This window comes from Sciurus carolinensis, chromosome 11, assembly GCF_902686445.1.
Source record: "Sciurus carolinensis chromosome 11, mSciCar1.2, whole genome shotgun sequence".
NCBI lineage: Eukaryota > Metazoa > Chordata > Mammalia > Rodentia > Sciuridae > Sciurus > Sciurus carolinensis.
Genome location: NC_062223.1, coordinates 78,613,734 through 78,887,618, shown reverse-complemented (window position 1 = coordinate 78,887,618; position 273,885 = coordinate 78,613,734). Strand labels below are relative to the sequence as shown.

The window sequence follows — 273,885 nt, the reverse complement described above, 5'->3', positions numbered from 1 at the left end:
CTGGGTGCACGGCCGTGTGTTCGCTGTATCCATGAGCATGTGCCTGGGTAAGTGGAGGTGCAGCCTGGTGGGCAGACACAGAAACCCAAATGCAACCAGGCTTCAGCTTCCCCTCCATGAGCTGTGTGGCCTGGGCTATCAGCTGGCCTCTCTAGACCCTCAATTCCTCATCACAGACCCCTGCCCTGCCCGCCTATGGCTGCTGAGAGATCAAAGGAGGCAGTGAGCTGAGACCACAGTGAGAGGTGAGGGACAGGCCTGAATTGGGCTATATATGTGTGTGGGGGGGTGCGAATGGATCTGGGTGGCTTTGTGTACATTTATGTGTTCGTCAGAGCTCAAAGGCCCTTTAGCAGAGGGTGGGTGATTGCACACCTATGTCTGTGCCTGTGGGGTGTCACTTTACCTGCTTGCACGTATTTGGATGTCTGTGGATGCTGTCTGTGGATGTTGTGCTCATGTGTCCCGTGTCTGTGCCTGTATACATGGGGCCCCTTCATGTAAGCGGCTTTAGCTGTGTGCGCTATGTGTCTAAGCCTGTCTGTTTGGGCACCAAAGTTCTGGTAGCAGTGGCGCTTCACGTGTCTGTGTCTGCATGCACCGTGTGTCCATCTGCACGCATCCATGTATGCACCTTGTGTGCATGTGAATCTGCCAGGGTGTGTTGGGGCCAGTTGTGGGGCTGTTGCTCTTGGGCCCTCCAGACAGTTTGTGTGGGGGGACAGCTGCTGACCCTCTGCCCACCCTCTGAGTTGCCCACGAAGACAGACTGAGGCAGTTCTGTTCTCAGAGGCTCCTGGGAGAGAACTCCAGCTCCAAAGCCCACACTGCCTGCAGTCCCAATACAGGGATCTTTTGCCTGACCTCTCCCGACAGCCTGGGGCGAGGGAGGCAGGCAGTGCCCACCAGATCCTGCAGCATGCTCCAGCTAGCAGCTGCTGAGCTTCGTTCGCTCCCTGCTGCAGGCAGGGGTTCCCATGCTCTGTATTTTGACCACACCCACCCACTTTGCCCACTTTACAGATGAGGAACAAGCTGTCCTCGCCAGCCTGTCTGCCTCCTGATCTGAGGTATCAACACAGTGTTTCAGAAGCACAGAGAAGTAGGCTTGGTCCCCAAAAGGCTCCCAGCAGAGACGGCCTCAGGGGCACACAGCTTACTCCTCTGCAGAATGGGGGTGAGGATAGCACCTTCCTGGTGAGGCTGGGGAGGCCCTCGGAGCTGGGCTGCTGCCCCTAGTGAGGAGCCAGCCTGGTGTTTGAATGGGCTTCTGTGCACATGCCCAGGTCGGACCCAGAAATGGGGCCCCAAGTCATGGCTTTCATGATGAGCTGGGGCAACTGGTGCCATGAGGTCCCCCATCAGCCTAGAGCCACCTTTCTGTCCCTTTGGTGGGTTCCTAACAATGGGACACTCTCTAAGGATGGGGCCTCACTTATGATAGATGGGACCACAGGTTTCCCGAAGGTCCTCACAAGGCCACATGACCCAGAATCACCTGGTTCCTGGTTCTTCAGGTGGGCACAGTTTGGGATGAACTCCTTGGAAAAGCACCAACACTTTAGCAGGTATTCAAGGCCTGCAATGCTGGTCCCCTGACTGACCTGATGCTCCCAACTTTCTGGCCATGACTCACTCCTTACTCTTCCCCAGACCCTAGGGTTGCCTCAGTTTTGTTCTTGCTGTTCTCTGCTTAGAGAACTGTATCCCCCTTCAACTCCCAATGATTATCACACACCCTTCAAAGTCCACCGAAGGAAGCACCTCCTCCTGAAGTCCTTTCCAACTCCCACCTGAATGAATGAGCAGTTGCCAGGCCTGACCCTCAACTGACAGCTGGAAACTCATCCAGTCCATTCCTTTGGCCCAATATGTGGGAGGAAGCAGGGACCAGGAGGAGAAATTGAATGGAAGAACAAATGGACCAATTCACCCAAAGGCTTCTGGGAAACAAGCTCCATCTTGCAATGAGGGCTCCTGTGGCTGCCTGCCTAGTTTTTCTCTGCTGTTCCCTGTCTCTGACCTTATTGGTCTCATGCTTAGTTGGGACCCTGCATGTCAGGTGCAGACAGCGTGACAGCCCCTGGCTCCTCTTGCTGCTGCTCCTCCCACTCCCCCCAATACTTCGAAGTCCACCTCACTTCAGTTGCTGCTCTTTCCCAGACCCCTGCTTCCTACTTTCTGGCCAACCTCCTACATGCTTCTCCTGCTGACTCCTCCTCCAGGAAGCCTTCCCTGATGATCTCCCTCCCACCCCCACATGTTGTCAGAGCGTCACCTCTGGCCCTTGAGCCTCAGCCACTCTTTCTGGCACTGACCACACTCTAGGTATGGTCCTGTGTTGGCCTCTCCTGCAGACTGGAACCTTCCTACAGGCAAGGCTGGGTCCTCTTTCTCTGACCCCAGTGTCTGGTCAGAAAAGTCAGAAAAGAAGAAATAAAATGGGGTAGGGGAGATGGAAACAGGTGAGTCTCAATTTAAGGAGTCCATATGCATGGAAGTTTGGATTTGCTCAAAAGGTGGTTAGGACAGAGCCAACATTCTAGAAGAGGAGGTGAAATGGTCAGGGCAGTGCAGGGCCACAGGCTGAGGGCCTGTCCTGTGTGTCACTGGGAACTGTCCTTGCAGCCCTGGGCAGTGGTGCTGCTCCCCGCTGAAGGACGAGGGACCAAGGCCTTGACAGGAGACACACTGGCTGCATGTGTTGGGGGGTTCCCCTGGGGCTGATGCCCAAGCCCTGCTCCCTCCCGAGGGCGGGCCCTACCCATCTTCCTGGACTTCCTTCGGGATCCCTCCTGCTCAGGTGCTCAGGGCTCCAGTCTGCGCCTCAAAAGGTAGACAGGATTAGACTGAGTGGCATGGTCCCTGTCCGAAGGGTTTCCTTGAGTCTGAGACTCTTCAGAGATCCACTAGAGGGCAGGCAAGTTGTTCCAGAGAGAAAGGGAGCTGGTCCACCCTGGTTCTGGGCCCTGGAGATTCAGGGCTGGGCTGCTCCTGCTGGGGGAGAGAGGATGGGGCCCACGGAGCGATGGGACCACTCCATAGAGGCATCTTGCTTGGGGACTCTCCCTGATGACTGAAGGACAGTAAGAGGACAGCAGATTGGTGTCCTGTCTCCTTCCAAAAAGTCTGGCCCAAGTCTACAAGTGTCAGGGGTTCAGCTAGTCACATTTTTAGGTGACGTTCAGTGTGCTGTCCTGGGCACTGGCTCACCCTGTCCTACCACACACTCTCCTGGGAGCAGGTGTGACCATCCCCATCTACAGAAAGAAGAGCTACCCTCTTCCACGATGCTCGGCACCTTCCTTCTGAGCTCCAGACCCAGCAGCATCTCTGATCTGTGGGCACCTCCCCAGTGAACCCCCATCTCCCTAGGATCTGCCTGGTCACCTAGCCCAGATGGAATGATGACCAGTCCTCCACCCGGCCTTCCCACAACACATCGCCCCACCCCACGACCAATCATCCAGAACTAGCCCGTCCACCCTGAGTTACAGCCAACCCTGGACTCTGGTTCAAGCCTCATCAGCCGGGTCCTCAGCAAGGGCACCCCATGCAGGCAGAGGCTCCCGCATCACAGGCCTCACAATGTCACTTTCCTGCTCCACTCCAGCAGTGGGCAGAGGCCCTTCACCGAGCTCTGCCACTGACTCTCCCACCCGGTCCCACAACCAGCAGCCCTTTCCCCGCGGGCTCCACCTTGGCTCAGCCTGTCCTCTTGAGCTGCTCAGAACCCCAGTTCCAACCTGGAAGCTACTTGTTATAGAAAGTATTTCTATTAAGAGATACAGTGACACCTCAAGACCTGAAACCAGTGGCCTGGAGGTTGTAACCTTCCGCGTCACCATGCGCACAGCTTCAGGACCATCGTGAGATCCACTCAGCTCTTTCCTGGAGTTGTCACGGTGCTCATGGCCGGGGGAAGCTGGCCGTGGGGGCGTCTCCTTTCTCCCCACATGTCCACCTGGAGCCCATGCTCCACGCTTTGATATACAGCCCTATAGGCAGCGCACCAGTGAGAAATGGAGAAGTGTTGAAGACAGCCTTGAGCAGATGGCACATCGTTGCCCACCCTGCAGTCAGCCTTCGGAATCCTTTCAACCACAGCTCCCTCCCTGGCGGCCCCTCCCCTTTCCCTGTCTTCTTCCCATCATCCTCTTTCTTTTCTACCTGGTGTGGGGATTGAACCCAGGGCCACTCACATGCTAGGCAAGAACTGCACCTAGAACTGCACCCCAACCCCCAAGCACTCCTATCTCCAGGCTCCCCTGGTGTCCCACCAACACGCAGCCTCAGCTTCCTGCTTCATTGGTGGTCACCCCAAGGGCAGCCACAGTATCATCAAAGGCTCAGGAACCCTTTAAAGGGTTGATGCGGGTCTCCTGGGTCCTGGACAAGCTATCTTCAAGGTTCCCCATGGGGAGCCCACAGAGGTGCTGCATTTCATTGAAAAAAGGGAACTAATATAGATATCTGCAATTGGATCCTCACTACAATCACACAAGGTAAGTATTGGTCTCATTTTTTAGACTAAACCATTCAAGACTCAATCCAAGGTTATCTGGCAAACCAATGGCAGAAGTGGATCTCAACTCCAAGACCCCACCAACTCCACCACCCTGACAGCTTTAGAGGTCACATAGGAAGAGGTGACACAGACATAGTCACCCACCGCAGAGTGGGACCCAGTTACAGAAATGGGTGAGTGATGGGGTAAGGTCCAGAGGGGTAGGCGGGTGAGGACAGGGTCCCAGGTAGAGCCAAGGCCAACGGCCAGGTGCCTGGGTGGCAGATGGAGGAGCTGAGGGAGGCAGATGCCATAGTGTTCTGGGGACAGAGGTCAAGATCAGGGGGGCTCTGGGAGAGTGAAGAGCAGGAAAAGTGATGACCTCTGGCCATCCAGAGGCAGCCAGGGGAGGGGCTTTCCCACCATGCGCCATAGTGAGTCCTCTCGGGAACCAGAGTCACGGCGCTCCAGCATGAGGAGCGCCTTCCAGCAGGCGGCTTGCCTTTCTTGTTGGCATAGAACCCCACAGGGGAGATCCCACAGCCCGCACCTCGGGCACATTTCAATGGGGGAGAGGGGCAGACAGAAGGGCAGGGATGGGAAGGAAGGGAGGGGAGAGGGAGCTTGGCAGAGATGGTGAGCAGGCTGGGAGAGGGCAGGAAGGAGAAGGGGACATGGAGGATGCCTGTGGCCCCGGCAGGAATACAGGAACCGGGGCCCGTGCTTCGACTCCTGGTGCCGTCTAAGGCTTTTAAGCAGGGAGTGACCTGGTAAGGCTGTGTTTTAGAGAAACTCCACCTGGCTGCATTGGAGGATGAATGGGTGGACGCGTGAGCAGGAAAGGGGAACCCTGGCCAGGGTGCTGTCATGGGGAGAGGGTGAGGAGGGAGGGACACCATGGCCAGGAGGAGCAGCAGGAGTGGGCAGTACAAGGTGCGAGGGGAGGGAGAAAATCAGAGAGAGAGGGAGCGGGCAGCCGTGGCCAGGAGCCGGGAGGCAGGTCCACCCATGGCAGTGCTGGCGTGGAGGCCGCGCTCGAGCTTGGTGGAGTGAGGGGTCTGGAGGCCAGTGAAGGCCGAATTGAGGCGAGTGGAGGGAGTCGGAACAGCAAGAGCAGGCAGCCGCCCAGGGGTCTGGCGAGGAGGGCACAGGCAGGAGGAGCAGTGGCTGGAGGGGACCAGAGAAGCCTGGAAGAGGGCTGTGCACGGGAGCCTCTGGGATGGCAGGAGAGCCTGCAGCAGCGGGGGCCCAGAAGCTCCCCAGGGGACCAGCAGGCAGCACAGCTTGTCCCCCAGGAGACGGGCAGGCCCTGACGCACACAGAAGCAAGTTTGTTTTGGGGAAATGAATTCAGGCCTTCAACCCAGGTCCCCTGCCCTAGCGCACAGGGGACAGAGGTGACCAGACAAGTTCCACAGCCTGGAAGAAGCCAGATAACCATTTCCAAGCTTCCGGAGCTAGACAGGGTGCCTGGCAGAGCAGTTGCTTTGCGCCCAGAGCCCAGCATCCACCACCGGGAGATGGCATCCAGAGCCCTGGCCCAGCCTCCGGCACCCCATCTGCATGAATCTTGGATTCCCTGGGAGGCCACAGCCGTCTCTGACTTATTTAGGCCAAACGATGTCCTTTCCCCTCTTTCCTTTTTACGTCCCCAGAAATCAGCTATAGTGAAAGCCACTCGCTGCTCCTGTGTGATCTGCTTCTGAGAAAATCAGACTCCCGTGCAATTCGAGCTGGTAGTCCAGTTCTCAGGAGCAGGAGCACCAGTGTGCGTGGACGCAGCCTCTTGGCCTCTTGTTGACCAGGCTTTCCCCTGCTGTCTTGGGGTCTGGGCACTGGCTTTGGGAGCCTGCTCATCTGAAGTCCTCACTGCGCGTATGGGACGTGAGCTGTGCCATGTCAGTGTGTGGTGCTTTGTGGCCGTGGTGTTCTCGAGGGCTTTGCAGATACACGGCGTGTACATCCCATAGGCTCCATGTGCACACCTGGGCATTTCCTGTGTGTGTCGTGTGTTTGTGAACTGGTCTCCTGCAGTGTGTGTGTGTCTCTGTGTGACAATGTGACTTTCGAGGTGTCTCTGAAAGGTTTGGTGTCTGTGACAGTGCCCGCCAGTGTGGCGTTGTGTGTGGGGTGATATACGCCTGTGGTTCCCACGAGCCTGGGCCCCCTCCCCGTGTCCCACAGTGTTTTGCAGGTACACATCAGGGGTGGATGTGGATTCCCAGGTGAGCGGTGTCTGTGGGGTGCACACGGCTCCCATCAGAGATGGAGGGATGTCTCGGGGTGGGAGTGGGGTGTCCGGCAGCACAGCAGAGGGTATGCCCCCACTTTGCCTCCTCCTGGCTGTGTGACCTTGAGCCTCAGCTTCCCCTTGAAGAATAGCACTGTTGTGCCCAGGAGGTCCTGATGGTCCCAAGAATGAGGGCAATGGGAGTTGGACAAGAAGGTCACCCAGTCTGCACCTGAGGGCTGGGAGACCCACCCTCTTACCCATTTTGGGGGGCCTCTACCTTCCCCCTGCAGAATGGAACTGCCACCCCCTCATGCTGCCCAGGAGAAGCTTCATGAGCCACTCTAGGACCTCCCCAGAGGAAATCAGAGCAAAGAAGATAACCGAGGCCCCAAAGGTGCCAACAATAACCCACTAGGAGCCTGAGCAAGCTGCACCGTGGGGAATGAGTTCAGAGAGGTGTGGAGACCCACCCAAGAGCACTGAGTGGCACAGCAAGGACAGGGTCCCAGGTGGGTCTCTTTCCAAAACTTAGGCTTCTCTTTTTCTCTGCTCTGCCCTCCTCAGGACCTCTTCACCCCTTCTATGGTGGGAGGGGGAATACAGCTCAATACACAGAAATTTTAGATCATTTGCTCTTTTGGCTAATGGCCAATTAATGTTCTATCAAGAGACAACGAGTAGGTGGGCACTGGCACCCCACTGCCAGGGCCCATCTGCACTGGCTGTGCAAGCTTAAGTTAATTACTAAGCCTCTCTGGGTTTCCTCACATGTCATCTGCAAAATGGAGAAGATAATAATAATAATAATGAAGTCTGCCCCCCTGGGTACAGTAAGGATCAAGTGGGCTGAAATGTGAAAGATGCCTGGCCAGCTTGTGCACTTCCCAGCGGGAAACCACTCATGGGAAGCAAAATTCATAACCCGCTAAGCAGAAGCTTCGTACTTCATTCCCTCAAGTCTGCCCCTTAGTGAGGGAGGGGCTACCGTTTCCCACATTTCATAGGCGAAGGCCGTGCCACTGTGAGACCCTGTGTGGGGTTTGCTCCAGCCTCCCCATGAGCGCCCTGCTCCCTCGCCATGACGGCTACAGCGTTTCCCTGGCCCAGTGCCTCTCACGGGGTGGTCTGTGGACCCGCAGCGTGGGCACCACTGGAGTTTGCTAGAGAGGCAGATTCTGGGCTCCACCTCCAACCTACTGAACCAATTGCTGGTGGAGCCCAGCAGTCTATTTTAACCAGCCCTGGGGGATTCTGATACTTTCTCAAGTCTGAGAAGAACTGGACTTGGCCTCTGAAGAGGTTGCCGTGTGAACCTGGCAGTACCCCATGTGAGGCATTCAGAAGAACCTAGGTTAGGGCGAGGGCATCGGACCTTCAGCTTACTGTGTGACCTCAGGCTACAATCTTACCCTTTCTGAGCCCAGGATCTGTCATCCTTATTAGAGTGGAAGTAGGCTTCTCTGAAACTTTGGAAGGTGACCATTATCTGTGGGGCTCACCCGGGTGTTTGGGAATCAATTTCTGGAAGCTCTGCTGGGCCTTGGGGATTTCACCACTCTAAGGAAGACAGGAGCCTCTCATTCACTGGGCGCTCGGCTCAGTGAGGAACCTGGTCTGGACAAAGAGAGGAGACCTCCGGGAACTGCTGGTGGCAGGAAGTGCCCACCAGGGCCACAGCCCTCTCAGGCTTCACAGGCGTGGGTCTGTCTGTGGCACACTGACCTAAAGGGCCAGGGACACTGACATAGCTCCACTCCCAGACCAGGTCCCCCAGGACTTCCGGTCACGGTTTCCGACCACTGAGGACTTCCTATGCCAACAGGTCCCTTCAGTCAACCATGGAATGTGGACGTTCCCATGAGGAAGATGGTGCCAAGCATCAGATTTGCCCAACCCTCGTGCCTTCCCCCTTCCCATGGCACTATCACCCTGCCGCCCCCTGAGCTTGGCAGGATGACCTCCTTCCTTTTACAGCCGAGGAAACAGACACAAGGGAGAGTGCCTAGGGGCAGCGCCCTGGGGCAGGGCTGTCCTCAGGGCAGCCCGTCTCTTCTTGGCCTGCACCCTGTTCCCAGTGGTGCCTTCTTCAGGGACTCGTGTGCTGGCCGCTGCCTGGCCCTCGGTGTGGCTCTGCGGCTATGGCTAGCTTGGAGTTGATGCTTTCTGGACTCATGGACCACAACCCAAGCCCACGCTGCAAAATCTGGCACCATTGAAAACAGGATCCATCAGGGTTAACCTTCACAAGAGTAAAACAGGGTAAAAAGTTGCAAGGCTCAGAGAGACAAGCCCTCAGGTTCCCAGCAGCCTCGGCGCTGAAGAAAGCTGCGGTTTCACGGTCCACAGCTCAGCACAGAGTCAGGCTGCGGAGACGCTTCTAATCCCGCCCTGCCTGGTTCACCCGGTCTCGAATTTTCTCACTTAATATCTCCCGGTCCCTGGAGGCCTCTGGGAACCTCCAGAGCCCCCAGCCACAGTTACTCACAGGTGGAACTCTGAGCCAGCAGTCTCCTGTGTGGAGGCCAAGGTGGACTCCATGGGGAGGCTGATCCAGGTCCCACTAAGAGCAGAAACCCAGCCACGCAAATTCTGGCCATGCACCAGGGCCACAGCCATTGGAGCCGCAGGACCCAGATGGGAGCACCTGCCGTGCCCTGCCCTGCCCTGTCCACAGCCTGAGGTGGTCCCTCCTCTGTAAAAGGGGGCAGTGATGTCCTGACATTGCAGGATGGCTGGCACCATTCCACAAGCCCCCTAAAAGCTTCCACCAAAACAGACCAGCTGTTCCTCAGAGTCAGAGCCACCACCCAGTCCCCTGGGGTCTGTTTCCCAAGCACCTAGTGTTGGCTTTTGGCAGATACCCAGACACATCTGCTGCCTTCTCCCATTGTCCCTTCAGGAGGTGGTCCACAGCTGGTATGGCCTGAGCCCAGCTGCCCGAGGGCACAAAGGAGGGTGGGTAGGGGAAGAACTGGGGAACCCAATGTTCTGCTCCAGAAAGCAGGGCCCAAGTAAGGGCTGATGGGGAACTCCCTGGCTCCCAGGGGCCCACATGGGTGCTGGGCAGGGGCAGGGAGTGAGGACAAGTCACATTTTTGCATTGAGGGAAAGAAGAGATGTGGGTGGGTTCAATTCCTGACTCCAAAACTGTGTGACTTGAGCAAGTTACTTAACTTCTCTGAACTTCAGTTCCCAGCCAATAATTGAGAATAAAGGCACCTAATTGGAAGGTTATGGCTGTCTTTATTCTGATTTGCCACATGAGAGGAAGGACTGGTCTATAGTGAGTATCTGGCAAAAAGCAGAGGAAACTAAGTTGAGGTCCAGGGTAACAGGGTCTTTCTAGCTCTACAAGGATAGCAAGGCTTAGAGAGGTTTAGCAACTTGTCTAAGGCCGCACAGGATGTGTACATCATTACCTTTCTGGGCCACTAGCTCCTACATAAGGTTTCAACCTGACCTGAGCAAAACACTTCCAGTGAGCCTTGAGCCTGACTTGGTGCTTGGGAGGCACTGTCTCAGAATGATAGTCATGAGGACCCAGAAAAAGATGTGTCTCCTGTCTTCACTGACCAGTACATGAGGAAATAGAAGAATCTCCACAAAACATCCACGTGGAAGTCTGAGTTGCTCATCCACAGGCTGTCCAGGAAAATTCCCCATTCTGGGTGTGTGTGAGCTGGAGCTAAGAGTATCGTGTGGAAATTTAGCCTCTGTGGCCTTTAATGCATTGCTACCCTCCCCATGGCTGCCTGGCAAATCCCACCCCCTATCTCCTGCAGACTCAAGCTCAGCTTCCTGGATGTGGCCTTCAAGGCCTCTGGACTCGGTCATCCTCTGTGTTCTTGGCTACTCCCATCTGGCGTGGGAGGTCCACAAGAGTAGGCACGGGACATCAGCAGCTACCCAAGGCCCACCAGGAAGGGGGAGGATGTTTTCTGAGCAAACACCCTAGGCCAGGCCCCAACAGGCACTTAACACATTCCATATGACCTCCCATCAGGGCGGGATGTCAGTGATAGAATTAGCCTTGCTTGGCAGATCAACAAACTGAGGTCAAAAGATCAAGCAATCTGCCAAAAGTCACACACAACGTGACAGCTGAAGAAGGGAGGGGGTGAAGGAAGGGTACTGCGGAGTTCTCGGTCTTTAGCCCCTGGTCCCAAGAGGCATCTGTAGCGGGAGGGCACGTGCGGCTGCCCACACATCTCCAGCTCTTGGGGAGCCCCATCCGGACAGAGTAAGTGGAACCCCATGAAGGAACTAACCACAACCACAGCCTCTAGGGGTGCAGAGGGGCTGCTATCTGCCCCCCCGCCCCCAGCCCCAGCCCCACCCTGCTACAGCCCTCCCCCAAGCTCTATGACAGCATGGTGGTTTCTGTTTGGCAGTAACTCCAGGAAGGACGAGGCAGGGCTCGGCTAGCCTGGACCTGGTGAGTGCTGCAGGTTGAGGAGGAGAGCCCGAGACTCCTGCATCTGCTTACACCACAGGACATCTGCAGATCACTTTCCTAGACATTTGTCCCCTTGAATAAGAACATGGAAATGGAAGTCCTTGGGTACAGCACAAGTATCAAGCAATCACTTTAATAGATATCAGAGCAGTTACAGAACACCCCCGGGTACAGGTCCCAACCTGGATTCCTTGTCCTTAGTTTTGGCATCAACTCCAAGAAGCAGCTAATATCCTCCCTGCTCTATCTGTACAGAAATGCTAGATAGGGCGCAAGCACCCAGAGCACCAGGATGGGCCAGCTAGGACTCCTGTGAGCATAGTTAGCCCCCAGGCTAGAGGTGGGTGGGGGCTGAATACCCTTCTCAGGCCTTGCTGGGTCCCTTCCTGCAACCTCCTAGCCATCCCTTTGTGACAGCTCTGGTCTCCTTCTCTGAGAAGCCTTCCCTGACCTCCTCTTCTGAGGCTAGATCAAGCCCAAGGACCACTCCCTGACATAGCATGTCCTCTGTGGGTTCACTCCATCTGCTCAGGTCTGTTTCCACAGTGGAATTGATGGGAGGAAGAAAAGGCAGGAGCTCTGTGTGCTTCAGAAAACCCAGCTTCTGAATCCAATTTCACCCCGGTTTGCCACGAGGCCTCGGGAGGTTGGTCACTTTCAGGCCTGTAAAATGGGGCATCTGGCCCCACTTTCAGCCCTGGTGAGCATCAGGGAAGAGAACCATTGTGCAAGAGGAATCTACCCTGGGAACCAGAGCCTGGAGGGTAATGGAGACATATCTCTCCCAAGGACCCCCCAACCCAGGGCAAGGTAACAGTGATGTGGGAGGACCAAAGCGTCTAGAAGAGGGGGAGACTTGGGGAAGATTTGCTCCAACCACAGATGTAAAAGAATACTGTCACCCTACTTGGGACAGCACTTACAGAAACTCTGACAACATGCACAGTAGCCTGGACATAGCTTCGTGGGCACACTGGGCTCAAATCCCTGCCTCTTACAAATTGTGTGACTTTGGATATGCCATATAACCTTTCTGAGCCTCAGGTTCTCCAACCATAAATGGGGACCTGACTAGTCTCAGTCAATTGGTTTTTATTTATATTAATTGCCCCCAAAGCTGAAAACTAGAAACTGATAGTCCCGGAGATGATGGATGAGGGATGACCATGGTGTGGGGGAACCCCCTCCGCAGCCGCCCCAGGGCCAATGAAGGGTCATTTCCTTCCGCGTTCAGCTGCCGTCAGTCACCTCTCCGGTCTGCCCCAGCCTCAGTGCGGCGGCGCCGGATTTCCTCAGTGGACCTGCGGCTTCTAGCGCCCCCGCCGGTCCCAACCCTGCGCGCCTCGGACGGCGATCAGCACGTGCGGCTGCCCCTGGGCTTCACTCCCACCACGCTTCCTTCGGGACCCTTCTCTCTCCGGGCTCCACTTGCCCCTTCTCTTCCCGCCCCTTCCCAGCCGGGATTCCTGCGTAAAGAAGATGCTTCAGCCCACCCCCGCACCGCCAGTTCCCCAGAACCCGAGTCCCAGGGGCCGCCTCGTCGAGCGCTAGGACCCCGCGGCCAAGGGGCCGAGGGGCGTGGCGGGCGGGAGAGGTATTTAAATGGCCAGCGCCGCCCCCTCGCGGCCGGCTCCCGTGGGGCGGAGGAGCGGCCGTGCCTCCTCGGGCCGCGACCCCGGGGTCTGGCGCGGGTGGGACCTGGGGCAGGGTTGCGCAAAATGTGCGGAGGCTGCCCGGGAGAGGAGCGGCGGCCGCGCTGAGCCAGGTAGGAGCGCACCGCGGGCGAGGCTGGGGCGCTCGGGAGCCGGGATCCCACGCCCCTCGAGGGCTCGGGCGCCCACCCGCTGCGGCCCGCCCCTCGGGGGCCCGCGCCCCTCTCGCCGCCAGCACTTGGCGCGTGGGACTGGGGTCGCGCCTCCCTCGGTCTCCGAAAATCTCCAAGGCGCCTGTCTGAGTGGATCTTACCTGCAAAGGGGTGAGGCCGGCATTCCCATTTGACAGCTGGGAAAACTGTGGCGGAAAGCCCGGAACTTGACCAGGAAACCCGGCTGGTGGAGGGCCGACGAGGATTTGAATTCAGGGCTCCCGCCCTCCGCTCCCAGCCGGGTGTGGGCTTCCCATCCCACCGCGCCTGGAGAGCCTGCCCATCTCTCTGAAGGGGCGCCTGCCGTTCTCCCAGGGGCTTGAGCCAGCCTTCTTCATGGGGGACGATGTGAGGACCCCCACCCCCACCCCTGACTGCCTGAAATTCCGCCATCACAGCCGCATTCCTTTGGGTTAAGGTCTAATTCCCCCGTGGGATGCACATGTCTCCAGAACGGGGCTTGCCCTCAGTGATTCACTGCTCGCTGTGAACCTCCGCAGCAGCTCTCCCAGGACCCCACTCTGCCAGTCAGATCGTGGCCCAGAGCAGTTGAGAGAGCACCTGAGGAGCCTGAACTGTGAGGCGGGCTGCTGCGGTGCCTGACCGGGATGGGGCTAGGCGGGGGTGATGGAGGAGATCTTGCTTGATGTAATGGAAACATTCGTTTAGGGATTCTGATCCTGATTCTGCTATTTGCTTCCTGTGTGACTGTGAGTAAGTGACCTCTCTGAGCCTCATTTTCCTCTTGGGCAAAAATAGGGACAGTTCTATAGGCGGCAGTGGGCCCAGCCCTGTTGGAGAGGAAAGCACTCAGGCCTTTCTGTTCCTCAGTTTTCTGGTCTGTAAAATGGGAATTACAGTAATTACCTCATTGGGTGGTTATGAGAATTAAATGATATAGGTCAAGTGCTTAGATGAGTATCTAACATCTTTACATAGAGGGGTGGTCTAATAATTGTAGGCATTGTCCCTCACCCCATTTCTCTGTCTGTCTCTCTCTCTGTCTCTCTTTCTTTGGCACTTCTCTGAGTCAGAGTCCTGCCATATCTCCTACCTCCTCTTGCCTGGCCATTTGTTCTCAGGCCTGGGGCCTCTTTCCTCAACACACCTGATCTGGGATACTTGGCCCTTGTATCTTCTGGAAAGGACACTTAAGTGTCCCAGGCAGCTCTGTAGCTGTCCTCCACCTGATCATTCCAATGGCTATAGGTGGCAGTGGAAGAATGGGAACTAGGCTACTTGCCCTGCAGATGAGACACTGAAACCTGGAGAGGTTAAGAGACCTGCTCTGGAGCAAGCCTAGTGAGTGGTGGAGTTTGGATGTGAGACTGGGTCTAAGTGACACCCATCCTCCCTTGTGAGAGAGCAGGCCTTGAATGCCACACATTGTGTCTTGGTCCTGGGCTGAGGGGCCCCTTCCCATCAGAGTCCTATGTGCTGCAGGGACCTTCCCTTCTGAATGTGCAGATGCCCACATTGGGGGTGGGCTGGGACTTGGCAGAGGAGGGGGAAATAAGGGACCCTTTGGCATCTCTACCTTCAAGCTCAGAACTAAGCCTGGGTCGCTCCTGTCCTCACCTGGCACTCACCACACTCCCCACTCCCCTGCATCTTCCCCACTCTTCCCTCTGTTCGTGGGATATTTAGTGAGCACCTACTTAGTAGTTCTCAGTTCCCACAGAATAAGAAATTCTTGGGGAAACAAAAGATGCAAGGAAAACAGTGAAACACATGAGGAGCTGGGGAAGAACATTCCAGGCCGAGGGAGCTGCAAGGTCGAAGGCCCCTGGAGGCGCTGGGAGAAAACTGGGTGGACAGGGACGGGTGGATGACAGATGGAGCTGAGGAGACTGGATATTATGGAAGTTTTCAAAGTAGAGGATCATGATTTGATATTCGGTTTTACAGTTGCACTCTGGCTGCGGGTACAGGACAGATCACAGGAGGTACGGGTGGAAACAGGAAACAAATAACCAGGTCGGCTGCTGCCGTGGTCAAGGCCCAGGGCCACGGTGGCGCCTGTCTGTGGCAGTGATGGAGGAGGGAGATGTGGACTCTGTTTTCAGGGAGGACAGCAGAATGTACTGACGGGGAAGGCAATGTGGCAGGGAGGTGAAGGAGAGTCAAGGGGAATAGAGGTCACTGTGTCACCCTGGACACCCCTCTGCCCTAGGGGCACTTCCTAGAGGGGTGGGGAGCAAGCCCTGGAGCTCCAAGCCTGGCTCTTGGGAGCACAGCAGCCCAGACTTGGGGACCCAAAGAATGCTTCTCAGAGAAGGTGGTGGGATGCGGAGGAGGAGGAGGAGGAAGGGACAGACGTGAAGAGCAGAGAGGAGGGAAGCAAAGGTTTGGAGCTGTAAGAAGGTGCTCAGAGAAGGCAGGAAGCATGGGCCTCCAGGACCCAGAGGGGAGAGAGCTGGCGGGAGGGGACGCTCCCTAGAGCCCCAAGCCTCTCAGGGCCTTGTGACATGCTGATGTTCAAGCTAGTGGTGGCGGCTGCTTTCTATTCAGCAGGACAAAATTTCCTGTGGGAGCACAGCCTGCAGTGCAGGTGAGAGCGCCACTGTGGGTGGAGCCTGTGGCCCTGAGGGAACCATGGAAGAGGGTTGAAAGATGCCGCCCTGGCCCCTGCGTGTCCCAGCAAGAAAGAAACTCAGCACAGCCATCTTTGTTTAAAATTCATCGCCAGTGGGTTCTGACAAAGGCTCAGCCCTCCAAGGCCCTTTCCCTGCACAGCCTCCTTCAGAGTCTCGGTTCAGCACTCATTGATCAAGCACCCCCTGTGGGAGTCTTCTGGTATAGAGGTTTAGGGCATAGACCCAGGAGCCAGATTTGCCTGAACCTCCCATTTAGCTGTGTGACCTTGGGTAGTTAGTTAACCTCTCTGAGCCTTACTTTACCTTTCCATAAAATGAGAATGGTAATAATGGAACCAAGTCATTGAGTTTTTGTGGGGAGTAAATGAATTACTAATTGTAAAGTATTGAGAAGAGTGCATGGGGAGTCATAAAGGAAGTGGCACTTTCACGGAATACATCTTATTTGGGCCTCAACAAAACTTGGCATGGCTGTCATTATCCTCAAAAAGGAAAACAAGCTCAGAGAGGTAAAGTGATGTATAGAAAGTCACACAGCAGGTAAGTAGAGGCATATGAGAGCATTCAGATGTGGGTGACTTTGAGTCCAGTGTTCTAGGAGGGTTCTAGGTGTCCCTCCACGTTAACATTCTCTGTTCATATTATGTTGCTTTCTATGCACTCTTCTGTGTCTCCAGTTCCTAGGACAGAGCCAGCTATGAGGAAGCATTCAGGAAAGGTGTGACTGAGTGAACAAGCTAGTCAAGTCAGCGGGTGATTTGTGTCTCCCCAGCACTTGGCTCTGGTCCTTCTGGAGGGAGCTCTGGGATTTCACCCTGCTGAGGGCCTTTGGTGCCCTCAGTCCCATCCTGGGCTGTTCTGAGGAGAGAGCAGGCCCAGCAACCGGTGCACAGCCGGTGGCTGCAGTGAAAGTCAGGCTGCTCCCGGGGAAGTTTGCAGGAACAGTGCTGGGGGCAGGGCAGGCCGCCGGCGGGGCTTCCTGTTGAGGCCCTGAGCCCAGTCCAGGAACAATGGCAAGGGCTCCAGAATCTGAGAATCAAAAGAACAAGAGCAAAATAAAGCAGGGGCGGGGGCGTGGGGTGGGGAATTCTGTTTGGGGCCCAAGGCTCTGGGATGGGGGCACCTGCTTATGACCTGGGTAGAAATGGAGTCAGAGGCCTCTACCCCTAGCCCTGGCCCAGGGCAGCCCTTAGGGTCCCTGTTTCCTGTGCATCCCCTTCAGGTTGTCTCCCACCAGGTAGGGACTTTTGAAAATCCGAATCAGACCCTGTCACCCCCTGCTTTAAAATCCTCACTTCCCCTGGGTAGTGGCCAGCTCGGCGGGGCCTCCTAGGCCTTAGTGCAGCTGTGCGTCTTGTCTGCTGCTGGCTCTGTCCACAGCACCTTTTTGCCAGCTCCGCTGTGGCCCGAGGTCCTCCGAGCTCAGGCACAGACAGGGTGGGAGGTGGGGCTGGCAGTGGGGAAGAGCCAGTGGTCTCACAGTGTTGCCCTTTCCTCCCCACCCTCCACAGAGCCATGAGCCACCAGATCCTGCTGCTCCTGGCTGTGCTGACCCAAGGCCTGGCTACCTCCCATCACCGAGACAAGGGGCCCTGTAAGATGGTAAGATGCTCTGCACAGGCAGGGTAAGGGTCTCCGCAACCCGCCCTTGCCCTGGGACATCCTGCTGCCCCTGCCCCAGCAGCCAGATATTAGAGAAGTCAGGAGAGGAAAGGGATTTACCTTGCATTAAATGAGCACTTACTAGAATGTTTAAATATCCTGCCAGGTAAGCTCCTGTAAAATTTCCATTTTACAGAGGAGGAAATCCAGCTTGGAGAAGTTAGGTGACTTATCCAAGATCATTCAGGAAGGAACAGTGGGGCCAATATCGGACTCTATTCCATACTGTCCCTACAGGCCAGTGGACCCAGCTGGGGAATCTAGAATATGTACATGTGTAGGGAAGGTAGGATGGGCCAGCTGGAAGGGGCTCTTGGTACTGGTCCCTTCTGGGACAAATCCCTCCTCCTAATTGGTCTCCTTGACTATCAGCTGGAATGCCACTGCTCAGTGCTGCCAGGTCAAGTGCTGCCTCCTCCAGGAAGCCTCCCTGGCCCTTCCTAGGCTGACCTAGTCTGGTCGCTCTCTCCTCCGGGCTCCTGCTAGTCCCAAGCTTCCCTCCGACTCAGTGCTATGTCCCGAGCATTTGGGGTGGTGGAGGGCTGAGCCGCTTATCTGCCAGACTAAAAACTTCTCTAGGACAGGGACCAAGTCTGACTCATTTTTGTTCTTTTTCCTGCTCTAAGCCAGGGAGATTGACCTTGTAATGCTGCAGGGCACAGGGTAATGAGACTACCTAGGTCCACCTATAAGGCAAGGTGGTCACAGAGCCTGGGTTGGCAAAGGGATCAGCCTCCAGCAGCTCCACTGGGACACAGACTGACTGCTTCAGGAGGCCAGAAGGGCTGGTGGCAGTCACCTGCCAGAGTTCTGCAAAGCCACCACTCTTCTTGCCCTTGAGTCGTTCTGAGATTTTTTTTTTTGTACCAGGGATTGAACTCAGGGGCACTTAACCACTGAGCCACATTTTTATTTTTAGAGACAGGGTCTCGATAAGTTGCTTAGTGTCTCACTAAGTTATTGAGGCTGGCTTTGAACTCGCAATCCTCCTGCCTCAGCCTCCCAAGTAACTGGGATTATAGGCGTGGGAAACCACACCAGGCCCTTCTGAGATTCTGAGAACCCAGAAAAATGGGCAGAGAAGGCCTCAGGCATCACCACATACCAAGGCACATTCCATTTGCAGGGACTGAAGCTCAGAGGATGGAGGGACTTAGCCCCCAAAAGGCAGAGGAACATGGGGAGCTTTGGATTCTGAGAACATGAACAGACAGGAAGGAAGGAAGGTTATGTACATGGGAGCAGAGACCTGTGAACCACCAGAGTCCTACAGAGAGCCAGGACTTGAATCCAGCTCCCCCATGCTGTCCCCCCTGGTGCCTCTTCTTACCCTGGATATCTCCCATGGGTGGCCCTCACCAGGGCCCATCTCCCAGACTCCCTGGAATGAGTTGGTGCCAGAGCCTGGAGCTGGGAAGGGGACAGAAATGGAGTTCTGAGGGCTGCTCTTCGACTCCTTCCTGGACTGGACTGGAGAGGTGGGCACCCCAGGGCAGCTCCATTTGGGCCTCTTGGTAGGGGTTCTGGGCACCTGGGCAGGTAGCAGGTCTCAGGCTCTGCACTGGGTCAGCTTTGTATCTTGGCTTCCTCTAGGGCTGACGCTCCAGGGAGCCTTGGCCCATGTGGAGAGGACGTAGGGTGTGGGTTGTATGTGGGGCAACATGGGAAACACAGCACAGTGCCTCCCACACTGTAGAGGCCCCATAAATAGTGGCTGGTGTTATTTGCTAAAGGAATCAACTTGGGTGTCTGACCAGCTGAGCCCCAGTACTCAGAACTTGTACCAAGATGAAGAGAAACACCAGTGGCCGTTTTGAGCCCTGACTGCCTGACTCTGGGCAGGCCCCAGCCCCAGCTTCAGTTTCCTTCGTGGGTACGATGGGAATGGGGTCAGTAGTACATCACGGGATTAAATGAGGTGAGGGACCTAGCACTCAGCTTGGAGGCCACAACTGGTGTTCCGCAGCACCAGTGCCACCAGGTTCCTTTCATTTGAAGTCAGGATGGCCTAGGAACTGAGGCTAGTGATGAGGAGGCCATGCCTGGGAACCCCATTAGGCAGAGGGGTTGTGAGAGAGGGGCAAGGACTAGCAAGGTGGCCAGGGTAGATTTCCAGTTTACATGGGTGTCCAGCTGCAGGGGTGTCCCTGGGTCTCCCGAGGCCTTGATGAAACTCTTCCCCTGGAGGTGTTAGGGCCAGTGACTGTGCCACATGCTGAGGAGAGTCACACAGATGCCTGAGGCGGGGCAGCTCTGTTCCCCACCTCTCTTCACCCTGTGATTCTCTGCAGGGGAAAGACAGCTGGGCCAGTGCGGAACCCTCGGGCTTGTGTCTTTTCCTTATTGACTTCCGTGACCTCATGCAAGTCACTGCCTTGTCAGACTTTGGCCTCCCCATCTGGGAGGAGGGAGGGCTGGTATTCTTTTTACTCTGCTGGTATTTGACTCTAACCTAAATATATCATCCCTTTTCTTTCCCCTCTGAGAGGTGACCGACTTGGTGTCTATGCTATTTACTAGGCATAGTTGTCTGCGACTCTGGTTCATTATAGAAATTTACTGAGTACTTTCTGTGGGTGAGGTTCAAGGCATCCATAGCAATCATACGAGGCCCTCTTTGCTGTGAGCTCACTGCTAGCAGATCCCCACACAGAAGGTCACAGTTCAGTGGGGCAAAGCCACAAGATGGCGCAGTCACGGGAGGCTCCCTGGTGGAGGAGATATTGGAGCCCAGTGTGAAGAATTCACCATGGATCTGGTCAAGGATGGCACAGCCAGCTCAGGGGAGGCCCAGAAGTGGGCATGGAAGGGTGTGGCCGCTGCATGTGGGCAGGACTGAGCTGAGGGAGGAGTTGAGGGGACAGTTGGCAGGGGCCACAAACAGCCTTGAATGCCTTGCTGAGGGTCCTGGACTCTGTCCTGGAGGACAGAAGTTTTTGAGTGGAGTTTGGAGCAGTTTTTTGGCAGGCGGTGGGTCCCAAGGTGTCAGTGGAGACAGGGATGCTGGGGCAGAAGCAGGCCTGAGCTGGGTGGTTGTGGATATCAGACTTACTGGCAAAGTCTGGGTTTCCTGAGTCTGGAGAGACCAGAAAAAGACCCGTGTTTGCACAGAATTCTGGCCATAGAAGGCACAGGAGTGGGGTCTTTGGTTGTTAAAGGACCTGGTTTAAATCACAGCTCCCTCCTCCCCTGCGGGGGATTCTGATGTCTCCTTGACCCTCTCTGAGCCTGGATTTCTATTAGGAGGGGTGATTATAACAGAGCACCCCATTTTCAGGGTAGGCTATTCTGAGGATCTATGAAACCACAGGCCTGAAAGTACAATGTAAAATGCTTAAAAGTTGCTGGGGAGGGATGAGGAACTTTGGATAAGAAGCCAGCGAGGTACTATGACTTGATGGAGGTCACAGAGCAACATCACAGCCCTATCACCAAAGAACGTTGGCTGGCACCCAGGCCATCGCTTGCCCCAATCCCTCTCCCTCTCCCCACGCTACCTCCAGAGCCTGATGCTGGACCAGGCCTCCAGAAGCAAGGCCACTGGTGGGGTGGGGGCAGGTGACAGCTCCAGAAAGGAGGTCACATCTGGGAGCTCATTCCAGAGCCTTCTCCATAGAACAAGAGCCTGAATGAGACCTGAGGGTGGAACACCAAAATCAAAACTGAGGACAGGGGCACAAACTGCAGGTTGGAAACATTTTTTCCAACATGGCTTCCTGTCTAGAACTGGAAATTTAACTCTCTGGGCCATAGAAGGGACCCAGGATATGGAACAGGAACCCTGGTCCCACCTTGGCCCTGCTGCCCACTGGCTCTCAGTCACACTAAACAATAACATAGCTTAGTTTCCTATAAAATGGGGTAATAATAATCAGTCATTGCTGTTCTTCGTTCACTTGTCCTTATGTCTGTCATCTCTCCATCCGTTTACCTGTCAGGCCTGCACTAGTCCCACCCTTCTGCTCAACACTGTATAGGTCAGAGATAGGGCAGGGAGCAGGAGAGGGTCATCGGACATTAGGCTGGGTGAGGAGCGTCTAGCATTCTGGGAGTCCCTGGGAGAGCCGGCCCAAACCTGGGAGGTGGGCAGGTGTGTCTTGGAGCGTGTCTGTGTCCACCCCTACTGCACCCACTAATGCCAGCTGCTCTCCCTGCCATTGCCCTCCCCAGGTGGACAAGGAGGCCTTGTGCCAGGGCCTTGGCCTGCTTCAGGTTCCCTCATTGCTCCCGTTGGACATCGAGGCCCTTGACCTCTCTGGAAACCAGCTGCGGAGTATCCTGGCCTCGCCCCTGAGCTTCTACATAGCACTTCGTCACTTGGACCTGAGCATCAACGAGATCAGTTTCCTGCATCCAGGAGTCTTCCAGGCCTTGCCCCACCTGGAGCACCTCAATCTGGCCCACAACCGCCTGGCGGTGGGCACTGCGCTGAACGCTGGTGGTCTGGGCCCCCTGCTGCATGTGACCTCCCTGGACCTGTCTGGGAATAGCCTGTACAGTGGCCTGGTGGAGCGGCTGCTGGGCGAGGCACCCAGCCTGCGCACACTCTCCCTGGCAGAGAATAGCCTGACACGCCTGGCCCGCCACACCTTCTGGGGCATGCCTGCGTTGGAGCACCTTGACCTGCACAGTAACGTGCTGATGGACATCGAGGATGGCGCTTTTGAGGCCCTGCCCCGCCTGGCCCACCTCAATCTCTCCAGGAATTCCCTCACCTGTATCTCCGACTTCAGCCTCCAGCAGCTGCGGGTGCTTGACCTGAGCTGCAACAGCATCGAGGCCTTTCAGACGGCTGCGAAGCCCCGAGCGCAGTACCAGCTGGCCTGGCTGGACCTGCGCGAGAACAGACTGCTCCATTTCCCTGACCTGGCCGCGCTCCCAAAACTCATCTACCTGAACGTGTCCAACAACCTCATCCGGCTCCCCTCGGGGCTGCCTCAGGGCAGTGAGGGCCTCCACGCGCCTTCCGAGGGCTGGTCAGCCCTGCCCCTCTCGAACCCTAGCTGGAACACCAGCACTTACCCCCTCTCCCAGCTCTTGAACCTGGATTTGAGCTACAATGAGATTGAGCTCGTCCCTGAGAGCTTTCTGGAGCGTCTGACCTCTCTACGTTTCCTGAACCTCAGCCGAAACTGCCTGCAGGCTTTTAGGGCCCCGCGCACAGGCTCCCTGCCCTGCCTGGTGCTCCTGGACTTAAGCCACAATGCACTCGAGGCGCTGGAGCTGGGTGCCAGAGCCCTAGGGTCCCTACGGACGTTGCTCCTGCAGGACAATGCCCTGCAGGACCTGCCACCATATACCTTTGCCAGCTTGGCCAGCCTGCAAAGGCTCAACCTGCAGGGGAACCGGGTTAGTCCCTGCGGGGGGCCAGCTGAGCCCAGCCCCGCAGGCTGTGTGTCCTTCTCTGGCATCCCCACCCTTCGCGTTCTGAACATGGTGGATAACGAGATGGAGATGCTCAGAGCAGGGGCCTTCCTCCACACCCCGCTTACTGAGCTGGACCTCTCTGCCAACCCTGGGCTGGATGTGGCCACAGGAGCCTTGGCAGGCCTGGAGGCCTCTTTGGAGGTCCTTGCGCTCCAGGGCAACGGGCTGACCGTCCTGCAGGTGGACCTGCCCTGCTTCAGCTGCCTCAAGCGGCTCAATCTTGCTGAGAACCGCCTCAGCCACCTGCCTGCCTGGACACAGGCTGTGTCACTGGAGGTGCTGGACCTGCGGAACAACAGCTTCAGCCTCCTGCCAGGGAGTGCCATGGGTGGCCTGGAGACCAGCCTCCGGCGCCTCTACCTACAGGGAAATCCACTCAGCTGCTGTGGCAATGGCTGGCTGGCGGCCCAGCTACACCAGGGCCGAGTGGATGTGGACGCCACCCAGGACCTGATCTGCCGCTTTGGCTCCCAGGCAGAGGTGTCCCTGAGTCACGTGCGTCCTGAGGACTGTGAGAAGGGTGGGCTCAAGAATGTCAACCTCATCATTATTCTTACCTTCACACTGGTTTCTGCCATTGTCCTCACCACGCTGGCCACCTGTTGCTGTGTCCGCCGACAGAAATTCAACCAACAGTACAAAGCCTGAAGAAGCCAGGAGACCTTTCAGTGCAAGAGCTGGAGGCACAGAGAGGAGTGGGGACTGACACATGGTGAGCAGTGTCCCAGAACCCTGGTCTCCAACTCCCAGCCCAGGGCTTCTTTCTCTGCGTCCTGCTGCATGGGTAGGTGACCCACTTCCCAGGCTGCACGAGTGGTCCAGCTGCGGAAACTGCAGTTGGGCCATTTCAGGGGCAACAAGTCCTCACTGAGCATCTGTTTGGGGTCACACCCTGCTCTGGGGACTGGGGATGCAGTAAATGAACGAAACACATGCTGCATTCTGGGTAGGAAAAGGTCAGTACAGAGCTGGGCAGTGACCACACAGTGGATGGGGTTCGAGGTGGGGAACCCCAGCCGGTTCCATGTGGAGAGTCCTGCCCCTGCTGCACCAGGGCAAGGGAGGGACAAGCCCAAGAGGATTGGTCTGAAATGTTTCCAAGCAGACTGTTTTGTCACATCTTCTGATAATGACTTCCAGCCTCTTTGGAAAATGAAGAACTTGTGACCGGAAGAAAAGAACTAGAGCCTCATGAGGCCGTCTTGGACCCAGTGCTGTTAGACAAGCTGCAGCACCCCCAGAGTCTTGTTAAGAGGTGGTCACCTGGGCTCGGGCAGGCCGTCGTTTCCTGTTCTCCACAGGCCCTTGCCCATCCTGGCACTCTCCTGCCGCACACACTGACCCACTCTTGCCTGGACCCCCAACTCCCTGCACAGGCCCCCTTCTCTGTCCTGGCCACGTCCTGGCTGCTGAGCCGAGTTAAAGCCTTAGACGTCTGGTTCTGCTTTGCACCCAGCTTGGCACCTGCAGATGCAGATTCAAGCCTCACCATCTCTCTGTGTGACGACTCTCAGAGGTTGGTATTTTATCCTCATTTTACAAAAGAGGAAACAACTCTCCCAAAGTCTCCCTCCAGGGTCCCGTATCTAAGAAATGCCATAGCTGAAATTCAAACCCACATCCTTTTGTGTCTAAGCCTGAGTGGCTCCGTATCACCTGACCAGGGCCTGAGTATCCTGTGCTCCGAGTACCCATTCCTCCTCTCTCCCAGGCAGGCAGAAGGAAGATGGGCCCTATGCTTCTCCTCTGCCTCAGTTTCCCTCATTCCCTCCTTCACAGACTGATGTGGCTTCTCCCTTTTCTCTTCTTGCTCCTGTGTTTTCTTATTCCCTCTCTATTGAGCAGAGCCTGGAGTTTGAGGTCATTGAGTTCAACCTCCCCATTGCACAGATAGGGAAACTGAGGCTTAGGAAGAGATGAGACTTGCTCAAAACTGCACAAGTCAATGGCAAAGCCTGCAAACAAAAAACAAAAAAAAAAAAACCAAAAAAACAAAAACAAGAACGTAGTGTTAGAAGACTTGCCTAGCATGCACGAGGCTGAGTTTAACCTCCAGCACTGCCAAAATTTGGGGTTGGACCTGTGTGGAGTCCTTCTCTCTCAGCTGTCACATCACAAGATAATACCAGTTCTAAACTTTCTTTCTATTCCTCATCATGCAAAGATTCCCACCCCTTGCCAGGAAAATAGGTAGAAAGGTCAACTCAGATGAGTACCTGTTGCTCATGCCATGGAGTCATGAGCTGTCTGGGAAGAAAGAGAACACTGGGACCTGCCAAAGAGTCATCTTGCCTGCGCTTGGTCCATGATCTGGCCTTAGTAATGTGTGAGAAAATGAGAATGCTGTCCTCTCTACTCTTACAAATGAGGACACCAAGTCCCAGAGAGGGCGATCGGCTCAGAGAGCCAATGGGCAGATCCAGGGCTGGACCCTCGCTCTAGGCCCTGATGGTATGAGGGGCAGCCGGGTACACAAAGTCCTGGCTGGGATCACGACCATAGGTGCTACTGCACATGACACTCCTTCTCAGGCCTGGAGGCCAAGGTGTTGGCCCCTGTGCCTGATCTCTGAAAACACTACACCATGCTGCTGTCACCTCCCAGGAGCCAGGCCATGGCCCAGGCCCTGGGACCAGCTCTTTGTATAACCACATGAATGTATTAAAATACGACTTTGGGGAAACATGTGGCCTGCCAGCCTCCTCCTTGCCATGGGGAATCCGCATCAGTGTGTGCACTCGAACCCTGACCTCCCTACTTCCCTTCCAGTCTTTCAGTCCTCATGGCATGTCTCTTGGGGACACTGAGGCTCAGGGTCATCACCACCCTGGGCCTTGGGGCCTCCTCCCCCTTTATTAGCCTGCTACACCTCTGCCCCCTCACACCCAGCACAGGCCCGCCAACACTGAGAAACCAGTGACTTGGAATTGTTCTCTTCCTTCTGTAGCCATGTGTCCCCTCCCTCCCCCATCTCAGGGGGACTCAAGTCTTGCTCATCGTTCAAAGACCATCAGGCCACGTCCCCACCTCCGCCACCGCTGCTCCCGTTCCCAACCCACCCCCAGCTGTCCTAGCTAAGGTCTCTGAGGTCTCCTTTGCCAAACTCAGTGCACCTTTCAGACCCCATCTCCTGACCCCTACCCTTGGCATCTGAGACCCAACACTCAAAGTTGTCCCCTCCCTCCTAGGCCACTGCTTTCCATCCCCTCCATGTGCTCATCTTCCATAAGCCATCCCTAAATGACGCCAGGACCCCTTCCCAGCTGTAGCCACCCACTGCTTCGCTGCCTCCAACCTCACCTGTCATCCATTAATCCAGAGGTGTCCCCAGCCACAGGTCTCCCAGGGACTGGAGACTTTAGGGAGAATTTAGTTAGTGAGCAGCTGGACTGCAGATCCCGCTTGAACTTGGAAGAGCATCCCTGGGTCCTGAATGGGAGCGGGAGGGGGCTGGGGCTGGAGGAGGGGTGGGAAACCCTGGGGAGGCCAAGTGTGCAGGGCAGGGTGATTCCCACCCCCCACACCCCCGCCCTTAAACCCCCCCTTCCGAAGCCCTGGGAGCACCTCTAGGACCACCTGCCACTCTCAGCAGCCGGACACCCAGGAGCCAGCCTTCTTCCCCTACCTGCCCCCGCCCCACCGAGCCCACCTCAGTGATGCTCCTCTTTCCCCACCCCAAGAACCCTGGTCTCTCCAGGGCCCTGCTGCCACTTAGGCCCTGATACTGGCAGTTCTGCCTCCTGATTTCTCCAACCAGCTTCCTTGGCCTGTGACCTCTCACCTCCCAGTTCCTGCTCCCCCCTACTCTCCAAAGAACAATTATAAATGCCTATTTCACGAGGTGGTGCTAGTGGGGAGAAGGGTGTTGCTCAGCCTGTGGGCACTCGGTGAAGGCCCAGGGGCAGGCAGCAGCGCAGCCTGAGCTCGGCCCTGGGCCTGCAGGCCTTGCATCCAGCCAGGAGGGCCCCGGGCCCCGGGCCCCTGACCCCTTTTCCTGGCAAACAGGGCAGTGTGCTCACCTGGCCAAGACCCCCCAGTGAGGCAGAAATTCCTGTTTTCAGCCAAACGTGGACACAGCCGCCAACTAGGTCATCAGAGCATCCGGCTTCCCAAGTTTTCAGCAAGTTCCAGGGAGTGAGGAGGCCCTCGGGTGCCTGGGGTCACAGGCTGCCTGAGGTGCCATCACTGGTTCATTCAGTGCCGTGAGCTGTCATGGTGCCCCCAGCCAGGCTCTGCAGGCACCAGCTACCTCACCTCTTCAGTCCCCCTGTGCTCAGTCCCCCAGGCCTGGGGTCAGTTGTCTGCTTCCTGTGCCCCTATTCTTCAGACAGCTTATGAGGCCCTGTGAGGCCAGGTGCTGCTGCCCCCAGCCCCCATCTGTCTGCCTCTCACAATGGACTCAGAGCTGATAATTATCAGCATGTCTGGGAGACCCTGTGCTGAGCACTTGATGTACCCTGTCATGTCCGATTCTAACAATTTTTGGAGAGATTTCTATTATTATCATTCTCTTTTTAGAGAAACTGACACTCCGGTACTGAGACTTGAACCCAGGCTCATCCCACTCTGGAGCCAGCAACCGTAACCATTACATGACCTGCACCCTGACCTCCCCAATGCTGGGCTCTCCCCATCCCTACCCGGAATGTCTCGCCCATTCTGATCTGCCTGCGAACTTCTCCTCCTACCCCTGCCTCTATCACCCCCTCCAGAGGGGCTGCCCAGATTGACCTCCTTAGGCCCTCAGTCCCAGGCTGCCCTAGCACAATGTGCAGCTCTGGGAGGGAGGCCCTATCCGGGAGTTCTCTGTGTCCCCAGGGCCTGTGAATAAACATAGGCAGGGAGCTCAGAAAAGATTTCTTGAATGAATGGCTCCTGCCCTCCAGGACTTATAAACTCGTGGGATTAAGACCAGCCCTCAGACAGACCCAGGGACATGGAGAGAACACAGAGCAGGACACAGGGCGTGGGCCGTCCAGGCTCAGCAGCCTCCAGTGGGGAAGCAAAGTAAGAATGCCTGCTGGCCACCCTCCCTTCTTTGGTCCTGCCTCATTCTTCTCTTCCTTCCCTCCCTTGGTCACCCCTCTACCCGCTATCTCACTGGAAACAGTTGTGGCTGAGAACAGGGAGGGGTGGTGGTGGGGGGAGGGAGGCCCCAGCTGTTTATAGGAACTGGAGCAGCTCCATCCATCAGCTCTGTTTGGAGCTGGAGACCAAGCATAATAAATACCTTGGCTCCTCCCCAGCTGTGCTTTCCCTGAACTCGGCCATCTGAACTCCAAATCTCTCTGGCCTGCTGGTTCTCAGGACCCAGCTTCCAACCCAACCCTCCCTGCCCCCACCTCCTTCCAGGCTGTCCTGGAATAAGCCCAGCCTCTGGAACTGGAAACTCAGCAGAATCTAGGCTCTGCTACTCCTTTGCCCTGGGAGAAAGGGCAAGCCATGTCACTTGTCTGTGCCCCCATTTCCCTATCTGTGAAATGGGCTCATAACCATCATCCCTGTCCCCACCACAGTGATGTTCACTTGTCAGGCCAATGTGGCAAGAGCGTCCACACAGTGTTAGATCCAGGGCCTGCAGGTACATGAGAACAGTTAGATAAAACCTCTGCTTACAAGGTGGAGAGAGGACAGAGAGGCCATCCCACAGTACAAGCTAGGAAGTGGTCACCCACAGGCAGGTCCAGAGTTTGTGCTTGGGGAATGTGCAGATGGGAGCAGCCCTAGCAGTGTAGGATCAAGGGAGAGTTGGAGGACATTTGGGCTGCCCAGAGGAAGGATGGGATTTACACATACAGATGGAGAAAGGACCAGGCAGAACAAGAGCTCGAGCAAAGCCAGGCAGCGGGAGATCCCCGGCACAGAAAGGAGTCTGCCTCTGTCCAGCCTCCAACCCATCACTGACAGCATGTGCTGTCTGATCCTTCAGCATCTTCCGCTCAGATCTTCCAGCCTTCTGGAATTTTCCCTCCTTGTCTGGAGAGCTTCCAACTCACCCAGCTCTGCTCTCCCAAGTCGTGGATGCATTCCCAGAATTCTGCCGTCATGTCCCCACTCCTACCTCCCTCCCCAAAAAAAGCCACCTAGAAAGTAAAAGACTCAGAATGGGAAAAGTCATTGGCCAATAGCACATGTTTCTGGAATGAATAAGGGAATAAATGAAGAAAGGAGCAAATAAGAGCGAGTCAATGAAAAAGAGAACAAGGGAGTCAGTAAGTTAATAAAAAGCAACCAATATTTCCTGAGTCTTGCCATAGTGCACGCTGGGTGCTGGGCGCTGGACACACAAGGTCCCTCCCTTTGAGGCACTTAAAGTTTATTAAGGAAATAGACATCACACACACACACACACACACACACACACACACACACACAGGCAAATTGTGATGTGTGCTATGAAAGGAAGTAACAGGGAGACAATTTGGACGGGGAGGGACTCAGAGGAGTCCTTTCTGAGGATGCGATCTGAAGGCTGAGACTTGGGAGGAGGTGAATTGAGAGAGCAAGAGCGTCAGCATTTCCATCGCCTCTTCCCCTCCCTGCGTGAGTTTGTCAGAGAGCCTGGGAAGAGCGGGGACTGGACTCTGATGTTCACTGCCCTGCACTGAAGGCATTCCCCCACACCCCCCGCCTTGGGACTTTGATTCCCATTCTGGAATCATGGCGAGAGCCATGGAAGGCCACATACAGGATAGTGGGAGGGATGGTCAAGGGGGCAGGGGTCCCAGGAGACAAGCATTTTGGGGGCAGGGGGCTATCTAGGTTGTAAGGGGAGAGAGTCCAGCTCCAAAGGCCTTAGCTTTTAAATGATTATGGTTATGGTTACTTTGGTTGAGGATGGTCTGGCCTCCCTCCTCCCTTCCCACACCCGTCAGCTTGCAGGGTCAGCCCCCAGGTAACCCATATTAACATTCTCAAACATAACCCTTCCCGTTTTCTCCAGTATCAGACAATTGCAATAAATTGTGTATTAAATAAATTGTGTATTAATAAAATGCGTGTTGGCACGCATACTGTGTATTAAGGATTTTTGGTCATTGTTTTATAAAAGTGAAATTGTTTTCTGTACACTCTCCAGCATTCTACTTTCTTTTTAAATTCAACGGTACTTCAAAGAGATTCTCCCAAATAAACTGATAGAGCACTGATTCATTTTGGACTGCACAAAATAATGTTCCATAGTGTTAATAGTCCTTGATTTATTCAACCATTCATCTCTTGACAGATACTTGCTTTATTAACTTTTCTTGCAACTATAAACATGTTATAAAAATTCTGTTTTTCATATGCCCGTTTTCTCTGGGGTTGTGTTTCTGTGAGATATTTACCTAGAAGGGTGTGTGTGATGTGTAAATATGCATATATTTGTATATATGCATATTTACACATCACACACATATATACATATATTCGTATACATATATCATTGATCTAGAATTATATATATTAAATATATGTGTTAAATTTTCTTCACATATATATAATTCTAATAAAACTTCTTATTTAAAAAAAAAAGGTAATGTTTCACATTTCCATAATATGTGAAAGTTTCTTCTCTGCTTCTCTGCCAGAAGTGCAGGTTTTAGCTTTGAGTGTAGAGTGGTCTGTCTTATTCTTTCTCATTGCACTTCCCTCCTCTGCATCTGAGCTTTTTGTTTCTTAGCCATCTATATTAACTCTTCCATCAACTGCCCAGTCTGTCCTTTGCCTAGTTTTCTGTTGAGTTCCTTTTCCCTTGTTCATTCATAACACTTCATTGTCCCATGCAGAGGTTAAAGTTGGTCTGCTGTTTCATAACATTGGGGCTCCACCTCCGTCACTTGTCTGCTGACTCTGTTTATGTATCTTGTAGCCTACACTGTTTTTCAGAGCCTCTTTTCTTTTAGAGCTTCTCAGTTTGATTATGTTTCATGAAGATTGCTCCTACAGTCTTCTAAATTTTCTCATAAGATCTTTTTCTTGTTTTATTTATTTATTTTTACATTCAAGTCTTTCTTCATTTAGAAGTTTTGCTTTGCGGTGCTGGGGATTGAAACCAGGGCCTTGTGCTTGACAGGCAAGCACTCTACCAACTGAGCTATATCCCCAGCCCTAAGTCTTTCTTTAAATACTCTGAAAGGTACTTTTGGTTATGAAATTGAATAGTATCAAATTTTACTTGCAAATGAATAGCAAGCTGTCAGTACCATTTATTAAATAATTGGAAGGTCATTCTATCAAATATTAAATTCTGATAAAGATGTCTGCTTATATCTATGTCTGAATTTCCTCTTCTGTTAACACTGGTCTATTTCTCTATTCCTATACCAATATTCCAGTGATTGATTTTAGAGTTTGTTCTGATACCTGCAAGGCAAGGCAAATCCTCTTGCAGTGTTATTTATTATTTTCCATACTTTTGAGTTGTTTTAAGGCATCTGTTCTTCCTTGTAAACATTAAAATCATTACCCTTTATTTGGAATTAATGTGAAGGTTTGACATTTTTATGATAGTGTATCTTCCCATCCAAGAGCATGGTTATGTCTTTCCATTTGTTCAGATCTTGTGTTCCATCCTTTTACAAGATATTATAGCTTTCTTTCTATGGACTCTGTCTTTCTTGTTAAATTTACTCCTGTGTTAAAATTCTTGTCAATATCATAAATGTCCTTTTTCTATTTCCATTTCTCTTTGTAAAAACGTGAAAAAGTCAATTGATTTTTGTATATTTATCTTATATCCAAGAACCTTATCAATTTTTCTTAATCAATAGTTTTTTCTTTGTTTTGTCTTTATTTTTGTCTTTTGTTTCTTTGCTAGAGGCCCTGGGGTCTTCTAGGCATACAATCACTTAATTGCTCATTGACAACTTCCCTGACACTCTGGTCACAGTGTCACCTGCCTCCAGCCATTTTTCTCAGTGCCCGGCCTGCAGTCAGGTTTCAGGGACTCCCAGTATCTACCACAAAGCTCCTTCTCTCATTTCTCCTTCCAAGGGTCCAATTCCATCTCCCTAGTTTGTAGGAGCAGGCTGCAGGGCTCAGAGTCCTTGCTACTTGATTCTATTGGATAAATCTGTTTTCCCTGACTGCAATTCTGTTTTCCTCCTTGACCGAAGGTTGAAGACTGGTGGCCTATGAGCCATATTTAGCCTTCAGACCTGCTTTATTTGGCCCACACAATAGTTTATAAAAATTTTTTGGTTACTTTCCAACATTTAAAAGTTGGAATAGTTGTTTTATATGGGAACACATAAAAATCTGGAGTCCTGATTTTTCTTCAAACTCTAGAAAATATGTGAAACTACATCTCCCACCTAGACAGTGAGCTTTTCAGGGAAGGGGTCAGCCTGTCCCTCTTCACTCCCAGCACCGGACACACATTCTGGCTCACTCAGGGTTCAGGAAAGTTTTATTTCTTTCCTTCCATGCACAAGTTTTGAAGAAATGTGAGTTAACCCACACAATAAGAATTCTGAACTTTTTTGGATCATGACGTCTGGTGAAGACAATGGACCTCTTCTCAGAATAAGAAAATTACACAAGATTCCAAAAGAGACCAATTCAATGGAATGCAGTCATCAAAATATTTAAAAAAAAGTTAGAACCTAGAAATACATGTTTTTATTAGCATATTACCAAGCAAGATCTAGTGGCAAGTCTAATAACCTACAATAACCTAATAATTGTGAAGTTCTGATGAAAATGAATGATATTTTGAGAGTTCTTCAGCAACTGTAACAAGGCATGAAATCATCTGATTTCTGCTGGTGACAGGACCGCTAAGGTCACAGGTAATTGCTAATACTCCAGGGACTTGTGGCCTATCTGCAAGATGGAGAGAAAGATTACTTTTCAATGAGAGGCTTAAGGTGAAAGTAAAGATGAAATTTTTTTCTCAACCGAATTCACAGACCACAAGAATTCTACCTCCAGGGTCCTGTGGATCTCAGATTAAAACTCTGCTTCAGGAGAAGGTGCTAATGGCAGCGAGAACTGAGTCACAAAGAAACACAATTTCATAGAAACTGCCGGGTCCTGGGTGTTCTCATTTAGGGCAGGGTTGGGGTGTAAATTAGATCACCTTTTCTGGAGGTCTCTTTGGCAGTATGTTCTAAGAATCTTAAAAATGTGCATCTGCTTTAATCCCGCAATTCTGCTTCTAGGAACTTATCCTAAGGAAATAAAGATGTGGCCAATAAAAAAAAAAAAAAAAAAAAAAAAAAAAAAAAAAGAGAGTGTGAGAATTTTTAACATAGCCAAAGAACACATCCAGTTTTTGTGGAGCCTGAAGTTTACACAATTTAGGGTCCCCTTTAACACAAAGAAGACAAAACTATAAATATAAAATGGCTAGATCTTTCCCGAGCATTTGAAAAGACCTTGTGCAAAAGAGAGGCCTTTCACCAGCTTCACAGAAATCCATTCCAAACGCTGCATTTTTTTAATCATCTAAAGTTAAAAACAACCCAAACAGCTAACAATTGGGAATTGCTATATATGTAATAGAATATCTATATAAAGAAAAACAAGTCAGTTGTTTAAAATGATATGAACATAGATTCTATTTGCTAACACGGAAAAGATGCTCGAGATATAGTATTAATGAAAAAAAGCAGGTTATAAAATGATATATGCAGTAAGATCCAAGTTTTTGTTAAAATAACATATTAGTTAATGTGTAAGAACATATTAAACAGCACTTTTGTGTCTCAGAATTGTGACTATTTCCAAGAGCCTCAAAAGCAGCACCAGACATAATCCAGCAGGACATGGCAGTGTGACACCCCCACCCAAAGCAAGCCCTGGCCTGGAAGAGCTGGGGCTTTCCTTGGGGAGAGTGTCTCTGGGCCATGCTTCACCCCACACCGCTCAAGTCAAGCGCAGGGCTCCCCTGGAGCATGGAGGACACAACCTGACCCACCTCTCCCTGGAAAAGTCTATGCAGGAGAGGTTGTGGGAGCTGCCCCTGGTGGCTGCAATGGGAGTGGCCTATGCTTCCAGAGCTTGGCAAAAAGGGAAGGAGGGCTTCCTTTAGGACAGCTGGACACAGGGCCAGGCAGTGAAGCATAAGATAGCCTGAAAGATCCCTGCCCAAGAAGTCTGCCCTATGAGACAGGGACTCCTATAGGAAGACCCCTCAGCAAGCGTGGAGGGGTGGGGTGCAGGCGGTCAGCTAGCAGCTGTGTTACCAAGCCCAGGAACTAACTGAAGGAGACACACAAAGGGGGCTCCCCACAACCCAAGAGGATTTATCCCTTGAGAGCAGGGCCAGAGTTTGGGTATCTATCAGCAGAGGGGTCTAGCTCCAGGTTACAAAGCTTCCATTCAGAGTAGAATTTGCATGAGCCCCTACCTGCCCTCACCCCGCTCAGCCCGATTCCTTTTCAAACAAGCAGAACACAAGTCAGGCCAAGCTGGGCCCTTTCCTCACCGAAGGTCTCTGGACTGGGTCTGGCTGAGAGCCAGGGTGGAGGAGAGAAGCTCTAAAATGTGTGAGAAACTTCGATTAGTTTGTTTAGCTGAAGTACGATTAACCTAGGGTAAAATTCACCCTTAATAATATTCAGCATCACAGTCAAGATAGAAAATACTGCCATCACCTTAAAAAGTTCATGGTGCCCCTTCATGGTGACCCCCTTTCTCCATCCCTAGACCCTGGCAATCACTGATTGGTTTTCTCCTATAGTTTTGCCCTGTCCAGAATGACAGATAAATGCAGTCACAAAATACCTAGGCTTTTGAGTTTGGCCTCTTTCACTTAGGACAAGCATTTGAGATTCATGTTTCCCAAGCCTCAGAGGGTCCTTCTTTTTACTGAGCAGCACTCCATGGATGGGTGTACCACGGTGTGTCTATCCACTCACCTGCTAAAGAGCATGTGGGTTGCTTCCAGGCTTTGGCAATTATAAATTAAGTTGCCATGAATATTCACATACAGGTTTTTGCCTGAACATAAGCTTTTGTTTCTCTTAGGTACACACCTAGAAGAGGAGTTTGGGTCAGACAGCAGGTTAATGTGCATCTTCCAAGGACTTTGCCAAATGTTCCAAAGTGATTGCTCAGTGTTTAGTTTGCACCAACAACATAGAAGAGCTGCAGTTGTTCCACATTCTGGCTACCAATTAGCACTAACATTTCTTTAACATGGAGTCTAGTAGGAGATTAAGTGTTGTTCAGTTCTATTTTTTTAATAGACTTTATTTTTTAGAGAAGTTTTAGGTTCAAAGCTAAATTGAGCAGAATGTACAAAGTTCTGTATACCCTCTGCTCCCACACAGCCCAGGATCCTCAGCTGTGCGCATCCCCCACCAGAGTGGTACGTTTGTTACAATCAGCTAACCTACCTGGACACACCATTATCACTCTGAGTCCATAGTTCACCTTAGGGTTCACTCTCGGTGTCTGCAGTCTGGATTTTGATAAATGTCTAATGACATGTATCCACCATCATAGCATCATCCAGAACAGTTTCAAGGCCCTAAAAATCCTCTGAGCTCCCCCTATTCAGTCCTCCTTAACCTTTTGTGATGACTGATATTTTTACTGTCTCCATAGTTTTCCTTCCCCCAGAATGTCATGTAGTTAGAATCAGACAGACTTTTCAGACGGGTCTCTTTCACTTAGTAACATGCACTTAAGCTTCCTCCATGTCTTTCTGTGGCTTGACAACCCATTTCTTCGGAGTGCTGACTAATATTCCGTTCTTTGGATGGAGCACAGTTTATTTACCCTGTCACTTACTGAAAGGCATCTTGGTTGTTTTCAAGTTTTGACAATTATGCATAAAGCTTCTAGAAACACCATGCACAGGATTTTATGTAGACATAAGTTTTCAGTCTACTTGGGTAAATACCAAGAAGCGTGATTGCTGGTTTGAATGGTAAGAGAAAGTTCAGTTTTGTAAGACCTGCCAGTCTTCCAAGTAGCTGAACTATTTTGTATTCCTACCAGCAGTGATCAAGAGTTTCTGTGGCTCTGTATCCTTGACAGTATTTAATATTATCAGCGTTTGGATTTTGTTCTACTTGGTGTGTAGTGATATCTCATTTTTTAAATTTAAGTATTTTTTCATGGTGTTCAGGATCAAACCTAGAACCTCATGCATATTAGGCAAGCACTGGACCACTGAGCCACATTCCCAGCCCTTGTCAAATTTGCAGCTACCTAATGATATGTGATGTTGAGCATCTTTTCATATGCTCATTTGTCATCTGTATGTATTCTTTGGTGAGATGTCTGTTCAAGTCTTTTGATCTCTTTTTCATTACCTGCCTCCCACCTCCCTCTCTCTTTCAGTACTGGGGATTGAACCCAGGACCTCCCACATGCTAGGTAAGTGCTCTACACTGAACTACATCCCCAGCCCTTTTAATTTTTTTTTTCTTTTTAAAATTTTGAGGCAGGGTCTTGCTAAGTTGTCCAGGGTTGGCCTTGAACTTGCAATTCTCCTGAAAGACTCTGGAGTAGTTGGGATTATGGGCATGGTACATGCCTGACAGGTTGTTTTTTTTAATTTTTGAGTTTTAAGAGTTCTTTATATATTTTAATAGTCCTTTATTAGATATGTCTTTCACAAACATTTTCTCCTAGAGATTCAAATCAAAATATTTGAGTAGGCCTAGAATTATTTTTTAACTTTGAGTTTTGAAACAATTTCAAGTTTGCAAAAGAATTGCAGGAACAGTACAAAGAACTCCCAAGTGCCCTTCATCCACATTCACCAGCTGTTAACATTTTGCTTTGTCATTTGCTGTCTCCACACATACACATTTTTTTTTCTGAACCATTCCAAAGGAAGTTGCATACATCATTATCTCAAATATTTCAACATGTATTTTCTAAGAAAAAAAAAACATTCTTTTACATAATCACTGTAGTTATCAAATTCAGGAAATTTAATATAATCCTCAGGAAACCTCCAAATTTTATTCAATTTCCCAATAGTATCCTTTATAGAAATTTCCCCTCTGATTGAGGACCTTGTCTGGGATCATGCATTGTCTTGGTTCTCCATGCCTTCAATCTCCTTTAATCCAGGACAATTCTCCAGTCTTTTGCTGTCTCTTCTTTTGTAGCTGGGTTTTCTATTTTCTTTCTCTCTCTTTCTTTCTTTTTTTTTTTATTTAATTTTTTTGTAGTTGTAGATGGACAGAATGCCTTTATTTTATTTGTTTATTTTTATGTGGTGCTAAGGATGGAACCCAGTGCTCACACATGCTAGGCAAGTGCTCTGCCACTAGCTACAGACCCAGTCCCTCTTTCTTTCTTTTTATTTTCCTTTATTTTTAATTTTACTACTGGAGATTGAATGCAGAAGTGCTCTACCACTGAACTACATCCCCAGCCCCACCTTTTTATCTTGAGGCAGGGCCTCACTGATTTGCCAAGACTGACCCGGAACTTGTGCTCTTCTTACCTTGGCCTCCTGAGTCTCTGGGATTACAGGTGTGCAACACCACGCCTGGTGTAGAAGGATTTTCAATCTGGGCTTGTCTGTTGTTTCCTCAGTCAGATCTGCCTTTCTGTGGGAACATGACTTTGTAAGAGATAAGCAAAAAAAAAAGAGTTTTTCCTTCTTTCAAACTTAACATATGATGCTTCACCTCTAATCATCAAGACAACTAGTTCTTTTCCAGTAGACACCAGCTGGGTGTCCTCTGTCAACTGACTTCTGACACCATCTTTCTGGAGATAGCATAATTTCTTGCATGTTGAGGGTTCAGTCCCCAATTCTATCCCCAATTCAGCTGCTGCTCACAAGTCCCAGAGCATGACTGGGATTCCCACAATCCCCTCCTCAGATTGATTGATTTACTACAGTGGCTCACAGACTCAGGGAACCATTTAAATTTTCCAGTTTGTCATAAGGGATATTATGAAGGTTACAGATAGAGAGATGCAGGGGGCAAGGCACGTGGGAAGGGGTGCAGAGCTTCCATGCCCTCTCTACATACACTACCTTCCAGGAGCCCCCGTGTGTCCAGCTGTCGGGAAGCTCTCTGAACCCTGTCCTTTGGGGTTCTGTGGAGGCCTCCTTACACAGGCATGATTGACGACACCATTGGCCTTGGCCTTCGGCTCAACCTCAACTCTTCTCCCCTCCCTGGAGGTATGCGTCTGTCTTTCCAGTGAGCAGTCCCCATCCTGGGGACCCCCCTGAGAGATCCCCAGCCAACGGTCAACTCATTAACAAACAACAGACACTCTTAGCATGGCAAAGTTTACAGCTCCTATATATTAGGAGACAAAATGTGTATTTCTTCTCTCACAGTATCTCACCACAGTAGTGATGCTGTCTTTCTCAGGAAACCACATCAGGAAGCACTTCATGCCAATCCTTTATTTGGCCACGTTTTTTATTTTTTAAATAACTGAGTATGGGACTCTTCATTAGAATCCGACATACTTCTCTGAAAAGCTATGAGATATACTCAAGATATCATCATTCAGAACGGAGGAAGGAAGATCAGTGAAAAGGCTTGAAAGATACTGTTGTTAGAAAAACAAGACTGTTACATAATTCTTCTCCAAGAGAATAGGATATTTAATATGCTCGTGTGGGGGGAGACTAGAATGAAGATATTCACCAAAAAATATGAGTGAGAGAGAAAGCTTTCAGGTGATTTTTATTTTGTTATTTCTTTCTTTATTTACTTTTGGTACTTGGAATTGAACCCAGGGGTGCTTAACCATTGAGTCGCATCCCCAGCCCTTTTTATATTTTATTTTGAGACAGGGTCTTGCTAAGTTGCTTAAGGCCTTGCTAGGTTGCGGAGGCTGGCTTTGAACTCACAATCGTCCTGCCGTAGTCTCCTGAGCCTCTAGGATTACAGGCGTACACCATCGTGCCCAGCGATTTTTATTTTCTTCTTTTACTTATCCTTGTGGTGGCTTCACACCCAGCAATATTTAACTTAGCCACCCATCACTCCCAACCCTGCCCTCTCACTCTCCTTTAAACCGGACCTGGGCCACCGATGCTCCAGGGAAAAGAAGGTAACAGTTAAACAGTCAAGAAAGTTAAAATCATGCAATCTTTTCCTCATGAATTTTCAATACTCCAGGTCCCTCTTCTTAAGGGGACTATACAAGGTCACATTTTACTGTATGTAATTTTCACTTTATACTCATAAGGTTCAATACCATTGCATTTCAGTTCACTTATAGAACAGTTAGCTTACAGAACTCATAAATGATTATAAAAACTTGATATTTAAAAAGGTGGAAAATGTCTGCTTTCATGAATTGACATTTTGAGTTGTGGACCAGAAACCTTAGCAGCTTGGGGTGGGGGTAGCTGGTTCCTTTGCTCACTCACCAAAAGTGTCAGCTGTCAGACAGGGGGCGGGATGGTGTGATTTATATGTCATTGCCCACATCATGGAAATTCTCAGCGTGGCATCTGTGAAGAAGAAGGAGCTTGGAGACTATATCTCAAAGGGGAAAATACCTCGAAATCAGCCACCAGGCTGGTATTTCTCTCTCTTGTCTCTCATCTTATCTCCATCCTCACACCCAGAGGGTTTGCGCCTGCGTCATATCTCACCTAGACTGGGGCCCCAGTCACAGACCTCCCTGGGTTTCTGTGTTTAGTCTATTATGTATGATAGAATAATCTTCCCAGAACCCTGCTATTGATATCTCTCCTTCCTGTGCCTCCCTGCTGCCCCATCGCCTACCCAAATCTTATGCACTCTCAAATTCTTGTGCCCTGACCTCACATTTCCCATCTTCTGTCAACCCTTATTTCTCATCATTAAAGTGCCTTCAGTCCAGCGGGCTGTGGGCTGCTCATGCTGTCCCTGGCCCACCCTTCCCAATGCCTGCCCTTGACCACATCACCTATGCTAATATGAACAGCCCCTGAAGGGCAAGCATCAGAGCTAACTCCAGCAAGAGATGCCTGTATGCATCTGTGGATCAGGTGGTGTTTCAGGCCCTGAAGACACTACACCAAGAATGATCCAGGCCCCCCTCTAGGGTTGACTGTCCCAGGGAGTCAGGAAATGTAAACACACGAACACAGCAACAAAGGCTGGATTGAAAGGGGACGACGCAAAATTGTATTTGCAACAGAAAAATAAGTTTTCCTTTTAGGTGATGTGTTAGTTTGTTAGCTGCTGTAACAAGATGCCACAGACTGGAGCTAAGGTTGTGGCTCAGTGGTGGAGCGCTTGCCTTGCATGTGTGGGGTGCTGGGTTCCATCCTCAGCACCACATAAAAATAAATAAATAAAATAAGGGTATCGTGTCCACCTACAACTAAAAGAATTTTTTAAAAAATTTTTTCTTTAAATGCCACAGGCAGGGCTGGGGTTTTAGCTCAATGGTGAAATGCTTGCCTAGCACATGTGAGGCCCTGAGTTCGATCCTCAGCACCACATAAAAATAAATAAATAAATAAAATAAAAGTACTGTGTCCATCTACAGCTAAAAAATAGATTTTAAAAAATGCCACAGACTGGGTGACTTCACCAACAGAAACCGATAGTCTCATAGTTGTGGAAGCTACAAGTTCAAGATCAAAGTGTCTGCTGCCCATGCTCCCTCTAAGACACTAGGGAAGGATTTATTCTGGGCCTCTCTTGGTACTACTTTGGCTCTGGCAGCATAAATCCAGTCTTCACGTGGCATTCTCCCTGTGTGTGTGACTCTGGGCCCAAATTTTCCCCTTTATATAAGAACACTAGTCATATAAGATAAGGGTCCTCCTACTTCAATATATACTCAACAAATTACCCTCTGCAATGACCCTGTTTCCATATGAGACCACATTCTCAAGACCTGAGACTTAGGACTTCAACATATGTATTTCATGGGGGGACAAATTTCAACCAATAATAGGTGAGCTGAGTCCAGAACCCAAAGGGCAGGAAAGAGTGTGAAGGAATGAAATTGGACGTGCAGAACTCAGGTGAGAAAAACGGTGGGGTCAGAAGAGGGATTCAGGGAAAGATAGCAAAAGCTAATGGGAATTCCAAAAATCACTCACTTGGTGATTGCTGTGTAGTATGCAAAGTCGATTCTTCTTGCTGTTTCCACAAAATCTCTTTTGGCCGTCTGCAGTGAAATGGGGGAGTGGACTGCTGATGTGTGAGTTCAGAACTGGGACCTAGAAAAACCACACTGCACATAGGTTGCTAGGACTGCTGGGTAATCTAGGTGACCCAAGTACCACTATAGGTGGAGAAAATGGGGGTGATTCTGGCTGAGGCAGTGAAGTGAGAGTCTAGACAGCCACCTTTGTGTGGGAAGAAAGAAACTGACATACTGATGTCATTCAACAACGGACAACATCAGAAAGCCGAATGTATTGCCTTCTTGGGTTGCTTTTGGTTCTTGTAAGCATTTTTATGTGGCAGGAACGATTATCCCTATGCTGAGAAGGACACTGTGGCTCTAGGGTGATGTGATTTGCTTAAGGTCCCACCCACAGCTGGTATAAACCAAAGCAGGGTTTGAACTCGGGAAATCTGTCAGCAATGCCCATGCTCATTCCATGATCCCCTAGTGAACTCTGAGCACAACCTCTTCTTCAGTGACCTGAGCATCTCATACATAACTGTGGCATTTTTAAAAATATATTTTTTAGCTGTAGATGGACATAATATCTTTATTTTGTTTATTTATTTTTCCAATGCAGGAGTGTTTCTACACAGGCACCCTGGCTTGCATTGGATTTCAGCTGCACCTGGGGTGGACAATTCCTTGCTAGCCCAGGGTTACCTTGCATAGCCAGCATCCACACCAAGCTTAAGCTGCAAGTTTCCAAAGCTACTGCAGGTTCTTTGACACCATGGGAACTTGCATGGGCAGCAGTGTGGCCCAGATATCTAAAAGTCCTCACCTAGTGGGGACTGGAGTTAGCAAATCAATTTCTAGCTTCCATTTGGCAGGTGAATGATTTCAAGTCATTCTATGGATTTCACAGGGTCCTAGGGGAATGTGGCCCTGTTGTCCACAGTGGAGACTGTTAAAACATACCCTGGTATTGCATTTGCTTCCTTCCCTGTCCTCCTTTGCCCACTCCCTTGTTCCTGCCTCTTGAAATCACCTCCCCAGTGACTACTTACCCCAAATCTTTGTCTCACACTCTGCTTTGGAGGAATCCAAACTACGACAGTGATGAGGTGGTGGGAAGGTGCCCCTTTCCAAGGGGGCGATTCTGTAGTTGACTGGAGCAAGGTGTACATGTCTATGGAACATCTGATAGTGTTGCACTTTAGAGATAAAATTGGAAAGGGAGGTCTGGGGCATAGCACACATTTTGGGCTCCATTTAAGGACAGAAGGAACATGCTTAGGTTTATACTTCTGGAAAGTCACTCTGGCTGCTAAATGGAGGATGGATTGGAAGAGTTCAGCCTAAGATCTGGAAGATCAGGCTGCTGTCATAACTAAGTGTAGATAGTGAGGCCCAGCTTGGAGAAGTGGCCATGGCCTGGGGACAAGACAGCAGAGCAGGACTTGGCAAGAGTCTGCATAAGCTCAGGCCCTAAGTGCAGAGGAAAGCCAGTCAGGCCTGCCGCCAGCCTTGTGGTGCCTCTCCTAGATGGAGGGTCATGGGCCAAGGAGCAGGGGAGGAAGGGAATGTGTTGGTGTCAACTTCTCATGGTTACAGAGGTCTCTGGAGCACCACGGAGGTCTGTGTGTGGCGCTCAGGAGGGAAGTGGGGCTTGAGGCAGACTTGGGAAATATTCATCCAGTGACCTCAGTTGTGTCCCTCCCTCCAGGCCTGTTCCTGCTGCTGAAGCAAAAAGTGTTGCCCAGGTGAAAGCATTGCCCAGGGGTCTTCTAGGGCCCTGAACCCTGCAGAAGAGACTCTGCCTCTCCTCCCTGGTCTCTAGCCCCTTCCTTATCCCCAACTTGGGTCTGGGGAGCAGACAAACCTAGGATCAGACCACTGCTCCCCCAAGACCTTCCAGCAGGGCGCTCTGATTCTCCAGAGAAGAGGGACATGGCAGGACCAAGTGCCTGCCCTTGGGAACCTCCCTCTTGTTGTCTCCACAGCAGCACCAACAAATTCCAGAGGCTCCAGGGAAGCAGGCCACTGTCCTGTCTCAGGGGAGCATGGCTGGCTGGAGAGAGAGGTAGGGTGACAGAAATTTTTGTATATGCATGTGGGGCTGGGGACTGAACTCAGGGCCTCACACACGCTAGGCAAACACTCTAACCACTGAGCTACATCCCCAGCCCAAGATGGAAATGTTTGATTCAGAGGTCTGGCCATGGTGTCTTATTAAGCAGGACTCCAGCAGGACATTGGGGAGATCCCTTGAGGGAATCTGCTGACCAGGTCAAGGGAGGTATGGGCGGGGCAACAGGAATGACAGGGTGAGGGACCATCTAGAGACCTGCAGCAGCAGGAGGACATTTCCATAGCAGGTCTACCAGCTGAGGGGCAGATGTGTGTGTTAGGGCAACACACCTGGTTCTTGGAGTCACCCCAAAACAGCTGTGGCACCAAAATGCACCAGCTTCCAGACTGCGGCCATGCAGGGAGGAGCACAGGGGGCGAGTGAGTGCTCCCACCTCTGTCTCCTGCCCACGGACCCCTGCTACAGCTTCCAGTGGGCCAATCAGCATAGAGAGCCCCCAACAGGACAGGCCTGGGGGCAAAAGGAGAATGGTCACATAGCGTGGAGCCTGAGTGAACATCCCCCCTCTTTGCTCAGCAGATGCTCAGAGAGCTCTTCCTGAGGGGCCGCACTTTCTCCCCTGCAGAGTGGCAATCAAGATGCCTACGTGCCTAACACACAGCAGGCTTCCTATACCTCCCTCCCCTCATCTGGTCTCCACCCATATTTTATTCATCAGCAAGCACCACACCCCATGGACCCAAGGACCCTCCCTAGCTTCTCCAATTTTGTAGGACTTCCAGTTTGATGGCTGCTTTTTTTTTTTTTTCGTAGGGGGTGGGGTACTAGGGATTGAACTCAGGGGCTCTCAGCCACTGAGATGCATTCCCAGCCCTATTTTGCATTTTATTTAGAGACAGGGTCTCACTGAGTTGCTTAGTGCCTCATTTTGCTGAGGCTGGCTTTGAATTTGCAATCCTCCTGCCTTGGCCTCCTGAAGATGTTTGCTTTTGGAAGCATCCTGAAGCACAAGGTTTGGAATCTGAAGATCCAGGTGAGGTCCCAGCTCCATCCTGTACCTTAGGTTAATCTCTTTCATATCCAAACCTTGATTTCCTCACCTATTAAAAAAGTCAACATTAAAAATGTTATCTTTATTATTTTCACTCATGCCCTTAGAATCCCTTCCCCATGGGCCCTGAGACTTCAATATGGAGCTGCTTACACTAGGTGCCTGGGGACCAACTGAGCTTTTACAAGGTCATGGGAAGATAAACAACATGTTCAGAGGGTGCACCTTGTGCACATCTGCATTTCTTGTACCTAGGACAATGCCCTACTCCTGGGTACAGGATGAATATCTGCAAAATTAGTAAACTCTCCTCAGCTATCTCTGCATTCTGGGTACTCAGATAAAGTCTGCTGCTTGTGTGTGTGATTAGGACCTGAAGGAATGACTAAATTCAGTGGGACCCAAAGGCCACGTCTGAGTGTGGGGTTCCTGGCCTGGTCCCTAGGGGCCAGGCCCTCTCCTCTCCTGCATACAAGGAGTCAGGGCCTTGGCACAGCTGCAGCCAGCTGGCACCAGGTCCCAGCAAGAGTCATTGTTTGGCCAAAACAGGAAACCACCCGAGGGGAAGTGTGGCCTCGCCTGAGTGAACCCCTGAAGAATGGCCCCCAAGAAACTTGGGGACGTGCTGGCAGGCACGAGTTGTATTGCAGCTGCCCTTCCCTGTATTCAGGCTGGGGGCGTGGTGGGAGGCAGGACCTCACTCAGCACTTGGGGTCTGGGGTAGGAGACAGGGTTGGGAACCAGGGGGCTGAGTTCTAGTCCTCTGTGACCTTGAGCAGTTCACCACCCCTCTCTGGACACATCTCCTCATATGTTAACGAGCAAATTCAAACTGTGCGTTTGTAGTTAAATGACTCCGTGTCTGGCTGTCTCATCCGTGCCTCTGACTGCTCGTTTCCTGTGATCTTCCAGTTCTTGGTGCAGATGAGGCTCATAGAACGAGCCCTTTTCCAGCAGAAGGGAAGCCTGATACTTCCACAGCACTTCAGTTATCAAAGTGTCATGTCCTCATCTCACTTGACCCTCCCCCCAACAATTATGCCAAGAGGTACTGAAGTGGGGTTCAGGGTCCCATTTGACAGAGAGGACACCGAAGCTCAAAGCCAGGAACCAAACCCACACCATTATTCCTAACCCAGCCAGGATCTGGCGGCCCTCGGGAAGCCTCAATGATGAGTTTGTGCATGCAGATCAGGCTGGAGCTGGAGGTTCTGGGGGTTAGGGTCTGGGAGCCCAGAGGAGGCAGCAGCCCTTGCTGAAGGAGCCATCCTTGGAGACTGAGGGGCAGCTTGGGCTGGTTTGTTTGCTGAGTACTTAGTTTTCTCAATTCACGTTCTGCTATTTACCCACTGTGTGGTCCAAGCAAGTCACTCCCCAAGTCCTTCCTGGTGATCTAGGATCTCGCTGACCCCAGGTTGTGTGTGGTGGGGGGTGGACTGCAGAGGCCCTTGGACTCATGGTGATGTGGATGTGCTACTAACTCACCCAGCAATGGATTCCACTCTTCCTTCCTCAGAGAACCTCGTTCTGTTGGGATAGTTTCCCCACCCCCAGATTTAACACTAGATCCCAGTTTACCTAAGCCAATCAGCACATGCGTGCCTGGAGGGACCCTGAAGGGCTGGAAACTTGACGGAAGTTACTCCATTCAGACCAAAGAAAAGGACTCATAGCAAGGGCCGGGAGAAATGTCCTCTGTGGCTCAGTCCTGCTGAGCAAGTACACAGCCCCCATTGCCAGTGGCCACCATCTTTCAAGTCCAAGGACAGTGACAGCCATCGTGGAATCTACTGAGGTCAAGAAAGAATAGCAAGCCTGTGTCGTTGAGGACACCAGGGCCTGCTCTGGATCTGCAACAGTGAGAAGATGCGTTCCTCATATAGCCCGTTGGAGTCACGGTTGGCTTTTACTTGCAGCCAAAGTCCTCTGTGTGGCTGCCATCATCTCACAGGCTCTGATGCACAGAGGGGAGTGAGTCCGCCCTCCCCCATGTCCGCTCACTGGAGGGCAGTTGCGAAACCCCTGGGCACCCTGCCAGAGCGAAGACTCGTTCACGGCTCTTTTGGAAGCTTTGCATTCTTTCCTTTCTGCTCCTTCAGCCAGAGACAACTCTTCCTCCCCACAGCTGGCCTCTGGCCTGGGCCCAGGCCACCCCACTGACATTAATGCTGCAAGATTGATGGAGTGGGGAGATGGAGAGCCAGGACCCTGAGACCCACCCTGGCTGCTCCATCTGCTCAGCCTGTTTTTTCCCCTCCTCTTCCCTCCAGGACCTCAGTCACTTTACAGCCTCAGGATCACAGAATTTTCAAAACTCAAAGGGCCTCGCAGATGACCTAGTGCAACCTCCATGGGATACAAAAGTGTAAATGGAGACCTGATCCAGGTCACATCGAGCAGGAACTGGAACCCAGGTGTTTTGAGTTCTGGTTCAGGACTCATCCTGGCCGCTACAGAGAGGTTGTAAGTTGACATGACTTTTCCTGTTTTGTATCCCACACGTCTCTGATCTCTATCTTCCTTTGTCTCTATTACCACTGTGCTGATTCAGGAGTCCTGGTCCTGGGTGGTGGCCTTTCTAAATTGCCCAGTTCTCATCTGCAGCCCTGCCTCCCACACAGCAGCCAGAGGGATTGTCCTTAAAGCAGACCTGTCTGTCATTCCACTACCTGGTTGTCTGTAGGACAAGATCTAGGATCCCTAACCCTGCTTAGAGGGCCTTTTGAGATAGGCCACTACACAACCTCATCTGTCAGGTGAAACCTGTGTTCCCACCACTGCACTCAGTTGTTGACTCCTCCCGGCAGCTTTCCCAGGTCTCACCGTCTGCTACTAGCACTCTGAGTCCACCATGGAGCCCTTCACTGGGTGAGTCTGACCCCAGCATCTGCTCCACTGCCCCACAAGGGCTTCCCAGGCCAGATCACATCTACTTAGCATCACTGCCTGCCCTACTCATCCACCAGGTTCCCCTTGCCATGTGCAGTTTCCTCTTGTTGACTACAGGTGATCTGTCCACAGCCTGGGAAGTTACAACGTGGGAGAATGAGAGGAGATTCTGATGCCCACCCAGCTCAGCCCTTCCCCTGACCTCACTTGGGTGTGAGTGTGTCTCTACTGAAGATCACAGACACTGAGAACCAGGCTAGGGCAGGGGCTTTGCAAAGTCATGGGGGAAAAGCTTAACGGACACTCCTCTCTGAGTGTGGCCAAGAAAAACCCTGAACTTGGAGAGCAGTGCTGGGATTCCAGGAGCTCCATTTCCAGGAAGCAATCCTAAGGGGAGAAAATCCAGAAAGGGAACAAAGATGAACATGGTAGAATTAATTTATAGTAGCACGAACCTGGAAACAATCTAGACGTCTAGCAGCAACACAGAACTAAAATACACTAGTATATATTGGATAGAATAGTGAAGTGGTGTCTAGCCATTAAAATGTTGTTATTAATGTGGTGCTATGGTTTGGATGCTGTTTGTCCCCTAAAAGGTTCATGTGTTGGAGGTTTGGTTCCCGGGGTGGTGACAGGGAACCTTTTAGAGGTGGGAGGTTGTTGGGTCAGATGGGGGTGTGTCTTCAAAAGGGGTGAAGATAGCTCTCCTGGGACCCTTTGGTAGTTCTCATGAGAGGTTTGTGATAAAAGCTGGATCCTGGTCCCACCCAGCTCACTGGTTTCCTTTTGAGGTCTGGTCCTTCCTCCTGATTGTTCTTCCCCATTCCTTTGCCATCCACTTGTGGCACCTTCACAAGACACTGATCCATACTCCGAAGACTTTCAGTCTTCAAAGTTGTGAGCTAGTAAACCTCTTTTTCTTCATAAGTAGCCTGCCTTGGGTATTTCATTATAGAAACAAAAAACTAATACATGTGGAAGAGTGTTAGGTAAGAAAAAGCAGCATACAAAACTGTATATGTGGTGTGATCGCAGTTGAAAGAAATGAATGAAGACTAGCAGGAGATCACTGAAATGCTAAAAATGGTTGATTTTTGGTAGAAAGAGCAAAAATTTCCTTATGTTTACACTTTACACTTTCTTGTGTTTTCTAAACTTTCTGCCATAAAATTCTATTCATTTTGTAGTCAGAAAGATTAGACAAGGAGAAAATGCTAGATCAGTTTTAGTCCCATTCTCATGATAATTAGACACATGACCTTGGGCAAGCCAGGCCATCCTCTTTAAGACTTCATTTCCTCATTTGTTTATCTGTTCTTCCATTCCTTCATTCCAGAAATTTCTCCTGAGAGCCTCTTCTGTGCCAGGCCCCATGCTGGGCACTGGGGACCCAAAAGTGAAATATAAACCTATGAAATATAAACCTATGAAAAGTTGTTTAACCTTGCTCATAATCAGAGAAATACTGATTAAAACTAAGCCAAAATACTTATTTTTCATCTTATAAAAATCCAGACTTAAAAAACTCCAAACGTTTAAGATTGTACTGAATTGGAAAACTGTGGGAAAATAGGCCCTCTTGTATATTGTCTGGTGGGAATATGAAATGGCAAATTCCTTATGGAGAGGAATTTGATGAGTTATAACAAATTTACATGTGTACCCTTGGAACTGGTAATCTCATCTCTAGGAATCTGTTCCAAAGATTCAGTGGCAAAAATAAGACATATTCATAAAGCTATTCGTGGCAGCACCATTTGTAAGAGTAAAAAACTAGAAACCACTGAATGTCCACTAAGAGGGAATAGCTGAGCACACAACAGATGACTCCGTGGCTCCCAAGGGAACGTGGCAGATCTCTGTGTGCTATGATAGCAGCAGCTCCAGAGTTCAATGTTAAGTGAAAAATGAAAGTGGAATAAAATGTATATAAGACATTATTACTTTCTAAAGAAGGGGAAGGAGATACACAAATGTATGCATATTTTCTTTAACTAAAAATCAGCTAAGATAAAATAAATAAATTTTTAAATTATTGTCTATTAGAAAAGGGAGAAAATGGGGTCAAGGGAATAGAGATAGAAGTTGGACTTCTCTGAAAACACCTCATTTTATAAGGCAATTTTAGAACCAGGCACATGCTTTACATAACAATAAAACAAAATCAAATCAGAATAAAAACCAAAAGCACTCCTTCCAAATCAAAAGCAAAATGAAATAAAATTAATGTGTATATTAAATTGGTTGCTTCATCATGCAAAGTTGACTTATTTCAAGTAATTTAGAAACCTGGTAATTTGTGACTTTACTAGTAGGAGATTTTATCTCTCTCTCTCTCACACACACACGTATCTTTATTATCTATTCATATGCACTCACTAGTATATGTAGCATGTGTACATGTACTAGACTAAAAATGTCTAGAAGTAAGACAAACCAAATAGCTTTAAGCACCCTTAGTACCCAGATATGTGGGCTCTAAATACCATTTCTCACTTAAAAAGAGCCAGGGCTTCTTTGAAAAATAGCTGGTTTCATCTCTTGGCAGAGAATGTACAAGACAATTCTGAACATTTTGTCATACCAGAAAGTGAAGAAGTTATGATACTACTAGGGTCAGATCAAAAGGACTCAGAAGTCAATTAAAAAAGAGATCCTCATGGGTCAAAGATGGAAGAATTGAGTACTAACATATAATAACTACAAAGGATTGAAACCTATCAAATGCATTAAAATACAGGATAATAGTTCAAAAACCCAAAACAAAACCTACTGATTAAATAATCTTTGCAGGTCATCTTGGAGAATGTTGGAGAATCACTCATTGTTCTGGCAAATGATAAGCAAAGGGAGAGAAGGAAGCATTTATCCTGTCTTTGCTGAACACACTGTACCTCAGAGAAACCAAAGAGTTGATGAGAGAAGTTTTTCTCTATAGAAATATTTCAGCTAATAAATGAAGAAGGAATGATAAAATTAAAATACCATTGCTTACAAATGCTTAATGAAATAATAAATATAGGCAGAGATCATCAAAGACAGAATGCACAAAAAAGAGGAACAACCAGACATGACAAACACTGCGTGCCTTCTGAGGGAAGCTCACACGACCTCTTATGGAATATTCTCGCCAAAACTTCAAACCTGAATCTAATCAAGTCATTAGATCTCACTACTGATTTATAGGAACCACATGGGACTGAAGGACATGCTAAATAATACCATGATGATGCAGACAGAAAAGTTCAGAAAACTGCAGGGAACAAACCACCTAATTTATTCAACAAATAATTTCAGGGAAAAATAGGAAAGGGAGGAGAAAACTATGACTTAAAAGAGACCATGGCAACAACCAAATGCAAAGTACAGACCTTTGAAGCCCAAGTTCGAAATAGCCAACTTTAAAAGACCTTTTTATCTTGAAGCACTGTTTTAAAATCTGAGATCGTGATGATTACATTGCTTTGGCGCTTACTCATGTATGATGGTGATCTGGGTTCAGGTTGCATTTTAAACATCTGGGCTTGGCAAAGTGAAAATCAGCAATCCCATATTGGTCTCAGAAAGTTCTTGACATTTCAACAGTTTGTTTAATTCAAAAGTCTGTGAACCATTGCGCCAGATGCCAGCCACTTAAAAAATATTAAAAAAGAAAGACTTAATAAATAAAGACCCTTTCGTGAGACAGTTGGCAAAATATAAATACTACTGGATATTTGGTGATAAAAAGCTATTATTAAAAACTGTGGTAGGATAATGGTATTCTGATCACAGCTTTATCTTTTAGAAATACGGACTACAATATGTATGGATAAAATTACTTGATGTTGGGATTTTCCCCAAATAATCCAATCAGAGGAGACACTGGGGGATATGAATGGGTGCAATGGAGCTGGGTGGGAACATCTGAATGCTTGTTCTAGTCTATTTTTGTTGTATGTATGAAACTTTCCATAGTAACATGTCCTCTCTGCTCGGGGAAGACTTAGATATGCAGGTCAAAGAGATCTGTTCCCTCCAAGGCAGGAGGCCAGGGACAGTGAGCTGAAGTGCTGAACTTTTTCCAGGGGCCATGTAAACAGGGATGTGCAGGTGGAGGGAGGAGCTCCCAGCAGAGGGAATAACAAGAGCTGTGCACAAAGGCTGTGTGATCCAGGACACAATCTCTGCACTAAGGGACCAAAGGGGCATTTCAGGGGCAGCATCTGAGAGGAAGGTGGGTCTATGAGGAAGGGCCTCCAACTTCCAGCCCAGGAGCCCAGAAGGGTTGCAACCTGGGAGTGATATTGTGGACCCTGCCTTAGCATTGGTCATCAAGGTAACTGGGCAGAGGTTGGATGGAGAAAGAGGCCTGGATGTGTGTGAGGAGACCTGAGACCCTGCTAGATATCCCTGGGAGAGGGACGAGGAGGCCCAAGCTGGGCAGTGGCCTGGGACAGAGGCAGGAGACGAGTAAGCACATTGTTGCAAGGAGGAGGCCAGAGGGGGGAGGCCACATGGAGGCCAGTTTCTGGCTTGGACAAATTGGTGGATGCCAAGGGGTTTTTTTGCTTGCTTGTTTGTTTGTTTTTTGGTACCAGGAATTGAGCCTAGGAGTGCTTAACCACTGAGCCACATCCCCAGCCCTTTTTATATATTTTTTAGAGACAGGGTCACACTAAGTTTCTAAGGGCTTTGCTAAGTTGCTGAGGCTGACTTTGAACTCGCAATCCTCCTGCACTCGCCTCCCAAACTGAGTGGTTGTTGGTGCTGTTATTAACAGGGGTACAGGGGACCAGATTAAGCCCCTCCACCTAGAGCCTGGGTAGAAGGCAGGAGCCTGGGTTCTGACCCCAGCTCTGCTCTGTGGCTGTGAAGCCAGGCTATGGTTCTGCCCTTCTCAATCCCTTGTATAAAGCAAGGAGTCGAAACCTCAGATCAGGGATTCTACAAATTCATCCTGGGACAAATTTGCATCTAGCCCATGTGTGCGTCCTTCTCGACTCAACGGGGATCACGAGATCTCATTCGGCCTCACTGAAAATCCAGTTGTGTGATGTCAGTGGCATTTCCCTTAAAAAAAGGAAATGAGGCTAGAGAGCACATTACCAGGAAAGGAAAGTTAGCTGGGCCCCACCCTCTGCAGCCCCATGTCCCCCTCACGCCACACCAGGCTCCTCTGCCTGGGACCAGTGACAGGACCTAGAAATGTTACCATTCAGATAGAGGCAGCTGTCTGACAGCTTTGCTTCTGAGCAAGGCTGAGCTGCCCCCAACAGAGTCAGCACCTTCTCTGGTGCCTGTGGCCTGGATCCCAGTTGTATTGGGGGTCTGAAGTCACAGGAAGCTCCAGGGTCTCATTAAATGTCAGCAAGGCCTAAGGATGAGTTCTTCATCATGCAGAGATAGAGGCCATAAGAGGAGAAGGGACTTGTGCAAGGTCACATGGCAAGTTGGAGGAGAACCCAGGTACAGGCCATATGGTACCTGATATCAGGTGGTTCCAGAAAGCCTGTCATGCTTCAGGGCTCCCAAAAGACCCTGTTGCTGGTGGATGTCCCCAGAAAGTCCCTCTCCAGTTCTAAACATTAAGTGCCTTTGTTAACTAAACCACCCTTGGGCCCTCAGCTTTGGACCATCTGAACATCCTTAAAATGCTCTAATGCACACAAAATGAAAATGAATAGTAATCTACCCAATATAATTGCTGTATGCATTTGAGTTTTTTTTTTTTTTTAAAGGATAAATTTGGTATATTCAGCAACTTGGTCACTTGAAAAATTGATCAGTTAACAAGTTGGTCATCAAGTGACTAACTTTAGGTACTTGACCTAGTGGCCCTGCAGACTCACCCACTACCCTCCTCCCAACTGTAAGCCCCACAGCACAGCCCAGGGGCCAGCTCCTCTCCCTAGCCCAGGCCTCAACACAGAGCCTGCACACAGCAGGGAGCAGGCTTTGGCTTTTTTGCTGAGTAAACTGAGGACATGTAAATTTTATGTTGAACCTTACTGTCCCAGTGTCAGAGGAGCCCATTAGCAAAGGCAGCCCTGGTCACTCTGACTCAGTGAAGTGGCAGGGTGGGAAAAACCCTCATCTTTACTCTTGCAAAAGTCAGCTCAGATCATACTTTCCACTGTGCCCCCTGCAGGGCAGGCGGCTGGTTCACCCTCCCACGCACGCAGGGGCTGGGGGTTTTCAGGTGAAGTGGAACTAGGTGTTTGTGTCTCTGCACCTTTGCAAGGTCTCTCTGCAACCAGAGAGCCAGAAAAGGCAGTGTGTGTTGTGGAGCACAGTGGTGGTGAGCTTGTCCACGTGGAGGTGAGGGTGTGATGGTGCATGCAGGCATGTGTGCATGGATTTGCACACGCATGAGCAGATGGCTGTGAAGCGTGCTGGTGTTATATATGCACAGACACTGATGATTCTGTGTTGATTCTTATTGAGTGTGAACATATTTATATCAAGAAACTAAGGATACTCACGTTCATACCTGCATACCCATGCTTGTGTCAGCATCTGTCTGTGTACAAGCCTCCACAGTGTGACCCGTGAGTAGATATACCTGCTTTTCCATGGAAGTGGGTGAGGATTGGGTGTATGTAAATATGCATGTTTGTGCTTTTGGTAGAAATCATGTTTTTGTATTTATGCTAATCCATTTAAATGCATGGGGTATGTGCGTGTGTTTTGTGAGGTGGGAAAGGGCATCTTAATGTAGGAATATGGACAGGAGTGGGGTGTGTGTGTGTGTGTGTATGACCATGTGTGCTGGAGATCTGTGAGTGTGCTTGTAGAGGTGTATTTGTGTGGAGGAAGTGTGTCTGTGTCAAGTGCGGTACACGTGGTGCATAAGCACACACAGTGCGTGAGCAGGTAGCTGTGTACACGCACACGCTCACACTCACACTCACTGACACGAACATACTTCAGTTGCCCTTTTTTTTTCTTTTCCCCTTGGGGAATTACAGAGTGTCTGCGTCCTAACCATGGCTGGTGTCTCTTCCAGGAACATGGTTTCCTGGGCCCAAAAAGTAAGAACAGCAGAGGGCCCCATGCAAGCCCAGGAGAGGGTGGGCCGGGCCTTGGGCTCCTCTGAGAACTGGGTGGAGGTCCCCAGGGCAGTGCTGTGGATCAGACTGGTGATAGGGGCTCAGACACCTTGGACCTCTGTCCCCACAATGTGCCCTGGGGAAGTGACTTGATCTTCAGTATGTCCCTCAGTGGCTTTCAAAGTCTTTTTTTTTTTTTTTTTGGTTAATAAGAAGCCAAAATCCCTTACAAGTATCCCATTGTGGAAAGCAGGTGACTGAATGGACGTGCTGTGACTGAAGACTGGCCTGGGGTGGGCTCAGGAGGGGTCTCTGTGGACTCGGTTCTCCCTGGCCTGTGCAGTTTACATCCTGGTTTACAGTTTACAAACACAACCACATCCATTGTCTCAACTAACCCTGGTGACCCTTCTTCTGTCTGGGGAGGGCCAGGGCACAGTAATTACAAGTGCCAGCCTGCTTCCATTCCTGCCCCCTTTGCTGGTCAAGTTATTTCTTCCTCCTCCAGCCTGCCTCACGGACAGACTCACGCGACAAGATGCCCAGGAGGTGTTCAACCAGCATCTGGCAGAAAGCCAGCAGCCTAAAGGCGTGGGCTACTGTCTTACTATTATCCCCATCTGACAAAAGAGGAAATCAGGCCCTCGGATTTGGTCCAGGGTCAACCTGGGGATGTTGGAGGGAAGTGAGGTCCATCCTCATGTCAGAGGCCCACATTTCGTCATCAAAAGTGCTCACTTGTTCTTGGGGCTTGGCCAGGCCATGGTAAGCCCCACGTGTGGTTCTGTGGTTGCCCACACAGGACTAAAAATAGCCAACAGGAACCAGGGGCTCCCCCATGGTAATGGCAGAGGCCCATTCTGCTTCAGACTTGCTCTGCTCCCTATACCTGAGCAGGTCCTGTCTAGGGAGGGCCTGGGTGGTCTGGGTTTAGAGCACGATATACCAGAGGCTGTGCTGAATTATAACTGAGATTGTTTCATTTCATTATTTTTATCGTTGTTGTTTTTAAAGTCTGTGATATAGAGGTTATGAGTCTGTCGGACAGATGAGGAAACTGAAGCTCAGAGAGATGAGATCTGCCCAGGGTCAAGGAGCTTCAAGCCCTCACCCCATCACACCTTCCTTATCTTACCCCCAGGGAAAGCGGGTGCATGGGCAGCAGAAGGACTTTCAGAGTCATGCAGACCTGATTTTCAAACCCCGGCATTATCGATGACTCCTGTGACTTTGGTGAGTCACCTCACCTCTCTCAGTCTCAGTTTACCCACATGGCAGGGATCCAATGACCAAGGGCCTCCCATGCCCAGTGTAGGACCTGGCACATATTAAGTGCTCAGTAGACAGATATCCAGTCTCGCCCCTGCCACCATCTAGGGCCATGCTTTCAAAGATGAGTGAAAGGGGAGATACCCATCAAGTCCCCAGAAGTATCTTGTCAGATCAGTGAAGGGGGACCACCAATGACAGCCAGGAGAGGAGGTCCCTGTGGCAGAGTTCCCAAAAATAGCCTCCAGAGTATTTCCAGTTCTACACTTGAACCTTGTCATTCCGCATCAAGAGATGATCCCATCCCCCTTCACCTTGAAACTGGGCACACCTTTGTGACTGCCACAATGAATAGGATGTGACAGAAAGGAGACTGCACAGTTCCCTGGGCTAACTCTTAAAAGTTGATACAGCTTCCAACTGTGCATCTGTTGATCTTTCTGTCTGTCTCTCTCACAGATTGCTTGCCCTTGGGACCCAGGCAACCGGCTGCAAGGAAGCACAATCCACTCGAAGATGAAGCACAAGCCACTGTAGGTGTCCTGACCAAAAGCCCAGCTGAGCCAACAGCCAGCTCCAGCTGCTGAACACAGAATGAACAACTCTTCAGGCGATTCCAGCTTCAGACTTCAACCAACCCAGGGCAGGTCAACTGGAGCAGAGGCAAACTGACCCCCGGGAGTCCCGCCCAAACACAGATTAGAGAACAAAATAAATGTCATCGCTTCAAGCTACTCAGTTTCAGGTGGCTTGTTACATATCGACAGGCAACAGGAACATCCCTCTTCTTCCTCTGCAGCCCTCCTGAGTCACTGTCACCCCCAGCCATGTACAGGTGAGCTCATCCTGGGTCAGTCCTCCCACCCACTCTGTGCCCTCTGTGCTGATCCTCAAAGCCCTACTCTGTGGCTCCTGGTTGTGGGCCTTTAGGCAAGTCACCAACCCTCCATACAAACCCTTCTATGTCAAATGGGAATCGTAACAGTCCCTCTCAGGAGTTTTGGGGTTTTAATCAAGTGCCTCTCACATAGTAAGTGCTCATTAAATAAATACAGGGCTCTGAGGCTTAGGAGGAAGGAAGAGGTCGAAAATGTTGCCTGTCTCTGGGGACGTGGGGTGGGTGTGGGGGTGTGGAGGTTGAGGAGGAGCAGGTTTTTGGGGAAGAGAGGAGCTCTGACTGGGTATGAAGTGTCAGGCGCTCAGCTCTGTGGGGTCAGAGAAGGACCTGCCCTCCGGCCGCTCACAGACTGACCAGATATGAAGGAAATAGTCTGGACGGGCCCTGGCTGGCTCTGGTCGAGGGTGAGTGGGGAGGGGGAGAGGAGAGGACAGCAGGCAGGAACCAGGCCATGGAGGATTCTGGGGAAACCACACGATAGTTAGGAAGCTGGCAGCACCTGGGCGTCTGGCTCTGAGACATCTTAGAAACCAGAAGACTCCCTCTCCTCCCCCAGCCTGGGCCAGCCGGGCCCTATCTAGAGAGATAAAGTCACTGCCAGGCTCCCAGACCAGAGACGTTCTTATCGGCCGCTGTCTGGGGTACTTGGGAATGTAAACTCTCCCGCCGAGCCTCCCTTGATGTGAGGAGGGACCAGCCCTGGGAAGACACAAAGCAGACACCAGGGGATGGACCTTCCCCACCCCCTCACTGCCCTGCAACCCTGAGAGTCAGCAGGGAGAAGGGAGAACCGGCTCTGCTCGGGGGTCCTCTTCCTGGACACCCGGGGTGTGTGCTTTCCCCCTTTGACTCATACCTTCAAGTCACAAGCTTTGGAAGGACTTCAAGGAACCTTTCTGTCAATGTCATATTGGCCCAGATGCCCTGTCAGAGAGCAGCACAGAGCCCACCAGGCCAGCTGATATACCAGTGTGACCTAAAGCAAAGTCCCTTCACACCAGCAAGAACTTCCTAGGTGCCAGGCACTGTTTTGAGTGATTTCTGTGTTAACTCATTTAATTCCCACAGCAATGCTACAAAGTACATTTTGTTATTTCCATTCCGTAGAGAAGGAAACCGAGGTACCAGGATGTTAGACCACTTGCGTGAGCGTGCAAGCAGCAGTTGGGGAAGGCTGGGAGCGGGGGTGTCAATCCCAGGACCATCTCTGCCCAGCTGAGCCAGAGCAAGCTTTAAAGAGATGAGGATGGAGCTGGGCGCGGTGCCGCTCACCTGTGCTCCCAGGGGCTCGGGAGGCTGAGGCGCAAGGGCCTGGATTCAATCCCCAGCACTTTACACACACACACACACACACACACACACACACACACACACACAAGTATGTGCGCACACATGGAAGCAAGGGAAGGGCTGGGTGCTCAGGGCTGTGCCACAAAGACTCAAGGGCTTCAAATCGCCTCTAAATGACCTCCCATCCACCATCACCCCATCACCGTTGGCACCTGGGCCATTGCACTTAAGCCCTGCTGCTCATGAACCTGTGACTTGGTAAGGTGAACCCTTTCTGGCCTGGTTACCCCAAAGGCTGCCTCCACAATGTGCTCCAGGATCAAGAAGTCCAACAGGAGGCCTGGGGAGCAGGGCCTTGCCCTGCCTTGCTGGCCAGAGGAGGCGGCAGACTTAGAGTGACTTGAGTCCCATTCAGAGGGACTTGAGTTTCAGTCTTGAATCTTGGCTATGCTCTGGTCTGCAGTGTGACACTCAGCAGTGCCTGCTCATCTCTAGCCTCAGTTTCCCCATCTATGAATCCAAGAGTGGCGTCAAGGGCCTTCAGCTGTGACATTACAGGGTCTGTGTGCACATGAGTGATTGACATGCGCTACCTGTAGCTGTGCCACACAGACATGCAAGCTAAGGGCCTGGGTGGCTATGATGTGATTTGTCTCGGGGTAACCATGGGAGAGGAGGTGCTTGAGCAGACACTTAAAAAGTACAGTTCTTCCTTCCCTTCCCTCCCTTCCCTCCCTTCCTTCCTTCCCCTTTTTTTCCTGAACCTCATAAGTCCAGGTTCTGGGCTGAGGTGCTCCCAGGCTGGGGAGGGGGCTGTGTGTTCAGTGTCACAGGCACACAGTCAAGGTCTGCACAGGGCACCATTGATGGAGCTGGGGGCACAGGAAGGGCCTAGTCCCACTATCTGGGGAAAATCAATGAGCGATGTGGACCTTGAGGAGTGACACCAGAGAGAGGAGGATAAAAGAGCCTTGGGCAGACGGAGCTGGGGGACAAAGGCCTGAGGGACGACCCAAAAGTCTGGTTGGTGTGGAGAACGGCACCCGATGGGAACGGCGAGAGCATGGCAGCCTACCAGGTGAGCAGGAGCCAGCACGACAGGAGGAAGAGTCTTCGACCCCAGGTGGAGGAGTCTGGGCTTTCCTGGAGGACACTGGTCAGAACCGCGAGTCCAAAAGAGGTCTCTGGCCACTGCCAGGTGGGTGGGACGCTGGGAAGGCACGGGGCGGGGGGTGAACCGGATCAAGGGCAAGGGGCGGGGAAGGTCTCTTTCAGAGACGAAAGAATGGCCTTGGTAAGCAAGAGGTTGTCAGGGGAAGGGGGCAAGGGACAGATGTCCCCACAGTGTCTAGCTGGCGAAAGCACAGAGTGGGTGATGTTACCCATCACCCATGGGTACCAGAGGGTGGTGAGTAGAATGGGGGTCAGGTGACGGGCTTTGTTTAGGACACAGCAAGCGTGGTTATATGGTGGCTGGATCCTGGGCTGAAGACCAGCAAAGCCAGGGCTTGACCCTGACTCTGGGACTGCAGGCTCCAGGTTGGGAATCAGGAAGGGGGTCTGGGGTGGAGAGAGGGCCAGAGGGGCTGTTATGGGGGAGTGTGGGGTGGGGTGACTAGGATAAGGAATGGGATGTTGGGAAAATGTCCAAGGTATCTGAAAAAGAGGCCCTGGGGTTGGGCAATAGAGACCTGATGACCATTTCCTGTCACCCATCTGTCCAGTGTCTGCAGGCTGGCCCGACCCTATAATGGTGGGAGATCTGAGCTTTTATGGCTTCTGTCAGTGCACAGTGTGGAGGTTGGACCAGAAGCCCTCCTCCCTCCTCCCCATCTGACTTTCGATGACGTCCTCTGCCCCTCAGCAACTGTGTGACCTTAGGTAGGGCTCTGGCTCTCCAGGCTTCAGCCCCCTCTTCAGCCCAGCACCAATATTACCTGGAATGACTCTCAGTTTGCACAGGAAGGCAGTGTCTGATCAACGAACAAGAACAGACTCCAGCTGCGGAGACCCCAGACTCTGCGCCTCTCCAGAGTCCACATGTCCTTCCTCACTGTGCAGTGAGTCAGCACCAGGGCCGTGGACCCAGGCTTCCAGCTCCCAGCTCCCTCCCTCCCTGACAACCCCAAGTGCCCAGGCACTAGGGAGGAGCGGCCCACAGGTCTGGGTCTCTTCCCCTCCAATCTCAGGATTAGAGCCAGCTCCGTCTGCAGCACCCCATCAACCACAGAGCGGGGCTGCGGAGCCCTGCCCACACAGGCCCTGGAACCCAGAAAGAAGGAGCCTGTGTCAGAGACATCATGACCTTTGAACCTTTCTTCACAAAGGGCTGGACACACAGCCCCTCCTCTCCAGGGCCCTCAGGAAAGGAGAGCAGGGAGGGCCGACAGAGTACTCAGAAAACCAGAGTTCTGTGAGAGAGAAAAGCACCTGCCAATCACACAGTGAGCTGCAGAGCTGGCACCTGAACCTCCACAGAGACTTCTGACAATTCTTTCTGCAATTAGTTCCTCCAGAACCCACTTCCTGCCCTGGGGTCCCCCAGGTAGGTAGGCAAAGCCAGAAAGAAGGAAGTGCAAGACAGCCCGAGTGGCAGAAGCAAGCTGTGTGCCATCAACTGCACCCCTGTGAGAGCCCCACAGCGCTTGCCTGCTTCCATGCAGCCTTGCTGGGGTACTTAAGGCCAGGCCCTCGACAGCCAGCCTACTGACTCTCCAGCCTCTCCTCTTGCGTTTTTTTCTTTTACCCTATTAGCTGCTGCCACATGGTTTTCTTTTCTTTTTTAAACATGCCAGGCTCCCAGCCACAGGGCCTTTGCACATATAGTTTCCTTAGTTTCTTCCATATCTATAGTTAACACATCTTCATCAATCCATTGTCTTATTATTTGGTTATTACACTACTAGGGATTGAACTCAAGGGTGTTCTCCCACCAAGCTACAACCCCAACCCTATTTATTTTTCGATTTTGAGACCTGGTCTTGCTAAGTTGCCCAGGCTAGCCTCAAACTTGCAATTCTCCTGCCTCAACCTCCCAAGTAGCTGGGATTACAAGCTTGTGCACCAAACCCAGCTCATCCATATTTTAAAAATAACAACTTTATTATATAGTTACTTTCTATTTCAAATGTACAATTCAATTATTTTTAGCACATTCACAAAGTTGGAAAAACACCACAATCAATTTTAGAATATTTGCCTCACCCCTCACCCAAACTCCATGCTCATTAGCGGTCATTCCCTGACCCCAGTAGGCATCCATTAATCAAATATGGGTCTCAACAGGTTTGCCTATTCTGGACATTTCATATAAATGGAATCATACAACATGTGGCCTTTTGTGACTGAGTTCTTTCACTTAGCATAATGTTCTCAGGGTCCATCCACATTGTAACCTGTACCAGTGCCCCTTTATTCATATTGCCTAGTAATATTTTATTGCCTGATGACATCACATTTTATTTATTCATTCACCAGTTGATGGGCTTTTGGGCTGTTTCCACATTTTAGTTATTATGAATAATGGTGCTATGAACATTCACGTACAAGTTTTTATGTGGGCATATGTTTTCATTTCTCTCGGGAAAATTCCTAGGAGTGAAATTGCTGGATCATATGATAATATCGCGTTTAAGCTTTTGAGGAACTGATGGATTATTTACCACAGATACTGTATCATTGTACTGTTACCATGCTTGTGTTACGGTTCCAATTTCCACACATCCTCATCAACCCTTTTTACTTTCTTTTTAGTTACAGTCATCACAGTGGGTGTGAGGGGTTATCTCATTGTGGTTTGAGTGGCATCTGTCGCATGCCACTTGAGTGGTAAGCATCTTGTACATGCTTATTGACCATTCGTACCATCTTCTTTGGAGAAATGTCTTTCCAGATCCTTTGCTCACTTTTTAATGGGATTGTCTTTTGATTATTGAGTTGCAGGTATTCTTTTTACATATTAGATACAAGTCTCTTATCAGATACATGATTTTCAAGATTTTTTTCCCATTCTGTGGCTTCTGACTTCACTCTCCTGATGGCTTTTATCTGAAGCACAGAAGTATCCAATTTGTGTGTGTGTGTGTGTGTGTGTGTGTGTGTGTGTGTGTGTTGTTAGGGATTGAACCCAGGACTTCACACATGTTAGGCCACTGAACCACTGAGCTACATCCCCAGCCCTTTTTATTTTATTTAATTTTGAGATATGGTCTCACTAATTTGTCCAGGTTGGCCTTGAACTTGCAATTCTCCTGCTTCATCCTTTGGAATAGCTAGGATTACAGGTATGTACCCCCATGCCTGACACAGAGGTATTTAATTTTGATGAAGTTCGATGTATCTACTTTTCTTTTGTCACTTGGGCTTTTGGTGTGATATTCAAGGTCACAAAGATTTGCAACTGTATTTTCTCCTAAGAGTATTATAGCTTTTGCCCTTATGTTGATATTTTTAATATATTTTGTGTCGATTTTGCATATAGTGTGAGGTAGGGGTTTGACTTCATTATTTCACCTGTTTATCCAGTTGTCCCAGCAATATCTGTTGAGAAGACTACTGAATGACATTTGAAACACTTTAAAATCAGTTACTCACTTTAACTCAAGCATTCCTCAGGGAAGCCTTGGCCAACACCTCCACCTCCCTGATCTATCATTCCCAGTTTCCCCTGTGTGTAAGTAAAACACATAGATAGACTATATTTATCTATAGTGGAATACAAACTAGCTTGAACTCTGGAACCAGGTAGTCAAGATTCAAATTTCCAACTCTACTATTCACCAGCTGCCCGGCCCTAGGCACATTGCTTCACCCATTTTAACCTCAGTTTCCTCATCTATTCATTGGGGATTTAGTTACTGCCCAGGGTTGTCATAAGAATTGGTACATGTAAAATAAATGGCACTTGGAAATAAGTGCTAACATGTGGACTGTTATGAATCATGTCATCCCTTAGACTTTAAGCTCTGTGGACAGGGATTCTGTCTATTTTGGTTTGCACCGAATCCTCCTGGTCACCACCATGCCTGGCACAGTGGGGACATTTGATGCACGCTTGTTGAATTGATCAGTGAACGAAGACACACGCTAATGAGCCCAGCAGACAGGGCTCTACTCCCATCCTCCCACTGTCTGGCTTGTGACTTCTCCAGAACTCTGTAAAATGAGAACATGGGATACATGTGTGGTTTTTCTCCCTTTCTCTATTTGGATGCGGATTCCTCTCATCTCTTGAAATAAGAAGAATCCAATTTATAAAGTAGATACAGGGAGCTGCTGTGAGAAAAGCCAGAGTGAGGCCCAGAGCCCCCTCCTCCTGGGCACCCCAAAGTTCCCCAAAGCCTGCCGGACACGGCGGGAAAACCGCCCTCCAGGATGTGATCCTTGCGTGCTCCCTGGGCTCGAGCAGCCTGTGATTCAGAGGCAGCTGACGTCTGACGCTCCTAATTCAGCCCAAATGCTGGAGGTCTGTGTCTTGCAGCATGGCTCAGAGCAGGCAGAGGGGCACATTCCAAAGGAGAGCACTCTCTCTTCATCCTGCCCACAGGAAGGGAGCAAATCTCACTCAAGTTTCCTGTCCCCACACAGGGGTGGCATCTCTTGCTCCCATGCCCTCCTTCCTTGGCTTCCTGACCCACCTGATAGACCTGGTCTCACGGGTCAGGCTTCCTTCTGCTCAGCCCTCCACCCCACCACTGACCTGGTTCGCTTCCAGTAAGGCCACGACGCACCTGCTCATGTCACCTCCACACCCTCCTTTCATCTGTGAGACAATCTCCAGGAGGCCTAGACAACTGAGTAACCCAAGATCACTGAACAGCAAATAAGTGACAGAGTGAAGACCTGCATCCCAGGCTTCTTCCTCAGTGACAACTTCCACACATCCATGGAGCACGACAATCCCTGTGAGCAGGGGCAGGACCAGACCAGAAGGTGCAAAGGGCCTGCTCAGCTCTCTGGCCCCTGGGAGAGAGAAAGCCCTGGGGGAGGCTCCAGGCAAGTCCCTGACCAGAGACCCAGTGCTTCCCCCACACAGAGGTCCCCTGGCCATGGCGAAGGCCCTGCCCTTTGAAAGGAAGTGTGGGGAAGTCCTTGGTGAGTAGGTTAAGAGCATGAACTTTAGAGTTAGGTAGAGTTGTCCAGGTCATAGACAACTTCTCTATGCCGTCCCTTCCAGTCCCCCACCCAGTGATAGAGGACAATAGTACCATATTGCTGAGCTGTTGTGATGAAATGAGGCAAAACCTTAGTGCTTTATTTGTCATGGAGTTACTTGGTGACCATAGATGTCATTGCTGTCCTCATGCTGGGGAAGATATTATCATCAGGGTCAACAGGCAGTGCTGAGAGGACCTGAGGAGACCCTGGACTTCCAAATTCCTCCCAGGTCTTTGGTGTTTTGTTTTGGGAGACGTCTCTATCCGAAGTTTACAGTGCTGGTAGTTTGGCGAAAAGAACTCTGGAGAAACGCTGGTAACTTCAGGTTAATTTTTTATTTTTTTAAGCTCAACCTTGAGGACATTGACTTCATTTGACCTCAGGGAGACTATGGAAGTGGGTTGCGTGGGAAGTGGGATGTGTGGGAAGGGGCCTTCACATCTTGCTCAGAATCCTAGGTCTGCAAATTACTAGGGGCAAGTTATTAACTCTCCCTGAGCCTCAGCCTCCTGGTCTGTAAAATAGAGGAAAAAGATGACCACTGTGAAGCCCCCCACCCCACCCCACGGAGCTGGATTCTTATTTAGGACCTTTACAGGATGCCCGCAAGGTGCTGAGGAAGGTCCCTTCCAGGTGAGCAACCTGGAGACACTTCCTAGGGGTAGTGACTGGGTCCAGAGGGACAGAGAGGGCAGCCCAGGTAGAGGGAGCAGTTTAGACCTGGACGGGGCACTGGGAAACCGTCAGGCAAATGTTGGGATCTGGAACAGTAAGATTCAGGGTGGGAGGCCTGGGGAGGCAGTAAGCACGGTGCCCTGGCCAGGAAGCTCAGGTGACCTCCTCTGAGTGACCCAGAGGCAGGATGACTGAGGCGAGGTCCTCATCAGGCCCGCTGCCGAGGGTTGCTTCTTGGAAGGCTCCTGTTCTATTCCCGCTCCTGTTCTATTCCCGGGGCTCCCGAGGGATGGGGAGGGCGGGGTGATTCAGGTCTGCCCTGCTGTTGACGCTGGGCTTCCTGACATTCATGTGGAGAGGCAGGTTCCTGGAAGGCGTGGCTCCCCCAAAGCCCCTCAGTCTCCCCAGCCTGCAGGAGGGGTGAGGGAAGTGGGCGTGGCCCACGCCTCGGACTATTCATCACACTGCCCAAAAACCCAGCCGCCCACGTCGTCGGGGATAAAAATAACAATTCCTTAAATGTGATCAGAAGCACAGGAGCCAACTCTGTCGTGGGCCTGTGAGGTCACTCTACACCGTCCCTCTACCAAGAAGGAAACTGAGACTCAGGGAGGGGAAGTGGCTCCCTGAGGCCATGCAGGCTGGTCGTTCTGAGACCAGCACCTTCAGCTGGGGGTTCCCTTCAGCTGGGGCAGCATTTGAGAGTGGCTAGGGTCAGGTGGGCACAGTATGGAAGGGACTGCTGCATGGGGACATTAACCCCAGAGTGAAGGAGGCTTATTCATGGGTCCTGGGCCAGGACTTCTCACTGCCTTCAGTCACAGGTCCTGCAGCAGTGGGAGGTCACACTGGAGCCAGGGTCAGTAGGGTGAGACCAGCAAGCCTGTGGGAGGGAGTGTCCCCATAGACAGGACAGTGTCCTGGAGGTGGGGTGGTGGGAGGCCTGGCCTAGCAAGGCTTTGTGGGTAGGGCTGGTGACTGGGCAGGGTCAGGGAGGTGGGTTTAGAGGAGAAGATGGGACCAGGTCTCCTGGGCAACCTGCTGACAGACAGTGGGGAGGCTGAGGCCCAGGAAGAGAGGGAGTTGTCTATCCTAGGGTACATTAGACTATCCAACCCCATCTGAAGGGAGCGGCCTTTCCTCTGTGGATCTGAGTTGACCTGCAAAGGGATCTTGTGAAGTGGAACTGCAGTGCGTGTCCTCCCCGAGGCAAGGGTAGGAGCCTCCCCAGGGGACAGGGCTGAAGCATGTCTGCGAGGCTGAGTTCTAGTTGTACCCTGAAGTCCCATCTTACTTGACAGGCAGGGACCATCCCCCCTCCGCCTGCCACACACACTGAGCATAGGATCTGATTTGCCTGCCGCCACATCACAGCGTGTGAATGCATCACGGAGTGTGAATGCATCACGGAGTGATGGGGGAACAGGTCCCTGAGGGGAGCCTCTGCGGGACCAGCTCTTCCTGTTGACTGCTGATTTACCCCCACTGGCAGCCACTGCTCAGCCAGACAATGATCCATCCCTGGACCACTCCCAGGCGTGTCCAGATTTGGCCCGCCAGGCTTTCCAGGGCCAGAGGGGACATGATGACCCCTTCCTGCCTTGCTCTGACTAACAGACCCCTGGCTCTGGGAAGTATCATAACAGAGCCTGTTACCAGGGCAACCTGCAGACCTGGTGGCCTGGGACCTGAGACCTTGGCCGCCCCACGCAGACTGCTGGCACGAAGCATTGTGAGCAGCCCTCCCTGCTCAGCTGAGCTGTGAGGGGACAATTAGTCAGGAGGAGGCCATGTCTGGCCTTTGGGGACATTTTAACCCAAGGAGAGAGCAGAGAGGAATCAAGTCCCTGGCTGCTCTTACTGACCTGGGGCCCTAGTCTCTGATTTCTCCCACTTGGGAGGGACACCTAAAAATGAACTGCCCCAAACCTGCTCCTCCCCTTCGACTGCATCCCCCACTTTAGTAGGGATACTACCACCACCCTGAGACACGGGACAGTGTCCCAGCCAGCAGCAGGGCACCTCCCCAGTTCTCCCCAGTCCCTCGGCCCCTCGGTTGCCATAGCCTGCTCTTCTGCCTCCTGAGAAAACCCCCTGCGAAAACCCCCTGCAGCCCCCCGCCACCTGCTGTCAACCCAGCCCGGCTGAGCTCCTTCTGAGCCGTGTCTGGATCATTGCCCACCCTCCCCTCCAGACTCCAGGCCTGCAGTTTCCAAAGCGGCCTCAAATGTTTACTGTCCTCCTCCCAAATTGCTCCCTAGTTTCCCATCGCTCTCAGCCAAGGAGGAATCCCATCCTCCTACCAGTAAAGAAGAAAGGAAGGAAGGAAGAAAAAGAAAGCAAGCGTGCATAGTGAACCCAATATACACATTCATTTATATAAAAATTATATACGTGTGCTGCCATGCAAATAAATATGTTCGATAAATTACCAAAAAAAAAAAGGCTGTATGTGCCAAAATTGCCACTGAACACAGACAGTTTTAACATTTTTAAAGTTTTGTTTTTATTTTATTTAATGGTATTAATAATCTTTTTGCTCTAACACTACTAAAAATAGTGATTAAGCATGTTGCTTTTTAAAATAAAATCTCAGTATAAAGGTGTGGTGCACTCGTTTGAGAGTCTGGTACTAGATTCCATTTATCTTTTCACTTGGTGAAATGCCCACTCTAAGTGGGACAATGCCTCCCTAGGGGCCAGAGCACCACCTGGAAGACTGTGCTTCCGGCAGCACTTACTAAATCACAAAGGCAACTGTCAATTCCGGGCACAGGTTTTTTTTGTTGATACTTGATTCAACTGATGTCAATCAGTCGTCCCTGGAAACTAATCAGAAGGTGTTACTTTTTGAATATTTTCAACCATCTTGTTCACAACATACCGAAACTCTCGGAAGATTTTTAAGTATAACATTTGATCTCCCTATTTTTCCACGCGCTGATGTGACACGTAGTGATGCACACAACTACGCCTGCAACATCATCATCCCCAAGCCTGGCTCTGCAGACCGCTCTCTCCATAACGTGGGCTTCTTTCCAAAAGCAGTGCCTTTCTTCTTCAGTCTTAAAATGATGCCTTTACCTAGGTGCCATGTATTTATTTGCTTTAAGATCTGCTGGATAGAATCAGCTGTCATCACAGAAAGAGCCAGCACAATTGTATAATTTGCCTTTTCATAAAAAGGTGTATCTCATCTCTAAGGTGGCTAAGTCTTTGAAGGTTTTGCTGTGAGATAACTAGTAAATCTCTGGATGATGCTGAAGATTTTTATGGCCACTGCTTCTATCAATAATAAATTTCATGGAGATTCTACCATTTGTTTTCATAAAAGTAAATGCCTTGATGACATCCTGTGGCAGGCTCACTGGGCAAGGGTGTCATGGTCAACCAAACCCACGAAGCTTTTCTCATGAGCCTGTGAGAGGGGACATATGACTTACTATGGTGTGGACAAGGTAAGACATCAATGTCCATCTATTTATTGGTGGAGCATAAATCTTTCTTTTTAAGAAAGTAAAAATAAATCTGACTTAAAGTTCCAGAATTTTCTCCCTGTAGGAATGGATCACATTTTACACCCCATGTTAACACCTCCAGGCTACTCAACAGGGTCCTTGGTTACGTCCACAGCCCATGAGAGCTGTTCCAATCTTTCTTCCATCTTGGTTCTCACATCAACTAGACCCAGTGTTCCTGCATGTACCACACATTGTTGTGTCTTTCAGTTATTTGCTTCTGATATTCATGTCCCCAGTGGACTGGTTCAGATTTTGGTCCTGCCTCCAAGAGCCAACCCCAGGCCACCTCTCCATAAAGCCTGTTCTGATGCTCTGGGTAAAGTTAATCATTCAGCTATTCAACAAATATTTACTGAGGACCTCCTGGAGGCAGGCGCTGATCTAAGGGCTCTGGGTTCATATCAGTACACCAGATATAATCCATCCCTCTGGGACCTTGCATTCCCACTGGGGAGACATGGATGTTCTGGAGTGAGTCATTCCAGTTACCCACGGGTCAGCCAGTGACAAACTTGTCTCCCAGAGAAAGCCATTTGCTCCTGAGAGCAGGGACCTCTGAGTCTCAGCCCCAAGCACAAGTTCCCAGAGGAGGGAACGATGGATAACAGTTGGAATTCAAGAATAACACAGGGGATAACATAAGCCTTGACCCCAGCCATAGACCAAGATCTAATGCCAAGTCCTTTCAGCATCGGATCCAGCCCCAGGCTGGGCCCAGCACACAAACTCAGTCAGTCTCACACACGCACTGTTCCGGAGAGCCTCATCCCGCCCCAAGAGAAGGAACTGGATGGCCCCCTATGGCTGGCAGGAACCACTTCCACCTCCAAGTGTCCTATATTTAGCCACCTGCTGTGACCCTGCAGCCCTCTCCTCCCCATGGCCAGCGGGACTTGCCCAGGCAGCTTTGATGGACTGTTTTCCCAGGCCTTGCTCCTGTGTCCCAGCCCCCAGCCCCCAGCATCTCTGCAGGAGACCACTCCACTGGTAACTTCTGCAACCCAAAATAGCTTTAGCACTTGGCAAGGAGATGCAGCCACCTGTATGTAGGGACGGTGCTGCCTGAGGCAGAGGGGGAGAGGGGTGGCCCCCATCGTGGGTGAGGTAGGGCGGGGCTTGGATAGAAACTTCCCAGGTAGCGCTGGGAATAAGACCTTGGGTCTCACCTCCCCCTTGTCCAGGACCCTTACCCACCAGATCTGGACGGCCCACTTCTGAAACAGCTTAATCCACCTCCCCTCCCCACTCCACAAATGCTTTATCTGTCGAAATCTAACCAGTTGGTGTTAACAAGGAGTCCATGGAGCGTCATCTTGGCCACAGAGGCCCTCCTCCTGCCTGGGCTCAAGTGAACGCCAGCCTCCAGCCTTTGTTCGGGATTGGCTCACAATATCCTGGGACTGCTGCTCAGTTTCAAATGCCCCAGACTGATGGCTGGCAGGGTGGGTTGTAGCCTCAGCTTACTGGGTGACTCTGGGGACAGTACTCATGTGTGTCCTCAGTGTCTCTGCCCTGGGAATGGAGCTGCTGTGCATGATCTCTATGGACTCTCCCAGCAATCTGAGCTTGATCTGCTCTTTGGGGGAACAAGAACATTTTGGTAGCGGGAACTTCCCCTGACCCTCGAGCCATTGGGGTGGTCCTCTCCTTTGCCCCGCCCCACATCCACAGAGTCAGTCACTGCTGAGGCTGGCATGGGCCTCTGAGGGGTTCTCTGGCTGCCACCAGTGGGATGGGAGGCCATAGCAAGGCCAGCTTCCAAACCAGAGGGGCGGCCTCCCAGGCGAGAAGCCTCCCTCTGGCCCGTGCCACCAACCATCTGGCTGGGGTGTCTCTGTTTTGCCTCAGCTGGAGCAATCAGTCCTGTCGACTGGAACAAACTGTCCCCACCACAGCAGCCCCATGCTGTCTACCTCAGCAGGGCACAGGCCCAGGGTTCTGTGGCGACCACGAGGGGCCCAGCATGCCAGGAACTCCCAGGAGAGGTTCTGGAGCACCGAGAAGCCAATCCGTGATGGGGTTCTAACAAGCAGCGAAGACTCCAGAGAGTGCCATGGCCACGGAGCCCTGCAGACCCTCAGGGCTGCCCTCCCTCCTTCCCGTGAGTAGAGGCAGCCACTAGGAATGTCACCAACTGCAAGAGGCCATCTAAGGCAGACTGCACTTTCCTTTAGGGCCAGGATGGTGCTGATTCATTAAGTGTCCACTGTGGGCCAAGCACGGTTCTAGGCACTGGACCACAGCAGTGAATAAAGCTGGCACCATCCCAGCACACAGAGCCGACATTCTGGTGGAAGGAAGTGGACAGATCAAGTGCCACAAAGAAAAATGAAGTTAAGCAAGTGAACTATAGGAAAGCTGGAAGTGGGGGCTGTTTTAAACATGCCAGTCTGGAAGGCCTCTCTCTGGGGGTTGACATTTGAGTCAAGAAGTAAAGGAAGCGAAAGAGAGAGAGACATACAGATATCTGGGGGAGGAGTATCTTAGGCAGAATGATCAGCCAGAGCAAAGGCCCTGAAGCAGCCATGTGCCTGACGTGATATAAGAACAGCAAGCAGGTTAGTAAATCTGCAGCAGAGTGACAGTAAGAGATGAAGTAAGGAGGTCACAGGGTCTGGGGGCAACCCATGCTGAGCAGTACTTAATTTTTATTTCAACTAATATATGAATTAGGTTTTATATTGCAATCTAGTATAAATATCCATATAGAAAAATAAACTGAAATAAACTATATGTATGTATTGTGTTTTATTCTGTTCAGTTTTTAGAAATAATGCTAGTAATGATCTTAAATTGATTTCCTAACCTATTAAATGGTCTTGACCCAGAGTTTGAAAAATGCTGACTTAGAGCCTCACAGCCGTTCAGCAGGTCTGGAGGAATAATCTGATCTATTTCCTTTGTTGTTGTTGCATTTTTGAATTCACATATGGTTTATATGTAGTAAAACACACCTGGCTGGTGTCCAGTTCTTTGGGTTTTAACAAATGCGTGGTCACATAAACATTGTGTTTTGTTTTTGAAAAGGGTCTCACAGGAGCCTGGAGTGGGGACAACAGCAGCAGGGGGTCAGCAAGGGCTTTTGCAGCAGCCTGTGAAATGGAGACAGGATTCTGGGTGTATTTCTGAAGGCTGGGCCAAGAGAATCTGCTGACATTTTGGACGTGGCATCCGAGAGAAAGACACAAGTCAGGGATGCCTGCCAGATGCCTGCCTGAGCAGTGGGCAGCTGGAGAGACAGTCACAGGCTCCTGTTAAGGATCGAGGTCCAAGAGAGAACAGGCTGGGTGTGAGGAGGAGTCCAGAGCGAGGCCCAGCTAGAGAGCGAGACAGGGTTTTCAGGATCTCCACAACCTTGAGACTCTGGGCCTGCCCTGGGGCACAACCACGCTAAGGGTGGATGAGAAGGCACTCACAGCAGAAGAGCGAGAAGAAGCTGCAGGTGGAGCGGGCAGAGACGCAGGGCCCCCCATGTTTAAGAGGGAGCCCTAGCTGGACCAACTCCAATGAAGATGAGGACAAAAAATTGACCCCTAGAGCTTACTTCACTTCAGTAGGCAGTGGGGAGCCATGGCAGGTTTCTATGCTTTAGAAAGGTCAGTGATGATTATTCCACTATTCATTTATCTGTCATTAATGAGACCCTCCCTCTGGCCAGGCCCTGTGCTGAACTGGGAAGACCAGGCCTCCCGTCAGCTTGGAAGCAAATGCTCTGATTTATAGGCAAAGACACTAAGAAGTCCACTGACTTGCCCAAGGTCACACAACCAGCACATGGTGGAGCTGGCCTGGAAGCCAGACCATTCAGACTCCAGCCTTATGGCCTATTTCCTAGTCACTGATGACCTTGAGAAGGTCACTGGTGGGGTATGGAGATTTCAGCCTGTAAATCAGGCCAGGAGGACTTGATTTCCAGAGGCCCTTGTCCACCATCTTTGGCTGCCCCTGATCTGTGTCCTGGGAGCCAGCCCCCTGGTGGGCCTCTCAACTCAGGAGCAGAATAGTCCTAACTGCCACATAAGATGCTCCTGGTGGGTTTGTCCCCAGGGCAGCCACAGGGCATCTCTGTCTTGGGCTGGCTCTGCCCTCTCCAGGGGCTCCCACTTCTTTGCCCAGTGTTCAGTTTCTTGAGGAATCGGTTTCCATCTGGTCCCCATGTGCTGCCTGTGGGCCTGTCTGGGGCCCTGGAGGATTCCTTTCTAGCCCAGAGTAATTGTTACCAGAGGTGGGCAGGACGGGCATGGGCGGAGAGGAGAGCAGGGCGGTGCTGCCCAGCGCTGCCTGCTGGGGCCCTAGGGCCTTGGAAAGAGGGAGGACGGGACAGAGGCCGAGAGAACACCAGAGACAGAAGGTGACAGAGACAGGACATGAGCAAAGATGGGAGATGAATAAAAGGAAGAAGGGGACAGGGGCTGAGTGACCACAGGAGGCGGGGTCAGCTGCAGTGGCATCCACTGAAAACAAGACAGGTACAAAGAGGCATTGAGAGAGGACCCGCAGCAAGAGGGTCCAGAGAGCCTGCCAGAGAGGCCACAAGCCACGGCAGAGAGGAAGGAGAGATGGCAAAGGAGAAAGTGAGAGAAAGTGAGGGAGAGAACGGGGCTGAGAAATGCCAAGCCAGCAGGAGCTGGCCAGCCAGCAGAACAGAACATGGGCAGCCTTGGAGCAGCTGAAGCCCTCAGGGCCCAAATGGTTGGTCCCCTCTGCAGCCAGCAGTCTTGGGCAGCCACAGTCAAATCAGAAGAAGAGGTCAGCTCTTGCTCACTGGCCTGGGCCAGGCCTCAGCAGCCTCATCTCTGAGCGGGCCCAAGGCCCCTCAGAGTCCCTGGTCTCCTCTCCAGGGCCTGTCTCCAGTCACCCCCCACACACACCTGACGCTGAGACGGTTCTCTGAGCGTGGTCTTGGGAAGTGGGAAGGGCACTGGACCAAGAGCAGGGGATGGAAGCCCAGCCGCACCCCTGCCTCTATCCTCCCCAACCTCATGCCTCTTCCCTCCCTCCCAGAGCTTGGTCTCCTCGTCTGTGAAAGGGCTGGGCTTGGAGAATACAGGGGGCCAGCCAGCTGCAATCCCCAACCCAGCCGCAGAACAGGGCTACGTGGAAGGTAGACTGCTCCCAACACGGCCCTGTCGCCCACCTTGGTCCCCATCACTCTCTCTTACTCACTCACCACCCGCCCCTTCAGTGCCTCTCCCTTCCCCATTCAGTCCTTCCTCCCTTTCAGCCCTCCTGTCTCTTTTGTCTTTGTCTTACTCCCTTCCTTCTCGCCTAATGCTCTCCTACTCAGAGTACTCTCTTGGTAAGGTGGGTCCCACAGGATCCCTGGTCTGGTGGGCCCAGCGCAAGGCCTGGGGCCAGCAGGGAAAGGTCAGCTTCATGCATGAACAGGCTGCCCAGGCAGCTGCTCCAGCTCATGCCACCCAATCCAATCCCCAGGCTACACACCCTGCTTTGGGCAATTCCACTCTAGGCACTGACTGCAAGATACACAGGCGAGCTCCAGGGTTGTGGTCTGAATGTCGGTGTCTCTCAAATTTCCTGTGCTAAAATTCTAATTCCCAAGGTGATGGATACTATGAGAAGGTGTGACCTTCAGGGGGCGACTAGATTAGACTGGGATTAGTGCCCTTAAAAGAAACTGCAGAGCTCTAACTAAACCTTCAACCACCTGTGGCCACAGCCACAAGGCACTGTAATGGTTAATTTGAATTGTCAACTTGATTGGATTAAGAGATGCCCTGGATTACGAGCTTCTGGGTGTGTCCATGAGGGTGTGTCTAGGAATGACTGGAACGTGCGATAGTGAACTCAGGTGGAGCCCCTCCCTAAGCATGGGCAGCACCACCCAATAGGATGGGGAATGGCAGAAAAGTTGGAAGAACAAGGACGCAGATGCACATGCAAGCTCAACTCTTCTTGAACGGGTTCTTGATTGCTGCGTCAATGGTCTGAGGATATCAGACTCTCGTTTCTTCACTCTTCCAAAGTGGACTCTGCCAGTGATTCTCCAGGTAGTTTCCAGAAGCCTTGGTCTCAGAGTAGGGTAGTACTGTTTATCCCTCTTGTTCTGAGGCTTCCACATCTTGGACTGCTCAGCTGCTGGTTCTTCCAGCTCTCCAGCTGCATACGGCCATTGTGGACTATCCAGCTTCTGGTCATGTAAGCCAATCTAATAAATCCCCTTATTATAGTAATACTTCCTGTTGATTCTGTTCCTCTAGAGAACCCTGACTAATACAGGCACCATCTATGAGAAATCACGCCCTCATCAGACTCCAGATCTGCAGGCACCTTTATCTTGGATTTCCCAACCTCCTGAACTATGAGATAGAAATGTCCGTTGTTTATAAACCACCCAGATTATGGTATTTTATTATAATAGCCTGTGTGGACCGAGACTATTGGCATAATCAAACACTTCCCATGTCAAAGTCAATGGAGAGCAAAGAACCCAGAAGGGAGTGGGGACTTGACCAAGGCCACACAGCCAATCAGCCTGACTCACTCTCTGCTTTGCCTCCTGGGGGCAGGAGGCTGTGTAAATCTCAGACCCACAGGGAGATTTCCCCACCAGACCAGGGAAAGTCTTGTGATGGTCAGTCAGAATGAGCTCACTGATAGGATCCATGTGTCAGGCCTTGTCCCTAGACAGACCTCCTCACCTAGCCCCAGGGGGCCTGGGAGAGGCTTCAGTGCATCGTCCTGGCACTGTGCCCCGAAGTGATAAACCCTGGGGCTGAGACCACAGGAGAAAGTGCCCTGCCACCTCACATCTGCTGGCAGGGGAGGCCCCAGGAGGAATGGGCCTCAGGCTGGGTGGTACCAGCTTGACGCTGATGGATGCTTAAGCTCTGCTCTGTGGCCTCAGGCAGGCCCGCACCCTGCTCCCCAGTGAGCCCAAACTCTGGTCACCATCACCCTGACAACATCCCCACATACCTTTTGTAGTGGTCAGTTCTGGGTCAGCTCAGCCTGGCCACCAACCTGCTATCAAATAAGGTGCTGTTATGCCCTTTCAGGTATAGAATCCAAATCCGCAGACTTGAATTATTCTAGACAACCCAAGTGGACCAGCTCTGGTGCACAGGATTGAAGAGCAGAGCTGAGGTTCCCAAAGAGGAAGACACTCGGCTTATGGGCAGCAGCTTCAGCTGGTGCCTGAGGGTCCCAGCCCGCCTTCCTAATGGCTGGTGCTTCAGCTTTTGGGTTTGTCTCACCAACCCCACGACCAGGCAAGCTAGGTCCTGGCAACACATCTCTTACCATAGGTTGACGGGTCAGCTCCCCTGGAGTAGCCCTGACGGCCGCGTGCTCCACGGTGGAGCTAGTGTGCACGCACCACATTTTCCTTGACCTTCCTTTTCAAACATTCTTCTGCCTGTTGCAACAATCTTTGCTCTTGGCTGAAGAATAGTCTATCTTGTTGATGCACCATAATTTACTAAGCCAATCTCCTCTTGCTGGAGAGAGAGAGAGAGAGAGAGAGAGAGAGAGAGAGAGAGAGAGAGATGATTAGATAGATAGATAGATAGATAGATAGATAGATAGATAGATAGATAATAAATAGATTAGATGATAGATATAGATGATAGATACATTATATATATGTATCTATTATATATATTCATAAAAACTGCAGTGATCACTGTTGGGCTGGTTGAATGTTTTCCTCAAGAGGAATCTCCAGGGGCCAGGCTGCCACCCATACCAGCCCAGCTTCCAGCCTCAAGTCCCATCTCTTTGCAAGGGCTTCCTCTAGCACCAACAGCACATCACCCTGAGCAGGGACATGCCAAATGCTCAGCACCCCAGGGGCAGTCCTCAGTTGTAAGGGTGGCCGTTGGAGGGGCAGCCAGCCTCCAGCTCCTGGGTTTTTGGGGCTCACTGTGCTCAGCGGGCACCAGGACTGAGCCCAGCCACCCACAGCAGAAGCCTGCTCAGGGAAGCTCAGCATTGTGGGGCTTCTCCCTCCCTGTCTCTCTTGTCCACTCTTTCCTGAGTTTCCTGGCATCACCTCCTGAGCAAACAACCTGCCTCCAGTCCTTGGCTTAGGGTCTGTTTGGGGACCCCCCAGTTTAGAACAGGTTTTGTGGACACTTTCTTTCAAAGGCTGGAAACCATCTCAAGTTTCTTCTCACACCATCCTGAATCCATTTCCTCTGGACACCCTCTCAGTCTTCTCGATAGTGTGGTGGAGAGAAGACAGGCCTCAGAGACAGACATCCTCCAAACCAACCCTTGGGGCTAGCCTTGGGCCTCTAAGAGACCTGTAAGAGGCCCCATCTGCTCCATGAAGAGCTGTTGGGCAATGTACAGCCCCAGGCCTCAGAGGGACCCGAGAGCCCACTGCCTCCTTCCCACCCAGTCCTGCTACATTGGCACCTACCTCTTCCCGGCTGGCCTGAGCAAGGCTGTGACCAAAAGCCACATCCCTCTCCTTCGGGTCCTTCAACCTACAAGTGCATTGTGCTAAGGGCCACTGCTCGATGATGTCATTTAATACCCTAAGCTCCATGAGGCAGAGGCAATAATCACACCCATTTCATAAGTGAGCAAACTGAGATGCAGAGGGTAGGGGCTTCCCCAGCCGCAGGGCGGGTGTGCGGCAGACCCTGGATCCACACCGAGGTCTCTGAGTCTCTGAGTTCTGCCCATGGGCAGTGTGGGCCAGCTGTCCCTACAGTCCCTCTCAAGAGGAGAGGGGATTCCTTGCAGCTGACTCAGGCCCTGGGGTGAGGAAGCCATCTCCCTAGAGTCAGCTGGGAGGGAGAAAGTGACACTGGAGAAATTCCCACACAGTCTTGAGTTCTTACCAGCTGGGAAACTGGGCTTTGCAGGGGTCATGGGCTTCACTGGCGATACTCATGTTAGCCTGAGGGGTGGGGACAACAGCTCCAGGCTATATCTCAGTTTCCTGGGGGCGGGGGGAGGGGGTGCATGCTGTGTGGCCAGCAGGGGAAGCGAAGGCGGCCACCAGGGGAAGCGAAGGCGGCCACCAGGAGCTGGTCTGCAGCCCCTGCAGCTCCAGAGAACACACATTCTCCAGTGGCTGCTGGAAACCCCAAAGGCCGCCTTTCCTGGGAGCCACCAGAAAGGTGTCCTGAAAATGACCTCTCAGGTTCTCTAACTGTACTTCCCAATCACGGAATGTGGGATTCGTGCCCACGTTTCTATATTTCTCCAGCATCCACATTAAGGAAGCAGATGGAACTTAATTTAATAATTTTTATTTAACTTTAGAACATCAAAAAGTCTTTCAAGGGCTAGGGTTGTGGCTCAGCGGTAGAGCTCTTGCCTGGCATGCGTGAGGCACTGGGTTTGATCCTCAGCACCACACAAAAATGAACAAATAAAATAAAAGTATTATGTCTATCTACGAGTAAAAAAATATGTCAACATGTAATTAATTTTTTAAATTGTGAATGATGTATTTGACAATCTTTTTTTTTTTTGGATTAGGTCTTGAGATCTTGTGTGTATTTTACACTTAGCCACATTTCAAACACTCCAAAGCCACATGTGGCTACTAAATGACATAACACAGTTATGGAGGCTCTAGGGTGATCTGGTCTTCCCAGGAAGGCATGAAACAGGTGAACCTCAGTGCCAGGTGCCACCTGGGCTGGGGGCCCAGAGGTAACAAGAGGGTTCTCAGTACCCAGTGTCCTATGTCACGAAACTCCCCATTATTATCACTTAGGCAGATGAAAGGGCCAGCTCAGGGCAGTCAAGAGACTCACAAAATCACACAGCAGGATGGGAATTTAGTTGCCACCCAACGCCAAGAGAATTTTGCAGCCCAGCCCACCCCAGGATTGCTGAACTTCCCCATCTCATGGGCCCCTACATTAGTGAGTGAGGGTGGCACGTGCAGAGGGCCTCAGCCACCTGTCCCTCCAAGGAAGCAGGGTCTGGAGGTGGGGGGCTGGTGGGTGGCAGCAACAGCCTTCTCCTTCATCTTGCCCTGTCAAGGCTGGGACAGATGGGGCCCTGTGGGCCACCAAGGAGGGGCTTTTCTCCTGTCTTCCCACTCCCCTGTATACACGCACACACAGAGGACAGAGAGGGGTGCCACTTAACCCGAACAGGGGAGAAACTGGGGAGAGAATCACATAAGGTTGATTAAGGCCACCTTCTCTATTTCAAGCCCTGTGTGGCAGGGTGGCTGTCTGACCAGAGACTGCCTTTCTACCCCACCCCCAGGACCTATGCTGCTCTGGTCTGGGGCACCTCAGAGGCAAGAGGATAGTGAGGCTTGAGAATATTCGAGTTTAAAGAGTGTGTCTGGATCACCTCTCTGTCCCCAGCAAAGTCTTCAGCACCCCAGGACTCCCATGAGGACCCCGGAAGTCCACAAAAACTCTGGGATATTGGAGGTCAGTGGCCCCACCCCTCTGTGTTTCCGATAGGAGAAAAGACCTGCCCATAGCACGGCGTGATCTCCCTAGAGGCAGAGGTCACCTGGGCCAGACCTTCCTGCAAAAGACAGGAGAAAGGCCCCAGAAGGACCCCACGTGGAGAGAGCATCTCGGGGGCCGGAGTGGCCTGCTTGTCTTGTCTTTGCTGGCTACAGATGCTGCCTCCGGGCCACACCAACCAGTAGGGCTTCTCCCGCCAGCTGGCCCTCACTGCGGCCCATCCACCCGCACACTCCACTCAGTCTCATCCACGGCTCAGCCAAGACAACCTCAGAGGTTTTCTTGAGGGATTTGTGCCCACTAGCAGGGACTTGTGCCCATTGTTCAGATGGGAGGATGAAGGTCAAGAAAGGGCTGGAGTTTGAGTCTCTAGTGCCTGTGGGGTGTTTGTCCTGGGATCTGTCTGTAGCCTCCTGCTGGCTCTCACAGGGAAGGTTCCCAGAAAGGCCAGAGCATTTGATGGACACAGAAGTGGAGGCAGACGTGCAGAGCTCGGGCCCAACTGTGGGCTCTGAAGTTGGATGCAGCAGTGTCTGAGGTCAGGGTTTGTGCCACTGATTAGAAATGGCACTGAGTCTACTGTCACCAAGACAGGTAGCTGCCCCAAACTGGGATGCTGCTCCTGATCTGAGAGGGGACTGAGTCCGCGCCTTCAGCCCTTATGAAGGGAGCACTCCCTGCTCCCAGGGATGGATAGGGTGAGCAGCAGGGCTCGAAGGCATCTAGCTGCATCCAGGTTTCTGGCTTGAGGGTGAGTGGTAGAGGGGGGGTGCCATTTCCTGGGGTGTGAGCAGATGGATGGAGCGCTTGGGAGAGACTGCTGGGTCGGGCAGGGCAAATCCCAGGAGAGAGACTGAGGGAGCACGGTCTGGGGAGGTTGGGGAGGGGGCTGTGGCCAGGAGGTCCCCATCCCACACCCACCCTGTTTAAAACCATACCGCTCCATACATCTGGTCTCTTCCCTGATTGATTTTCTCTGTGGCACTTAAATGAGTCCTGAGCCTCTAGCTCACTCACCAGGCCAGGGTGTGGGGTGGTACCTGCTGTTTGTTTTTCCTCTGGGCCCCTGAGCTTAGAGCATTACCTGCACCAAGGATGCTTGACTGGGTAAAAGGGGTGAGCTGAGGGCCAGGGCACCAGCTGCTAAGGTCCTCTGTACCCTCCTGGGAAAGTTGCCCACAGCTGGGGCTTTGCCCCTCTGTAGGAAGAAGGTGGATTTCTCTCCTGAGGCTTCTCTGACAGAGCCCCTCAGACTGGGCAGCTTAGACAACAGAAATGTCTTGTCTCAGTCCTGGAGGCTGGAAGTCTAAGGCCAAGGTGCCCGCTGGGTGGCTTCCTTCTGCGGGCTGTGAGGGAGAATCTGCTCGGCGCCCTCCCTCAACCTCTGCTGATTCCCTGGCTTGTAGGTGCCTCACCTCCATCTCTGCCTCCTCTTCATATGGCATTCCTTCTGGGCACGTCTGTCCCCATGTTCCCTTTTTACAAGGACACTAGCCACACTGGATCAGGACCCACCCTAGTGACCTCGTTCTAACTTGATTACCTCTGTGAAGACCCCACTGCCAAATGAAGTCACATTCCGAGGTACTGGGGGTTAGAACTTCAAATATGAATTTTGGGGTGTGAGGAGGGTTGCAGACCCATGTGAATTACCATCCAGGCCCAGCACCCCCACCCTGCTGTTACCATGAGGGCCTCATTGAGGCCCACTGGGATGGACCTGGCTAATGAGCTTTCATAAGATATGGATGCTAGGGCTCCACTCCCAGAGATTCTGGTTTACTTGGTCTAGAGTGGGCCCTGATTTTGAGATTGTTGATAAACTCCCAGGGGAAGCGGATGTGCAGTCGGGAGGAGAGCTGGGTGGGGGTCTATGCATACACTGTCTCTGCCGCCTCACCAGCAAACCCACACTTGGTTGGCAAAGCTGCCATGAGTCTACTCCAAACCTTGGCTGCTCATGGTGGGGCCAGGTAGGGACAGACAGACAATGGAACAAAGAGGCTTTGTACCCAGTCCCACACCCCAGGGCGGTGCCCAGGTACCTGGGCTGTACCTGGGTTGTATCTGAGGAGGGCCTTCCAGGCTGTCGGTCTGGGAAGTGTGGGGATCTCCAAGTCACCACTTTCCCATGGATTGCACCAAGGAAGTCCCTGCCTGACAGCTTGTAACAGGGAAGGGATGGAGATTTCCGGTCCTGTGGTTCTAAGGCAAAATCTGGAGGAGGTCAGAGAACAGGGTTTTGGAATGGGAACTGGGGAGAAGAGGTGCTCAGAAAGGGAGTGAGGCCATGCAGCATGGTGGTGGCCTTCGTCACATGCAGAGAGTCAAATCCCGACCCTGCGGCCTACCAGCAGCATGGTCTCAGGCAAGCAACACAACTTCTCTAAACCTCAGCTTCTACATCTGCGCCATGTGGAGTGAGGGTGTGGCGATGTGAGAAGCAGCGTTAGAGCTGGCCTGCACGGCCCTTGACTTTGACTTCCATCCTTCCATGAGATGGAGTCAGTCTCTCTGCTCCACACCTCTGCAGCCCTGTTGGGGCCATGAGGTCTCCCACGCAGGGCAGGCTGCTTGCAACTTCGCACCTGTCTTCTATCCCCTAGACAGAGGATCTGGAGGGAGGGGCCTGGGCATCATGCTCTGTGCCCCAGACCCAAGGTTCGTGCTCAGCTGTGGGTCCCTTCTGAGAACCGCAACTGAAGTGGAGATAAGCATCTCTAAGGCTTCTCAAGAAGTCCCTCGCAGAACAGAGCAGCTGACTTCTGTGTGAAGTATGCAATGCTGGGCCTGAAGCATGCTTTGTTCCAACAGGTGCTTAGGAAGTGTGTGGCTGAGGGATGGACGGATTTCCCCATGGAGTTCACAAAAAACCAGCTCTGTGGGGTGTTCGTGAGCAGCATGAGCATTTCCTGAGTGACGGAGCTCAGTTCTTTATCAGCAGCCTCTTTTGCCCCTCATGACAAACTCACTCAACAAGCTGCTGTTATTCATCCCTGTTTTGCTAGGAGAGGAGGCTACCGGGGGCACACAGACCACTCCTCCCCACCCGGAGGGCACGGGCCTCATCGTCCTGGCAGGTCCGGCACTGTACCACCATACCTGTGCCTGGTTCTGACCTCCCAGCAGACAGAGAGTCCCTGGAAGATGGCCCTGCGTCTCTTGCATCTCTGTGGCCCCCACACTTGGCCCAGCACAGAGCTGGCACACACAGTGGTTCACTAAGTGTGAGTGAATGAGTGAAGGAGGGAATGAAGGAATGAATGAGAACGAGCCTCAAGGCCTTGTGACCTGGTGGATAAACACGTAATCGTGTTCAGGAAGTAGAAGTCCCTAGAAGAATCTGTCTCCCCATCCACACTCACGACTGAGCCTGCTGGGCCTCTGTGGCCAGGTGAGGTAAGGAGGTAGGTTGGGGAAGGAGGAGAAGGGGCTCAGGGCACTGTGAAAACAAGGGCCCTTTGGGGAACTCCTTCTGTGGACCAGGAAGAAGCAGAGGCCCAGGAGGAGCACAGGAGTTGGCCCAGGCCACACAGGTACCCAGGGTCAGGCAGTCTTAGGGTCTGGGCATCCTGGCTTCCTGGCCAGCTGGAGTTCTCTCTCCTCAGCTTTGACGTTATGATTATAACCATCACTATGTTAAGGAAGTGTGGGAGGTGACCTTGAGGAGCTAAGCTCTCCCAGGTTGGGAACAGAGCAGCTCTTGGCTGCGCCTCCCTGACCCAGGACATGGCTCCCACTCACTCCATTAAACTTCCAGCATGGAGGCCGGGTGTACACTCCCTGGCCTGGAAACCAGATATGAGGCTCAGAGGAGGGGAGTTTACACACCTGAGGGCACATGGCCAAAGAAAGTCTAAGGGTTAGGGATGATAAAGAGTTGGGAGCCAGGTGGTGTCGATGGCTGCACCACCATGTGAATGTCCTCAATGCCACATAATCAACTGTACACTCAAAAAGGACCACAGTGGTAAATTTTGTGATGCAAATTTTTCTACACACACCACACCCATGGCCAGGTGGTGACACATACCTGGGACTACAGGACAGCACACCCTATTTTCTTTGCCCTCTTCTGCACAGGGAGACGTGTTGACCACAGGACATTCTGCTAACCCAGCCCCACTATGTCCCTTCCTTCTTCAGCAAGCTTTTTCCTGGCTCCTGATCTGAGCTGGACTGAGTTGGACTTAGCTGGGCACTGGGCACTGAAGCAGGCTGGGCACACCTTCCAGGGGCTCAGCACAGAGACCACCCAGCTCATTTTGGCTAAGGGTCCAGGAAACCAGCCAGCAGAGTCCTCCAGCCAGTGGCAGAATAGGGACACCCGTACCTGCAAATATCAGTCTAGGCTGGAAACAAAAGATGAACTCATCAAGGATGAATGAAGTGTTAGAAATTGCAGCAGTGCACATACAAGCAGGGAGGACTATCTTGAAGGTGGACCCCAGAGGTCAGGACTCTGTGAGAAAGGACGTGGAGGACCAGGCAGATGCCACACAACCTCCCTGGAAGATGAGGGGCATCCCACGAGCCTGGATTGGAACGTTCGCGTTCCACTCACCTGCACCGCATCACTTCCTCTCTGAGCCTCTGTTTCCACAGGGTAAGTCAGAAGGGGTGACAAGTTCAGCTCCAGGCTTCTGGGAACTTCAACTCTGTGCATAACAATGCCCAGCTCAGAGCTCTTTCTCCCCACTGGCCACCCTACGCCTCTTGAGCTCCCCGTGCCTCCATCCTGGATTCTTACCTCCAACTGCCCTCTGAACAGAGGACAGTGTTTTAGCTGTGCTGGCCTCAGTCCAGGCCCCAGGGCTGACCAAGTATGCTCTGTGGCTTGAGCTGGGCTCCTACTTGGGCCCCTGATATGTGCCCTTGGCTTTGGGTCTCGTCCTCTAGTGAGGTGGGGATTATTAATATTCCTTCAACAGAAAACAAACCTGGGCTCTGAGAGCCCTTTGCTCAAGGCTGTCTGGTTCCAGTACCTGAGCTCCTCCCCTCCTACCTTCCTGCTCGGGTTGTGTGCAGTGGACCCCAGGCCCCAGGGCATCCACCCCTCCTGCCACACCCCATTCTGAGCACTGGGCTCTGAGTCCTATAGCTCAGCCTGCTGTTGGGCAGGGCCTGTGCACCATGCAAGCTCCCCACAGCCCTCCTTTTCTGATACAACGTGGCTGGACCCACCAAACACACACCTGCAGGTGTCCCAGTCACCCAGTGCCACTGCCGGATCCTCTGCTCCTGCCCTGGCGAGTAAGCCTTGTTGAAGCTAGGGCTTGTCCACCTTGACCACACTGTGTCCCCAGTTCCTGACATACCTGTTCCAGGCTCCATAAATGTTTAAGAGAATAGGGAATGAATGACCCACTGAAATATCCCTGGCAGCAAGATCCAAAGCAGCAGTGCAGGACCATCCACTCCAGAGGCTGAACCAGGGCCCCGAACTCAGAGGAGTCACCAGGATGGTGTCAAGATGGTTCCACTTTCGGGGAAGAATGTGGAAACCTGGAGCAGGCTCAGAGAAGGGGCAGGAGGCAGAGTGTCAGAAAGGATGGTTGGGGGTACTTGGGTTGTAGGGTCTTATGCTGGAGTCAACTCCCGATTCACCGAATCATTCAACAGCTCCCTTGAGCAGTCTTCCCAGTCACACCTGGGACACTGCCATGAATCTGGCCCACACCTGCTCTGGAGAAGCTTCCAGAAGTGGGAGGCAGAGCTGTGGCCAGGCAAGAGCTTCTTCCACGCCGTTGTGAGTGAAGCTCCCGGGAGTCTGGAGACAGCTGGAGACAGGCAGGGAACACAGTGATGCCCTTGGTTCTGATGGCAACTGGCGGGCTGGAGCAATGTGCAGAGGTGGCAACTCCAGGACCACCGTGGGGTGAGGACACCTCAGATCCTTTGGGACCTGTGGAAATTGAGGTACTGGTCAGACAGCCAGCAGACTTCCAGGCCAAGGACAGAGCCCTGGAAAGCGTCAGGATGGAGTTGGTGCTGATGCCCCAGGGCCACTGTGCAGGCTGGGGAGTCATCGAGGGACGCAGAGTTGACAACCCTGACCCAGAGGAAGCTCCTCCCCATGGGAGCCCAGGCCACTTCCGCCCTCTGCTTGGAGCTGGGTGGTGGATAGCAGCTGGCCTCGAGCCTTGAGGCAGTGGGGCCTTCCTGCTCAGCACACGGAGGAAATAACTTTATTAGCTGGTGGATGAAAAACAGGAAATGTATGCTGTGACTCGGGCACCGGCCGCGTTTCACTCACATCTAGTTTCTAGGAAACAGTTATGAGGTCTCAGACTAGGCTGGGGTTTTCTCAGCCAAGTATTTCTGGAAATGCCATGCTTTTCTCAGGAAAAACCATGCCCCCAAGACTAGGGGGGAATAGTGACATACAGCCCGACCCCAAGAAGAAGCCCTACTTTCCTTCCCAGGCCCCCATCCCCAGCCTCCATGAGGCTCAGAGTGGGCAATAGCTCATTTCCTGAGTACCTACTATGTGCTTATGGTAGAAATAAATTATTTACATCAGTTATCACAATAAGAAAATGAAGATTGTCAACTTAAGCAAACAATAATAATTCCAAGAACCCAGAAAAGTTGAAAGTTAAAAAAATGAAACAAAATACTCCAAATATTGACTAAAAGAAATTTGATATTAATAACCCATATTAATATCAGATAAAACAGACTTAAAGATAGAAACATTATTATAATGTTTATGGAAAGTGGTCATTAAAGATTCAATTAAGAAAAATAAAATTGCTTAATTCATGTATACATAACAGCATGACGTTATGATAAATAGTGGAAGGTCTATCAGAATCCGAATAAACAAAAATCATCAGTGAGCTGCCAGGCATGGTGGCGCACACCCATAATCCTAGCCACTCCAGAGGCTGAGACGGGAGAATTGCAAGTCTGAGGCCAGCCTCAGCATCTTAGTGAGACCTCATCTCAAAATAAAAATAGCTGGCTGAGGACGTAGCTCAGTGGTAGAGCACCCCTGGGTTCAATTCCCAGCACTTCAAATTAATTAATTAATTAAAATAAAATAAAAATAATCAGTAAGACTTTAGCAACCCCAACAAGAAGGGGCTTAATGCATATATATAGAACCCCACAACCAATAACTAGAAAACATACCCAATTCTAAACACACAGGGTCCTCCTTTATACGTTAATAATGAACTAAGCTACGGGTCAAGTCTCAACAAATTCCAAAGACCCACATTCATACAAACCATATTCTCTGACTAGAGAATTTAACATTCAAAAAATTGATAAATTAACTGTTTTTATTAACAGAATGAAAATTTAAAAACCCATAGAATTATTTCAAAAGATACTTTTGAAATTTTGATAAAATCTTATACCCATTCATGATTAAAAAATAAAACTCTTAGCAAATAAATAATATAAAGAAACTTTCTAACTCTGATCTCTAACCTTGCCCCCGCCGAAAGCCTGTAGCAAACATCTTACTAAATTCTGAAACTTGAAAGTACCTTTTAAAATAAAAAATAAGACAAATAAAAAAAAAGTATTGCCATATTTCTTCAACATTGTATTCGAAGTTCCAGAAAAGAAAAATTAAGAAAAATCAATGAAAAGTTAAAAGGATTTCAAAGAAAGAAATAAAACTGTGATATTTCTGAGATAGTATGACTTTCTACGTAAGAAAACAAAGTAGTCTATAAATTATTAGACTTAGTAAGAGAGTTTAGCAATTTGATATAAAATTAATATACAAAGGTCAATTGCACTTCTAAACCCTATTGCTTTTTCCATCAGAAAATGTACTTTTAAAAGGACATGATTTTTATTAGGAATAAAAATACACAAATCAAACAAAAAGATGTGCAAAATCTTGAATAAAAGGTCACTGAAAGACATTAAAGGAGTTCAGATAAACAGGGATGTATACCACGTCCATGAACAGGAAGGTCCACAACCTCAAAGATATTAGTTCTCCCCAAATTGACCTGTGAAGTCAATGCAACCCCAGATGAAAATCCCAGTGATGTTTTTATTGGACAAAATTCAGCGTGGGTTTGTTTCCTTGTGATTCATATGTATTATGGTTTGGATCTGGAATGTCCCCCCACCCCACCAAAGCTCATGTACTAGTAATGCAGTAATGTTCAGAGGTGAAATGATTGGATCACGCGAGTTGCAACCTCTACCATTTGGTAGATTAATAATCTGAGTGGACTACTGGGTGGTAACTATAGGCAGGTGAGGCCTGGAGAAAGTAGGCCATGGGGCGTGACCTTGGAGATTACATCTGTCCTTGGCCCCTTCCTGTCTCTCTTTCTGTCTCTGCTTCTTGACTGTCATAAGCTGAGCAGCTCTCCTCCGCCACACTTTTCTGCCATGATGTTCTGTCTCACTCAGGCCCAGAGAGATGGCGTCAGGCAGTCATGGACTGAGATCGCTGACACTGTGAGTCAAAATAAACGTTTCCTTCTCTAAGTCGTTCTTGTCAGGAATTTCAGTCACAGCAACAAAAAGCTGATTAACATAAGATGGAAGAGTAAAGTTGGAACAGGCGCCCACTGGTCAAAGATGGGACAATTTGAACACTGATAGAAATAATGGCAAATTGACATACATAAAATTAATAAGTTTATAATAATGTTAAAATTACCTTACTGATCACCTTCAGAGAAGGCTAGAGAACCACTTATTATCATGAAAAATGAGGAGTGAAAGGAACGACTCATTTGTCCTGACTTCTGTTTAAACTGCACCTCAAGGAAATGAACTAGTGTAGTTGATGAAAGGAAGTTGTTATTGTTGTTTTAAACAAAGGAACTCTAGCTAATAAATAGAGAATAGTACAGTTAGAATATCACAATTTTGCCTTTCCTTAGAGAATGCCTGATTATAGGATAGGGACAGGAAAAATATAAAATCAACATGGGACATCTTATAATGCCAGAAAGTAAGGACATGCTCAAAGAACGATAGGGGTTTCTCAAAAGGAAGCAGGAACCAGCATGAAGTGGCCAAGCTGCAGACATCTCGAACATCAAAATGAATAATGATAGCAAGAGACCACAACCCACTGAATAAAACAGTGGGTTATTATTTTCTGAATAAAACAGAAAACTATAAATCCAAACTCTAAAACAATGAATAAATTGAAGGTTTGTTGAGGAATGAGATTCACATAGTTTCCAAAGTATCTCTTTAGAGAATCACGAAGGAGCTGGGTATGGTGGCGCATGCCTATAATCCCAGCAACTCGGGAGTCTGAGGTAGGAGGATCGCAAGTTAAAACCCAGCCTCAGCAACTTAGTGAGGCCCTAAGTAACTTAGTGAGACTTAGTGTCTCTAAATAAAAAGGGCTAGGGGTGTGGATCAATGGCTACGCATCCCTGAGTTCAATCCCCAGTACAAAAAAAAAAAAAAAAAAAAAGAAAAAAGAAAAGAAAGAAAGAAAAGAAAAGAGAATCACAAAGGAGAAAACAGTAACTTCACAGTGGAGAAGACTAGCAGACATCACCCTTATCATCCTCAGCAGGCAAACCCATCAAAATCACACAGCACCCAATAAGATGCAATGAGGAAAACCCAAGATAAGGTGTATGCACTTGGACTGGGTTCTTGGACTGTAGGAGGCGCTGTAGGGTCAACCAGCAAGACTCGAGAGGACTGAGGAGTGGATGACAGCAACAAACCCACACAGATCTCCTGGAGTGGATGGCTGCATGGTTGGTACAGAGCAAACTGTCCTTATCTGTAGGATGCATTAAAGATTTGGGGGGTGAGGAGGAACCAGGTCTGTAACTCACTCTCAAGTGGTTCCGTGTGCAATTATTTAAAAACAATATTTTTAGTTTTAAGAGACTGCTTATGTCTGGCTCTTATTTTGGATCTTATTCAAGTAAATTATTTTTGTTTTTTGTTTTAAATCAACAAGTAAAATATATAAATTCACCTTGTATGACATGATGTTCTGATCTATATGTATGTCATGAAATGGTCACATCTCATACACTTTTTTTTTTTTTTTTGAGGTGAGAACACTAAAAATTTCACTCTCCTGGAACATAATTCCTCCTGTCTAACTGAAATCTGCAAACTTTGACCAACCTTTCCCTAATCCCATAAACAAATTTTAAGAAAAAGACAACCAGGGAAATTGATTATATTAGAAAATCCTTAATTGTTTCAGTTGTGAAAGAGTATCTTTTGGGGAAACTTGCTAAGGTATTTACAGATGAAATTATACGATGTCTGGTGGAAATAATTCAGGGCTGGGGGTCTAGATGGAACACAACGACTAGGAACTGATACCTGCTGAAGTTAAGTGATGAGTACATAATAATTTCTTATCCCATCCGGTCTGCTTTTAAATGTAATATAAACCAAATATAAGCTGCTGTAGTAACAGTGAGAAACATAGATGGTGGATACACAATGTCTATTACATCCTTCACTCCATCTTACTTTATCTGTTTGGTTATTTTCTTAAAAAACACCCTGTGTCCATGTGATCTCAAAGACAGCATGATATAAAACCAGTGGGATTCAGTGCAATCTTCCTGAATGGCAATTTGTTAATGACAGCAAAGTCGATTTAAAAACTAAGCTGCAGGAAACAACACCAAAGTATCTGATGAGGAATTGGTTGACTGTTATTAGAGTACTTCTCCAAAAAGGGATACTCTGCATAAGGCAGTTCTCTTTTTCCACGGCGAGAATGTATCTAAGACCTATTTGTGAAAAAGTTAAAGTCAGACAGCAAAAGAAGAGTGATTCCGTCATACTGTACACACAAATGCATTGTATATGTCTTGGTATATAAACTGAAATTTTTCCAGAAGAATGTGTACCAAAAGATTGAGCTTTCACTGCCTCTTTATATAAGTTTTAAAGTAAATAATTCAAATTCATAGTGACATCAGCACTATTTTAAGAGAACGTTTATATAAATGAACCATTACAAAATCTTCAGACGACTGTTAAAAGATACAATTAGAGCGCAAAGATATTCCAGAGGAACAAGACGAAGTTGGGAGAATTTGCTCTACCTACTGTCAAGACTGACAAAGTAAGTTGGGCACGGTGGCAATCCCATCGACTTGGGAGGCTGAGGCAGGAGGATCGCAAGTTCACAGCCACCCTCAGCAAAAGCAAGGCACTAAGCAACTCAGTGAGATCCTGTCTCTAAATAAAATATCATGAATGGCTGGAGATGTAGCTCAGTGGGTAAGCACCCCTGGGTTCAATCTCTGGTACCAAATAAATAAGTAAATAAATAAAGAGTGACAAAACCAAATGCAGTAAAATGACTAAAACTCTAGAAGTTAAGACTGTAGGGTACTAAGCAAGGACAGATGCCAGGACTAAGATGGCACTGAAGATCAAGTAATGATGCTGACACAGATGTTAATGTATGCTTTAAAATGAAAAATAGAGCCCTTTCTCATACCCTACACTAAAATCAATGCCAAATTAATAAAAGATGTTTTGGGAGGCATTTAACTTTTTTAGAAAAATATAAGAGTATTTCTTATGACCTCAGGGTGCAAAAGGGTTTTTAAAAGCAGACAACAAAAGTTCAGAGCATAAAGAACAAGGATGGATAAATTTGATGACATTAAAATGAAGAACTGCTGTTCATCAAAAGACACCATAAAGAATGTGAAAAGACAAGTCCTAAACTAGGAAGCATATTTGCAACATACATAATAAGCTCATTACCCAATAGGCTAATGCATGTCTTTATACATTTTTATCTACATATGCAGTTATAAATTCTCAAAAATCAATAAGAAGGAGACAATCATCCAATACCTCCACCAGATAGCTAGGCACTCCTTCATCCATACACCCCCGAAGCCGCTTCTGCTCTAAGGACCCCTCCAACCCAGAGGAAGGCCATTCCCTCATGGAGCTCAGAACAGAGGCCCGCTCCCTATGACTCTCCTGGGTTCCAGTTCTCCTTGCTTCCTGAGAGGCAGCTAGGCCCATGCCAGTTGTAAGGGTTTCTAAGAGCTATGGTAAAGTTTGTGGTAAAGTACACAGTTGTGACTTTACAACACCAAAAACGTATTCTTTCATCTTCGTATGGGAATGCCAGTCATGATTGGGAGTGGTGGGGCATACATTTAATCCCAGCAACTTGGGAGACTGAGGCAGGAGGATTGCATGTTTGAGGTCAGTCTCAGCAAATTAAGGAGGCCCTCAGCAACTTAGTGAGACACTGTCTCACAAAATAAATAAATAAAAATAAAAAAGGACTGGATGGTAAAGCAACTGTGAGTTAAATCCCCAATACCAAAAAAAGAAAAAATAATACCAGTCATGTTGGATTAGGACCTGTACCAATTAACTTCTTTTAACTTGATTACCTCTGCAAAGACTTATTTCCAAATAAGATCACATTCATAAGCACCAGGAGTTAGGACTTCAGCATATGTTTTCGGGGGACAAAATTCAGTCCACAACCCCAGGCTCACTTCTGCCTGCCTAATCAGTTCCAGGACCTGGGGTTACCCCGATCCAAGGGAAGAGAGGGAATTTTGTGCACAAGTGACTCTTGGGCTCATTGAACCCACCAGCCAGCCTCCAAGGGGGCCCTCCCAAAGCCTGCACAATGCCATGCGTGGCCTTAAAGCCAAGTGTGTAAAATTAAGTCCTGATTATGAAACCTTCAACAGGCTATGCCTGTTCCAAGCCTCAGTTTCTTCATCTGTAAAATGGGAAGTGATTCTAGATACCTCCAAGGCTTGTTGTGAGGGTCAAATGGGATGATGTTTGTGGAAGTGCCTGGTGTGTGCCACGCACATAATTGGCTCTCAGTAAGACTCCTCCCCCCCAGTCTCCAGCTGTACCTCCAGGTGGCTAGAGAGACCCTGGGGGACAGAGGTGTGTCATGACTCCCCCATGCATCCCTGCAGCTGTCTCATCAGCGTCACCATGTCTGAGGCATGTGACCCGAGGGAAAGGGCAGCATGACACCAAGAGCAAGCCAGGGGCCCCTGGGAAAGCAGTGGGAGTCTCCACACTCATGTCAGGAAGCAAAGTCTTGACCCCAAGAAAAGAACGAAAAGGACAAAACCGGACTTCTCAGTGGGCGGCCAGCCATGTCCTCTTTCCCCTTTGCTCCGCCCGGAGTCTGACCCCATTGAGATTTAGGGATGTTTATTTTGTGTGTGGGGTGTGGGGGGAGAACAGAGTGGGTCACAGTCTTTCCTTGCGTCTGGAAGGCTATTTTGAGCCTGGTGATGCACTCGGTGATGGACATGGCTGACCCAGCAGGGCGCTGCCTTTAGGCCTCTCTCCCTCCCAGGACCCAGAGTTCTGACAGCAACACAGCCTACGGGAGTCTGGGTTCCAATCCCAGCCCCGCAGCGCAACCTGGGGTGGTCTGGGGAGAGCCTTTGATGCTCCCTGGACCTTATCTCCCAAAGGGGAGCTGAGACTTGTGCTGCCCCCTGCTGGTGATTTTCACAGGAGAGGTCAGAGAATGGCTATTTTGCTGTGGTGATATTTAAGGTACTGACAAAACAAGATTGTCACACAGCCTGCTCAGCCCACATCCCAGAGCTGAAGGAACCCCAAGGAGGAGTCCCTGTGACCCCCACCAGCCACCTCCGCTCCATTCCCACTCAGGAGCCACTCTGGACCATCTGATTCAACTCCAAACTCCCCACCCCTTTGCCAGTCCCACACTGTCCTCCAGAAGAAGTCAACCCCACTGGAGGTCTGCAGGGCTTCCTGAGCTGGACACCCGCCTCCAGCCCCCAGCCTCCTTTTATTATTATTATTTTTTAATGCAGTGAATCCAGGCTGGCCTCTGTCCACTCCTCATACTGCTGACGAGCCACCCAGGAGTTTCATATGCTTCATCTTATTTTATCACCAGAATGACACTTAAAGACAAGCTACCTTAGACAAGGGTTGGCCAGAAGTGCTGTTTTTGAATGTGCCTGCCTGCCACACAATAAGATCTTAATAAATGCTGGTTTCTTCCTTCCTCACAAACACACACCCTCTTTTCTTTACAAAACCCCCATGACATACACACAAATCTTACTCCAGCAGCTGCTGGTGTTGGGTGGGCATGGAGGGAGGGGCAGGAAAGCGGACTAAGCGAGCTGCTGGACGGGGAGACCTCCTGCGTCAGGCTCGCTCATCCCCAGCGCCTGCGCCATGGAGCCTGGAAGCTGCCCTGAGCTCCATGCATCCTTTGTAGAGATGGGGCTCCAGCTCCTACAAAAAGCGAGAGGAGGGCCATCTCACAGGCAGGGAGAAAGGAGCAGCCAGAGACTTCCTGGCCCTGAAGTTGAGGCAGGAGGGAGGGAGAGTCCCTGAGAAGGGAAGACACCCTCCCAGGGAGCAGTTTCAAGAACCTCAGTACAGTCCCTTGGCGGGATGCAGGAGGGAAGTATCTTGGAGCCCCAGGAGCCCTCAAATATCTGACTTGGAAGCCCTTAGGTCTCTTCCAGGCCCTTACTCTTAAAATCTGGATCCCAGGACCAGATGCATCAGCAGAACCTGGAAGCTCATTGGAAATGCAGAATCTCAGACCCAGTCCCAGACCTGCTAAGTCAGAATCTGCCTATTAACAAGGTCCCAGGAATTTGCAAGCACATTAAAGTTGGAGAAGCTCTGCTGTCAGACTCCTCCACTTTATAATAAAGGAACGAAGTCCCTGAAAAGGAAATCCTCTGCTCAGTTTCCTGCAGCGAGTCAGTGATGGTGCTAAGCCTGGAGACCAGGATGCCAGGGCTCCATCCTGGGGTCCTTGAACTAGTTCCGCCCCAGCATGGCTCCCAAGGAAGGAAGCCATCCTCCTTCCTGTGTGTTTTGAGCCAGAAAGAGACTGAAGCTGGGGTAGAAGGGTCCTGGTTGGGGAGAGAGGAGACCTGGAGGTCAACTCGAGGTATGACTTGTGCTCTGGGAGCCTCAGTTTCCCCTGTGATTCTTTGAGATGGGCTGAGGCAGGCAATGTAAACAGGCAGTGCAATCAATCACATTTCTTTATTCCCAACTGCCTGGTGAGGCAGAGAGCCAAGAGATATCATCCATATTCTATAGATGGGAAACTGAGGACTGCCAGGCTTATCTGAGGTTGCCAGACCCACCTGCCTTACACTGTCTGCACAAACCAAGTCACTCTGCAATTTGTCCCTCAACCCAGCTTTCTTCTCTCCATGGTCTGTCAGCTCCTGTCAGTTATCAGGGGCCCTGGCTCGGCTGACAGCCAGGGAGCCTGTCTTGCTGGTGCTTGGATGCCCACATTCCTGGGCTGTGACGGGCGTACACCCAGGACCCACGCTGGAGGCACCCAGAGAGGATCCGCTTGGCTGAAAGCCCTGGGGCCTGCTTGTCTGGGTAATGTCAGGAAGCAAAGAACTTTCTCTCCTCACTGATGGGGCAGAGGAGATGTCTCCAGTTGCTGGTGTGGTGGGACTGGAGAGAGGATAGATTGAGCCAGGCTCTAAGCTGGGAGACCGGGAGGAAGAGACTGGCAGGGAAGAGCTCAGAGCCCAGCTGATCAGGGGAGACCTGACCAAAAAGCAAGACTGAAAAACCTCAGGCTAGGAAGTTAGGCCTGGCTGGGTTTTTATCCAAGTTCTCTCACTTTTTAGCTATGTGATTGGGGGCAAGAAACCTGTCATCCCTGACCTCAGATTCCTTCCTTCCTTCTTTCTTTTTATATGTTTGTTGATCTGGGCCTCTGACATTCTACCACTAAGCTACACTTCCAGCCCCCAATTATAACTTCTCTTGAATCAGAGATCTGAGGTTAGAGGATAACAAAATACCCTAAATCCCAAAGAGGGGCAGGTACCTTTGAGGAGAGACGAAACTCTGACAGAACACAGGAGGATGAGGCCCTGGCCACCAGACAAGCAAATAAGAAGAAAACAACTTAATGCTTAACAAGCTGCTAAACACTGAGCATTGGCTAGCATGACAGCGTGGAGCCCCACACTCCAGGGGAGTTTTAACATACTTTTAATCTCTTTTCTTGGAACAGACATTGAAGGAAGGGTGAATGAGGCCCACAGAACAGAATACCTGACTTGGAGTATCTGTGTGGGGTGGTCTTCAGAAGTAACTAGCACGGCCTGGTCCTCCTGCCAAGACCCTTCCTTCTCTCATATGAACACAAACTTTAAGCTACCTGGGGACAGCTTAAAGTTGCTCCAAGGGCACAGGCAAAATCCTCTTGCTGATGGCAGGGTGTGGTGGGGAGGGATAGAGGAAAAGAAAACTGTCCCAGACACCACCGGGAATCTCTTATAAGGGAGGAGTGTGGGGAATCCTATCCAGCACAAGAACTACCATTGATGTAAGACAGAAACTAGTTTGTATTCAAAGAAGGTGCAGGAATGCTGAGAAAGCCCCTCCCCATCCCTGAACCAAGGACTGAGGGTGAAACATAACAAAGCGAACCTGCCTGGACCTCACTAGAAACCTGCAAGCACCTGGCAGCAAGCAGCATCAGCCCACCATGGAAGAACATGGAGAGAGCCCCTCTGTGGTACAGGAGTGCAGGGATCACTGAGAGACTGGCAGGGGTCACTAAGATAGGTCCTTTAGCTCCCAGGTCCAGCTGTAACCCAGAAGTCATTCTAGAGGAGTCTGAAGCCTGTGATGCACTGAAGAAGACCATAGAACCAACAAACCCAAACCCAATTCAAATTGACTCCTCTTCATGTATTCATAGCCTGATAGAATAGGAGACACACCTATTTCCAGATGTAAGTACTATTTATTTCAGTCTCCATACTGTTCTATAGACAGTATTTGATATCCAAACAAAAATAAAAGATATACCCAAAAGTCAAGAAACAATCTATTGTAGAGACAAGGTAATCAATAAATCCAGAGTCAGAGATGATCCAGATGTTGGAATTTCCACAAAGGGGCTTTTAAACAATTGTATTTTCATAACTGGAATAAAACACCTGAGAAAAACAACTTAGAGGAGGAAAGACTTATTTAGGCTCATGGTTTGAGAGGTTTCAGTTCATGTCTGCTGGCTCCATTGCTTTGGGCCTAAGGTGAGATAGAACATCATGGCAGCAGGGCATGATGGAGGAAAACTGCTCAGCTCAGGAAGCAGAGAGCGGTAGGAAGGAACTGAGGATAAGAGATACCTGCCCAGGGCACACCCCTAGTGACATACTTTCTCCAACCAGGCCCCATCTCCTACAGTTTCTACCACCTCCTGATAATACCATCAAATTAATAATCTATCAAATGTATTGACCCATTAATGAGGTCAGAGTCCTATGATCCAATCACTTCCCAAGAGCCCAACCTCTGAATACTGCTGCACTGAAAGCCAAACCTTCAACACACCATATTTTAGGGGACATTCCATATCTAAACCTTAACAATAACAAAGAGGAATATGTTACAGAATTTAGTGGGAAAGGTGGGCGATATGCAAGAACAGCTTAAGTTAAGAGATACAAAATATAATATTGAGTCAAACTGAAGACCCAGAAACAAAAATCACAATGAATCCCTTTAATAACTTTTCAGAAGACTCAAAATAACTGAAGAATAAATCAGTGGGCCTGAAGATTGGTCAGCAGAAATTATTCAACCTAAAAAAGAGAAAACAAGAGTAAAAACAAAACAAAATAAAAAACAAGCAAAGAATCCAAGAGTGGGACGATACCAAACAGTCTAAATAAGTGTACTTGGAGCCCCAGAAGAAGAAGAGTATGGTGAACAAGAACTATTAAAGAGCTACTGACTGAGACTTTTCCAGCATAATGAAAAATACACATACATCAAACCACAGATCTAAGAAGTCAAGAGAATCCCAAGACGAATACATATAAATAAAAAGAAAAACAAGCCCCCAAACCTAGATACTTCATATGTATATATGTACACACACACACACACACACACATACACACACACGTAAAGAGAAAATCATGAAGATCAACAACTGAAAAAAGAAGATACAATACTATGAGAGAAGCTAAGCTAAGGTATTGTACCGGACTACTTGTTATAACCATACAAACCTGAAGACAATTGCATGGTATCTTCAAAGCACCGAAAGAGAAAACCACAGCAACAACAAGGATTGCCACCCAAAAGCCTATTCCCAGTAACATAAATAAATATATTTTCAGACAAAAAATGCTGAGAGACACCATTGCTAGAAGACCTAGACTACAAGGAATGCTAGAAATTCGGACAGAAGGAGTATGCTATTGCTATTATTTGAATATGAAATGTCCCACAACGTAAGGACTTGACCCTCAGCATGGCTATGTGTTCTAAGTTCCGTTTATTGCTTGAGAAGAAAGAGGTAGATACTGACTATATTGGATTTTGATAAACTCAGGAGAATCTTTTAATTTCTAAAGAAACCACTAAGAAGATGGAGTAGAAGGAAAAGGAAAGATAGAAAGGAAGGATTTTCTTCCACTTTTTCCAGTAGAAGGAAAAATTGAAAATACAAAATAGTCCAAAGGAAGGTAAGAAAGGGAGAGCAAGAAATAAAGCAGATGGACTAAATTGGAAGCACAAAATAACAATAAATACATAACATAAATATCCAGAATATCCATATTTAAATGCAATGTAAATAGAGCAAATGCTCTAGTTCAAGAACAGGTTTTTCCATTCATTGAAGGACATTAAAACGAGTAAAAACCAAGTCACAAAGTAAGGAAAAGCAATTGTAATAAACAGCATCAGAAGGAAAAAACAAACAAACTTATACCCAGAATACATAAAGAAATAATAAACAGCCGAGTATGGTGGTACACGCCTGTAATGCTAGCAGCTTGGGAGGCAGAGGCAGGACAATCGCAAGTTCAAAGACAGCCTCAGCAACTTAGCAAGGCCTAAGCAACTTAGCAAGACCCTGTCACAAAATAAAAGATAAAAAGGGCTGAATGTGGCTCAGTGGCAAAGCACCCCTGGATTCAATCTCTAGTAATGAATACATAATTAAGAAAATAAGAATCATATGGAAAAATGGACAAAATCTTGAACAGGTATTTTATAAAAAGAAACATCAAATGGCCAATAAATACGTGAACATAAAATCTACTTTTATAATAATTAGTAAAATTTAAAATACAATTAAGGGCTGGGGTTGAGGCTTGGTTGTAGAGCACTTGCCTAGCATGTGTGAGGCACTGGGTTCAATTCTCAACACTGCATATAAATAAATAAATTAAATAAAGATCCATTGACAACTAAAAAAAATACAATTACACTCAAAATCATTTGTCATTAGAGAAAATGCAAATTCAAACAATGAGGTTCTACTACATGTGTATTAGAATGCATAAAATCAAAAAACCTGACAACAACAAACACTGATGAGAATGTGGAGGAACAGGAAGAGTCACCAGTGCTGGTGGGCATGCAAAACAGAACAGCTACAACAGAAGAGTTTGGCAGTTTCTCATAAACACATATTTACAATACTACCCAGCATCACACTCCTAGTTATTTATTGAAGTGAACCAAACACTTAAGTAAATACAAAATCGTGAGCATGAAATTTTCTAGCTTCTAAGTGATTGGATGAGGCCACCCACATAACAAGGCGATTTAAAATCAACTGATCATAGATGTAAACCACATCTACAAAATACTTTCACAGCAACACCTACATTAGTGTTGGATTAAATAACTGGGCCTATTGCTTAACTAAGTTGATACTGTCACATTGTGGTACAATAGAACACTATGCAGTGGTAAAAAGGTGAAGTCATTAATTAATGGAAAAATTGTGAATCTGAAAGAGGCTACATATTGTATGAATATAGGTACGTGTATATTTATTTTTTCCTGAAAAAGAAAATTGATAGGGATGGAAAACAGTCCAGTGGTCGACGGAAGTTTGGGGAGAGGAATTGACTACAGAGGGGAAGCAGAGGGGAATTTTTAGTGATTGAGCTACTCTGTATGGTTCTGGAGAGGTGTGTATGTGACATTATGCAGTTGTCAAACCCTATCAAAATTTACAGCAAAGTGAACTTTAATACATGTAAATTTTGAAAATCAATCAACCAGAAGGTCAAGGGCTCTCAGATGGAATGCAGACTGCGACAAAAGAAGCTAACTGTATTACAAAGTGTGAAACAACATTTGAAGGGGGTAAAAAAAAAAGGAGCTGAGTTAAGTAACTTTTTGAAAAAAGTGTTTGAAACTGTAAAGGATAAAGACAGAAGGAAATTACTCACAGACATTGTTCTCTAGTTGGTAAAGTTTCTCTCAAGGATATGGGTTCACAATTGTGCACATCATACTCAGGTTGAACAAATAGATAAATGGATGGTGGATGATGGGAGCAGATTTCTCACTGTTGGGGCAGGAAGTTACATCTAAGCAAGCGGGAAGGCCAGAAGAGGCATCAGCATAGTTAAGGTAGATGGACATATACCGAAATGAGTAGAGATGTGTGTATCCATGAATCAGTGTATTTCTTAGCTCAGGTCTGAAAGCAGTGACACCCCAGTAGTAGTGATCACATTCCTCACTCAGATCTTGGTTTCTAATACCACTCTCCATTAAAAGGAACCAGGGCTACCTGAAGAAATGACTGCTTCTAGAGCAGGGAGAGAAAATATGCAAGATGAGCCTGGAGAAGTTAGTAGTGCCAGGAAATAAGGAAGTATTACAAAAACGAAAGTATGGGGGACATGCCAAGGGACAAAGTTGCCAATCTGAAAGTGTCCAATGATCAAAGTTAAAACAACTCCAGGAACAAAATAATGTGATAGTATATTATAGTTCAAAGTATAAAAAAATTCATGTCATATTGATATAAATAATTTGCTACAGTTGAAAAGGGGAAAGGAGACAAATATCTCATACAGAAGAATTCCAAATAACTTATGTAGATATGCTGTGTCTCCCGAAGTGGAGCATAATATTCTCCCACTTTGAGTGAAGGGATGGGGTGTGTGTGTAATTTTCTTCCAAAGAGTACAGAAGAGTCATCAGCAGTGATGAGTCACACTGACAGCAGGTACACTGGATCAAATAACATGAGAATTTTGTTTCTCTGGTACTCTTCCCCCAAATTCATAACCCAAGTCTAACCATGAGAAAAACATCAGACAACACAGACTGAGAGACAACCTTCAAAATAACTGACCAATATGCTCCAAAATTATCAAGGTCATGAAAAACCAAAATGACTGAGAAACTGCCATAGATAAGAGATGACTAAGGAGACATAAATGGAGTGTAGTATCCTGGATGGAATCCTGGAACATTAGTTGAAAAATTAACAAAACCCAAATAGAGTGTACGATTTAGTTAATAGTTGGTTTCTCAGTTATAACAAACCAACCATGGTAATGTCAGATGCTAGCAAAAGAGAAAACTGTTTTACAAGATTTCTCTCCTATCTTGGCAATTTTTCTCTAAATCTACTCTAAAATTTTTTTTGCATATGATCACCACCAATAAATGGAACTTAGAACACGTAGCCATGCTGAGGGTCAAGTCCTTACCACCTGGGCCTTTGTGGGACATTTCATCATATTGCAAAATATAACTCATGTAAAAGCATTCAATTTTGCACAAGATGGGGAACATAGTTTGCTGCTAGGATTGTAAACTAATCAACCACCTAACAAAAATTATTTGGTATTATTTAGTAAGGCTGAATCAATTTATGTAAATCCCTTAGCCTAGTAAAATTGCACATGTACAAAAATATTTCTAGCATAATTTTCATAATAGAAACCCTAGAAACATCCACCTACAGTAGACTGGAAAATAAATTGTGGTATATCTATTAAAAAGAACAATATATATACAATAGCAATAATAAACAGCCATATCCATCCATGCATGAGTATCTTATGAATATAATGTCAAATGAAAAAAGCAAATCATGGAAGAATACATTCAGCATAACTCAATTTACACAAAGTTTAAACATTTGATTAATATATTATTTAAATATGTACAAGTAAGTAGATGGCAAAGTATTTTTTAAAAGCAAGGGTATTATAACAGAAACCAAGAAGGTGGTTTAGTCTTAAGAAGACAGGAGGAATGGCACCAAGGAAAAGCACACAGACTTATGCAGTAGCTAATAATGTCTGTATTAGTCAACTTTGCATCACAGTGACCAAAATACCTGATAAGAACAACTTTGATGAGGAAATATTTATTTTGGCTCACAGTTCGAAAGGTCTCAGTCCATGGTTGACCAATTCCATTGCTCCGGGTCTGTCACTGTTTAATGTACTGTGTATATAGCAAAAAGCAAGACAAGAAACCATTTTCTGGATAAGTTAACATGATGAACATGATCAAAAGATCATGACTGTGATAATGATTGCTAGTTTTAGTGTGAAGTTGCATATTATTGTGGATTTGAGTTGCATTTTTCTGATGGTTAACGTGCTTATTGGTTTTCTGTATATCAATTTTAGAGAAATGTTTATTCAAATCCTTTGCCAGTTTTTAAACTGGGTTACCTTTTTATTATTGTGTTCTAAGAGTTCTTTATATATTTTGGATACTATGTCTTCATCAAATATTCGATTTGTAAATATTCTCTCCCATTCTGTGGTTGTTTTCTTACCTTTGTTTTTGCGGGGGGTGGGGGTGCAGATACTGAGGATTGAACCCATGCTAGCATGCTAGCATGCTAGGCAATGCTCTACCACTGAGCTACATCCCCAGTCCTTACTTTCTTGATAGTGTCCATTGATGCAAAAAAGTTCCTTAGTTTTGATGAAGTTCAATTTATCAAATTCTTTCTTTTAGATTTTTTTTGTTTTTATCACCTAATTCAATATGACAGGTGCCTTTTTATTTTATTTTTTAGGAGTTTCACGGTTTTAGCTCTTATATACCACTTTTAATTCATTTTTAAAAATGTTTTTTGTTTCCGGAGTTGAAGATAGGGCACTTTTCACTGACTCACATACCCATCCCCTTTTTTAAAATTTTGAGACAAGGTCTCACTAAATTATTGAGACTGTCCTTGAACTTGTGATCTTCCTGCCTCAGTCTCCTAAATTGCTGGGATTACAGGTGTACACCACTGTGCCAGCTGCTTTTGAATCCATTTTGAGTTAATTTTTGTATATGGTCCAAATTCACTCTTTTGGGAGTGGATATCCAGTTATCTTACCATGATTTGTTGAAAAGAGCAATTGATTTTGTATAGTTCATCTTGTATTCTACAAGTTCAATAAACTAGTTCTTGTAATTTATTTGTAGTTTTCAATGGATTTTCTACAAAAATGTTTATGTCTTTTGTGAATACAGTTTTACTTTTTAAATGTGAATGCATTTTATATCCTTTTCTTGACTTATTGCATTAACTGTAACCTCCAGTGTTGTGTTGAGTAAACTCGACAAGAGCAAACATCCTGTATTTGTTCCTGATCTAATGGGAAAATTATTCAGTCTTTCACCATTAAATATTATGTCCTTTATCAGGTATAGGAATTTCCTTTCTGTTTGTAGTCTTCTCAGAGATTTTATTGGGCATGCATGTTTGATTTTGTAAATTTTTTTCATACACCAATTCAGAAATATATCATTCTTTTTTAATTTAAATTGTTTTTCAAGTGTTAAGTAAACCTTGGAATAAATTCCGCTAGGTCATGATGTATTTGTCTTTTTAAATTAGATTTGGTTTGCTAAAATTTTGTTTGGAATTTTTACAACTATGTTTATGAGTAAGATTAGATTATGGTTTTCATTCTTGTAGTGTGTTTGTTTTGGGTATTAAGGAAGCACTATTTCATAGAATGAGTTGGGAAGTATTTCCTTCTTTTCCATTTTGGGTAATAGTTTGCATAGAATTTGCCTTATTTTTTTCTCAAATGTTTGGTACAATTCACTACTGAGCTCATCTAGGCCTGGCCTAATCTACGTGGGAAGCTTTTAAACTACAAATTCAATTTGCCATTTCTCCATGCAGTTCTATCAAATTTCTCTTTGATAGAGTTTGAAATTCTATTATTAGGCTCATACAGTTCTAGAAGTATGTCCTCTTGATTAATTGATCTTTTCTTGCTGTGAAATAATGTTCTTTATCCCTGATGACATTCTTTGCTCTAAAATCTACTTTATCTGACATTAATATAGTCACTGCAACTTTCTTATTGTTAGTATGGAATATATTTTAATACATTTACTTTTACTTATTCATGTCTGTTTTGAAAATGTGTCTCTTGTAGACAGCATATAATTGAATCCTGCTTTTAAATCTAATTAAGGATCAATGCCTTCTTATTAGGAAGAAACTATTTATATTTAATGTGGTTTAAGTTCACCATCTTGCTCTTGGATGTCTCTCTTCTTTATTCCCACATATACCCATCCACTTTCCCTTAATGACAACATCCTATATAACAGTGTATTATCAAAATCATCTCTAGTTTTGAAAGATATTTTCAGTGAACATAGAATTCTGGTATGGATTTATTTTAGTGCTTTATAGATACTGTTCTGTCTTCTTGCTTGAATTATTTGTGAAAGGAAATCTAATTATTATCTTTGTTCTTCTGTATGTAACATGTTTTCTCCCCATAGACCTTATTGCCCTTAAGACTTTCTCTCTACCATCAATTTTGAGCAATTCAACTACAATATATCTTGGCTTAATTTCCTTCATGTTTCTTGTGCTTGAAGTTTATTGCACTACTTAGATATATGGGTTTATAGTTTTCATCAAACTTGGGGAAAATTTCAGACATTATTTTCAAGCACTTTTTCTGTCCCATATTCTTTATTTCCCAAGGCATTCACTTAATGCATATATTAAACTGCTTGAAATTGTCTCCCAATTAACTAAAGCTCTCTTCATTTTAAAAATTGTTCTTAGTACTCTTGGAGTCTCATTTTGGGTAATTTTTATTATTATGTCTTTAAATTTACTAGTCTTTCTATTCAGTATATTTATTTGAAGCTCAAACATTATAGTTGTAATCTCTGGAAGTTTGATTTGGGTCTATTTTATGTTGTTCACATCTCCTTAACTTGTGAATATATTGAACTAGGCAGTTGTAATAACGGTTTCAGTGTTCTTGTCTGCTGGTTTTCTTATTTATGTTAATCCTTGGTCAGTTTTGATTGAGTTTTCTCATTATGGGTTGTATTTTCCTCCTTCTTTGCAAGCCTAGTACTTTTTATTCACTCTGACATTATGAATATTACCTTGAGTATTAGACGTTTTTATATTTATAAATATATTCTTGAACTTTGTCCTGGGATGTAGTTAAGTTACTTGGAAACAATTTGGTCCATTTGGTATTTCTTTTAAACTTTGTTAGAACTAGAGTAGCATTTAGTGTAGGGCTGGCTATTTCCTGCTACTGAAGCAAGACCCTGCTGAGTACTCTACCCAATGTCTTGTTAGGCATGAAGTATTCCATACTGGACTGGTGGGAAAAGGCACCATTCCTGGCCAGCTATTATTTACACTAATCCTCTCTGGTGCATCTCTCCTTGGCTTTGGATAGTTTTTTCATATGCATGCACAGGTCTATTCTGAATACTTGGGGTGTTGCTCTGCAGGTGCACTGCACATTCTTGCTACCTTGGTCTTTCTGGACTCAGCTGTCTGCTCAATCCATGGAGTCCACAAGCTTTGCCTGGATTCTTCTTCCTTTGCTAGGGGCAATCACAGGTTTCCCCTTGCTTGTTTCCCATCTCTCAAGAATTCTGGCCTTTTTTGCTTGATGTCCAATGCCTTGCAAACCATTGTGTCATATATTATTGTTTCATGCAGAAAAGATAATCCAGTCACTCTTACTCCATATTGGCCAGAATTAAAAGTCTGTGACCTGAGAGGTCATATTGAGGTATGTTTGCAAGTTAGAAAGATCTAAGAGGGACAGGGAAGAAAAAGGGAAGAGGGGGTAGGGGTTGGAAGGGGAAAGAAAGAAGAGAAAGAGGAGGAGATGAGGATTATGTTGCATAGTCAGGGGGCAATGTGGGGAGGAAAATCCTTGAGAAGCCAGGTCCTTAGTGGAGGATGTGACCTCACCAAGCAACTGGAACACTTCTCCACTATGACTAAAGTCAGGTGTGTGGGCTCAGATGTAAGTAGGTCAGTAGAAACAGTGGAGTGATTGGGAGAAATGGGTTCCCCAGTAGGCTTGGAGATAAGTTATTGGGTGTAAATCACTTGTTCAGGAAGAGATCCAGGAACCCAGATTATGGGAAAGAGGAAGTGAAGGAGGGAGAAGGCAGCAAATACAGGAAACACTCTCAAGCAAGTTGGCACTGTGAGTGAGCCTCGCCAGAGTTGAAAACACTTCAGAGTGGCCCCAGCTTAAGACAGTGGGGTTAATTTTACTCCAGCTTCCATTAGCCCTTGGTTGAATGAGGGCCATACATTTCCCCAGCACTTCAGTGCTTTGCACAAGGCAAGATGGCCCTTGTGGCCAGAGAAAACCCTTAGGCAGAAAAGCAGATGCTGGCAGGACAAGCCTGACCAGCCTGCCCCAAGGTGGCTGTGGTACCAACGGCATCTCAGCAAGTGCTACAGGTGGGCTTCCCTGCTACTTGCAATGACATATAAAATATGAGGCAAGGACACCATCTGGGGTGGAAATTCAAGCAGAGAGGAAATGCCAGTCCCAGGGTATCCCAGGTGAGACTGTGTGGGCCCCAGGTGCTAGGGCTGCTGCTGGTGATCAGTCTTTTGCTCTAGCACGTGTGCACAGGCAGCCTTGGCCCCAAGTTCCAGTGCACAGTCTGTCTATGCAGTCAGCACAGATAGGCCAGGAAGCAACCAAAACCAGTGACGCAGCACTGAGGAGGAGCCCTGATTCTGCACCTGGTGAATTGCATCAGGTAGGGACTTGGTTTCCCAGTTGGTAAATGCTGCTAACCAAACTCCCAGGAGCAGTATGAGAGTGAAGGGAAACAGGTACTTTGTAGACTTGAGAGCAGGCGCACGTGGAGGAATTGTTACTACTGGTGGTGTGTGTAGATGCCTCAGAAGCAAACCCTAAAGATCAGCCTCCCAGGAAAGTCCACCCAAGATCACAAGAAAACTCCAGAGGTCAACTTAAGATTTGATACCAAGTGCAGTCTGTGGTCCCACAGCACCAGCCTGGCCTGGGACCTTGTTTAAAGTGCAGCAATCAGATCCCAGCCCAGGATCAAATCCAGATCTATTGGATCAAAATATGCATTTCAGTCAAAATCCCAAGGTGACTCAAAGGCGCACTGAAGCCAGGGATTCAGGGGCCCTGTGTTTGGAGTCAGGACCAGCCTTTCCCTCACTTGCTCCTTTGATTTCTGGGGCAGCTCAGCTATCTCCACCTTAGACTCTGGCCTATATCCAGATTCTGCTCCAGGGAGAGACTGAGTTGCCTCCCAGGTGATAGCACTAAATTACCCCTCCTCCTCGTCCTCCTCCAGCAAGTCTCTGCATACTCACTGCTGGCCTGGAAAATTATTAGAAGGATGTTCATTATGATTCTGAAGACATAAGAGCTGGTAGAATCATGGTCAGGAAAGTATGATAATGCATGTCTGAAATTTACCATCTAAAATGGTTAAAATTAACAACAACAAAAACAACAACAATGTCCTGTTGCTTAATTTATTTGAACTGCAGCAATCCGGAAAAGTCGTCAATGCAAAATGAGTCATTCACTGAAGGTTCTGAATAAGATTCTAAAATCACCACCCGTGGTTTTCCTGTACTTTGAAGTAACAGAACAAATGACAGCAGAGATGGGCACTATCCCCCAAGTCCAGAATGAATGATACACAAACATCTCACAACAATAACATCCTCATCTAAAAACAACCTGAAATAAGGATGTTATTTCTGCAATTTGCTTGTGCATTTCAGTTAGTAAGCATCTGTGCACCTGTGTGCAGGGAGACCTAAAACCAGGATGGCTTGTAGGTTGTTTTTTTGTTTTTTTGTTTTTTTTTTTTTTTTGTACAATCAACAAACTTGGTGAGGCTTCCTCCATGCAGACCCCTGGCTAAGGACAGAAATGAATTCAACTCTCAGTGTGAAATGCTCATGGAGGAAGAACTGGGACTTCAGGTGAGAAAGGCCAAAAAGAGGTATCAGTGAGGAGGCTTACGGGGAGGAAGTCTGGCAATTTTCCCAGGAAGTGATTTTGAAGATGGTCAAGAGGAGTTTGATGAACAATTAGAGGTAAATCACCATGTGAGGGAGGAGCAGTCTGTGCCAGGTCCAGAGGGGGGAAGGGCTTGTCAGGGTTCTCCCAGCAAGATGACAATCCAGTGCTACGGTGGAAAATTCAAGCAGCTCTTAGGATCATGTAACCAAGAATGGGTAACTCTACAGATCCTGACAAGGCTTTGTTGTGCGATGGCTTCTAGGTGACCGCTCCCTGGTCACCCTACACCCAGCCTGTTCCCCACCCCACCTTTGGGGACTCCGCCCACACCATTCTTCCACATCTGAACCCATGTAGTAAATGTCTACTTATCCTCCAGCCTCAGCTCTGGGTTGCCTTTTCCTCAGGTCTCCTCCTTGCTCAGAACACTGACCCTTCCACTCGTCAGGAAGGATGGGAGGCCATGGACAGGGAGTAACAGCAGAGAGCTAGAAAGGAAGGAGTGGATCTTGGTTTGGAACTTAAAGCTGGAATACTTTTAGGAAATCTAGTCACGGGTGTCCCAAGGTTTTGACTCAAGGAAGCGGTAGCAGTTGTAGATACGGATTTGGCAGTCAACAGAAAATGGAAGCAAATGCATCTGTCCACCTACCAGCTTCTATCCCCACACACTACCTTTTTCCCATCACCCCTACCAGACTTCATCCGCTCTCATTATTCAAGGACAGTCACCAGTAATTCTCTTTCCTGCATCATGAACTTGACATTTCCTCTCCACTGGATCAATTCTACCAGGAATCCCAATTCCTCACATTAAAACAAAACTCTTTAGTCCCAGCTACTTAGGAGGTTGAAAGAAAAGAAAGAAAATTAAACAAATGAACAAACAAGCTACGACAAAAACACTTCTTGATCCTATCTGCCCTTCTAGCAACTCTCATTTCCCTGCTCCTCTGTACTCAGTCTCCAATTCTCTTCCCATTCCCACTTAGTTTTTGCTCCCAATTCCATCAGAACTCATTTTCCCAAGATCACCAATGACTTCCATGTGGCCAACTCCATGAATCTTCTGATTTGACTTAGCTGCAGATACTCTATAATAAAGATACCACAATCTGCAGCTTCACCTCCCACCCTTGTGGTTACTCCTTCTCAGTCTCTTTCCAAGTTCTGTCTGATTTTCTGGACCTGATGTGTTATCCTACCTCAGGACTCTGTCCTTGGACCTCTTTTCTTCTCTGTCTACCTGCATTCTTTATTTGATGTCTAGTAGGCATCTTGAATTGGATATATCCAAACTGAACCCTTGATATTCTTCCCCCAAATAAAATCTTCTCACAATCTTTCCCATTTTTGCTAATGGCCATTCTACTCTTCCAAGGTGTTCAGGAATAAAACCTTGCTGTTGGGCAATGTCAGTAAAATGGCAGAATAGGCAGCTCCAAGCTCCCATCACTGCCAAAAGAATCATTAATAAACTGACCAAATGTCAGAACCAACTGTCAGATTTCAGAAAACAGTCAATGGTTCACAGCAACATCCAAACACTGAATCAAGAAGAAAAACAAATTCAAACTAGATTTTGGTTACCAGGAACAACTGGGGCAGGCAGGAATAGAGACTTAACATTTAATGAGTACAGAGTTTCAGTTTGGGTTGGTGAAAAAATTCTGGAAATGAATAGTAGTGATGGTTGCACAACACTGAACATATTTAATGTCACTGAAGTACCCATTTAAAAATAGTTAAATGGTAATTTTGCTACATATATGCAACATATATTGTGGTATATTTTCCCACAATAAAAAAATGAAATGAGAAAATACTTTGTGACATTATTAATAGGCTTTGCTCAACTCCCAGATTCAACAATCTTGAAGATGTTAGCCCATGTTCACACTGCAGGACCCTGGTTCCTAGTCTGGAAGAGCAGAGCAGACTTTATTTACAAATCATTGTGCAGGTGTATTCTAACCTATCTCAGGGCTATTTGAAGGACAAGTGCAAGATGCTCATCTCTGTTTTGTCTTAACTTCAACTCACTTAGATCAGAAAAGTACCAGATAGCATTCTAGGACACTGTAAGGCTGGCAAAAAACTGGCAGATGCCTGAGGCAAAGGATTTTGGTTGGGATATGTAAAAGATCACCTAAGGCCAGAAAGGAAAAGTCAGGGAGTTTCCTTGGGAAATTAGGACATTTAAGAGCCCCCTTGAGTAAGAGGGAATTTAGAAAGTCTCATCCCAGAAGACCTCAAACTTTCACCTCTGATTCATCCTAGGCTCATGAAGTCTGGGTAAGGTTAAAAGAGGTCCAGAGCCAGAGGTCATCTGCAAAGACTGGGAGAGGCATTTTTGTTTGTCTGTTTAGCTCCTGACATTCAAGATCTGTCAGTCACTAACTGAACACAAGCCAAAAAACAGAGATTTCAGGAACCACATTTGAAAAGAAATATAGTCTATGAAAAAAAAAAAAGGAGGAAAAGTCACTAGACAAATTACTATAACCTCCAACAAAAGCAACAACAACAACAACAAAACCCCAGAAAAACCTGAAGCAGAGTCTAAAAGATGATTTACATGATTTAAAAGACAAATGCATTAAAAAATAATTATAAATCTATGTTATTAGACACATAAAGATGTAATCTGTAACAACATAAGTGGGGGGGACAAAGTTATATAGTTTTTGTAAGCTATTTAAGTTGTTATTGGTTCAAAGTGAACTGCAATAAATTTAGGATACTTGATATAATACCCATGGCAACCACAAAGGAAATATCTAAATATTTTTAAAATATACACAAAGAAAATGAGAAGGGAATCAAAACATCTGTGTGTGTGTGTGTGTGTGTATGTGCGCGCGCGTGCCATGCGTGCAGGCGGGGGGTGGGGAGAGAGATAGTAATAGAGGAAATGGATTTAAAAAGATTAAAAAGGTGTAAGACAAATACAAAACTGCAGAAGGAAGTCTTTCCAATCAGTAATACATTAAATGTAAATGAATTAAAATCTTCAATCCAAAAGCAGAGATAGCAGAATGAATTTTAAAATCATGATCCAATATGCTATCCACATAGCATAGTCCCAAAGATACAAATATACTGTAAGTTAAAGGTGGAAAAAGATATTTCACACAAATTTTACCCAAAAACAAGTTGGGATGGCTGTATGAGACAAAATAGACTTCAAGTCAAAATGGTTTCAAGAGACAAAGGACAATATATACTGTTAAATGGATTGATTCATCAAGAAGAAATAACAATTGTAAGTGAATATACACCAAACAACAGAACCCCAAAATATATGAGACAAATATTAACAGAATGGAAGGGAGAAATAGTTCCATGATAATGGAAACTTCAGGAAATTTCAATAACTTCTCTCAATAATGTATAGAATGCCTACATAGAAGATCTATAAGGAAATAAAAGACAACCTTATAGACCAACTAGATGTATAAAAGTACATACAGAACACTTCACCCTACATTAACAGCACACATCCTCACATGCGCATGCACACACCTGTATCATTAGCCAATAGGCCATATATAGGCCACGAAGCAAGTCCCAGTAAGTTTGAAAAGACTGAAATCACACAAAATATCTTTTCTGACCACAATGGAATGAAGACAAATAACAGAAAGAAAACTGGAAAATTCACAAATGTGGATATTAAACAAAACAGTGGGTCAAAGAAGAAATCATAAAGGAAATTAAAAAACACTTTGAGAGAATGAAAAAAGCACAACACACCAAAAGTTATAGGATGCAGTAATAGCAGTACTTAGAGTAAAATTTAAAAATGGAAGTAGGGGCGCAGGCGCGAGCCTGCAAGATGGCCACGGCTGGAGCGGCCGTCTGGGGCGAGCGGTGTCCGCCCTGCTGCTCCGGAGCCCGCGCCTGCCTGCTCGGGAGCTGTCAGCTCCGGCCCGGCTCTATCACAAGAAAGTTGTGGATCATTATGAAAATCCTAGAAATGTAGGGTCCCTTGACAAGACTTCAAAAAATGGTGGAACTGGATTGGTGGGTGCTCCAGCGTGTGGTGATGTCATGAAATTACAGATTCAAGTGGATGAAAAGGGGAAGATTGTGGACGCAGGTTTAAGACATTTGGCTGTGGCTCTGCGATCGCCTCCAGCTCGCTGGCTACTGACTGGGTGAAAGGGAAGACAGTGGAAGAGGCCTTGACCATCAAAAACACAGACATCACCAAGGAGCTATGCCTTCCCCCCGTGAAACTGCACTGCACCATGCTGGCAGAAGATGCAATCAAGTCTGCACTCGCCGATTACAAACTGAAACAAGACCCCAAGAGAGGAGAGGCAGAGAAGTCAGCCCTCACGGCAGCTCCAGAGGCGCCTCAGCTGCTCACGCCACTGCGTGCGCACCTGAAGATGTCAGAAGCCTCCCACATCCCAGGGAAGCCCTGCGAGGTCCGCACAGTATTTGCCATTCACATTGTGACTGATGAAAGCAAAATACACCCTTTAATTGTCCTGAGCCCTGTGATTTCTTTCAGCTCAATTTTGTTGCCTTAATGCATTTAATGTATATTTTAATTGTATGTATGGCCTCAGAACTGAAATCAGCAATGAAGTCTTAAGTTTTGAAGCCTGTGATACGCATAAAATACCTAATTTTACCTAAATCTATTTTAGGGAAGATTTACCAATAGAATGCCTTGGTCTGATTATTTGATAGAAACAATTATACATAAAACAGATCTGCATGTGTAGACATGTGTGTGTGTAATAAAGACAAAGAATGTAAGAGTGGAAAAAAAGATGGAAGTAGGAACATTACCACCAATCTTATAGAAGTAAAAAGGATTATAGGATACTATGAGCCAGACATAGGGGCACACACCTGTAATCCTAGTGGCTCAGGAAGTTGAGGCAGGACTGCAAGTTCAAAGCCAGCCTCAGCAACTTAGCAAGGCTCTTAGCAACTTAATAAGATCCTGCCTTTAAAAAAAAAAAAAAGAACAATTGTACATCAACAAATTTGATTGATAAGGGCCAGACATGGTGGCATACATCTGTGATCCCAACGACTCAGGAGGCTAAACCAAGAGGATCCCAAGTTTAAGAACAGCTGAGACAACTTAGCCAGATGCTGTCTCAACATGAAAAAATAAAAAGGGGTGAGGATGCAGCTCAGTGACAAAGCTGAATGTGTTCAATCCCTAGCACAACAAAAGAAGAGATTGAATGAGTAATCAAAAACCTCCTCCAAAAGAAAAGTCCAAGACCAGAAAGCATCACTGGCAAACTCCACCAAATATTTAAAGAATTGACACCAATCTTTCTCAAACTGTTCCCCCCAAAATAATAGAAGGAACACTTTCTACGTTAGCTCATATTACCCTGACCCAAACCAGATAGACACCACATGGAAGGGAAGTTACAAAACAATATCCCTTATGAATATAGAAGCAAAAATCCTCACAAAATAGAAAATTGAATTCAACAACATATTCAAAGGATTATGCACCATAACCAAGTGGGATTTTATCCCAGGAGTGCAAAGATGGTTCAACATAAAATCAACATAACACACATAATAGAACAAAGGGGGCAACTCACATGATCATTTCCATTGATGCAAAAAAGCACTCGACAAAATCCAACACCCTTTCATGATGAAAACACTCAGAAAACTAGGAACCATATTTTTATATTGTGTGTACGTACGAATATATAACAAGTCCCACCATTACGTATGACTATAATACACCAATTAGAAAAATGGGGGAAAAACTAGGAAACAGCTCTCCCTCTCCTCTTATGTCCTTCTGTTCCCTCCCTCTCCCTTCAATCTCGTCCTCTTTATTCTCCCTTACCTTTTGTGCACACTCCAGGTGCATAACTGGGGGCCTCTGCGTTTGCCATTCCTGCACCTTGAATGCTCCTCCCACAGACACCTGCATAGCTAGCATCTTTCAAAAAGGATTGTCCTCCAAGCTTTTTCAAACCACTTTCTCAGTGAGGCTTTCCTTGTCCACCCTATCTAAACTTTCACACAGACCTTGGAATTTCATGTTCTCCTCCCCTACTTTATCTTTTTTTATTCTTATTGCTAAGAGTCTATGCGTTTTAAACTTACATTTACTGCCTCTTTAGAATGTAAGTAACACAGGGTGGCATTTTTTGCCATTTTGTTTGCTACTATATCCCTAGGAACTAGAACAGTGCCTGGGACGCAGGCTGTCAATAAACACATTTGATGAATTAATCAATCAATGCATGTGTAGGTGGAAGTTGAAAGCCCCAGGAAAGGCTGAGAATCGAACTCAGTGCCTCACACATGCAGAGTGAGAAAGGATGAGCATAAACTCTGATGAACATCAGCCGCAATGCAAGAAAATAGGTGATCCTGTGCAGGACTAAATAGGAATGCAACTGAGTTGAATGTAAATGAATCTTAACAAGATTAATGATCTCACTAACAGTAAAAACTGAACACTGACCTAAGAAGAGAATTGAGAAATCTCAGGGCCTATCACTTCATGCTGAAAGAACTGTTTAGAATGACTCTCTAGAATATTGTATTTCAAGGACTCCGAGAGGTATGTTGTGGGGGATTAAAAAGGAACACTCATATTGTTATGATGCACACCTAGAATTTCTATCAGGTGTCGTATTAGGGATTGGGTAACTTCAAAATATTTTTCTAAAATGTTTTAGTTGTCAGTGGACCTTTATTTTATTTATTTATATGTGGTGCTGAGAATCAAACCCAGTGCCTCACAGGTCAAGCAAGCGCTCTACCACTGAGCCACAACCCCGGCCCACAAAACATTTTTTTAAATACAGAGAATCCTTGTGTACTGCAAGTCATTCAGAGAAAGTAACTTGGGTAAGTGCTAAGCAATCATGTGTTCCTCCCCAAATGCTAGAGGAACCCAGCAGTGGGGAGGGATGGTTCCTCACTGAAGAGATCTGGGCAGTCTTGCTAAAGGAGGGGAATTCAAGCTGAACTTTGAGGAATGAGTGAGACTCTCACTCATGCAGAGGATAAGGCATGTGTGGGTGGGGGAGGTATGCAGTAGGCAGAGGTAGTGAAATGGGATATGAATCTAGAAATTCAAGTTGAGGCTTTGGCTCAGAGCCTTAAATGCCAGATTCATACTACTGTCTTAGGAAACTATTGAAGATGTTCCAAAAAATGACAAGGAAATGAGATTGACATCAAAAAAGACATGCCAATTTTTTTCCCTAACAAACCAACATGAATTAGTTCATTTTGACAGTTCCAATGGCTTAAACTTTTCCAAGAAATTACCATTGTTCTTAAATAAAGGCACTTCTTCCCGGCAGAGTGGTTCACACCTATGATCCCAGCACTGTGGGAGGCTGAGGCAGGAGGATCACAAATTCAAGGCCAGTCTGAGTAACTTTACCCTGTCTCAAAATAAAAAATAAAATTAAGAGGGATGGAGATGTGGCTCAGTGGTAGAGCTTACCTGGGTTCAATCCACAGGACAGAAAACAAAACAAAACAAAACAAAAAACCAAAAAACAAAACAACAAAAGAAAACAACGCACCTTTATCATAACCTGCAGGACTGAGTTTGGCTTCTGCTTTCTACTTCTGCCATTCCCTTGCTCCTTGTGCTGCAGTTACACAAGCCCACGTGAGATTTTCTCCCACCAGGATTTTGCATCTGCTGTCCCCACTGCGTGGACAATTTTCTCCCCTCCTCTTTGCCTAGTTAATTCTAATTCTTCCTCTTCCTTCAGGTCTCACACACTCCTTCATGAGACACTCTCCCCAACCTCCCCATTCACATGTTATCATGGTACCAAGTATTTCCATCACGGCTCTTACCATGTAATACATTAAGCTGCCATTCTTTGAATGATATGCCTCCTCAGTAGGCTTGAAACTCCCCTAGAGGCTTTTCCCCTGGCCAACGTCTGCACACAGAAATTGTCCAACGACTCTTTGCTGCAAATGGTTCTGGGCAGAACCATTTGCAGGGAAGAATGCTTATCATCTATTTTAAGGAAACAGATAATGCAATGCTACTCTAATGCTACTCTATCCCCTGCTGTTTAAAGCTTTTTAGAGCTTGTCCAAGTTCACACAGATTGTCAGCATTCAAACCCAGGCTTGTCTGGTTAAAAAAAAAAAGTATGTGTTTTCAGTTAGGGGATTTATGAGCAGGGAAGAGGGAAGAAGGCAGAGTGAGCCTTCTCTCAAGTACAAATCTGATCCTCCTCTTTCAATTCTTCTTTTTCAATATATAGGTTGATGCCTCTAAAAGGCTTGCAAGTCTTCAAGCAGAGGCAGCAGACTGTTTTTTCACCATCTTTTCTGGGAAAGGTCTTTCTTATATGGTGCTTTTTCACTTCACTTTCTTTTACATGGGATTTGTGACACACCATTGAAAACACACACACACACACACAACCCTGAACTGAGCACCTGTGTGAAGGCACTAAGGTCAATGAACAGACATGCTCCAGAGTGCCATACCAAGTTCCTCTATCCTTCCAATGACTAGTCTTCTTTGGTGGCACAAATGTGCCTTTCTAGAGACAGCACAAACTCAATGGTTCAGCATGATGCCACTTGCATTTAACCTGTGAGTTCTGGTAGTTTTTAACTTCTCTGAGTCCTTGTTTTCTGTTTATAAAATGGAAGTGGTATAATGAACTCCAAAAACAATCAAAAACCAAAAAACTGATACTTTTACATGCATGATTCACCTAGTCTTCACAATACTCCCATGGAGTCGGAAATACTTTGGGTTATAGGGAAACTAATGTGGGGAGGGAATGTGACTTGCTCAAGTTTACATAAGCAATAATCAGAGATGCCTAGGATTCAAATCCAGATCACCTAACCACTATTTCCTTTGTACCATCTCCAATCAAAGGCAGGCGATTGTAAGAACCTTACAGAAAGAAATGCATTTTACAACTATAAAACTATGCCATTTAAGAATGTTAAGTAATTTGTTACAGAGGAAGAACTAGAACCCAACCTAATATTTTAAGGATGAAAAAATTACCAAAGAACAGATAAGAAACATTTCTTATACTTCAAAAATTCTCAATTTAAAAAGAAGAAAGAAAATAATTTGATCAAAAAACGGGCAAATGGTCTGAATAGGTAATTTCTCCAAAGACATACCAATGTCTAAGAGGCACCTGAAAAGATGTCCATCATTAGTCATCAAGGAAATATAAATCAGAACCACAATGGGAGACCACTCTATATACTATGATAGCTATAATGAAAAAGACAGCAGCAAGTGTCAGCAAGGATGTGGAGAAAGTGGAACTCTCTATACTGCTGGTGGAACGGAAAGCAGGCAGTCTCTGTGGAAAACAGTCTGGCAGTTCCTCAAAAGGTTAAACAGTTATTGTATGACCCAACAACCCCACTCTTAGGTATATACCCATAAGAATAGAAGACATCAGTAAAATTCATACATGAGTGTTCACAGCAATATTACTCATAACAGCCAAAAAGTGGAAACAATGTATGTGCCCATCAACTGATGAATGGATTTTTTTAAAAAGTGGCATATTCACATGATGGAATGGTCATAAAAAGTCACTGGTACTGCAATATAACATGGGTGAGTCTTGACAATATTATGCTAAGTGAAAGAAGTTAGTTACAAAAAAGACCATATATCGTATGATTCTATTTATATGAAATGTCCATAAGGGGCAAATCCACAGGCAGAAAGTGAAGTACCACTAATGGGCTAGAGTTGAGTTTCTTTGGGGGTTGTTGAAAATATTCTAAAACTTGATTATGGCAATAGATAATTAGTACTCTGGAAATGTACTAAAACCCACTGAACTGTTCACTTTAAAAGGGTGTGTATATGGCATATGAGTATCTCAAAAAAGCTGTTTTTTTTTTCTTTAAGTTCTCTAAATTCACCATAAGCACCATCAGCAGTACTAGGCACTTATTAAAATTTACTTTAAACCACATGGCTTTATTTTAAACCAAATGGACTTTTCTTATCACTGCTTAAAAGTTCTCAGAATTCTAGTAACTGGGTAGAATTGCATCATAATCTCTGAATATCCTTCACAGGGATGACTTAAAATTAAATTTATGAACATAAACATGAACTACTAATAGACACAATGCTAAGACTTTCAGTAAAAGAATGTCTGGAGATCCAGATATGGCATCACCATCAATCATTCAAGAAACCTCAGACTCATTCTTGTTTTCTCCTTCCTTCAGTCCTCACAGTCATTTCATCAGCTGGAAGCCCTGTCTGTGAACTTCTATAAGGGTAGGGTTTTAGGTTTGCTTACTATGGTATCCCTGCTTAGAACAGTATCTGGCACACAGAAAAGGCCTAATTAACATTTGTTGATAAATTAAGTTGATGGTCTACTAGGAATTAGCACCTTTGAAAGAAAAAAATCTTGAATCTCTTATTTGATTTTATATATAAATATAGACTATAGCAATTTCATTTGCCATTTCAGTTGCTGAAACATATTAAGGCTAAATTCTCAAAGGGACACAGGTATGCTATGCTGTTAGAATATTCAGAACATAACTTTATTAAAGTTTGCTCTTATCTAACCCATGAATATTTAAAAGATTTTATTTTATAAAAATTTACATCTGTAAGTAATGGACTGACCACAAGAGAGGGCTTAACCTGGAATACATGGATACGGTTAGGGATCCGAGCGTCCCTAAAATTGTCTGTGAAATCTAACATGTATATTGGCATGTGAATCTTTTTGGTGAGAGAGTTCATAGTTTAATCAGATTTTCAAAGAAGTCTATAACCCAAGAGAAGTTAAAAAATTACTTAACTAGAAACAGTCACAAAGTTTTTTAAACATGAATTTGTACAACGAAATGATATCCAACAGCTCCATCTATGGGTAAGTCATTATCACCTAGTAGAAATATTGACAACCACCATAAACCAGTGCATCTATTTATGAATGCTTGTGTCGAAACCTTCAGTGTCATTCTAGGGGGAATTTATTAACTACAGTATCACAGTTTTTTTTCTTTCCTGATGTCAACGCAAAAATTAGGAGACTATTGATGAATTCTACTTACAGTACTTCAGCACCAAAAAATTGGGCAGTTATGCTGATTTATGTATGTACAGTTCAACATTTGTCAGTCTTAAAATGCTTATTTATAATGAAATCTATATAAAACCGTTAAAAACTTTTCTATTTACATTTTTTTAAAAAATGAAGTTTCCTTTGCCACAACTTGTCCAAATTGATTCTTACCCTCCACCCCTTGAACCCTTACTCTACTTGTGACAGTGACCACAAGACTTTGCTTAAACAAACTGTGTCCTAAAAAGGTAGAAGGCTTAAAATCATTACATTTAGAACTATAGATGAACTTTTTATACATTTCAAAGGGGTTTAAACAAAAGTATGTAAAAATTATTTTCAAAGTCTCAGTCCAACATGAATGTGCAATTTCAACATTAAGAAAGCATCATATGATTGAATAATTTGTTTTCCTTAACATAACTGAACATTTCCTTTGGGCTAGAAAATGTTTCTTTTCCTCTGTTTCACAATGAAACATTTTCTAATAAATTTTCTTAAAGCAGGGAGTCAAGGGAGGATGGGAGGTGCAAAGGGTAGACAGTTCTGGTTTACAAGAAATATGTCAGAAGGAATATGGTCTGCTTTGAAAGGTTTACACTTAAATAAATAGAAGGCAGTGTGCCACCTAGAGCACAAAGGAACAACACAATAAATTAGCATACAACAGATGAGAATGTACAAGCTACCCAAAAAGCACTTCTCACTGGTTAGGGATCTGGTTTCTACCATCCAACAAGGATTCTTTAATGCCAGTATTTTCCTAGATATTTATAAACTAATTATGAACTGAGCAAATGTAAAACATTAACCAATTCAACACTTCCAGGGATTTTCAAAAGCATACAAGGTTTTTTAAAAAATTGCTCCTGACACATCATTCCAAAATACAAACTATTCACGTTCTCTTTTTTTGATGGTATTTTTTATGACATTTTGCTCAGTGGAAACCAGTTGAGAAACATTCACAGGAAAAGTCTCTTTCCACTGCAACACAAAACTTTTCCATTGGCCATGGTCCAACAGAAAAGAATATCAAGTCTGAAGTCTCTGTAGATGTGCATCTTTTTCTTTTTTTTTTCTATTTTTTTTTTTTTTTAAAAAGTACATTCCCCTGTGAGTTTTATCTTGTTAAAATGCTGCTCCTGCAGCAATATCTTGTTGAAACACTGCTGTTTCAGGGTCCACAGCTTAAGTACGGGCAAAGTGCTTTTTTTAGACATCAAAATACAAGTTTCCCTGGACACTTGGTAACCAAGCAGGTTTTAAAGTGCACTCCTGTGTCCAAAACACTAGGACCGTTCGGCAGAACTCTGAGAGGGGCTGGGCTCGGTTCCATCCTCCGTGCTACTGTCTATGTCCTGCTCCATTGCTGTCTCATCATCATCCAGCTGCTGACTGGTGAAGTTGTTTAGCTCCAGAAGCCCACTGGGCTCCACGACCACGTTGGAGCTGGAGTGGCAAGGAATAGCATACTGGGGAATGGCCTGGAAGAAAAGACGCAGGAGAGAATCTTTATAGTAAGAAAACATGACAAGGATTTCCCTAACAACACCAAGGAAAGAAAAAAGAAAACTGACATCTTAGCATCAACATGCAAGGCACTGTGCTAGGTGCTTTCATATATGATATTTTATTACATCCCTATAACAACATTATAAGGAAATTATTATTCTCATTTTACAAATGAGGAAACTGAGAGGATAAGAGAGACTTAATCAGTCACACGGCTATCAGGGTTAATGCCAGGATTCAAACCCAAGTCTTGTACAACTCAAAGTAATCTTTCCTCTTTTTTATGGCACTTCTTCTAACAAAGGAAGTTAAAGTATACTGACAAATTCAGGAAACGGACTTCAAAGGATACTTTCATTTGATCATTAAGTCAAATCTTAGTCTTTTATTATCTGAAAGATAAATAATTGCTAACTCCACAATATATTTCAAGCCTCTTGGGCAGTTCAAAGGGAAATAATTTGTTTGGGATAATGATCTTTATTGAAAATGAAAGTAGTGAAAGCATTCAGGTACAAGAGAGGCCAAAACTTGCCTTTTAAACAATAAAACACTGGTAGATGAACACCCTGGCTATAGGTCTCTGGGTAAGTAAATATACACACATTACCTTGTCATATTCTTTTTTCTCACCTTTATCAGGTCACTTTTAAGAGGATTATCAGTTCACATTCTATTCCTGCTAAAACACTCTGTAATCATTATCTTTGGTATGGCTCACCATGGCTCCAGCCTCTGGTCAAACTCACTTTACCTTAGAATTTTGTACTAGCTCTTCCTCACTTCCTGGAATCCTTTCCATCAAAAACTCCAAAAGGTTAGCTATTCTGTCATCTGCATCTTAGCTCAAAGGTTTAGAGAAAGGCCTCACTTTCATGACCATTGACCACTTAACCAAAAGTAATGTGCTGATATCCCTGCCAACTCAGCTTTCTTACATTCTGTTACATTTTGTTTATTGCATTTATCACTTATTACATTGATCCTCACCCTTGAAATGTGACTCCGAAAGCACGGATGTTGCAGAGACTTGACTATCTTATTAACTGCTAGATGCCCTGGCCCTGACCTTTGAACAGAGGCTGGCACATATTAGATGCTCAATAAACAGCTGACAAATTAATAACATTATTCACATTAAAAACCCCAGAGCAAAATTGAATAGCACCACTTTACAAATATGCCTGACCAAAACAACTTTCTGTTTGGGAAATGTAAATTTAATTTTAACATTATCAAGAAAATAATGCAAGAGGCATAGATATTAGATCCAGGTAGTGGAATTTTGTTTTTTTCCCTCCATTCCATATAGTATTAGATGTGGTCAGATATAGATTTCAGTTCAGAAGCTCTGGCTATCTTCCTGTGTGACTCTGAGTAAGTCACTCCACTTCCTTGAGCCTTAATCTTATATAAAGTATGATGGCTGGAAGATATATTCTCTAAAGATCCTTGCAGTTCTGAGAGTCTATGAACTCCACATATAGATTTCTTTGTGAAAGATGATATATCCATCATGTTTATTGCTTTATTCTCAGCACTTAGTACATGGCTTATAAACACAGTGGTTAAATAATACATGTGGAATGAACCAATGAATGAAGGAAATCAAGATTGTCTACAAAGAACAATCCTTTTCATTCAAACATTTAGTATCAAAAATGTTGAATTTTAAAAGAGCATTCTTCAAGGAATCAAAGCACTTCAGACCTTCTTCTCTCCTCCCCACAGATATTACTGAATCAGTAAAATCCGTTCTTTAGGATACTCAGATTATATTAATGATGAAAATAATAACAGAAGCTAAGCATACTCAGATTATATTAATGATGAAAATAATAACAGAAGCTAACTTTATTGAGCATTGCTCTGTATCAAATACTTGACCAGTGCTTTATAACTTTTTCTTTTTCCCATTTAATCCTCAAAACGACCCCTATGAGGTAATCTTAACTGTCTCCATTACACAGGTAAAGAAACTGAGGTACAGAGGTTAGTTAACTTAGTTGCCCAAAGTCACAGTGCTATTATGTAATGAGTACAGGTGGAAATCAAATCTGGGGAACTTTGGCTCCAAAAGTGTGCTTCTTAATCATTCTGCTGCCTGTTCTTATGACACAGAATACCTGGCACAAGAGACATGCTATAAGTTAAGTGCAAGTTCTCTAGAGAACCTACTCATTAGCGATCATCCTTGATGTGAAAAAAATTATATTTTCACTCCTGTTCATAAAGTGTGAAAAATAATTTCCAAATAAGCTATCCAAAATGGATTTCAATCTAAACCCCCCAGTAGCCAACAGTAAATTTTAGTAAAATTGATAACAGTTACCATCTGTTGGATATTAACTATGAGTCAAGTACTAGGTTAGGTTCTGAATTTTGTGTAATCTTTATGTCAATTCTATAATGCAAGCATTACTTATCCCTATTACTAATAAGGAAACCAAGGTGGAGTGTGTTTAAGTAGCACTGCCCAAAGGAGTGAAAGGTGAAGGCACAAAACCATCCCTTTTCCACTGTCCCCTTCCTCTTCAAGAAAATATTTTTAAAAAATCACAATAAAACTTTTTGTCAATAATTAACTCACTGAATTTGTTTTTAAAGAAACAAATTATTTGAATATTAAATGGCTATTTCTACTCACCTTAATTATTATTAAGAACCCCATACTTAATTATGTCTCAATTAGTTTAACAGTGGTCGATTTGCATTCTCTCACAGCTTGGCATCACGAATAGTAGCAAGTTTACTACAACTTCCAAGTTACATAACAGTGAATCTATGGTAAATCTTAAAGCTACATGTCAATAAATCCAAATTCTCAATTAACTAAAATGTGCTGCTCTGATAACTTCCAAGCTATATAGCAGTTTAGCAAAAAATGACAAATGTCAAGAAGACAACCTAATACCTTGCAAAGAGAGAGGGAAATAATAAAACACAACTTTTAAGGGCTAGCTAGTCTGGACTCAGTAATTCTTCAGTCTTGATCTGCTATGCAGGATGATAGATGCCTGATTTTTAGAATGAAGAAAATGTGAAGTATAGGAAGCTATACTATCAACAAATAATTCCATGATGTTAATTTACCAATGCATGACAATAACAAGATTATTAGAATAACAATGATTAAAATAAAAAACAAAGCTTATAGTTAATTTCAAATTAGGTAAAAAGTATATTAGAAAAATCTCTGCACATGTTTCTCTAGCTATTCCAGTTAATTGGGTTTTCTTTGTCTTAAGAAACATAAATTAGATCAAGAACAAGAACAGTTTTTTCAAGGAAAAACAGTCCCTGAAATGAACTTGAATAGAAGTATCATTTAGTTAAATTCCAGGATTTTCTGAGCAAATACTGGGATCCCAAAATGTGAACCCAGGACACTACTGATATTCTGGGTTGATTTGCTGAATTAACACACTAGCAAGGATGGCCATAAAATCAAGCTGACGAACAGGCTTGGGGCCCTTCACTGCCTCTATGTGTCTTTTGTGGCAATATCCATTGATTCTCTCCCAGAAAATAAATATAAATTTGTAATTTATAATAAGTAGTAAGTGAAATTTGTCAAATACCACCTCAAAGATAATCTCTGTCTTCTGGCCATCTTGGCTTGACTCTTTTCTGTAATATCCCCCAAATGCACCAAACCCACAACCTCCCATCTACCCAAGATTTCTCATTTTCCTTCCAATTCTTACCTGGATGATAATTTCTGCTGGGCTCTCTTCAGCTTTCTTTTGGCCTATATTCTGAATACGCATGAATTGGCCTGCCGTAGGCACTCCTGGTGCATCGATTTTCCTGGCCGTTAGGGGAGGGCCAACAGCAGATGGACTTGAACAGGACTCTCTACATTTCTGTTGCTGGGGAGTGGAATTCGCCATCCCTGCCACCACCATGTGGGTGGAGGGTAATGATCCTGCTTCACCAGTGAGCATACTAGTGGTAAGAGCCTTCTTTGGGGGATCCACTACCATATGCTCTACATTTGTATCAATCTGAGCTTCCATCAAAGACATTTTCAAAATGTCTGACACTGCTGTCTTCTCAGAGGCCTGAATGGGAGATATGCTTGTAACTGGTGATGTCAGCTTAGGCACAGAACTGCCACCAGTTATCTTTGTAACTGTGGGAGGCTGGCGCCCCTCAAAAGTTATCTTTGTAACAGAGGATCCTTGAGTTATAATTGGCTGCTCCACCTGAAAATAAATTGGGGTTGTGTGTGTTACAGCTACATCTCTTTGAGAAAAACTAATCAAACACCCCAGACAATATGGCAAAAGAAACATTCGTGCGGTATACTAGGAAGACATTTTGAAGCTCAGTGTTTTAGTAGGAAGGCTGGATGGGAAGGATCTGGTTACTTTTAAGGAACCTAGGGAAAGAGGAGGGGTTGAAAGAATTTTTGTTCAGCCAGCCAAAGTTTATAGTAGTAAAGGAAAAAAAAAAAAAAAAGTAACAGCAGCCTAGTTTTCCTTTGGGATTTACATCCCTAAATAGTACACTTTCAACCTGGCTCAAATTAATTCATATAGTTCTCAGTTTTTTAGAATTAAAAAAAGGTAAGCATTTTTTTTTCCAATCTTTTGCCTCAAAAAACATTTATACAAACATATTCTATTTTTATATATATATATATACATATATATATATGTATATACATATATATATACATACACACACTTAAACACACACATGTATCATTCCAGGGCCACTGATTTTTCCTAATAAAATTTTTCTTTTGATTATCCACAAATAATTCCTCTGCAACCTAGAACATAAATCTAGAAGATAAATTTATTAACTAGATGGTGGTGATGTAAACTACAAAGGAAGATGTTCTGTTTAAGGTAAAGTTCCTTAAAATACTGCAATTTACTTAGTGGTATTGCCACAGAAATAGGAGTTTACAGGCATGGAGATAAATTTTTATATCTAAAAAATAGAAATAATTTTGGGATACCGCTTCTATGCACTGTTGATCATTGCTGAAGAGATTTCATTAAAAACTGCCTGGAAAATCAAGTTCTGAGTGCTATGCTTTCTTTTTTTTTTCTTCCTATGTTAATGAGTGCATTTCTTTCCTAATGTCAACCTTCTGACGGGCAAAGTAATACCAGCGTAATGAGGCTTTTGGTTTCCTCTTGTCAGGAGAAAGCACTGCTATCATGATAGGGTCCTGATGTTCTCATTTTTTTCCGGAAACAGAGAAGTAACTTTGCATGCTATCAATATTCCGTTACCTGGCTTGCCGGCTGTTTCTCTGACGAGGCAGGGAGCGACATTTGGCTCTGGGGGGTTTGGGGTTGCACGTAGATTTTTGGTTGGTTCGGAGCCTGCTGCAGTTTAGGGAGCTGCTGCGTGGTTTTCACTGCAAGCACCTGTACTACAGTTTGCGGGGGCTGTGCCATTAAAGTAGGAAGCTGCCTGTCTTTGGCCACCATGGGATGCTGTGTGTGCTGTACATCTGGCTTGGGCTGTGCTTGTTCTTGCTGGAGAGGGGTGAGTTTTTGATGCCTGATGGAAAGCTGGGGCATTTGCGGGAGTTTGTGCTGGAGCTGGTCTGCCTGCAGGTGGATGGTCTGCTTCTGTTTAGTCTGGAAGCACTGCAGAGTTTTCACTTGCAGCTGAGTCTGTTCCAGCTGGGACTGGCTAAGTTTCTGCTGTTTAGCTGACTGTGACTGAGTCAGGGCAGATCGGTAAAACAGACCTGTCTGAGGGTCTAAAGTGTCCATTTCTTCAACCTCGCCCTCCTCAGTTCCAAGTTCCTCGCTGTGTTTGGTAAAAGCAGTGTGACTGCTTAATGCCTAAGTAAAAGAGGTACAAAGTAAGAATAAGGAAAACACCTACATTGCTACATTTTCCTTGAACTGGAGACGTCTTATGAGATTCATTCAAAAATTTTCACAAGAGCCTAAAAAAAACAAGAAACCTCGGGGGCTTTAGATTGAAACTCTTGTCATCTGAATTCTCACACATTAAGTACTTCAAAATCTGGTTTGCCCACTACTTCAGGAAAACTCCTAGGGGGCCCAGAACTTATAGATCAGAATTAGAAGAATAAAGTGACCCCATAAGCATAGCCCCAAAATAAGACAGGTTCCCTGACTTAGCAAACATCTCTGTGGCCTAACCATGAGAGACACTCACCTGTCTAAGGACAGAATATAGTAACTAAGGAGTGAGGTGTCCAGAGAAAAGCTACTCTGAAAAGCCCACTCTGGCCACCTGCATGTCCAGTGCTGTGCAGGTCAGGGATGTTGCCTGAGACATATGCAAAGAGGGCCTCCCTGAGGAGGATGGAGATGGCCCAGCAGGCTTCCCCAGGGTCTGTGTGTGCTCAGATTCCAGACCTACCAGGCAACAGCTTCCTGGAGACCTGGCTCCCAGGAGGGAGGGAAATGGGAAGGGGACAGAAGCACTGCTGTCAGTGGAAAGGGAGACTGCCTGGTATCAGTTATAATTGTGCTAGTAAGAGATACCATCTTGAGTGACATGTTTAGGGACAGTCTGACTGACCTCTAAGTGCCTTGAGAAAGGTCAATGCCAAGACCTGCAGGGAGAGGGCCAGACTGAGATGTGCCACTGAGCAAAACCTCTGGCCAGCTGGCTTCCCTCTGGGACACAAGATCCACACTAGTCCCATCCTTCCCACTGCCTTGTCATATACTATACCTCCACTCTAAATTTTAGAACAGATTCAATTGGAACTCTTTCCTATATCATAATGACTTGACACATAGAAGCTTTCAATTCAACATCTCCTCAATGCCTTTTAAGTAGTGTGCCTACAATTAGGTTCAATTGCTACCAGCTGAGTGATAAAAGATTCACTCAGACTATAGAAAAGTCATGCTTAAAGCTGATATCCATAATATAACTATGTAACAGAGGCAGTTCACTTCGAGTTTAAATCCTGGCTCTGCCACTCGGGATAAGTTACTTAACTTCTGTGAGCACGAGTTTCCTCACTTGTAAAGGAGGGATAATTCATCTTACATTACACAATCAAGGTTGAGAATCAAACAAATTAATGTACTTAAAGCTCAAAGCACAGTGTCTGATTCAAATCAACTTATCAACATATTTTTCCTTTTCCCATAATCCTTAATATCAGATGTTTCTGTTTAATATTACTCTCCTTCCAGTTGAGTCTCTTCCTTCTTAATTGATCACATATAAAGAGGTCAAATATTTATCTTCCTACTTGTTCATGTTTCCATGAGGATTCATTATACAAGTATAAAATAGAACAAACAAAACAAACTATAGCAAACAGCTAAACAAGTCAAATACTATTTCATTTGAAAATCTTATTTACCTTGGTGATAAATGCTTCCATAACAGTTAGACACACATAAATAGTGACCAATTCTGATACTGTAGATTCATCTAGACTGCCAACCCTTCTGATAAGCTTAAGAGTTCACACAAGGTTCAAAAATACTGTTTCCTATTTTCTGGTGTTAAGATCCCCCCAATTCAGTTTCTCTATTCACTCCTCACAGATGAAAGAATTATACAACAGTCTACAATTCAGTTATTTCTCCTTCTAAGGAGATGAAACTGAACCTTATTTCAGGATTGAGGCAGTTACAGAAATAGGAAGAAAAAGAAGATATACAACCTGCTGCATAATGTGAGTGATTGCTCCTGGGGAAGATGCTGGGATGGACTTCACCACCACCGAAGTCTGCGTTGCAGTCTGTGACTGAGCGACATGTTGGAGCAGGGTCCGCTGGGGCTGGGAGGGCTGTTGGGGCTGGGATCGATGGCTGACTGAAAATAGAGGAGGTGATGATATTTCTCCAGAAATCACCACAGCATCTGTAACCAGTAGTCATTTTAAACAAATGTCTGTGAGCTTGAATCACAGAGAAAGAGAGTGGTATTTCGAACTAAGAGGCAGAAGAGCAGAATTTGCCCATCTATGAGCAGTGTAACTCTAAGAAAGTCTCTTATCTTCTCTGACACTCTGTTTCCTCATCTGTAAAATGGGAATAACAGAGTTATTGTAAGGATGAGAGAAGAAAAGTATACAGAAGTGCTGTGAAAACTATTATCGCCAAGGAGGAACAAATTCCTTAAAGTTATATCCTCCTGGGAACTGTCTCACTTTCTCCAATGACTGTTTTCTCATTAAGGGAACAAAGCAATGAGTTTTTGTAATCCCAGACACATCTTTAAGGAAAGTAAGGCAATATAAGTTCTTTAATCTCTTGGTTCCAATTCCAAATGCAATCTGAACATCAGAAACATTTGACTATATGATGTGACAATGTCTCATAGCCTTATAGTTTCTAAAAATTTAAGAGGTCGGGGGTAATGCAGAAAGAAAATTAGACAAAGGGTCACACTGGGATTCTGTCCTACACTGTCACCAACGATTCATGTGAATCTGAAGAATTCACTTTCCTCTATCAACCTCTAAAAACCCTGAGGTTTTGTATGATTCCCCCCCTCACTCCCTGGTGCTGGGAATTGAACCCAGGGTCTCACTAATGCTAGACAAGTACACTGAGCTACACCCCTAGTCCTAGTGGATGTTTTCAAAATAGGATAATAAGAACTTACTGTTTCTATACAGAAGATATCAAACCAAGTAATGGACTGAAAAATGGCCCTTAAGAAGATATAGAAAAATCTGTCACTTCAGATTTAGCTCATCTGACACAAATGGGTTGAGAATGCAGTGTAGGAAACCACTCCACTTCTTATTCTCTTGCTGAAAAGGTCCCAGAGAATAATCAAAATTGTGTCTATATAGGTGCCAATCTATCATCTTTAACCTGCCTCAATTTGAATTTTTAAGCAGTATAACATCTGTCACTTCCAAATCTACAGAGTTTTAAAAATGACTTATGATTCAAACCAACTCTTTGACTCGCGAACAGATAAAGTAAAATAAATCTGTAAATTAGCTAAGGATTTTGAGATTATCAAAACTCAATAATCCATGATTATACTGTTCATATACCTTTAAGTAGCACTGGTCCCATGCTTAGAAAACAGTGAAGTGTCTACTAGTAAACTGGTCACTAAAGGAATTGATGTAAACATGCCATTTATGTCCTAAAGGACAGAACTTTAAAACTCTGCAGTAAAACATAAATAAGCTCAATTATTGGTGACCCTTTCTACCTATATTCACAAATGTACTGCTTCTCCTGTGCTACACATATGATATGAAATTACAGGTAGTATTTTTATAAATGTACTGCAGTACCTTACTATAGTTCACAGCATGCTTTATATGTACATTTTAAATTCTATGTGTTAATAAAATCTTCCATTTGTGCTTAACAGAATTGCAAAAAAAGGGAATCAGGGTCTGCATTAAAACAACTACTGAAAATAAATTATAATGTGACTGAATAGAAGAAAAAACAAATTATGGTAGTATTTAAGCTAGCAAGTTATTTTTAATGGAAACATCATTGGAAATGCATGGCATTTGAAAAACAGTGAGTTTCTGATGAAATTATCAGATTGTATGAAACATTTCTGCTACCCATACTAATCTTCATAACTATTTTTTAAATAAAAATGAATTAATATCAAGTAACTATTTAAAAATAATCTCCTTCAAGACATTGTAAACTTCTTTATAGCAAGTCCCCAGAGATAGGAAACTGAAGTTTAAGAGAGAAAAAAACTAAACATCCTCTACAGAATTATATGGCAGGCCAGGGCAGCAGCCTTTAAAGTCAAAGCAAATGCTCAGTATGGCTGCTTGTATGATGGATGGAGATATTGTGGAAGGTGGCCCCAGAATGAACATTTGGAAAACAGATGAAGTGACCTTAATTGGGCCATATAAACACCACAAAACAATTATTTATTTATTTCAACTAATTCTAATTTTTCCAGCATCAAATTGCTCATTTCTGAGAAAGAATCTTGTTATTCTGCAAAAGGAAAATTTCTCTCCCTTTCACTAAGTGGAGCTTACCTTTCCTCTACCAGATCAGAGTAGAGCGCATCCATTTAAGTGCTCACCCCACCCTCCAAGCAATCATCTTTACCTTCAATTATACTACAAATGGATGCACACCACTTACCTAGAAGGGGAAAAGCAACCTCTGTTCCCTCATCAGTGCGTTCTGAAAAGGATAAGTAAGGGAAGAAATCATAGGTCTTTTCATCTACTTCACAATTTGACAAATCTAGACTACCCCAGAGGTTAATACTCAGTTTCCCAACATACTGGCCTCTGCTTTAATTAGCTTTCTGCTAAATAACTCTCAAGTTTCTACATGGCTTTCCATACTATCAACTGGATTTTCCTTTTGGGCAATTTTAACCCATTAGCCCTAATATATTCCCTAAATGATGCCAAAGAATTCCCTTTCCTCTATGGTATTTATATCCTTCAAATACTTGTAACTTTATGTTCTCCTTTAATCTCTCCTTATGAAAACTTAAGACAGGAATTCTCTACATATTGCCTCGTAAGTCATCTCTCCTAACCTTTAATTATTCATATGACTCTCTAAACTATTTCAAATCTTAAGGTAATGAAGTGTTCAAAACAGAAAGCAGTATTCCAGGTGTGGTCTTGCCAGAATATGAGAAAAAGAATCTATTATCCTTCCTATTTAACTTCTCCATATGTGCCATCCCAAAATCTCATTAGTGTTTTGCTGCCAGACCACATTTTAAACAAATATCTAATCTGCTTTCCACCAGAACTCATAGAGATTTAAGGTTTTCCACATTTTTTTCTTTACATAAAAAACAAAAGCAGGACTGGATTTTATATCTTCTTTCTTTCTTGACTAAATCCCCAGCCCCAAACTAAAAAATCCAAATATATAAAAATATTTATTCTTAGACAAAAGATATTTTATCCTCTTCTGACCAATGTTGCTCTATATTCACAAATATTATTTATGGTCAACTTGCAGTTTTATATTACTTGCAATCTTTCTACACTCTATGAATCTTTTTTCCACTAAAGGCAGACAAAATCCCAAGGATGATGTGAATTTGCTCTGAAAACAAACAGGAAAAGAGCTAGAAATATAAAGAATATATTCTCCCCCAAATGACCAACCCATGAAATCCAGAAAGGTAGCTTTCCTACCTTAGTACTACGTTTTAAGAGGACACCTACCAGTAGTGATGTATTCAGCAACTAGTTCTGACTCTACCACAGCAATTGATGGACTCTCAGGAGAATGTCTCTTTTCCTGGGTCATCTGAATAGGCACTGCCATTTGACTCAAGTCAATAGTGGGTTGTCTTGGTTTAGATTCCAATTTTTCCTTTACTGCATAAAAAAGTCAGAGGAAAAGTTAACTTTTATTACAAACAAGTACTAAAACCAGAGTTGTCCACAGGAATAATGAACCAGACCTCTGGGGTGCCACACTGGCAGCAACTACAGAGATAATGAATTGAAAACAGCGGACTGTTATGTATGGCTACCTAGTGCATAATTTACATAACCATATCCAGCAGCCTAGCAAGGGCTCAAATGCAATCACACAAAATCCACCCCCCCCCCCATATCTCTAGGTCAAACAGCTGTTTCTTTCGCTTCTATTCACTCCCTTTAGGGTATTTCCTTTACCCTTCAAGGTCCCTGGAGTTCTCCAACCTAAAAATAAGGGGTAAGTAAGCAGCACACAGCATGATTTGCTCTAGGGCACATCTACACAGAAGAGTACAATCCACTGACTAATTTAATTAGATCTATTAAAAATTTATGATTTCTCCAAAGAAATGTTACTAGGTCTTTAATGACAAAGAATAAAAACTTTCATTGATAGGAAAAATGAACTGTTAAAGCAAAAATGTCTCATAGAATGGTCTGGAATCAAGTGTGGTTTCTGAGTATAGAATCACTTTCTATTATCACTTTTTCTACAAAATCTATTCATTTAAAGTTCCTACCTCTATAAACATTAATGGAAATGGCTGAATTTGTCAAAGATAAGCATCTATAAGGCCAAAATTAACACCAAAAGAAGAATTAACCTAAGATGTAGATTAGATGCTAGTATTCTTCAGGTAGTACACACTCAAAGTTGTAATAAACAGTAACCAATTACTAAGTCCACTGAAAGATTATTCCCTGCAAAGGACATATGACAAAATTAAAAAGTCATTTTAAATAAATAAAGAAAGCAAAACAAAACAAAGTGAATACAAAAGTCACCCATAAGCAGAGAGGGACTTTGAACTAGTAATCAAAAGATGTGGTGTCTCATTCTGTAACTAACCAATTGGGTAAACTCTTGTGCTCAGCTTATTTATCCATACAATAAAAGATTATATGAGGTCATTGTTCTGGTCCCTTAAATATGCTGATAATCTTTGACTTATAATAGAACACTCAGTATCACTTAAATAGTTTTGTCCTAGAGCTTATTAAAAATATTTAGTGACTAGAAATAATGATAGAATCTTGTTATATGAATCTAGCTTTGCATGGAAATACAAGTGGATAACCCAAACAAAGAAATCTGAAAATAAAATTTAAAAAACACATTAGAATGTTAGCAAGAGCCATTAATGGTGTTTTATGAAAGCAAAATTGTATTACCAATATTAAAGAAGATAGTAGGGGGTCCTTCCATCTGCCTCCTGCTACTCTTAAATGTAAGTGGCAACCATACTCATCTATCCTTGTGCTTAGAAGTGACAGACCTACTTTCTGGTGGCAAGAGGACTGTCCATTTTAAGCAGGAGATGGAGAAGACAGTTCTGCCAACTTTTTCCCCTTTCTACTGACTAAAGTCCATCTGTGCTCCAGTATTCCTATGCACACCTTAAGAACTAACAAGTAAACAGACTGTACCAATGATTATAGACAAGTCCAGAGGGGGAAAATGTGCTCAAATAATAGCAAATAATATATAACAGTGATAGTATTTTAGCACAACCTGTCTCCAGAAAAAAACATGCTTCATTCAATTGAGCATGTGAATTCATACCTGTTGTCTGTTGGAGTTCTAAAAGAGCTTTGATTGTTGAAGTAGCTGATTGTGATTCACTGGATACATCCTGATATATTATGGTGGGGCTAGTCTCCATTGCAATCTCATGCTCTGACCAATCCTGACGCCGGGAAGCAATTACATGAACTACAGGCTGGGAATCTGTTTTATATTAGTTAAAAAAAAACAAACCCTATAAACAAAGTTTGTCTTTAAAATAAAACAATTTGTTTGTTTTTTCTTTATCTTTGTATTTATTGTAAAGTTCATGCTTTATCTCCCCAAGAAGACTGTAAGCCCCCAAAGAATTCCTTGGAATTTCACTTCTGAATTCGCTTATTCTTTCATTCATTTATATCATAAACTGGACAGCTATGTGTAAGAATCTATATTTGGCACTGATGATATAAAGAAGCTTACAGAATTATCAGAGGATACTCAAGAAGTACACAATCTAGTTGTGAAAATGAACATGTAAAAAGACAAAGTACAATTCAATGTGATTATTGCTATATAAGTAAGTGTGTATTTGCATAGGTGAGTGCGTGTTTGGGCATTGTAAGAACAAAATGTTGTAGGAGTCTTATTTTCCCCAATGTACCTGAAAATGTATTTTTTATTACAGCTGAGCATTCAGTCAACACTCATTAAATGGTTGAATTAATGAAAGGAAATCCTGTCCATTGATAACAAAAAAAGATAGATGATCTGGAAGCAGCATGATTTAACAGGACAGGTACAACATTTAAAAGTCAGTCTTGGGGTATAGTCCCAACTCTACCAATTATAAACAAGTTGATTCTTTGGTTCTTAGCCTCACTATTTCTAAAATGGGAACAATAAAATTATCTACTTCAGGATTTCTGAGGATGTGATAAAATGATATATGGTCACATGTCATTTAACAACAGGGGTATGTTATGAGAAATGCCTTGTTAGGCAATTCTGTCACTATGTGAACTTCATAGGATATACTTAGACAAACAGATGACAGAGTTTACTACAATGTAGGCTATATAGTATTGCCAGTTGTTCCACTATCATATATGTAAGCCATGACATGTAAGTCAAAATATGATGCAGAGCATGACTGTACGTAAACAAGCTTTATAAACTATGAAGAACAAATGAAATACTATTGTTGTCATTGTGATCTAGAAGCTCTCAATTCTAAGACTTTTTGTTAGTTTCAAAATAAATTAACACCCTAATCCAAAGGTTTATTATATTCACAGTATAAAGGTACACATATAAATACTAAATACTAAATGTGTATCAAATCAAGTAACAAATTACTGAGTTTTCTAGCTATAAACTAAGCAGGCTGGATTAGACCATTATTTCCTGAACTCCTCTATGCAACATACCACACAGGAAACTGAAAAGATATAAAGACATGATCCTACTCTCAAATTTAGATTTTATAAGGAGCAAAACATAAAGTAAATGGTTTTGTATCTTAGGGAAAATATCAGATTTTTAGGGCAAACAAGATAAATATATATGAAGAAACTACTTTGATTTGAAATAGTCAAATGAAAGCATTATAGAAGAACAAAAAGAATTTAAATAGCCCCAAAACCAAGAATAAACATAACAAAAGTTCAACACTCTAAGAGCTCCACATTTTTTGAAAGTCACAAAGTTGTCCAAATGTTGGGGTAAAGGGAACAACTCCTCAAATAAAACAGTCTTCCTGAAGAAAACAAAATTAATATTTGACAAATTTAGAATTTTAAAATAACATTAACAAACAGTATTTCCCCCCATAAAATACTGAGTGAATATATACCACATCAGGGATATAAAATTTCCACTAAACTTCCAAGAAACAAACAACAAAAACAGTAACAAACCCAAATGATTCAAGGACACTATCCTGTAAGACCAAATGCTGGATAAAGCATTTAACAGTTTTTCTTTACTCATTCTAAACCGATACGCAGAATTTAAACTTAAGATAACTGATGATATTAGAGTATTACTACTTTCATATAAATTAAGCTCTCAAACTTAAGAAATTATCACAATGATACAAAGAATGACTTTGCAACCCAACTGTGAGACACACTGAAAATTCAGAAGGAGGCAGGGATTTGTAGAGATATGGTAGAGATAGACAAAGGGCAACAAATTTCCAAACAAGCAACAGAGACCATCATCCCAAATAATCACCCTATAGGGACTTGGAGATTGCACCATCTCTTTCTGTCCATACTCAGAAAGAGGAGTTGACCCTCACTAAGTATCACAGCAGCAACTCCGCAACAGCTGTGACACAAAATTAAAGTGTGACTGTAAATAAAAATCATTGCTTGAATGATTCTCCACCCTACTTTTGGCTTGTGGCCTGAGCTCAATAGCATCATCTGTTTATGCAGCATGCATCCAACTAGACTTCCCTGCCTCTCCTGAGGATGGTGCCTGCTGCCCCCTACCCCCAGATTCTTTCCCCATAGCTCATTTAACAAATATTAATTGTACATCTACACATTAGGTAGTATTATATCCAAAGGGAGACTTGGGCACCTCTATGGGAGAATACCTCCTATGTCATTATTACAAAAGGTCTATATGCACTTTCATATAATGTAAGATCTCTGTTAGAAGGAATCTTAAAGTTTGTTGAATGCTATCATCAATCCTATCTCCAGTCTGTGAACTCCAGCACCACAGAACCTACTTGCTGCACTGCTATGAAGCTTAGAAAGTTTTCTTATACTTTTACTCAAGTAAAAAACAGATCTTCCAGTGGTTTCTACTCAATGGTTCCAGTGTCTGTCCATGTATCAATTAAGACTGAATTCTTTTTCCTCTTCTACATCATAATCCTCAAAGTAACTGACAACAGCTCCCATGTTCCTGCCAGCTCACTCCCATTTTCTCTTCTCTATGACAAATCTCCTGTCTCCAACCATTCCTCACATAAAATGATTCCCACAGCCAGGCAGGGTGGTGCAGGCCTATTAACCCAGCAACTTGGAAAGCTGAGGCAGAAGGAATTCAATTTCAAGGCCAGCCTGAGCAACTTAGGCCCTAAGCAAAGCAAGACCCTGTCTCAAAATAAAAAATAAAAGGGGTTAGGGACTTAACTCAGTGGTAAAGTACCCCTGGGTTCAATGCCCAGTACCCCCCCAAAAAAAAAAAAAAAAAATTCCAGATGCCTTACCTACCTAAACCATCTCTTCTAAACTAGACTTAAGATGTCTACATTCCTTTAATGACATACTAGGTCCCTTTCTTCTGAAGCACTGTTACAAAGCTCAAGGTCTTCACAGTATTTGATTGCCTAGGCAGCAATGCCCAAAATATTTCAGAGTATATTATTTTCTTAAGATGTTCTGCAAAAGAAGGGTTTCATGTTCAAAAAAGTTGGGGAACAGCTTATATTCTTCACTCTTTATCTCTCACAACACAAATGAGCACATAATGGTTCTGAAAGATCCTACAAAAAGTATATTAGCAGTTAACCTGGATTTATTCTCCACCTTCATTCTGACCTACCAAGACCATGAATCTTTAGGAAAAAAGAGTTATGACTTACTCAAAGCAATGTTTTTACATTATTTTTGTATTTGCTTCATGCAATGCTCCATTTTAAAATTCTATCCTTGATTTTGTCTCCTTATTCTCTTCCATTGACTTAATATAATCTTCTATTTAACCCACTTTATATACCTTTTGGGAATAAGGCTGAATATAGATGAAGAAATCTTTAAAACTTTGAAAAAAATCTAGAACCCAATAAGGTTGGCCCATTCCCAAGTGAAAAAGGGGAAAACAGAAGAGTTACTTGGGGAGGAAATAAAGCACAGGACCTATAGGAAGCACATGATCCAATCTTCAGTAAGTGACCTAGCCAAGTAAGGCCTTGATCCTTTAGACTTGGTCATCTAGCTATTTATCATTATCTCAGCAAGAGTCCAAGAATTATACCACTTAAAAAACTCACCCATGAAGTTAGGGGGAGAAACACAAAGGAAATGTTTTGGATTCAGACAAAAAAAAATGAGTTTAAGGCTGCAATTTAACCTTATGCCACAATCAATTATATTTGCTCTTCCACTATTCATTCTGAGAAACTTTTATTGGGCACCTACTCAGTGGTACCTAATTTCTTTGCCAAATACTAGATACACAGAGATGAATATGATCCTTACTTGCCCTTGAGAAGGTGGTAGACTAGTAGAGAAGAAAAAATTACAATAAACTCAATGAAAGGTAGAGTGGTCAATGATAAAACAGCTGGCAGAACAAAGCAATACTGGAAGCATAAAAATGTAGAAAGAGTGATAAATCATCCCAGGTGATCAAGGGAAGCCTCACATCAGAGTAATGATGAAGCTTTTATTCTAGCCTGTGAGGAGACAGTTCAGGAATAAAACATGAGGCCTAAACTTCTCTTTGGGGAGAAGTATAGGAACCACAAGTGGAATTGAAGTCATTTCTTTGGCATAAGATATCCTTATACCAGGACTCAATTGTGTAGGGTCCCCAGAAAACAATATCTGAAGTCAAGAAAAGGTTGAGTTTTCCTTGGACTAGAATGTCAACCATCAAATGTACACCACCCCCCTTCTGGAAAATGGACTTTAGAAAATCATCTGTGGATGTTAAGACTACTGGATAAGCAGTTTAACTTCATAATGGTGAAAACTGTAAGACATCATCTTAATCAAGTGATTAATGTCAATATCACTAATACTGGGACAAACTGACATCATGTGTCTCCTGATAAAACTGAGGATACGATATCTATCTGCGGAATTCCTACTCAATCTAATCAATGGAACATCAGAAAAAAACAAATTGAAGAATATTCTACATGGTAACTAACCTACACTATTCAAAAATGTCAAGGTCAAAAAATACAAAGAAAGGCTAAAAGAATATTCCAGGCTACAGGAGAATAAAGAACAAAAGACAGTTACATGTAGCTATATGCAATGCATGATCCTGAATTGGAATGTGAATAGGGTAAAAGCTACAAAGAACATTATTGGATAATTAGTAATATTTGAATATGGATTATAAACTAGATGATACTATTATGATGACATTAAATTTTTGATTATAATTATATCTTAATTAAAAAGAGAATAACCTGTAAGAAATACAGACCTACAAATATGTTTAGGGTTAAAAAAAAATACCTACAATTTACTCCAAAATGATCATGAAATTTTAAAATTACATACAATGGAAGAAAAAAGCAGAGAGAAAGTAAACTACAAAGCAGGCTGGAGGTATAGAGTGTAGAGAGTGTATTTAGCATTCGTAAGGTCTTGGGTTGAATATCCAGTAAGCCCCATCCTCCAAAAAAGCAAATAGGGAAAAATGTAAACAAACAGTGGCTCTAGATAAAGAATATACACTATACACAGGAGTCCGTTTTACTATTTTTGAAACTTTTCAGTAAGTATGAAATCATATCAAAAGAAAAGGTGACCAGGCACATGCCTGTGATCCCAGCATCTTCGAAGGCTGAAGGAAGATTCCAAGTTCAAGAAGAGCCTCAGCAACTTAATGAGACCCCATTTCAAAAGCAAGGGTGGTATAGGGGCTGGAATTATAGGTCAGTGGTCAATCCCTAGTACTCAAACAACAACAAGAAAAGGTGGCTAACAACGTTGAAAGCAACAATGTAGTGGGAAAATGGGTTACCTTAGAGTACTAACATTCCCAGTAGGCATGGCCCTCCTATACTTTAAAAGTCAGGATGATTCTTGAGTGATTAAAACCTTAATCCCTTTCTTTTTAAATCACAGCATATATATTCCCAGCCCTTGCCTGTTTGAGAATGTATTCAAGGGATTATGTAAGGCAAAGGGGAGAGGGGCAAATGAGTATTAAAAACTGGCTTTATAGTCAACTCTAAAACATACACTTATTCTAAATTGTGAAAACTTTCTACTACAAAATACTTTCAAAAGAATTAATATGCAATGAAAGATATGGAACAAATAAAAATATATGAGGCCAAAGTGAAGACTCAACTAAGGGAATGGCATGTTTGGGAAGTACTAACTGTCCTACAGGTCCCTCAGGAAAAGACTAGCAATTTCAAAGGATAACCTGTATAGAAACATCTACTATTCATGTTCCTCTTTTAGCACCAACTCAAACTAAATATTTTACCTGCCTTCTATGAAAAATTTCTTATGGGGGGAAAAAAAAAAGACCAGTATCACTCAAAGAACTACCTGAAGCCTTAAAAGAGGAAAAAGCAGTTGATTGATTAAAAGAATAGAATCTGTAAATACCAATTAGTAGGCACAAAAGAAATGACTAGAGAATAAACATCTCTCCACAATAACTAGTATATACACTGATTTATAATCAATACAGAATGATAGAGTGAATCAGAGTACTGATTCACAACTACTATCTTTGATAATATGCTGAAAGAAACCATATACTTTCTAAAATGAGTATCATACTCTGTTAAAATCAACATTTGCATTTATTTTTAATCAATGAGTTTTCAAAGACTGTTTCAAATGCTACCTCCTTCACGAAGCTTTCTCATCCTCTCCTCATTGGGGTATGCACTTTCAGTCTTTGGCATTTTTTTGTTGTTGTTTATTAATAAAACTGTTACACTGGAGTTGTTTGTGTATTTTCTTTTTTTTAACCTCCTCTTCTAGATTTTAAGCTCCTGGAGGGCAAGAACTATATTTTACTCAACCTCTACAGGATCTATCACAATGACTAATAATTATCAAGTTGAATTAATAAAATAATCCACAAAGTAAACCATATAAAACTAATTTGTGAATAGTGCAATAAAGAGTTAAAATATTCAAGTGTTACAGGCATGATGAAACATGCTCATAATCCCAGCTACCCAGGAGGCTGAGGTTGCAGAATCACAAGGTTGAGCCTAGCATGGGCAATACAGTGAGACTCCAACTCAAAATAATGATGATGACAAAGATAAAATGTTGGCACAATGTGAAGAATATATATTAGAAAAGTGATGATGCTAGGAAAGCATGCTAACAAATCTAATGGGGAGGCAGAAAGAAGAAATGGAGCAAGGAAAGAACAAGAGGGAAAACCAACAGCTTTGCTTAGATGCATCAAAATGCAGAGATACACAGGTTGAACAATCTTAATCCTAATGAAACTTTTTGAGCACTGACAAGGCATCACTGGTGGAAAATTCCACAGCTGATCTTAATGGTCCCAGTCAAAATGCAGCTACACTAAAAATAATGTATAAAATTATTCTCAAGCTAAATATATAGATGTATATGAAATGTAAATAAATTTCATGCTTAGACTTGGGTTCCATCCCCAAGATATCTCATTATGTATATGTATTATTCCAAAATCTGATAACTCCAAAATCCAAAACATTTCCAATTTCCAAGCATTTAGGATAAGGGCTACTCAACCCATACAATCTGACAGAAAGGGCAGTTAAGATAACTGAGTGATCTGTGGAAAGTCTCAAAGCTATGACATGAGTTTGTTTCAAGAGGCTTCCTAGAAGAGTAACACACTTAAAAGAGTACCAAGGACAAAGAGCCTCTGGGTTGTGGAGTCCAGTTCAAAGTTTCTTCCTTAAAATTAGGACAACCATAGTATTACCATCTGGGATTCTTTTGACAGTGAAAGGAAGCATTATTAATTATGCTAAAAAAACCAACATAAACTAGGTCTTATCCCATGCAAACTGAAATGTAAAAGAACCCCACTTAATAGTTCGCCTCTGAACATCTTTGATTCTTTTTCAAGGCTCATCAATAACCATTTCAAAAGGTATATTCAGTTTCTCATACACTATTCTCCTACTTACCCAAACCAAATAGTAGAATATGAAAATTACCATTTAGGAATCAGAATCTAACATGACCTACCTGATGAAATTATCATCTTAAGTTTACCAATTATTTGAGGAATATATCCATGTAGGAAAGAATGGTAAGCTTTACTAAAACTAAAATTTCAGCCTACTGATACTGATTAAACATCAAACAAAAGAAACTAAAATCAAAAGAACTGACATACTGAAGTGTACAAATGTGGTTTGAAATCCCTGAAGTAATGCCTATTTTGGAACTAGGGTATTATGTCAGGTAGTACTCACATAAATCAGAAGTAAAATGGATCTTACCTTGGGAACTTTGAGAGGACTCTGTGGAAGAGGAACTACTATCTGTATAACTCTGTGGTTCTTCTTTTCCTTCCTGAATAGATGAATTACCAGCCTCTGCTACCCTGGATGCTTGCTGTAATGTTTCTGTTACCAGTTGTCTTGTTTGTTCACTAACAACTGTGGCTTGAAATGTTACTGGTTTGGGTTTAATAAGAACCTAGAGGAAAAGCAGAAACAGATAAAATTTTAGAACACTATTTAAAATGCTAAATTTCTAGATTATGAACTAACATTTTTCCTGATATGGAAAACATCATTCTGTACGTTTATTATGCTTTGGGCACAGCATTGCTCATGAAAGACGAATTCAATTCATGGACAAAATTAGAGTTAAACCATGTACATCACTTTAAGTAGTACATGCCAGACTGCAACAGTCATGATTATGACGAGAGCTTTTGTGTCTATTTTTTCTCATCTATAATGATTTCAGACGTCATTTTATAACCAGCAGGCTTATAGTAGAATAATGGCCACAAGCTAAAGGTAGTAGAACAAAAAGATACAAATAGCCTAAATTCCCAAAGAAATTTTTGAACTATAACATCAATCTAGGATTCCTCTCTCTCAATTTTTAATAATATAATAAAAATTAAACCTTAACTTGGTTATTATTATTAATTTTTCTTTTAGTTATAGGTGGACACCTTTATTTTAATTAATTTATTTTTTGTGGTGCTGAGGATCGAACCCAGTGCCTTAACATGCCTGGCAGGTGAGGGCTCTACTGATGAGCCATAACCCCAGACCCAAAACCCTAACTTGTTGAAGCCACTATTTTTAAAGTTTCTTTTCATTAGGAAGTAAATGAAATTCTTAACTAACACACCCTTACAAAGTAAATTTCTTGAGACCTAAGTAATCTTTGAAGAAATCCCAGAGAAACACTGATTTAAACAACTATCAGAAGCAACATGGAAAGTATGATGGGTCAACTCCTGGCAAAAGTAAAAACAGAAATACTGAAACAAATGAAGTGGGGAAAAAAATTTCAAACTGGACCATTCCACTTCAAAATAATATTGTTACTGTTGAACTCAGTGGGCAAATTTGAATTTACCATAAAATTAATTTTTTAGATATGTACACAATTTGGCTACAATCTGAGGGAATAGATCCTAAAGGCAAATTATGAGTTTATAAGTCAACTAATATCTTTTATAAAAATTCTACACAGCATTTCTCTACCAAAGTCAATATGGCTTCCTTTGTAGTCTCAGAAAAGCAATTAAATTATCTACAAAATAAACACTAGCCCGGCAACAGAAGAGTCTTAAATTCCTAGGGCAAATTTTCAGACAAGTTCCTGTATCTTCTACTAGTAACTCTGCTATAAAGGGTTCAAGTAAAGCAAATTATATAATAAGCAATGTTAGCATAAAGAAAGTCTTTGCAGTCAGCACAGCGGCACATGTCTATAATCCAGTGGCTCGGGATGCTGAGGCAGGATTGCGAGTTCAAACCAGCCTCAGCAAAAGTGAGGTGCTAAGCAACTCAGTGAGACCCTGTCTCTAAATAAATTTACAATGTGGGGATGTGGCTCAGTGATCAAGTGTCCCTGAGTTCATTCCCTGGTACCCCCAGAAAAAAGTCTTTGAGACATTCTGCACAGCTACCATCCTTCCTCAACCACCAATCCCTCAAATTGCAACATAAACCTCTGTTAAATTTTATTCCAAAGGGATTCTTTTCCCTAGTCTTTGCTCATGACAGACATATGCAGATATCTAAAAAAAGAGTATTAAAGGAAAAAAAAAAAAACAGGTTTTGAGATCAGATTAATAATTACACACTTCAGTCCAAACTTTTCACAATTTTTTTCTTTTTTTTAAAAGACTATTAATCTTTTCCTTCTAATTTCTACCTGGGAATTTTAGGAATTTAGGAGCAAAGAAAAAAAAAAATCACTGTATCTTATAGCATACCTGTGTTTTCCCTTGCTGCCCATAAACAATTTTTGTTGGGATAATTTTAGCTGCTGGTTGAACTGTGGAACCTATTCCTTTTGGCTGAGTTACAATCATTTTGGTGATGGGTCTTGTAGCAGTGATGATAGCTGGCTTTGCTCCTGTTGGCACTGTCTGAATTGTCTTTTCTCCCTAAGTTGAAATCAATAGTTATGTAAGAGATTTATATGCATTTAAATGATAAAAACTGTCCTCTTACGAAAAAGCACAGAAAGATTTTAGCAGGAATATGGGAAAAGGACTGTAGATTATATAACAAAGTACAAAGTTTCTAAGCAATTAAAAATCCAAGACCTAAATGAAATGATCTTAGAAGTCATCTGAACAACTTTTTACCAAAGAAAAAATTATAATTATTTCCTGATGTGTGAATTTTTAAAAATTATGACATCTAAAAATACTTATTATACTATCCCATTCACAAAATGTACATATTAAAATAGAGCTAGAAAATTCTGGAAGAATATATGCTAATATGTTAACATGTAAGAGTTGGGATCATATGTCTCATTCCCACATTCATCTTTACCTTTCCATGTATCTGAAATATTTATGAAATTTAAAAATACTGTGTAATATACTATAAGTAAATATACAAATACAAAATAAACTCCCCTAAATTCTATGTATATGAAATCATAAGAGTATACAGCAGAATATCTATGTGAAAAAGTATGGGCAACAAATGAAAGGAACAAAGACATTAAAATTCTTTCTAAGGTTATATAGAAAAAAGAAAAAAAACAAAAAACAAAAAAACAAGGTATTCCCTAGGTTTTATTAGTAATAAGTTACCAATATCACTTATTACACTAGATAAGGTCCATTAACTTTTCATCATTTTTTACATTTTCATTTACCTTATTTTTAAGTATCATGTTCTTGTCATTCATGATTTCAACATCTTTTTACTTCAAGTTAGCTAAATTAATTTCAAATACAGTAATTTTACTATTATCAAAAATTTTAAAATTAAGTTGGACTCAGTGGTGTATACAGTAGTCCCAGCTACTTAGAAGGTTAAGGTGGGAGGATTACTTGAACCCGTGAGTTCGAGACCAGCCTAGGCAATACAATAAGACTCTATCTCAAAAAAATTTTTTTAAAGTTTTAAAATTACATCCATGAACTAAAAAGAAAATAAAAGAACCTGACAATTTTTACCTTATCAGTTTTTCTTAATTTCTAACCATCATTATCTAGATGTTAGGCCTTCCAAACTTAGCAGCCAATAAAAATACAATGCCCCTGAAATCACTCTGTGAATTCAGAGCTAAATATATTTGCATTACAAAAAAGGTTAAGTTTAACTATCTGTAGTAATTATATAAGGGAAATAAAGTGTCTGCCAATTGTCTGATTACTTATTTCAACACACATATATCCTCGATAGCATCTCTCTAAAGTAGCCAATATCTGCTAGATTGCAAGTGGGCAAGCCTACCTATTCAACAGCTTGATGGGTCCTGTCCAAGTATAATAATGTGAACAAAACCAACTAGCAGACTTTTTAAGAAAAGCTATTCTAATGTGTGTTGTGGGCATGCACAGGTGAGCAAGTGGTGAGTACAAGCGCATGTTCCTGTGTGGGGAAAATGTTCTTATATGTCGATCTGCTTGTTTTATTAGGATTGCCGACATCGAACTATTGCTCAGGTATATCTAGTAGATAGGACTCACCCAGGACTCAGATCTCTGACCACACAGGACCTATAGTATTTGGCATCCCCATTTATATATGAAGTACAAACTATAAACCACAATGAAAAGGATTCAGAAAATCTGAATTCTTTTGCTGGCTCTATTTTTGGCTTATTATGTGAATTCAATCTAGAAGCAATCTGATTTCCCACATGTTGAAAGTCTGCTGCTAGACCCCTTCCAACATTCCAAAGACCATGATGCCTAAGAAGCTTTTATTAGATCTACTTAAATGAAGGACAGCATTCCATTTTCTAGAAAAGTCAGGAAAGGTAAGGACATTACCAACTCTAAACAGTTAAATACCAAGAGTAGTAACAATAAAAACAAAACCAAAGATTGATGTCATCCCATGTGCTAGACACTGTTTCAAGCATTTTTAAAATAGCTACCATTATCCCCAATGTACAAATGAGGAAATAAAAATTTGAGAAGCTAATAAGTCACCCAAGATCAAACAAGTACAATATTGAGACACAAGATCAGATCTAAGTATGAACCTCTTAACAACTGCCTTCAGAACTATAAATCAGTTATTTGACTTTTTTCAAAACTAGGTCAAAGAGGTAAAAATGAAAAAAAATTAAAGTAACATATCCCCATAAATTAATTTCATCTTACACCCAAACATTTCTCTCTGCCTAGTCTACACCAAACACTAATCCGGTATCTACTGGTCATAAGCAGGAATAAAACTGTGTTCCAAAAGAAGTCTTTCTGCAGTTAAGCCAATGGAATTCTCCATCTGGACCATGCTAAGCATATAAATCATGGTCACAAGCCACTAGCTATGAGCAAATATGAGCAGCATGCTTTAGAAATTATTGTGAAAAATGGCATCAGTTGGTGATGTTTTAACAGTTATTATATTACAGTAGTGGTAAATCAAGCTGTTCTGGCCATTGTAGGGTTCAAAAGTCCTTAGGCAAATATTAGTACAGCTAATCTTTAAAATCTTCAGTGGATTGTTGAATCTGCAGTTCAAGCTCTTACTTACTCCAGCATTTAGTAATGTTGTGACAACATTTTTGCCAGGGAGGCCTTGAATGGTCGTTCCTTTTCCTGTCGTCTTTTGCACAACAATCACATTAGGCTTGGAAGTCATTGGGATTGTAGTGATTTTGGTAGTTGTTCCTTAGAAAAGGGGGAAGAAAAGAGGCCTGAGTTAAGAACTAGTGATGGTTATTTCTATTTATGTTGTACACAATTAATACATGTAGTCAATGTTATCTCTAGATGATGTGAACACTGTCATGAAGAAGTTATAAGTCATCCCAGAGAAAAGAATATTAAGAATTGACTCTTAAATCAGACATCTTTTCAGAATCTATACACCAAACTCAGAATCTAAAAACATCACTGTTTTGTCAATATTTCTGACTGGTTAAATCAAACAAATCAAAGTCTCTGTTCTATAACATATTTTTTTCCTCAAACCCAGTATTATGCGACCAGCATGATTGGAAAATTCTTCAAAAAATATTATTGGTTCAGTGTGGTGGCACATGCCTGTAATCCCAGTGACTCAGGAGGCTGAGGCAAGAGGACAGCAAATTCAAAGCCAGTGTGGGAAACTTAAAGACCCTGTCTGAAAATAAAAAATAAAAAAGGGGCTGGGGATTTAGTTCAGTAATAAAGCACCCCAGGGTTCAATCCCAAAACCAAAAAAAAAAGTAAATATCAAAATTCACACATTAGACCAGAAAAAATTTATTGAAAGAAATGTCATTTATTTTGTGTCATTAAAAAAGGCAAAGCAAACACAGACACATAGACCAAGCTGCAGATTCAACACGTACTTTTCTAATCTGCAGAACTCTAGAGTGTAAGAATGAACTTCTGATTTATACTGTATATTTATATAGGTAAAATTTTATTTTTAACCATTAAGATCGACTGATACAAACATAGTATCACCTTGCCCTCTTCCCTACATTCTTCCATGATATGCTTCTCATCAACCTATCAAATCTAACCACCTATCAAATTTATGCTCTATATTCTAACTGTCCAAGTTGAAAATTCTTTTGTAAATCCTTGATTCATGTCTCGTCTTGACTCTGCACCTGCTAACAAAATGAGAGCCCATGAGCTCTGTACTCTTTATGTCACTGATTCCCTTAGTGCTTAGCACAGTGGGATGCCATTACTTTATAACAGTTGTCCACTAAATATGTCAATGAACTCATTTTATTGGCAAAGTCTTCTTTTAAAATGTTACCAATGTTAGTTCAATAGGCAGGCCCTCATCTTTTCTGATTTCCATATCGTCTCCCTATTTCAAGTTTCTCTATAATAGAAACAGCTCTGGTGCTCCCTGACATATCCAACATCCTAAAAAAATACTAATTTTGTCATGTCAAGAATCTGGAACATATTAAGTTGGTTAAAAACCTCCCTAATCTCCATTGTATCCAGTTCTAACTTCCTCTCTTGGGTTTCAAAAATCCAACATGATCTGGTCCTAATTCTACTAATATGATCTCATTAGTCCCAACTCCCTGGTAAATACCATAAATTCTAGGCTAACAAGTAATATTTTTATTATGATTTTCTACAACCTACCACACAAAGCCCCAAACTCCTCAGCTAGCTTCAAGGTTCTGTCAGATTTTAATTATTGGGTTATCTAACATGTATCTCTCCTTCAGTGCTGGTTTCCATGGGGAGCACACCAACTGCAATGCTACTTTTGCTCCTGTAATTCTCTCTATGAAAGCAGGCATGTCATATTCTTCTAAAGGTCTATACATTACTTATCAGATGACGAAGTACAGAATAGGTACTTAATAAAAACATGACTCTTATTCTTGAAAAGAAAAATTAAACAAAATTTTATTATTTTGCACTGGAAAAAACAGTAGCAATCTTTACCAGAGTTTTAGAAATAAAATTATACTAAAAATAGGAATATTATAGTTGTTTTTATTAAGAATTATTAATATTCTATTAATTTTATCAATTTTGATATAAAAATACCTTTATAACATACTTGCCATTATCTAAGATCTCATCAGTTTAAGGTAACACATTCAGTGAGTATATTAAAAAGCACTTTTATTCACAGACTAGCTTCACAACAGTTCTTCCCTTTATCTGCAGTCTGAATAAGCAAGCTGTTACAAGCCACAAAAACCAAGCTACCCATTAAAGTTAAAGTTAAACCAACTTTAACTCTTAAGTCCAGTCCCTCATATGTAATTAACTGTGAAGACCTCTTTGGACACTGAGGTCTCACCAAATTTTGATAATGAAAAAAATGTAACAAAGTAAGACTAACATTTACTTCAAGGAAATGTAAACCATGCTTCTAGCTCTACACCAAAACACAAGGACCATTTTTTGACAAAACTTGCTTAACCAGTGAATTTTATTTGTCTATCTCTTCCATTTCAAAGATCTGTCAGTTTATGAGAATAGTTGCAAGCCATGTCCACCAGCTTAACCAAAATGGGTGGGGAAGAATGTTAGAAAATCAAAGAAAAAGGATTAGTATAAGGAAAAGCAAGTTCAACATTATATTAAAATAGAATATAATTTTTGTCTATAATGATCAATTATAATATGTCTGAAATTCCAGGGAGTGTGTTTCTGTATCTCAGGAAATACCTATGTTGTATTGAAGAAAGGAAGCATTACTATCACACACACGCACACATACACACACACACAGAAAATGAGGGAGATCACCTTCTATGCTTTCATCCTAATGAGTTTATAGTTCTCATGATACAAAAGAATGTATCCCAAGTCATTTGTTTAGCATTCTTCAGGGCAGCGAATGAAATTCATGTATGAGTCTAAGTACCACAGCACTTAGCTCATAACAAATCAGAGAACCAACTCATATAGTCTATACTTAAAAGTAAAGGCATAATGGGTGCAAATAACTGTGAATCACATTTGGTTCATAATGGGCTATGATTCTGATGCATTCCAATGATTCTTATTTTTAAAAAAAGACACTTGGAAAAATTTGCACATTATGGTAGCTTGGCTTAAAAGGAACACAAATTTACTGGCTTATATTTTACTGTTCACAGATTCTTAAAACCCAGACAATCTTGGTCTTTTAGGTAATGTTTTATGTTGTTTTTCTCAAAGAATAAACAATGAATAAATGAAAAAAGCATATAAACAAGAGCTCCTTGTCTGGACATTTTAGTAAAGATTTAAGAGAATCATAATCAAGTCTTGCCATTGTCACAGGTTCTTATAATGCTCTCGGAGTCAAGATAATGTATTCATCTTGGAAGGATTCAAACTTCTGCATAAAATAGGTATGTTTCTTCAACCAACACTCAACAAGGCTCACAAAAAAAGCTTGCAAATCTGATAGTTATCACATACATATAAATATTTGATTAATATATGAATTAAGTGGCTGTAAGAATAATCATTGCTTCCATTTAATTTCTTATTCTAGTAAAAAGAAAAACATGACCTTTCTAGAAAGTACTGTAGAAGCATTAACTTGCCTTCTAGGGTATTATAAAAAAGGGAATAAAGAATTCACAAATAATTTATGTATAATAATACTCATCTCGGATTATTTATAACACCCGTAAGCAACCAAAAACATCCAACAATTTTTAATGGTTAAATTATGGCACATCTCATGAGAGAATATTATGTGGCAACCGGGAGAGATATTAAAATATATTTACTAGGCATGCAGAAATAATCAACATATTTTATGAAACAAGAATAAAAATTATGTCCTAATTTTCAAAAATATACATTCACAAAAACAAATGAGTAAAAAAGGAATGAAAATACACTTCAATTTTAACATTTCCATGACTGGCAAAAATTGTATGATTTATCTTTGTACATTTCCCCCATAACGAAAGGGAAAGTTTGTTGTTATTAAGTCGTCTATTTTTTTTTTTTTTTTTTTTTTTTTTGTGGTGCTGGGGATCGAACCCAGGACCTTGTGCTTGCAAGACAAGCACTCTACCAACTGAGCTATCTCCCCAGCCCAAGTCTTCTATTCTTACAGCTACATGTCTGAGTGTATTTTAGGAAAAGTACTTTTTAGCAGGGGAGGGAATTTTATTTATTTTTCATTTTTTATTGGTGCATTGTAGTCATAGTACATAATGGTGGATTTGTTGTTATATTCATACATGCACACAATTTAGCCATATGATTTGGCCAATATCATTCCCCGGTATTTCTCCTTTCCCTTGGAGGGAGAGAATTTTGGAACCTAATATCTGCTCATGGATGAAGGCAGAAAACAATAACTTCACTCAACCAGGCTACCAGTTTATGATAAATAGATAAAAGGGATTTAAATAATACTAATAAACTGACCTAAATCCTAATATCATGGACTAACGAGAACATTACAAAATAAGAGAACTGCCTTTATAAAGACTAGTGGTAGTGTAAATATAGGATCCATTTAGAACAATAAAGAATGAGAAAGTTCTTTGGAATATATATGTCAACAGTGAAGGAAACATACAGACATCATAATCTTCATGCAATGAATAAAGTTGCATGTATACCAAGAAAGTATGTGCTACAGCGCCAGAAAAGCTTAAGAACTCCTCCCATGTATACCAACGTATTTGAAATACCAACTGAGTGGTTTTTTATTAATATGAAGGTGGATAATATATATAGGATATAGATCTTAGATCACATCTCTGCTTCTAGGAAAATATGCTTGTGTATATTACTCTAACCTAGTACAAAGCAACTACATCATGAATAAGGCCTATTAAAAAGGCCTCATGACATCTAAACATTCCTTCAAGCTATATGGTATCATAAATTCATATATAAGTTTAAAAAAAAAAACCTAAGGTCATAAAAAGCTACCTACCAATGAAAAACACGATCACTTTTTGAAAAATGCTTAATTGAATAAGTGTTCTATACTATTTGAAGATATTGTCAAAAAATAAATTATAATTTGAGTTCTAACTGTGTTATTTAAATATCCTCTTAGAGTTAAGAGTAGAATGATTCTTTCCCTACTGGTTTCACCCTCCTCAGTTTGGCAAACACTGAATTTTCTCACTTACACTTAAAGGTAGTGCCAAAATTAACAGCTTTAAATATAGTACTTGATGCCAATACCATGCTTTGCTTTGCTTTCTTTCATTCCCTGAGTTATCAGCAACATCAAATTACTGTCAGGAACTTTAGTCCCTTGCTTTTAAAATGTTAGAACAACTCACCTGGGGCATACAAAATACGTCTAGTCTACAAAAATGGTAGCAGTTAAAATCATAAGGCTTGCTTAATCAGAGATTATTTCGATCATTTTAATTAAAAAATAATAATCAGTGAAAACAGATGCCATGTTAACATTCCACTTCAGGGTCCACAACCCAAATATTGTAGGCCAATAAAAAACCAGGTAAAATTCCAATATACCAATGAGTAAAAAAAAAAATTTTTTTTTGCGGTGCTGGGGATCAAACCCAGGGCCCTGTGCTTGCAAGGCAAGCACTTTACCAACTGAGCTATCTCCCCAGACCAGTAAAATGTTTTAAAAAGCAAACAGTTAACATAAATGGTGAAAAGCAAATAAAGTATTCAAATATATTTATTTTAATAGGCTAAAGTGACATTAGTAACTGAAATTATGAGATATGTTCCTTCAACATAGTTCAATGTATTAATACTAGTTCTTCCACTGCTCTAGCCTGTACAACCATGGATAGGTCACTTTGACCCCTCTAAACCTAAATCTGTCTTCATTTGTAAAATGGGCATAATATCAACTACCTAAAGAGTTATTATGAAGTCTGACTGGGTTGACAAATGGGAGACTATTTTGTAAATTAAAAATCTCTATGCGAATAGAAACCATAATCTTTGCACTGTGATTAAAAACAACTAAATTTGTTCTTTAAATTTTAGAATTATCAAAAATTTTTTATGTAAATGTTTAATGCTAAAACTAAAAAATATTTAATCACTAAACACAAGAACTGAAAACAAAGCTTTAGATTTCTAAGCAGAAAACTGAGATTAAACAATCCTTCAATAGTGAAAATGTTTTTCCTCTCACTATAGGACACCTACACTTTTAATATATTTCAGATATACCTACCAGAAACTATATTACTGCTAATTATCTTGCCCCCCAAAGTAGCTAATGATTTGGGTACTACTGTAATGATGCTACCACTGGTAGTTTTCACATAGGTTGCAGCTCCAGGGGTTGCAGCCATCCGACCTATGGATGGGCTCACTGTTGGCCGGGTATAGGTTGCCTGTGTACCTATAAAAGGGAAAAAGCCAAAAGAAAAACTCATCATTACTTATAGAACAATGATAGCTTGTTTAACCATAATTCAATGTAACCTACATTGCTTTAACTTGAAAATGGAATTTTCAGGTGTCAAGACATTAATTTAGAGTTTTACAGTCAGTCTTCAATGCACATAGTAAGAACCAATGCCAAGTCAATTTGAACTAATTTTACACATAAAATTTTGTGATGTGTTGCATCAAATTACTAACTCACTACCCTTCTTCCACTAGTTTTATGCCAAAAGAAACTTAAAATTTAATCATCTTTCCTGCCAGAGCATTTTAGATATTTCTGTTACAGATTTTAAGGTATCTGCATCTGTTTTATGCTGTCTCAGTGCCAAACCCAATGTCAGCACTCAGCAAATAAAGCAGTATTATTTGTTTAAAATTTTATAAACTTTTACTGTTTTATACTCTAGTGCTCTCTAAATATATTTCCATATTTTAAAGGTTATTCCATCATTTTACTAGAGATTAAAGCTGAAGCTGCCAAGAATTGCCAGGAATATTTCTCTGTAGCTAAAAATTTTCTCTGCTTACATATTTCCTCAACTTTAACTGACCTACTAGGATATTTTTTCTTTATGTCTCTCAAAGGATTTTATATCCTTTCCCCCTATTTTTAGGACTTTTCTCTTTACCAAATAGGAATTAAAAACTAACCAGATGTACCTTCATTGTTTCTTACAAAGGCAATAGGATTATTATAGTATAGTCTCAGAAAGACTATCCCTGAACAAAAAACTATTACCCTTGGGGAAAACAGAAAAACAAAACAAAACAAAACAAAAACAAAAACTAAGATAACACCTTTTTCAACTAAGAATTTTTTTCATAATAATAATAATTCGATTCAAAGGCTACTCTGATAACTATTTTTATAACCCCAACCTCGAAAAAGTTATTTTAGTAATTTATTCACCTTTTAAAAACATGACCACTACTCAAAAAAGGAAGTAGCAAAGAAATATTTAGTAGAATCAGTTTGATTGGGTTAAAAACATACATCCGAATTTAAAAAGCAATGACAAAAAATCTTAGTAGAAAGTATGGAACAGGAACAAAAAATTTGAATATTATGAATCATATAATCAATTTTGGCTTTTGTTTTAAAAAAGGAAATACTTATTCTAATATAGACAAACACTGGCACAGTATTATTTTTTTACTGCCCTCCCCTAACATGAGGAATCATATATGTATGTAATAGTATCTTTGGAGAAGAGTTTGGGCTAAGTATGATATATTTAATATGAGAATAACAGTGTTTAAAATAGAAACAAAAAGTAATATGGTAGTTGCCAAGTGTGGTTGCCAAGATCTGTAGGAAAAGGGGAAATAGAGAGTTGTTATATAATGGGTACAGAGGTTCAGTGTGGGAAGAGGAAAAAGTTGTGGAGATAGATGGTACCCAATGGTTGTACAACAATTGACAAGTACTTAATGCCAATGAAGTGTATATTTGATACATTTCATGTTATGTATATTTTACCAAACATTTAAAAAAAAAAAAGCACAAGTTTTAGAATCAAACAGATATATATGGGTCAAATCTCAGTCCTCCTCTGCAAACTGCTTAAATGCAAATCACTGAAAATGGAAATAATAAAGCCTAAAGGAGATTAAATACAATGTTTTTACAGAGCTTTACATTCTGGTCGATAAAGTACAGCTTATAACACTTCAAATAGCATTTTATACTATTTAGACTGTGACATCTAAATACTGGCCCTCCTCAAAAAGTTTAGTTAAGAGTAATAGCTGCTTGGGCCAGGGGTGTATCTCAGCAATTGGAGTACAAGCCTAGAATTCATGAGGCCAAGTTTAATTGCCAGCACCATCACCAAAAAAAAAAAAAAAAAAGTTATAAGACACTTAAAATATTAGTAATAGCTGACTCTAATATTAATAGTAATTGCTATGACTACCATACTGAGGACTTTTTATGCACTTGATTTCATTTAATACTTACAATAATCTATGACTTAGATATTGCTCTTCCCTTGAAATTAGACAAAGGAAAAGATTTAGAAAATTAAGTAACCTGGTAAAGGTCACAAAGGATAGTACTATTTACAAGGTCCTATAATATCACTTCCTCAAACACAGGCTAATTTCCTACTCTTTGGGCATAATAGCACCTGGTACTTCCCTCGACCTCACTAACTATCCTGTAATGTAACAGATTCGTGATCTCATCAGAGTAAGATCCTTGTGGGTTGGCATTGCTTTCTTCTGCTCAACAAATCCTGACTAAGCTCCTATTTACAGGCCAACTCTCTATATATGGTGAATAAATATACATGATCCCTTACCCTCAGTGAGCTTATGATCTAATAGGAGGAAAATAAATCAACCACTAGCTAAGTAATTAGAAATTGTAGTAAGTTGTATAAAGGAAAAGAACAGAGGACCATGAGAAAGAATAGTAAGAGAGAACCAATTTTAAGGAGGTAGGCAGAAGGGACTCAAGAAAGGTCTCTGAAGAATTATCTCATTAATCTCTAGATTCCCATTGTAGAGGATATCACTGGTACTGAGATTCTGATTGATAAACATATGAATGAATGGACTGATGCTCATAAGACTTACCTGTAGGAGTGGTTACCAGTTTAGTTGTCATAATTGCACCATTACTGCTAACCACCATAATAGGGGAATTGCTACTGGTGGGAAGAGTTGCAGTCACTGGTTTGGGTAAGATTTTACTTGGTTGGACCTGTTGTGTGATGATTTTAACACCTTTGAAAAAAGAAAGACAAATCTCAGTACAAATTATTTTTTAAAACATGTCCCTTGTACCAAACCAAGAGGACAGTAGTCACATTCATTTACTCAGTCTCTAAATAGAGGTTTTTTTCATATTGCTGAGACTCTTTCAACTTTTACCTCATATCCCTGTCTTTCCTAATTTTTTTTAATTTCAGGAATGAAACTAAAACATTAACAAAGTTCATAAAGAAAAATAAAGCTTGACTTTTTGTCTATGTTGGGAACATATAAGAGCTTTTAAATCAAAGTTAGCAACTGAAATTTTACAAGCAAATAATCTCTTCCACACAAATACTTGGGATGAAAGGAACAGCATAAGAAGTCAAAAACAAGTCACAGTACTTTTTTCACCAAATAATTCACAAGAAAAAATATTTTGCTACAAACAACCACCAAGGATTATTACTTCTTTGGATGGTGACTTCGGTTGAGGCATTAGGAAGGAAACAGGTCTATGTATTTAACAGCCTTCATCAGAGTATGGAAGAGGAGGGCAAGTGAGTGGAGCTGAAAGCATTTCAGGCGGATCCAAATGTGGACTCATGAGGGGGAGACTTAGGACCCTCCCTGGCGAGAAGGACTTGAGTGGTAGAAGAGGAGGAAAGAAAATTGGGGTGAGTGCGCAAGGTCCAAAAAGCTAGCAAATAAACAAAATCCTGGTCTGCTTCCTGGTGTGATATCCTGAGCCTCTTCCCTTTGCCACACTCGTCCGCCATGATATTCAGCCTCACCAGGAGCCCCAAGGAGTGGATGTGGCTGTCTGTGGACTAAGACTTCTGAAACTCCCAGCAATCCAGCCCATCTGAGCTCATTTTGAATCTCAGTTTTGTTCTTCAACCCTGCCAGCTTCGACTCATTTTCAAACGTGGACTCAGGATTCAAAAGAGGAGATATTGAGAGACTTGGGACCAACTCAAAGCAGCCGGTGAACTCGGACAACTGGGAGCATCGTAGAGGAGGCCGCTCAGCACAGCACTTGCACTCAGAGCAACCACTGGGGCTCCGGGCGGCTGCCCAGAGGAGGAGCTGCATGGCGAGCTGTTTGGACTCAGAGCAAACACTCCTGAACACTGGGGGGCTGCCCGGAGGAGGAGGAGGAGGAGCGCGGTAGGTTACTTGGACTCGGAGTGACTACACCAGAGCTACAGGTGGTAGCCAGAGGAGGAGCTGCGCGGCGAGCTGTCTGGACTCAGGGCGACCGCCCCTGAACACCAGGGCCTGCCCAGAGGAGGAGGAGCGCGGCGAGTCGCTTGGACTCAAGAGTGACTGCACCAGAGCTACAGGTGGTTGCCAGAGGAGGAGCTGCGCGGCGAGTTGTTTGGACTCAGGGCGACCGCCCCTGAACACCAGGGCCTGCCCAGAGGAGGAGGCAAGTGGTGAGTTGTTTGGACTGAAAGCAACCGCTCCTGAACACCAGGGGGCTTCCCAGAGGAGGCGTGCGGCGTGTTGCTTGGACTCAGAACGACCGCTCCTGAACACCCAGGGGGCTGCCCGGAGGAGGAGGAGGAACGGGGCAGGTCACTTGGACTCGGAGTGACTGCCCAGAGCTACGGGCGGTTGGTGAGAAGAGGAGGCACGCAGTGAGTTGCTTGGGCTCCTAGCAACCACACTAGAACACCGCACGGCTGTCCGGAGGAAGAGGCATGCGACGGGTCGCTGGGACTCGGAGCAACTGTACGGGGCTCCAGGTGGCTGCTCAGAGGAGGGGCCGCACAGCCAGGTGATTAGGTGCAGAGCAGGGTCCCAGGACCTAGGCGGCTTCTTGATGGAAGAGCCGCACAGAGACACACTTAGGGGCGGAGTGAAGGTTCCAGGACTGCGGGCAGATTCTCTGAGGAGAGGCAGCCTAAGGAGACTCGTCTGTGAAGGGTGAGGCTCCCAGGCCCAGGAGGTAGGTCCAGGCCCCTGGGAACGTTGCAGAGGAGGACAGCCCAGGCCAGGCGGTAGTTGTAGATGAGGGGAACCTCTAGGAGGGGAACTGACCAGTGAGACCTCCCCACCAGGTGAGTCTTCCCTGCCAGGTGAGGTTTTCCCACAAGGACGGTAAAACCAGAGACACAGGCACAAACAGGCCTTGCCTCAGCCCGCAGCCTAGTTCCCCTTTGGATGACCACTGGTCAACAAGTGGAGGCACCTCTACCCACTAGCAGGGAATATACCCCACCTGAAGGCCATCACCGCTAGAGAGGCAGCTTCCTTGTGGAGCACCGCATAGTCTACTTCCTCCAAGACTTCAGGCTACTGAAGGCTAAGAGGGGACATACTAGAAATCTTCAGGGACATTATAAGTCAATAGAGGAAATCTGCAATATCTTAGCAGTCCACTGATACCTGAATGATATGAGAAAACAAGGGAAGACAATGCCCCAAACAAATCTAGATGTTACATCAATAAAATCCAATGACAGCATGGCAGAAGAAATAACAGAAAGGGAGTTCAGAATGTACATAATTAAAATGATCAGGGAAGCAAACGATGAGATGAAAGAGCAAATACAGGCATTGAATGATGAGATGAAAGAGCAAATGCAGGCACTGAATGATCACACCAATCAACAGTTAAAAGAGCAAATACAGGAAGCAAAAGATCATTTCAATAAAGAAACAACAAACCAAATTAAGAACTCCATAGAAAGCATAACCAATAGGATAGAACACCTGGAAGACAGAACTTCAGATATTGAAGACAAAATATTTAACCTTGAAAACAAAGTTGCCCAAACAGAGAAGATGGTAAGAAATCATGACAAGAATCTCCAAGAACTATGGGATATCATGAAAAGGCCAAATTTGAGAATTATTGGGACTGAGGAAGGCTTAGAGAAACAAACCAAAGGAATGAACAATCTACTCAATGAAATAGTATCAGAAAATTTCCCAAATCTGAAGAATGAAATGGAAAATCAAGTTCAAGAGGCTTATAGGACTCCAAATACACAAAATTACAATAGACCTATACCAAGGCACTTTATAATGAAAATACCTAACATACAAAATAAAGACAGAATTTTAAAGGCTGTGAGAGAAAAGAACCAAATTACATTCTGGGGGAAACCAATACGGATATCAGTAGATTTTTCAATCCAGACCCTAAAAGCTAGAAGGGCCTGGAACAACATTTTTCAAGCTCTGAAAGAAAATGGATGCCAACCAAGAATCTTATACCCAGCAAAACTTATCTTCAAATTTGACGATGAAATAAAATCATTCCATGATAAACAAAAGCTAAAAGAAAGGCAACATTTGTGATATTTGAACCAAGATAGTTTCTTCCATCCCCTCTTTCAGTTTCAGACTGTTGTAGTCAAGGGCACAGGGTTCCTCAGCTCCCAGCTCCAGTTGGAGGGCCTTCTTCTTAGAAAGAATAGGACTTCAGTTATCTCATTCTGCCCCTAGCTATTTGTTGTTAAAGCTAAATTCTGAACAAGTGCAGTTTAGTGATGGGTGCTTCCTTCTCTGTCCAGCCCCCAATTCATGGACAAATACTCTAACTCAGGTGGGGCATCACTAAGAATACTGGAGTACTGACCACCCTCAGCCTAACTTATGAGGCAGTGACTCTACCACCAGAAGAGGCAAGTTTAAAGGACCTCACACTGCTCTCTAACTCCAACCTTCTCTGAGCACATAGAGCCTAAAGCACATAGAGAGCAGCGTGCCATTGACCCCACTCCCCCAGTTCCAGAGCCATGGCTCAGAGACTATGCCTGAAAATAGAAATAAATCATAAAAACACATAGCTCCTCTCCTCTTCCCAAAGGAACTGACTTCATTTCTACCAGATCATGGAGAAATTCAAGCTTTGAGCATTCTCAAGAACACTGGACCATGTGCTGAAAGGTAATTGGAAAGAGATTCAAGAATTTAATGAAGATATAGTCTAGTTACAGGCTGGTTTATAGAAGAGAACTGGGGAGTAAGAAAACTGAAAGGAGCCCTCCTGGGGTCAGAACAAGTATCAAAAATGAACCCCAGAAACAATTCTGTCAAAGGAGTGAAAATTTGGATTAGTGTATAGAACAATTTATGTCCCAGGGCATGCTTCAAAACAATAGAGAAATCATTCAGCAGTTAGTGGAGTTTAACAGCTGGATGTGGTCAGGGGAAAGAGCCATACCAATATTACTGTCATCCCAAAGTTTCCTGAGGAGCAGTATCAAAGTTAACATAGTAGGGGAGTCAGGGGAAGGGAGGGGGAATGGGAATGGGAGAGACAGTAGAATGAATAGGACATAACTTTCCTGTGTTCATATATGAATACATGACCAGTGTAACTCCATATAATGTACAACCACAAGAATGGGAAGTTATACTCCATGTATGTATATGTCAAAATACATTCTACTGTCATGTATAACTAAAAAAAACAAATAAAAAAATTAAACAACAACAATAAAAAGAAAAAACAAAACTGGAAGGGATCTCCTCACTGAAAATGGGGAGACCAAGGCCTACTCATCACTTACAAAGAACTGCAATGAGGTTATTAGTTTACTTCTCAGCAAAAACAACAGAAGTCAGCAGGGAGCAGGACAAAATAGTGTTCAAAGAAAAAACTAAATGGAAAATCGTAAATCAGCAAAGCTATCTCAAAATGAAGGTAAAATAAAGTCTTTATCAAACAAACAAAAACCGAAAGAATGTGTTACCAATACATCTACCTCACAAGAGACACTACAGGAAGTTCTACAACTAGAAGGAATAAGGACTAATAGAATAACGTCTGTTCTTCTCTGCTTTGTTCAATATTATACTAGAGGTTCTAGTCAGGAAAATCAAGCAAGAAAAAATAAATAAAAAGTACCCAGATTGGAACAGAAGAAACTATCTTTATTTGCAGATGACATAATCTTTTATTTAGAAAAACCGAAGGAATTCACTAGAAACGGTAAGTTTGTTCTCTCTCTCTCTCTCTCTCTCTCTCTCTCCCCCCACCCTCTTCTTCTTCCTCTTCTCCCCTCCCCTCCTCTTCTCTTTTCTCTCTCTCTCTCTTTCTTTCCTGAAATCCTGATCTCAAGCAATCAACCTGCCTCAGTTCCCCCCGCACCCCCAACTAACTGGGACTACCGGTACACACCAATCTACCAGGTTAGGAAAATCTAGATTATGGGAAAATATATCATGTTCACAAATCAAAAGATTTAACATTAAATGATAATATTCCTCAAATTAATCTACAGATTCAATCTAATCCCTATCAGAATCTCAGCTGACTTTTTTGTAGAAATTGATAGGTGAATTCCAAATATCATATGGAATCACAAGGGACCCAGAATAGCTAAGAAAATCTTAAAAAAGAGAACAAGAGAATCCACACTTTCAGATTTCAAAACTTACAAAAACCAATGGCAATCAAACCAGTGTAGGACTGGCGTAACAGACAGATATAGACCAATGGAACACAACTGCGTCCAGAAATAAATTAATACACCTATGGTCAACTAATTTTTTACAAAGTTGCCAGGATGATTCAATGGGAAAAAGTTTTTTTCAACAAATTGTGCTGGGATAATTAGATAGCACATGCAGAACAATGAAATAGGACCTTGTATTTGTCTGTTTTTCATTACTATAACAAAATCCCTGAGACAGGCTAATTTTATAAAGAGGTTTATTTAGCTCTTTAGTTTTGGAGCATGAAAATCCAAGATCCATTGGTCCTACTGATTTAGTGGTGAGAGCATTGTGGCAGAAGGGTAAGCAAGAACAAAAACATTACCAAAGAACAATTCAGGGGTTGAACTCAATTGTGTATGTGTGTGCCTATGTGTGTGTGTGTGCCTATGTGTGCGTGTGTGCATGTGTGCATGTGCTAGGGACCAAATTCAGGACCTTGCACATACTAATGCTTTAACACTGCATTATATACCAATCCTGGGCTGTCTTATAACATATTCTCACAAGAACTCAGGGGTACCTACCACAAGAGCTTCTGAGGATAGCTGCTCCAATGACCTCAGGATCTCCCACTAGACCCATCTCTTAAGGTTCACACTACCTCTCACATTACCACACTGTGGACCAAGCTTCTCACACATAAACCCTTACAGAATACACTCAAACTACATCCAAATAGCACACCTCTATCTCACACCTATAAAATTAAGTCAAAAATGATCAAAGACACCAAAGAGGTAAAACTATCAAACTCTTAGAAGAGAGGGTAAAAACTTTATGATCTTGGTCTTGGCAAAGAATTATTAAATATAACACTAAAAACACAAGCAACAAAAGAAAATGATATAAACTAGACATCATGAAAATTTTTAAAAACTTGTACTTTAAAGGCTATCAATAAGAAACTGAAGAAACAACTAAGAATGGGAGAAATGTATCATATTACATATGATAAGAGTTTAATACAGATATAGAAATTCATACAATTCAATAACAAAAAGACAAACAATCCAATTTAAAAATGAGCAAAGAATCTAGGAAGATATGTGAAAGGTCCAATAGGTACATTAAAAGATACTCAATATCCTAAGTCATCAGATAAAAGCAAATCAATACCACAATGAAATACCACTTGATAGAGACTAGGATGGCTAGAATCAAAAGTAGTAGAACAACAAGTGTTGGCAAAAACACAGAGTATTTAGAATCTTCATGCATTCATTGCTGGTGGGAATGTAAAAATGGTGCAGTTCTTTGGAAAATAATATGGCAGTTCCTCAAGCAATTAAACCTTAAAACCCAGCAATTCTACTACTATATATACACACACAAGAGAACTGAATACTCAAAAACTCACACACAGGGTTGGGGTTTGGCTCAGTGGTAGAGCATTTGCCTAGCACTCGTGAGGCCCTGGGTTTGACCCTCAGCACCACATAAAAATAAAATAAAGGTATTGTGTCCACCTACAACTAAAACATATATTTAAAAAAAAAAAAAAAAAAAAAAAACCTTACACACAAATGTTTTTAGCAGCATTATTCATAATAGCCAGTAGGTAAAAACCATCCAAATAGAGGCTGGGGCTATAGCTCAGTAGTACGGTGTTTGCCTCCCATGTGTGGGGCACTGGGTTTGATCCTGAACACCACATAAAAATAAATAAATATATTTTTAAAAATGCATCCAAATATATACAAATGTAAATTCAAATGAACAAACATATGAGGAGCACATACCCATGTTTCCAGCAGCACAACCCACAACAGCTAAACTAGGGATCCAGCCATTGTGTCCATCAACAGATGAATGGGCAAAGAAAATGTGGCATATGTTCACAATGGAGTTTCAGTCATAAAGAAAAATGAAATTATGTTATTGTAGGAAAAAGGATAGAATTTAAGAAGAACATTATGCCAAACAAAGTGAGCCAAAGGTCAAGGGTTGAATGAAAATTTTCTCTCATATGTGGAAGTTAGGAAAAAGGAAAAGAAAGGTGGAGCAGGGATCTTATGAAAATCTAAGGGAAATCAGTAGAGTAGAGGAAAAGGTCACACATGCCTATAATCCCAGCTATTTAAAAGACTGATGAGGAGGATCCTAAGTTCAAGGTCAGTCTCAGCAACTTAGTGAGACCCTGTGTCATAATAAAAAATAAAAAAGGACTGGGTATGTAGCTCAGTGATAAAGTACTTTTGGGTTCCATTCCCAGTAACAAAAAAGAAGATAAAGGAAATTTATTCTATCTACATAGAAAATCTCAAGGAATTTACATAAATCTTCCTAGCTATAAGAGAGTTCAGCAAGGTTTAAGAACGCAAATTTAATACCATTTTTATACATCAATGAAAACTCAAAAACTGACATTAAAGTCACAATCCCATTTATAATAACTCCAGGAAAATGAAATACTTGGATATAAATCTAACAATTTATGTACAGCATCTGTATGATGAAGTCAAAGAAGATCTAAATAGATAGACATACCATGTTTATGAACTGGAGGACTCAGAGAACTGGTGATTAGGGAAGAAGTAGCATATCTTGTAAAAATTTTCCAGTTACCTGACTCCTGTTTGATTTGGATGGTAGGTTTGATACCAGGTGGCAAAGGGGACTGCTGAGGCTGTTGTTGATGAGATACTGGAGAAGGCTGGGCCACTTGTTGCTGTGTCTGTTGTTGCACTTGATGTAACTGCTGCTTAGGAGATTGTTGATGCTGTTTAGGAAACTGTGCAAGAATCTGGGTTGGAGCACTCACTAAGCTTTTGGGGGAAGGAAGTCTTGTTGATGCCATTTTGATTGCTGATGTAGATACACCTATAGAGAGGTAAAGAGAATTTGATAGGAAAGCATAATTAAAATTACTTTGGATTATTACAGTAGATAATAAAGCCCAGAAAAATCAACAAAAACTATGATTAATGGAGCACCCTGTGTCAGATACAATATAGGGGGCTTTATATATTTGATGCCTAGTCCTGAAACTGCAAGGAAGGCATTATTGCTCTTAGACAAAAATAATGAACTGATTTTCTGTTGGTGAAAAGTAGAAAGAAAGAACCAATAGCAGATAAAAAGTTTGCAGAAAGATCTCTCTATAGAAAGTAAATTAATTAATTAATCTCATGTAATACATATTTATAATACTACTTTTTAAGTTATCGTCATTCACTTTAAATATGGCATCAGATAAAATAACTCACACTTAACCATTTGTCTTCTGAATTATTCAGCATGGCAAAATAGTTTTCTATATTTCATCTCCAATACTCTATAAATTTCTTGAGAACTTTTTTTTTTTTTTGCGGTGCTGGGGATTGAACCCAGGGAGCTATCTCCCCAGCCCTTCTTGAGAACTCTTAACTTGGTCATTAAATAGTCTTGTGAAGTTATAAGTGTGCATATGAAATATATTCACAGCTAAAAATTCTGGTGATACAGGTTCTTTCCAAAACTATACTGGTATTAGCAAGCACACATAGATAAAGCGTACTCATTATTTCCACTAACTATGTATGAGTTTGAAAAGTTCTTCTCTCTCTCAGAATTTTCATTTGTAATATTCTTTTTTTTTTTTTGGGGGGGGGGGCGTTACCTGAGATTGAACTCAAGGGCACTCGGTCATTGATCCACACCCCCAGTCCTATTTTGTATTTTATTTAGAGATAGGATCTCACTGAGTTGCTTAGAGCCTCTCCTTGCTGAGGCTAGCTTTGAATGCAAACCTATCTCAGCCTACGGAATTGCTGGGATTACAGGCATATGATATGCCACTGTGCCCAGCCCATCTGTAATATTCTTGTAATTTATCAACTACTCAACTGGACATTGTTTGTCTATGAGTTAATATTCCTAGCAGGAACAACCTAGAACGTAACTCACCATATTAATTTTTTAAATAATGCGGAAACAATAAAAGGAAAACATAAACAGCTTAATACTCAAGTACTGGGGATGTTATTTCACACCTTCCCCTACCACATTTCCACCGTGACAAATGCACTGCATTACAAAATAATAATAATATAAATAATAATAACAACATTATTATCACATTCTCTTTTCATGCAGGGGATGAGTAGGCAATATTCTTTTGGGAGGGATTGAATCCAGGGCATCCAGCAGGCTAGGCAAGTACTCTACCACTGAACTACATTCTTAGTCCTGATATTACAGTCTTAGGTAAATGTCTCTTGAGAATATTAAGGACGGAGAAGGATAAACCTTGAGAAGTCAGCCACTATAGGCTCAGTGTCCTCATGTGTTATAATTTTCCTTTCCTTACAATTCTGCAAGAGTTATTGTGTGGATTATGTAAAACCACAGACTGAGGAACATTTCCCCATCTCTTTCACTCCCACCCATTTCTTGAAATCGGCTTGTAGGAGCAGAAAAGGAATGCAAGTGGCAGGTTCTCATTTAATTCAAAGAAAGGACATTGGGAATTGTCCCCAATTACAGCACCAGGTTCACATTCTTCATTATGGTCCATTAGGGCCAGTGTTCATTATGTAAGGAGTCATTTTTATGGCATGTGATTTGTATACTGCTTAATCATATTGATCTAGACTACCTCTGGAGACCCTTTTGGTGTCAACATTCAACATTTTACAACTCAATGAGTATAAGGGGTTACACAAGTGAAAGATTATTTTAAAACTATTTAACCTCTATATTACATGCATAATGTATGGTCTTACATTGAGGTTATTTGTGAACATGGGTAACTTCCTAACTAAACTATGATCTCCATATACTTTTTTTTTTTTTTTTTTAAAAAAGGACAATTTCCTTTTATAATAAGAAAAATGAATAGAACTTACCTAAAAGTTTTACAATTCTTAAGTATTGTCAGACAAGATAACCAGTAAACCTCTGTGAGGTAGAAAGATTTTAACTCCATATACTTTCTTTTTTTAATTGTAGACAGGCACACTATTTATTTTATTTATTCATTTTTATGTGGTACTGAGGATCAAACCTAGTACCTCACCTGTGATAGGTAAGCACTCTACCATGATCTACAACCTCAGCCCTCCATAGACTTCTGTATAGGCAAAGTATCAGATGTAAAAGCACTCAGGGTTACTTAAGAATCAGAGAATTATATTTAAATTATACCTTCAACACATAAACCCATAATAGCCTGTGACCGGAATGATGTACTTAAGACTCTGAATATTTATTCATTCAGTAATAACTCACTGAACAAAAAGAAAAAAAAAAGGAAATGGCAAATACAACATATACATATTTACTTCTTTGCTTAAAAATGGAAATGATGATCAGGGAAGGACAAGACAGAATGTAGGAGTCAGACAGAAGAAAACTGAGAAATCCACCAGTCTGACATTCTCAAACTGAGGGAAGTGGAACAGTAAGTAATCCCTTATCTAACAGCAGAGACCTTCACACCCAAAGCAGAAAAACATACCCACAGTATTCTTCGAATTTCCATACACCAACAAAGACAAAAATAAATAGTAAATCACCACTCACCTTGTGCTACTGTTGACATGACTACAGATGGTGTAGAGGATACCACAGCTGTTACTGCAACTGTATTAGGAATAGGTGATGGCGTAGAACTGCTGCTGCCACTGCTGCTACTACTGACCAGAGAGGACTGTGAAGCAGTTATAACAACCGGTGGCTTCTGAGTTGTGGAAGCAATGACTGATGTTGGTACAAGCTTAGTAACTGCTGCATAATTATGGGATTTGGAGAGAATGTTGGGCACGAAGGTTGAACTTGGTGATGTGGTCACTATAATTACCTAAAGAAGGAAAAATAAGTTATTTTCATGTATCTACTATACTGTTAATGTTTAGACTCACAGTTATATACCATTTAAAAATAGATTATAAACCATTAAAAATAGAGAGGAATGTACAACTAAAAATATATGAAAACTCTACTAGTAATCATCAAAATTATTTAAAAGTAACAATTTTTGCTAAATATTTTAAAAGGTAATATTCAGTAAGATGTAGTAAACATTTCACTATACCCTTAGGGAACATAAATTAGCACCATCTTTCTAAAAAGTAATTTGGACATTCATTCATTTATAAATATGTATTGAGCATCTACTATGTGCCAGGCATGGTTCTAGATAGTCGGGGGTAGAAGAATGAACAAAACAAAGTTCATACTTTCATGGAGTTTACATTCTAGTACAGAGAGAGAAAATATAAATAAATATTGTCATGAAGAGACAAATTGAAGGAATAATAAAGCAAGGTAAAGAAATAAAGCATCATGGGAATGCTGGATGGTATTTTATAAAGTATTCAGTGAAGACTTCTCTTTAAGATGAAATTTGAGCAGAAAGCAGAAGGAGGTAGGTGTATGAACCTAGAAGAGTGTCTGATGGCACAGGGAGCAGCAAACACAAAATCCTTAGGGCAGAAACGAGCTTTGTATGTTCAAGAAACTTTAAGAACCTAATGAATATGATTGGAATTTATAAGCAGTAGGAGACAACTACAAAGAGATGATAGTGGATTAGGTCATGTAAGATCACGATGACTATTTATACCTTTAATAAGATGAGATGAAAGTGGCACTTTCTGTGGTCTTCCTTCCCAAGCCCATAACCCTAGTCTAATAATGAGAAAAACATCAGACAAATCCTAATAGTCAGGCATCCTATAACAAAACCTGAATGATACTCTTTAAAACTATCAAAGTCATCTAAAACAAGGAAAGTCTGAAAAATTCCAAGGAGACCTAACAAGAAAATACAATGTAGTAATCCTGGATGGAATCCTGGAACAGAAAAGGGCAATAAGTAAAAACCAAAGAACTCTAAATAAACCATGGATTTTGGTTAATATTAAAGCATTAACATTATTCATTATTCATTAAAACAATGTATCCTATTAATGAAAAATATTAAGAATAGGGGAAACAGTATAAGGTATATGAGAGCTCTCTGAACCATCTTCTCAACTTTTCTATAACTCTAAAACTGTTCTAACATATAAGATTTTGTTGCTTTCTTTTAAGTGTCACTCTGTCTGCTAGGTGGAAGGTACAGTAGGGCAATGAAAGTAGAAACAGAGACAAATGAGGAAGCTTTTATAATAAACCACGCAGAAATGATGGTGACCAAAGTGTTTATGGTGGAAGTCATGAAAAGTGAACAGATTCTGAATAGTTTTTAAAGATAAAACCAACAGAATTTGTGCACAGGTTGGTATGGAATAAGGAAAAAAAGAGAGGCAGGAAAAAGATGTCAAGGTTTACAGCCTATATGGGTAGAAAATTGTAGATTGCTTTGGGACAATGCATTTCAAACAAAGAGAATAACATTGAATAAAAAACCTAAGGTCAGAATCAGCAATGTTTTTAAAAACAGAAATAAAGGCAATATAGTAAAAGCATATAGGGCAAGGAGGGATTAAAAAAAGTAAGCAGAGGCCAGATCAAATTTGAAAACTACAATAAAGAATTTAGATTTTATACTAAGAATAATGAGAAATTATGGGAGTACTTTCAATAAAGAAACAACAAAACAGGATTTATATTTAAAAAATTACTCTAGCTGCTATGTGGTGAGAAGCAAGAATGGAAGCAGTGAGACCAGTTAAGAAGCTACTGCAGTACATCAGGCAAGAAGTGACACAGGCTATTTGGACTGAGTTTTTAGTAGTAGGAAAAAAAAAAAAAAAAAAGAAAAGAAAAGAAATGATCAAATTCATATTATTCTGAGAAGCAGAGAAAATAAAACTTGTTGATGAATGGGAATGGCAAGATGAAGAAAAAAACTGAATAAAGAATACCTCCTAGAGCTAATAAATACTGGTTTTTTAAAATGTGCCAACAATCCTATGATGCAGACACTATTATTATCCCCATTGTATACTTGAAAACCCCAAAACTATTCACAAATCTGTAGTATCATAGTTTTACTCTGGGGTAAAAAAAATACTGCTTTAGCAATGCCCAAAACAGAACAAGAGTATCTTCCTCTTCTTTCACTGAAATTATGTGTACCTATCAAGCACAGGAAAAAAAAAAAATGTTTTGAAAAATCCAAAGAATTTAAGGAAGAAATTATTCTTCATTTTTATACTGGTCCTAAAGAAAGCCTGAAGTTAAAAATCAGTCAAAATGTGCTAAATAAGTATATACTTGCATCTCAAAGAAGTTTCAACTATAACAGTGTTATTTATTTTCAGTGTTATAAAGAACTGCAGGATAAAAGTACTTGTCCATTACAAGTAATTATTTGAGGAGTTAAGAAAGAAAGGTCTTGAACAGCAAGCACCTTTATAGAGTTGGCCAGCATATTTACATATAGACCTAATCGGCAAATTCCTAAAGAGTATGAAAAAACAACCAAGAAACTATCATACAAATTGAGAAGACAACCAAAAAGGTAATAGGACTACAAAATGGAAGAGACAAATGAACCTGGGCTTAGATCCTGCCTCTGCCACTTACAAATGGCAGGCCCCTAGATGATAAAATCTCTGGCCTCCAGTTTTCATCTATAAAATGGGGATAATAATGCCCACCTTGCAAAATCATTACAAGGGTTAGGAAAAAAAAAATATCATGCAAAGCATCTACTAGGCACATAGCAGGTGGTCAATATTTGGCAGTTAACAAAGAGTACTTATTAGTAGATTATTCCTACTTAATAAATATTAAAGGGTTATCGGTAAAGGCATATACCAAATCAATCTGGAAATGTATTTTAATGTGCTTCATTTTTGTTTCATTAAAAATATTTTCTTCATCTTCACTCGAAATTCTACTACCTCTTAAAATCCAACAAATTCATAGCTACTACTCCAACCAAACTCGTTAGAGTAGCAATAGCCATTTAGGTTTCACTTTTGCCAATTCTAAACCAGTAGTAGTAGTATCTTTCTGAAGACACAATGTTTATAATGACTGTGGTACAGAAGAGGATTTAACCACAGTGTGGAAGAAAAGTATGCCTTGGTTAATTAGCAATGTCTGTCAAGGGCAAGGGAAAAGGAAGAGATGACTTGAATTACATATTGCAATTTTAGAACAAGAGTATGCATGTAGACTTACAACATTAAGACAAAAAAAAATTTCAGCAAAATAAATCTAGAGTCTTTAAGAGCACATTTTAGGTTACAGACACAAATGATCAAGCATATTTTGAGATTTCAGTATGCAAGATAATTTCTGATCTGTACAGGGGCTACCCAAAATTAGAGATCCACCACGGAGAAATATACTTGCACTTTAAAGTTACTTATTACAATAGGGAAGTAAAGGGATTTTGAAATCAAGTGAATCAAACAGTGTTTATTCAGGCCATAATTCAAATTACTGACCTTCTAGCACTCACAAAAACTCCTTAAGAGTGCTGGGACTTGCACCCTAAGGACAAAATGAAAAATATCAATCAAGCACATGAAAGCATAAAGCTATATTCTGCTGCTTTGTTTATATCAGTGCTGTACCAATGTTATATTTAAAATGAAGGCACCACATTAACATAGGTGGAGATTTGTCTACTCTGAAAATGAATAAATTATTTGAATTTGAATAAAGTTCACAAACTAATAAATAATTACACTTAATGTAAAGGTCACTTTACCTAAAAATAATGCCTAAGTCGACTTACACAGGATTTGTAAGAAATTCAAGGCAAATGCAGTAATGACAATAGCCTTGGGTAGATTTCAAGGAAATTCAATTACCCAGCAAAAGGAAAACAAAAGAACAAAACAGTCACAGAATATTTAGTAGTCCTACCCATACTCCACTCATCCAAGAAATAATAAAACTGATGGCACTGAGTACACATGAAGTAGAAGAGTTTTACCTTTGGAACTTAGTAGATGCTCAATAATTATTTGTGGAATAAATGAGTCAGGTCTTCTAGTTAATTTGCTTTAAATGTTTATTTTTTAAACAAGATAAATCTAAGATGTTGAATCTGAAATTTCATGGTATGGCTCATAAATGACTTTGGAGATAAATGTGCCCTCTTAAAAGTAACTCAAGTCTGACAACCTAACTATCCATTCTCAATTTAAAATTCAAAAGAAGAAAATAAACATATAATAAAATCAATGAATCAAAAGAAAATTAGTTCACAGACTTCACTTACAGGTGAACCCCAGCTATTATAAGCATTTTTACAAAAGTAAAAGACTGGAAAGTTAATAATGTTTAGGTGACACTTTATGTACAATATTAAATATTTTCTGAGAATCATCCCTTTTAATTCTCCTAATAACTCTTAAGAAGTATCATTATTATCTTTATTTTACAAGGAAACAGAGGCTTAAGAGTAGTAGCAGAGCTAGTACAGGAACCAGATCTATTTATTCATATATTAATTCATTCACTCATTCAACAAATATTAATTAGCAAACTAGCACATACCAAGCACTATTCTAGACACTAGAGAATACAGTGATGAAGAGGACAAAGTTACCCTTAGCAGGGAATATTATATAGAAGAAATAGAAAATGAGCAAGTTTGAAATATAATATCTCATAAGTATAATGAATAAAAATAAAACATAGTAAGGGAGCAAAAGGATATGGATCAGAGATAGGTGCTCTTTTAGCTAAGGCTTACTATGCTATTCTCAGATACAAAACTTTTAGAACTAGAGGACAGGAAGAGAGAATTACTACTGATAAAATAAGATCCAGCAATGAAGGCAGTAAGCAGCCTTAGTAATTCAAACTATAGCAGACTGACACTACCTAATCTAGGACCAGCTCAGAAAACAAGAACTATAATGCTATATAAAAAGTAACATTCAGAAGGATTATCTGAGTCCTCAAATAAAATATAAAAATTATATTCAGTATGACATTTAAGGAGTCATCAAAATAGTTAATTTTAACACATTAAGGCATAAGCTTTGGAAACTGATTAATTCACTTAATTTGGAACAATTCCTTACAAAACACTACTTTTCATAAAATACCTAGAAGGGAAAGAAGCTGACATTTTTTTAGTACATACTTTACCGTTACACTTTTACTACCCAATCTCATTTAATCCTCACAAACAGCTTCTAAGATTACTCTCATCTCAAAGATTACTCTCATCTCATTACATTACTCTCATCTCAAAGATGAGGAAAAAAATTCAAAAGACTATTTTATCTGAATTCATGCTAGAAAACTGGATTTCTAACCCAAGACTCATGAACTACAAAGTTTTTTGCTTGATTTTAATACTATACTATAACCTCTTATCCTCAGATTAAAAATCAGTTCATTATCACTTCTAGTCATTAAGAATAATTTTTATACATTATGTAATGATATCTTTTCAGAAAACTCAAGGAGATTCTTTAACTGAAAGTTATCATGAAATTGAAGATTCAAAAGTAGAAATACCATGAATTAACAGAATTTATGTCTATTCCTTCCCCATAATCCCTCTAAAACGGTATGAATTTTTGCGCCCCCTCCCCCCTTAAGGGGAAAAGACACATACCCTTGTAGAATTAGAACAAAAAATGGCCAGACATGGAGGCACATGCCTGGAATCCCAGCTAAATGGGAGGCTGAGGCAGGGGGATCATTTTCGCCCACAAGTTCAAGGACAGCCTAGGCAACATAGTGAGGTGTCATCTTAAAAGAAAGAGAGACAAAACAGCTACAAAGTTTTGGAAACTGGAAAACAGACTAGTAATGAATCAAGCATACCCAAGAAAGCAGGAACCTATGACAGCAAACAGAAGAGCAATAAAAAAGAATACTTGAATATCCCAGAAAGTCAGGAATTAAGAACGCCAGATATTTCTGAAGTGAGAGTAAAAGTGGGGATAAAGAGAGGAAAATTAGTTAAAAATCTCAAGGAAGACTAGGACTTCATTGTCTTGAGAGAAGAACTAAATCTGAAGGAATGTGATAACACCAGATACAGTAGAGGTGGGCAGGTGCTATACTGAATACAGATTAAGTAAAGTCAATATAATGAGGTTATCCAGACTTCTTCCTCCAGTTAATCTCAAATATTGGCAGTCAGATTTATACTGCTCAAGGCAGGAGACTGGAAGATTCTTCTCTGAGGAATCTGACCAGTTCAAGAAAAAGCCCTAAAAGATAGTGACAAGTGCTTGGAGATAGAGGTAGTGTTTCTTAACAAAACAGTCACTAGGAAAATTCACAAAAAATTTATCAGTCAACATGACCCACTCATACAGACAGAGATTTCTGTCTTTAGTTATCACTTTCTTATATAAAAAAACAGCCAGACGCTTAAGGAAATTTTGAAATGAAAGAGATCAAAACTAATAGATAAAAAAAACTTACAGGTAAGATAGAGAACATGAAAGAAGAAAACATGGAAAAATTATCATGAATATCACCAAATAAAAGAATACAATGATTCTAAGCTTTCACAGAATCTTTAGCAAGATGCTATGTCATGAAAAAAAAAAAGGAAACTTTCAGAGAAAACAAGAATTACTAGAGGGGGCTGGGGTTGTGGCTCAGTGGTAGAGAACTTGCCTAATATGCGTGAGGCACTGGGTTCGAGTCTCAGCAGCACATACGAATAAATGAATAAAATAATTTTTAAAAAAAGAATAGAAATTAAAAAAAAAAAAAAACTCCATACAAGTAGTGAATGAAAAGGTTAAAGGATACAGAATACACTAATAATACTTATAGAGCATTTACTATGTGCTAGGCTCTATTCAAATAGTTTTACATACATTATCTCTTTTTTTTATACCCCAAAATCCTATAAAATACATTGTATTCTCTATTTCATAGATAAGAGAATTTGGTATAGAGTTTAGTTTTCCCACAGTTATATATCTAGTAAGTGGCAAAAGCTGGAATTTGAATCCATAAAGTCTGGTTCCAGAATCCAAACTTTTAATACTATGCAAGAGTGGGGGGGGAGTAAATGGAAAATGGAAATGAGAAGAAATAAGAAAACTGTAAGATCAATTCAGGTTCCACATGCTAAATAACAGAAGATCCAAAATGAGGAAATGGAAAAAAAATCAAAGAAATAACTCAAGACATTTCTGAGAACTGAAGGACACAAATGTCCAAAATGAAAAGGCCCACCGAGTATACAATCTAATGGATAAAATGAAGATCCAAACCAAAGAACATTACCTCAAATTTCAGAACTCTGAAAGTTACTGAGAGTTTTCAAAGACAACAAGATTTGAAATTAGAATGGCATGGGGTTTCCAAAAAGCAATAGTGGAAGTCAGTAGTCAATGCAACAATATCTTCAAAGCCTGCAAGGGAAAAAGACTTCCAACCTAGAACACTTTACCTAACTAAACCATGAGGAAAGTGAGAGGGTAGGAAAAAAATACTGCACTCTACCACATAAGGTCTCGAGAAATTTCCTTGTCATATATCCATACACCAGAAAACTACTGGAAAATATGCTCTAGAAAAATGAATAAATAAACTAAAATATAGGAAGATAAGAATGATGGTAAAGGGAGATTCCAGAAATACAGGTGCATAATCCTAGAAAGACATGAGTCCAGATTAGTGTGGGAAGACTGAGGGTTCTAATAACATGAAATTGACAGAATACTGATGACTTAAACATACCTAGGAAAGAGCTTAGGAACACATTCGGGATAGCATTCAGAGAATAAAAGAGAAGATAACAATTATTCACTTAATTATATTTCTTCATTTTCGTAAGAAACACCTAATTGTGACAGTTTTGTTACTTTGACAAAGAAAAAAAATGAGTTCCTAAAGGAAAGGTTATTACAAGTTTTAAAAATGTTTTATTTTAATTTTTTTCCATAAGGCATTACAATTAACAAATAGAGCACAAGTCTTAGAAGTAGATCTGCTCGCTATGTCACCTTAGGCATAATCATGCCACATCTAAGCCTCATCTACAAAAAGTGAAATAATAATACCTATCTCAAGTTTTACATGCAGAATTAAACGAGATGTGAACATTCCCAGCATAATGCCAAGCACATAGTAAGCACTCAGTGCAAGTTTGTTAAATCAGAATCATACTTCCTGAAAGAGATGGAAACAACAACTGGTAGACAGAGACTCCCTCCACCACATACCTTCTGTGTTGTTGTGTTTGTCGTTTGTGTTGATGGTTTGGTGAAGGTTATTTTCACAGGAGACATGTGGGGTGGTAAGGAGTTGGCAATACTTTGCATGATGTTGCTCATCTTGGGACTACCACTCACAGGCACGGTGATGGTCTTTGAGACTGGAACAACAGCCTTTGGAACTTCCTTTAGGACAACAGGAGAGGAGCTAGAGGAGTTTGTTCGCCTTCGTTTTCTGGGTTTTTCATCTTCATCTGAACAGCTAACACCTGAAAGGCAATGATAATATCCTTCTATTTATACTGAACTAACACTGCATTTTATATTTTATCTTTAAAAACCTGTGTGTGATCAAGTCATCCTTGACTTTTCCTTTTGCCTTATGTCCAATCAGTCAATAAGTCCTCAAATTTCTCCCTCTTTCCTTCTTTAAATCCTCTCCATGTCAAGTCTTCTTATCTTCTGCCTATATTTCAGCAATCACCTCCTAAAAGATATTGATGTTTCTGGTCTTTCCACCTCTATTCTACCTTCCATTCCATTACCAGTTACAAAATTTCACATCTAATCACGACAATGTACTGCCTAAAAATTCTTTAGTAATTTCATCTCCCTGTAAGATGTGGAACAAAATCATCACCATATCATTAAAGGACCCATATCTTTCCAAAAACATGATAATTCCTTGTGCACCTAATCCTCTGCACCCCTATAATCTTGGCATGCTGAACTAACTACTCATCATTTCACAGAGATATTCAATCTCTGAATCTCTATGTAGTATTATTGTTCTTTGGGGAATCCCACCTACCACTAAAGACCTCTTCATCATCCTACAAACCACTTCCTCAGTGAAGCTTGCCCTTACTCCTCTGAGCAAAGACAATCCACATCTCCTCAGAACTTACAAAGCACTTTGTACATTCTCTTCTTTACCTCTTAATACATGTCAATGTGACTATTTATGAGCATATATCCCATTATTAAGAGGCTCCCAGAAGGAAATGACTAGATCTTATTGGTTTGTTTCCCCAGTATAGTGCCTTGCACATACAAAGTTAGGTAAATCAACAATTGATTATATACTAAACTAAAGTTGTTTAGTCTGATTTCTGAGTATGAAGCAATATACTTCTCGTTATATAAAACTGCATGCTTTGTGAAATGGTTTTTTCATGTTGAGATTCACTTTCAGTGTTTAAAAACAAATGATCAAAAAATGGGTTTCTAGAGATATTTTAAAAGACAACCTTCGCTAAATCCACAGAAATCAAGTATAAACTTATTAATAGTCTCAGATTCTCAGTTTGTTCTTTATGCACTAAAAACCTCAATTGGTTTTGTAGACTTCTTAAAAATCAAATGAGAAATATACATAGCCACCTACACAGGAAATATCCATAGGGCAGACATAGAAAAATTATACATTATAACTCATGGGTTGGCAATAAAATATAACTCCTTATGCCTTCAATGTTTAGACAAAACAAGGCAACAATGACCTAGAATTAGCTCTATCTAAAACAGTGAACTCCACATCTGAAAGTTAAAAACAAATCAACCTTACATTAAGTAAAATGAAAAGCATATACAAATGATTTCCAATTGATATCAAAAACAAAACAAAAAAAAAAGCAATTTTTAAATAAAATAATTTTTTACCATATCATTAAAGCCCCATATCTTTGACACCAAATAACAGAAAAGATGAAGAGGATAATCAAAATGCTTCCTAGGGTAGAATCAAGGAGTTAAAAATCACAAATATAAAAACTTTTTTTAAAGTTATAGCCAAGTAGAAATATAAGATTCTATAGAATGCTTCACTGAATCTAAACAGTTAAATAATATTTTATATGAAATATAAGACACTACAAAGATTACAATTATAGGAGTAGACATTGAATAAATCATATAAGCACATTCTTTCCATTTCTATTCCATGACAATCAAAATAAGTGAAACTTGAAGGATAGCACTGTTCAAAGCAGATTCCCCACAGAAAACAAAAAAGAAGTGATTTCTCAAACCCCAGAACAGATTTGAAAGCAATATATTCCTGGTCACATGTACACAAAGGAATTCTTTAGAACCTTCAAAAACTAACCACTGCTAATAGTGGCCTGATGATTTATTCCAGGAAGGCAGATCTAATCGGAACCTATGCTGCAGTATTTAGCCAAGATGGCCCTGATAACACTGAGAGTATCACTTACTTTTGACATAACAGTACTTCCACTTGGCAAGACAACTACATTGGAGGCAGGACTGGCAGGTCTTGGAGACTTAACCGTTGCTATGCTGCCACTTGGAACAGGGGTAGAGGTTGGGGTTGACGTGGTACTTGTGTAGGAATAGCAAACCACTACTGAAGGAACGATAAAAAAGTTTGCTGTTAACTTTTACCAAAACTGTCCAGGCAACAGAAAAATTATTTTTATTGCAGGCCAATTTTATCATTTTCATGTGATCAGAGATTAGAGGCCAATACTAAGTATTAGGTCCATGGGTTAAAAATATATCAATAAGCTTTCCTGAAAACCATCACTTAAAGGGATTTTCCCCAAATATATAACAATTTATCTGTAGGTGACTTTGCCAATGGAGGACACAGCTACAAAGAAATCAAATTCAAAGCTATACTAAGCAAAAAATGAAAATCATTTTTCATTCATGGCAAGAGGCAGACAATGGTATATATTTGTATTCCCTTTTAACACTAACGGCATCAAAGATGGGTGATGGATAATTCTTCCCTAACCACAGAAATTTCTGATGTGGCTACTAGAGAAGAACCAAGATAAGGTTCTTTTATATAAACCAAATCACTAGTCATTTATCAACCAAGTGGGGCAACAATAACTCAACTAAAATAATGACAACATCAAATTTCAACCTCTTTGTCATTCAGTGAAGGGACACAGCTCAACAACAGCAAGAATAGCTCATAGGCACCATTTACTGGGTACCATATACTATATACCAAATCCTCTCCATATATTACCACTAATTTTCACACCACATCCTCATTTTAAAGGGGATCCAAGGCTCACAGATACTAAGACTTGCTGCCAGTCACAAAACTAGGAAATAGCAAACTAAGATTCAAATACAGATTTGACTATTGGAAATCCTACATTCTTTCCACTCTACCACAGTTGGTAGGTGGAAAAGGTCAAAGTGGGAAGAGAAGAAAGATGCCTCTCCAACAACAGAGAAATCTGGGACCAAATGGAGGCTAAGTTTTGTACACTAATAACTACTTCCATGCAAACAGAGCTTCCTTGAGAGCCTGGAATGCATAAAGTATCTCATTCTGCCCCATAGCCCATGGGTAGGAAAGAAAAAGAATTCCTCATAGTCTGACAAATGCATTGTTTTCAGGGTTGCTGTCTTACAAAACCAGCCTACACTACTGGAGTCAATTCAAGTATGGTCTCAAATTTAATATTACTCTTAGTGGCCTCAGGAGAATTCAAGAATTCTTAAAGCATGTGTCAATTACTAGATTGAACAACAATGAGAAAGTATTTCCATCTGCCAGGTAATGAATTCAGCACATTGACTAGAACAGATCAGAGGCATATACCATTGATTCCAGAAGACCAAAAAAAAAAACCAACTCTTTTTTAAAGTTATCAGTTCAGCATCTTTTTTCCAGTAGCTAAATGACTTCTGTCATCTTATTTATTTTCTAATGCTATCCATTAAAGCCTTCTATTCACTTCTAACAAGATATACTGATGTCAAAAATTTATTCCAAGAAGGCTTCTACAATTTTACATTAACATAATTCACACTTTCAACAAAAGGAAGATTTAATTTGGGTTGAGGCTAAAAACTTGGCAGTTTTTAGTTTCAGAAGAGTTACCCACTATGTTTCATAACTTTTAAATACTGGGACAAAATAGATGAAAAATGAGATAACTTTTATCGAAAATTCCAAGAAAAGTAATCACTAACACAGAATTATTTTTCTACTCACCTTCTTTGCTTCCTGTTTCTGCAGGCACTGGAAGGGATGCATTGTGCTGGATAGCTGCATTCGCAACAGCATTAGCTGTTACAGTGAAGGCGGTTTGGGGAACTAGCCGGGGCATCAATGGTACCAACCGACGACCTTCAATGGACCATTCTGAGGAGCTATTAGGTCCAGACATACTAAACAAAAGAGAAAATGCTGCTACAAGGGTTCTCAATTATTAAAAATGAATCAAATAAATATAACTTTTTAAATTACAAAAAGTACTCTTAATGAATAGGAGAGGCTTTATTTTAAGCAAGCAAGATTAAACTTATGAATACAAGGAATGTCACACACTTAGATTCTTGTACTCTCAATCTTATAATGAACATAATTGATAATAAGAAAATTTTCTATGCCTTCTAAATAAATATTTTGTTTTCATTAATTTAAATCTGTTTTCCCTAATGAAAACTTGTTATTTCTACTCTTGGAACTTAATTTTATAATTAAACCAAGAAAGTAAAAAGCACTCATAAAAAAATCAGATTTTCTTTAGTAATTAAAGATGGAATTCACTGAACTTCTGCAGAATTATCTAACTGCCTGAATGGCCAGAGGTTCTAAAGGCTTTCAAACAAGGGAAACTGAGGCAGTAAACGAGGGGAACTAGGTAGTAAAGGAAGAAGAGAGCTGTATATGACAGCACGTGTCACTGTCAATGTTCATTACATTATTATATTAACCTTCCTATTAAAAATAGACCAGATATAAGAATGGTAAAAGAAATCTGCTACTATTGTAATTTTTTTATTTATATCACCCTTCACTCTAAGAGGGATTTGAGGCAATTTGACTGTCTCTAAGCAGATACCACTCTAAGTTTTTCTACCCTAAATTTCTTGAACAAGTTTTGTTCCAGGAATCTGACCAGAGATTGCAATATCAAAAGACAATTATCAGTTCTTTTGATTTGGCTCCATGAAAGACCCTAATTATTTATCCAGAAACAATTAATCTCTTCACTAAATCAGAAATATTTCTGGACTTTTTTTGAAACCACAGATTATACAACCTAACCTAGAGTTTAAGATTCAGTATATTCACTGATTCTTTAGATTTAGATAGACTACAAAAAAGTCCTTGTTATTGGGCAGTGGAATTATGACAATGATGATAATAACTATGATGGCAGCAATGATAATTAAAATCAATTAAGGACTTACTATATGTCAGGCATTATTCTAGACATTTTATATGTATTAACTCATGTAGTTCTCTCAACAGCCTATGAAGTTGATAGTCTTATTAGCTCCATTTTATAGATGAAGAAACTGAATTACAGAGCAGTGCAATAACTTGCCTAAGGTCCCACAACTAATAAATGTCTCCTTCAACAAGCACACATCATGCTACTGAAATTATTTGCCTACATCAGTAGAAAGTATAAAATTTTCCAATTGGCTCTTACGTCTAACTTTTGCCCTTGATTTACACCAATTTGTGCACTATTGTCTAATGACTACCAACTTTCACTATGAATACATCACTTCACAGCTTAAGAAGGATATCAGTTCAGAAAGGACTTTCTAGAAGCTGATTAGTCGACTTGAGCTACTGTGGAAAATCTATAAATTCCCTTATACTTTAACACAGTCCTATCCTAGACGAGGAAAAGAGGAGTTCCTGAAATCCTGATAACCCTCACAAATTTATTACATAAACTCCATATTGATGCTAGTTGGAAAAGAAAAAGTGGCATGAACAAGAAAGACAGAAAAGAGTATAGCTAACTGTTAAAGGAAAAATTTCTAAAAGCTACTTAGTATTTTATTGGCTTACTTCTATTTTGCTAACATTTTATTAGAGTATCACTAATAAACTTGCTTGGTGTGAGTTACCACACAAAGTGATGTCTACACTTACCTGGTTCATTCTTTAAATGGTGGCAGAAATTATGGAAGATTAATAATCTGAAGCACATGAATATATGCTATTGAAAAGACAAAACTTATAGTGCAAAAGGCACAACTGCAACTTTTAGATCTATAAATCTTCCAAATTTCCACTCATGCAAGCATGCTCAAACTTTTTAAGTGAGTGAAAAATTAAATACTGTGTTAGAATTAGATCAAAATTCCTATTTGCTTAGTAATTAGGGTGTAAATATGCATTAGTTACACAAGTCATCTAAACTGAATTTACAAACTTTAAATATCTTACTGAAGGGCTTCAGTGGGATACCAGTGTAGATGCAAGCATGCCTCTCTATTTATACTAAGTAGGACAAAGGAGGGTGGAAACCTTGCTCCAGCCCTTATTCTAAGAAATCTAAAATGATACTAATGAAACTACCTTGTCCCTCCCCCATCCATCCTTTGGTGTGCCGGGTACCACCAATAAGAAATTCTCATCCTCACACAGAAACACAGTATCCTGGGAATATTTGACTGATGGTGAAAGGATTAAAGAGGGCATAAATTCCAGAGAGCCACTTTATTCTTACTGTAGAGACAAAGCAGGCAAGAGTGGCCCAACAAAAAAAACCTGAGACTTTAATATTCTGTTCTAATTCAAAACTGAATTACAGTACCAAACTTAGTAAGTGGCCTGGTGCCAAGCAATAAACACGTGCTATATGCATCAAGCCACAAGCATGGCTTCGCTTTGATCACAGACACCCCACTCCTTTTGTTCTCCTTCCTTTGTGCTCATTCTCTTCTGGGCTTTCTCATCACCTTTCAACCACATTCTTTCTGGCCTAAACTGCAGTATTGAGTGGGGGAGGGAAAAGAGAGGAGAAAGGGAATGCAGGCAGTTCAGATGCATTCCTCTAGTTGTTTTTACAAACTCAGAGTATGAAGCCCTCCCATAGATAATCTTTGGAACTAGGCTCTGTTGCTACTTATGTGGGGAAGAAGGCAGTCATCAGTCCCCACTCACTGACCCCTGGGCTCAACAAATAAATACAACATCTGGTCAAACTAAAACCACAATGTAAAATATTAAAACAGGAATATAGAAAGACCTAAGAAGCTTAAAATTATACACTGAAGTAAACTCTTTTTTCAAAAAATGAAATTCATATATTAAAGAAATCAGAAAGGAGAGAAAAAAGAGGAAACACAGGCAGATAAAAGCCAACTCTCAATTATCCATGCTAATGGAGAGAGGAGGGAAAGGGAGAGGTCACATAGATTAAAGAAACCCATATATTATCCAAAAATATTTTGGCAAATACTAGTAAATTCTTCCACCAAATCTTTTCCAAGACAACTAACATGTAATAAAATGACTAATTAAAATTTTCACCTCCTCTCCCTTCCCACCCTCTGACTAGAGGTACTCCCAAGCAGCAAAATGGCTAAAGGGTGGGCAGTATTAGGAAGGGGAGGAGGGGAAGAGAAGGAAAAGCAAGGGGCATGGTTAATTCATAAATGGAATGATGTGCCCCTGAATAATTGAGAGCTTCAATTTGGAAATAAATACAAGAAAAAGCCTGAAATAATAATAACCTATTTGCATACCTGTAACTTGGTCTTTCACCCAAATATAAGGATAAATTCATTCTTTAAAGGGGAAAAAAGGAAAAGGAGACTAAATAAATGTTATCCTTTAAGTATGACACTGATGCATCAACTTACAACTAGTTGCCCACAATACTGTTCCAATGCTTCTAAAGTACTAATTTTGTCTCTAAGTGCCTCTGAACACAAGCTACTGTTTTCTGTTATTATCTAACACATAAATTTCCTAATACCAGTTCTCAAAATAGAATCTAAGGTCAGTTATCATTATTATTTTTAGAGCATCCCAATTCAGAAGTTTGGAACACATTAAAGAAGGAACACATTAATATATGAATGTTTCAACCTTGTTACCCTAACAACTAAATCCTAAATGTCTAACGGAAAATTTCCAGAATTTCTACAGTGCATACCTCCCACCGAAGAATCTCAAAATTGCAGGATAAACAGCTCAACTTTCAAACTATGCTGTTAAAAAGACAGCACCCCATTTTATGTGTTAAGTAAAATGAGGGACAGTGAAGCACAACACAAAGTTAAAGGATCTTTAAGGTCAATTCAAATTCTGCCAATTGATTTAAATACATAGTTTAAGTTATCACATTATGGAAATGCATTGAATTTTTTCCTTTAGTTTATTTAATGTTAAACATAAAAATAAAAAAACAAATGAATTATATTGTAACATTTTATGAAATGTTTCTATCATCTTATATTAACAATGAAAGGATTATTTTGTTCCTTTCTATTCTTTAGGAGGCACTGTCTCCATACAACTCAATTAATACTTGATTCCTGCCCTCAGTCCTCCACTACCCTCCACCCCATCTGTCAGTTCTAATGATCTAAAAACAATTTGATAAGAATCCTTTATCATTTTATTTTGTTAGCTTTTTAAGGTAAATTAAGATATACTCATATTTCTTAAAAGTAGAACATACATTTTAGTCTTATTTTCTGAATCTCAAAATACATGAAATAATTAGAGCCAGATATGAAAGAGTTATAATGCCTATTGTTAAGTAATATACATATCAAATATCATTACAAAGAACCTCTAGGACTTTCAATTTGAGGAGGCATATTATTTTGTTATTTAGCTGTAAGTAACTGAATCATCTGCTAACCTGAAGTGATCTTTGATTAAACAGAGATTACCTTGTAACAGGGTTTGACCTGAGTACTTTGCCTAACAAAATGCAAAAAACATAACCAATTGAATAAACAGTTACCACTATAGTCAGGGTCCCTGAGTATAAGATATTGTTATTAAGATAAAGGACTCAGGAATCTGCTACACAATAGGAAGACTGTTTCAAAACTATGTTATACTACATCATAAAAAATCAGGGTGGTATAACTAATGGCTTACTTATGTGCAATTGTTGTTAACCGTTCATCGTTTACTGCTCTCCGAACTTCAGCACGATGACGTTCTGTTGAGATGCTATGAAAAAAAATAGCCATTATAGAACTCTGCCAAGCAGGCAGTTCTCTTCTATACTTTCATTAATGGTTAAGTCAACATTTTGTTGGGCGTAGGAGACAAGATTGCTTTGTGAAAAGATATAGACAGGAGCCTAATATATATCTCCAAATGCTTCAAAGTCTTAGAAAAGTGATTCATACTGATTCTGTGTAAATGCAGAAAAAAATTAGCTATAAATTAGAAATCATAGACAGAAAAATCAGCCTGATATCAAGGCATTACTTCCAAATCTCAGAAATCTTCAGACTTGGACAAGATTAGCAGAGCTTCTGTTTATCTAAATATGCAAACAGACATTCAATGACCTCCTAATCATGACTGCTGACTGCTGACTGACCAATGCATGAAAAGAGGATTTGGGCACTTAGAACAAAATCTTCTAAAGTCTTTTCTAAAGCTTAAGTGTCCATAATTTCATGTTTAGTGAATATAATAAAGAAACAACAGTGGCAAGATAATGCTGTGTGCTATGAAACTTGACACCAGAGCAATAATCTTTTTATTACTCATTACTTCAGCTGTCTTCTACATTATTTTATGTTACCAGTGGTAAAAATGTGCTTATATTGATCCTTTGCCTACAGTGAATACATATAAAGTTAATATTAAACAATTTTTTTAAAAAGGCTAAACCCATTCTATTCATAAATAATAAAATGAATACCACACTTCCAATTGGACTTTTACTAATTAAAACTAGAGATATACCATGGACCAAAACATTTGAGGGGCTAAAACGCAGAATTTATAAGGAAACATAAACAACATAACAATAAGACTGAGAATTTGGCTCAACAATACCCCTATATTAATGTGAAATAGGAAGAGTCTCTTCCATATTTTCACTTAAAAAAAAAAATAGGACAAGATGGATTTAAATGCAGAAAGCAAACTTCAATTTAAAAAACATTTTCTAAAAAAGCTCAAGATGTTAGTTAGAATGGATCAAAACAAAGTACCAAGGAAATTCCTTTCATCAGAATATTTTATTGGATTTAAGTACCACTCTAGTGAAGCTAAAGGGACAGTTTGCTTAACATTATGACTGCATAACTACCATCCAATTACATGGTAGGTATTTTCCTTGCATCCCTTCCCTCCCTCCAACAAATGCCACTCTAGATCTTATATTCATTTGCTGTCACCTCTTATTTCCTTCACCTATGTCTTCCTTTCCCAAGAAATCCAAAATTAAAAGAGCCTGCTTTATACCCTTTCTGAATGGATTACAAAATAAAGGGTAAGTTGCACAATTTTCTCTAATAGAGCAAACAACTGAAATAGGATCTCTAAATACCAACAATTTGAATAACTCTGTTCTTCAACTTTAGAGTGAAAAGTAATGAACCCCCACAAAAAGAAATGTCTAGAGTCATATCACCCAAAGTTTTATGATAATTTACCTAAGAACTTTTGAGAGTTCTCCAAGAAGATCTTTCTTTTCCTTGGTGAGATCCCCCTGTGCCCGAAGTGCACTGATAACTCCGGCATATGCCTCCAATTCTAGAAAAAGAAAATTATTTTATCAAGATATGCCTTAATATTTTTATACTATGACTATGCATAGTTAAAATTTCAGGGCTAGAAACCTAAAATCAGTTAAATGCAAATATTTTCAAAATTCCTTTCAAAAATTGAATCTAGTAAGATTAAAATGTGGCTTTTATAATTTATATCATTTATTTCCTATTGCCTCACATCAATCATATATGTAAAAAGTTTTGGTATAAAAATCTCACATACCATCCCTGAAGAGCCTTTAACTCACATGCTACTAACAACTTGGAATAAGTTTCAGCTTATGTAATAAGGATGATAAGAGAAATTCTTAGCATTATTGAAAGGTACCTTCACTGATCAACCCTTGAAATAATTCCTTAAGCATGCCTAAGAATTTAAACTATACTCCACCTGACTTCTGGGTAATTTAGAGTACTGTAAGTACCATGCAACTAAAATAAGGAACCAAAATACTGGCTTCAGCACTGCTGCTTACTAGTTATGTGATCTTGGACAAGTCCTTTCTCATCTCTGAACCTGTTTCCTTACCTAAAAAATACTTTGTAGGTACCTTCCAGATCTAAGATCCTCTTTACCTACAAAAACTATAATCAAAATGTCTAGTAAGGAAACATAAAATGTTCTTACCAAGAAAGGGGACATAATGTACTGAATTCTAATACCAAACAGCTTCATTTCACTCTTTACATAGAAACTCTTTACATTTCACTCTTTACATTATTCCATTATGAAATGAAACCACCAGTCCCCAGTACTGGTTAAAATATAAAAGTAAAAGTTTTCAAGGGCCGTCAATGAAACATGACTGCCTCCTTATGTAGCTTTTGTACAGCCCCTCCCACACTGACTCTAGGCTCACTGGCTTGCTTTAACCCATGGAATATGAGAAAACAGGATGCAAACAGATGCTTGCAAAGCACTTGCACTTGAGGTCTTGTTCTCTTGGAACTCTAAGATCATCAAACTGTAAAAAAGCCCATAATAAAAGGCCACATGAAGAGGTCCTGTCATCTTAGCTACACCTAGTCCCCAATTAAGTTCAGCTAAGGAAAGCCATTTGAAAGAGCTCAGACAACACCAGCAATTTATAGAATGGAAAGAAATAATATTTGTTGCTTTTAGCCATCAAGACTATGAAACAGGTATGTTTGAACAAATAGAATGGTGGGACATAAATATCCAGATTAGAGATATCTGCTACAAGTATTTACCATTTGCTAATGCCTGACACAACAGACAATAAATGTGGGACAAATGAACACAGGCATGCCTACATACTAGATGCTGTACCAATAATAAACCAATAGCCTCATTCAGCTCTTATCATTTACAATTCTGTCAAAGAAGCTTTATATAGAAGAGCAGTCCAATTACATTAGACAGAAATGTTGGGGTCCAACTGAATTACCCTAAGTGTGACCATCCTGAATGTTCAATCTATACTAGATACTATAGACATTTATAGTTTCTCTTGAAGGACAAGGCTCTGCTGCTCTGAAGTAGTAAAGGAAATACTTAGTTCAAGGAAAACGGACCCAGAATAGAGGACAGAAAGGCACTGAAGGTAACCACACTATATTCTAAATGTTAATGCTCCCATTTATAGAATATACAACAAATCAATAAAGATACATGCCAGATAGTGTGTTAAGCCATGCCCTCAAGGAGTTAACTGTAGGATACAGCTACAGTGAAACAAATCATCAGGCAATTATGATACAGTTTACATACAGTGGTAAAGGCACAGAAGAGAAACACATCCTCCAGTCTGGAAATACAAGCTTTAAACAGAAAAAGAACTGTGCTCCAAGTAGGGAGGGGAGGATGCAAATGTGCAAAAATAGAGAGGGTAGAAGAGTAGGTAGCATTTTGTACTACTTCAGTTATCGTCCAAAAACAGTTAGTAACTTATATTTGAGAGTTTTACACTAAAGAAAGTAAAATATCTGTCTTGGATAGTCGCTAATTCAAATCAAACTACTAATTGAATATTACTACTACAAGGTGCCATGAAAAATACTTGTAGGACCAAAAGTCCCTCTTGTTGATTAAAATCCAACAAGGGAGCTAATAAATACATAAAAACAACTATTATAAAGGTTTTATTCACACATGTAAGGTAATAAAGAAAGATAAAATAGAAAAGTAGTTTGTAGCCAGGCTAAGAAAACTTTCTAATTCCTGCCTAAAAAGTTTTATTTACTAGGACAAAGTAACTAACTGATTGTGGAAGTAATGGCAGAAGAAAAAAAAAGTCAAGTTTTACAGTTTGCAAAGTATTAAGAATGGCAATGCCATAAAAAGAAATAGAGAGATCAGAGGGAGGAGGCGGTTAGAGGAAAAAGAAAAAGAAATTCCCTTTCAACCTATGGAAATTATGGTGATCAAGACACTATTTCAAAGAAAACAAAATATGGCAAACATTTAAGTCTCTCTCTCTCTCTCTGTTTGGTACTGGGGATTGAACTAAGGGGTACTTTGCCACTAAGCTACATCTGAGTTCTTTTATTTTTTTTATTGTGAGACAGGCTGCTGAAGGTCTCACTAAATTGCTGAGGCTGATCGCAAACTTGGATCCTTCTATTAGCCTCCTAATTGCTGGCATTGCAGGTCAGCACCACTGTACCTGGCTTAAGTTTCATTTTAAATCTAACTAAAATGTTGTACACAAACTTAGGAGGTAGTAACCTCACACAAACAAAACTGGGACTCTGACCCAGCTGGGCAATCCACAGCACTTCCTCCAGAAATTCACTCACTGTAATGAACCCTTTCTAGCATCCCAATTTTTCTTCACATTTGTTGACAATCATTTTTATGGATCTTCTCAAATCCTGATATATTTTAAACTTGGTTGCATTTCTAGCATTTTTAAATTTTTTAATTTTTATTTTTTAGTTGTAGATGAACACAATAATACCTTTGTTTTATTCATTTATTTTTAATGTGGTGCTGAGGATCGAACCCATAGCCTCACACACACCAGGCAAGCACTCTACCACTGGGCCACAACCCCAGCCTCTCTGGTATTATACAGTGCTAATGCCAACACAGTAAGTATAATGACATGATAAATGAGAACCCTCAAAAAACAAAAGATTAGTCATACCATTTTTATAAGGCCCTCAAGCCACCATTTAAACAATCAGCTATTCAATTATACTAATCCATAAAGCCTCATGTTAGTGTTATAGCTCAGGAGTATTCTTAAAATTAGGGCAAGGGAGAGGCAGGACAGAAAGTAAAAAGCATCTACCTATCACTGGTACATTCAGTGCATCATAAATTCTCTATCCCAATTTCCTGATAATTAAGTAAAATTTTTTAGTATCTTACATTAAAATGGTTTATAACTATCATAACTATTTTTAAAAGGACAAAACTAATTTTAAAACTGTTTTAAGTCAATTTTTAAATAAGGTATCTTCTCTAAACTTTGGACCTACAGCTAGCATTTGAAGGCAATTCAAAGGTTCCTTGTTATGATAATGAGTCAACAGGTGGGGAGGAAGTGTTTTGGCAAATCACTAAGAAGGCTCACTTCCCAAAGTGTCATTGAACATATCACCATGTAGGGTGGCTGTTTTCTTTTGTATAGAAACAGTTCTATTGCAGCATTACCCACACAGCTCTGACAAAAATTTTTGTTTGTTTGCATTTATTTACGATGAATTCACTTCTGTACTGGACGTTTTTGTTTCTTCAGTTTCTCCTGTGATACATTTTTCTTCCACTCAACCTTTTGTGGTTTAGGAACAACTGTTCCTTTCCAGTAAGGATCATCTTGATGTGCGAGGGGGAGCTCATGAATGGGTTAATCTGATCCTAACATCTGTAAGTACCATGGCTCATCTTGGGTGATTTGTTCACCTTGATATGCTCAAAGACCAGAGAATCTACACATAAACCTAAAAGTTCAGCATTATTTACTGTATTTTAAAGCATGGGCATCAAAAATTCAGCATTCTTTTTGGGATACTAACCCTGTGTCCAGCCCCTGTTTGATCTGGGCAAATTTCCTAACTCTATCATTGTAATGACAGAATGATAAGTATCACATCTACAAAGTGACACCTTTGATACTTCTCGGCTTTTCAGGTAGAATACCCTTACTGGTCTGGGCAGCTTCACTAGTATGCTTAAAATGAACATGAAGATTTTAATCTCTTGATTTTGTGGGGTTTTCTTGGTCACTGAATACCAAACCATTTTTATAGATCACCTCAGGCCATTTATGAGAAGAGCTAGGGATAAATTTCGACTTAACAGTTTCCAGGTTACCATTTTTATATTTAAATACAATATCTTGATTTAAGGCCCCAAAACCCAGAAACCCCAATCCAATCTATTCTCTGTTCCTCTGTAACAACTTCAGCTATGAAATGAGTCTCACTTATAATCAAAGATAGCAAGTTATGCTAATTGCTAGTGTATAGAAAACTATCTTCAAATTAGTACTAAAAGTTTGGATATAGGGTACAATTTTAAAAAGAGATGGATGATTGACATCTTCCAGCACATCCCCAGAAAAAAATAACTCTCTTCAACTTGCTAAAATATTAGGAAGTGGTTTGAAATCCTCAGAGTAGCCTGAGGGGAATAAAAAGGGCAAGAGTTATTAGTAGGCAGGGTCAGAGTAGTTATGATTCTATCTGATTTAAATACAGAAATTCCCAACAAAGATTTCCTTTGAAGCAAAGATTTAACTGCAAACAAATTTTGTCTGAAAGTAGCTGCTTAAAACACTACACATTCAGATGTCAGGAATTATCACCGGTCCTTTATCTAAGTAATTGAGGCCCACTGCCAAAACATTTGCTCTCCTTTTTCAAGTTATTTTTCACTTATTTCATTTATTGTACTAATCTGAGACTTCAGTGATAAATAAGGTCCCTAGCGTCTAAGACAGCATTTCTCAACCATGAATCTTCATATGAATCACAGAACACAGAAAATAATTTGGGTAACTTTTTCTCAATTTTACCAAGGATGGCACATAAATTATACCATTCTAGATGTATGGGAGAAGTCAGTCCATTATATCTGATAGATACTTTGACATTAGGACTTAATTCTCTCCCTAAATGCCAGTTGAGAAAGGTTGCTGTAAGGAAAAACAAGCACTAAATTATATATTCTAAAGGTAAAGTGTGTTTTATTACTGATAGTAATAAAATATAATTTAGAAAAGGCATAGCTTGCATTAACTGAGAATTCAGAAATAGTATGTACACATACATTCATGAAGGTTTAGAATATGCTAAAGTGTGACTGAAAATCATATTCCCTAGGTCAAATACTGACTCAAACTTATTGTCAGCATTCCCTTAGGTTCCAACCTTCATCTTTAAGATATAGGACCAAAAGAACCCAAAAAACAAAACCCCCACCTTTTAGGTTTAAGTGAGAATTATGTGAGATATTGAGTGTAATGGACCCAGAATAGTCAAACAATTCTCAATGAGTCTTGGCTACTCATATTATGATGATTCATGTACCTCCTATGTACAAATCACCATCTTAAGCACTGGAAAAACAATATCACCAAAGGACCTGTGTAGCAGGAGATATTACACCATACAACCATGATCCAAATAAAAAGGGAAACCATCACAGAATGAAATAATGAAACATAATTTCATTTCATCAAAAATGAAAATCATACCCAATTTTCGAAGAATCCTTTTGCATTCATCCCTGCTGAGATCCAAAAGGGTTGGCCACACAACAGGCATTGCTGCTTCTGTTTGGTAGCCCCAAAGAGCTTGTCCTCCCTATCAGAAGTAAAAACAAAATAGTAAAAACAGTAAGATATCTCACAATAACGTTTTACCACACTTTCCAACTTCTGACAAGTGAAAAATTAAATTATCATTGAACAGTTTACTATCCAGCCTATCACTGGAAACACCACAACAAGCTTTAGAGTCAGACACCTCTAGTTCCTAGTTCCAACTTACTGGTTGTGTGATCCTGGGCAAACTGGCCTCTCTGAACCTACACACATTTATTAAAACAGAGTTAATACCACCCAGTTTGTTATAAGTATTCAAGAACACTGTATGTCAAGTTCTTTCATAGTGGCTGACATGTAATTTGAAAATGGATGGGTCTACCTGTGCAACCTGGAGCGTGTTAGTTGACTTCCCTCAACTTCCTCTTGAATTACATGAGATAAAATAAGTAAGGCTCCTAGCATGTCACTTGGGTTAATGGAACTCAATAAAGAACTCTCCCCTCAAGTCTTAGTCATGAAATATTAACTTAGACCCTGTAGTCATTAAACCACCACTTGCAAAAGTTTAGATGCCAGGAACTTATTTCCTACTGGGAATTCCCTAGTCTAGAAGACAAAAAGTTCAGCGCTGGGGATATACGCAATACCTGCTTAGCACATTGTAGACCCCCTGTAAATATCTGTAAAACAGATAAAAAGAATGGTTTGCAGGAGAATAAAATGAATGAATGAATGAATGAATGAGCGAGCGAGCTCACTATGTAGCCTAGGAGTCCAAGACTAAACAGAAATAACTGCTGTATCCAGTTCCAGGCGCTTGGGCTGCTAACTCCAACTCTGCGCCCGAAGTTAAGCCCCCTCCCCCTACTTCCATAGTCCTCTCAGCTCAGAACTAACCCAGAGCTAGCAGAACTGGACTGCGCGCCCCAGCTGGCAGGATGACATAAAGAAAAGGGGTGGGGAGGAGGAAGAAGGGGCAGAGCCAAAGGAATCCTCTCCCTCCACAAGCCTGTCCCCGCCTCCCGATAGGATCTTGGAGGCGGCCGGTGGCCGCCGGAATCGAGCACCACGTCACGGCATCCCAACGCGTCCCCGCCAGCAGAAACCACCGCCCGGCCGCAGCGCATCAGAAACCTGGGCAGTAGTTGCCGGAGCCCGCTCTCGGAACACCGACCTCGTAGAATCCTCCCCACTCAAGTGTCAAGGAGGCAAGCCCGCCCCGCCCCCTCTGCAAACACGCACTCTCTCGCAGCACCACAACAGGAGCAGCCCGCCCAGGCTCCGCGCCCGCGCCTCTCAGCGCCCATCCCAATGTCAAGCCCGCGCGACCCAAGTCCCTCCGGCCAGCAGCGGGTGTCAGGGGCTCCAGTCGGCATCCGCGCTTCGCTCCCTCCTCAGCGGAGAGGACAACGGAGAAAGAGTAGGCGTGCGGACAGCCAGCCTGAGCGGGACTCGCCAGGAGGCTGCCAGAGCCCGACCCCTGGCATCCCAGCACCAGGCCTGCCGGAGCTCCCCTCAGTCCACCTCCGGGAGCCCCACGATCCCGTTAGGAAACAACGGAGGATGGGGCTGGACGCCCCAAGCCGGGCTCCGAATGCCTGGCTCGGCGCTCCTTTGCCCTGGCTGCCTGCCAGCTCTTCCCAGGACCCTGCCTGAGAGTCACCCACCTGCCCGGCCTTTCGGGGCTCATCTAAAATGCTCCTCCGCCAAGACTAGGAGACACCAGGAATTGGGTTTGTTTGCGGTGCCTCAGAAGGGGCAAGATGGCGACAGGTACCAGGGCGCAGGCGCAGCCGCGCGCTGCTGGTCGGGAGGTGTAGTTCGCCTTTCCCGCCTTTCGAAGAACGGGCACCAAAAGGCCCTCCATTCATCCTGTCCCTCTTTTCCTTCGCGTATTGAAAGAGCAGACATCGCGTGGGCTGCTGGGAGTTGTGGTCCGAATCCAAACTCCATCCTCTTTCGCTCCCCTTTGCCGTCGCACGCGCAAGGAAGGCTGGGATTGTAGTTCCCTTTGCTTTGGCTTCTCCCACATACCCTCCACTCTCCGACTTCGCGCGCCTCTCCTTGGGCTGCTGTCTCCCCGGCCAATCGGCTGCGCTCTCTGCTACGTGTGGCGTCACACGTACCGGCCAAGATGGCGCCGGCATTTGGAGCTGAGGCTTCTCGGCGACCTTTACTCCGGCGAGGTTAGGGATGATAGGAACGTAGCTTCGTTCTTGAAGCGTGATTGAGGATTAGGATCAGATTCCTAAGAGTTGTGGGGACAAATATCAGTGGCCTCCGGCCATCCATACGACCACTCCAGAAGAGAGAGTCCACGCCACGAGAACAGTGGACATCACAGAGATCGTGCCCTGTCTCGGGGTTACGGAGTTGCAAGTAGAGAGGGGGAACCGGAGGTTTCTCGACTTTGGGTTCCCACATACGTGAAGTGGGAATGATAGTGGTATCTCGTGCTATATCTGTCAAAGGAAAGAAGGGATTTACTTGAGGCACTGCAACCTGGTAGGTTCACCCTCAGCCTTTGTTCTTATTTAATCACACAACAATTGTGAGAAGGTCTTGTCACCCCTACTTTATAGATCAGAAAGGCGCTCAGTATATTGTTATTCAGAGCCGTAAGGTCGAAGCCAGTGCCTAGTATTGTTGAAGATTCTAGCAAATTTTGTGGTTGTCCTCCCTCTCAATTTCGTCGTTTTGATAAGATGAGGTAGAAATGCTTAAGTCAAAAGGAGTTTATGTTATGCACTCTGCTATTACCAAAGTTTCCTTCTTGAAAAATAGAGTTGCGGCTGGGCGGGCAACTGAGGGGTAGAGAGCGGGAGGTCCTGGGTTTGATGCCCAGCTCTGGGGGGAAAATAAAAGAAAGAAAGAAAATAGGGAGGATTAATACTACCCTATAGGGATGTTATGATGTACAACTTAGATAAAAGTTCTGTATAAATTGTGAACCAGTATACAAATGTGTGACACCATTCGTGTTCTTCAGTCGAGGATAAGAAGAGAAAACAAGTAACAGCATTTAAGTTTCCTACCCTACCTTACCCTCCCTCCTTGGTCTTCCAGTGCATCCTGTTTGAGGCCAGTGGCTTAAGAACTTATGGTAAGATGGTAAATGAAATCTTCATTTTGTGTGTGTGTGTGTGTGTGTTGGGGATCGAACCCAGGGCCTTGTGTGTGTGTGTGTGTGTGTGTGTGTGTTGGGGAATCGAACCCAGGGCCTTGTGCTTACAAGGTAAGCACTCTACCGACTGAGCTATCTCCCCAGCCCTGGTAAATTAAATCTTAATAGAAGACTTTGTAAATTTAGCATGGATTCTTGGATTTGAGCCTTGCAACATCTCAGTGAGGCAGTTGTAATTAAGATCCCCCCATACCCTGAATGAGAATGCAGATGTTCAGGAACTCACTCAGTTTTACACAGCTAGGAATTGATAACTGGGCTGTGTAACCCCAGGTCTTCTTACCTTCAGGTGTCCTTTCTGTACAAGAATATCAAAAGGACAGTAAAAATTGAACAACAAGGACTTAAACTGTCTGAGTCTTACCATGAAAAGCAGCATCTGAGTGAATACGGTTAATCCTGTGTTTGCTAGGCGCGAAACACTGTTCTAAACAGTTTAAAAATGAACAGTTATCAACAACTTCTTGATAGAAACCATTATTGTCCCTAATTACAATTAAGGCAACTGAGGCAGAAGGAGGTTAAATAGCTTTCTTAAGGTCAGACATATAATTTGCAACAAGCTCCTAAGTGATGGTGCTGCTGACCACTACATTCTACCTCACTCCCCTGTCTAACCATTTTTATTTATTTTTATTTTTTGCAACCAGAAACTACTGTCCATTTTGTCTCTGACTGCTTCATAGTCCTAAGTGTTCCTAAATGTTCTTTAAGGATTAGACTCAAACTACCCTCAAAAAATTTACCATACCCCTACCATTCCCTATAAAGATGAGACAGGTATTCCCATCTCTGACCCCATATCACTTACTTCACACTTTGTTACAAAGTCCAGAACAATCAATTATGGTCATTTGTTTGAAAATTCCTGATCATAGACAACAATTTTTTTAAGGATCTGTACTCTTGTGATTAGCATATAACTAAAACATATCCAGAGCACTTTCACTGTTCCAGGTGCTGTTATAGACATTAACTTATTTAATCCCTGTAATAACCTTATACTATCCCCATTTTGTGGATGAAGAAATTAAGCCACAGAATATTTAAATAACTTGCCTAAGGTAACAGCCTTGTAATAGCAAAACCATGATTTCATACAAAAGTATTTTGGCTCCAGGAAGTGTGTGGTCAATAAAATGAGAGTCACCTACACTTCCAAAGAAGAAACTAAGACTTAATTATCCTATTAGACACAAATAGTTATAACTACCTCTAGCCTGGGAAAATGTATAAAAGCATAATACCTAAGTGTTATTTCCTTACTAACTAAACAGCTTGGTCTTAAATTTCAAGATGCCTTCCATCTACCACTCTTATATTGTGTCATATTGGTCTCACCATTATCACAAAAGTATCTGTGAAAGACAAATTAAAATGGGTAAGACCTTAGAGATTTGTTTCTACTTTAAAAAAAAGAAAAGAAAAACCAGTTATGGTTGTGCATGCCAGTAATCCCAGCAGCTTGGGAGACTGAAGCAAGAGGATCACAAGTTCAAGACCAGTCTGGGTAACTTGGCAAGACCCTGTCTAAAAATAAAAAAGACTGGGAATGTGACTCAGTGGTATAATGTCCCTGAATTCAATCCCCAGTACTGGGAAAAAATGAGATCCAAAGAAGTCAAATGATTTAACCAAAGTCACATGGGAATCTCATGGCAGTCTGGGGCTGGACTTTGTTGACCACTTTTCTTTCTCTGTACAACATTACCCTTAAATTCTTACCTTTAGGAAGTTTATTACCACACTAACATAGCCAAAGTGTGTACTAAAAATGGAAATAGCAAGACAAATTAAAAAGTGTAGTATCAAATAGTAGATAACTTACATAGATTCTGGACAGAAAAAAAGAAAACTGGAAATCCCTTAGAATTACATGCCCAGGTTCAAAGGAATATCAAAAACAATTCTGAACAATTTAAAATGGATTGGAAAGGAATTATCAACTGTCTTCATTCAGAACCCTCATCTTCCATTGAATTTTGTAGTTTCTGCTTCCCAAATAGCAGGCTTCATTATTTTAGTGGAGTGACAGAACCTTACCACCTCTGTGGATTAGGCTTTTTACAAACCCTTTTCCTTCACAGAACCTAGGTGTAGCCTTCGCCTGGTACATCCACCATATTGCTACTGCTGTCGGGGTGAGCTATCAAAAACTCATTGTATCAGTTCCCTTAAATTTTCCCATGGCTCCCAGTTACCAACAGAATAAAAGTTGCAGCTTTTTTGCCAGCAAGCCTGTGCTATCTAACCTTTCCTTAGAGCATTGCTGCCACCTCCTTTATCTTGTCTAGAATCTTGCATTTCCCTTAAGTTCACTAGTTCCCTTAAAGTCCTTTTGAGACTTCTTCCTGCTCTCCCACCTTCTATATCTTGAACCAGGAATAAAAACTAGCATTCTAGGGCTGGGGAGATAGCTCAGTTGGCCCTGGGTTCGATCCCCAGCACCAAAGGAAAAAAAAAAACTAGCATTCTCATAACTTGTCACTACCGTGTCCAAGCCAACTACCCCTGCACTGAGTCTTTCACCATCAAGGCATGTAATCTCCATTCCATCATTTTTAGGGAGAGGATTTTTGACAGCATGCTATCATCAGCTTAGGTTGCTTCATTGTCCACTCTGCCCTTAACGATCACCAGTATGAAAGCCTTTCATCACTGCTGCTGCTCACTTCTGGGACCATATCCTGCACTTTGTTCTCCTGAAATAAGTAACCAAGGCAGTTCATGTTCTAAACAAGACCTTTTATTTCAGATTTCTTATTCCTTTGCCCTCACCAAACCTGCTCTTCCACTTCAGTGAAATCTGCAGGCTTACAATTTTCCCAGTTCTCCAAGTCTGTTTCCCATCGCTGGATTACTTCTTCCCATTCTACCCAACAGACATTTATTTCAAACTCAGTCTTTTCAGCACTTTCCAATGCCTCTGTCCTTCCTCGTTGACCCTAAAACAGTCTTAAACCACTGTTTAAGGGGATCAGTTTCTCCCTTACATCCTTACCCCTATTTATAGAACTATTATTTAACCATTAATGCATCATAAATTATCCCAAATTTTATGGGCTTAAAACAACATTATGTGTGTGTGTGTGTGTGTGTGTGTGTGTGTATTATAAATTTTATACTGCTTTTGCAGTTTCTGTTGGAATCAAAAGTGGCTTAGCTAGGTGATTCTTGTTGAGTTCTCTCAAGAGATTGCAGTCATCTGCGGCTGATAGACTGGAGGGTCAATTTCCAAGGCAACTCACTCAGTGTGGTTGACAACTTGGAAAGGCAAGAGGTCTCAATTTCTTAGTAAGTGGATCTCCCTATAAGGTGTAGCATTTTCAGGATGTGGTAGCTGAGTTGCCCCAGAACAGTGATCCAAAGAAGAGCAGTGTAAAAGCCACATTATCACAATGTGTACATATGTAGAAATATATGATTTTAAATGACATTTTATATATCATGCATAAATGGATAACAACCCCTAAAGGAGAATTTTTACAAAGCAGAAAATCTAGAAAAACTTGATGGGAACAAGTCGAAGTAATATTAGATAACATTTATTGAAAACCCATTATAAAAAGAGTAACTGGTGTGCATTATTTCATTTAAACCTCATGACATCCCCAGGATATAGAAATTATTATCCCATTTTACAGCTGAGAAAACCAAGCCCTAGACAGAAAAGTAATTTGTCCAAAGTCAAATATCACCAAAAGACTCTTCCCAAGAACATCCAGATATTAAGGAATTAGTTATCCATGTTTACATAACAAACTATTGCTCACAAATTTCCAATTTGTGTAGGGCTTTATAGGGATAATTAAACCTCTTACTCTTGACATCATCTGGAACAATCTGAAGGCTGAGAGATGAGGTATAGAATCATCTGAGAGCTTTTTTATTCCTATAACCAGCAATTAATGTGGGCTGTTGCCTGGAATCTAGTGAGGTTATCAGCTGGAACATCTGTTTGTAGCATCTTCATATGAACCAGGCTTCTTTACAACATATGCCAGATTCCAAGGCAAGTGACCAGAGAGAGAGAGACAAAAGGAAATCATTATTTTATAATGAAACTCTGGAAGCAGTGTAGCTTTATTTCACCATATTCTTTTTTATTTTATTTATTTATTTATTGAGGTACTGGGGATTAAACCCAGGCCCTTGTGCTTGTGAGGCAAACACTCTGCCAACTGAGGCAAGCACTCCACCATATTCTTGATTGAAACAGTCAATCCTACCGAGGTCCAAGGAAAAGGGAAATAGATTCCATCCCTTGATGGAAGTGTGGTAGAATTCATGAAGACCTTGTGGGACCAGAAATACTACTGTGGCCATTTTTGAAAAATATCAACTGCCACAGTCCATAACAGTTTACATCCCTCCCACATGCAAAATACACTCCTTCACATTCCTTTACCCAAGATCCGTCATTTTCTTGCCATTATGGCAGAAGACTTGGCTGTGATATCCAGGATTTTGTCATCTACATCAGGGCCAGGTTTGGGTGAGATTTCTCAGGTGCAGTTCCTCTCCCTGTGAAGACCTGAGAAGAACTAAAGAGACAAATCGTCTTTTCACTACATATCCAAAATACAATGGTGGGACAGGCATAGAATAACCACTTCAGACCTTTGTGTTGAAAAAGGGGGGGAAAGTCACAACACAGTGGACTCTAATAATTCTGAAACTGCTTCTCTAATAAGGGCTCAAGTCTTAGAGCCTAGGAATGATCCTCTGTAGCTTTTGACTCCACCTTTAGGGCTTTCTGAGTCATTCTTCCATTGAAAAAAAAGGCTGATGTTTGAAGCCAAGTAATCTCTCATTGTTCTTCCTGCTCAGAAAAGTTCAGGAATCCAAAGACCTGTATACTTTTTAAACATTCTCTGTTTCTTTTAATCTAAATGTGTGGTATTTACTTCAATATAATTCTCTTTTAATTTTTTTTTTTTTAGTTCTTGTTTATTTTGTTTTGTTTACAGTACTGGGGATCAAACTCACAGCTCACACATGGTGGACAAGTCCTCTACCAAGATACCCTATTATCTTTCTAATGAACCATAGGGGAGTTGATATACTTCATTACTCAAAAACCACACTAACAAATCTCAAAATCTAAAACATCAAAAATCTAAAAAACTCTTCTGAATCTTGGTCTTCCTGTAAGGCCGTTGCAGGGCAATAAGCTTAACATTTATTACAGTTTTATGCTTTTCTACAGATCTTCAAGGCATACTTTTAAGATCCTCAGCAGGATTTTTGTCTGAAGTAACACCATGATTGTGAGGTCATGCCCTTGACTTTACCGTTAGACCGTGTTGTCCTGATGGCACCCAAGATTTCATCTCTGCCCAAAAGTAATTTCTTAATTTCTACATCCTTTGGTTTCTGTAGAAGCTGAGAATGAGAAATTTTTATATTTAAAATTACCAAGTCCTGGCTCCCTTATCCTTAATAGTTTGTTTCCCCCCCCCCCCCTCTCTCTCTCTTTCTCTTTCATTTTCCTCCCTCCCTCTCCCTCTCCCTCTCTTTTCATTACAGGCAGCTAGAAGAAGCCAGGTAGCACTATTAATACTTTGTTTGGAAAGCTTATCAATAAGGTCATCTAGTTCATTAGGTACATTTTCTATTGCCATCACAATACTGAGGATTTTTCTTTTCCCTTCGCAGTATTGAGGATTGAACCCAGGGTTTCACATATGCTAGGCAAGCTTTCTGCTTCTGAACTACGACCACCATACTTTATTTTTTGAGAGTCTCACTAAGTTATCCAGGCTGGCATCAAATTTGTGATCCTCTTGCCTTAGCAGCTGAGAATACAGGTACACTTTACCATGCCCAGCTACTGACAGTCTTTTTGAAGTCCTTTAGGTTTTCTCCAATACAATCCACTAACACTAGTCACAAACCATATTTTAGGTATTGTAATAGCATTCCACTCCTGATACCAAAATTTGACCTGGTGATCAGTTGCTGCATAACAAAACACAAAATTTTCTGGCCAGAAAAATAAGATTTATTTTCACCCACAATTCTAAAATTTGATCAGGTCTTGGCAGAGACACTGGCCATTTTTGGAAAATGCAAACTGCAACAGTCAAACCAAGAGTTAAACTTAGATCTGACTTCAAATCACATGCTTTTCCACTGTTATCAGCATGATACAATTGTCTTGCTTAGATTGATGAATATTTTTTAAAACCAAAATGATCTGTGTGCAGAGGAAGAATTAAAGACGAAAGTTTAATCTGAATATAAACTACACAAAGCAGCTGACCAGCTCCATGGTGAAAATAGGGACTTTGGTTGACTGCTGTAAAAAAGAATTGTGTTGCATAAGCAATTCTAAAGGCTGGATGTGCCATTTCTGTCCTAAAAAATTATTTCAGTTAAACATTAAAGAACTTGCATATTAATAAAGTTCATTTGTTCATTATTGAACAGACTGGAGAACAGATGAGTAAACTGCCCTTCAAGATCTCATAATTATGCTGGAGGCTGTGGTGGTGCACACCTGTAAACCCAGCAACCCGGGAGGCTGAGGCAGGAGGATCGTGAGTTCAAATCCAGCCTCAACAAAAGCCAGGCACTAAGCAACTCAGTGAGACCCTGTCTCTAAATAAAATATAAAATAGAGCCGGGGATGTGGCTCAGTGCTTGAGTGCCCCTGAGTTCAATCTCATAATTTAGGGAAGGGATATATGTATAGATAATTTTTTTTTTTTTTTTTTTTTCAGGATCAAACTCAGGGCCTTGTGCTTGCAAGGCAAGCACTCTACCGGCTGAGCTATCTCCCCTGTATAGATAATTACCATAAAGTATGGTGGTATGAAGTAAGTAAAAGCACTCACTTTTCCTGCTAAGAAAAAGTCACCAAAAAGACAACATTTAAGCAGGGCCTTAACAGATAGCAGTTTAAATGAACAAAGGATACCCAAAGCAGAGAAAGAAAGCAATGGCAGGTTCACAGGCATAAACACTGGAATTTGGGAAAACATGCATTTCAGTTTAGTCAGACAGGGAGTTTGGAGTGGCCTCATTATCACTAATCAGAGATGAAAGGCCTGACTCTCACTAGGCCTTATCTGATACCCGCCCACCAGAGAAGGGGAGGGGCACCTCATTACCACCAGGTGCAGGCAGAAATCCACGGTCTACATGTGGCATCTACTGAGAGGGAAAGAGGAAAGTGTTAGGAAAAGTCCTTGCTACTGCCCTTTGAGAATGACTTCCAAGCTTCCTCTGCCTTCTCTGACATGAACACAGGAATGGGGAAAGAGAGTTAGCTTCCTCTCATATCAGCCTGGCTAGGGTGGAAGTCTAAGCTCCCCACTTGACCTTTGTGGAGAGTAAGGGGTATTCTGTTATATTCAACTGGAGTAGAGCATTTATTGTCTAACAGTTTCCTGTCTTATGAGGCTACTCCTTTCCTAAAGGTCCTTTTACTAGAGAGGGCTAGACTTTTCTCAGGGCTTTAAAAAATATATATCTACCCATTGGCATTGCTGAGTAGTAACTTCTCCCATACCCACTCTAGAATACATGACATAAAAAGAAAACCTAGAGCTGGGGTTGTGGCTCAGTGGTAGAGCGCTTGCCTAGCATGTGTAAGGTACTGGGTTCAATTCTCAGCACCACATGTAAATAAATGAATAAAGTAAAGGTCTATCAACATCTATAAAATATTTTTAAAAAAGAAAAGAAAGAAAACCCAAAGAACTCAGCACCATGTAGTTGCTGGTTTCTAGGTTCTGAGCTGGTGTATCTGCTTCTCTGCCTTTCAGTCTTTTTTTTTTTTTTTAATTATTTGTTATTTTTAGATATGCATGATAGCAGAGTATATTTTGACATGTTATACATACATGAGGCATAGGGTTATGTTTATGTGTGTTTTACATAAAATATTTTATATGTAATATCCAGGATTTTTAGCTGTACTTAGCAGAAAGAATAGAAGTAAATAAACTACATCTTCCTGTAAGTGAAAGTCTCAATTGATTTTTTATAAAGGTGCAAAGGCAATGCTCTGCAAGACACCTAAGAGAATGAAAAGGCAAGCTACATGCAAAACACTTAATTGACAAAAAACAAACAGCCCAATTTAAAAATAGACCAAAAAAAAAAAAAAAAACCAAACTTGAAAAGACTCTTAGCAAAGAGGAAAATATGCACACAAAAAATGTGCTGAACATGATAAGCTATTAGAAAAATGCAAATTAAAAATCACTATGTGATACCACTAATAGAATGGCAGAAATAAAATATACTGACAAGGCCAAATCCTAGTGAGGATGTGGAACCACTGGATCTCTCATTCATTGCTGATGGAATGCAAAACAGAACAGAATGTTTTAAAAAAAAAAAAAAAAAGGCCTGTAATCCCAGCAGCTTGGGAGTCTGAGGTAGGAGGGCCGCCAGTTTAAAGCTAGCCTCAGCAACTTAGTGAGGCCCTAACTAACTTAGCAAGACCCTGTCTCTAAAATATTTTTAAAAGGGCTGGCAATGTGGCTCAGTGGTTAAGAGATGCTGTAGGAGCAAGAAGAAAAGAATTCTTCCCATCACAGAAGACTTCAGAAAATTATCAGGTATTTACCAGGCAGAAAAGTGAGGCGAGACTATCAGAGGTCTCAAGGCAGATAGGAATAAGAGATGCAAAGCACAGAGACATAAAAGGATATATAGCATGGCAACCTCAAAAAGCAAAATGAGCTGAATGTGATGGCACAAGCCTAAAATCCCACCACTACTTGAGAGACCCAGTCAAGAGGATTGTGAGTTCAAGGCCAGTCTGAGCAACTTAGCTAGACCCCCGTCTCAGAAAAAAAAAAAAAAATGCATAACATAAGGGATGTTAGAATCTTAGTAGTCCTCAGCTGGGAATATTTGCCAAATAACTTCAGGCACTCTATTGAATGTCAGAAGACTGTGATGAACGCTCTTGGATGAAAACCTTAGATGTCCTCTGAGCTGGTGTCTCTGCTCTAACAGTTTCTGGGTCTGTGATTTCCATAATACCTCATGGGAGAGCACCAGACTTAATAACACAAGTGATTGCCATTTAATCCATGTTGTAACCTGAGTGGCAAAAATTCTGCCTATGCTTTGGACAGTGATTTGACACTGATTAATGACTTGATTATTAGGAAGTCAAAGAGAATTGCAAATGAGAATAGAAATAAAGACACAGTTTCACACATTGAGTTTTCCCCTAGTTCGTTTTGGAAAAGTGAAAAAAAAAAAAAAAAAAGCATTTTTTTAAAGGTTCACCCAAGTGCTAAGATGCCTCAGGTGAGGAACTGATGATAATTAGTAATTATCCAAGGTGAGATCCAAGATATTTCATAAAGATGGAAATAATAACCCTGTCAGAAATGGAAATCAGCTATTATGGGGGAGGGAGTTATAAATCCAAACATAATATCCAACTTGTCTTCACCTCAGAGAGTTTCCAGCTGTTTATGACGTTCTGCTATGATTTGCCAGAGATGAAATGCATTTTTTAAAACTCTGCTCTGGCCAGCTGAATGTAAGGCTTGGAGCCATATTCTTTTTCAAGAAGTGTTGAGCACTTGTGAAGTCTGCAGAGAAATGGTAGAAGGTGTCCACTTTCTTTGTCATTTCCAATTAAGACCTTTCCCTTGTGACTCCAGTGTTGATCATTATTTTCTAAGTGAGCTAGTAGAAGATCAGGTCAGATCTCTCTTGGGTTGAAAGGGCCCTTGTTGAGATGCTGTGAGCTTTAAACATATCACTTCAAGGCTAGCAGTTCAAATCCAAGCCTTGTTAAAGGCAGAGGTAATAAAGGAACACATGCTATGGAGAGCCCAGGGAGTATATGTGTTGAGAAATGATTGAGGAAAGGAAATGATCCTAATAATGTTTCTATGAGTGTGTGCACATGCACACACAAACACACACACATACTGCACTGAAGCGTATAAGGCAATCAGTATTAGTTATCTCACCACATTATGTTTAGTTGGAGACTCCTGAAGAGCAATGACTGAAGCTTTTTGAGCTCTGAATCCCCATCAGTACTGAATTAACGAATTGTGTGTCGAACCTGAGAAGGCAGTGATACAGGCATGTGGCAATGCTTTTCCCGATAGTCACACCACCCTGCCTGAGTTCCCCCAAACAGGCCTTGCCCTTCATTCTCAACCCTGTGGCTGTACCCCTCCCATTCATTCTCTTCCTAGAATATTTTACCCGATCCCTTCTTCCACCTCTTTGTCTTTTTCAGTCTGTAAGAATCCTTGTTCTGTATAGTCCCATCTCACTGAAAATAATTCTCTTAAGCACAAATGGGAGCAGGGAATGTTCTTGGAAGTCAGAAAGGTCTGGATTTGAATCCCAATTCCACCACTTTTCAAGTTCTTTACATCAAGTTCAAGTTATATAACCTCTTTGTACTTCAATTTCCTCCAGATGGGTTTTTTGGAAAGATTTCATATGATAAAATATGTAAAGCACCTTGCTCAGTGACTGATACAAGATAGATTATCAATGAATAAATGTTAGCCTTGCTCACTTTCCTGTATGAAACCCAGGTCAGCTTATTAAGTGTCAGCTCCCTCTTCCTATACATTTTTTGGTTCCTATCCCCAACTCCGTTTCTTTATCAGATACATTTGCCACTTCCACCATTCCATAATACTTGTTTATGGCTCTTTTCTAGCACTTACTTTAGGCTACTTTGTGCTATAACTTGTGTGTTTCCCTGCCACATAGAATGAAAATGTCTCAAGGACAATATCTCCAACAACTAGTATGGGGACTAGTTTATGATAGACATTCTATAAATGGTTGTCTAATTGAAGAACATTTAATCCTATATTCTGCAAGGCAAATGAACATATAACATGTCTTCTCCCAACAAGTACTGCATGGTCTAAGTAGCAAGGAGGAAATTCCCCTGCAATTGAGTGGTTCAGAGTTGATTGCAGTCCATTCAGTCCAAGTAAGCAGAGCCTTAATTTCCAGATGTCTTTGTTTCTCCCACTTCCAACCTAGCCAGGCCAGAGGAATATTCCCATAAGAGTAACCCAATATATCTTCTTGTGCTGATCTGATTATGGAGTGAAATACTTTCTTTGGAGAAAATGTACAAGAATGAAGTTTTTCTGGTCGTCATTCCCCACCCGACCCAAGCACCCCCGCCCCAAGGATAGAAGGTGAAGGAGAAAGAGGAAAATTGAAGCCAGGGGAAAATCTCATAACCCAGGAGTTGAAGAACAGATACAACCAAGACAACAGATATTTTTGTGGGTTAAAACTTCAGAGCCTAAACAATAAAAGACTTGATCTATACCCTTGAATTGATCTTAGGAAAAGAAACAGAAGCAAAACGAAATCATTCTCAGAAACTATTCTTTGCAATGATGTCTGCATTAACAACTAACTGGAAGTAATCTAAAACTTCAATTCAACAAATATTTTCTGTACCAAGTACAGGGCACTGGAGTCATGGAAATGTAAACCTAATCTTAGTCTGTTATTCTTTGCACTCAAGTTATTTTCTTCATTGGGAAAAGCACAGTGTTCTAGCCAGTGTTCAACTAAAGAAGCGGAACTACTGTGAGTGAAGGAATAAGGGGTTTATTATAAGAATTTGAATTTTTGAGATTGTGAGAGTTCCTGGGGAAGGCATGCTCTGAAGGTAGATGGCGGTGAGGGTCAATAGATTCACCAACCAGTCAGTCCCAGAAGAAACCAAGCCCAACCAGCTGTCATTAAGGGGCTGTAAAAGAAGAACTGATGAGACATCTACTGAGTCTTTGGATCCATAGCCAAATGTCTGGTGGTGGGCTTGATGTCAGGAGTCAGGAAGAACTGGATGAGTTGAGGAGAGGGAGGACAAGCTGGAACCTTTTGTCACCTCCTTCTCTGTTGCTATTATGAACTCCCATCATTGTCAGAGCATAATGACTGCAGATTCACTTCTACTTCCCAGAACTCACACAACTATTGCTTTTAGTCAACTTTAATCAAGAACCAGCTTGCCCAAGCTGACAACATATAAATTTCTTCCATAACCATAAAGTCATTTCTATAGTGGAAAAGAATTCACTATAGTAGAAAAAACCTGGACTTTTAAGTCCATCAGGCATGGGCTCTAATCCTGGTTCTACTCCTCTAGCTATATGGCTACAGGTTAATTTCTCATTTGAACTTAATGATTCAGGCTTCCTTCCTCTGTGCTGCCATAGTCCCTGTGCTTCTCTCTATTGTAGCATTTATATTATTTTATTGTCATTATCTGTTTAGTTTATATGATCATTTTCCAATAGTTCATAGTTTTCCGTAAGTTCAAGCACAGGGATGATATCTGGATCCTCTCTGAGTTCATGGTGCCTGGCAGTGCCTAGCACAGAGTAGATGTCCAATAGATGTTTGCTTTGACAATGAGTTCTTGAAACAGAGAATAGAAACTCATCAGGCTATCAAGCTGGTAGTGGAACCCAGTACTAAGACATTAAGGTAGTGAGACCCATATCTGTGCCTGTCACACTCTCAGCACTCTGTAAAAACAGGCTCCTGATACCCTTACCCCATCAATAGCTTACGTCTGAAACCATTCACTGCATGCTACTTCCTGACCCATTTTAATCGTCCCAATTTCAGACTCCTGGGCTTGACTTCTGTTTATGATCCCCTATTACCTCTTAGAACTTTTACTTGAAATATTCAGGTCTTTGGATCTCTTTTTTTTTTTTTTTTTTTTTTTTTGCGGTGCTGGGGGTTGAACCCAGGGCCTTGTGCTTGCGAGGCAAGCACTCTACCAACTGAGCTATCTCCCCAGCCCTCAATTTTCATTTTCTCCTCTGATCAAACTATTTTTATTTTATTGGCATACTTCCTGCCCCCTAACCAAGGTTCTCAGGTGAAAGACTATGAAAGACCTTGCCCTTAAGGAGTTCTCAGGCTGGTGAACAACAGACAAGAAGGCCAACAGCTTCAGGACAGTGTGGTAAGAGGTCTGGCTGAAGTATGTTCAGAGTACCATGGGTGGATAGAAAGCATGAAGAACACCTAACACCGCAGAGAGAAGGCTAGCCCTCAGGAGGAAGTGTAGTTTGATCTGAGTCTTGAGAAATTGCGTAGAAGTTTCCCAGGCAGAGAAAGGGAGGACATGCCTTACAGAGAGCAGCAATGCAGAGGTATGAGGACAGGAGAGATCAGAGTTTGGGGGACTACAGATGGGTTGCTGTGGGAAGAGCATGACGACATAGTTGGCAAATGGAGGGAAATGACTAAATTTCAGGTCATGAATGGCTTCAGTTCCAAGCTAGCACAGTGTAGATGTGGCCTGACCAAGTAGGACAGAAGTAAATTCTGTAAATTATCAGAGTGATTTGGCCCAGATATGTGCTTTATTTGCCCCAAATAATTTTTAATGTTTTTCCTTGTTTTGCTAAAATTTCTAAGTTGACAGCTCTCACAGGAGGTTCTGGATCTCCACCTTCTGTAGAAAAACAAGAGGATCTGGCCACACTAGGCTCTCATTTATTCCCACATGAACTGAGTGTTGTTTGTCCGTTTAGATCCCATATGTGTTTTGGAACTGCTACTCTCCACCACACCCTTTTGTCATCATAATTACACTCTTGTTTTTCTTTAAGGGGAGAAATAGTTCTGAGTACCAGTGACTCTGTGAAAAGCAGGGAAATGGAGGTTTAGACCACAAGACCCAGGCATTTCAGAAAATGGGAAAGATACATGCTTCTGCATGGAAACAAAGAAACAAAGTGCACTGGTTGGAAGACTGCACATTTCTCCTAAAACCAGTTCTTCATTTGTTTATGTTATCTGCAGAGTCTGCTCCATGAAGAGTGATGACTTCACAGGGCCACCTTACTTTCCTAAGATTTTGCAATGCTCATAGACCATCAGGAAGGAATGTGCTGGGTGTGCTAGTCTTAAAGAAGGTGTAGGAGACATGTACATGTCTAGCCAGAGCTTGTCAAAGAGAGGCCAGCTCACTCTCAGAGCCTTAAATAAGTGATGAATCAAGTAGAAAGAAATTGAGAAGACACAAAAGAGCTTGGGGCCCAAAGGCAGCTAATGGCCAGAGTTCTCTGCAGCCAGCAACAGCCCAGAGGGAGTGCAGTACACTCCCAACCCCTGGATCTAGGGCTAAAATACTGAGTTGCTCCCCTATAATTGGGGGCCTGGGAACTTCCCAGCTACTCAGTAAGAGGGTTACTGGATCCTTTAGGTCACCACCCACTCCTTGCAGCCACCCCATCCTCACATCCTAGGACTACACTTCACTTCTAAGTATCCTGCCCTCTGAGAGTCTTGAGCTCTTGCTTCTTCGCTCCAAGCAGCTGGTGAGAGAAGGCTGCCTTGGGCTCCTTGGGGGCCTCTCTTCAGTGATGATTCTCCATAGCTCGGCTCTGGCAGTCTTACCTCCTCTCCCTGTGTAACTGATCCCAGTCCTCTAGTTCTGTCAGCGCCTCTGCTATGTAAACTATGACATGTGTGAGCCCCCAGCTGGGCGGGAACCCTCAGAGTGAAGTGTGAGTTTCCTCCCAGGTCATCGAAGCTGCTTTTCTGCAGCAAGCCAGATGCTTAGGATCCACTAGTCTTAGAAACAGTGCTTTCACTAGGAGGGGGTGGGGGTCACGGAGAAGGGTTCCCTAAGCTTTCAAATTGTCTCCCTGCTCCCCAATTTTTCCCACATCAATTCTGCTTATACCTGCAGAGTTAACATACTTTACAGCACATGCTACATATGCCATGCTTCTGGTCAAAAGCCTTCAGTGGCTCCTCATTTTCTATAAAATTAAAACCAAGTTACCTAGCCTAGCATGTTGGGCCTTTCCCGAGATTACTCCAAAATGCTTTATCTAGTTTTATCTCACACTCTAAATGACACATGTGCCAGCTAGAATGACACTTGGCATTCTCTGCAGGCTTGGAACTTTCTTGCCCATTTCTGGCAGTCTGAAGCCTACCCATTCCTCAAATCTCATTGCAGTGCCACTTCTAATGTCCCTAATAGCTCCAGTCATATTTACTTCTTTGTGCTTGACATACGTAGCTATAGTCTAGTTATTTTAATTATATGGCCACATGCCTTAGCCTGTTTTCCAGACGGAGCTTAGACAGCAGGGGCCAGATATTATTAATCTGTATCACCATGTCCTGGATAGGGTCTGGTGAATGCAAGATGCTCAGAAATACTGATTTGAAGTGGTTGTATTTCCCCTTCCTGCCATATGTTAGGTGAATTTGAAAAAAAGCTTTCATGGTACCTCCCATATAACCCGATATTCTTTAGCAAAGCTCTTAGGTGTCATTGTGTCCAATCCTGAATTTGATGATAGGAATCTCCCTGGCATCCCTGGCAGGAGATGATGTCAAGGCATTTTCCATTAGGGCAGTTGGAAAAGTGGTTAGGTCCATCCGAGCAGAAATAAGTACCTGGGATGAGAGAGGAATCTTGTGCACAAAGGCCCCAGAGTTAGTCCCATTGTCTCATTGGGGTCTGGGCTGTTCTTTTCACCAGATGTTCTCAATCTGCAGTGGCAAGAAAAGCCCAGACTGCTAGCAATAGAAGACTAAGGCCAAGCCAACTCATGTGTTACTTGCAACCAACCTGCTGTGTGTCCTGTGACTGTCCCGCCTCATCTTTATGGGGACATCATTTTTTAAGACCACACATCAAAGATTCTGGGAAGTTCATCCCAGAAATTAGAAGGCAATGAAATGTGGAAGAAAGAGCATGGTCTTTAGAGTCAGCCAGACTGGATTCAGTTTTCATTGTCTTGCTCAGTGTGATGTGGTTAAGCAGAACTAGGTTCAAATGTTATTCTGGCATTTCCTATCTCTGTGACTTTGGACAGATTACTTCTCTGTGTCTTCATCTTCTAATATGTAAAATAGAGACAATAACACCATCCTCATTAGTTGGTGACAATTAAATGAGAAAATATGTATATCAGTCAGGATGCCTTCAGTTTTACATAACAAGCAAGAACACAAAATAGCTAAAACAGTAAAGAAAATTTATTATCTCACATAACAAGAAGTTCAGAAGTAGAATTCTCTGGATTGGTTCATTCATCAAGGACCCAGGCTTGTTCCATCTTTATTCTCTACTAACCTCAGTGTGAAGGCTTCCCGAGGCTAGATTTCCTCACTGTCATAAGGTAGCTGTCACAGTTTCAAGCATCACAAGCAGACCCCAATATGCAACAGCAGAAAATGTCATTTTTTTCTTTTGTGTCTAAGAGTGAGAAAACCTTTCCCAGAAATTCCTTATTTATATTTTCTTCCACATCTTTGGCCAGAGCTGGATAATAAGTTTGACTTTAATTCAGTTATTGACAAAAGTGTGGCCAGTCATGCTGGAGATAGAGTCCCTTTTCCTAAGGAATGGGGATCTGAACAAAATTAGGATTCTGTTAGCAGATAGCTAACAGGAAGGCATCTAACAATGCCTGTTAAAACGTTGAGTCTGGCACACGGTAAGCACGGAATATTTGTTAGCTATCGTTGTTATTTATTCTTACTGGCTATATGAACTTATTCAAGCCACAAATCTCCTAAAGTCCCTATTTCCTCATCTATAAATCAGGAATAGGATTATCTAATTTGTTGAATGGTTATAAAATTAAATGAGATCACACATGTAGTCTTTGGTGCTTAGTAAATAACAGCTACTTTCTGTACTTATCTATAACTATTGCCAGAGTACTTGGGCTGCAGATCTCCTGTGAAGGTTCTTGGGGTTGGTCCCAGCCTGAAAAAACTCAAAAGAATGTGCACAAGTAATGATTTATATTTATTTTCTATAATTGTGATTCTGTATATTAATTTGCTAGACTCTAATCCTGTAGGTATAATTGTCCATTCCCGGTAGTTCCCCCTTTGTGTTAGGAGGCCCAATGAGAACATGATCTCTGATAGGTGGTCCATTCTCCTGGCATCCTTGCCCTTATAGAGGGTACTAGAGGCAATCCCACCTCCCCTACTAAAGGATTTGATGGCTAAGACTAACAAACCCAGTCACTTTTTGTCCTCAACTCAGGATGGGAACTTGATGGGCAGAAACCATATTCTGTCTCCTTTGCTTCTCCACAGCACCAAGGACTATGACTGTGTCAGATCCCAGTTCCTATCCCAGTTCTATCACTCCCTAGCAGTGTGTCCTTTGGCAAAGCACTTTATTATAATTCCCCATACGTGTAAAATGGAGTGGAGCCTCATCTTTTGTCAATTCCCCTCAAACTCAAGCCTCCAATCACTTGCAATGACCTGCTGTTCCTGAATGACCACACTGCCTGTCCCCTCCATCCTTTACCTATGCTACTTCCTCTGCTGGAATCAATGCCAGCCTCATTACCTTTCTCACCTAGGTCACCCCTCCTTATCATTCAGGATGAGTTCAGGAAAGCACTTCTTCCCCATGGCTCAAGTGATCCTAAAGCACTTTGCATTTAGCTCTACCACTGCATTGATCTCTCAGAACTGTAACTCTCACTTCACTGTCTTCACCACTAGATTGTGAGACCATGAGTTGAGAGCAAGGTCACACACACCCCCACCCCTGACTTACTCATTGCTTTATCCTCTGATGAGCAAAGAACATCACCAAGTACTATCACTGCACTGAAGTCTTATTAGTGAAAGGGAGCTCCACAGTTCCCAGCGAAGTTGCCATGGGCGTTGTATACAGCCCTAGATAGCACCCTGGAATCATTCCCCTTCTGTCCTTCTTTACTCCTGGAATCCCAACCACAGCAAAAAGCATGATGACTTATTTCCTGGGGAGACTATCACAGCAAGTGGAGCATTTCAATAAACAAATAATAAAAGTGTAGAACAAATGGAAGAGGGAAATATAGGCCCCCAAGAGGAGGATTGGAATCAGACTTGGCAAGGGGCTACGAATACATTCAAAGCTGATAGATTTATGATCGGGAATTTTGTGTTTCCACATGGACCTCCCCTGCCTCCAGTATAATAACAGGCAGGATGGGACATAGCACCAAAGTGATTTGGAGGAGGTAGGACACCTAGATTCATTTTACTTGGAAAGCGCTCTGAATTTTTACAATCCATCTTCAAACATACAGCTCTTGAATGGTCTTAGGGGGATACAGTTACCTTAATGCACACATGTGCTCTCACTTCCTCTTCTCTTTTTTTCTTGCTCTCCCCCTTCCCCCTTATTTTCTTGCACATTCACCCTCTCTCCCCCACCCCTCTCTTCCATTTGCAGGGATTAATTTTTTTCAAAATCATGATCATACCCCTGTCCTTCCCCCCCAAAATTAGAAAAGAGGCACTTAGCTTATTTTTTTATATTTCTGGAGCTCAGGAGGATTTAGGCATGTCAGATTCTCATATTTGTCTGGGTTGAACCAAATGTCTCCATTCCAAATTTCAGGGTCCCATTCCTTTCACTTTGGTGTCATAACTTCCATGTAAGAAGCCTGAAGAATTTATGATTCCTAATCACATTATAATTTTGTGCCCACAGGATCAAATTTGTGTCTGATTTTCAATTATATTAGTCCTACACAACTATCGTAATTTTTAAAAATATTTTAGAACTATAAAAGAAGCTCTCTGTTTCTTTGAACTTGCCTAGAATTAAGATTTTAGAACTCTAAGCATGTAATTTTTTTTTATGAGATCTTTGGCACAGTCAGAAGCAGCCAATCCATCTTAAAATCCTTTCAATTAGTCCCATGCAGTGATGCATGCCTGCAATTCCTGTGACTTGGGATTCTGAGGCAGGAGGATTACAAGTTCAAGGCCTCATAACTTAGCAAGACCCTGTCTCAAAAGAAAAAAAAAAAAGTCTGAGGATGTAGCTCAGTGGTAAGGCGCCCCTGAGTTCAATTCCTAGTACCAAAGGAAAAAGAAAAAAAAAAATCCTTTTAATTCTTTTAATCTTGCCTTCAACAAGCATTTCATCTCAGGTACTTACAGGTGATAGTTTAAGTAACTTTTTTGGGGGGGTTCTCTTTAGTTATACATGAGAGTGGACTCCATTTTGAAATAATTATACAAGCATGGAATATATTTTATTCTAGTTGGGTTTCCATTCATGTGATGTACATGATGGTGGGATTCACTGTGATGTTTTCATATGCGTACATAGGAAAATTATGTCAGATTCATTCCACTGTCTTTCCTTTTCCTTTCCCAGCTCCCTTCCCTCCATTGTCTAATCTCCTGAACTTCTGTTCTTTTTTGATACTGCATGTCATGCCATGAACCATTAGTTGTTGGGAGATGCAGTTCACTAGAGGCTTCCATATTGTCCTTGTACATCCTCATTAAGTGTGCCAAATTGCAAGGACTAACCATCTTCTGGCCCTAAGTCATTTCTGTATAGTTACAAAGACAATAAGATGAGTCAAGGGGACCACAGCATGGCTGCTATACCAACTATTCATTCACCAGGGAGGGAGATCTGCTTGTTGACTGCTTGCTAAGCCCTTGGCCTAGGGTTTGTTCCTCAGGAAGAGCACAACCCTACTGCCTGTGTAGTTGCCATGTGGGCCATCGCATGCCCTGGGGACTTGTAACTCCTTACTATCTTCCAGGAGGTTGGGGCTCTTCCCTGACACAGTATCCCATTTTCCACTCACACTGAGATCATCAGTGAATTCAAGCCTGCTAAAGTCGTATTACAATTCCATATTCACATCTTCCAGGGTTAGTTTCCCATGACTTTCTGTCTCAAGTTCTATATCGGTGAGTGTTCCATCAGGAAAACAAATCATTCTAGATCAGTGCTTCCAATACAGTAGCCATTAACCACATATGACTTTTTTTTTTTTCCCCCAATACTAGGGATAGAACCCAGGGGCATTTTACCTCTGAGCTACATCCCTAGTCCCCTCCCCACACCCTATTTTTTTTTTTTAATTTGAGACAGGGTCTCATTAAGTTGCAGAGACTGGCCTCAAACTTGAGTTCTCCTGCTTCAGCCTCCAAAATTAATGGGATTTACATGCATGTGCCACTGTGCTCAGCTACCACATGTAGCTATTTTCATTTAAATTATTAAAGAAAAGGGAAAATGCAGTCCCTTAATCACATTAGTCACATATTGGTAGGAGGTACTGCAAATTAATCATTTCTATCATCATAAAACATTCTATACAACAGTGCTGCTCTAGATAATTTCAAGCAGAAAGAGATTTGGCGGAGGGTACTGGGGATTGAATTTAGGGGCACTCAACCACTGAACCACATCCCCAGCCCTATTTTGTATTTTATTTAGAGACAGGGTCTCACTTATTTTGCTTAGTGCTTCCCTGTTGCTGAGACTGGCTTTGAACTCACGATCCTCCTGTCTCAGCCTCCCCTCTGGAGTTGCTAGGATTACGGGCATGCACCACCAAGCTCAGCTCATCAGAAAGAGATTTAATGCAGGAAACTGTTTACAAAGATGTTGAGAACATGGGAGTGTCCAAGTCGGGAAAGGCATGGAAGGTTAAAAGAGAAGAAGGGAGATGAGGAAGGTGCTGCCACCCTGGGTGAAGCTGGTCCCTCTCAGGTACTAGTTTACCAGGGGCACTACTGCTGAGAAGGACCAGTGACTCTGGAGGGTCCCAGGAGCTGCTGCTGGTGCTGCTACCACTACTGCTAGAGTTGCCACCAAAAAGTAGAACAAAACAGGACGTCTGACCCCTACACACTTTTCAGTCTCCCACCAACACTTTCCATCTAGCAAAAATCTAATTTGCAAGTTTCTATACTTCCTGTAATACTAAGGAGGATAAAGAGGGTGGGAATGTATCTTACGACAAATAAACAAATAACTGCAAAGTGGGGATTTTATCAACAATAATATTAGGACAGGGGACAGGACCCCCTACCTTTGCTTATATTCACTGGCTTAGCTTTAGTAACAGCTCTTCCCCTTCATGCTTGAGCATATGGAACTGCTTTCCATTTGCCCTACTACCTGATGATCATGCACCTCCTCAGATCTTGCACTCCTCTTCTGTCTCTTCACATGGCTGGCTATCCACATCCTTCAGATATCAGATGTGACTTCCTCAAAGAGACCTTCCGTGACCTTGCCAACCTGCCTAAAATAACCTCATACCTTCTATCCAACCATTTCTCATCATGGCACTCTGTTTATTTTACAGTTCTTGTTCTATTGAAAATTGTCTTCTGTGTTTGTTTTCTGTCTCTACTTACTAGACTGTAAGCTTCAGGAAGGCAGGAAGCTTACTGTCTTCTACCATGAAGTTCTGTGTTCTCAGCACTTAAATTAGTACCTGGTATGTATGTAACAGGCACTCAGTAAATGTATATTACCTGAAAATAGTTTCCATTCACTCTTCAGGTGTGAAATCTTTCCTTTCTCCCTAGCTGAGTGAGGTATTTCTGCTATATGTTCCTGGAGAAACTACCCTTCTCTAACTACAACAGTTATTACAAATGGCCCTCTGCATCCGCAAGTTCTACATCCACAAGTTCTGCATCCACAGATTCAACCAAATGAGATTCAAAAGCAGTTTGGGAAAAATTGCAGTTATAATAAAAATGTAGACTTTTTTCTTGTCATTAGTTCCTAAGCAATATGGTATAACTATGTACATAGCACTTATATTGTGTTAAGTTTATAAGCAATCTAAAGATGAGGATGTTTGTAGGTTATATGCAAATACTAGTACATTTTATATAAGGGAATTGAGCATCTGTGGATTTTGGCACCTGTTGGAGTGGTCCTGGAACCAACCACCCATGGGTATCAAGGAATAACTGTGCTTCATATCTGGTCCCTTGCTAGACTATAAACTCAATGAAACTAAGGACCATGTCTGTTTTTTTCCTAGATGAGTCCCTACTGCCTAGCATAGTATCTGGGTTATAGCTGGAAATGATAAATACCTCACACATTTGGTCATCGTATTGTTCAGTCAAAGAGTTTGGGAGATTTAGTGATGGTTATATAGAAAGTAATCAAAAGAAAACAATAAGGCAGTTATTAACTCTAATAAAAACTAAAATCTTATCAAGAATGGAAATGTAACTATAGAGTTTTACACAACTTGACAGTGACTAACATTCATAAAGTCATATTCAGAGCCAATAAGACTGTGCTAGTTCTATTAGACCTTATTAATTTTTAAACAGTTGAAATATTTCTATGTTGGTTAGTAGACAGTAACTACCCTGAACTCTCTGAGTACTCTGCTGCCACTACCCTGACTGCCCCGCCCACACTCCCCTATCTTAGAACTCTCTAGAACTTCCCAGGATCCAGCACTAAAAAGACAATACTTCCAGGGACTCCAGAACTCTCCCCAAAAGACCAGCATCTGTTTAGATCAGTCACTACTTACACCAGTCTCTTCTAGGCACTGCCTTTGGCTCCCTCTGAAGGCTTACCTCAGCCTTACTTGCTACACCTACCTGCTCAGGTACCCCACATGGGAACCATCCAGAGACTGTTCTGGTGTCCCCAGTCAATAATCTCATGGGAGGTGAACCATGCATAATCCCTAGTCCCTGATTATTCCACCTGCTCTCAGCAGGCCCAGACCTTACCAGGAGAGCTAGCAATACTGGAGAGGATGCTGACATCTCAGAGAACAAATACTTTTCATGGTAATTCTGCTTATAATATGTAAGTACTGAATAATGATTTAACAAAAAATTGTGATATTATTGTAGATCTGTTATACTGAATGAAGGGCAAGAAAATGGCATTAGAGAAATCTATTGTTCAGAGTCAATAGATAATATTTGAACTTGAGAACAAGAAACAGCAGTATGAGTATCTTCTGGGAAAATGGAAGTATATGCCAAAAGAAACAACTGAATGAATTAAAAAGTACTTTGTTTTTCTGAGGAGCACAGTTAGAAGTGGGGTGGGATAGGGCAGGAATCTATTGTTTTTATTATAAGCCTTAGAGAAAATTTTGACTTTTGAGATATACGCATTTACTCTTTTTTAAAAATTAAATTTAGGATATGGTTGCAGGAATCCTGATGAGGTGATGGCCAATAGCAATGGTAATAAGAAAGAGATAAGTGGATCCAAAAATTTTTGATGAATTAGTATAACCTGGTGATTGTCTGGTACAAGAGTTTGAGGGAGCAGGGAGGGAAGAGAGAAACACAGATTGGTGCATGTAACTGGGTTAGAAATGACTGTTTCTTGGTGAACACTTGGATGCCAAAAGTCCCTCTGGGCACCACATTTAGCAGAAGTGACTAACCCTGCTTGGGAGAATTGGAACTAGTTCACAGAGAACCAGAGATTTGAGCTGAGTCTTCAAGGGAGTATAGACACTCCCAGTTCCACAGAGGCTGAGCTCTAGGTGAGAGGGCATTATAATGGAAGGTATTCTTGGACAAGGGTGGTAGAGATTAATAGGAAGTACAAAGGCACAAAAGCATGGGATCATCATTTTGTGGGGGAAACAGTCAGTTGTCCCATGTTGTGTGGGTGTTTGGGAGGCAGGTTGGGAGAAGAAAATGGTAGGGAATCAAGCAAGAAGAGAAGTGTGCAGCCAGAGTCCAAGGACCTATAATGCAACCCAAGTGGTCCTCTCCCTTGAACTGGTGGCAGTGTAACAGGCACAAACTTTTTGAAAAACAATTTGGAAATTTACTTCAGAGGCCATTAGAATGTTTCTAACCTCTATGTTAGTGATTCTATTCCTGGGAATTGTTCCTAAGGAGATATAGTTTTTAAAGGATGGGGTGAGCACTGTACACTAACATATGTATTTCATCATTATTGAAAATAGTGAAAAATTGGAAAACAACCAAAATTTCCATCAGAGGAGAATACTTAAGTAAAAGATGGCACATTCACTCAATGAGCAATAAATATGCAGACTGGTATGCCTGTCGGAATTTAGGTGGGTTCCCCCAGGAGTCCTGCGGGGCCTGGGGGAGGGTAGAAGGTCAAATGTTGGCAAGAGAAGAAAAGCAAGCTGGATGCTGGGTGAACCCCTGCAAGAGGAACTATCATTTATTGAGCACTTCCTTTCGGGATCACTTAATTCTTTCTGCAATCCAATGCAGGTGGTACTAAAACCATACTCATTTTTCTAAAGAGAACCTAAAGCCAGAAGGGATGAAGTGATCTACCCAAGGGCATCTAGATTCAAAGTAGAAGAGCTGGGATTCCAACTCAAGTCAATGTGGTGGCACAGCAGAGTTCTTCCTCTGCAACATGATGCCAATCATCAACGCAGATCATGTTATCTAAGTGAAGTCCCTTTTACATGGCCATAGGCCATGTAAACTTTGTTCAGTTTTGGGGAAATAAGGGCAAGCCTGTGTGGACACTGGTAAGCAGCAAAATGGAAAATGCTATTTTATTTTATAAAATATTTTATTTTATTGAGCAATAAAAATGGAATGTGTAGTTGTACCAGAGACAGAAGCAGCCAAAAGCAATTATGCTCCCAGACAAGCGCAGGAACGAGCAAGGAGAAACGGAAACAGATAATGTATGAGTGTTCTCCTTCCTCTTATTTTTGGGGTTTCCATTCTTATCACTATATCATTTGTACAATGAAAAACATTCACAATGAAGGAAGGAAAGGATGGAGAAAATGTGAGCCTCTGAGGTGGCCCATGGCATGCCTGGAGTCCAGCTGTAGCTGTGGGCCCACCAGAGTCATTCTAATGGCAGCACTGGTAAAGGAGCTGGAAGAAGAAAAACGCAGCATGTGACCCAGGCCAAGAGGCTTTGGTTCTCTGCTGTCACACTGCAGTGTTGGTATCATTGCCGCATCCGACATGAAGCTCTTGCCTGGGCTGGGGAGGTACACCTGGGATCCAGCACCACCTAGCCCGGGAGTGTTTTCATCTGATGGTGGTTGCTGGTCCCCGTTCATTTGTCATTGGTTCTCCTGGCTGAGGCTTTAGTTTAACTGCACTGGAGGGAGAGCCTGCTTGAGATTCTCTCTGATCGAGGGACAGAGGCCAAGATGACATCAGCCAGCAAATAGCAAAGTGCAACAGCAATGTCCATGCCTGGGTTTCTTTTGTTCATACTTATACTTCACACCTCACTTGATTTCATTCTGTCCTTTATGTCACCAGTCCTTTCCAGATGCCACAAATTTGCCACATTGTTCCCTGTCTGGAGTGCCCTTTCTGCTGCTTCTTGACAGGTAAATCCTGCTCATGCTTTAGTACCACTTCCTTGATGAACCTTTTCCCAGTGTCCTTTTGGGGAATGAATCACTCCCTCCTCTGGCTCACAAAGCACTTGACTTGTATTTTTCCTATGGCAATTGTAATTTTTTTTGTAGTACATTATAGTTATTTATGTCCATGTCTGTTTCTTCCACTAACTGGTGAGCTTCTCAAGGTGGCCAAGGAATATGTTTTATTCAACTCTGATTCCCCACACAGCATGGCCAACGTCTGGCATATGGTAGGTACTCAATCAATGTGTGGAATGACATTAAATGACAATGACTGAGTTCTTCCTCTTTATATGTGATGGACTCTCTGGGAAAGTTGTTGAGATTATAGGCAGATGACCAATTGATTTTATGTCCATTTCTTTCCTGTGCATTCTGAAAGAGGCAGGAAGAGAAAGAGAGTTAATGACATCTGTGGGTCCATATTCCAGAGATTTCAGCCAGTGCTCTTTAGAGGGAATGATAATATGATTTATACTAACATATACAAAGACTCTTATTCTTTCATACCCATTAATTCTGTCAAGTCTCATAAGGACCCTATAGGAAGTAGGCTGTGTGGACAGTATTTGCTTGTTCCAGTGTTACAGCTGAGGAAAACAAAGCTCAGAAAAATGAAATGATTTGCCCAAGATATCATCAACTCAAAGTAGGGCTGGGATTCAAACTCACATCTGTTTACTCCAAATCCCATGCTCTTGGTGTTGCTGAGGTGACAATAGCATAGGCGACCATTCCCCTGATAAAGGTTTGCAGAGGGAAAGAAGGAACCCCATGGTTTAGCCCTTGATAGCATATATTTGCTCCGCTATTGGTTTAATTTCTCAAAGGCAAAGGTCATGCCTTCTCCTTTATTTCTCTTTTTAAAGCTCAGGTCTTTGGCAAGCCCCGCACTTTTGCTGGGTCTTGGTTTTCACTTCTATAAAATGAGGAGGCTGAAGTTTAAATTGGGTCACATTTACACCAGCGTCCAGCACAGATTCTGCCCACAATTTCCATCACCTTCCCAGTGGACGACTCTCAGCCCCAACACTAGAGGCCTCCAGGACTCCAGCTGACATGATGGAGTGTGGACCCTAAATGCTGAAGCCTCTTCCCAGGCTGGCTGCAGAAACTGAACCTCCTCCAGACGGCAGGGCTGCTCCACTCACGCAGATCGAGTCCAGAGCCTCATTAGTCATGTCAGATGACATAGTTAACACTTGGAGCCGGCGCAGCCAGTTCATCAAAAGCCCCTATGTGCCTGGCTCCATCACTGCAGCTGAGGAACTACTGTATGTGGAGCAGGCAGCACATCAGAGGAACAGCGCCAGAGTGCTTCCAAATTGGTTTTGATTAATTGCATAGACATGTCTTTAATTGGTGCCAGGATAGCGGCCAGAGAACTTATGGGAAAGCAGGATGTTATGCTTTCATTCCCTGACGTCCCATAAAGCAATGAAAGATGAGGAACAGAATCACTGCTCGTTGGAAATTTATCGACCGTGCAGACCCAGAAAACACAAATAACTATCTGAATCGAAACCTAACCTCATTTTCCCAACTCATTGGAAATCATGTATGTTCCCCTCTGCCCTGCCTGCCCGCCTGCCCGCAGAGATGTGCAGTTGAGCATAAGGTGTGATTTCTAAGAAATGAACTAGATGTGAGACAGTGTCCTCAGCTTTCCCCAGGTCCTCCTGGAGAACACACCTCCCCTGAGAAGCACCTCTTCCTCCAGCCCATCACCATCCTATGAACTGATATCTGAAAGATTCATTCACACATTCATTTTTCATTTTCTACCCCTTGTAGATTTAAGATGCATGTATTAAATATGTACTGTTCTGGTGCCAGAAGGAATATAGAATGGAGACAAGTACAGAACCTTCCTTCAGGGGATTGGTTATTTAAGAGAAAAGAAGACAGGTCCATGGATGAACTAATGCATTGCCAGTGGCATCGCGTAAGAGATGAAGCATTGGAATTTGTCCTCAAGAGGACTTGGGCTTGAATTGCAACTCTGATTTGTATTACTAAGCTGCCTCAGGTAGTTGCTTTGATGGTCTGAGTTTTAACTACAGAATAGAATAAGATCGCACCTGGCAGTTGTGAGGCCAGTGAAAGTCAACAGAGGGGAAAATACCCAGCATAAGGTGTGGCACTGATCAATAAATGTTGCCATGTCTGAATAAGCATCATCAGCAAGGTTCTGACAGAGTGCTATGAGAGCTTTCATATATTCCAGAAACAAATGGTTACTGATCACAGATCCTGTGCCAGGATCTGTGCTATGTATTGAAGATTTACATAGGAAGCTTAAGTCCTGTCCTAGAAAGTAGCAATGATTTAGAATGGTAACAATGGCAAAGCATGACAGATGTGCTAACATAAGTCACTCAGGGATAGTGGGAAGGAAGGGAGGCAGTGGTCACTTCTACCTGGGAAATCAGGATAGATTTGCCTGAAGAGCCAATATTTGAACCAAGTTCAGACACATGATAAGATTTTCATTTGCAGATAAAGAAGGAAGGGTATTCCATGCACATTGCTATGGTGCTTTCTTTCTGCTAGGGTCTGGATGTGGTTTGTCTCCCAAGGTTCATGTGCTAGAAGCTTGGTCCCTAGTGTGGTGGTATTGAGAGGTGGTTAAAACTTTGGCTCCTTTTTAGCATATATAACCTGATATTTTCATATTTTTAATTTGTTTATTATATGTCTCTCCTATTAGAGTGACAAGTCCATGAGAACCTGAGATCCTGGCTGTCTCTTCCTCCACTCTATTAAAACATCTGGAGCATTGCCTGTAGGTGTTCCATACATGTTTGTTACATGAATAAATAAACAACTGGAGGCACAGAAGGGCATGCTGCAGTTAAAGAACTAATATAAACATGGGGCCTGGCACAAGCAGGCACGGATTTTTTTTCATGAAATTAATATGGGTATTTGAAGCAGAGGAATTGAGGTAGGAGGTAAAAGAAGATGTGGCTGCTGAACTGCACCCTGAAGGCAGAAAAGTATGACAATGTGATGGGAATGTTGGTGGGAGGACCAGGAGGATCAGATCAGAAAACTTTGAAACCCTTTCCAATCTCGAGCTTCCAAGAATTTCTCCAGAACAGATCATCTCTTACCACCCTTCCTGGTCCCCTCACTAACACCCCTTCTTTCCACTCCACCCTGTCTGGAAGCTGTAAGACATCTGACACATCATTTCCTGCCAATGTAAATCACAGACTGATGTGTGATACTCGTTCTCAGTTTTTACCATCCCCCAGGTGGAGATGGCCCCATAAGTCAGGGTGGAGGCCCCAAGCAAAGCCAGTCTTTCCACAGGGTGGCAAACAGAGGGGAACTGTTTACCCACCAGCACCTTCCTGGCTCTGCTCCCAGATAATTTTATGTCCTTTGGTCCTGAATCTGTTCCTTAGTTGGATGCACCTCAGTTCACTTGCTGGAGCACTGACGTGTAACTGTTTAACTGCTGCTTGCTTCCTGTCCCAGTAATCCTGTGCTTCAGGGACCATGGGAAAGAGACAAGAAAGAGAGCTTTATATGAGGTAAGTCTTGACAGTAATAATAGAGGCCAAAGACTAATTTCCACTTACATAGTGCTTAACAATTTACAAAGCCCTAGAGAACTCCTATTCATCCTTCAAGACCCTGCACAAATGTTATCTCTTTTCACCAAACTTCACCTCTCCTAGGTAGAAGCTAACCCTTCCTTCCACATTCAGTAGAAACTCTGTTGTTGCCCTTATTGCCTTGTAATACTTTTATTTATATTTGTGTCTGATTTCCTTCATTAAACCTTCAATTCCTTGGAGGCAGATCTCTTCTCTCTCAGTAAAATGTTTCTTTCTTTAAAAGCAATGCTAATGTTCATTATACATAATTTTCTAATTATAAAAGTAATATTTATAGTTAAAATGACAAAATTATAGTATAAAAGTATAATGAAATTTAAAATCCCCTATAATTTCATCACCCAGATAAAACCACTATTAACATTTTGGGTATATCTTGAGCCCTAATTTAGTACATAGGAAGTAAAAATGAGACTATATAATACATATGATTTTATAGGTGATTTATTACCTATTTTAAATATCTTCAAACAACATGGATTATTCTTTAGAAATATCTTTTAAGTGACTGCATTATTTCATTCAATGTGTATGGTGGGACATTTTATTTCTTTCTTTTTACTGTTTTACAAATAATACTGCAATGAATAACTGCATATATATCTTTGTTGGCATGTCTAGTTTCCTAAGAAAGATTCCTAGAAATGTTTTTTCTAGGCCAACTGGCTTGAACTCTTTTAAGATTCATGAAGTTCACTGCCAAACTGCTCTGAGAAAGAAAACCAATTTATAATTCCCTCAATTCAAGAGCATGCCCATCTCACAACACCCTGAACAATGTTATTATCCCATTTGTACCAACTCCAGATTTCTTTTCCACAATGCCCTTTGAGATCACTCTGGGAGGCTCGGCCCTTATTCTGATGATACCCCTATTGCCCAGAACTCCTGTGGGAATCGTCTTTACAAGTCATGAAAAGAGCTCAATCTTCTTTTTTTTTTTCTTTTTGTGGTGCTGGGGATTGAACCCAGGGCCTAGTGCATGCAAGGCTAATTGAGCTATATCCCCAGCCCTCAATCTTCTTATTAAAACATTACATCTCAAGTCTCACCCCAAACCCAGTAGCAGCTCCTCATCTCATTTATCATGAGTTCCAAGTGGCTTTTGACTGTGCCAAATATCAAAAACCATTCCCCAAAGACAGAATTGTAAAAGAATGTGTTATCTGCTTTGCAGCCAATTTTCAAATAAAAGGTCTAGAAATTCTTAAAGTAGTGGAAGCCTGGTTCAAATAAATATACCCTTTTAGGTTGAAGTCTTGGAAGAAGGCACTCTATGTTTGGTTGTATAATTTTTGCTAAGTTTAAGAAAACTATGCTCCTCAAAGGAGCCTGGAGATGTTTCTGGATGGTGCAGGAAATACCTGTTGTCCTCCACATCTTCCCAGAGGCTCTCGGGTTCATGGGAGCACAGCTTCCTCTGTTTGCTTTCTACTCCATACTGTTCTGCTCCAAAACAGCCGTACCTAGGAAGCAGGAGAGTCCTTTTTCCGAGTATTTGCCTCAGCAAAATGCCAGTAAAAATGATTCATAAAGACTAACAATGGAGAGAAACTAAAGGTACCCTTGAGATGCCTGGAAGTCTTGCTTGAGATTTCATGGACAAACAGACTGAACACAAAACCTATTTACCCACTTGAAGTATTATGGCTTTGGCAATTCAGATAATCTTTTTGAGTGGTATGCTGGGGCTCTGCTGAATACTAAAGCATAGGAGTTGGAGCTTCATTTTCTGCCAGATAAAGAAGCTGGAGATGAGATAAACTCCTAATATTAGAAGTTCTGCCCCATCCATGAAAAAGGACTAGAAAAATTATACCACAGGTTTAGAGAAGTTTCAAGGAAGCCTAATGTCTGAGGTCTCAAACGGGGAAATCAATGGTACTCATGAGAAACAGAAGCCCCAATCTCTGCTACACGAAGATGGGGGCTTGAATTTGCTTTACCTCTATACTCAGGCACCTCATTGAGATAAGTGAACATAAAAGATAATCCAGATTATTAAAATTCATAAGTTAGGCCAGGCACGGTGGTGCACATCTAATTCCAGGATTCAGGAGGCTGAGGCAGGAGGATCACAGGTTTGAGGCCAGTCTGGGCAACTTAGTGAAACCCTGTCTCAAAATAAAAATGAAAAGGACCAGGGGTATTGCTCGGTGTTAGAGTGCTCCTGGGTTCAACCCCCAATACAAAAAAATTAATTCATTGGTTATGCTGAAGCAAGACCCATTAAAATTCTTAGGTTTACATTGAAGTAAATTCAAAATAGTTCCATAGGGATGCTTAACAAATCTTCCAGCAAAAACGATCCTCATGAGGATGCTCACAAAAAGTAACAAACCACAGGAGGAAATGACAAACATGGAGTGCAAACAATATACCAGAGAGAAGGGTAAAAATAGAATCATTTGAAAGAGACTTTGAAAAAAACATGATTGAAATAGATAAGAGAAGGAATAGAAGGCATAAAAGGGAACAAGTAGTATGGGGGGGGGGGAGAGGAAATTTGAAAAAGAATCACATAAAAGTTCCAAAAATAAAAAGTATGTATTTATATAGTCACTGAAATTTTAAAAAAAAACTCAAAGACTGAGTGAAATTACATATTAAATCTAGCTGTAGAGGGAATTAACAGAAATACTTGAGGAAATCATCCAAAATGGAGTAAAGAGATAGAAAACCTGAATAAGATGTTAGGATATATGAAGGATATATGAGAGAAAAGAGAAAGTCAAGCATATATCTAGTAGGAACTCCTGAAGAATTTAATAGGGGAATGGTAGAAAATCATTATTGAAAATATATGGTTATATTTTTATGGCTATATTATAGGTACAATTTTTCAGGATTCTCCAGAGAAACAGAACCTACAGAATGTATATGTGTGTAAACATACACATACAAATGCATATGTATGTGCGTGTGTGTGTGTGTGTACATACAGAGAGGTCTTATATCAAATTGGCTCACATGATTATGGAGCCTGAGAAGTCACAAGATGTGTAGTTGGCAGGGGAGTTAGTGGTTTTGTGCCAGTCTAAGTTGAAAAGCTTGAGAACCAAGAGAGCCAATGGTGCAAATTCTAGTTTAAAAACCAGTAGTTTTGAAACCCAAGAAGAGCTGATTATTCAGTTGGAGACAGGAAAAGACTGATGCCCTGGCTCAAGTAGCAGGGCAGGAGTTCCTTCTGTCTTGCAGGAAGGTCATGTTTTTGTTCTCTTCTGGCCTTCAGCATATTGGATGAGGCCCACCCACATTTGGAAGGGGAATCTTCCTGACTGGGTTTACTGATTCTTGTGTTTGTCTCATCCAAAACAACGTCACAGACACACACAGGATGTTTGACCAAATATCTGGTATCTCATGGCTCAGTCAAATTGACAGATAAATTAACCACTACAAATGACTGATAATTTTCCAAAATGGAAGAAACATACCAAGATGGTGAATGAACAATTACATAACTAGGCAAATTCTGATGAAAATGCAGAATTAGAAGGTAAAGAGAATAACAAAATAACAGCCTTCACTAGCAAAGGAGAGATTTCTTAAAGAGATTTCTTAATTATAATTACAGCAGCTTCTGCATTATCAACAAATGGAACCCAAAAGATAGTAGGATAATATTTTCAAAGTGTGGAAAGACAGTAAATCTCAATCAAGAATTCTATACACAGTTAAATTAATTAACAAGAGTCAAATTTTCAGACATTTTCAGATAGGCTAAGACAATGAGTTTACCTCACACTCTTGTTGAGCATACACTAATACATTTACTTAAGTAATAAGAAAATTCAATCCATAAAGAACACACAAGTTCAGTAAATTGAAGCACTAAAGACAACTCACAAAAGCCCAGAGAGCAAACTGTTAAAATTTTCAGAATTTTGAGAATTTTTTGTTGGATGCAGTCATTACTAAAGATTAAGTCATATAAACCTACAATTAAATGAACTATTTCAAGTATAAAGTAAAAAATCTTCACAATGCATCACTTCTTAATTATGTAGTTACATTGTGCTATTACCTGTGTTCCTGAGTTTATTTATAGCTCCTGTACTTCAGATGGCAGAAATACTATAGAGCAATGTGTTGCTGTACATCTTTTTTCCTAACAATATCTATTCTGTAATGTCATATTGGTACCTTCAGTATATATACACTGGAAATCAATAAGTACTGCCAATTGGGATTCCCCTATTTATTACAACACCACTGTATTATATGTATATACATATATATTTTTTTAATTTATTATTATTATTATTTTTGGTACCAGGGATTGAACTCAGGGGCACTTGACCACTGAGTCACATGCCCAGTTCTATTTGTATTTTATTTAGAGACAGGGTCTTGCTGAGTTGCTTAGGGACTTGCTGAGTTGCTTAGGGACTCGCTAAGTTGCTGAGGCTGACTTTGAACTCATGGTCCTCCTGCCTCAGCCTCCTGAGTCGCTGGGATTACAGGCGTGTGCCACTGTGCCCGGCTGTATTATCTATTAATATCACTCCTAGCTATAAACTCAAGAGAATTAAAAACCTATATTCACAAAAACTTGTATATAAATGTTCTTAGCAGTATTATACATAATAGCCAAAAGGTGGAAACAACTCAAATGTCCACCAACTGATAAATAAATTAATAAAATGTGCTATATCCATACGATGGAATGTCATTGAGACCTTAAAAGGACTGAAGAACTGATACATGTTCCAACATAGAAGAATCTTGAAAACATGCTTAGTGAAAGAAGTCAAATATAAAAAGACATACATGATTTCATTTATATGAAATTTCCAGGATAAGCAAATCCATGGAAACACAAAGTAGATTAGTGGTTTTCCTATCCAAGGACTGGATAGGAAAAATTGGGAGTGACTAGTTATGGTAATTGGTATGGATTTGTTTGTTTTGGAAAATGAACACAATGGTCTAAAATTAGTTTTCAAAGTTACACTGTGTTTTACTTTATTTTATTGTGGTGTTAGTGATTGAACCCAGGGGCTCTCTACCACTCAGCTATACCCTCAGGCCTCTTTATTTCTTTTTTGAGAGACAGGGTCTTACTAAGTTCCTGAGGTTGGTCTTGAACTTGTAACCTTCCTATACCACTATGCCTGGCTAGTTACACAATTTTATATTCAAAACTACTATAGACTTGTACATTTTAAAAGGGTGAGTTTTACTGTATATTAATTGTATTTCAATAAAAAGTGAGCAAAGAAACTGGTATGCCGATTTGTAAATCTAAACAAACATTGACTGTTAAAACATCTAATTGTGAAGTGAGTGGGTGAATGGTTGAAAGTAAGTTGGAATTAAAATACTAAGGCTCAAACTGCTTAGAAGACAGAAGAGGGTGGAGATCAGAAATAATTCTAAAGTTCCTGAAATCTTCACAATGAACAAGTCAAGTATTCACATTAATCATGTCAGAACACCCATAGAAAAAAACAGAACTAGAATAACTTTCAAAACACTAGTGAGAATAAAAGGGAGTAAAGAAATAACCACATACACAGAAGGCAGGACAAGAGAATAAAAGAAAACACATTGCAATTAGACAAAACATAATGAGGGGAGAGTATCCCCAACATATCATAACATTAAGAAATATATAAACTTGCTTAAGAAAAAAAGATTTTCAGATTGAATTTTTAAAAATAGCAGTTGTATGTTGATTACAAGAATACATTCAAAGACAATGACACAAATATTAAAAGAATGGGGAAAATATACTAAGCACAATAATGTAATATTAATCAATTTTATTAACCTAACTAACAAAATTAGTTAGAGATAAATGATAAAAGGAATAATTCATTGAGAAGATATAATGTCCTAGAACCTCTATGTACCCCCTGGCAACATTACCTCCAAATATATAAAGCAAAAACTGACAGAATTAGGAAAAAATAGACAAGTCCATATGATGAGAGATTTTTAACACATTTCCATCCATAACTGATAGGGTAAGCTGATAAAATATTAGTAAGTCTATTGAAAATTTGAACACTGTGACTATCAAGCTTCTAAGACTTTCCAAACTTAAGTTATTAGACCTTGACCGTCCGCCTCTCTGTTGCCAAGCCTTGTGGAGGCTCTGTACGGTGCATTGGTTTGTCAACGTCTTTCATCCTATACCCAATTCTTTGGCCCAGACTTTAGTACCTGTTGCTTAAACCATTATAATTGTTTCCCCCCCCCCATATTTATGGAAAATTTCCAAAATGACATCTGCTTCAGCAGTTTTGTTTTGACATTATAAACCTTACCTCTGAATTCAGCCAAGGGAAATGTACTACAACATATCAGTTATAGTGAAATCACTTTTACTGAATTAAGCTCTGGTGGGAAATTGTTGACTATATGAAAGGATGGTAAAGTAAAAATCCCAGGAAATGGATCTCCAGACTGGTACATTATTCAGGCATCATACAATATCTACTTAATGAGGAATCTTGGGGAAAATAATCCAAAATCTGTAATAAGTTTGTGTATGTTTCTGTAACAAATACTTCTACTTTGTTGGGATCACTGGGAAACTCACAGCCAAACTTGGTGACTTTATTCAACATGTGTAAAGAATAATAATACCTAATATCTATTGAATGCTCCAAGCACTATTCCAAATGTTTTACATGTATTTAACCCTCATCTCATGCCAATGAAATAGAACTATTATTATTCCCATTTCAAGACAAGAAAATTAAGGTCCAGAAAGGTTACATAATTGACTCAGGATCTATAACTTGTGAAGTGCAGAACCATAATTTGAAGCCAGGCAATCATTCGTAAGCACTATTAATATTACCTCTTTCCATCTTAGAATATGCATACCTGTGTTCCAATCATGGACCCTGGCACTACTAATTCCCTATGTTTAACTTTCACTTTTGGCCAAGATGTAGAAGTAGGGACTAGATTTATCTTCCTACATGAAACAACTTACAATCTGAACAGAACATAAAATATAATGATTTGAGCCAGATATGGTGGAGTACACCTGTAGTCCCAGCTATTCGGGAGGCTGAGGAAGGAGGATCAATTGAGCTAATGAGTTTCTAAACAAGACTAGGCAACAGAGTGAGACCCTATCTATCTCAAATAATAGTAATAATAATAATGATTTTTAAGACATAAATATCATAGCAGGATGGGAAGTATGGTAGAATGAGACAGACATTATTACCATATATACATGTGTGAAAAAATTTAAAATAAAAAAATTAAACTGTCAAGAAACCAAAAAAGTATATATATAAATGTGTGTGTGTGTGTGTGTGTGTGTCTATGTGTGTCATAGCTGTCCCTGAGAACAAGATAGAAATGAGGTCAGCCTTAAGATTCTCCCTGCAGACTTCCTGGGGAGGGTTTCTAGGCCATGATGTTGAGGGTAAACCCAGAATGAGCCTGATAGTATCTGAGTTGAGGAGATGGAGCTAGGAGTCTGGGGAGGTCAATGTTGTAGAGTTTACAGGGAAGAACATCACAGAGAAGAGAGCTCTGACTGTCTGCCGAGGGATCCCCCTCCCCCCAGTCTTCAGCATGCATATAAGGAAACTACCTAAGGCCAGGGAAAGAACCACCCACAAGGATTAGAAGGGCCCATTTTCAGAGATCACAATGATCCAGTTCCTGTTTCCAACATTCAGCATGGCAACATAGAGTTCACAAGGAATTAAGTGGGTTTTACCACAACAGTGGGGCCAACTTAGCCTTAAACCAGTATTACTCTGATTCCATCCAACAAAGTTGAAGAGTAATAGCCAAAAACTATTTCCAAAAAGCAAAAATACCCATTATGAGGAGAAAAATCAGTCAACTGAAACTGAGGGAAATAGATAGAACTAATAGATCAGAACATTAAAATAGTTAAAGTATTACATGTAATCAATAATCTAGAGAAAAGATTGAACTTGTTAGTAGAGACAAGGAACATATCAAAAAGACCCAAATCCTAGTGACAACAGATCACTCAGTGCCCATATCTTGCCATATCTTGCCCATATCCTGGTTTCTAAAAAATTCCAAATAATATATTTAGGTATTACCCCACCTCAGGACATGGACCTTAATTCTTCCCCTCTCTACCAAGTGTGGGCTGAACTTGGTGACTTCCAGAGATGGGAAGGGGAAAAGAGTAGCTTCATAGAAAAAAAATCTAGCAAAAATGTTTTTTAAGTTTTTATTAGCAAGCTTGGTGTGGTGGTGAATGCCTGTAATCCCAGTGACTCAGGAGGCTGAGGTAGGAAGATTGTGGGTTCATGAGCCAGCCTCAGCAACTTACCAAGGACCTTAGTGAGCCCTGTCTCAAAATTTAAAAAACATGGTTGGGGATGTGGTTCAGTGGTATAGTGCCCCCAGATTAAATCCCCCATACCAAAAGAAAATTATCCTCAAAGTGACTAAAGTTAATATCATCAATCATATTTTATGGCTATTATATACCTTCTATTATGATATAATAAGAAGGGTACTTCAGCACAAGGCATTGAGTTCAATCCCTAGCACTGTAAGAAAAAGGAAGAAATCAATGAAACTCCACACCACATACAACCACAGAGTGGGATTCTAATTAGAATAAGTTATACTCCATGTATGTAAAATATGTTAAAATACACTCTACTGCCACATATATCTAAAAAGAACAAATAAAAAAGATATATCAAAAAAGAAAAAGGAGGGGGAAATGACTTCACTTCTGCTATTCTTTCCCCAAATTCATAACCTAATCATGAGATAGTATCAGATAAACCCAAATTCAGGGACATTCTACAGTATATATGAGCAGTATGCCTCAAAACATTCCAGGTCATGAAAAACAAAGGCCGAGAAACTGTCACGGATCAGAGGAAAATAAAGAGGCAAGACAATTCAGTGGAAGGTGGTATTCTCAATTGATTCTTGAAATAGAAAAAGGACTTTAATGGAACAACTTTTGAAATGTGAATAATGTGTGGAGTTTAGTTAGTAGTAATGTATTCTAAAACAAAAAAATAGTAATGTACTCTAGTTGGTATCCTCTCTTTTCTTCCCCCTAGGATTGAACCCAGGGCACTTGACTACTGAGCCGCCCCTTTTAAAAATTATTTTATTTTGAGACAGGGTCTCACTAAGTTGCTTAGGGCCTCACTAAATTGCTGAGTCTGGCTTTGAACTTGAGATCCTCCTGCCTCAGGTTCCTGAGCTGCTGGGACCATGCCCAGCAGTACCTTACTTTTGACGATTGCACCATGGTATTATAAGATAAAACAGAGAAAACTGAAATTGGATGAGGAATCACTTTGCACTATCCTTTTATTGTGTGTGTGTGTGCGTGTGTGTGTGCATGCGTGTGTGTGTGGTGTGTGTACTGGGGATTAAACCCAGGAGGTCCTCCATGTGCTCTGAGTTATACTCCCAGCTATACTACCTTTGGAAATTTTCTGTAAATTTAAATTTATTCCAAGATTTTAAATATACTAAAAATCCAAATAAAACTTCTGGAGATGGAATCTACACTATTTGAGATGAAAAATACACGAGATGGAATAAAAATAGAGTAGACATTTCAGGATGAAAGATCAGTAAACTTGGAGACATAGCAATAGAAACTATACCAAAAAATACAAAGAGAAGACAAAGAAAATCAAAGCATGAGTTAGCTCTGGAACAACTTCAAGTGGCCCAATGATGTAACTGGAGTTCTTGAGAGGAGGACGGAAAAAAAAAAAAAAAAAAAAATTGTAGAAATAATGGCCACAAATTTTCCTAATGACAACTTTGGGCCTACAAATCCAAGAAGCTCCATGAAACCCAATCATAAAAAATACGAAGAAAACTATACCAGGGCATATCATAATTAAACTGAATAAAGTCTTAAGAGGGGAAGGAGACAGTGTGTACAGAGGAACAAAGATAAGTATTTTACAGACTTTTCATCAGAAACAATGCAAGCCAGCAGACAGTGGAACATACTCTTTGTAGTACAGAAAGGAAAAAAAGACCTGTCAATTTATAGTTTGAAAATATCTTTCAGAAAAAAGATGAGGATGGAATAAGCATAGTTTTTTCAACAAGTGGTGCTTGGACAACTGGATATCTACAAGCAAAAAGAATGACTATGGACACTTACCTAACACAATATACAAAAACAAATTCAAAATGAGTCAGAGATATAAGTATTAAAGCTAAAAAAGTAAATAACCCTTGTTCTTCATCAAAAATTAATTTATTTTTTTGGCCTCAAAAACCACTATCTAGAAAGTCAAAGAAATCCACAGAGTAAAAGAAAACATTTGTGCTGGGTATGGTGGCACACACCTGTAATCCCAGGAGGTCAGGAGGCTGAGGTAGAAAGATCTCAAGTTCAAATCCAGTCTCAGCAAAAGTGAATCCCCAAGGAACTCAGTGAGACCCTGTCTCTAAATAAAATACAAAATAGGGCTGTGGAATGTGGCTTAGTGGTTGGTGTCCCTGAGTTCAATCCCCAGTACCAAAAAAAAAAAAAAAAAAAAGAAAGAAAAAGAAAATATCTGCAAATAATATATCTGGTAAGGGTCTCAAGAATATAGAAAGAACTCATGCAACTCAACAAAGGACAACCAAAAAATGAAAATAAAAAGGACAAAGGGCTTGAATAGACATTTCTCCAAATCAGATATATGCATGTCCAATAAGCATAGGAAAAGATGCTCAATGTCATTAGTCATTAGGGAAATGCAAATCAAAATCACAAGTATTGTGAAATATCACAATTATTGGAAGAATATGGAGAAATTGGAACCCTCATGTCATACATTATGGGTGGAAATGTAAGATGATACAGCAGCTAGGAGAAATGGTCTGTGAGTTCCTCAATAAGATAAACATAGCATTACTATATAATCCAATTTCATTCCTAGGTGTACCCAAGAGAACTGAAAACAGGCATGCAAATAAAAATGTGTACATATATGTTCACAGCAACAGTATTAACAATAGTCAAAGGTCAATCCAAATATCCTTCAATGGGTGAATGAATAAACAAAATGTGATATATCAATACAACAGAGTATTATTTAACCCTAAAAGAGAATGAAGCATTGATATATACTGCAAAATGGATGAACTGTGAAGTGAAAGAAGCCAGATGCAAAAGGTCACCTATTGTATAATTCAGTTTATATGAAATTTCTGGAATAGGCAAAACCATTGAGAAGAAAGTTGATTGATGGCTGCCAGGGGGTGGGGTAAGAGGGAAGGGGAGTCACCATCTAATAGGGATGAGTTTTCCTAATGAAAATGTTTTAGAATTATATAGTGTGATGGTTGTGCAATACTGTAAATATTTTAGATGCCAATGAAACATACACTTTAACATGGTTTAAAATGATGAATTTTGTTATGTGAATTTTACCACAATAAAAAAGCGGTTACTGTAAAAGTGCCTTCTTTCATTCATCTATCAAACATTTATCCCGCAGTTCCAGGCAAGATTAATCCTGGATGCCAGCAATATGGAGAAGGATCAGATGTGGTTGATTTTGAGTTCATGGGATATAAGGACAGAAAAACCATCCTGCAAATAATTCAGTTAAACATTACAATTTCTTTAAAATAAGAATGTGCATTGTGTACTGGAGGTGACTGCTTTACCAATGTGGGTGAGTGACAGGGAAGAAGAGGTAAGGCTGAGGCTTGAGTGTAGGGTGGGAACCTGCCAGGTGGATGGCAGCAGGAAGGTATTCCAGGGAGAGGGCGGGGCTGTGCCACTCAAGACACTGACCTCCAAGTCTGGCTTTTAACACACTCCAAACCAAATAGCGCAAGTGCAATGTAGGGGGCAGATTTCAGGACAATTTGGCGAAAGTTAGGTGATAGTAAGAAATGATAGAAGAGTGATGTGGACCTGCTCAGATATAAGGGTGAAAGAAAATGTAATTCTGAGTGGGCCACTGATGGGTGGCACTCACATAACAAGGTGAGCACACAGGATGTTGTACTCTTGTGTTGTATCCACCACACTAGAATGGAACATACAACCCCCTTCCCTACTACCTCACTTCACCTTATTTATTCTACTACTTTTGGTGATTTTCTTTCTTTTTTTCTTCTCCTCCCTCTCCCCACCTCCTCTCCTTTTCACTTGAAACCTCTTTTCTTGGGCTTCCTTTGTTTTCCTGTTTGAAATATATGTTACTATGGAAATGTCATGGCACACTATACTGGCATTACAAGTGAAGTGTAAAGAATTTCTAGAACATGCAGAAATACAAGATCAGGGTATAGGGATATAAACCTTAATTATGTGATAGCATTCATGAGTTCAGACACTGTGTCATAAATACAAACACACTTGGAAATCTGAGACAGCACAGAGGAGATAGTTGAGAGTTTTATTAAGATTTACGTTCCCAGACTTTAAGAACGTATGTGAGAAATATTAAAAATACAAAACATAACACACCACTTGGGAAGAACATCTGGAAAAAAAGAATGACAGAATGCCAACATTTACTTAAGAATACACACCTCTGAAAGAAGGACCAGGGGACTTGGAAACCCCAGGGAAATTTCAAAAAACCCTGCTCCATGTTGTGTGCTATAAATGTTTTTTAAAAATTGTATATAAATCAATTGGTAAATCATTTGTTAAATGCAAGGTTGAGCACGATTTTAAAAAGATATTTTGTAAAGGAGATGATTATCAATGGTGTAATTTAAAAAACTCACTGGATTGAGAAAGGCTTAAGATCCTTCATTATTATCCTGGCTCTGTCACCAACCAGATGTGTGGTTCAAGAAAAGTCACTCAACCTCCATGAGCCAATTTCCTCATCCAATCGGGGTTTTAATTCTGATTTTTCACTTATTAGTTTCTTCAAGCAAGATACAGGAGTACTGACCCACCACCTAGTGCACAGTTTCTTCTGAGAGGTGATATTCTAAGCCAAATCCTTAGTGAACAGAGTTCAGGTCCCTTCTAGGGGAGCTAGGGGTGGCACAGCCAGCAAATCAGCTACCACCAGTGTGCTGTGCATTTAACTGTTTGTACCACAGATTTCTCATTCCCACAAATGGTGGGAGTGTGATGATTCCAATTTTTTGTTCCAAGTTGTTTACAAAAGCTGGTTCCTTAGAGGAGACCTCTGAGAAAGATTGATAGTCTAAGGTAGAAGCCATTGTTATTGCATCTTTCCACTTCTGGCCCTTCTTCCCCTAGCTCACAAAGGTGGGCACTGTCTCAAGGCAGGGTTTGTACCCTCTGTGCCAAGTACAGGCCCAGGCCTGATGAAGGAATTCAGTAAATGACTGTTTGCTGGATAGTTCTGAAGGAGGAAGCTAAAGACACTGAGATAGGTAGCAAAAGACTTGAATACCAGAGGTAAACTTCTGGCTGCTTCTTCAAACATTTCTGAACTTTCCAAATTTTCTACAATGAGCAAAAATATCAACAGATCACAAATGTTAAAGCCTCCTTTTCATGGCTCTGGTCTCCCACAAATAATGTATTAGCCAGTCTCCTAATACTGCAAACTTTCCTGAGTTTTCTAAAGTCTGGCACAGGACACAGGGCACACACTTTTCTTTGAGAGAAACAGTCATTAAAATGTCTTCTGGTTTGTTTTGCTTAACAAGCAATGACACTGTGCATTTGTCTTTGTGGACCTAACACCTGACATCCAGTCCTATTCAAAGACTCCTGCCAACTGGCTCCAGAAAAGGCCATTTCTAATAGTATTTAGGCACCACCTTGATTATTTTGCCATACAGGAAATACAAAGCATAACTAAGAATCTGTCTTCTTAGGCAAAAGCAGGTTTAGGCCTTATTAACTAGCAGGAGATAGAAGGCAATAAGTGTTCAGGCTTTTTGCTGATTGCTATAATTCTGCAGAGTAATTCAGGAGCTGTCAGGAAGACTAAAGAAGCAAAAGAAATACTATCTACAGAACACTTACTACATGCTAGGTCTTGTGTTGTGTACCTCATATACATTATTGACATACATTATTTAATATAAGCTTCATATTTAATAACCACTAACATGTATGTATATATGTGCATAAATTATTGTTTTGTTTTGTATTGTATCATTTTTACGGAAGACAACTTGGGGGGCTCTACCACTGAACTACATTTCCAACCCTTTTTATATTTTATTTTGAGACAGGGTCTCCCTAAGTTGCTGAGGCTGGCCTCAAACTTGAGATCCTACTGCCTCAGCCTCCTCAGTGACTGGGATTACAGGTCTATACTAATGCATCTGGCGAATATACTACATTTTGACTCATTTATCTTATTGCTTGTCTGTCTCCCTCTCTTAAATGCATGCTCATGTGGAGGAATATATTTTGTCTTATTAATTGCTATATTCTATGTATAGAACAGTGTCAGATACATATAAACACAATAAATATTTGTTCAATGAAAAAATGAACAACTTCGGAGGATAAGTGGTATTATTTTCCTTTCATAAATGACTAAGCTGAGGCACTCAAAAGCTGCAAATGAACTACCCAATAACCCAGCTAGCTAATTAACCAAAACTAAATCCCAAGTCTCACTCTTGTTCTTTATATAAACCAAGGGAGTTATACTTAAGATTTTGAAGAATTCATCCAATTTGACAAATTGATAAACTATGTCTATAAAACATGTATTTACCTTGTGTAACCACTTGAAGGTTTGAAACTTTACCAAGAAGATATATTTAATATTTTAATGATAATCATCTTTCTAAAACAACAAGTACAGGTTTTCCCAGCATAACAGTTTCATCTATGGGTAGGCGTTATCTATGTAATATCTCACTTTAAAACCCTACAATGTATTATTCTTCAGACATAAATAAAAAGTACAGTAATTTTGGACACAAACAAAATAACATTTGCAAACCTTAAAGAGTTTTGTAAGTTATCTTAATGATTTGCACATAGCGTTTTCAATGTAGAACATAAATATTCCAGGGTATATCCTTGTTGCTTGAGTATCCCAGTATAGGAGGAGGTAGACTTGGCAAATTGAAAGCTATTCGTATACTAAGAAATTATATGGAAGGCTCAAGGATTCTTCAGAGAATCAACTATAATAAAATCCATCTTAAGAATTCATTTTGTATGAGAGAATGTGAGAGTGAAATCCAAAGGAGGTTAATTTTACCCAGGAGAGAATTTCATATTATTTTTCATTTGTCAGAATATACTTGATTCATAAGTGTTTTACCTACATAGGGCCACATAACAGGAACATTCCACTCATGGTGTCTTCTAATAACAACTTTGTTTTTTTGTAGGGATTTTGGTCACATCCCCCTCTCCTCTGGGGTAGATCCTTTTCCCTTCTGTTGCAAACCAACACAACATCATACAGCCTCCATGTTGACCCAGTCAATTAATTGTTCATTGATCACACTATGGATGTAGCCCCAATCTCTATTACCAACTGTTGATGCTATTGTTTTTTACTGATAATAAAAGTAATATTATTTGGAGAAATATTCTTTAGAAGCATAAAAACCAGGAAAAGTTAAAAACACCCATAAAATTCAACCACCTGGAATTAACGAATCCTTTCTAGCCATTAAAAAAAATTGGGTGTTCATATGTACAATTTTGTATCACTCTTTTCACTAAACATTACAAACACTTTTGCTGTGCTATTGAATACTCTTCAAAAACATTCATTATGATGACTGCATACTAGCTCTATTGTAGAGCCATACTGTAATTTATTTAACCAATTTTCTCCTGTTGGACTTTTAGATTAGTAAGCATAAATTTTGCCCACATTTTAGACTATTTCTTTAGGACAGATTCCCAGAAGTGGAATTAGAGGATCAGAGGATATAAACATTTTTAAAGCTCCTAATAGATACTGCCAAATTGCTTTTCAGAAAGCTGTTGCCAATTTACACTTCCAACATTGCCAGCATGTTTTTCTACCAATATAGATCTGTGTAAAGAATAATAAAATTTAAGTGGCGCATACAACTGCAAATTATTAATGCAGTTGGAGAGGCATCATGACCACAGACAAAGTCTTGTGGCAAAGATCATACCTATTTCCAGGTTTGCAGTTAACAATGAGTTAGTATGAGCACATGGAACACTGAAGACTGAAGAGTAATATAATTAGATTTCAGACTATCAAATCTAAGGCCTGTGTCTCTTTTGTCCATTGCTGTATCTTAGCACACAGGACAGTGCTTGGTACATCAGCACTCAACATTGGTTGAGTGAATTAACATAGAATCTTCTTTCAGATAGTCTTTCAGTCACTGGCGGGTTGACTTACTCCTGGTTCAAGGGAAACACGACTGATTACTCTTATAAAGTTCTGTTCGATCTTGAGATTCTACTACAACTTTGGAAAATCAGTTTAAGTGAAGGTCACACAATAAAGATCTCTTTAGAGGAAAAACAAATATACTCACCTAAAAGTACATATCTTGGCACCAGTTACAAGGTACATATTTATATATGTACATATATAGTGTTTATTTTGGCAAGCATGCAAAAAATTGTGTTTTGCCACCTCCCTAGTACACAGTTTAATAGGTGATAACTTACACTTATTCAAAGGCCCATGGTCAAAGCATTTTTGGAACTACCTTTAGTTCATCCTATTATTGCCAATTGCAACTTGGCACCATTTTTAGTATTGCCAAAACAGGTTTTGAGATATTACATGGGAATAATGCAGATGGTAGTTTGTGAAAAATCATTTTTAGTCAAAAAGAGCACAAAATTTGTTTTGTGAACTGGAATAGGGTCAAGGTGAAATAGCCAATCATTCAGTTTTAGTTCGTTCTCTTGGCCTCAAAAAGATGCCACAAATTCTGTATCATAAATTATCAGACACTGACAAATCCATTTGGCATTAACAATGTTATTGATGGAAAACAAGCCATCATCTGTCATTTTTATATATGTAATTTATATACACTATATCAGGGGTAGGCAAGTTGTGACCCATGGGCCAAGTCTGGTCTACCACCTGTTTTTCTATGGTCTACAAGCTAAGCAATTTCTTTTTTACATGTTTAAATGGTTGGGGAAAAAAATCAAGATAATACTTTGTGAAAACTATGAAATTCAAGTTCCAGTACCCATTTATAAAGTTTTATATGGAACACAGCCATGATCATCTACTTTCATATTAGCTATGTCTGCTTTAGCACTAAAATGTTGAGTAACTGCAACAGAGATCACAGGACCTAGAAAGCCTAGGGTACTTTCCTTATAGAAGTCTGTTGAACCCTGCAGTAGACCCAAGTGGGTCCTTGGAGGTACTGAAGCTCCCCGCTAGATTGTTTCTGGATATTAATGCTGAGTGATATAACTTGCACAGTATTTGCAAAGATGGGATAAAGCAGAGACTAGAGAGAACATAAATATAGGATTACCTCCAATGGGATATATAAAAGCCTGGTAAAATCTAGGAGGGCTGATGCCTGCAGCAGTAGTTGGAGAATGCAGAATAACATATAGTTCAGGAGCAAAGGGAGGCTCTCTAACTGAACCCTGTGGGACCCTGGTGAGCTGCAATCCCAGGGAGCCTAGCGAGGTTTGCTGGTGATGATGTCTGCAAAGAGCAGGCCAATTGAATTGTGTACGTGACACAGTGACAGACAGTTACCCAATAGTGATCCACTCCTTTATTAGGTGTCCTCATGTCATTTAGCATCCAGACTTATCCGGGCATCTCCCAGGCCAGTGTGGACTTTGACAAAGAAATGGATCTGAAAGGAAGGCTCTGGAAAGTAGGCCCCAGGTGTACATTCTCCCCAAATCATTACATTTCTAAAAGGACTCAGAGCCAGGGGCAGAATTCAGAAGACTGTGGTTTTCTCAAAGATTTGGTGAAATTTTTATTTTTTCTCTTTTTAAAATAATTTTTAGTGGGGGCTAATGGAGCAAGATGGAGGACAAGAAGGGGAGGAGAGGATTATATGAAATTAATGATGGATGATCTGCCCTGGGAGGAGTCTTGGACTCCTCTTGGACTTTTGACTGTGGCACAGAACATTCCCTGTGTACTTTGAACCAAAATGGGGATAAGGATATGGGTGGGGATGCCCTGAATTATGTTAGGCTTGAGAATTATGGTCAAGGTTTGCAGATTGCCAACTCTTCTAACATCCCACAAATAGCCAGGCTTGATCTGCAATTAGGTGGAGCTTCTCCTGCCAGGCAAAACAGTGGTTGGGAGGATGGAATTTGGATGTTATAGCTCTGAATACTCATGACTCTCAGGACCAGAGGTAACCAGTAGTAACAAATACAATTGCTGGTGGCTAAGAGGAGCAAGGACCTCCCTCCCACCCTCCTGGGCACCCATGGACCTTATACAAAAACAAAAACATATATTTCCCCTGTTGCCCTACCCTGTTTCTTGAGAGGGAGGTAGGGGTGGAGCAGGCAATTTCTGTTCCAGTGGCACAACAGTTAAAGTAGGGAGCTGGAAGAGGGATCCAAAATTCAGAGGAGAGAAGAGTGAATCAAATGGAAGACCATGACCAAAAGAGCAATTCAAGGATTGGCATACCAAAGTGGCCAAAAAGTGCTCTTGGAGGTGTGGTTCAGAACCAGAAAACAAAGCAAACTGGTGAAGAATAAATTGAGAGGGGAATATGTGTGAGTCAAAGACAAAAACCTGGAGTGTGCTGCATGGCTGGATTTGAGATTACAGGACCAGGAGCTCAAGAAACCTGGGCCACAGGTGCAGGCCGGGGTAAATATGGGTCAGCAATAGAGTGCATTTGGCAGATGGGTACATAAGGAGTACTAAGAACTCCTGAGGGATACTCCTAGGCAACCATGTGGTAGCCTTGGGTTTAGCAATTTGAGCAATGTGAGAATAGTTTGCTATGGATGAGTATCAGGGCAGAAATTTTACTTCTCAAAAATCTGAGGCATGACATCATCACTAAATATTTTCTGAGAAGCCTTGCTAAGGGACAATGGGTTTGAGTAGTAGTTCCACCTAATGACTATTTAGGACATGACTGAAGAAAATAAATTGTCAATGTTTCATGACAGACATTTGGAAAAATTAGAATTTGCACTCTCAATTACCTCGTTTCCAGGTGTTCTGTTAAAACCTTATCTGGGCCAACTTTGTTTCTGGTATCTTACACTCCTGCATGGGTCTTGGTCCAGCATCATCGCCAGGGAGTGGCAGCATTTGTCCCAGCCCTGATTACAGGGAGTGCAATAAAACCCAGAAATAAGTTCTTGCAGGACCTCTGTGTGGAGTTAATGTCTGCAGGTGCTGTGGGATCCTAGCCTGGTCCCAGGAACATCTGATTCTACAATTATTGCAACAGGGCCTGAGCAGGATTAATAAATTCAGCAATAAAGCTGAAACAGCGAATGATGGGGATTTGCTCCTTAAGTTCAATGTCCCTGGTGACAAGTGCTTATGGGGAACCCAGGACCTTGTCTGAAGTAAGACTTAATGGTCCTGAAACAAAATGTCTAGAGATTGCAAAGTAGAGGGAAGTCTGCTGGGTTTAAGAGTTTTCTTATATCTTTTCTTTGTAGCACAAGGTTTAGCTTTCAAGGTGTCTCCAAACTGACAGGTATTAGAGGGGAGTTTGTAATTTTTTGACACTGGTAGACAACAAAAGAACAGAACTAAAAGTTACCCGTGTGGAATGAATAAGTGTGGGGCCTCTATTATTCCCCACTTTAGTTTAGTTCCTTACTTGTTAAAGAGCAGTTGTTGTGTGTCAAGATCCTTGAGTAACACACAGACACCAGCCAATGCTGTGAAATGCTATTACTCCTGGCTTCTCCTGTTCCCTATCAGGCATTCTGAGATGTTGCTAGTTTGTGTGGTAATAGTTGGAACCCCCTGGGGAAAAGTTCCAATCCATAAATCTGGACAGAGCAGCAGGAACACAGAAGACAGTTTGGATGCATAGAGACTACTTTTTTGAGGTCCAATGGGAAAATCAGATAACCAAATAAGTGCATTATCATAAATGTAGTCACAGACTCAGGGGAAGCAATTTATAAATTGCTGGCAGGCATACAGTTCAGGGCAGAGGAGAGGAAGCAAATTATCTCCCATTGTTCATCTTCTGCAACACCACCATCTTCCCCTGTAATCTTTGCTATTTTAGCAAAGAGTGTCATCATTTTCTATGACACAGGTTGCAAGCCTTATGCTCTTTCACCTGCCTGGGAAGTATTCCCTAATCTCATAGCCCTTTGTCTCACCCTTCCTCATGAACCCAGTTCAAGAAAAAGCTCCTTCATGAAGCCCATCTGCACATGATGATCTCATTTAAAAACTTTATGTTGTCACTGCCCAGCACTGTTCTAAAAACATGAGGTGCTCAAAACACACCAGACAGACACCAGATTCCCTTAACTTAGTGTCTGGACAATCACCTGGTCTTTCTCCTCACATATCAATCTTGGTCTGCGTCCCCTGGTTTATATTTTCCAGGGTCAGATCTTTCTCTTCCAACAGAGGGGAGACCCAAATGAATGGGAGTCCAAAGCACAAGACTATAATTAAACAAATCCAGCTGTTCTGTGAAGGGGAGGTCCAAGAGAAGATCAGTATTGGTGGCCCACCCCTCATTTCTGAGGGGCTCCTACCAAGTTATTTGGGCCTTGTTCAACAGGTCCATAGGCAACTGCCTTCTGTACCATACCTTAGGCCCTGATTGCAAAATAAATGAAACAGTAGGCCTTTGGGGGTCCTCCTAGAAGAGCATGTCTCCCTGTGCACAAAGATATGGATGATCCCCTGAGGCAGAATGTTGAGAACAAAGGAACAGGACAGCCACAACAAACTGAGGTATGGGCAATGAAGAGATTCAAACTTGTTAAGCAAGAGAAATAAAAAGAAGCAAGCACCAGAAGTTAACAATCAAAAGCACTTCAAAGTGGTGAAAAACAAGGAAGAAGGCTCCACCGTCCAGCATAAAATAGGAGGGCCATGACAGCAGGGAGGAGTGGTAGAGAAGACCAAAAACAGAGGAGCAGCAGATGAAGATGTCAAACAGTGAGGCAGCTTCCTAGTTCAGGTGCATCTACCCTCAGGTTTCTTTCACCAGGGTGTGAGCCAATCCTGGGCCACTCTGGTGGAAACACTGGCAGAAGATGATGGCTGCAGAGACTGGTTGGCAGGGTAGTGGATTCTGGGACCCGATACAGACAGAGGCATTTTCCCACCAGTTTCCCCCTGCAGATGACTCAATGTTTCAGAACTTGTTAACTTCTTCTTTACATACGAGCTATTTTTCCTAGTTTCCTTTGAAAGATGTGACCCAAAGTCAAGTTTTCCAGGTTTAGGCTCATCTTTCAAAATACCTGATATGACTTTGGCAGAAACTTTCCTCATGTTCAAGTTTTCTTTCAGAATGAGTCTGACAGTTTCTTTATCTAAATTTAACTCTTCAGCCATCATCCTCACCGTTAACTGCCTGTTTGAACAAACCAAGTCCTTGACCTTCTGGATATTTTCATCCGTCCTGTGAGTGACAGGTCGACCACTTCGAGCATCGTCTCGAACATCTTCCCGCCCTTCTTTAAACCGTTTGTGCCAGTCAAAAACTCGGGCCCTTGACATGACTTCATCCCCATAAGCTTCTTTTAAAAGATGGTGGGTCTCACTTGCAGACTTGTTCAATTTCACGCAAAATTTGATACTAATCCTTTGTTCTAAGTAGCGGTCACTCATTTCGGCAGTGAACACAGGAACGTTATGAGGCCAGAATTATGAGGGGAAGACAGAGAAACCAATCTCTATAGGGCTGTAGACATAATCAGGTCGCTATTTTTGCTCCTCTGGAAGCCTCACCAGGAAAGAATAATTGCTTTTCTGAGTTTTAGCTCCTTAGCGTCTGATCTGAGAAGCCAACGCGGCCAAAGAGGCGCTGCAAAGCCAAGGAAAATCGAATCCCCTGCAATCCACGCCTGCGTCCAACTCGTACGCGCAGCTCTGCCAGGAGTTTACAAATTGGTCACCAAGGTCGTTCCGATTTCGCGGCCCTTAAGAGTCTATACGACTTCTGCCACAGACGTCTAAAGTGGTGGCAACTTAAGCACGCAAGGAGAGATGCAATGGTGATGAACGTGCAAGCTCGCCCCAGATCTGCAGACACCCGCACTCGCGAAACCTACCGGAGGAACCTAGGGCTCGCCTGCTAAAGTCCCGGGAGGCTGTCCCGCATGCGCAACTCCATCCCTGAGGCTTAGGCTGTGCGCAAGCGCACTGCGGTAGCCCGCGCCAGGCCCCGCCTCCGCCTTGCCGCACCCCGGCAAGGCGCGCTTCCGTGCGCGTGCCCGGCTGCAGGGAAGTCGGCGGAAAGGAGGGCGGGGGAGGAAGGCTGAGGGAAGAGAGGGCACCCCCGGGCGCCAGGGTGCATTGTGGGAAGGAGGCGGCAGCGTCCCGGGCGGGCGGGAGGTGCACCAGCGGCGGCGGCGGCGGTAAATCCTCCCGGCCGCTCACAGCACTGTGGAGCCGCGTCCCCAGCCCGGCCTCGGACCGCGCGCCCCTCCTGCCCCTCGCGGCTTCTCGCGCGCCCGCCCCCCCCCCGCGCGCCAGCCCTGTCGAGCCGGCCGGCCGGCCTGGCTCCCCTCCCCGGCCCCGACGGGCGGGCGGCTGCCCTGAGGAGGCGGGGAGGGGAGTGCTGGGCCGGCCGGCAGGCGGGCAACGATGCCGAACTTTTGCGCTGCCCCCAACTGCACGCGGAAGAGCACGCAGTCCGACCTGGCCTTCTTCAGGTTCCCGCGGGATCCGGCCAGGTAAGGGCGCCGTGGAGCGGGCGGCCGGGCCCACCTGCGCGGTGCGCGCTGCCGGCCGCGGGCTCCCGGCCGAGGGACGTGGGGGGTACTGTGCACTGTCGTCCGCCAGTCTTGGACCTCGGAAGGGAACCGCCGCTGGCGGGCAGGCGGAGGGGACCTCGGAGCACGTGCGCTGGCGGGGGCTTGGCGCGGAGGCGGGATGAGGTGGGCTCTCACCCTGATTGACTTGCTGTGTGATCTTGGGCAGGTCGCCTTCCTCTCTGGGCTTTCATTTCTTTAGTTGTCAAAGAGGGACTTGGACTCCGGTTGTGGTCACCCGGGCCCATCTTTCTCCTTGCCATCCCCCACCCCAAGACAGCGTTTCTTTTCGGAGCCCGGCAGCCTTCTTTCATCTCAGGTCTGATGGCCACTATTCCCTCATTTGGACTTAATCATTACACAGCGATAAAATTCAAGCTTTGACCGTTACTCATTATTTCTCTTGGTAATTGTGGTGCTAGCAGGGAATACACGTGAGGGCGTGGGAACTAATATTAACCTCTTTGAGGTAACGCACATACTGAACTTATATTTAGGAAGTGATAGAGTAGGGACTGTTCGAAAGATTGAGGATATTTCATAGGCCTTTCTTTTTGGTTCAGTCTTTTAAAAGCAATGCCTACTGTGTGCCAAGCACTAATGTTATTGCTGGAATACAGAGGTGAATGAGACAATGTTGTTGTCAGTGGGGGGATCTATCAACAGGCGGTTATGGTATAGCCGTTGCATGCTGCTTATTAGTAAAACAAATATTTATTGAAAGTCTATGTGTTTGGCATTGTTTTGAGCACTGGTGGGTACAGTTGAAAAAAATCAAAGTCCCTACTCAAGGAGATTGCGCTCTGGGGGTGCGGGGATGTAGTCATATAAGATATTTACAGTAGTGTGTTACATAGTAATAAATACCATGGAAAAAATGAAGCAAAGATTGGAGGGAAATTAGTAGTAGCAGAGAAGGCATAATTGCTGTTTTAAGTAGAATGATCAGAGAAGGACTCCCTAAAAAAAGGTGAATTTGAGCAAAGAGCTAAAGTAGGTGAGGGTGCCAGCCATGAAGATATCTTGGGGAAGAGCATTACAGATTTTGCTGACAGTAAGTGCCACAACAAGGCATGCTTGTTGATGAAACCAGAAAGGGTATGTATGGGAGGAACAAATTGTACAGGAAATTGTTCATAGAAAACGTTGGCATCTATTCTGAGATAGAGTTAGGGTACAGAGCAGAGAGATTTTAACAGGATCACTAACCGCTTGTTAACTTGTAGGAAGCAAAGGTGAAAGTGGGAAGACCAATTAAAGGCTCTTGCAGTAATCCAGATTAGTAGAAGAGGAGGTGGTAAATTGTTTCATTTGAAATGAGGTTTGAAGGTGGTGTCAACAGGATTTGCTAAGGATATAGGTTGTAAAAGAAAAAGAAGAATCCAGAATGACTCCTGAAATTTTTAATTTGATCATTTACTGAGAGAGGAAAGACTGCGAAGAGCAGGGTTGATGGTGGGGTATTAAAAGTTTGATTTGGGTCATGTGAAGTTTGGAAGACTTGATATTGAAAAATAGATGTATATCTTCATACCACATGCAAAAATGAACTCAAAATGGCTAATATTTAAATGGTCTAAACATGAAACTAAAACCATTGAACTCTTAGAAGCAAACATGGAAATTGCTGTAGACTCTTAGATATGAAACCAAAAACTCATGAAATAAAAGGAAAAATACACAAATTGGACATCATCAAAATAAACTTTTTTTTTTTTTTTTTTGATACGTGGTTTGAATTCCAGGGATGCTTAACCACTGAGCCACATCGCTAACCACCCCTCCTTCCACTTGTTTTTGAGACAGGTCTTGCTGAGTTGTTTAGGGCTTCATTAAATTGCTGAGACTGGCCTCAAACTTGTGATCTTCCTGCCTCAGTCTCTCAGGTCACTGGGAGTTACAGGTGTGCATTACCACATCTGACTCAAAATAAATTTCTGTGTCTCAAAAGATATTACCCACTCATACATTGCTTGCGGAACTGCAAATTGGTGCAGCCACTATGGAAAGCAGTATGGAGATTCCTCAGAAAACTTGGAATGGAACCACCATTTGACCCAGCTATCCCATTCCTGGGTTTATACCCAAAGGACTTAAAATCAGCATGCTAAAGTGGCGCAGTCACCCCAATATTTATAGCAGCTCAATTCACAATAGCTAAACTATGGAACCAACCTAGATGCCCTTCACCAGATGAATGGATAAAGAAAATGTACCAGTACACAATGGAATATTACTCAGCCTTAAGAATAAGATTATGGCATTTTCAGGTAAATGGATGGAACTAGAGAATATCATGCTAACTGAAATAAACCAAGCCCCAAAAAACCCAGAGGAATGAGAAGTTATGCTCCATTTGTGTACAGTGTGTCAAAATGTATTCTACTGTCATGTATAACTAATTGAAACAAATTTAAAGTATAATAAAATTAGAAATACATATCTATACAATGGGCTACCTAGAAAAGTAGGGGCAAAGCTGGGAAAGAGTTTGTTTAGAAATTAGAGTACTTTAAAGTGAGGACTATAGAAAGTCACAGTATATGACTGAAATATTATTCAGTCTGAGAAAAAGAAGGAAATTCTGCCATTTAGAATAACAAGGGTGAACTGAGAGGACATTGGCATTGTGTTAAATAAAATGAGCCAGTCATGAAAGGACAAAAGCTGCATGAACCCGCTTACATGAGGTATCTAAAATAGATTCATAGAAGTGGAGAAAAGCATGGTGGTCACCACGGGCTGGACAGAGAGAAAAAGTGGGAAATTGTTTTTCAATGAAAATCTGCTACATAAGATAAGTTTTTAGATCTCTGATGTACAACATAGTACAAAAAGTTAGCAACATGGTATTGTACACTTTAAAATAATGTTGAGGATAGATCTGTTGTTATATGTTCTTGTAAAAACCAAACAAAAACCACCCATGGGAGTGTGTGTATGTATTATATTAAAATGTATTTATCTTCACACACACACACACACACACACACATACAAACAAAGACGTTACCAAGGAGGAAAGAATGAAAGAAGATATTGGTAAAAAATAGAATGGATGAATCTGGACTACAAAATATGTAAAAAAAAAAAAACTCTTAAAAAGTCAACAATCGAAAGACAAATAACCCAGTTAGAAAATGGGCAAAGGACCCGAATAGATATTTCTCCAAAGAAGAGATAGAAGTGACTAATATGCACTTGAAAAGATGCTCTATCTCATTAGTTATTAGGAAAATTCAACTCAAAACCATAATGAGTTGACAAACATAGAATTACCATACCACCCAGCAGTTCCATCCCAAGGTGTGTAGCCAAAAGGATTACAAACTGCTATTTAAAAAAAAAAATTAAAAAACATACACCACTTATATAGTAGCACTGCTCACAGTAGTCAAAAAAGATGGAAATAACCCAAAGTCTGTCAGTGCTGAATGAACAAAATGTGTATTAATACAGTGGAATATTGTTCTGCCATAAAAAGTAATGAAGTACTGCTACTGTTGATACATGCTACAGCATAGGTGAACCTCAAACATTATGCTGAGTAAAAGAAGCCAGATATAAAATATCATATATTGTATGATATGAAATATCCAGAATAGATGAGTCCATAAAGACGGAAAGCAGATTGGTGGTTGCCAGGGAATAGAGGACAGGAGGAGTGGGAAATAACAGATTAAGGGATACAAGCCATTTCTGTTCATATGTAATTGAGTGCTTTTTTCATTACACTCAGGGAAATATGGTCTTTTGGGGCTTATAGTCTCAGAATTGGAAGGAATTTTAGATCTAGTGCAGTCTTCTTGGAATGCTGAAATTCCCTCAGTATTAGTGTCTTTTAACCTTCTTTGGGGTCATTGTGCCTTTAAAAGAATCTAACATAAGGACACTTACCTTAAAAGAAACAAATCCAGTTTTGCATTTCACCATAAAGATACTCATGGACTCTGGAGAGCCATACACATTCCGGACACGTGGTTTCTGCCTTTGCTAAAATACTTCACGTTTCTTTGTGAGAGACACCTAGAGGTCCTGGACCACCTTAGCTGTTGTTTCTTCCTTGTTTTGAGTGCAGATCTGCCTCCTGTGATTTATGCTTTGGAGAGTTAGTTTTGTCCCCAGATTGACACTGAGCAAGTCTGTGCCTTGTTCCATGTAAGAGCCCTTTGAATAGTTCAAGACCAAATTATAAACTTTTTTGAACTTTTTTTTTAAACAACTTTATTGAGATATAATTCACATATCATATAATTCACTTATTTAAAGTATATAATTCAATGGCTTTTCGTATGTTACATTATTTTAGAATTTTTGGTGACATATATATAACAAAATTGATCATTTTGACCATTTATTTTTATTTTTGTGGTGTTAGGAATCAAACCCAGGACCGTGTACATGCTAGGCAAGGGCTCTACCCCAGCCCCATTTTAATCATTTTAAAATTTACAGTTCAGTGGTATTGATTATATTTACAGTGTTGTACAACCATCATCATCATCACTGTTCCCAAAACATTTTCATTCCGCCAGAAAAATACCTTTGTAACCTTAAAGCTTCACTTCTCATTACCCTGTCCCTAGCCTCTGGTAACCTCTAATCCACTTCCAGTCTCTGCAAATTTGCCTGTTATAGGTACCTCAGGTAGGTGGAATCATAAGATTTGGATTTTATGTCTGGTTTATTTTATTTAACTTAATATATTCAAAATAACTTTTCAATTTCCTTTTTACTGTGCCCACAGTTAATTTATACAAAGAAGTAGTTCTTTTTTTTCCTATAAGTGGGTTGTAAGGAAGGTTGATAAAGGGTGTGTTACCAACCTACCTATTCAAAAAAGTTAATTGACATTGTTAACTAGCAACAAAGATAAATATATTTAATGCTCTTAAGCTGTACATTTCCCATTCATTGTATTTATAAATTCCATGTACATTTTTAGGAACAGGTATTTAGAAATAATTAAAAATTCAAGAGTGTAATCCATAGAGGATATAATGTACAATTTGACATACCATAATAGTTATTGGTTTAGAAAAAGTATCGTTCATATGCTTTTTTTTTTTTTTTTTTAAGTGAAATTATTCGATCAGCTTAGCTTAGGGCAGGGACATGAAGGTCACTGATTACTGAAAATTAAAGTTAAAACATCATCGTCTATAAAGTTTCGTTGCCTCAGGGTAGCTTGCCTAATGCAGAGACTTGGCAGGGTGTACATAGGGGCAGCTCTCAGCTTTGCTCAGCCCCAAATCAATGAATTGCACCCATTAGAGTGAGATGGGCAATCAAGGCTCTTCCTCCTCAGGCAGTTAGTGGTATGAGGCAGTGGTGACAGTGATGTGTTCCAAGGTTCTTTTGGCAATCTAATCAAAGTTAATTGAGAGTTGTTCTTTGCCTTGTAAAATGTAAAAAACCGTGGTTTTCGGGGGCCTTACAGAGGTTTGTATTTTAGACCAAGTAATCTGTAATCAAATTTTACAACAAAATGCACTGAATAATTTATAAACAACAAATTTATTTCTCACAGTTTTGAAGCCTGGGAATTCCAAGGTCAAAGTGACAGAAGATTTGGCGACTGGTGAGGGACTCGCTTTCTGCATCATTGATTGGTACCTTGTTATATCCTTACATGACAGAAGAGGCAAACAAGTTCTCTTGAGTCCCTTTTATAAGGGCTCTAAACCCATTCTTGAGGACTCGCCCTCACAACCTAATCACTCCCAGATGACCTACCTTCCAACAGCGCACTGCACTGGGGATTAAGTTTCAACATGTGAATTTGGGGGGAATACAGACATTCAGACTTCAGCAGTTCCCAAGACTCTCCGGGATTCTGCAGTGTCAAAGCTATTTTCGTAACACTGATGTTATTCTTTTTCATGCTCATGCTCTCAGGAATATACAGTGGAGTTTTGGGGGCTATATAACACATGGCATTATCGTTTTGGATAAGTTAGGTATTTTTTTTCTAGATTTTTTTCTTTTTTTAGGGTACTATGGCTTGAACATTGGGGCACTTTATCACTGAGCTACACCCCCCAGTTCTTTTATTTTGAGACAGGTTCTCATTAAATTGTTAAGGGTCTTGCTGAGTTGCTGAGGCTGTCCTTTAACTTTGGATTACTCCTACCTCATCTTCCAGGTTTTTGGAATTATAGGCTTGCACCACCACATCCGCCAGGGAGGGTTTAATAGCCTTTTAAAACTGTGTATTAATGTAAAGGCAGGATTTATGGACATGTTAAATATTGAAGCAAAGGTGAGAATCTGTCTTAAGTTATATATTAAAGAGATTTGCAGAGTTGGAGAACAGTCTGCTCACTAAATATGGTGGGTTTTTTTTTTTGTTCTAAATAGTTATACATGACAGTAGAATGCATTTTGATGCATCATACATAAATGGAGTATAGTTTCCCATTCTTCTGGTTGTACTTGATATAGAATCACACTGATTGTGTACTCATATATGCACATGGGTCATGATGTCCGATTCATTCTACTGTCTTTCCTACCCCTAGACCCTCTCCCCTCCTTTCCCTTCCCTCTGTCTAATCCAAAGTGTGTGGTTTTTCATTAAAATACTGCATGCATTAACATGAAAGGAGGCTATTGATGAATTAATAAAGATTTTTAAATTGTTCTCAGTTTTAATGTCTGTTAATAATGTATATTGTTAGATAAGAAGGTGTTAGTGATGGAAAGAAATATGTGGATTCAGGGTGTCACCCCACTTTGTTAAAGGAAAAGGCCACACCCTGGAATACAGGAAATAAAACAGTGACAGAGCTGGGAAAGAAGAAATGTTGGTAAAAATCTGAGAGATTATTATATAACTATGTGAATGTATGTGTGTGAGTTTGTGTGTATATATAATATATGTAAGAATATGTGCTTATACATACATATATGTATGCAGGAAAGACTTATTGTGGTTTTATATATCATTTTTATAACTATTGATATAGTTATAAAACGTACATAAATCATAAGCATAAAGCATGTTGGACTTTCAGAATGACATGTCCATGAAATTTTTTAAAAATAGGGTATTATGGGGCTGGGACTATAGTTCAGTGGCAGAGCACTTGCCTAGCATGTGTGAGGCACTGGGTTCAATTTGCAGAGCACCATATAAAAAAATAAAGTGGAAGTTTAAAAAAAAAAAGAATATTACTTTTTAAAAATAATAGGTGTTAGCACTCCAAACTGCTTTTCCTCTGTGACTTTCCTAGTCATTATCCTACTCGCTCCAGCATTAACAACTTTAGATAAGTATACTTTCAGAGACAGGGAGAAGAGCAAGGGGAAGCTTTTTTATTTGAGATACCTTGGACTCCAGAGGTCTCCTTTGTGCCCATTCCCAGTTGTTACCTCTCTCCAGTGGTATCTATAATTCTGGCTATCACTGTGTTGGGGAAACCTAAGACCACCCCCTATTTTTTTTCTCTGAGGCGCCGGAGATTTGAACCGTGGCCCTTGTGCTTGCTAGGCAAGTGCTCCCCAAAACAAGCTATTTCTTCAGCTCCCACCCCCTATTTGGAGATTCACTAGAAGGACTCATGGGACTCTCCATATAGTTGTACTCACAGCTAAGATGTATTACAGCAGTGTAGTAAGGGGACACATCTGAATCATGAGGGGAGGACACCAGCAGAATCAGGATGAATTCATTGAGGCTTCTTTATGCTCTTTTCTTCCCTTAAGAGGTCCTTCAGAGACCGTTTTCCTCAGTAGTTGAAATACAGCAACCTATGGACCATGTTTCTCCCTGGAGTAGTCCATTACAGACTCAGCGCCCAAGATTTTTATTAGGGCCTGGTCAATGAGCAGTTTGTGCCTAGCGTATACTAACGTTCCTTCCCAGAAGGAAGGCAGTTATTCATTATAAATCATATTATTTGCACAGTGTAGGCACAGTGCCACCTTACCAGTTAGGAAGCATTTTATATCAGTGTAGGGAACTATTTACCAGCTAATTTCCCGGACACCTGCCAAAGACTCTTAAGCCTTTTTGGGGATGGCAATTTTAGGCATGCTATCTGTGTTAACTTTTTCTTAATAAAGCCATAAATGAGTTTCCTGTTCACATAGTGTATACTTTTGTCTTCTTCCACTTAACATGATTGTGTGATCACAAGTAGTTTGTTTACTCCATGGGCAGATCCCATTCCATGGAGTGAACATACCAGTTTGTCCTTTTGTCTATGGGAGAAGTTGTTTCACCTCCCCAATATTTGGTATTATGCCTTTTACATTGTAGTCTTTCTTTTGGGTATGTAGTTATATTTTGTTGTGGTTTTAATTAATATTTTCTTGATGTTGTTTTTTTGTTTTTTTCTTCCCATCTAAGTATTGGCCATTTTGGTAAACTTTTTATTGTAAAGTGCCTGTTCAAAAAACTAGTAGAAGTTCTTTGAATGTATTTTGGCTGTGAGTTGAGTCCATTGCTGGATATATACATTAGAGAGATCTTCTGTTTTGTGGGTTGCCATTTCACTCCCTTAAGTGGGTTGTTTTAATGAAGAAAAATTACTGACTTAAAAGTAGCCAGATCATTTAATTTTCTCCTGAAGTTTGTGGTTTCTGTTGCCTTCTTTAAGAAGGCGATGAAGATAGTTTGTTATCTTTTAGAAACTTTATTGTTTTACTTTCATATTTAGATCTGTGTTCACTTGGAATTTATTTTTATGTATAGTATAAAAGTACCTGCAGATATTCATTTTCGGCATAATGAATTATGTATAATTATACTGCACCAGTAACATTTTTAAGATAAAGTCATTTTATTCATATTTGTCATATAGATATCCAGCTGACTCAGCACTGTTGAAAAAAATCCATCTTCACTGCTGTTCAAAGCTGCTTTGTCTTAAGTGTCCATAGCTTTCTATCTTGTTCCATTGTTCTGTCCTTGTACAATACCATATTGTCTTAAGCTTTGTAAGTCCTAATATCTGGTAGTGTAAGTATTTCCACCTTTTTTCCTCCCTCAAGATCATCTTGACTATTAGCCCTATGAATTTCTGTGTGAAAAACTTCAAAGTAATTTTGTCTCTCTTACACGCTCTCTGTCTCTCTCTCTCTGTCTCTCTCTCTCTCTCTCTCTCTCATTGGGACTGGGATGATATTGAATTAGTAATCAATTTTGGGAGCACTGATGCTTAGAATTCAGTGTTCCAGTCCAAGAACTTACATATTCCTCCATTTGTCTTCTTTAAAGAAAAAATTATTAGTGGTCTTACACACCTTTCACTGTCTACTTCTGTGTATTCAGTAGGGGTAATTAATTGGACTTTCTGTCTTATACCCAATCTGTTCTTCTTGATCATTGGAATCTAGGTGGCTATTGATATCAGAAAAACATTTCAGCTTAGTTCAGGGATTGTGTGGACAGTACTATTCTATGTGGACAGTCTTCAGAGATGAAGAATTTAAAAACAAACTTAACAGTAGCAGTATGGCAAATTATTTTATGGAAGGATAGTTTTTATACTTAATATTTCGATTTTGAGCCAGATCGTGGCACACACCTATAATCCCAGCCACTTGGGAGTCTATGGCAGGAGGACTGCAAGTTCAAGGTTAGTGTGAACAACTTGCAAGACCCTGTCTCAAAATGAAAAGGGTCAGAGATATAGCTCAGTGATAGAGCACCTCTGTATTCAATCCTGAGTACAATGTCCCCTTCCCCCAATTTTATTTATTTTGAAACATGAAGTATTTATAATCATAATATACAACATATTAAAATACAGACATCTTAGGCTTCATTGAGTGATACAGTACTTCTTGGTTGAATGAAATGCTGTGCAGTTTAGGTGTGTGGTTTTAGTTTAGGCTTGAAATCAAGTGTCACCATGGTTTTACATATTTAGACTGGAGGGAATGACGTATCAACGTGTGGGGTGAATGTGGATGTAGCATTGAAACCTAAGAAAATGTACTATTATGTAATTACAGCATGAATATGTTTTCACACTGTGACACTGTTTTTCCATGGCAGAAATTTTATTCTTAGAAACTTAGAGTGAGGTAAAGATATAGTTGTAACTTAGCAAATTACTCAACATTTCTGTGTCTTGGTCTCTTCATTAGCACAAGGGGAATAATAATAGTACTCGCCTTGGAAAGGACTTAGAACAGTATCTAGCTCATAATAAATGCTTAGTGGCATTATTATCTGTCTTTCTGCAAACAACTTTCTGCAAATAAGCACTTGAAGAGGACATGGACTTTATCTTGTTCACAATCTTAACATTTTCTGTACGTGGGATTGTGTAGACACAGTTGCATTCATGGAGCCTGTAATATAGTTTGTATGTGTATCATTGTAGATAAAGCATGCTCATAATAAGGCAAATGAATATAGCCTTCATGCTTCCACAAGAAACTAGTTATTTATAGAACTTGTACCTGCTAATTTTCTGCAATAACAGTGTTGTTTTATTTGCTTAAGTTGAACTTCTGAAGGGATGTAAGGCTGTTGGCCTTGTGCAACTTTTCACTTGTACTGCTGATGGTTAAGTCCTCTCTTACAATGTTCTGGGAGTTGGAAGACCCACCTTTAAGTTTTCCTGCTGATTTTGGACTTGATTTCTTCTTAATCTTGTCTGTAATTGAAGGTTTATACTACCTGATTTCTGTGGTCCCTTCCAACTCTCATTTTGTAATTAATCAGCTTCTCCAAATTATATTCTAGGGGAGGGGAGTAGGAATCCATCGTTATTAATATGTATTTACCTTAAAACCAAGTGCTGAAATTAAAATATCAAGCTCATGTTTTGTAATTGTATTTTGGTTTTATTTATAGATGCCAGAAGTGGGTCGAGAATTGTAGGAGAGCTGACCTGGAAGATAAAACACCTGATCAACTCAATAAACATTACCGATTATGTGCCAAACACTTCGAGACCTCTATGATTTGTAGAACTGTAAGTAATAGGAGAACTTGGTTTCTTTCTCTTTTTCTGTCTGGTTGGAAATGTAAGTTTTAATAATTGAAAGGTATCCCTCTACCCTACCATTTTTTAAAAATGAAAATAAGTTTGGAGTGGAATAGTATCTATTTTGCTCTAAAAATTCTGTCGTTTTCTTAATTCCCCTATTCCTGATGCCCCTTTTCCAATCATCAGAGGTGACCACTTTTAATCCTCTAGACAGTTCTAGATGATCTTAATACTATGTTTAAGATAATGTTTTTATTTGGAGCAACTTCTCTAGAACTTTTTCATACCTTCATCTAGGAGTAGTGCTCTTTGTTTTCATGTTTTTGAATGTACTCTTAGAATCAACACTTAATTTTTATATGCTAGATACAACAGGAAATAAATCATAGGTAATGTGAAAAAAACATTTCCATCAGCAATTTGCAGTTTTACATTCAGACCTTGTACTTTCTGGGCCCCAGTTTCTAATGAGAGTAGACCAGACCTAGATTTTTAACCCTCTAGGATTCTGTTACTGCTGTGATTCATAAAAGGCACAAATAGGTCAGATTTGATTGAAATGAAGCAAAAACAAAACACTTTAATAATTAGTAAGGAACAAAGTTTTGGTAAATAATATGCAGTGTTCTTGTTTAGGTATAAGTAATGTATCATCTCAGCAAGATAAACTTTATTTGAAGGTACACTATATACTGTTATGCAGCAATTTATTTTGATATTTTTTTCAGATACATTTTGCAGAGGCATCAGAAAACTAAAGAATGATTGGGTTATTTTATTTCTCAAAATTAATTGAAGCAGATACTTGTGAAGTCATTGGGAGGTGAGCCAATTCCGGTTCAACAGTTTAATCACAAATATTTGAGGGATTTTTTTTTTTTGCCTTGCTTTGTTAAGAGCGTAATAATGATCAACCAGAATAAGAGGTTTCATATGTTTAAAAGGCAAACTGCTTTTATGTTCTTGACACTAAGTAAAAATATCCCAAATTATTTAAATGCCATATGCATTTTGCATTTTTATTTTAGTAATAAATATGGCCTTTTAATTGGATAATTCCAACCATATCAATATGAGAAATTTAAAATGTAGTTTACTCTTGTATTCTTGTTCAGTCAGAGCATAGAAGAACAAGGTGAGGTAATTTTGTTTTTATAATTTCTGAATGATTTGTCAGTCTTGAATAAATTAACCCAAATGTGAAAAATATTCTTCAACTGTATGTAGAAGATGATGCTGGTATTAAAAGCTGGATTATCTGATCTCTGTATTAAAATGTTTAAGAGTTTTGGCCTCATTAGTTTGGCATTTATGTACTCATTAGTAAACATTCATGACTAATTCAGCAAAAACCAAATGTTTTACTATCTTTGATTCTAGAGTAAGATTAATATGCAGGGCCTGGTGGTACACACCTGTAATCCCAGTGGCTGGGGAGGCCAAGGCAGGAGGGTTACAAATAAGTTCAGAGATAGCCCCAGCAACTTTGCCAGGCACTGTCTCAAAATAAAAGGGAGGCAGGCTGGGAATGTGGCCCAGTGATTAAGCACCTCTGAGTTCAATCCTTGCTACCCCCCAAAATAAAATAAGATTAATAATGTTTGCTCAAACCTTAAATCAGCAGTTAAAGATTAAATCTTGATACTGAATTAAAATTATTCTTATGAATTGCATATAACTTTTCTGGCATGTATAATTATAAATAAGTATTTATAAAATGTTATGTTTTTGATCTTTGCTTTATTTACTATAAAATGGCAAATTAGATTTGAATTTTTAAAGTTCGTTAGACTGTTTAATCCCTCCCTTCACTTAATAATTTCTAACATATCAAAAGTTGACTGTATATGTATATATGTTTGTTTATTTTTGAGGCTTTTGCTCAATGGGAAAGAGATGGAAAGCTTAGGCTATATGAGTTTTTGCCCCTTTCAATGGTTGTGTCTCTCTAACTGATCAAACTCCCCAGTAGACTCAGGATCCCTAGCCAGGCACTAGAAGTTGTATCATTAAGAAATCATATTTTCTTCTCTCTGTTTTCTTTGATGCATGGGATTGAGCTGGAAAACACTGACTGAATAAAAATCCTTCTGAAGTAATAAGTGACTTTTCGGATAATACCCAAGATCATGTGTTTCACTTAGATACATGTTTCCCCTCAGACCTTCCTAACTTCTGTTCTCTGGGTGAAAAAAATTAGAGGAGTTATTATTTTTGCTTGATATATTTGAATATGCTTCAATAGTCAACTTTGAAACACTCACTGCTCCCAAGAAAGCTTTTTAAATGGGAAGAGGGAGAAGGGAGGGAGGGGTGTGTGTGTGTGTGTGTGTGTGTGTGTGTGTTTCCTATAGCAACTTCAGGGAGAAATTAAAGTTACTGTTTCTTTTGACTAGCCAAGTATATTATAGAAGTTATTCATCTGTTACTCACCCTCTTAATAAACTTCCTGTCTTGCCTAGCCTGTTCTGGGCCAACTGTGGTAAACTGTCACCATCTAGGTATGGATGCAGCTTCTAGTTAAATTGGATTAGATTAACAGGAAGTGAAATAGAGAATGATCATCCTTCAATGTTAACTTCATTAGAGCTAGAAGGGAATTTAGAAATATGAAGTGTAGGGTGATTTTATATATATGAGTTGTAGCTCTTGAGTCTATTTTTATCTTAGGAGTTTGTAATATGTATTTAAAATATAAATGGCTTGTTAAAGGTTTTTCTTAGAGTTTCGTTGCTTAAGACTGTGTTAACTGAAGAAGTAAGTAGATTGTATGGAAGTGATAGTAGTATAACTGAAATGGCAAGCAATCTGATCACTAATATGTGAATAGTTTCATTTTGAGGAATGTTGATCTAGTCAATACCCAAGTCAGAAAAGGAAACTGGGGCCCAAAAAAGGGAACTAATTTAGCTAAGGGGCTGTTAGTGAATCACTAGTAGATTTTGCCTTAATTCCTACGTCTCCTGGGTCCCAGTACAAAAGTATTTTCATTGTACCTTGGTGCTTCTCAGTAATATTAGCAAAAGTGGTGTGAATAGCAGGTAAGGAGGGAAGCATTGTTGTAGAACATACAGGAAGGTAGGTTATTTGGAAGATTTGTACATCCTGTAATCCGGTGGGCTCATGGAAGTACAGAACAGATGAAGTGACTGGGAAACTGAATTAGAAATATATGTACAAAACTCAAATACATTTTTATACCTACTGTCAACTCAGTTTCTTAATTTATAATAGTAAGATTACCAAAAGGGCAAATAAGAAATAAATATGACAGTAGACTGACTTAAACTGACATCAGATTCTGCAAGTCTGTTTACTTTAGAGCTAAAGAAGTACTAGGGAAATCTTTAATATAGAATTTTATTTTTTCCAAAGGGCCATCTCTGAATTAACACATTTTTCTTTTTCAGAGTCCTTATAGGACAGTTCTTCGAGATAATGCAATACCAACAATATTTGATCTTACCAGTCATTTGAACAATCCACATAGTAGACACAGAAAACGAATAAAAGAATTGGTATGTCTTTGTGCTTTCAGATTTCCCACCTCCCCATAATACTGTGAAGTCAAATATAGGTGCATTTATGTTAAAAATTGGCCCAAGTTATTCTGTATATCAAAGGTAACATAATGGGAAACAAATGCTATGATAAGTAAACTGAATGTAAGATAGTTAATCTGTTTTAGTATGGTTTAAATTGGAAAACCTCCCTTGAATATAGCTGGTCACTTTCAGGCTATTAGTTCATTTCCTTCTTAGAACTGGGGATAATTAGAAGTGCTTTCTTTTCTTTGGTATTAAGGAAAATGGAGCTGAGGTAGCTTTCCAGAATCGAGCAAAACGGATAAAGAGATGAAAGATGTCAAAGTTGAGGCATGAATGGTTTTAGAGATAAGGATTCTATCACTACTAAGATATTGACTAGGGTTAGAAAAACTTTAAAATCTTTGAATATAACATAATTTACTGTGTTTCTATATTCCTGTGATATTTTTCAGTTCTGATAATTTTCTGTTTTTGTTGACCTTCCAGTGAACAAAATAAAGCTACTCAGACTCCTTAAGTCCATGGCTTCTGTCCTCATTATCACTGTCAAGGCCTTTATTTTATTTTACTATTTTTCCTTCTTCTTCCACTATTACTATTTCCATTCTTTCCTTTCCTGTTAGGTAGTATATTAAATATGTCATTATCAATTCATCCATTTTATGCTTTTTTAAGATAACATCTAATTTTTCTTCTTTTCTTTGTTTACCTTTCATATTTAGATCTTAGATTCATTTGGACTTCTGTGGTATCCAAGTGAAATTTAACTTTATATTTCTCCTTATGGAAAATTAGTTTTATCAGTGTGGTTGTGTTAGCTTTCCGTTCCTGTGACAAATGTCTGAGACAGCTGAAAAGGAGGAAAGGTTTATTTTAGATTAATGGTTTCAAGTCTTAGTTCATGGTTAGCTGGATCTGTTGCTTTTGAGCCTGTGGTGAAGCAATACATCATGGCAGGGAGCTCATGGTGGAACAAAGCTGCTTCTTCATGACAGTTTGGAAGCAAAGAGAGGAAGGGGACAAGGTCCTACTATATTCTTCTAGAGCACACCCTCAGTGATCTAAATTCCTTTTACTAGGCCCTACCTCCTGAAGGTTCCACTACTTCCCAGCAGCTCCACAGGCTGATGACCAAGCCTTGCATATGGATCTTTGGGGAACATTTAAGATCCAAACCATAACAATAATCTTGTTAATGAATTCATCCAGTGGTATAACATGCCACCTCTGTTATATACAAACTTTAATGCAAGACTGCTTCAGGATCTGTTCCACTGGATTATTTACATCTGAACCACATTGTTCTTACTACTATGGTTTTGTAATCTTACTTTCAAGTAGAGTTGACTTTTAAACTCTTCTTTTTCAAAACTTCCTTAGCTATTTGTGAACCTTTGTTCCTTCATACAAATTTGAGAATTCTTGGGTCAAGTTCTCCTAGAAATCCTGTGGGATTTTCATTATATAATTGTTTTGAATTGACATTTTTATGCTATTAATTAGTCCCATCCATGAATTTAAGAAACCTGATAAAATGGCTGCCAAATAATAGCAGTCATTAACAAATCTAAATGCTGGTTCTTTGAGGAAACTATTAAAATACTTTTAGGAACACACAGAGTCAAATTTTTTAAAACATTGGGTTTTTTTCTTGGTGCTGGGAATTGAACCCAAGGCCTGTGTATGCTAAGCAGGTGCTCTGTGACTAAGCTATCCCCCATCCAAATTTGTGGGGATGGGGGTTGTTGCAGTTCTTATGGGGGAAAACCATACTTTCTTCCTTAAATTACTTCCTAAAGACATGGTTCTTGTTTTTGTATAGAGTGTAAATTCTGGTTGAGATTGTTTCTAACAATTCAGAAGAACTTTTAAAAAAAATTAATACTAATAATCTACTGAGTTTTCTGTGTAACTATAATTGTATCAACCTAAAATAAAGAAAACTTGCTTCCAATTCTTAAATTTTTTTAGTTTTTTCTGTTACTTGTCTTATTGTTTAGTCAGGGTTCCTAGTACTATGTTAAATAGTTCCAGTGATGTCACATTGCCTTGTTCCATTCAGTATGATGTTTACCATTTATATCAAGTTGAGGAAATTCCCTTCTAGACTGATACTCAAGAGTTTTTATCAGAATTTGTTGAACTTATCAAATGCTTTCATTTAATCTATCAAGTTGAAAAGTTCATAATTTTTTTTCATTTTTTTTTTTTTTTTTTTTTTTTTTTTTTTTTGTGGTGCTGGGGATCGAACTCAGGGACTTGTGCTTGCAAAGCAAGCACTCTATCGACTGAGCTATCTCCCCAGCCCTTTTTCATTCTTTAGTAACAATGAATTTTCTGTTGTCACTTCTTATGAACCCTAATTGATTGTAACATTTATTTTTATACACTTGGATTCTGTTGGTCAATATTTTATTTAGGATTTTGCCTCTGTAAGTGTTGGCCTATAATTTTCTTTTTATGTATTTCCTTTATCTAGTTTTGATGTCAAGATTCTAGTCAGGTGTGATGTTGTACGCCTGTAATCCCAATGACTCAGGAGGCTGAGACAGGAGGATCGAGAGTTCAAAACCAGCCTCAGCAAAAGCAAGACACTAAGCAACTCAGTGAGACCCTGTCTCTAAATAAAACACAAAATAGAGCTGGAGATGTGGCTCAGTGACTGAGTGCCCCTGAGTTCAATACCCGGTACCCTCCCCCACACCCCCACACCCCCTGCAAAAAAAAGATTCTATTAGCTTCATGAAGTAAGTTGGATACCTTTTTTTTCTCCCCCTTAATTTTTCTAGAAAATCTTGTATAATATAGATATTATCTGCTCTGTGAAAGTTAGGTAGAACTTAGTAAATCCATCAGAGGCTTGGAGTGAGTGAGGGAAGGTTTTGATTGCTATTCTGATTCCTTGGTTTTCTCTTTCCTCTTGTGTTTTATTATGTCCAAAAGTTGATGATCTTTATCTGGAATTTTTGAATGGATGCATTTCTCTGTTCCTGAATTTATTTTAATAAATCAAAGGACCAGTAGTCAAGTTTTGTCAATGCTTGCTGTACTTGTGAGCTATTTTATTGGTTCTTTTTGATTTGGAGGATTTACTTTCTGGCTTTTTCTAGCTTTTTGAATATTTAGCTCACATTTATATGTATTCAAGGATACTTTAGATAATGTAATGCTTTCACTGTTCAGCTCTCAGTATTTTGTAACTTCTCATATTTCTTTAACATAGGATTATTTTTTGTTTTTAGTTTACAGACATGGTTTTATTTTTTAAAACCATTTTATATTTTTTATTTAACATGTTACTAAGTGATGCATAGAGGATGTACATAATCTGTGAGAGATGATTCTTGTTTTTTGTTTGTTTTTGTTTTTAGTTGTGGATGAACACAGTACCTTTATTTTATTTATTTTTATGTGGTGCTAAGGATCAAACCCAGTGTCTCACATGCTATGCAAGCACTGTACCACTGAGCCACAACCCCAGCCCTCTTCCTAGTTTTTTTTGCCTCTGTTCTTACTGTTGAAATCTGGTGCCAACTTGATTCCTATTCTTTTTGGGTGATCTGCTTTTTCTACCTCAAACTTTTATAATTTTTTTCTTTATATTTGACATTTAAAATTTTATTGAACTATATATATGTGAATTTTTTCTTAACCAGTATATTGACCATTATCTGAAGACTTAAGTCTATATTTATAATTTCCATATATATATTTATATATATTTCCATATATATATATATATTTTGTAGTACTAGGGATTAAACTGAGGACCTGATATGTGCTACCCCACCCCGAGACTTCCATCTTTAAATTTTGAGAAATTCTCAATTTTTATTCTTCCCTTTGTTATTTCTATTTTTCTGAGACTTTTTATACATGAATGCTGACATGACAGTCTTTTCTTCTTAGTAACGTGTATCAGGGGTGAGTAACTCAACCACCTCCTGTCTGGTAGTTGTCTTGTCCCTATACTCTGCCTCTTAGGGAACTTCAAATATTTCACAGCAGGCAAATACTTCCAAGTCTGCCAGCCTTGTTACTGGGCAGCCCACCAGGTAAGGAGGGAGTGTTGCAGGTGGACCTGTTGCTGACATTCTTGTTATCAGCAGCATATGCAGAGCTGTTCGGCAGGTACCGTACAGTCCCAGCTATCACATCACAGACACTACTACTTTCCCTCCACAGGATAGTAATGGGTAGGTCGTGATTCGATTATCACTGAGGTTTGGAGGGAGAGTAAAGGATTCAGCTGGCAAGTTCTTCCTCCATCTAACCCTGTGTGGTGTCATAGTGCATAGACTATGCTCCATGCATTCATTTCTTTTCCTTGCTGGCACTCTGTTACTTCTACTTCCCAGGGCTTTCTCATCATTTTTGTTAGTTTCAGCAATTAAGCAGCCTGTATCTTATGTGCCATCTCCAAGGTTAGATTGGGAAGGGGGATAATTTACATCCTCTTGAATTTGATTCCAAGTGCCTTGGTATACTTTTCATGTTCTTTACTATCTAGTATAGACTTATAACCTAAAGTTTGGATTATTTAGGTAGAAAATAAGTTAAATGATATATTTTTCCCTTCTAGGACTTAATTATAAGCTTGGAGTGATTAGCAAATTATTATTATTCTGACTTTCCCATCATCAGTTAAAAGAACATATTTAATATAAAGAATTTATGCTCTTGAAAGAATAAAATTTAATTCAAAATAGGCTTTTTATTTAAGATGATATACTGGAGGTCAGTTCTGAAACATGGTTTTTTTTTTTTCTTTTTTTCTTTTTTTTTTCTTTTGGTTATTTAGAGTGAAGATGAAATCAGGACACTGAAACAGAAAAAAAGTAAGTGATAGTGTTAATGACTCAGCTTCTGAATGCCTTTTTAAAAGGCCTTGACCTGGTAAGAATAAATAAATATGTTCTGTGTCCACAACCTACCCTGAGAATGGATGTAAGAGTGTGGTCAGCTTTGTCCTGTGGTCTGAAATGATCAGAGTCTTAATCCAGTTTGTCTTTGTAGAGTTCTGCCAAGCCACACACTTTGCCCTGTGCTGGCCTCACAGAAGTGGCTCCTTCTCCCTTTTAGTGCTTTCTATGTGGTTGGGGTGGCAGGGACACAGATAGTATCCCAGGGTAGGGAAGGAAGGGCAGACACCACGTTTCTGTCCACCCAACTTGTGGTGCATAATAGATTCTTTTTTTTTTTTTTTTGCGGTACTGGGGATCGAACCCAGGGCCTCGTGCTTGCAAGGCAAGCACTCTACCGACTGAGCTATCTCCCCAGCCCCATAATAGATTCTTGATAAATGTTTAAGGAATAAATGCCTATGGGGGAGCATTTGGTGTGTCAGACATAGTGGCAGGTACTGATGCCTGAGCCTTTGCCAAAGAGTGGCAGCTAGAAGTTGTTTTTGTTCCTATCCACTGTTCCTACTACTATTATCCTCCTCCTCTATCTCCTGTTGCTACCATTGACATAAACTTTTATTGATGCCAAATCATCATTCTAAGTGCTTTACTTCATATTAATTTATTTAATTATCACAGAACTTGTGATAAGTAATATTTTAATTCTCCCTTAATAGATGAGTAGACATGAACTCAAGCAAAGAAAGGAGGAAAAGATTCTATACAAAAGTATAGTGGCATGAAATAGGATGCTAGATTTGGGAAACTGCACTCACTTTGATGGTTTTGAATAAACTATGATACTTAGAAAATGAACCCAGAGGGCACCACAGAGGCCAGGGTGTGGACTGTTGACAGAGGGAACCATTGAGGGTTTTGTAAGTAGATGATAGCATGGACCTCATTTCATGTTATGTGGAACACTGTTGAAGTGGGAAAGGTAACATTGCTGGCAGGGAGGCCAGGACCCAGGGAACTTGTATTCAGATGAGTTACATATGAAAAGATATCCAAAAGAAGAGTGACTAGCTTTTTACCTTGGTTTTTGCTCCTTAATGAACATCTTTTTGAAAAAATGAAAACCACAGAATTGATACTTGTTGATTGGGGATGGAGAAGTAATGGAGGACAGGAGGAAAGGAGACAGGCTATCAGGCAGGCATTGAGGATAACCTCTTGCTTTCTGCATGGCAAAAACCTGCATAGTGTAGAACACTGCTTTGTATGTATGATGAATAGATGGCCTCTGAGATGAGAAGGGGTGAGGAAAGACTAATCTCTGCCCTTGCTCAACTCTGATGATGCTCTGGCAGGCCTGGAAGCACAACTTCCACAGCCTCCAATCACACTAGTCTTCACTTCATATTTGGATAGCCTGCTTCTCCGTTTTACCTTAGTGTTGTTGCTGGAATACTTCCTGCCAACTGAAATGCCCTCCCTGCTCATATCTTCTGTATCCAGGTCAGAATCAAGTACATCTTCTCTTTGCTGAACTTTTCCCCTTCCCCCATTGATAATGTACAATTTTTGTAGTCTTACATAAGAACTAGGTTCTGTGATTCTTCAGATTTGGATTCTTTTCCTATGCCACCACTGACCTGTATGACTGTGGGCAGTCCTCTTAACCTGTAGGACCTCACTTTCCCCATCCAAATATGGGATTAGGTGAAGATTTCTAATACGAGCCTTAACAGTTACAGGAATCTATATTATATTGATTTGTATAACTGTCTCATCTCTCATATAAAAATGTTGCTTCATGGTTTGGTAGAAACAGCGTCTGTATGCACCTTAGAGCCAGACAGACTTGAATTTGAATTCACTGTTATCTTTCTAACTGCATTTATGACCTTGGGCAAGTTATTTATTGTCAAGTGGGGTTGATACCATCTTCCTGAAGAAAGAATATGGTGCACATAAAATACTAAACAGTGTCCTCCGTAAATACTTACTTTCACTTCTGAAGGCATGAACTGTTGCCTTCATGGGACACACTGTGTGAAGTGTGTTGTTAATTAAAAATCATTCCAATTTTATTTACATGTAGGGTTAAAATCTGTTCCCAGTGTTTCTCCTTCTGTTGTCTTATTTTATTCTATCTTCCTCTGTGATCTAGTAGATCCCCTGTGAATGCTGGATGAACGAGTTTGTGGTTTTGAAATATTAGCCAATAATAAAATGTGATCTGTTTTGTGTGATTTCTTATGAGACTGTAACATAAACTCTCTGTTTTCCAGTTGATGAAACTTCTGAACAGGAACAAAAACATAAAGAAACAAACAACAGCAACGTTCAGAACCCCAGTGCAGAAGAAGGGGGTGATGAGCAGGATGAAGATATTTTACCTTTAACCCTTGAAGAGAAGGAAAACAAAGAATACTTAAAGTCTTTATTTGAAATTTTGATTCTTATGGGAAAACAAAACATACCTCTGGATGGACATGAGGCTGATGAAATCCCAGAAGGTCTCTTCACTCCTGATAACTTTCAGGCCCTGTTAGAGTGCCGGATAAATTCTGGTGAAGAGGTCCTGAGAAAACGCTTTGAGACCACAGCAGTTAATACATTGTTCTGTTCAAAAACACAGCAGAAACAGATGCTAGAGATCTGTGAGAGCTGCATTCGGGAAGAAACCCTCAGGGAAGTGAGAGACTCACACTTCTTTTCCATTATCACTGACGATGTGGTGGACATAGCAGGGGAAGAGCACCTTCCTGTGTTGGTGAGGTTTGTAGATGAATCTCATAACCTGAGAGAGGAATTTGTGGGCTTCCTGCCTTATGAAGCTGATGCAGAAATTTTGGCTGTGAAATTTCACACTACAATAACTGAGAAGTGGGGACTAAATATGGAGTATTGTCGTGGCCAGGCTTACATCGTGTCTAGTGGATTCTCTTCCAAAATGAAAGTTGTTGCTTCTAGACTTTTAGAGAAATATCCCCAAGCTATCTACACACTTTGCTCTTCCTGTGCCTTAAACATGTGGTTGGCAAAATCAGTGCCTGTGATGGGGGTGTCTGTTGCATTAGGAACAATTGAGGAAGTTTGTTCTTTTTTCCATCGATCACCACAACTGCTATTAGAACTTGACAATGTAATTTCGGTTCTTTTTCAGAACAGTGAAGAAAGGGGTAAAGAACTGAAGGAAATTTGCCATTCTCACTGGACAGGCAGGCATGACGCTTTTGAAATTTTGGTGGATCTCCTGCAAGCACTTGTTTTATGTTTAGATGGTATAAATAGTGACACAAATATTAGATGGAATAACTGTATAACTGGTCGAGCATTTGTACTCTGTAGTGCAGTAACAGATTTTGATTTCATTGTTACCATTGTTGTTCTTAAAAATGTCTTATCTTTTACAAGAGCCTTTGGGAAAAATCTCCAGGGACAAACTTCTGATGTCTTCTTTGCTGCCAGTAGCTTGACCGCAGTGCTGCATTCACTCAATGAAGTAATGGAAAATATTGAAGTTTATCATGAGTTTTGGTTTGAGGAAGCAACAAATTTGGCAACCAAACTTGATATCCAAATGAAACTCCCTGGGAAATTTCGTAGGGCTCAGCAGGGTAACCTGGAATCTCAGCTAACCTCTGAAAGTTACTATAAAGAAACCCTCAGTGTTCCAACAGTGGAGCACATCATTCAGGAACTTAAAGATATATTTTCAGAACAGCACCTCAAAGCTCTTAAATGCTTATCTCTGGTACCCTCAGTCATGGGACAGCTCAAATTCAATACATCAGAGGAGCACCATGCTGACATGTACAGAAGTGACTTGCCTAATCCTGACACACTTTCAGCTGAACTTCACTGTTGGAGAATCAAATGGAAACACAGAGGGAAAGATATAGAGCTTCCATCCACCATTTATGAAGCCCTCCATCTGCCTGATATCAAGTTTTTTCCTAATGTATATGCCTTGCTGAAGGTCCTGTGTATTCTTCCTGTGATGAAGGTTGAGAATGAACGCTATGAAAATGGACGAAAGCGTCTCAAAGCATACTTAAGGAACACTTTGACAGACCAAAGGTCAAGTAACTTGGCTTTGCTTAACATAAACTTTGATATAAAACATGATCTGGATCTAATGGCAGACACATATATCAAACTATATACAACTAAGTCAGAGCTTCCTACAGATAATTCAGAAACTGTTGAAAATACCTAAAAGACTTTTAAAATGGGCTTTCTCTTATATTTGATATTTGGAAGAAAAGCCGTAAGGTGTATGTAGGTCACTTAATCACTGAATATCTGCCTACAGGCCTTTCATGAATACATTAGCCATTGGTAATCTGCCTATATACATGGCACTTGTTTGAGCTCTCATGCTTTGAAAACTTGTCTGCTCTTCCAGAAGACAGCATTGGAAGTACCACATTTCACCTCTGTGTGACCTCTGCCAGTAGCACTCTGGAATTGTTTTAGTTAAGTCTTTTAGATATAAAATGTATTATTACCATGGATCCATTGCCAGGTATTGTTATCAATTTTGCAGAAATAAATTTTGAGGAGATATAAGAAAAGAATGCATCTTATGAAATGTTACAATGAAGCCTACTGTTGACCTTTGACTATTAGTTTTAAGTGTGTTAAAATCTGTAATGGACACTTAAGGGAATTAACCAGAGAGTTGTGAGCTCACCAAACAGATTTCAGTATAGATTTTATCTTTATCAAATGAACTTAAAGAACAAGTTACAGTTTGAGTGGAGAGCCCGCCATTGTTCCACATCTGGTTGTTGCTGTTTACATTCCTTTGTTGAGCCTACATCTTCATAAGCCTACACCTTCATTTTAGCAGGTAAATGTTGAACACTTCTGCTTCATGGTCGAGACAGAGTCAGAGGCTGTTGATAGGGGCAACTTGTCTGTTTTCTTTTTCCATGACTATACTGCCTCATCTTGATTTATAAGCAAAACCTGGAAAACCTACAAAATAAATGTTTTGCGGTTTATCTAGAGCTAATATAGAAAATATTGCTGTTATTTTTGGTGAAGAAAATCAATTTTGTATAGTTTATCTCAATCTAAATAAAATGTGAATTTTGTTTATAAAGTTCAGGTACATTATTTTTTGTGGGGCCAAAACATTCTTAGGTTAAATTATTTTAAAATATATTTGATAACCAGCTCTACAGTTTTCATAATTCAAAATGAAGTGTTTTGAGGGGTTGTTGTCTTGGTATGTGTGTTTTCTACTTAGGTATGGAAAAAGGTTTTAATTTAAATTGAGAAATTGCTAACCATATCATTTACCTACCTGGTCATTTAGGGTTTTTTTGTTGTTATTGCCATTTTTGTTTTTTGTTCTTTTGCAGTGTTGGGGATTGAACTTAGGGCTTCATGTGTGCTAGTCAAGTGCTCTACCAATGAGCCTCATCCTCATCCCCACCCCTATTTTTTTTATAGTATATAGAGTATGTGACTCCTGATATAAATTATCAGGGTCTGTGTTATTGTTGGTTAAAATGTAAATGAATGAATTTAATTGCAGAGCTGTTACTGGATGTTTTATGTTGGAATAAGTTTTTTTGAGCTTCAGAAAGCAAAATGAGTGCATTTTCTGGAGTACTGAGTCTGAATGATAACCCAAAGTGCATTTCCCTGTCAGGGGCAAGCTCAGTGAATTTTTCCAGTCAGGACACACATTGCTGATGCAGGTTATAAAAAAGATAACAAGACTTCATATTATGGCCTAAGAGATGAGATGCCTCTGTCCTTGGCAGAAAGAACTGATCAAGTTCATGATGGCAGGATGACAGTGAAGGAGACACAGAACTGACCTATCAGTGCCTGCATTTAGTTCTTAGGGTCACCTGAGAGTGATGTGACCTTAACAGATAACTTAACTCTACTTTGTCTTAGCTAGAAAACCTACCTTAAGATTGTACCATGAGGATAAGGTAGTTTGTCTTCAGTGACCTATTACTGGTTACCAACATGCCCAAGCTTAATGGCTTAAAGAAACAATCTATCATTTCTCTCAATTTTGTGGGTTGCTTGGTTCTTTTGCTAGTCTCATCAGGGCTTTCTGCATTCCGCTGGCAGGTTGGCCAAGTCTGGGGTGGGATGATTCCATGTGACCTTTTTTTCTTGGGCTTATGGATTGATGGTCCTGGAGTACCAAGAAGGCAGTGGCTGAAGAAATCACAATACATTTCTTTACCACACTCCTTTTTTTATATACGTATTTTTTTAGTTGTAGTTGTACCTTTATTTTATTTATATATTTTTTATGTGGTGCTGATGGTCAAACCCTGTGCCTCATATGGGGCCAGGCAAGTGTTCTACCACTGAGCCACAAGCCTAGCCCTTTCACCACACTCTTAATCAGAGCAAATCACGTGGCCAACCTGGATTTAAGGGACGAGGAGTAGACACCCCTTGTTGGGAGGAGCTGCAAAATATGACCCCGGTTCATCCACTATGCTCATATTTCCAAAAGCATTCAAATAACAAAATTGATTAAGCTTTTAAGGTACCCATCATTTGTGTCTATAACCTATGTATATTCCCTAGTTTGGACAGTTAATGAAGACTTAAAAGTCCTAATTTGTTAAAAGACATTTTCAAAAACCAATCCTTGATGGCAATTTGAGTGAGTGGTAGGATCACAGAGAAAAATGTCTTTTGCAAGATTAGGAAGTTGGAAAGTAGAACCTGGGAGTCTTTATTCCACAAATATTAGTTGAATGCTTGCTATATACCAGGCTTCTCAGCTAAATACTGTCAATACCTTTTGCTTTCTGAGAGATCAACACAGATGACTGAAGCAAGAACCAAATGACACACAAGAACTTATCTTACTCATGCTGTATGCTGAGCATCAGATACATTTCAGCCATAACGGTGTCTTCTTGAGCTGTGGATTTCAATTTCATACATTACTGGATGAATTCTACAAGGCAGTTTAAAGTATTTTATATTAAACAGCAATAAAAATTATGTAAATATTTAAACTTTTCTAATTGAAAAAAGATGTAATCACTGATTCTAAAATGATAGCAACTTCTGTTTAATGTGAAAAAAAATATGGAAAAAAATACTGTCAATACCAGTTACAAGTTCTGACTCAGAATTTATAGCCTAGATTTAGGAGTTGGTCCACAGGACTATAATCTACCTTTTTTTTGGGGGGGGGGGGCAGTATTGAAGCCAGAACCTCACACATGCTAGCTTACTAGGCACAATCACTGAGCTGCAATCTCAGCCTTTTTTTAATCTTGAGCCAGGGTCATGCTAAGTTGCCCAGGCTGGCCTCGAACTTGTAATCCTCCTGTTGGAGCCTCCTGAAGTTGCAGGGATTATGTGTGTGTATCATTATGCCCAGCCAGTTGTACTTTTTGTAATTACATACACAAATTTGATAGACTAGTAAATCAGATTTACCAAAATTAAAGGAAAGGACAATAACAGTATCCATGAAAACCTTGTGTTTTTTTTTTGTTTTGTTTTGTTTTTTTAAGTAAGTTCTGCTGTGCTCAGTGACACACACCTATAATCACATCAACTTATGAGGCTAAGGTAGGAGGATCACAAGTTCAAAGCCAACCTCAGCAACTTAGCAAGACCCTGGCTCAAAAATTTTTTTAAAAAGAGGGTGTGGCTGGGGGTGTGACTCAGTGGTTAAGCACCCCTGGATTCTATCCCCAGTACCAAAATAAAGTTCTGCATCATATCTATAAACAGTTGTAAAATCTAAGAAAACATATTCAAGACTTAATGTGTCTAATTAGAGGAATCTTTGCTTTTTTACATATTCTCATCTTTTTGAAAAGTTATCCAGTTGAAGCCCAATATGGGATGTGGTACTTATAAAACGAGAACAAATCCTTTATTGATGTATGTAATTTTCACTTAATTCTTAGAATACCTCAGTGAGGTAAGTAGTTGTTTGAGATGAAAGAGTTCTCTAGAGACCCACTCCTCTGCAGTGACTTACCTGGATCTGGTTTAATTTGTTTTACTTTAGGGGCAGCCATTTTTTAATAACTATTGACAGTGAGTAATTCATAAAGAAAGAAAGTGTACTTTGCAGTATTAGAGTTTACAGAGCACCTTGATTATCTCATTTGAGTCCCCAGAAAAGCTCAGGTTTTATTCCCATTTTTCAATTGAGAAATGAAGCTCACAGAGGTAAATTAATTGCCTCATATTATGTAGCTAATAAGTGCCAGAGCCTGGTACTTCAATCCAATTCTTCTGTCTTAAAATTGATTGTGAAAGCCACTTCATTCTTAAGGTTTGCAAAAGCAGTATTTGCTTTGGGAATAGGCTTCTTTTATGTTCTTGCTTTATCCATTGCCAGCTTTCAGCACACCATCTAAAATACACTCATTATAGTCGACATGGGCTCCTTGCAAAACAGAAGGGGAAAAAAAATAAAAACCAACAACAGCAAAAAAGATCCTGGAGCCTGAAACTTCTGAGACTTTACAAACTGAGTGTAGAAATGTTGCCACCTTTATTTGGCTGCCAAGATACTACCACAAAGGACCGTAGATCCAGGTTCATTTATTTCACAAGAGTGGTGCAGCTGTCTTCTGGTCATAATCAAATGTTCTTCTGCAGCCAGCTTTTTGTGGCCAGAAAAAGCAAAGCCATTTTTAGTACAGATTAGCATAAAAATATCTACTAGATCAGTTTCAGGAAACAATTACTAACTTAGAAACAACAATAAGTGTGATCTATAGGTTGGCTAAAATGGCAGTAAATTTCCAGACCTTTTTAAATGCCCCTTATTTCTCACCATGAATACTATATAAATAGAGTACACTACCTGCCACTGTATTTGGTTCCATAAATTATTTGGACAGTGAACAACAGACTTCAAAACTAAGTCAAGGTAGTAAATCTGCCCCCTTTTAATGAGTTTAAATTTACAGTAGTAGTTTAAACATCTGGAAGTTTAAAGTCTTAATTCATTCCAAATGTTCGACAAAGATATACTGCAAAAGAGGATATTGTAATTGGGGATCAAGAAAACTACTGTCTACTCAATCTAAGTTCTTTCTACTTTTCTCTGTATACATTAATCACATAAAACTTGAGAGGCCAACAGTTCAGAGAGATGAACCAAAATATCCAAGTTGGCATGCTCATGAATAACTTTTAGGAGTATTGTTCAAGAAGGGTGAGGTTTAAATTGTTAATTAGCACATCTAGAATGTAGCCAGATAGTGCTGCTGTTCTGTCGTCTGTGCTTATAGATATAAGGAGGTTTTAAAAATTTATTATTAAAACTGTACTTAAAGGAGTAAAACCTTTTGACTTGTAGTTTATAATTTTGACTAATGTATCTTGTAACCTAAGAATCTGGTTGGCAGCCAGATCCTAGCACTAGACTAAGCATTGATCTAGTGCACACTTACTGAGTCCCCACTGGGTGCTTCTTAGGTGCTGATTTGATTTTCTTAAGGCAGAACAATGCTGTGGCAATGGGAGGCACAGTCATTTACAGTAGCCATAGCTGCTGACAGTGCTCCATATGCAAGTATGTGCTGAAGGGCTTCATCTTACCTCATTTAAAATCCTGTGTCCTTTGAGGGTACTCCTGCTTTTTCAGGTAAAATCCTAAGAATCAGAAGGGCACATAACTAATGAAAGATGGAACCAGGATTCCAACATGATATAAAGATTCACAAGTTTGATGTGTTACCTCTTGTATTTGCTGTTCATTCTGATTTCAAACATAGTTTTGAACAACTTTGGTGCTCAATGTATTTATATCAGACACCAGGCTAAGTGGTGTGGATACAAAAGTGACTGGAACAGCTTGTGTGTGGATACAAAGGTGAATATTGAGTCCAGGTCTTTGGTGAGCACAGTCATATGGGGGAGCCAGACATGCAAGCCAGAGACTGCCAGGAGCAGGGCTAAAGAAGGAAGGGTAACAATAATTGATGGTCCTAACCAGGGTACATTGGATTGTAAAGGGGGCACCACTAATGCTCAAGCAGATAAACAAGGACTTAAGGTCACCATAAGCGAGGAAACCCCAAGGTGTGTGGGGAGTCCAGACGAGAGGGCCTTAACCAACTGGAGGAGGTGCCCTGGGTAAGCCCAGGGTGCAGATAATGTGGCACGTCATACCCTCTGTGCTTACTGTTTACCTCTCGACCTAGATGTCTTCCTGTGCAGGCCTAGCCATCCCTGGACTCTGGATCATAAGCATGTGATTCTGGGTTTGCCAGGCCTTCCCCTGGATGTGTGAGCTCTCTGAGAAGCTGTGTGGTTCTGCTGAGGCTCCCAGTTTGAAGCTCAGTAGTACACCACATTGCATGTAAGTCGAAGGGGTGGGCTGCAGCTTTTCAGAGACCTATAAAAGCAACGGTTGTTTCCCCATATGTAACAAAGTTAATGAGTGATTATGGTGTATAAAACGAAACTGAATTCACCACCATCATTGCCAATATAGGCCCAGCTGGAATAGGTTTCAAGCCACTGAGAAATTGCTACGAGTACATGGACCTTTGAAAATGGTACCAACTGTGGGACTTCAAGACTGCAGGTGTTTTCACGTTTCTCTCTCTTC

General features: G+C 42.1%; 5 protein-coding genes across 26 annotated transcripts; 3 read left to right on the top strand and 2 right to left on the bottom strand.

Moving 5' to 3' along the window:
* Positions 1-12,679: 12,679 nt before the first annotated feature.
* On the top strand, positions 12,680-24,749 carry Lrrc32 (leucine rich repeat containing 32). 7 transcript variants are annotated; one of them, XM_047517344.1, is made up of 3 exons: positions 12,680-12,789; positions 17,168-17,258; positions 21,489-24,749. In XM_047517344.1, the coding sequence occupies exons 2-3, from the start codon at positions 17,172-17,174 to the stop codon at positions 23,391-23,393; spliced, it is 1,992 nt and encodes a 663-aa protein (XP_047373300.1). In that variant the 5' UTR covers positions 12,680-12,789; positions 17,168-17,171; the 3' UTR covers positions 23,394-24,749. The 7 variants fall into 7 exon arrangements, with proteins under 7 accessions (XP_047373300.1, XP_047373296.1, XP_047373299.1 ...); XM_047517340.1 differs by lacking the exon at positions 12,680-12,789 and adding an exon at positions 12,825-12,960; XM_047517343.1 differs by lacking the exon at positions 12,680-12,789 and adding an exon at positions 12,968-13,170.
* Positions 24,750-55,014: 30,265 nt separating this feature from the next.
* Positions 55,015-110,613, top strand: LOC124959601 (iron-sulfur cluster assembly enzyme ISCU, mitochondrial-like). The gene is given in 4 exon segments (XM_047517997.1): positions 55,015-55,032; positions 55,528-55,601; positions 109,888-110,168; positions 110,171-110,613. Coding segments are annotated over 4 exon segments (816 nt in total).
* A 6,278-nt stretch (positions 110,614-116,891) lies between these two features.
* Emsy (EMSY transcriptional repressor, BRCA2 interacting) lies at positions 116,892-190,957 on the bottom strand. Of its 13 annotated transcripts, XM_047516808.1 has the most exons (22): positions 190,842-190,956; positions 189,103-189,211; positions 183,320-183,419; positions 181,800-181,874; positions 180,428-180,469; positions 176,922-177,097; positions 175,149-175,304; positions 172,946-173,205; positions 164,406-164,682; positions 161,469-161,723; positions 153,327-153,476; positions 150,529-150,699; positions 144,451-144,587; positions 141,711-141,884; positions 139,744-139,942; positions 131,619-131,783; positions 129,794-129,949; positions 128,739-128,780; positions 126,305-126,456; positions 123,921-124,484; positions 122,376-122,876; positions 116,892-118,640 (listed from the first exon to the last, which is right to left on the bottom strand). In XM_047516808.1, the coding sequence occupies exons 2-22, from the start codon at positions 189,170-189,172 to the stop codon at positions 118,446-118,448; spliced, it is 4,017 nt and encodes a 1,338-aa protein (XP_047372764.1). In that variant the 5' UTR covers positions 189,173-189,211; positions 190,842-190,956; the 3' UTR covers positions 116,892-118,445. The 13 variants fall into 13 exon arrangements, with proteins under 13 accessions (XP_047372764.1, XP_047372765.1, XP_047372754.1 ...); XM_047516809.1 differs by lacking the exon at positions 128,739-128,780; XM_047516798.1 differs by lacking the exon at positions 175,149-175,304 and having other exon boundaries at positions 126,305-126,504.
* A 25,778-nt stretch (positions 190,958-216,735) lies between these two features.
* Positions 216,736-243,279, bottom strand: Gvqw3 (GVQW motif containing 3). Of its 2 annotated transcripts, none has more exons than XM_047519085.1 (2): positions 242,155-243,279; positions 216,736-217,881 (listed from the first exon to the last, which is right to left on the bottom strand). In XM_047519085.1, the coding sequence occupies exon 1, from the start codon at positions 242,798-242,800 to the stop codon at positions 242,168-242,170; it is 633 nt and encodes a 210-aa protein (XP_047375041.1). In that variant the 5' UTR covers positions 242,801-243,279; the 3' UTR covers positions 216,736-217,881; positions 242,155-242,167. The 2 variants fall into 2 exon arrangements, with proteins under 2 accessions (XP_047375041.1, XP_047375042.1); XM_047519086.1 differs by lacking the exon at positions 216,736-217,881 and adding an exon at positions 218,644-219,015 and having other exon boundaries at positions 242,329-243,279.
* A 185-nt stretch (positions 243,280-243,464) lies between these two features.
* On the top strand, positions 243,465-268,415 carry Thap12 (THAP domain containing 12). Of its 3 annotated transcripts, XM_047519527.1 has the most exons (5): positions 243,495-243,867; positions 254,758-254,878; positions 258,304-258,411; positions 263,243-263,279; positions 265,583-268,415. In XM_047519527.1, exons 1-5 carry the CDS (start codon positions 243,779-243,781, stop codon positions 267,514-267,516), a joined length of 2,289 nt encoding a protein of 762 aa, XP_047375483.1. In that variant the 5' UTR covers positions 243,495-243,778; the 3' UTR covers positions 267,517-268,415. The 3 variants fall into 3 exon arrangements, with proteins under 3 accessions (XP_047375485.1, XP_047375483.1, XP_047375484.1); XM_047519529.1 differs by lacking the exons at positions 258,304-258,411; positions 263,243-263,279 and having other exon boundaries at positions 243,465-243,867; positions 265,583-265,713; XM_047519528.1 differs by lacking the exons at positions 243,495-243,867; positions 258,304-258,411; positions 263,243-263,279 and having other exon boundaries at positions 254,785-254,878; positions 265,583-268,413.
* The last annotated feature ends 5,470 nt before the right edge of the window (positions 268,416-273,885 follow it).

Excerpts from the sequence above, each read along its gene's own strand:
- Lrrc32 (XM_047517338.1), top strand. The coding sequence starts at position 15,528 with ATGCTGATGTTCAAGCTAGTGGTGGCGGCTGCTTTCTATTCAGCAGGA. Across the intron at positions 15,611-17,167 it reads GAGCACAGCCTGCAGTGCAG|AGCCATGAGCCACCAGATCC; the intron begins GTGAGAGCGCCA and ends CACCCTCCACAG. Across the intron at positions 17,259-21,488 it reads ACAAGGGGCCCTGTAAGATG|GTGGACAAGGAGGCCTTGTG; the intron begins GTAAGATGCTCT and ends TGCCCTCCCCAG.
- Emsy (XM_047516808.1), bottom strand. The coding sequence starts at position 189,172 with ATGCCTGTTGTGTGGCCAACCCTTTTGGATCTCAGCAGGGATGAATGC. Across the intron at positions 153,477-161,468 it reads CCAAATCAAACAGGAGTCAG|GTGTTAAAATCATCACACAA; the intron begins GTAACTGGAAAA and ends CTTTTTTCAAAG. Across the intron at positions 122,877-123,920 it reads AGAAACAGCCGGCAAGCCAG|GTGGAGCAGCCAATTATAAC; the intron begins GTAACGGAATAT and ends ATTTATTTTCAG.
- Gvqw3 (XM_047519086.1), bottom strand. The coding sequence starts at position 242,800 with ATGAGTGACCGCTACTTAGAACAAAGGATTAGTATCAAATTTTGCGTG. Across the intron at positions 219,016-242,328 it reads TGTAAAGAAGAAGTTAACAA|TTATTTGTGTTTTCTGGGTC; the intron begins GTTCTGAAACAT and ends CGATTCAGATAG.
- Thap12 (XM_047519527.1), top strand. The coding sequence starts at position 243,779 with ATGCCGAACTTTTGCGCTGCCCCCAACTGCACGCGGAAGAGCACGCAG. Across the intron at positions 243,868-254,757 it reads TTCCCGCGGGATCCGGCCAG|ATGCCAGAAGTGGGTCGAGA; the intron begins GTAAGGGCGCCG and ends TTTTATTTATAG. Across the intron at positions 254,879-258,303 it reads CCTCTATGATTTGTAGAACT|AGTCCTTATAGGACAGTTCT; the intron begins GTAAGTAATAGG and ends TTTCTTTTTCAG.